The sequence below is a fragment of the Bos indicus x Bos taurus genome, chromosome 10, assembly GCF_003369695.1.
Source record: "Bos indicus x Bos taurus breed Angus x Brahman F1 hybrid chromosome 10, Bos_hybrid_MaternalHap_v2.0, whole genome shotgun sequence".
In the NCBI taxonomy this organism is placed as follows: Eukaryota; Metazoa; Chordata; class Mammalia; order Artiodactyla; family Bovidae; genus Bos; species Bos indicus x Bos taurus.
Genome location: NC_040085.1, coordinates 9,888,152 through 10,176,509, shown reverse-complemented (window position 1 = coordinate 10,176,509; position 288,358 = coordinate 9,888,152). Strand labels below are relative to the sequence as shown.

The following is a 288,358-nucleotide window of genomic DNA, read 5'->3' as shown; positions in this document are numbered from 1 at the left end:
TATTTTTAAGCCATGACCCCATGTTTCCTCTCCATGTCCCCTTCCTCAAGTGGCCCAAACCAGAGCTGTGCGACATCCTTCCTCTCAGCTTGAGATGTGTTCCTATGTGTCTCTGGATCTTGTCCTGCATTTGTATTATCACTTCATTGGTCCTAATGGGTGCTGTATCCAAATTCAAACAGCAAATCCCTTAAGGGAGGAATCCCTGCCTTCCCTTAATCTGAAACACCCCACTGGTCCAAGAACATCTCCCAGTCCAGGGTAGGCACTGAATGAGCCCTTGGTAATTTGCCAGTCAAAGGCCTTGATGCTTGATTGACCAAAGCCAGCCTCCTTTTCCATCCAAGGCTCCATCTTTGAGTTAATGTTTCTCAGAGGCAAGACTGTCTCAGTTCAACAGGCTATTTCCCAGGCCATTAGGAGCGACTACAATCAGAGGAAGCAGTGCTCTGTAGCTTTTTTTTCTCTGTTTCCTTTTGTTTTCAATTTTCTGCCTGTGGAGTCTTTTTTTTTTTTTTTTCTTCCTCCTTCTTTAACAGCCCAACTTGCTAAATTGCACATCGCCAGCAACTCCTGTGAGTTTAGTCCTTAAGTGTTACATTTCTGTAACAGATACTCCAAAAGCTGCACTTATTTTCAGGAGGGGGTTGGTGAGGCACACTAAAATTACATTTCCATTTCTGTTCCTATGTTTTTAAGCTGTTATTTTAGCATTTCTGACTAGTTCACAGTTGACACCTACTGATGGAAAATTAAATGAAACTTGGCCAAGAAGGAGCCTTCTCTCTCCTCCCCAGGCTGAGAACTAGCTCCTTTTTTAACGAGACGCAGCTGTGGAGGGGCCAAAAGACTCTTAGTTTTGAAAAGGCAAGATCCTGCTGTCCTGTCCCAGCTCTGCTGCTCACTAGTTCTTGGACCTGATTGAGAACCAGGTGATTCAGAGGAATCACCTACACTCTCAGAACCTTGTCTGTCTTCTCTGTCAAGTGGGAATCATACCTGCAGAAACTGGGTTATCGCGAGGCTTTCTGTTATGTGAAAATATCTGTCCAGACACTGACAACATGAATCTGATACCATGAAGATTCTTGGCACACAGTAGGTGCTCAACAGATGTTAGTTTTTTGTAGGTCTTAGTTCTTTTTTGCTTAGCCATTTGATATCATTTGAATTGGGTAATGCTCCAAACTGGCTACCCAGGTTGTGCTAGGGGTAAAGAACCCACCTGCCAATGCAGGAGACAAAAGAGAAGTGGGTTCGACCCCTGGGTTGGGAAGATCCCCTAGAGGAAGGCATAGCAACCCACTCCATATTCTTGCCTGGAGAATCCCATGGACAGCGGAGCCTGGCAGGCTACAGTCCACAGGGTCACAAAGAGTCTGACACAACTGAAATGACTTATCATGCACCAAACTGGCCAAGTGATTAAATATGGACGTTTTTAAAATATATTTATTTATTTGGCTGCATTGTGTCTTAGTTGAGGCCTGTGGGATCTTTAGTTGCAGCTTACGAGATCTTGCCGCATGGGAACTCTTATTTGCAGCATGGGATCTAGTTCCCTGACCAGGTATAGACCTTGGGCACCCTGCATTGGGGGCATGGACTCTTAGCCATTGGACCAGCAGGGAAGTACCTCAATATGGGAATTATGGGATATTCCTCTCCTTCTCGGGTAAATTAGCAAACCATGCCCCCAAATACAGGCGACACTAAGGCCATGGGGTCAGCCTCACCCTACTGTTCTGGAGACCAAGCCTAAAATATGTAACACTATGCACAGCGGAGGCAGCTCCCACCTTCCCCCCCTTCTCCTGCCACAGCCCCACCTGGAATCTTTGTTCATACATTTCCACCTGCCCAATAGGCCCTTTCCCTGGCTAAATCCCCTTCAGACTCAGGACAGTTTCATTACACCTTGTCTTTGGGCTTCTACCACGCCTTGCACCTCCTTTTAGGACTAGTATTGATGGTCTTGCCTGTCTGTGTCTCCCACTAGACTTTGAACCTAGCTGGAAAGAATTGTGCCCTGTTCATCTTTTATCTTTGGTGCCAGCAAAATGCTTGACACACATAGAAGCTCAAAAAATATTAAAGTATAAGCAGATTAATACATGAAAAATAGGTGAGGAAGCTTCCATAAGTAAAGTCAGAAATTTTCCTGCAATTAATATATAAATTCAATGTAACTCTAACCTATATTCTAATGGGGTTTTAATTCCGAAGTTTGTCTAAAGAGTAAATTCATAAGAAAAAGCAAAATAAACTTGAAAACCTATTCTTCAAAACATCAAAATATGTTATAAGGCTTTACCGATTAAAACAGTTGATTTTGGTAGAAGAGTGGGCAAGTGGATTGATGAATGTAACTCAAGAGTCCAGTTACTAATATATGTTAGTTGCTCAGTTGTATCCGACTCTTTGCAACCCCATGGACTAGTGCCCACCAAGCTCTTCTGTCCATGGGATTACCCAGGCAAGAATACTGGAGTGGGTTGCCATTCCCTTCTCCAGGGGATCTTCCTGACCCAGGGATTGAACCTAGGTCTCCTGCATTGCAGGCAAATTCTTTACCAAGCCACCAGAGGGTTCATAGGTTCATGCTGCTGCTGCTAAGTCACTTCAGTCATGTCCAACTCTGTGCGACCCCATAGATGGCAGCCCATCAGGCTCCCCTGTCCCTGGGGTTCTCCAGGCAAGAACACTGGAGTGGGTTGCCATTTCCTTCTCCAGTGCATGAAAGTGAAAAGTGAAAGTGAAGTCGCTCAGTCACATCCGACTCCTAGTGACCCCATGGAGTGCAGCCCACCAGGCTCCTCCGTCCATGGGATTTTCCAGGCAAGAGTACTGGAGTGGGGTGCCATAGGTATATACTAAAATATATACCTATGAATATATGAGAATCGAGGAAGTGATAAGCATGGCATTTTATATCAGCAGGAAAAGATGGCCTATTTTTTAAAAATAGAAAATCAATAATCAGCTGTTCATATGAAAAAAAGCAAAGATATCAGCCACAATAGGCTATACTGCGTCATGGTAATACACTGCCTCAAAACCTCAATGACCTAACACACTGAAGGCTGAGGCATGGCTCGGGGCACATGTCTGTTCGCATGTTGGTAGGGTGGCTCTGCTCGTTAAAATAGCACAGGCACCAGCTGATGAAGCAGCCACCATCTCAAACGTTGCCATGGAAGGGCTGGGCATGGACAGGAAGGTCTTACATTAGCAATTAAGTGCTTGGTCCTGAAGTGACCCCATCGATTCTGCTCACAACTAGGGCTAGAGCTAGTCACACAGCCCCACCTGACCACAAGGAATGCAGGAAGTGAAATTCTACCATATGCTGTGAAGAGAAGAGAACCGAAAGGGTGCTGTGGTGAAGAGCACAATGACTATGTACTGCCTTCCCCAGTTAATGCTTTGATCCCTCAAAAAAGTACTTTTAATTTTTTTAAAGCATTAGAAAAATACAGGATACTTTTTTTTTCTTTTACTCTTGGAAAGGAAGATGACTTCCTATTCAAGGCATTAAATTCAGAAGCCATAAAAAAAAAAACACTTTTGCATGTCAAAATATAAATGAAGATAAGGGATAAGTAATAGACCAGAGAAAATATTTGTACCATCATGCATAACTGACAAAGGGTATGTGTCCATAATATACAAAAAGTTCTTGAAAATCAATAAGAAGAATCAGTATGTAGAATAATAGGCACAGGGTAAATGGCCTTATTTAGAAGATTTGGAAAAATAGACATGTTCATACACTTGTTAGAAGTAAAGTGATTTTTTTTTTCTTTTCCAAGAGTAGTTTGAAAGTACCTATGAACATGTCAAACGTACATACATTTCATGCAGTAATTCCTCCAAGTCCTCATACAAAATACTGTCTGTGAATGTGTAGTGCACAATGTTATCATACAAAATGTTATTTACAAATGTATTTAGACCCCGCTGATCATTACAGAATTACCAGCAATGGGAAAAAAGTATTAATTTTAAAACAAAATTTTTAAATTAATTCATGTATTGTTTTTGACTGTGCTGGGTCTTTCTTGTTGCATGGGCTTTTCTCTAGTTGCAGTGATCTGGGTCTACTCCTGAGTTGCGATGTGAGGGCTTCTCATTGCAGTGGCTTCTCTCGTTGCAGAGCACAGGCACTAGAGCTCACAGGCTTCAGTATTTGCAGCACATGGGCTCAGTAGCTGTGGAACATGGACTTAGTTGCTCCGAGACATATGGGATCTCCATGGACTTAGTTGTTCCGAGACATATGGGATCTCCCCAGACCTGGCAGCAAACCCGTGTCTCCTGCATTGACAGGTGGATTCTTTACCACTGAATCATCAGGGAAACCCCAAAAGTATTACCTTTAAAAGGACAAAAAGACAAATATACTGCTTTTAAACAAATGTGGTACCTGCATGCTTTGAAATACTATGCTGGCATTAAAAGTGTGAGGTAGTGTTATAAGTATGGGCATGAGAAAATGTTCATGATACACTTATCATGTGAGGTTTCTGGAACTCGCTGATCACCCCTCCTACCCTCCAATTTCTAGCATAGTTGTAAAGAATCCTAAGATCCAAGTAAGATCAGCTGTATCAACAATGATGTGGAGTGAGGGGACTCAGTGAAGTGTCCAGCCACATCCCATGAGCCCAGACCTGATTCTTTACAAATTAGAAATCAATTTTGGCTTTTTTCAAGAAGTCCCTATAATTACAATATTAGTTCTTCTGGAATTTTTAAACATAGAAAAGGGCTCCAGGGGCCACTTAGCCTTGGTGTAAAATGATATAATTAATTAGCCGACGTAGGGTCACCCACCAGGTGAGGGGCAGACAGGGATTCAAATTCAGATCCGATCGTTGGACGCCTCAAAGCACTTTCTCATTTCTAGGTTCCTTGTGTTAAGACAAATCACCAGGAAGCTGCACTCCTGGGGTCAAGTCTTTGATATTCTTCCCCCAAACGAAATTCTGACCTTAACAGTGTGATTTGACCTTCATGACTATTACTTCTGCTTTTGCTCTAAAAACTGAATCCAAAGAGGTCCCTCCTGGTCAGCGTGCCCCTTGGGGAGATGGTGCTGGGCTCTTGGGTTGTCCCTTGCTCTAGCAGTGAGAACTGCCTTCCCCTGCTGGCGCCCCTCCCCTCCCCCACCAGCCTCCTCCCTTAGGAAGCACGGAATCATATGTTGCCTTTAACAGCAGAAGTCTCGTCAGAGTTACGGGATGCAGTTTTCTACACCCAACTACCTCCTTTTTCTCTGTATTTTGTTCTTCTGTCTGGTGAGCTCCAAGCCATGGTGCCTGTATTCTGTGACACTTCCATGTGGCCCAGATAGCCAGGAATGAAGCCCAGCTCTATGAGACCTAGGAAGGTTCAGTTCTTTTTGCCTCAGTTTCCCTGTCTGTGCAATAGGAGTAGTCGTCACAGTGTCTCCCATAGAGGTTAAAATCACTATTTTATTCTAAACGGTTGAATGTGGCAGTTTCATGTCACAAAAAAACCTAACTGCTTTTTTGACAAAAGTCAGCAGGCTATGAGGCTTCCCTGGTGGCTCAGCAGTAAGGACTCCACCCGCCAGTGCAGGAGACATGGGTTCGGTCCCTGGGTCAGGAAGATCCCCTGGAGAAGGAAATGGCAACCCACTCCAGTATTCTTACCAGGGAAATCACATGGACAGAGGAGCCTGGTGGGCTATAGTCCACAGGGTCGCAAGAGAGTCAGACAACTTAACGACTAAAAAACAACGAACCACAGCAGGCTGTAAATAAAGGCGGCGCACTTTCTCTTTTCTTGTGCAATTTTTATTTTCTATTGGAGTATAGTTGGTTTACAGTGTTGTATTAGTTTCGGGTGTACAGAAAATTGATTCAGTTATATCTGTGCTTTTTCAGATTCTTTTCCTAGATGGTTATTAGCGTATTGAGCAGAGTTCCCTGTGCTATACAGTAGGTCCTTATTGATCATCTACTTTTATATATAGTAGTGTGGATATGTTAATCCCAACCTCCTAATTTGTGCCCCCTCCACTTTTCCCCTTGGGTAACTGCAAGTCTGTTCTCTAAGGCTATGAGTCTGTTTCTGTTTTGTGAATTTATCTGTATCATTTTTTAGATTTCATATGTTGGATACAATGCTATTTGTCTTTGGTTTACTTCACTTAGTATGAGCATCTCTAGGTCCATCCATGTTCCTGCAAATGGCATTGTTTCATTATTTTTTATGTCTGAGTGATATTCCGCTGTATTTGTGTACCATATCTTCTTAATCCATTCCTCTGTTGATGGACATTTAGCGTGTTTCCATGTCCTGGCTATTGTAAAGAGTACTGCAATAAACATCGGGGTGTATGGATGTTTTCGAATTTTCATTTCCCCTGGGTATGTGCCCAGGCATGGGATTGCTGGGTCATGTAGTAGCTCTCCGTTTTTAGTTTTTTAAGGGTCATGCAGTATTGCTATTTTAGTTTTTTAAAGAGCTTCATACTGTTCTCCATAGTGGCTGTACTAATTTGTATTCTCATCAATAGTGTAGGAGGGTTCCCTTGTCTCCACATCCTTTCCAATATTTATTGTTTATAGATTTTTTTAATGATGGCTCTTCTAACTGGTGTGAGATGATAGTTTGATATAGTTTTGATTTACATTTCTCTAATAATTAGCCATGTTAAGCATCTTTTCATGTGCTTTTTGGCCATCTGTAAGTCTTCTTTGGAGAAATGTCTATTTAGATGTTTTTTCTCCCATTCTGTGGGTTGTCTTTTCATTTTCCTTATGGTTTCCTTTGCTTGCAAAAGCTTTTGAATTTAATTCGTTTCCATTTGCTTATTTTTGTTTTTGTTTTCATTACTCTAGAAAGTGGATCCAAAAAGATATTCCTGTGACTTGCGTCTAAGAGTGTTCTGCCTAAGTACTCCTCTAAGACTTTTATAGTACCCAGTCTTACATTTAGGTCTTTAATCCATTTTGAGTTTATTTTTGTATATGGTGTTAGAAAAATGTTCTAATTTCATTCTTTTACATGTAGCTGTCCAGTTTTCCTAGCATCATGTATTGAAGAGACTCTTTTCTCCACTGTGTATTCTTACCCGCTTTGTCACAGATTATTTGACCGTAACTGTGTGGGTTTATTTCTGGGCTTTCTGTCCCGTTCGTTGATCTCTAAGTCTGTCTTTGTGCCACGACCAGGCTGTTTCGTTTACTGTAGTTTTATAGCATGGTGTGAGGTCAGGGTGGAGAAGGCGATGGCACCCCACTCCAGTGCTCTTGCCTGGAAAACCCCATGGACGGAGGAGCCTGGTGGGCTGCAGTCCATGGGGTCACTAGGAGTCGGATGTGACTGAGCGACTTCACTTTCACTTTTCACTTTCATGCATTGGAGAAGGAAATGGCAACCCACTCCAGTGTTCTTGCCTGGAGAATCCCAGGGACAGGGGAGCCTGGTGAGCTGGTGTCTATGGGCTCGCACAGAGTCGAACACGACTGAAGCGACTTAGCAGCAGCAGCAGCAGCAGTGAGGTCAGGGAGCCTGATTACTCCAGCTCCATTTTTCTTTCTCAAGATTGCTTCGGTTATTTGGCATCTCTTGTGTTTTCATTAAAACTTTAAGATTTTTTATTCTACATCTGCAAAACTTGCCATCGGTAATTTGTTAGGGATGGCATTGAATCTGTAGATTTCCTTGGGCAGTATAGTCATTTTAACAATATTGATTCTTTCAGTCTAAGGACACGGTATATCCTTCATCTATTTGTGTCATCTTTGATTTCTTTCATCAGCATCTTACAGTTTTCAGAGTATAGGTCTTTTGCTTACTTAAATAGGTTTATTTCTAGGTATTTTATTCCTTTGAGGCAACGGTAAATGGGATTGTTTCCTTAATTTCTCTTTGTGATCTTTTGTGGTTAGTGTATGGAATTGCAACAGTTTTCTCTGTAGTGATTTTGTATCCTGCAACCTTGCTAAAGTCATTAATGAGCTCTAGTAGTTTTCCGCTGGCGTCTTTAGGATTCTTTATGTATAGTATCATGTCATCTGCAAACAGGGACAGTTTTACTTCTTTTCCCATTTGTATCCCTTTTGTTTTTCTTCTCTGATAACCATGGCTAGGACTTCTAAAACTATGTTGAATAAAAGTGGTGATTGTAGACATCCTTGCCTTATTCCTGATCTCAGAGGAAATGCTTTCAGCTTTTCACCATTGAGTATGATGTTATCTCTGGGCTTGTCATATATGGCCTTTATTATTTTAAGGTATGGTCCCTCTTTGTATAGTTTCTGGAGAGTTTTTATCATAAACCAGTGTTGAACTTTGTCAAATGCTTTTTCTGCATCTGTTGAAATGATCAAAGGATTTTTATTCTTCAGTTTGCTAATGTGGAGTACCACACTGATTGATTTGAAGATACTGAAAAATCCGTGTATCTCTAGCATGAATCCCACTTGATCATGGTGTATGACTCTTTTAATGTATTGTTGGATTCAGTTTGCTGGTATTTTGTTGAGAATTTTTGCATCTATGTTCATCAGTAATATTGGGCTGTAATTTTCTTTGTGTGTGTGTGGTATCTTTGCCTGGATTTGGTATCAGGGTGATAGTGGCCTCACAGAACAAGTTTGGGAAGGTGATTCACTTCCTATCCCATCAGTCATTGTTGGACATAGATGGTTTTCTATTTGGTGACTTTGGAGGCCTGGCACACCTTGCAGTGACCTGGGGATAGGAAGGAGGGGCAGCCAGGGGGCAGTTGAGAACCTGAGGACAGGAGACAGGAGTCTCTGGAGGGACCCTGGGAAGCAGCAAAGGAAAACTTTCTCAGCTCGGATGTTGCCCCAGCACATCCTAACCCTGAGCCTCTTCTGCTCCAGTTGTTCCCAAAGCCTGCCCAAATCCCAGCTGGTCTTCAAAAGGCAACTTACCAGGCCACATTCAGCCTTGCCACCCCCTGGATGTATGCCTCACTCCCCACGCCCCCATAGCATGGCTTTGCAAGGGGCCAGGATCTCTACCAACTGACAAGTGTGCCCGCCTCCCCACGGATGGGGTACTAGGACATGCAGACCCCTGTACCACCTGTGTAGCCCCCGAAGGCTTAGCTTGGGGACTGGAACAGAGCAAGGACTTAGAAAACAGTTGCTGAAATGAAACTTCACTGAGCTCACAGTTTTCCCTGGGGGCCAGTCCTATCGTCCTAGTGCGATATTGATCTTATAAAGCTGTTCCACTTGGGAGGAAGGGAGGGAGCAGGGAAGGGAGATAAAAGAACTCCTGTAGGCAGGCACCAGAGGCAGCTCAGAAATTTCTATCCAGAGAATTGAGGGGCACTCCCAGTTGGGAAGGGGTTTGCTTAGAACTTGTCTCAAAGCCACATGGACATAGCAAGCTGACTGCTTTAACTTAGATGGCATGTTTATTTGGGGTGGCTCGGAGGGCAGCTGGTAGAAACTGCAGCTGGAGCCAGCAACCCTTCCCCCAGCCATCCAGGCTCACAACCTGAAATGCATTCTTTAACGGCTAAATGTTAATGCAATCCTTTCCCTGGCAGGAACCCTCCAATGATTTTAGATAACAAGCGCCAGCCTCTGATGGTAAACCAGGCTTCATCTTGGCCTCATCCATGCCAGGTGACCTTGGCAAACCCACTTAACCCCTGGGACCTCAATTTCCCCAGCTGTAAATTGAGCTCAGCTTCTGTGGCCCTCTTTCTCTGCATCTTGAGCCAAGCCCAAGAATCCTGCAACCCCCCTCCTTGGAAACCTCAGCACAAAAGGGAGCGATTTAGAACTGGAGCCCTGGTCTATGGTATCATGGATCTGAGACAGCATTCCACCCCTGTGAGAGGCATAGGCTGCAGCTGGGGGATTACAGAGCCGCCTCCGGAGGCCACCACCACCACCGGTGGCACCGCCAGCCCAAGAGGCCCCACTCTTGTCAGAATATTAACACCCTGGATGCATTTGTGTGTTACTCATGATTGCGACCACGGTTCCAAAAGGATTATGCAGCATGCATATTTATGAGACAAGCCCAGACAAAGACTACCACATTTTAAAAGATGCAATTATCTCTAAAAAGTTCAGCTTTATTTTCATGCTAATGAATACAATATTTTTAAGCAAACCTAATTGGTTTGCCTGGGCTCCCATAAAAGCTCTCAACTCATTAGAGCTCCGAGGTCCCCTTCAAAGGGGGCTTTAGAGGGAGCTGGGGGGCCAAGGAGGGGGCTGGCACCCAGGCAGCGTGTTTTCAGAACTTTTCAGCCCATGCATGCTGCAGACCCCCACCTCCTCCCCTTCCCAAACCCTCCCGCTGGGTGGATGGCTGGTGAGGCCTTTCAGGAGGGGCCACCCCAGGGGTCTGGACCCTGGGAATGTGGAGAGCCTGGGGGCAAAGGGAAATGTCCTCCCTTCTCTCCGCAGAGGGAGCCAGTGTCCCCATTTTTCCCCGCCACCCCCACAACACTCACCACTGTCACAAAATCTCTCGCTCCCTAGTGGATGCTGGAATTCCACCCAGAGATGGGGTCTTCCACCGGCCATTGGCTCAGTCCTCAGGCTCGGAGAGAGGCAGAAGGAGCGCTCCTCAGACCCTAAACCTCTGTCCCAGATACCCCTGTGCTGTGACATCAGATCATTAGTTTGTATTAGGTTGGCCAAAAAGCTCATTCGGGTTTTTCCATAAGATTGTACAAGAAACCAGAAGGATTTTTTGGCCAACCCAATACTTCTCGAGCACTTCCACACCTATTTTCTCATTACCTGCCCTTGTAAAGTACATGTTGTTTTCACCATCTTACAAATGAGGAACTTGAGCCCAGAAGTTGCAAGGTAAGTTTGTGCCCCCCTGCAGACTCCAGGTGCTCCCTATGACAAGCCGGATGCAGAGCTCTCTGAAAGAAAGGTTGTCTTGTCTTATTTCCTGCCTGAGTTCTTTCCAGCTTCTTTCCTTTTCTTAGCTACCTCCCTGCACTTGGGTTGGGTCTTTTCTTTACATGCGTATGTATCCCCACTGGTTTGCAAGTCACCATGTATAGCTGTGTGGGCTGTGCAGTGTGCAATGCCAGGGGACAGAATAGTCTATGAGTGGCGCCCCCTGGAGTTGTGTGGCACTGCTACTGCTGCTAAGTCGCTTCAGTCGTGTCCGACTGTGTGAGCCCATAGACGGCAGCCCACCAGGCTGCTCCGTCTCTGGGATTCTCCAGGCAAGAACACTGGAGTGGGTTGCCATTTCCTTCTCCATGTGGCACTATGTCCTCCCTGAAATGCAGCCATGAAATTAAAAGACACTTGCTCCTTTGAAGAAAAGCTATGACCAACCTAAACAACATATTTAAAAGCAGAGTCATTACTTTGCTGACAAAAGTCCATCTAGTCAAAGCTATAGTTTTTCCAGTGGTCATGTATGGATGTGAGAGTTGCACCATAAAGAAAGCTGAACACCGAAAAATTGATACTTTTGAACTGTGTTGGAGAAGACTCTTGAGAGTCCCTTGGACTGCCAGGAGATCCAACCAGTCAATCCTAAAGGAAATCAGTCCTGAATATTCATTGGAAAGGCTGGTGCTGAAGTTGAAGGTGCAATACTTTGGCCACCTGATGCAAAGAACTGATTCATTGGAAAAGACCCTGATGCTGGGAAAGATTGAAGGCAGGAGAAGGGGATGGCAGAGGATGAGATGGCTGGATGGCATCACCAACTTGATGGACATGAGTTTGAGCAAGCTTCGGGAGTTGGTGATGGACAGGGAAGCCTGGCATGCTGCAGTCCATGGGGTCTCAAAGAGTCAGACACGATTGAGCGACTGAACTGAACTGGACTGACTGTCCTCCTGTTGTAGCCATGTGTTCCAGGAAACAAACTCACTCAGAAGGACAATGCAGATAGTGGAGTGCAGTTTATTACACCGGTGGGCCCAAGGCAGAGTCTCCTCTTAGCCAAGGACCCCGACCAACATTTGTGAAAATCTTTTATACCTCATGTGTATGTGTCTGAATCCACCACTCCAAATTCCTTGAGACTTACATAAACCAAGGAAAATACAATCCCAATAACCCATCATTCACGTGCTATGTGCTCATGTGCTCAAACAGTCAAACAATTAGCCAATAATCGATAAACCCGAGGTTACACTCCAATAGATACAGAAAAATTTATGGCCTGTCTAGAGAAAGGGGTGATTAGTGTATGTTTTCTCTTAGGCGATGAGTAACCTAGATACGATCTTCCAGGTTCCCCTGTCTTCAGGGGGTCTTATCCTTCTGTTGTTGTTTTCATAGGCACTAAACACAGAGTTCAGAGTCCATTGGAAAGGTGGCCGAGCATGATCAGCATGAACAGGCCTAAGATGGAGTCCAGGCCCTATGAATTCCTTCTTCACTCACTACTCAGAGTCCTTACCTTCCACTGGCTTCCTGCTGGGCCATTTGGGGATCTTGGGCCTGTGAGTTGAACAAGAAATCCAGGCAGCTGGATTCCAGAGTATTGTTCAAGTAATGACAGGCTCAGGCTCAGGGGGCTCAGCAGGCTCAGCAAAGGGCAAAGAAGAATTGGAACAGAAGAGAAACAATGGAAAATACAGTCTGGGGTAAATTCTGGCCCAGAAGCGAAGAGATGAGGGAGCCAGGCCTGACCCCACCACTAAGTGGCTTCATGACTCCATTTCCCCCTCCATGAATGAGAGTGTTGGGCCTGCTGATCTCTGAGAGCCCATCCAAGGGAAACATCTTTTTTTTTAAATAATATTTATTTATTTATTTGGCTGTGTTGGGTTTTAGTTGAGCCACACAGGATCTTTCATTGCAGCCCAAAGGCTTACTTGCTCCATGCAATGTGAGATCTTAGTTCCCCAAACCAGGGATCGAACCCGCATCCCCTGCATTGGAAGACAAGTTCTTAACTACTGGACCACCAGGGAAGTCCCTAGAAGAGACATCTTTTGATTCTACAGCAGATTTTCCAGACAATCCCTGAAAGAAACAATGACATAAAACTAGAATGTTTTACGCCTTATAAATTAACAACGTGGAGTGTGATTCCATATACCCATCCCCACTCCTGGCTGGGAACACAATTCCAAGGTCAGGCTCAAGGTGCTCAGGGAGATGGCCCAGGGGCCAGCAGAGCAAATAGGAGAAGCATCTAGAAAGGTGGGCATTGACTGAGCCTGAAAACCTAAGCCAGTTAACCCGAGAGGAGCAGGTAGGATGTTCCAGAGAGGGCTGCACGGCCCCAGCAACAAGGGGGGATCCAGAAATGGTGGTAAGCTGAGTGGCCAGGCCGGGAAAGCTGACCAGCTGCTAAGCAAGGGGGCGAGAGCAGCAGGGAAGCCTCAGCGGGGGGCTGTGGTTTCCAAAGCCCCATAGTCATAATCTCCTGTGATGCTCACAACTGTCTGAGCAGGAAACTGCTGCTTCTCATTTTATAAGGGAGCACACGGAAGCCCACGGGGTCGCGAAGAGTCGGGCTCGGCTGATCTACCAACGCACACACGGATGGAAGGACAAAGAGGCAAAGGGGCCTGCGAGGACTCAGCACGGGCTGACCCCCAGTTTTGTGATCATTTGCCCTACATTACCAGGAGACCAGATTCGAAGGGTCTTGAATAATAAGATCAAGGTTTGGGATACAACAGAGGCTTATGGACAAATAGGGAGACCCTGAAAGTCTTTGAGGAGACAAATGCCCTGGTAACCCAGAGTTTAGGAATGAGCATGAATGGCTGGAAAGGTAGCAAGAAAAATGGAGGCAAGCCTGCTTAGGAGGAAAGTCGTTTGGGATTTAGTGAGAGATCTGTCCAAGGCCCTGTACGGTTTTGCCTTGGAGAAGCTGAGTTACGTGCTCTCCATTGGGCCTTCAAGAGGTTCCCAGGGGCATGAAACTGAATTCTGGACCCAGGATGTCCTGTAGGGACCCAACCTAAGCTCAGAGCCAAACCTCACACCCTAGTTGCTATGCCGCCTAATTGGCTTAGATTTATCAAAGTAATTTTTAAGGGAGAATTTTATATGAAGGTAATTACGCTCAGCTGAACTAATTTTATTAAACAATGCTGCCTTAATGACAAACAAATCTGTTATTAATTTGTAACCAAGCAGCTATTTCATTCAATTTGTAGCCTCAGTAATGAGCCCTGTGGCCAGAACAGCCCATAAGCACCCGTTTCGAAACAAGGCAGCGTGGCCTGGAGGCCAGAGCCACAACCCGCCCAGCTCGGCTGCGGACTGGGTGTAGCTATCCCTGGCCCTCTCCTCTCTGGGCTGTCTCTCTGTAAAACCAGGGCTTGGAGAAGTTCCCAGAAGAAATTCCCACTTGCTGCTTCAGGGCCTGAGAGTCTGTTTGGATGGCCAGTACTTTCTGAGTGCCTCAGTCTCCTCATCTGTAAAGTGGGGAGAATGATAGTGCCCATCTCAGAGGCTAATTGTGAGGATTGATTTAGTCCATGTAAAGCGTTTCAGCCAGTGCCCAGGCATGTCGTTTTGTTGTTTAGTCGCTAAGTCGTGTCTGACTCTTTGCGACACCATAGACTGTAGTCCACCAGGCTCTTCTGTCCCTTAAATTCTCCAGGCAAGAATATTGGAGTGGGTTGCCATTTCCTTCTCCAGGGGATCATCCCGACCCAGGGATCAAAACTGCATCTCTTGTGTCTCCTGCACTGGCAGGCAAATTCTTTACCCCTGAACCATTGGAAAGCCCAGACTCATTATATAAACATGTCTTATTTTTATTAATATTCCCAGAAGCGGGAATGTGGCCTGGGAAAGGCCCAGAGCCCACTGCCATGGATGGCATGAGTGAGCGCTCCTGCTTCTCCTAATAGCTATCATCCCTTGATTCTGGGCTTCCTTAGCTCCAAGGCCTCCCACCTGCAGCTAGGAGGATGAGGACAGTGGAGACAGGTGAGGGAGTAAGGTTCCAGACTCTACCCTGCCTCAGGTGACCCTGGGCATTGCCTTGGCCTCTTTAGCTCTCTCATGTCAGTTGACTACCCTGCCTGCCCAATTGCTGAACCCTCCCAGGGCACAACAGGCTCTTCAGGTGGCACTTGAATGTGCAGAGTGTGTCAGGATAACCCAGAGCACTTATAGGAAAATGCGGATTCCTAGGCCTTGTCCCAAGAGTCTTGATGCCATGGATGTACCCCAGATCTATGCACCTGGTATGCCTTCTTGAGAACCACTTCTGACACCCTCCTGTAGGTCTGCAGGGCAGTCCATACCCACTGCCTTGGGGTCTTACTGCCCACGTTCAGTTGAGGAAAGAGTAGCTTCTCGGAGTTAACTAACTTGCATAGATAAGGGTAAGTGGGGGGCAATACCCATCGCCAGATCCATGGGTTCCCCATCCTCCAGAAAGCACTGGAGTGGGAAATGGGCAGGAAGTTTGTGCAGATTTCAGTCACCTTGGGGCTATGCTAACATGACACCTCTGAGTCCACCTGCCTTACAGACCCACCGTCTTGGTGGCTGCAGAGCATGAACCACTTGAAAGTCAGCCTTTCAGTGAGTGGCTATTTCCATACCATCCATGGCCTGCCACAGTCTCCTATCCTGGGTCCCAAGAGCCCCCAGGCCATCACAGTGCCTGACCTTCTGCAGTTAGGGGAGGAATATTATCTCTATTCCATCCCAAGATATAAATGCACATATACCATTTAGCCCCGTAGCAATATCTGAATTTTGTCCAGAAACTTCTTCCTGAAGTTCATTGCCTAGAGCCGCACAGAGATGTAGAGCCAGCTTCACACAGCACCCTTTACCCAGATGGAAAGTGAACTCTGCTCAAGAGCATAGGCTGAGGTTGAGAGAGCAATAGAGACTCCCACTGACGCCTCTGCACTGGCGACAGGAAGCAGACCACGAGAGTTTGGGGGCATTTCACCTCAGCTGGGACCACTCTGTCATCAGAGCAGTTTCACACAAGGCCCTGGCAGTCTTTTCATCGGGTGCAATTGGCTGGAAATGAGGCAGGCAGATGCCTCCAGACCTTCCCTGGCAAAGGCAGACAGGAATTCTATGACTGGCTTGGACCAATCGTGCACCTTCCAAGCTCTGCCCTGAGAAAGGTGTTCGCTTACTTTGCTCTGATTTTGTCCCTTGGGGTGGCATGGTTTCAGATGCAGAGGGCCTGGCGTGGAGTCCCTGCTCTATTACATCAGCTACACGAGCCTGGACCACGGGGTTGCCTGTGCAACCCAGAGCAAGTTCAGTTATCCTCTTTGTGAGAATTCCAACTTCACAGCATTCTGAGGACTAGTTGAATGTGCTTTATAATCTGTTGAGTGCTAGTCCCATGTACATTCTGATCACTGCCATTTGCCCTGGGTTTTGGGTGAGGGGCCAGATACCACCAGGGGTTGTTTTGTCCCCTCTTTCTTCTCATCTCTAATTTCCAACACAGAGCACTCAGCCAAAAAGAGGAGAATTGGGCACAGAGGCCAAATCCCCAGCATAGAAACAGTAGTGCCACTGTAAATGCCTCCAGCAACGGCACCCCACCCAGCTGAGGGAGCCTCGTTCCCAACCCCGCTTAACAACGCACAGCCTGATTTAATACGAGCAGCTGATCTCATTGCTTCCATAGCAAGTTTAATTTGCTGGGAAAGCGAGTTGGTGAAGTTCTAATAATGCAGAGCTGCAAATAATACCGAAGAGAGTTTGCATTATGATAACTTTCCAATTAAAATGGATTAATGGAGGAGAAACGGCAGCAGTAGTGTCTAGACAACATATTACTAAATCCTTGGAGAGGGAGATGGAAAGGAGTTGGGGAAACGGGAGAAATAAACAGGGGAACTTCACGAGTTGGAGGCACCCTTGTGTGATGTGACAGGAGGTACCAGGAGTGGGTGCCTTGTCCCTGGTACCCTATCTGTTACAGAGCCTAGAGTTGCCATCAGATGGGAGAATCAGCCTTTCAGGAATCAAACAAAGGCCTTTGGTCTTTGGACATCCTTCATTAACATGCAAATAGCACCTAGTTTCCTTGGCTGGGCTGTCACTGGGATTAGACTGCTGCAGTGACCCGACAGTGGTGTGTGACAGAGCAAAGGCGCTGACTGAGAGTCAGGGGGCCGGCCTAGACCAGAGGTGCACACCTGTGTCTGGGCTTCACCGTAGTAACTCCTCCTTGTGATGCTGACCCCTGACCACTGCTGAGTGACCCCAGAGGGTCCATTCAGGACCTCTCTCCCAGGGACCTGTATCTTAAACCTGAGAGATACGAGGCCTAGAAGGACCTGGAGGCAGGGCTTGGTCAGGTAGGGGCTTCCAGGAGACGAAGGGCCACAGCCAGCCACGTGTGGTTCTTGTGCAGCCTCGGGCCCCAGCCTTCTGGGCCAAGCCAGTTAACTCTCTTGCCATTCTGTAATATGCCCCAGGATTCACTTTCCTCCCCTTTGCTTAAGTTACCTAAGCAAAAGAAATGTAACTTCTTATCTGTGGGACCTAGGGAAAGTCACTTAACCTCTCTGACTCTCCATTTTCTCTTCTGTAAAATGGGTATACATACACACCTGCCTTACCAGCTTGCTCGCCCCCTGCTTTGGTCAAAATGTATTAGGGTTAGATCTCCATCTAGGTTCCTCTCAGGTCTGAAACTGGGAGGTTTTATAAGTGACTCCTTGAGGGACTGGAAAAGAGGTTGCCTGGAATCACAGGGACGAAGAAGCCCAGGAGCCCAGTTTAATCAGCATTACTACCTTACAGGGAAGAATCATGAGTGTCTCAACACTAGAACTGAGGTTCCTTCTAGAAATTTCCTTCCAGAAATCCTCACTCCTCCCCTGTGCCTGGGGAGTCTCTTGATTTCTTGCAAAGTCCATAGGCCCCTGAGCCAGTCCCTCATGGTGAAGGACTGGCCAGGTGCTGCCCTCTGCAGGCCTCCCTTTCTCATCAAATAAGCAAAGAAAAGGCCTATTGGATTAAACACAGTCGTGTATGGAGGGTTTGGCATGCATTGTCATCCCCCATTTTATCTCATTCTCCCAAGTCCTTCACTGTCCACAGGTGGATATGAAACTACCACTGAAAACAAATAATTCTGAAGATAAGGGAAAATCAGTTCAGTCGCTCAGTCGTGTCCGACTCTTTGCGACCCCATGGACTGCAGCACACCAGGCTTCCCTGTCCCTCACCAACTCCTGGAGCTTGCCCAAACTCATGTTCATCGAGTCAGTCCATCTATCGATGCCATTCAAGCATCTCATCCTCTGTTGTCCCCTTCTCCTCCTGCCTTCAATCTTTCCCAGCATCATGATCTTTTCCAATGAATCAGTTCTTTGCATCAGGTGGCCAAAGTACTGGAGTTTCAGCTTCAGCATCAGTCCTTCCAACGAATATTCAGGACCGATTTCCTTTAGGATTGACTGGTTGCATCTCCTTGCAGTCCAAGGGACTCTCAAGAGTCTTCTCCAACACCATAATTCAAAAACCTCAATTCTTCGGTGCTCAACTTTCTTTATGGTGCAACTCTCACATCCATACATGACTACTGGAAAAGTCATAGCTTTGACTAAACGGACTTTTGTTAGCAAAGGTCTACTTTTTAATATGCTGTCTAGGTTGGTCATAGCTTTTCTTCCAAGGATCAAGTGTCTTTTAATTTCATGGCTGCAGTCACCATCTGCAGTGATTTTGGAGCCCAGAAAAACAAAGTCAGCCACTGTTTCCACTGTTCCCCCATCTATTTGCCATGAAGTGATGGGACCGAATGCCATGATCTTAGGTTTTTGAATGTTAAGATTTAAGCCAAATTTTTCACTCTCCTCTTTCACTTTCGTCAAGAAGCTCTTTAGTTCTTTTTCGGTTTCTGCCATAAGGGAGGTGTCATCTACGTATCTGAGGTTATTGACATTTCTCCCGGAAATCTTGATTCCAGCTTGTGCTTCATCCAGCCTGGCACTTCGCCTGATATACTCTGCATGTAAGTTCAATAGGCAGGGTGACAATATACAGCCCTGACATACTCCTTTCCCAATTTGGAACTAGTCTATTATTCCATGTCCAGTTCTAACTATTGCTTCTTGACCTGCACACAGATTTCTGAGGAGGAAAGTAAGGTGGTGTGGTATTCCCGTATCTTTAAGAATTTTCCACAGTTTGTTGTGATCCACACAGTCAAGGGCTTTGGCTTTCTCATAAGGGAAAATATGAGACAAGAAATCCCGAGGGGACAAATATCACCACTTACTTCATATTTAAGTCACCCCACTATCCCATCTACACACACATACACACACTGAGTCAGAACTAGGTCCAGTGCAGCCTTGAGGGGGAGAGAGGGGGGTCACATTCATTGCACACCTGCTCTGAGTCATGCATGATATCCGCCATCATCTCATTGTTGGCATGATTTTTCAAGACAGGTAACACCAATCCCCATTTTACAGATGTTGAAACTGAGGCTCAGAGCACTGAACGTGCCCTAGGTCAAGCAGTTCACAAACACATGATGTGTTTGAATTCAAAGACTTCCCTCTTCACCAAAGGTTTCCGACTTTTTAAATGTAGAGGCTGTGTTCTCAAATTAAATCTCAGGCCCAGTGCATAAAGAAATAATAAAAGCAGAACTCTCTAGTTGATTGGTTTGGTGGTTGTCTACAGAAGTGAAGAGGAGAGCTTATCCACCCCACCTGTCTCTCAGCCCTCCCCTCTCCTGTGTCCTTTGGGCTCATATGCTGGGTTCTGCTTCCCTTCCAGGCAGGTTTTGTTGGAGGTCCTAGATCAAACCAGCAAGGTTTTCCAATTAACCAAAAAGAAATCCAGCTTTGGGGATCTGGGTTGAAATTCTGGTTCTGCCACTTACTAGCTAAGTTTCTCAGCTAACCTGAGTTTCCTCAGAATACTGTACTATCAATAGAAAGATAATATGAGCCGTGTACATATAATATTAAATTTTCTAGTAGCTTCATTTTTTAAAAAGGCAAACAGGGATTTCCCTGACAGTCCAGTGGTTAGGGCTCTGTGCTCCCACTTTCCACTGGGGCACAGGTTTGATCCCTGGTCGAGAAACTAAGATCCCATAAGCTGTACTCCAAGGCCAAAAAAACAGCAAAAAGGTGAAATCAACATTAATAATATTTTTATTTAACCCAATATATTTAAAACATTATGTCAACATGTAACAGTACATAAAATTATGAGTGAGCTGTTTCACACTTTCTCATACTAAGTCTTCAAAATTTGATACATGCTTTACCCAGTACATCTTAACTCACACTCTAAATCGGCATTGGAAGCCTTTGATCTGGACTTAGATTTTGTAAAATTTGTAGTGAAAGAAGTAAATTCAAGAAACCAAGTTGTTCCAAACATTTTTTAAAGTTTTCCAATAACTGGAGGAACTATTTGTTTTTAAATAGAAATTAAAATTTTTAAAAATTTGTTTGAGGCAAGAAACAGAGACCCTCTAAAAATGTCTTCCTACAATGGTCTGAGGGTCAGAAGGCTCCAGGAAGCTGCCATGGGGAACCAGGATAGGAGCTGAAGTCCAGCTGAACCTCCTGACACCTCTGGAGAAGTAGGGGCATGCTGAGTCAGCGCTTCTGACTCCAGGGGCCCCACCAGCTCCTTACATGTCTTTGACCCATCCCCAGAGGTCTCTAGACACTGCCTCCAGATTGCCCAGTTCCCCCAGTAAGTACTGCTGTCCTAGTCAACCAGTACGTTCACAATACCTGAAGAATATTGCAGAAAAGGCTCCACTTTTGAAGAATGGGCTCCTCTTCTGCTTGTTTTTTTTTTTTTTTTTTTCCTGTTTTTAAAAATTGTGGTAAAGTATACATAAAATTGGGCTTCCCCAGTGGCTCATCAGTAAAGAATCCGCAATGCAGGAGACACAGGAGATGTGGGTTCAATCCCTGCGTCAGGAAGACCCCCTGGAGGAGGGCATCTCAACCCACTCCAGTATTCTTGCCTGGAAAATCCCATGGACAGAGGAACCTGGAGGGCCATGGTCCATGGGTGGCAAAAAGTTGGACGTGACTGAAGTGACTGGGCACGCGTGGGCATGCATAAAATTGACCATTGCAACCGTTTTCAGGTGCACAGTTCTGTTTCATGAAGTACATTCACATTCTTGTGCAACCATCACCCTCTCCAAAACTCTTCCATCTTTCCCAATTGAAATGCCATATCCATTAAATTCAAATTCCCCTTCCTCCTCCTCCTAGCCCTTAGCAACCATCCATCTATTTCCTGTTTCTATGGATTTGACTCTTCTAAGTACCTCATACAATGGAATCATGCAATATTTGTCCTTATTTCACTTAGCATAATGTCTTGAAGATTCATCCATGGTGCATGGTGTAGTATGTGTCATAATTTCCATCCTTTTAAAGGTTCAATAGTATTCCATTGTATGCATATGTTACAATTTGTATTTCCATTCATCCATCAGGGAATACTTGGATTTCTTCTACATTTTGACTAGTGTGATAGTGCTCCTATAAATATGTGTGTATAAATATCTCTTTGAGACCTTGCTTTCACTTCTTTGGGGTATATACCCAGAGTGAAATTGTTAGATCATGTGATAATTCTATGTTTAATTTATTGAGGACTTGCCATACTGCTTTTCACAATTGACACACCATTTTACATTCCCAAAAGCAATGCATGCTGCCGCTGCTAAGTCGCTTCAGTCGTGTCCGACTCTGTATGACCCCATAGACGGCAGCCCACCAGGCTCCCCCGTCCCTGGGATTCTCCAGGCAAGAACACTGGAGTGGGTTGCCATTTCCTTCTCCAATGCATGAAAGTGAAAAGTGAAAGTGAAGTCGCTCAGTCATGTCCGATTCTTAGCCACCCCATGGACTGCAGCCTACCAGGCTCCTCCGTCCGTGGGATTTTCCAGGCAAGAGTACTGGAGTGGGGTTCCATTGCCTTCTCCAAAGCAATGCATCAGTTCAGTTTAGTCGCTCAGTCGTGTCTAACTCTTTGCAACCCCATGAATCGCAGCACGCCAGGCCTCCCTGTCCATCACCAACTCCCGGAGTTCACTCAGACTCACATCCATCGAGTCAGTGATGCCATCCAGCCATCTCATCCTCTGTTGTCCCCTTCTCCTCTTGCCCCCAATCCCTCCCAGCATCAGAGTCTTTTCCAATGAGTCAACTCTTTGCATGAGGTGGCCAAAGTACTGGAGTTTCAGCTTTAGTACCATTCCTTCCAAAGAACACCCAGGGCTGATCTCCTTCAGAATGGACTGGTTGGATCTCCTTGCAGTCCAAGGGACTCTCAAGAGTCTTCTCCAACACCACAGTTCAAAAGCATCAATTCTTCGGTGCTCAGCCTCCTTCACAGTCCAACTCTCACATCCATACGTGACCACAGGAAAAACCATAGCCTTGACTAGACGAACCTTTGTTGGCAAAGTAATGTCTCTGCTCTTGAATATGCTATCTAGGTTGGTCATAACTTTCCTTCCAAGGAGTAAGCGTCTTTTAATTTCATGGCTACAGTCACCATCTGCAGTGATTTTGGAGCCCAGAAAAATAAAGTCTGGCACTGTTTCCACTGTTTCCCCAACTATTTCCCATGAAGTGATGGGACCAGATGCCATGATCTTCATTTTCTGAATGTTGAGCTTTAAGCCAACTTTTTCACTCTCCATTTTCACTTTCATCAAGAGTCTTTTGAGTTCCTCTTCACTTTCTGCCATAAGGGTGGTGTCATCTGCATATCTGAGGTTATTGATATTTCTCCCGGCAATCTTGATTCCAGCTTGTGCTTCTTCCAGTCCAGCATTTCTCATGATGTACTCTGCATATAAGTTAAATAAGCAGGGTGACAATATACAGCCTTGATGTACTCCTTTTCCTATTTGGAACCAGTCTGTTGTTCCATGTCCAGTTCTAACTACTGCTTCCTGACCTGCCTACAAATTTCTCAAGAGGTAGATCAGGTGGTCTGGTATTCCCATGTCTTTCAGAATTTTCCACAGTTTATTGTGATCCACACAGTCAAAGGCTTTGACATAGTCAATAAAGCAGAAATAGTTGTTTTTCTGGAACTCTCAAGGATTCCTATTTCTCCATATACTTGTCAACACTTATTTTCTCTCTCTCTCTCTCTTTTTTTTAAATAAGACTGCCATGGTCCGCTGGAGAAGGGAATGGCAAACCACTTCAGTATTCTTGCCTTGAGGATCCCATGAAGAATATGAAAAGGCAGAAAGATATGACACTGAAAGATGAACTCCCCAGGTCAGTAGGTGGCCGATATGCTACTGGAGAACAGTGGATAAATAGCTCCAGAAAGAATGAAGAGACAGAGAAAGAATGAAGAGACAGAGCCTAAGCGAAAACAACACCCAGTTGTGAATGTGACTGGTGATGGAAATAAAGTTCGATGCTATAAAGAACAATACTGCATAGGAACCTGGAATGTTAGGTCCATGAATTAAGGTAAATTTAAAGTGATCAAACAGGAGATAGGAAGAGTGAACATCACCATTTTAGATATCAGTGCATGAAAATGGACTGGATAGGAGAATTGAATTCATATGACCATGATATCTACTACTGTGGGTAATGGTCTCTTAGAAGAAATGAAGTAGCCCTCATAGTCAACAAGAGTCTGAAATGCAGTACTTGGGTGCAATCTCAAAAATGACAGAATGATCTGTTTGTTTCCAAAGCAAATCATTCAGTATCACAGTAATCCAAGTCTATTCCCAGACAAGTAATGCCAAAGGGGCTGAAGTTGAACGTTTCTATGAAGACCTACAAGACATTCTAGAACTAACACTCCAAAAAGATGTCCTTTTCATCATAGGGGACTGGAATGCAAAAGTAGGAAGTCAAGAGATACCTGGAATAACAGGCAAATTTGGCCTTGGAGTACAAAATGAAGCAGGGCAAAGGATAATAGAGTTTTGCCAAGAAAACACACTGGTCACAGCAAACATCCTCTTCCTATATGTGGACATACACATGGACATCACCAGATGGTCGATACCGAAATCAGATTGATTATATTCTTGGCAGCCAAAGATGGAGAAGCTCTAAACGGTCAGCAAAAACAAGACCAAGAGCTGACTGTGGCTCAGATCATGAACTCCTTATTGCAAAATTCAGACTTACATTGAAGAAAGGGGGAAAACCATTAGACCATTCAGGGGTGACCTAAATCAAATCCCTTATGATTATACAGTGGAAGTGAGAAATAGATTTAAGGGACTAGATCTCATAGACAGAGTGCCTGATGAACTATGGTCGGAGGTTCATGGCATTGTACAGGAGACAGGGATCAAGACAATCCCCAAGGAAAAGAATTGCAAAAAAAAACCAAAATGGCTGTCTGAGGAGGCCTTAAAAATAGCTGAGAAAAGAATAGAAGCTGATGGAAAGGAGAAAAGGAAAGATATACCAATCTGAATGCAGGAAGTCCAAAAAATGACAAGGAGAAGTAAGAAAGCCTTCCTCAGTGATCACTGCAAAGAAAAGAGGAAAACTATAGAATGGGAAAGACTAGAGATCTCTTCAAGAAAATTAGAGATACCAAGGGAACATTTCATGCAAAGATGGGCTCGATAAAGGACAGAAATGGTAGGGACCTAATAGAAGCAGAAGATATTAAGAGGAGATGACAAGGATACACAGAACTATACAAAAAAGAGCTTCATGACCAAGATAATCATGATGGTGTGATCACTCACCTAGATTCAGACATCCTGGAGGGCGAAGTCAAGTGGGCCTTAGAAAGCATCACTATGAACAAAGCTAGTGGAGGTGATGAGATTCGAGTTGAACTATTTCAAATCCTGAAAGATGATGCTGTGAAAGTACTGCACTCATTATGCCAGCAAATTTGGAAAACTCAGCATTGGCCACAGGACTGGAAAAGTCAGTTTTCATCCCAACCCCAAAGAAAGGCAATGCCAAAGAATGCTCAAACTACTGCACAGTTGCACCCATCTCACACGCTAGTCAAGTAATGCTCAAAATTCTCCAAGCCAGGCTTCAGCAATATGTGAGCTATGAACTTCCAGATGTTCAAGCTGGTTTTAGAAAAGGTAGAGGAACCAGAGATCAAATTGCCTACATCCACTGGATCATGGAAAAAGCAAGAGAGTTCCAGAAATCATCTATTTCTGCTTTATTGACTATGCCAAAGCCTTTGACTGTGTGGACCACAATAAACTGTGGAAAATTCTTCAAGACATGGGAATACCAGACCACTTGACCTGCCTCTTGGGAAACCTATATGCAGGTCAGGAAGCAACAGTTAGAACTGGACATGGAACAACAGACTGGTTCCAAATAAGAAAAGGAGTACGTCAAGGCTGTATATTGTCACCCTGCTTATTTAACTTCTATGCCGAGTACATCATGAGAAACACTGGGCTGGAAGAAACACAAGCTGGAATCAAGATTGCCAGGAGAAATGTCAATAACCTCAGATATGCAGATGACACCACCCTTATGGCAGAAAGTGAAGAGGAACTCAAAAGACTCTTGATGAAAGTGAAAGTGGAGAGTGAAAAAGTTGGCTTAAAGCTCAACATTCAGAAAACTAGATCATGGCATCTTGTCCCATCACTTCATGGGAAATAGATGGGGAAACAGTGGAAACAATGTCAGACTTTATTTTTTTGGGCTCCAAAATCACTGCAGATGATGATTGCAGCTATGAAATTAAAAGACGATTACTCCTTGGAAGGAAAGTTATGACCAATCTAGATAGCATATTCAAGAGCAGAGACATTACTTTGCCAACAAAGGTCCATCTAGTCAAGGCTATGGTTTTTCCAGTGGTCATGTATGGATGTGAGAGTTGGATTACAAAGAAAGCTGAGTGCCGAAGAATTGATGCTTTTGAACTGTGGTGTTGGAGAAGACTCTTGAGAGTCCCTTGGACTGCAAGGAGATCCAACCAGTCCATTCTAAAGGAGATCAATTCTGGGTGTTCATTGGAAGGACTGATGTTGAAGCTGAAACTCCAATACCTTGGCCACCTCATGAGAAGAGTTGACTCATTGGAAAAAGCCCTAATGCTGGGAAGGATTGGGGACAGAAGGAGAAGGGGACGACAGAGGATTTGATGGCTGGATGGCATCACCGACTCGATGGACATGGGTTTGGGTAGACTCTGGGAGTTGGTGATGGACAGGGAGGCCTGGCGTGCTGCGATTCATGGGGTTGCAGAGTCGGACACAATTGAGCGACTGAACTGAACTGCACTAAGTTATTCCTGAGTAATTTTTATGCTTTCACTTTCAGTTTTTATGCTATTTTAAATAAATGGTTTTCTTGATTTTCTTTTCAGATTTTTCATTGTTAATGGGTAGAAATGCAACTGATTTTTGCATGTTAATTTTTTATCCTGTAACTTTGCTGAATTTGTTTTTCCCTCTTTCTTTCTCATGCAGGGTGGTGGGTATATGGTTTTGCATGTCTGGAATATTTTATTAAAAAACAAATACCCTGAGCCCAAAATATGCTCCTGCTAATGTAACTTTCTTCCAACTACAATTGGAAGAGGGGTCAATCTTTGAGTTCTTATTGGCCCCATAGACAGCCTATCACTTTTCTGTACCCTGGAAGATACCAACTTCCCAAAATGTAAAGAATGCTTCTTGAGGTTGAGCACCACCACCAGGGAACTGTCTAAAGAGGCAGAGGGGCCTCCTGACCAGAGTCAGATCTCTGAGTAGGAAGATGGGCTCCATCACTGATGGCTGTGGCGCCCTGACAAAGCCCTTACTGGGCCTTAGTTTCTGCCTCTGCCAAATAAGCAGTTAAGACTCAATGGTCTTTAGGGCCTTTTAACTATAAAGGAAGTTAGAGGTTGGGCAAATGGAGAGAGTGTGGGTGGAGTCACCAGGTTCTGGTGGCAGTGAGGTTCCTGTCCATAGCACTGCTCTGCAGGGTCCTCACTCACTGAAGGAAAATGCCCCACAATTTTCAGCAACTTGTCACTCCTTCATTCAATCTTTGTGGTTTTAAAACAACAATAAATTATTTGTACTATAATAATTATTATAAGATCCCCTTGCTGTGCAGTTTGTAAAGCACTTTCATATCCATTACTCATTTTACAAATGAGGAAACCACATCCCAGAAAGGTGGTGTCCCCTGCCCTAGCTGGACTGGTAAACAGCATATCTGACCTGGATTAAAATGAATCCTAGCTCAGCTGCCCAAAATGCTGTGAACTGAACTGGTGGGACTGGATGCTATGATCATACTTTTTGAATGTTGAGTTTTAAGCCAACTTTTTCACTCTCTTCTTTCACTTTCATCAAGAAGCTCTTTAGTTCTTCTTCACTTTCTGCCATAAGGCAGGTGTCATCTGTGTATCTGAGGTTATTGACATTTCTCCCAGCAATCTTCATTCCAGCTTGTGCTTCATCCAGCCCAGCATTTTGCATGAGGTACTCTGCACATAAGTTAAATAAGCAGGATGACAATATACAGCCTTGAGGTACTCCTTTCCCAATTTGGAACCAGTCTGTTGTTCCATGTCCAGTTCTAACTGTTGCTTCCTGACCCGCATACAGATTTCTCAGGAGGCAGGTAAGGTGGTCTGGTATTCCCATCTCTAAGAATTTTCCAGTTTGTTGTGATCCACACAGTCAAAGGCTTTGGCGTAGTCAATAAAGAGAATTAGATGTTTTCTGGAACTTTCTTGCTTTTTTGATGATCCAGTGGATGTTGGCAATTTGATCTCTGGTTTCTCTGCCTTTTCTAAATTCAGCTTGAATATCTGGAAGTTCACGGTTCACATGCTATTGAAGCCTGGCTTGGAGAATTTTGAGCATTACTTTGCTAGTGGGTCAGATAAGTGCAATTGTGCGGTAGTTTGAACATTCTTCAGCATTGCCTTTCTTTGGGATTGGAATGAAAACTGACCATTTCCAGTCCTGTGTCCACTGAGTTTTCCAAATTTGCTGGCATACTGAGTGTAGCACTTTCACAGTATCATCTTTTAGGATTTAAAATAGCTCAATTGAAATTTCATCACCTCCACTAGCTTTGTTCATAGCGATGCTTCCTAAGACTTCTCATTCCAGGATGTCTGGATCTACATGAGTGATCACACCATCATGATTATCTGGGTCATTATCATCTTTTTTGTATAGTTCTTCTGTGTATCCTTGTCACCTCCTCTTAATATCTTCTGCTTCTATTAGGTCCCTACCATTTCTGTCCTTTATTGAGCCCATCTGTGCATGAAATTTTCCCTTGGTATCTTTAATTTTCTTGACGAGATCTCTAGTCTTTCCCATTCTATAGTTTTCCTCTTTTCTTTCCAGTGATCACTGAGGAAGGCTTTCTTACCTCTCCTTGTCATATTTTAGACTTTCTGCATTCAGATTGGTATAGCTTTCCTTTTCTGCTTTGCCATTAGTTCTCTCCTTTTCTCAGCTATTTGTAAGGCCTCTTCAGACAACCATTTTGCCTTTTTGCATTTCTTTTTCTTGGGGATGGTCTTGATCCCTGCCTTCTGTATAATGTCACGAACCTCTGTCCATAGTTCTTCAGGCACTCTGTCTATCAGATCTAATCCCCTGAATCTGTTTGTCACTTCCACTGTATAATCATAAGGGATTTGATTTAGGTCACCCCAGAATGGTCTAATGGTTTTCCCCCTTTCTTCAATGTAAGTCTGAATTTTGCAATAAGGAGTTCATGATCTGAGCCACAGTCAGCTCCTGGTCTTGTTTTTGCTGACCGTTTAGAGCTTCTCCATCTTTGGCTGCCAAGAATATAATCAATCTGATTTCGGTATCGACCATCTGGTGATGTCCATGTGTATGTCCACATATAGGAATAGGATGTTTGCTGTGACCAGTGTGTTTTCTTGGCAAAACTCTATTATCCTCTGCCCTGCTTCATTTTGTACTCCAAGGCCAAATTTGCCTGTTATTCCAGGTATCTCTTGACTTCCTACTTTTGCATTCCAGTCCCCTATGATGAAAAGGACATCTTTTTGGGGTGTTAGTTCTAGAATGTCTTATAGGTCTTCATAGAACCGTTCAACTTCAGCCCCTTTGGCATTACTGGTCAGGGCATAGACTTGGATTACTGTGATACTGCATGGTTTGCCTTGGAAACAAACAGATCATTCTGTCATTTTTGAGATTGCACCCAAGTACTGCATTTCAGACTCTTGTTGACTATGAGGGCTACTCCATTTCTTCTAAGGGATTATTACCCACAGTAGTAGATATAATGGTCATCTGAGTTAAATACACCCATTCCAGTCCATTTTCATTCAATGATTCCTAAAATGCCGATATTCACTCTTTCTATCTCCTGTTTGACCACTTTCAATTTACCTTATTTTTTTTTCTAATTTTATTTTTAAACTTTACATAATTGTATTAGTTTTGCCAAATATCAAAATGAATCCGCCACAGGTATACATGTGTTCCCCATCCCGAACCCTCCTCCCTCCTCCCTCCCCATACCATCCCTCTGGGCCGTCCCAGTGCACCAGCCCCAAGCATCCAGCATCGTGCATCGAACCTGGACTGGCAACTCGTTTCCTACATGATATTTTACATGTTTCATTGCCATTCTCCCAAATCTTCCCACCCTCTCCCTCTCCCACAGAGTCCATAAGACTGTTCTATACATCAGTGTCTCTTTTGCTGTCTCATACACCGGGTTATTGTTACCATCTTTCTAAATTCCATATATATGCATTAGTATACTGTATTTATGTTTTTCCTTCTGGCTTACTTCACTCTGTATAATAGGCTCCAGTTTCATCCACCTCAAACTCTTCCAGAAAATTGCAGAGGAAGGTAAACTTCCAAACTCATTCTATGAGGCCACCATCACCCTAATACCAAAACCTGACAAAGATGCCACAAAAAAGGAAAACTACAGGCCAATATCACTGATGAACATAGATGCAAAAATCCTTAACAAAATTCTAGCAATCAGAATCCAACAACACATTAAAAAGATCATACACCATGACAAAGTGGGCTTTATCCCAGGGATGCAAGGATTCTTCAATATCCGCAAATCAATCAATGTAATACACCACATTAACAAATTGAAAAATAAAAACCATATGATTATCTCAATAGATGCAGAGAAAGCCTTTGACAAAATTCAACATCCATTTATGATAAAAACTCTCCAGAAAGCAGGAATAGAAGGAACATACCTCAACATAATAAAAGCTATATATGACAAACCCACAGCAAACATCATCCTCAATGGTGAAAAATTGAAAGCATTTCCTCTAAAGTCAGGGACAAGACAAGAGTGCCCACTTTCACCATTACTATTCAACATAGTTTTGGAAGTTTTGGCCACAGCAATCAGAGCAGAAAAAGAAATAAAAGGAATCCAAATTGGAAAAGAAGAAGTAAAACTCTCACTATTTGCAGATGACATGATCCTCTACATAGAAAACCCTAAAGATTCCACCAGAAAATTACTAGAAATAATCAATGACTATAGTAAAGTTGCAGGATATAAAATCAACACACAGAAATCCCTTGCATTCCTATACACTAATAATGAGAAAACAGAAAGAGAAATTAAGGAAACAATTCCATTCACCATTGCAACGGAAAGAATAAAATACTTAGAAATATATCTACCTAAAGAAACTAAAGACCTATATATAGAAAACTATAAAACACTGGTGAAAGAAATCAAAGAGGACACTAATAGATGGAGAAATATACCATGTTCATGGATTGGAAGAATCAATTTACCTTAATTCATGGACCTAACATTCCAGGTTCCTATGCAGTATTGTTCTTTATAGCATCGGACTTTACTTCCATCACCAGTTACATCCACAACTGGGTGTTGTTTTTGATTTGGCTCTGTCTCTTCATTCTTTCTGGAGATATTTCTCCACTGTTCTCCAGTAGCATATTGGCCACCTACCGACCTGGGGAGTTCATCTTTCAGTGTCATATCTTTCTGCCTTTTCATACTGTTCACGGGATTCTCAAGGCAAGAATACTGAAGTGGTTTGCCACTCCCTTCTTCAGTGGACCACATTTTGTCAGAACTCTCCACCATGATCCACCCGTCTTTTGTGGCCCTACAAGGTATGGCTCATAGTTTCATTGAGTTAGACAAGGCTCTTATCCATGTGATCAGTTTGATTAGTTTTCTGTAATTGTGGTTTTCATTCTGTCTGTATGGCCATACCTGAATAATAGGTTGTTATAGGCAAGGGGAACAAGAGAGAATGAATGAGGAAAGGAAAAAATTAAGAAACTCAAATCATCTATTGATTTAATACAGTTAATTTTCCATAGTGTATAAAAGAAATGGTAAATCAAGAGGTAGATTCAGAATGTAATGAAATAATACACATATATACACGGTAGTCCTGATCCAGTTTTAAAAGGAAAGACCAAGCCTACCCTCCTGTCCCACTCCAGCCCTGAGGCTGCTCCTCCTCTCTGTACCAGAGCACTTATCTGGTAAGGAATGGCAGGCCCCCTCCTTACATGGCATCTCTTCATTTGGCTGATCACTTCCCCCAGGGCACACCCAATTCCATCACTTCCCTTCCACTTAAAATGCTAGAGTAGGAAGACAACAGGTAAGGAATGTAGGTAAGTAGACATATGTCTACAAGATAAGAGAACAGTGGAAACAGGGAGATCCTGTGAGAGAGACAGGGAGACAAAGAAGCACAAAGAGATTATTATTGACAGAATGTCTGACAAGCATGCCAAGCTCGTTCAGTGGGGGAAAGAGCAGTCTCTTCAACAAAAGGTGCCAGGACAACTGGATATTCGTATGCAAAAGGGTGGGGTTGGAGCCTTACGTCACCGTATTCATTGCTGCTGTTTAGTTGCTAAGTTGTGTCACACTCTGCGCAATCCCATGCAGCCCGCCAGGCTCCTCTGTCCATGGGATTTCCCAGGCAAGAATACTGGAGTGGGGTGCCACTTCCTTTTCCAGGGGTTCTTCCCCACCCAGGGATCAAACCCACGTCTCCTGCATTAGCAGGAGGATTCTTTACTGCTGAACCACAGGGCTTTCCACCTCACTCTATATTCAGAAATTAACTCAAATGGATGGACAACTTGAATATTAGAGTCAAAACTTTATAAAAAAAACAATTAGAAGAAAACATAGGGGTAAATCTTTATGGCATTGGATTTGGCAACAAATTTTAGACTTGACACTAAAAGCATGAATAGCAAAGTAAAAGATTGGTAAATTGGACTCACAAAATTTAAAAAATTTGTGCATAAAGGCATTATCAAAATGTGAAGAGACAACCCATAGGATGGGAGAAAGTATTTGTAAATCATATGCATGATAAATATCCAGAATGTATAAAGAACACTTTGACACAAGGACAACAAGATAAGCAACCCAATTAATAAAAGAGCAAAAGGGACTTACCCAGTAGTCCAGTGGCTAGGACTCCATGCTCCCAATTCTGGAGGCCTGGGCTCTATCCCTCATCAAGGAACTAGATCCACATGCCAAAATGAAGATCCTGCATGCTGCAACTAAGACCTGGCACAGCCAAATAAATAATTTTTAAATGTGAAAACCATTACAAAATAAAAGGGCAAGATATTGGAATAGGCATTTTTCCAAAAAAGATATACAAATGGCCAACAATCACATGAAAAGATTTTTAGCATCATTGGTCATTCAGAAAATGCAAATCAAAACCTCAGTGAAATACCAAGTCAAACCCACTACTAGAATTTTTTTAAATGAGTATTTTTCAGTTAGTTAGGATGTGGAGAAATAGAAACCCTCACAACATCGCTTACACAGGGGGCTAGGGTTACAGAATGGCCCAGCTACTGCGGAAAACAGAATGGAATTTCCTTATAAAGTTAAACATAGAATTAATATGTGACCTAGCAATTCCACTCTTGTGTACCCAAGAAAAATGAAAACATATGTCCACATCTAACTTGTACATGAATGTTCACAGCAGCATTATTCATAATAACCCAAAAGTGGAAATGACCAAAGTATGCATCAGTAGATTAATTTAAACAAATTGTGGTACATCCATACAGTGGAATATTATTCAGCTATAAAGAGAAATGCAGTACTGACACGTTCTAAAATTTGGATGAACCTCAAAAACATGAGTGAAAGAAGCCAGACACAGAAGTTCCCAAGTTATATGATTCCTTTTATGGAAAATATCCAGAATAGGCAAATCCGTAGAGACAGAAAGTGGATTAGTGATCAACAGGAGATAGGAGAAAGAAGGAACAGGGTGTGATTACTTAATGGGCATGGGGTGTCCTACTGGGGGGGGGAGGTGAAAATTTTTGAAACTAGAGAGAGCTGGGGTTACACAGCATGGTGAAGGCGTGAAGGCACTAAATGCCACTGAACTGCACACATTAAAATGTTTAAATGTAAGTTGTATGAATTTCACCACAGTTTTTCTAAGTGATGTAGAGATAGCTGGGCCAAGACAGAAGCAGGGATCTGGAGAGAGGGATGGAGAGAGAAGAGTTGGGGAAACCAGGACAAGCTGCGACCTGTTACAAGAAATTTATTAGTACCATTCTGTCAGCGGGTTGCCAGCTAAATTTAATATAGATCTATATACAAAGAAAATGCCTCTTTCTACATAATGAATATTTAATCATGCATGGGTCAGGCAATTCCACAGAAGTAATTAAAAGCAGTCTTTTGTTTATTGCTCAGAAATGATAGTGACCCGCTGACCGGAGCTGCAGACAGTGACATATTGAAAACATTACCTACTGACACATGTTATTAAAGAGGAATTAAGGGTCACTTTCTTCCCCTCCCCTTAAAAGCTAATCTTTCCTAAGCCTTCTGTCTGCTTACATGGAGAGGACAGCTCCAAGGGGGCGTCCACCTCCCAGATGAGGCTGGAGAGCTAGGCTGGCCCCCCTCCATCTACAACCTTCCCTCCACAACCATAAATTGAAACAGATGAGATGGTTATTGAGAAGACCATTGAGAGGAAATAGATGTGGAGTCTCTATGGAAAGTTCTCCCCACTGTCCTGCCATATCCAGCCAGTTGCAAAAACCTGTCAATCTGACCAATTCTCCTCCACTGATACTTTCTCACAGTGTCTCCTCTGTGCCCTTGAAGTTTTGTTCCTCCCTGTTCCAGTCTACTACTGACTCTTCCTGGATCTGTCAATCAAGGCACTACTTCACTCATGCACCTCCCATGGCTCCCCATTGTCCATACTCCTCCTCACCCTGGCATTAAAGGCCCCATGTCTGACCATGGCTCCAGCTGACCATTCTGCATCAGGGTTCTGGGTTGCCAACAGCAGAAAGTGACTGTGTCTGACTTAAGGCAGAAGGACCTTGTTTCCTGAGGACACTGGGGCACTCATAGAATCAATGGGAAACTGGGAGGTCAGCCAGCAAAGGGCAGAAATAAACTCACGTGGACCAGGGGGTGGTGCAACCAGGATGCCACTGCTGACACCACCCCTGCTGCCATCATCCAACATCCCTGCAGCCTCCATGACCACCCCTCAGCGTCTCCACCTCCTCATGTCAACCTCCAGACTCCCAGTCCTAGGTGGGAGTGTCCAACCAACAGAGCTTGGTCTCCTTCTGCAGCCTCATCACCACCATCCAGGGAGAAAGGAGCTGGTCCTCTTTGCTTCCACAGGGAGAGGCAAAGCCCTCACTTTCCAGACATCCTGCCTGTCCCGCAGCTAAATCAACATTTCCTTCCTACACCCCATCCTCTCAGTGCTCTCCCATCATCCCAACTCTGCTCTTGTCTTCTCTCCCCATGGGATCCCTCAGCCTCACCTCCTCACAACCAGTTGGATCATTCTTCCAATAACATCAGCAAACATCACGTCCTCTAGGAAGCCTTCCCTGGTTGCCTCCACCATCCCCAATCCAGTTGTGATGCCATCTGGGTCTCTCCGGTGACACCGAAGTCTCTCCACTATGTTTTATAGCTTGTCACACTCCTGGGTGACCCTCACCTATGAGACTATATGTCCCCAGAAGGCAGGACTCATGACTTCTCTTAGCCCCAGAGCTCAGTACAGAGCCAGCCTGGTATGTGCTCAGATGCCTGGATGGGCCGAAATGAGGTCTGGCCCAGGATTTCTGTTGCATTCCTGGTCTGCAACAAATGGTTTGGATGTCCTTTATTTTCCAAGTGTGTTTTGGAAACTATACACTGTCAGGGCCCATGAGGATGGGGATAACATCTTTTCCTTAGATATCCCCTCAACTGATAGCACAGGGCTGGGTAGCACATAGTAGGTGCTTAATAAACACACGGTTCACTCTTCCCCTTTCTTGCCCCTAATGTGTTTTTTTGAGCTTTCTGAAGTGTGTCACCATTAAGTTGATACTGAATCAAATCAAACCTAGAAGAGCTTAATAGCAATCACGACCTTGCCAATTTTTTTTGCACATACCTTCTTCTAGCTCATGACAGAGAATGCCAGCTGTCAGTCAAAATCCATTTCCCCTCCTCCAGAGTATTAGCAGTATAGCCCAGCATACCATGACCTGGTTTCGACCACATTTCCCAGGCTCCTCTACACTTAGGTGTGACCATGTGTCCAAGTTCTTGACAAAGGAACATGAGAAAAAACTCCAAGTCTAGTACTCTCGCAGCCTGCCTTAAGGATTGCCCAAAACTATCTTAGTGAGAAATCCTATTAGAAGCCTGAGTCAAAATAGGAAGTTATATGACATTCAGCAAGTCACTTTGCCTCTCTGGGCCTCTGTTTCTCCATCAGACTCCCTTCCAGCTCTCACACTGGATGAGTCTAAGCTAAATCTGTAAGTTCCCTCCTCACCTTTTCCCTTTTCAACTGCCCCTACTCGCTGCCAGGCAGGTGGGCTAATATCGTGTTTGGGAAACAGCTGTCCCTGCATTCCCTTCTAAATCATCAAGTCCCAACTCTCTCTGACTTTTAAAGACCTACATGCCTCCCCTCATAATGTTTGAATTATAGTTCAGTTCTTTTGATTTCCTGGATAAATGTAGTTTTCTCATATAGTCTGCTGCAGACTGCCTCTCCCTAGAATAGAAAACCCCAGAAAGCCATCCCAGGTGAGCTCCCTCTCCATCACCTGTAGCCATGGCCAGTACCACCAAGCCTTCCACACAGAGCCCCACTGACCTACCTTTGGGCTAAGGGGAGGCCAATGTGGGAGCAAGGAGGAGCTATTCTTATATCCAGCATGAAGATGTGGCCCAAATATAGCAATGCAGCCATACCAGATAAAATATTGAGATGCTTCCCAGATGGTGCTAGTGGTGAAGAACCCACCTGCAATGCAGGAGACATAAGAGATACAGGTTCAATCCCTGGGTCGGGAAGATCCCCTGGAGGAGGGCATGGCAACCCACTCCAGTATCCTTGCGTGGAAAATTCCACGGACAGAGAGAGGAGCCTGGTGGGCTGCCGTCCATAGAGTCACAAAGAGTCAGACATGACTAAAGTGACTTAGCACACGTGCTAGGTTTGCCGTGGCTTTTGGGCTTCCCTGTAAAGAATTTGCCTGCAATGCAGGAAACGCAAGTTCAAGCCCTGGGTCAGGAAGATCCCTTGGAGAAGAAAATGGCAACCCACTCCAGTATCCTTGCCTGGGAAATCCCGTGGACAGAGGAGCCTGGTGGGCTGTAGTCCATGGGGTTGCAAAGAGTCATACACAACTGAATGACTAACACTTTCACTTTCCATGAATAACCACTGCCCCCAGGCCGCAATGAGTCCAAGGCATCACCAACTCAATGCACAGGAGTTTGAGCAAGCCCCAGGACATGGTGAAGGACAGGGAAGCCTGGTAGCATGTTGCAGTCCGTGGGGTCGCAAAGAGTTGGCCATAACTGAGCAACTGAACAACAATAGGCCTCCTCTGAATACCGCTAGGCTAGCCACCCCACCATCTCCCGTCCTCACCTGGTAAAGGACATCCGCACAGGGCAACAGTGTCCATATTAGTATTCTGGATTTTGTGATGCTTATGGTATTTGTCAACTTTTTTAGTTTTTGTTTTATTATAATTTATTCTCTTATTCTAAATAAACATTCGCTCTCGTATTCTTTTTATGAAATGGTCAGCCAGGTGTGGCCGCAAGATGAGACAGAAAAGAGGCTCAGGAAAACAGTTTATTGTTCTCCTGTGTCCTACGGACAGGAGGCAGGGTTCACATGCAGGGCCACACGGGAAGCACCAGGCTCAGAAGAGAGGAATGAGGGAGTGCTCACACCACGGCCTTTATTGAAGTTTCCATGGGAAAGGCGAGGCAGGGAAGGGTGAGCGGCTCAGGATTGGCAAGTGTAAGTAATTCTAGCAGGTTTGGGCCATAGGTCTGTCCCTACCTACCTGAATGATTAAGGCAGAGAAATATCGCCTCTGGGATACAAGGGCCAGGCAGAGAAGGTCTGAGTCTGCATTGGTGAGTTCACATATCAAAGGCCTAAGAACTGGCTAGCCCCCAGGAATGGCAGTCTCTCCTCAGCCAGAAAGGTTTTGGAAGATGTCAAAACGTCATAAAATATAATAAACTATAGATAGATATACGTACAGGTACAACTTTATACCTATTTTTGTATTCATAACTGTGTATTCTTTTTCTTAGAGAGAGCCCCCATGGGGAGGGAAGGATTGTGAGTTTGGGATGAGCAGATACAAACTGTTATATATGGGATGGATAAGCAACAAGGTGCTACTGTACAGAACACTGAGCTACATTCAATATCCGGTGATAAACCATAGTGGAAAAGTATGTAGAAGAGTGTGTATATGCATAACTGAATCACTTTGCTGCACGGTGGAAATTAACATATTATAAACCGATGGACAACAATAAAACTTAAAAAAAAAAAATACAGCCTCAAGCAGCATGGGCCTCAATCCCTACAAAATCCTGGCTACCCGCCCCCCCCCTCCACACACACCTTGGTGATCATTGGCCGCAGGGTGCAGATAATGGAGAGATACATACACCTGAGGGCAAAACATCCACCCACATTCCCTCCATCCATTTCGTGAGCTCCAACTGTTATGGGTCATAGATTAATCTATGTCCCCCCAAAAGATATGTTGAAGCTATACCTCAGAATGGGCTTCCCTGGTGACTCAGACGGTAAAGAATCTGTCTGCAACACAGGAGACCTGGGTTCAATCCCTGGGTCAGGAAAATTCCCTGGAGAAGGGAATGGCTACCACTCCAGTATTCTTGCCTGGAGAATCTCAGGGACAGAGGAGCCTGACGGGCTACAGTCCATGGGATCATAAAGAGTCCGACACGACTGAGTAACACTTTCACACCTCAGAATGGGACCTTATTTGGAAATAGAGTTGTTACACGGGCCACTGGTGGAGATGAAGTCATGCTGGAGTCGGGTGACCCTATTCCATAATCCAATACGATTGGTGTCCTTATAAGAAGAGGAAGGGAAACACAGGCCCAAGGGGAAAAGATAGTCAAGTGATGAGGGAGGCAGAGGTTGAAGGGCTGTAGCTGCAGGTCAAGGATCGCCTGCATCGCCAGAGCCTAAAGCAGATTAGGGACAGAATCTGGGACAGATTCTGCCTAGCTCTTCAAAGAAGTGGGGTTCTGCCGACACCTCGACCGTGAGAGAATCTGTTTGTTGTTGCAAGCCCTCTTGTTTGTGACGCTTTGTTACGGCAGCCCTAGAAAGCCAATACACTGCAACAGGAAGCCCCTTTCTAGGTGATATTCAGAGAACTTCTCTCTCCAACTATTACCAGCACAGATGACAAAACAGAACACAAAACAGATGGCAGACAGAACTAGGGCAGTGGGTTTGAGGAAGTAGCAAGGGGCTGGACAAGCCCTTTAGGCCCTCAGCTCAGAGCATGAGATGGGAGGAATCAGCAGAAGGGTTTGGCTGCAACAGGAGAGTGAACCCTGAAAATGGCCCACTGTGCTCCGGGAGGCACCCAGTCCTTCCTCCAGACCAGGCTCCGAGGGGGTGCTGAGCCAAGTCCAAGGTCAAGTTGCTCCCGTTGGCAGCTGGAGCCACCTTTGTGAACCCAAGATTTGAGTGATCTCTGCTTCCTAGGTGGCACAGTGGTAAAGAACCCATCTGCCACTGCAGGAGATGCAAGAGACCCAGGTTCAATCCCCAGGTTTGGAAGATATCCTGGAAAAGGGAAATGGCAACCCACTCAAGTATTCTTTCCTGGAGAGTTCCATGGACAGGGGAGCCTCGTGGGCTACAGTTCATGGGGTCGCAAACAGTCAGACATGACTGAGCATGCACACACATGTCACTAAGTGCCAGGAAGCACAGTGACCCAGGCAGCTGGAGCCCAGGGAGAAGCCCACACGCTGCTCATTCAGAGCCCACAGTCAGGGACCAGTGGATGGAGCGGCCGGGCCATTGAGTCAGAACTAACCAGGGGCACCACATGGCTGACCTTTCTGCTCACAGCTCTCCCAGCAGCCCAGCTGTACATAATTGAGGTCTGTGAACAAAGAAAGATGCCAGCTACATGAGCTGGAAAGGGACTTTAATACATGATACCAGAGTATTCAGGGTAGAGGAAGGGGTCACACTCACGACCGGCGGGACCTGCCCTTAGCCCAGTTGTCCTCAAGATGAAAATGAAAGAGATCAATTCAATTATCTCAAAGGTCCTTTCTGCTTCAGTTTTCTCAACTATGGTACCCCATGCCCTGCCAGGGGCCTTGCACCCTCATGCTCCCTCCTAGCTGCCCAGCCCTTCATCCATGTGTTGCAGATTTCATGTCCTTAAGCGCATCATTACAACCTGCCAGGCCCCCAGCCCAGCCCAGCCCAGGTTCTGCTCTGTTGCAGAAATTCTGCAACAGCCCAAAAGCCATTAAACTAATCAAGTCATGAAAGTGGGGTACAGGCAACCTCTCGATAAGGTTTTGCAATTAAAAAGGAGGCAGACTGGGGGACTTTCCTGGCGGTCCAGTGTTTAAGACTCCATGCTCCTATGCGGGGCACGGGTTCGATCCCTGTGCCGGGAACTAAGATACTGCATGCTGAATAGCATGTCAAAAAAAAAAAAAAGGAGGCGGGGTGCTTGACATCAGGGGCCATGGCTTCTTTTATTCACCACTGAATACCTACCGCCAACCACAGATATGACAAACTGCAGATGTTCAATAAATATTTGTTGAATGAATGAATGGGAATCTCAGTCACTGCAACAGAATATGCAAAACTGGTATGGGGAGGAGCAGAGGCCTTCCTGCTGCTGCTGCTGCTAAGTCGCTTCAGTCGTGTCCGATTCTGTGTGACTCCATAGACGGCAGCCCACCAGGCTCCCCTGTCCCTGGGATTCTCCAGCCAAGAACACGGGAGTGGGTTGCCATTTCCTTCTCCAGTGCATGAAAGTGAAAAGTGAAAGTGAAGTTGCTCAGTCGTATCTGACTCTTAGAGACCCCATGGACTGCAGCCCACCAGGCTCCTCCACCCATGGGACTTTCCAGGTAAGAGTACTGGAGTGGGTTGCCATTGCCTTCTCCGAGAGGCCTTCCTAGGACGCTTCAACTCAAACTGTTAAACACAGAGTCTTCTGTCTCCCCCAAAGTTGGAGATTAGTATTGAGCCCGTTAATGCTCCAGCCTCTCTCATCTCCCAAGCGGCCAAAAAGATGCTGCCCCAATGCCTGACATCAACCCAAAACAAGTGGTGAGGCTTGCGTGGTTGCACGCATTGCATATTTTCTCTACCATCTGGGGCTAAATACAAAACAATGAAAATGAAAAGAGGTGGGAAAGGTGACTTGTTGAAAGGAGAAATCAAAGAAGAACCAGCCATCAGCTTATGTTTAGCAATAAGCAGGATAATCACATAGGAAATTAAAAGCGAGTCTCCTTGAAGAAGAAGAAGGAGGGGGAAAAAAAAACTATAATTGGTTCCCTCTGTTCTGAAGTCACAGCACCTGCTCTCCATCTGCACCCAGAGAAGTGGCCAGAGGTCAAGCATTGGATCTGCCAAAACTCTTTCAGGCAGTCTCGAAATGCAAACACACACACACATGCTGTCCATGTATGATTTAAAGTGCACAAAGCTGGACTTCTCTGGTGGTCCTGTGGTAGAGAATCCACCTGTCAGTGCAGGGGGCACGGGTTCAGTCTTTGGTCTGGGAAGATCCCACATATACTATGGAGCCACCAAGCCCCGTGTACCACAGCAAGTGAGTCCCTGTGCCACGACCACTAAGTCACGTGCTCTAGAGCCTGTGCGCCACGGCAAGGGAAGCCGCCACAATGAGAAGCCCACGCACCGCAACAAAGGGTGGCTCCCACTGGCCGAAACTAGAGAAAGCTGGTGAACAGCAAAAAGACCCAGCACGACCAAAACACAAAATGTTTTCATTAAAAAATTAACTTTTGAAAAATGCACTAAGCTTCAGTACTTAGAGGCCAACATTAGGACCCATCCTCCCATCTTTTATTTTTTTCTAACCCTTCAATCACCTGGAAGGAGAATTTACAGGTTGAGGTATGGGGACCCTCTGATAGGCAGTTATGGGCTGTGAAGTATGGTGCAAATGATGTTACTGACAATTAGATGTCAAAGTTCAGGAATGACTTATTTAATTGTATAAATTGGAGAAGATTCGGAGTTAAAACTATAGCAACATCACTTTTTAAAATTTAAGTATAGTTGATTGCTGCATCATAAGGCAGTTCTATTTCACACTGAGGAAACCAGAATTGAAAGAGACACGTGTTCCCCAATGTTCATCGCAGCACTGTTTATAATAGCCAGGACATGGAAGCAACCTAGATGTCCATCGGCAGACGAATGGATAAGAAAGCTATGGTACATATACACAATGGAGTATTACTCAGCCATTAAAAAGAATACATTCAGTTCTAATAAGGTGGATGAAACTGGAAGAGTGAAGTAAGCCAGAAAGAAAAACACCAATATAGTATATTAACGCATATATATGGAATTTAGAAAGATGGTAACAATAACCCTGTATACGAGACAGCAAAAGAGACACTGATGTATAGAACAGTCTTTTGGACTCTGTGGGAGAGGGGGAAGGTGGAATGATTTGGGAAAATGGCATTGATTATATATAATATCATATACAAAATGAGTCACCAGTCCAGGTTCAATGCACGATACTGGATGCTTGGGGCTGGTGCACTGGGACGACCCAGAGGGATGGTATGGGGAGGGAGGAGGGAGGAGGGTTCAGGATGGGGAACACATGTATACCTGTGGCAGATTCATTTTGATATTTGGCAAAACCGATACAATATTGTAAAGACAAAAAAAAAAAGTATAGTTGGTTTACAACATTGTGTTAGTTTCAGGTATATAGAGAAGGCGATGGCACCCCACTCCAGTACTCTTGCCTGGAAAATCCATGGACAAAGGAGCCTGGTAGGCTGCAGTCCATGGGGTCGCTGAGGGTCGACACGACTGAGCGACTTCACTTTCACTTTTCACTTTCATGCATTGGAGAAGGAAATGGCAACCCACTCCAGTGTTCTTGCCTGGAGAATCCCAGGGATGGGGGAGCCTGATGGGCTGCCGTCTATGGGGTCGCACAGAGTCGGACACGACTGAATCGACTTAGCAGCAGCAGCAGCAGCAAAGTGAATCAGTTACATATAATTTTTTCAGATTATTTTTCCACCATAGGTTATTACAAGATATTGGATATAGTTCCCAACACAGTAATTCCTGTGGCTATTTATGTATAGTAGTTTATATCTGTTAATTCCATACTCTTATTTATCCCTCCCCCAAGCCTTCCCCCTTTGGTAACCATAACTTCGTTTTCTATGTCTGCAAGTCTGTCTCTTAATCACACATACGCCCTTCTGCTTTCTCATAGGACAGGCAGGGGAGGAGTCGACAGTTAGGATGCCAAGAATGCGATTTACTGACAGGGGTGAGCAGTCCTCCTTGATGGTCTCAGCCATGGGTCTGTAGCGGGCAAAAGATGTATAGTCTCTAGTCCAGAATGTGGACCCCAGGAGGCAGGCAGAGTTGAAAACACTTCTGAGAGAGGGGAACTGGCCCATCAGCAACCAATTTTAATTAAGGACCTGGGGCCAGATGCCGGTGGAATCAGCTGATCTAAAAGTGAGCGAGGGCAGGTCAGAGGGAGATAGGGAGGGAGCCAGGTCCCTGTCGGCTACAGGCCTTTGTGAAGCTGTCCTGGCCTGCATTGCGACCCACCTTGCTTAAGCCAGTTTAGTAGAATCCTGTGACTTGCAAACAAAGGTGCCTCAGCCAAGGCCCATTCCTCCGCTCACCAGCTGCAGAGGGCTGGATAAGAGGGCTCTGTGGATCTCCCAGGGCCACAAGAATTTAGGAGAACACGTGGAACCCCCTGGGCTGTGCAACTGAGCTCCCGTCTGGAGAATCCCAGGGTCGGGGGAGTCTGGTGGGCTGCCGTCTCTGGGGTTGCACAGAGTCGGACACGACTGAAGTGACTTAGCAGCAGCAGCAGCCACATCATGCGTGGCTGGTGATGCCAGTGCTGTGTCTCTGCAGAAGGTGGCCCTGCTAGGCCCTCGCCCACAGCAGAGGAGGCCACTGGGATCCTTCGCAAGTGGAACCCCCAGGAGCAGCAGAACCACATTATCAGCCTCAGACTCAGAGAGCGACCCAGAACAAACGCTCCTTACAGAGAGGAGAGCCCTGCCATGGAGACCCATGCTGGGTGCCCCGAGGACACTGTGGACAGGGCAGAGTCTCAGGGCTTCTGTTGAGGAGGAACTTTCAAAGACCTGCTAAGCCAGCGCCCGTCTCACAGAATTAGAGGCCGGAGGCCCAGGGAGGGAAGGACTTGCCTAAGACCACACTGTGAGTAACTTGTCACCTGCCCCTCCTTCGGGATAGTGTCTCCTAAAGAGCCAGCTGGGTCTTTCTCTAGGTCACTGAGCCAAGTGTCCAAAGACTCAATTTCCTTCTTCCAAAAAGTTGCCGGTGAGATGCGGACGGAGGTGGGAGGGAGGTTTAAGATGGAGGGGACATATGTATACCTAAGGCTGATTCATGTTGATGCATGGTAGAAGCCATCACAATATTGTAATTATCCTCCAATTAAAATTAAATTTAAAAAAAAACCACAAAGGGTTGACGAGCACTGTCAGCCCCCTTCCCCTCTAGCTTTGGGAATCTGTGATGTGAGGCCAGAGCCTGGTCCAGGATTGGCAGCTGGTCTGTCTCTACAGGACATCATGGGACAGTAGAAGGAATATGAGGATTGGTGTCCCAGACTGTCTTTTACGGGACTTTTCTGTGTAACCCCAAAGGCGTCACTTAGCCTCTGGTTTCCAGTCACCTTGTTTGTACAGTGGGTTGTACAGTCTGTTGCGCTGGTTTTGCAGGCCATGAAGATTAAGTAGGATGGAGTCTGCAGGCCAGCCACACCAGTGTCAAGGACTGGTGGTTACTCTCTCTCCCCAAGCAGAGCCCGCAGCTCACCTGCCTGATGAGGCATTCCTGGTACCATACCCATCTCTTACAGAAATCACGTAAAGCAAATGCCTTCCCACATTGCCTGGCATAGGCCCTATACATAAATATTCAAAACAGCCCTATCTTGTTCTTATGGGATATGGGGACCAGGAACCATCTTAGCTGAGGCTTCTAAATATGGGATCCCATGCTGCCAGGGACCCATAAAACATGGCCCTGGTACCTCCAGCCTATTATCAAGTTTTCAAAGTCTTACAGAAGATACTTCCCTAGGTAAACTCAAGGGCAATTTACTTTGCTTTGAGCTAGACTTCCCTGGTGGCTCAGATGGTAAAGCGTCTGCCTACAATGCGGGAGACCTGGGTTTGATCCCTGGGTTGGGAAGATCCTCTGGAGAAGGAAATGGCAACCCACTCCAGTACTCTTGCCTGGGAAATCCTATGGATGGAAGAGCTGGTAGGCTACAGTCCGTGGGGTCGCAAATTCGGACACGACTGAGCGACTTCACCTCACCCTTAGAATGTTCTTTCAAAGTGTAGTAATAACATCATTATCTCATGTTAGCCAGAAGCTCAGCTTGGTAATACAGATGTTTCCGATTAATGTAAATGTGCACCATTAACTAACTGTTATATGATACATGAGGTTTGTTTGGTAGGAAGACGTTTTTTTCAAAAAATTTACAATCCCCAGCAGTTCCACTTTCAGGTATTTCTACTAAGAAATAACTACAAATACATGCAATGATTTATGAACAAGGCTATCTGTTGATATATGGTGTACAAATATTTTTTAATTCAACAATTGGTTAAAATTTATGGTGTCTTCAAATGATGGGACTATATGCAGTCACTAAAAATCACCTTATAGAAGAATATTTAATAACCCCGATGATTATAATTTGAATATTGTTGAGCAGAGGAGAAAAGCTTACAAAACAGTACATATAGTCTGATTTCAAATTTGTACATTAAAATGAAAGATTATACAAACCAATGTTAAAAACAGTTATGCGATCAAAAGTGACTTTTATTGTACTTTTCAAGTTTTTTACAAAACATATGAATGATTTTTATAATTTGGAAGGAAAGGCAGTAAATGTCCTTTTGAAAATCTCTGCAAAAATAAAGTCTCTAAAAGGGTCTTGAGAGCTGAGAGTTCAAGGAGACCCCAAGGGCAGGCACTGGGAAGCCTCCTCCCCAACTTGTAACATAACAGCTGGTTTTCAAAGCTTTCATACCACCGTTTGTCAACATCACAAGCTTGAAACACCAAGTGTTAGTGAGGATGTGGATCTGTGATATCCTTTACACGTTGCACTGGAGTGTAAACTGGGGCAACCACTTTGCAAAACCCTTGACTTTTATCTCCTAAAGCTGAACACTCACATGCTTAACACTCGACAGGGAACGCGTGTTTGTCAGTAGACATTACAATAGTAACCCTGGAAAGACCCTTGTTCATCAACACACAAATGAATAATCTGCGGTGTGTTCCCACAATGTGCAGCGGTGTAAAATCAAGTTAACTGGTGTTTGAGAAAACAAAAAAGTTCTGGATTTGGATGGTGGTGATGGTTGTACTGCACCATGAATATACTTAAATGCCACTGAATTTGACATTTAAAATAGTTAAAATAGTAAGTTTTACATTATATGTATTACCATAATAAAAAACAAATTATTATACATAGCTAACTTAATCATGATAGCCCACCAGGCTCCTCTGTCCAGGCAAGAATACTGGAGTGGGTTGCCATTTCCTCTTCCAGGGGATCTTCCTGACCCAGGGATTGAACCCACGTCTTCCACATTGCAGGTGGATTCTTTACTGCCAACCCACAGAGGAATCCCCCCCACAAAAAAATTACCATATATAATTAATCATGATGATACCAAGTAAAAAGTTGAAATTGCCAAAAATGACATACAACATGATGTCCTCTGTGCTCAGTCGCTCAGTTGTGTCCGACTCTTTGCGATCCCATGGACTGTAGCCCGCCAGGCTCCTCTGTTCATTGGTATTCTTCGGGCAAGAATACTGGGGTGGGTTGCCATGCCCTCCTCCAGGGGATCTTCCCAAACCAGAGATCAAACCCAGGTCTCCCGCATTGCTGGCAGATTCTTTACCAGCTGAGCCACCAGGGAAGTCCTTTATAACATTAAAACAACTAAAATTTAAAATAGGCTTTTTGAGAAAGCAAATAAAACACAGTACAGCAAAATAAGCAAAGCAAGAGAATGATGACACTTTTAAAAGTGGGCATTTAATTTCCATGGGGTTTTTTAAGTATCCTTGATATTAATTTCTCAGTTTGATATTAATTTCTCATTTAAATATTTTCTTCTCTGCAATCACCCTCTGTGTTTTTTCAGTCTTTTTACATTCTTGAGGCTTTCAGTGGCTGAGTCAAATATCCCTCTTGGTAAATAACACATTGCACTTGAAAACATGTGGGTTGTTTTCAAATCTTTTGATATTGATTTCTAACGTAATTTTACAGCGCTAAGAGAACAGATTCTATGATTTCAATACCTATAGACCATGAAATTTTTGCACCTTATTTTATATCCCTGGATATGTTCCAGTGTCTCCTAGTTTATAGTCTATGGGAATTTGAATAGAATTTCGTACCTTGCTGTGGTGTGAAAATTGTGTAAATCTTAATTATGTTGAATTGGTTCATAGTGCTTTTCAGGTCTACTATCCCCTTCTCAGGTCAGATCAGATCAGTCGCTCAGTCGTGTCCGACTCTTTGCGACCCCATGAATCGCAGCACGCCAGGCCTCCCTGTCCATCACCAACTCCTGGAGTTCACCCAGACTCACGTCCATCGAGTCAGTGATGCCATCCAGCCATCTCATCCTCTGTCGTCCCCTTCTCCTCCTGCCCCCAATCCCTCCCAGCATCAGAGTCTTTTCCAATGAGTCAACTCTTCGCATGAGGTGGCCAAAGTACTGGAGTTTCAGCTTTAGCATCATTCCTTCCTCCCCTTCTACTTTCTATTAATTCTATTAATTTTTGAGAGCTTGACATTGAAACTCCAACTAAAAATCTTTATCTACTTAAAAAACAATTGTAATATATAGTGGAACTATGAAACTTTGTTCTGTATTTTCCAAGTCTCCTGTAAATGTGTTATCATACTTTCATAATTCAAAAAATTTAAAATAACAGAATCACAAACCTGGAAGTCCAGGTGGTTGTTATCTGGATTAGGGAGGGCAGCCTGATACAGGTTATTATTAAGATCCTGACATTTGCTGGGTAGTGGAGCCACAGGCGCTTTTTACATTAGAAGAAAGAAAATGAAGCTGTGTAGAGGAAGAGAGGATGGGAGGGAGGGAGGAGAGGAGGAGAGAAAAGTGTTGTACATGGGCCAGAGGTGAGGGTATGCCACGAAGCAAAGATTATGATTCATCCAATTCTGAGCACCTAGGGTCCTTTTAAAAAGCTAAATGAAAAACAGAACTATCATATGACCCAGTAATCCCACTACTGGACACATACCCAGAGAAAATCATAAGTCACAAAGTTACGTGTACCCTAATGTTCACCGGAGCACTATTTACAATAGTCAGGACATGGAAGCAACCTAAACATCCATCAACAGATGAATGGATCAAGAAGATGTGGTACATATATACAGTACAATATTACTCAGCCATAAAAAGGAACGAAATGGGGTCATTTGTAGAGATATGGATGGACCTAGAGTCTGTCATACAGAGTGAAGTAAGTCAGAGAGAGGAAAAATAAATATTGTCTATTGATGCGTATAATGGTACAGATGCACCTATTTTCAGGGCAGGAGTAGAGATGCAGATGTAGAGAATGGCCTTGTAGATGGGAGCTGGGAGAAGCGGGGACAGACTGAGACAGTGGCATTGGCATATGTACACGTGCGTGTGCCTGCTAAGCTGCTTCAGTAGTGTCTGACTCTTTGCTACCCTGTGGACTGTAGCCCACCAGGTTCCTCTCTCCATGTGATTCTCTAAGCAAGAACACTCCATGTGTAAAACAGATAGCTAGTGGAAAGCTGCTGTATAGCACCGGGAGCTCAGTTTGGGGTGGGATAAGGAGGAAGTGAGAAGGAGGTCCAAGAGCGAGGGGATATATATACACATACAGCTGATTTACGTTGTTGTACAGTAGAAATTAACACAACGTTATAAAGCAGTTGTACTCCAACGAAAACAAAAATGCTAAACAGAGCATATCATGTACTGTTTAGTAATATATAAGTGAAAAGCATTTGTAAAAATTAAATGCATAACTTTGGGGGAAGGTGTTCTAGAATAGTGCCTGTGCACATAATAGGTGCTCAATAAATATTTGCTGTTTGTTGGAGAGGGAAAAAGTAAATGGTTGTTTAATACAACATTTAGCATAGTGATTGCTCTGGGATGAAGAGGAGGATATGTTTGGGGCTTCCCTGATCCTGGCATTCAGTATCTTAAACTCAGTCATGGATACACAATTGTTCATTATCATTCCTAAAACATACATAAGACGTTATATGCACTTTTTGTATGTATGATTTATTTCACAATTTAAAAAGTGAAAAAGGAGAAAGGAAGCATAAATTAATTAAATAGAATGCAAAGAAACAAGAGAATTTTTAGTGCTCTCTGAAAACACCAATAAATAATCAAAGCTCTGGAAAAATGGATCAAAAAAGAAATAGAGAAGGCACAGATATTCAGAATGAAAAAGAGGATAAAACTCCAGATACAGTACAGTTTTGTTTTTTTTTTTAACTATTTAAAGTATACTAGGACCACTTCTGGGCTTCTAAAGAATCCACCTGCCAATGCAGGAGATGCAGGCTCAATACCTAAAGAAGGAAGACATCCCAGAAAAGGAAATGGCAACCTACTCCACTATTCTTGCCCAGGAAATCCCATGGACAGAGGAGCCTAGCGGGCTACAGTTCGTGGGGTCACAAAAGAGTCGGATATAACTTAGCAACCAAACAACAATTTATCTATGGGCAATAAGTTTTCAGTTCAGTTCAGTTGCTCAGGCATGTCCAACTCTTTGTGACCCCATGAGTCGCAGCACGCCAGGCCTCCCTGTCCATCACCAACTCCCGGAGTTCACCCAAACTCATGTCCATCCAGTCGGTGATGCCATCCAGCCATGTCATCCTCTGCCCCTTCTCCTCCTGCCCCCAATCCCTCCCAGCATCAGAGTCTTTTCCAATGAGTCAACTCTTCGCATGAGGTGGCCAAAGTATTGGAGTTTCAGCTTTAGCATCAGTCCTTCCAAAGAACACCCAGGAATGGTCTCCTTTAGAATGGACTGGTTCGATCTCCTTGCAGTCCAAGGGACTCTTAAGAGTCTTCTCCAACACTACAGTTCAAAAGCGTCAATTCTTCGGCGCTCAGCTTTCTTCACAGTCCAACTCTCACATCCATACATGACCACTGGAAAAACCATAGCCTTGACTAGACGGACTTTTGTTGGCAAAGTAATATCTCTGCTTTTCAATATGTTATCTAGGTTGGTCATAACTTTGCTTCCAAGGAGTAAGTGTCTTTTAATTTCATGGCAGCAATCACCATCTGCAGTGATTTGGGAGCCCCCAAAAATAAAGTCTGACATTGTTTCCACTGTTTCCCCATCTATTTCTCATGAAGTGATGGGACCAGATGCCATGATCTTCGTTTTCTGAATGTTGAGCTTTAAGCCAACTTTTTCACTCTCCTCTCTCACTTTCATCAAGAGGCTTTTGAGTTCCTCTTCGCTTTCTGCCATAAGGGTGGTGTCATCTGCACATCTGAGGTTATTGATATTTCTCCCGGCAATCTTGATTCCAGCTTGTGCTTCCTCCAGCCCAGCGTTTCTCATGATGTACTCTGCATATAAGTTAAATAAGCAGGGTGACAATATACAGCCTTGACGTACTCCTTTTCCTATTTGGAACCAGTCTGTTGTTCCATGTCCAGTTCTAACTGTTGCTTCCTGACCTGCATGTAGGTTTCCCAAGAGGCAGGTCAGGTGGTCTGGTATTCCCATCTCTTGAAGAATTTTCCACAGTTTATTGTGGTCCACACAGTCAAAGGCTTTGGCATAGTCAATAAAGCAGAAATAGATGTTTTTCTGGAACTCTCTTGCTTTTTCCATGATCCAGCGGATGTTGGCAATTTGATCTCTGGTTCCTCTGCCTTTTCTGAAACCAGCTTGAACATCAATAAGTTTTAAAACAGACTAAGCCATGCTCTAGAAAAGTGTAACAAGATATCAAAATGGGACTTTCTCCATCTCACCTTCAGCTGAGGGTCCTGGGACCAAGAACCAGATGCAGTTGCAAAATGCTTTCTCATTTCTAAACAAGATGCCAAACCACCTCACCTCTGTAGGGTGAGCAAAGGTTCTGTGAAACCAGTTCTGCCAGTACTGGTCTTCACCAGGTAGAGCTGTTTGTTGTTGTCGTTCAGTTACTCAGTCACTCAGTCGCGTCCCTTCTTTGCAACCCCAGGGACTGCAGCACGCCAGGCTTCCTTGTCATTCACCATCTCCTGGAGCTTGCTCAAACTCGTGTCCATTGAGTCAGTAATGTGATCTGCTAAAAGGGTACAAATTGGAAAGGCCTGGCAGAAAGGAGGGTGTCTTTGGTGATGGGTGGGTAGGAGCTTCCTCTTAACCTCAAACCAAGTGAGCTTGACCAGGACCACTCAGAGGGCTTGAGGGGCTCCCAGGACGAAGAGTCATAAAGGCTTCTGTGTACCTGAAAATCCTAAAGCCAGCCATGGTGAGCTAGCATCAGAGGGAGTGTGAGGAGTAAGGACTGACTTGGGGAGCTGCACTCTGCCAACAGTGGGCAAGGAAGCAAAGGTTCAGAGGGGAGGACATGAAGGGAATGGAGTCTGTCCTCTGCGGGACAGGCTCAAACAAATAGGGTCTGGCAGAGAAAACCAGAGAGCCAGCTAGAGTCAAGATGTCACCATGCCATGGGCATCGCACCTGGAGGCCCAGTGGAGTAGATGGGGCTCCGAGACAATCCAAATAAAGAGCCTGCTTTAGACATCAGCAAGCCTAGAAAGTGCCAACCCCTCATAAAAGTACCTGTATGAGGTTCTTACAACAGTGCCCTTTCCCCCGTGGCCGCCCCCCAGGCAGTCCCACAGATTGAACGTAGTAACCTATCCATCCGCCTATTTATATGTCTATCATCTATCTATCCTGGCCAAGGGACGCTTATCCCAGAAATGCAAGGAAGGTTCAACTTCAGGAAAATATTTAACATAATTCACCATATTACTAGAAAGAGAGAAGAAAAGCTATATGAAAAAAACTTTGATGAAACTCAAACCTGTAAAGCAACTATACACAAATAAAAATTAAATGAAAAACAAAAAAGAAGAAAAGCTCTTAGGAGGCCATGTGAATCAGCTCCAGTACAACACTGGAAGGGTGCCTTCCTTATAACAATTTATTGAGCTGTACATTTATATATTTTTTGAATATTTTGAAGTTAAAAAGATAAATAAATTGCACTGGATAAATGGCTGATTTTGGATTGGAATGGGAAATGTATAAAATGAGCCTAGAACATCTTTAATGTCAGAAAGTAAAGAAAAAAATTCAAACATACTTATACTTTAATTCAAAGCTTCATGTTAAAAACAAACTCCTAGAGCATTAGGGCCAGTGAGATCTTCCCTAACTTCCCAAAAAGGTATCCTTGGAAAACACGCAGCAAATATCTCAGTGGTGAAACATCAGGTGTATTTTCTTTACAATGACAAATCAGGTTATCTGGTGCTAAATCTAACTAAAATAAATGCTCAAGACCTATAAGGAGAAAAATGTAAAACTGTATTGAAGGAAAGAAATAAACAACAGAAATGACACTTGCGTGTGAAGTCGTTTCAGTCGTATCCGACTCTTTACAACGCTACGGACTGTAGCCCACCAGGCTCCTCTGTCCATGGGATTCTCCAGGCAAGAACACTGGAGTGGGCTGCCATGTCCTTCTCCAACAGAAAAGATGGAGCACATCTATGGATGGAGGGACTCTACATCTTAAAAATAGTGCACTTCCCCACTTCTGTCTATAAATTCAATGCCATTCCCACTAAACTCTCAAAGGGTTTTATCACAGAACTTGATAAGATTATCTTAAAGTTAATGTGGAAGGAAAGAGAGCCAAGAAAATTTTGAAAGAACAAAATTGAGAGACTTACCTTGCCAGATATAAGGAATTATTATAAAGCTATTACAATTTAAAGTGGTGGTATTGCTCCAGGAATAAATAAATAAACCATGGAATAGAAGATAAAGCCCAGAAATAAACCCATAAATGTAGCTTATATGTAACAGAATTACAAATCAGAGTAATGAATTATTCTATAAATAATAGATGATTAGATGAATTATTCTATTAATGGTACTGGGAAAATTGGCCATTTGGAAAAAAGTAAAATTAGGCCTTTTCCTCACATTGTACACACACACACACACACACACACACACACACACGTGACAGGAACACACAATCCAAGGAGATTAAAGATCGAAACATGAAAAAAAAAATCCTTTTTAATTTTCAGAAAAAAAGGAAAAATATAGAAGGATATTTTATACCATCAGCATAAGATTTTTAATCAAATTTTTATCAAGATATATTAACTACAACTATAAAGGAAAGTTTTGTAATGTTGAAATACATTGAAATTTAAAACTTCTGTCTGACAAAGACTTTTGTAAATGATATTTGAAAGATAAGTTGCAGACTGAGAAAAGTTTTTTTTTTTAATTTTATTGAAGTACAGTTGATTTATAATGTATTCATTTCTACTGTGCAACAAATGGACTCAGTTATACACACATGTATTCTTTCTTATTCTTTTCCATTATGATTTATCACAGAATACTGAATATAGTTCCTTGTGCTATACAGTTCAGCTTGATTCAGTCGCTCAGTTGTGTCTGACTCTTTGTGACCCCATGAATCGCAGCACACCAGGCCTCCCTGTCCACCACCAACTCCTGGAGTCCACCCAAACCCATGTCCATCGAGTCGGTGATGCCATCCAGACATCTCAGTAGGACATTGTTATTTACCCACGCAATATACACTAGTTTGCAGCTGCTAATCCTAAACCCCCTATCCTTCCCTCCCCTCCCCACTCCCCTGCTCTTAGCAACCACAAGTCTGTTCTCTATGTCTGTGAGTCTGTTTCTATTTCATAGGTAAGTCTGTGTCATATTTTAGATTCCACACATAAGGGATACCATATGGCATTTGTCTTTCTCTTTCTGACTTACTTTGCTTAGTATGATCATCTCTAGATCCATCCATGTTGCTGCAAATGGCATTGTTCATTCTTTTTGATGGCTGAGTAATATTCCATTGTGTATATATCACATCTTCATTCATTCATTCATCTGTCAATGGCTATTTAGGCTGTTTCCATATTCCAGCTATTGTGAATAGTGCTGATATGAACACAGAGGTGCCTATATCTTATCAAATTATAGTTTTGTCTGGGTATATGCCCAGGAGGGTGACTGCTGGATCATATGGTAGCTCTATTTTTAGTTTTTTGAGGAACCTCCATGCTGTTCTCTGTGGTGGCTGTATCAATTAACATTCCCACCAACAGTGTAGAAGGGTTCACTTTGTTCCATACCCTCTCTAACATTCCTTATTTGCAGACTTTTTGATGACAGCAATTCTGACCAGTGTGCGGTGCCACTTCATTGTAGTTTTGATTTGCATTTCTTTAACAATTAGCAATGTTGAGCATCTTTTCATGTGCCTATTAATCATCTGTATGTCATCTTTGAGAAATGTCTATTTAGGCCTTCTGTCCATTTTTTGATTAGGTAGTTTGTTATTAAGTTGTACAAACTGTTTATATATTTTGGAAATTAAGCCCTTGTTGATCACATCATTTGCAAATAATTTCTCCCAGTCCATAGGTTGTCTTTCATTTTGCTTATGGTTTCTTTTATTGTACAAAAGCTTATAAGTTTAATTAGGTCCCATTTGTTTATTTTTGCTTTTAGAGAAAAGATATTTGCCCACCAAAAGATTAGTATCCAGAAAATATAAAGAATTCCAACAAATCAGTAAGCAAAAAACAACGTAACAGAAGTGGGCCAAACATATGAACAGATAATTCACAGAAGAAACAGGGAGGTGAATAATCATATAAAAATATGCCTAACCTCACCAGGATTCACGAGAGCAAATTGCAACAACAGAAAGATTTTATTTCATACTGATTAGATTAGCCAAGTTATGCAAGTCTGATAACAGAGTTATAAGCAATGTGGGAAAGGAACTCCTATACTTGTTGATGGGAGAGTGTGTTGGTACAGTCACTTTGTGGAGGAATGTGAGACTATCTAGGGCTTCCCTGGTGGCTCAGAGGTTAAAGCGTCTGCCTCCAATGCGGTTCGATCCCTGGGTTGGGAAGATCCCCTGGAGAAGGAAATGGTAACCCACTCCAGTATTCTTGCCTGGAGAATCCCATGGACAGAGAAGCCTGGTAGGCTACAGTCCATGGGGTCGCAAAGAGGCAGACAAGACTGAGCGACTTCACTATAGTAGATCTTAAGATCATCAAGCCTAACAACACAGCAAAACCAAATCTGAGTAACCACTCTGAAGAGAATTTCAGACGCACAGAGAGACAGGTGTGAAAATGTTCACTGCAGACCTATTTGTAATAATGAGAAAGCAGAAATAACCATTAGGAAAATGGAAATCTAAAAATGTGGTTTATTCACTCAATGAAATATCATACAACAGTTAAAATGAAACTAGATGTATGTATATTACCTCTCACATTTGCTCCTTTCACTTTATAGATTCCACCTCTTTGATGTCTGTAAGATCTATTTCCTCGCTTCCACCACTCTGACAATCCCCTGCCTCTATTTTTGCTTAGATGATGCAACAGACACCTAACTGACCCCCACTCCCCACTGGCCCAGGGCAGCCATCCAGCAGCCAAGAGCATCTTTCTTAGGTGCCCATCTGACATTGTCATTTACCTGCTTTAAAACCTTCCAATGACTGTGGCCTAGATGACAAATGCAGATGCCTTAGCAGAGCTTACAAAAACCTCAACTTCCATCTCATCCACCCTTCTAATTCAGCCTCACAGGACTGTTTGTGGTTCACCAGACAGGCCAGCTGTTCTGCCACCTTGCCTGGATCACATGACATGCTCCGTCCACCAGAAGGGAGGTTTCCTTTAACTCAACACCTTCCTACCTGCCCTGGTCCACTCAGCCTGCAAGCATCCATCTTCAAAATTCAGCTCAAGTATCTATGTGAAGAATTTGTCCACATATGCCCACAGACCCCTCTCCCCACTTTTTGTTCCCCCAGTGATCCCCTCAGCCACACTTGAAGGCGTAAGACTGAACTCTCCTCACTGGGAACCAAGGCAAGTCATTTCCCACTCTGAGTCATCCATCATTCCTTCTAGCCTCTCTGTAGGCCAGTGCCTGCTAGAGAGCAGGGTGAGAGGCCAGTTCTCACCTGGATGCCGGGGTTCCTCCCCAGTCTTCTCAAATGACACCACTTTTCACTTTCCCTGGCTGTTTCCCTGTTTCCTTCTTTCTCATCCCTGCATCAAGCTCATAGTCTAGGACCCAACCTGAAGACCCAAAAGCTGAGCCCAAAGATCCAGGTGCTCATCACAGGAGAGCTTCAGTAGGGGCGAACCCCTGAGCCCCACCCCAGGAGGATTCCTGTGAGCAGATGCTCAAAGCTAAACTCCATGTCCTCCTCCACTTCCCACAAACATGGCCTAGAGAATTGGCTGAGGAGGAGGAGGAGGAGGAGAAGGAGCCTGGCTCAGAAGAAAGGAGGATAGCCAGCAGAGTAAAGTTGGACACGGCCAAGCTGGAAGGAACAGTGTCACATCCTAGCGCATGTTCTCCTAGACATCTGCCTGAAAGCACAGGCTCCAGCTGATGGACAAGAAATCAGAAGTATGTAGTATTGTCACCCCAGTCCTGCCCAAGCGGTGTTAGACTGTGGCCTTGTACAGTAAGCCCTTTAAATTTTTATTTACTTATTTTTGGTTGTGTTGGGTCTTTGTTGCTGTGCATGGGCTTTTTCTAGTTAGTGAGCAAGTGGGGGGCTACTTTTCGTGGTGGTGCACGGGCTTCTCATTGAAGGGGCTTCTGCTGCTGCACAGGCTCCAGAGCACAAGCTCAGGAGTCGTGGTGCGTGGGGCTCAGTTGCCTGGCAGCAGGTGGGATCTTCATGGACCAGGGATCAAACCCATGTCCCCTGCATTGGTGGGCAGATTTTAAACCACTGGACCACCAGGGAAGTACAGTAAAAACCTTTTTTAAAATCCTGTTGATGACACCTTCTGTCCATAGAAGGTTGGTCCTATTAAGTAGAAGTTTTTTGCCTGGCAAGTACCCTGACAGGATTGATGCATACACTCTTGGCTGGAGCAGCTAAGTGCTAGAACTGCTCTGCAGAATAGAAGGAAGTGAATTTGGACATCTAGGGAATGGAAGGGAGAAGGCAATGGCAACCCACTCCAGTACTCTTGCCTGGAAAATCCCATGGATAGAGGAGCCTGGTGGGCCGCAGTCCATGGGGTCGCGAAGAGTCAGACACATCTGAGCGACTTCACTTTCACTTTTCACTTTTATGCATTGGAGAAGGAAATGGCAACCCACTCCAGTGTTCTTGCCTGGAGAATCCCAGGGACGGGGGATCCTGGTGGGCTGCCGTCTATGGGGTCGCATAGAGTTGGACACGACTGAAGCGACTTAGCAGCGGCAGCAATGGGGAATGGAGGGGAGGAGTGTCAGAAAAGGAGAGGAAGAAAACAGTAAGTGGGGGAGGTTGGGCAGTTGGGGTGAGAAGGTGAATCAGCATTTTAAAATAAGAAAGATCAGGGTGAAAAGATTCTAAACCCCCTGCTGTGGGATGCTCTGTGGGACCCCTCTCTGGAGGTGGGAGAGATCTGGAGGTGTCACATTCAAAGATCTTGGTACAGGGATGGAGTGATGGATCATGTGGGGTGAAAGAGAGGGGTCTTGGATCTGTACCTTAAGAGCCTGGGGTCCGTTGGGGATCTGTAGAATTCTTCAGAGAGGTGGAAGAGGCTTCAGAATCAGATTTCAAGACAGTCTCATCTCAATCCTAAGTGCCTTCAGCTGACATCTGGATCACTCATTAACTGCACAGCATCTAATAAATTTAGAAAACACTATTCACCTTTCCCAAGTCCATCAGAGCCCTCTAACCCATCATTTCCTCAAGAATAAATGGATATAAATAAGAAGGATTTCCTTGATGGTACAGTGGATAAGAATCCACCTGCCAGTGCAGAGTACACAGGGTCAACCCCTGGTCTAGGAAGAATCCACATGCTGTGGAGCAGCTGAGGCCGTGTGCCTAGAGTCTGTGCTCTGCCACAAGAGAAGCCACCAGAATGAGAAGCCCACACACCGCACAAAGAGTAGGCCCTCCTTGCCGCAACTAGACAAAGCCCAGTGCAGCCATAAACAAATAAATAGATTTTTGAAAAATAAAGAAAAAATAAAAGAATAAATGGATGTGTGCACATCTCCCATGCCTGGTGTTTAACCCTCCTTCCTTGCACTTAGCCACAGATCACAAGTCATTCAGAGTTGTGGAGGCAGGAGAAATAAGCCTGGTGAAAGCCTGTTTAAAGACTGAGTACTGGAGACCCAGAGAGGAAGAGCAACTTTCTCAAGACCACACAGCTAATGGGGGAAGAGCTAGGGCTTAATTTTTTCTGCCCCCAGGTTTGAGCTCCCCACTCCCCTCCCTGAGGACTGCAGCTGCTGTGAGTTAGGATGGAGCCAATTTGGGTCTGAGAGCAATTCATTAGAACGTGTCCTGAGAGTCAGAGGGGGAGACAAGGAGGCCTTGTTTTCTAAGGGATTCTTCCCAGGGCTCCAAGCTCCAAGCAAACACATTCCTGAATCTTTGCCACCACATTTAAAACCAGAGGAGAAAAGTTATAAATGGGCTTTTTCTCTCTGTAGATAAGAGAACCACAGGATATCAGGTCTGTGAGAGACAGGCTAGCGAGATGTCTCCCTGCCCAGACTCCCTTTGGCCTAAGAATCTGAATTCTCTCCATGCACCTTTAGAGTTCCGTGGGCAGAGAGGTGTGTGTTTAGTAGCTTCTTCAATAAACACTGTAAATATACTTTTAATTTTTACTTCTTTTATCATAGAAAACTATATATATTGAATAAATTACATTGAATATTTTTTCAAAATTCTGATTTACTTATCTTGGCAAATTTCTTGGGACCTGGATACACTGGAGGGAGGGTTATTGTACTATTCTCTTTATTTTTATGCATGTTTTCAAAATTTTGTAATAAAAAGTTAAAACTGCATGTGTATATTTTTTAAATCTGCTTCTTAAATGTCAGAAGTAAGAACTTCCATTGTAAATATTTTGCATGTTGGTTTAAAAAAAACACACACCAATTTGCTATCGACAAACTCCAGTCTGTCGACCTGTGCTTATATCGAAGTTCTCATTTTAAAGTTACAATTAAAGAAATTCCCCGGCAGTCCAGCAGTTAGGACTCTGCGCTCTCACTGCTGAGGGCCCGGGTTCAATCCCTGGGCAGGGAACTAAGATCCCACAAACCACGCAGCACAGCCAAATAAATAAAGGTACAATTAAAAGTGTTTCCTTTAAAGTGGCAATTTGGGGCACTATATAACTTACACCGTGAGGTGAGGCAGCAACTAAGTCTCATTTCTCCTGTCACAATCATTTCACACTTGTGGGCACACACACATGAAACATCGGCAGTGTGTGGATGGAGTCCACGTTGATCACTCACACTGCTGGGCTCTGTGTCTCCCAACAGAAGCAGGTACCCCTACAGCACTGCATCTATCCTGCTAACCTGTACCTGCCACACGCACTTAGAATTCTTTGTCGCTCATCTGCTCCCCAGCTACCTGCTGAGCTACATGAAGGCATGGATGAGGCTGGCTCCACTGTGGGTCCTGGGCTGGGACCCTGCCCCACACAGAGTGGGGACTCAATAAACAAATGTTAGATGATATAAAAGTCAAGCTGTGTATGATTCTGGGCTTGGACTAGAGAGTTGGGAGAAAAACAAGAGGGAAGTGACCTGGGACATGGAGCAAGATCGGGGCTCCTCATTTCACCTGATTATCTGTGGGGCCTCTGTCTTTCCATCAGCAAAATGGGGAAAAAAAATTATCTTTACTTTGCAGAGTCATGGTGAGGAAGAAAGATGATGGCTATGCGGTACCTGACACACAGTAGGTGCTACAGAAAAGGCTGCTGTACCTACAGTGATAATCCTGGGATGAAGATGACATCTGATGCAGAGCTTGGGACAGTGGTGAGTGCTTTAAGCACAGTCAATGAAGGGTTACCTGCATGCTCAGTCACTTCATGTACGTCTGACTCTTTACAACCCATGGACTGTAGCCTGCCAGGCTCCTCTGTCCATGGGATTCTCCAGGCAAGAATACTGGAGTGGGGTGCCATGCCCTTCTCCAGGGGATCTTCCCAACCCAGGGATCGAACCCTTGTGTCCTGTGTCTCTTGCACTGCAGCCAGATTCTTTACCCACTGAGCTACCTGGGAAGCCCTACTGAAGAGTTACCAGGCTGTAGTTAGCCAAAAACTCAAGACCTTTGAATAAAAGTCAGGGAGGAGAGAGAGAGTTCGCAGGTATTTATTGGTTTATATGCCATGACTTTGACTAATCCTCATATCAACCTGTGCAGTGTGTGGCTTGTGCCCAAGGCCGCGGGAGGGGAAGAGGAAGCATGAACACAGGCAGGTGCAGCCTCCCAGGGCGGGCAGGGCTGGAATTCCTGGCATTTGGAGCAGGAAGTGTTTCTGGGCTCCTAGTACTCTCCCTATTCTTTTTAAATCAAATCAAGTCCTGGAAGCAGCTCAAGGTTTACCCCCTTTGGGGCCCAGTCCCTGTACCTTTGTTTAACAACAAACACGGATTCATTCCGGGCTGGCCTAGTTTACGTTGACCTGGGCAGGGCTTTGCCTGAGAAGTAGACAGAGCCTCCCAGGCAACAGTCCAGTCCCCAGTCAGAGGACATGACCTGCTGTCTTCTCCCATCTTTGGAACCCTGCTCGCCCTGGGTTCACCTCTGAGCACCTGACCCTGGGAAACCTCTTACCCCTTGAAACATGGAGTACAGAGCTTCCAGGGGCTCCAGCGACAGAGGGGGCCTAGCAGACACACCTTGAGTCAGGGGATAGGACAAACCTGGGTGGACATCTGGTCCTCTACTCCCTGGCATTGTGACACCTGGTTGAGTGACTTCACCCCTCTGTGCCTCAGGTACCTGCAAAATGGGTACAGCGTTGCCTGCCTCAAAGGTTGCTGTCAGTTTTTAAGATGACAGCGTGTAGAACATGCCTGGTGCACAGTAGGGACTCGATAAACGTCCATTTCCTGGTTTGTCATCCTGGAATAGCCCACGCTTCCATCATGGTGGCCTTTGCCATTTTTGTGCAACACCAATATGAGTCTCACTTTTTTCTATATTGATTCACTTTTTAAATATTTTTGTTTATTTGGCCGCCCTGGGTCTTAGTAGCAGCATGTAAGATCTTTGGTCTCTGTTGCAACATGCTGGATCTTAAGTTGCTGCACACAAACTCAGTTGCAGCATATGGGATCTAGTTCCCCGACCAGGGATCTAACCTGGGTCCCCAGCATTGGGAGCGCAGAGTCTCAGCCACTGGACCACCAGGGAAGTCCAGTGCATTGATTCACTTTGAAAACTCAGTCTCACCTCTGCAAATAGGAAACCAGCAGCACTTGGAAAGCATTCCTTCCTTTGTTTAGTCAATATTTGTTGAGGGCCAGTCATGTACCAGGTATTGTTCTGGATGCTCGGGGTGTCATAGTGAACCAGCCACTCCTCACCCTGATAGAGTGTGCATTCCAGTGGGGAAGACAGAAAATAAACAGAGATAGAGGGTGACAACTGGTAGCATTGCCCCATCAAGGAAAAGAAACCAAGGCACAGGGCTAGACTAGAGAGAAATGAGGGGAGAGGGAAGGGGGAACCCTATTTCATTTAATAGGGCTGGCAGAAATAGATTCACCTCGAAGCTAATAAAGCTTAAGCTTCAGGCTCTTGGTGTGCTCAGGTCCCCTCTTGTTCCCAATTCCAGAACTTCCCTACCAAACTTTGTATCCACAGTACTAAATTCTTTTTTCTAAAGAGCATTCTCAAAAATTAGGTAAGCTTCAGGCCCCACAACGTCTGGTCTGCCCCTGGTGATCAGGACAGGCCTCTCTGAGAAGGTGACATCTGAGGAGAGACCACAATAAATAGAAAGTTGCCATTAACATGAGCACAACAAAATCATTGGCCCTGTGGGAGCCAGTGATTCTAAAAAGGCCCCTAGTTTATCTGCTCTGCTGAGTTGAAAGGCTGCATTTGAAATTCCATCTCAGGCCAGGTCTCCAGAACAAGTTGAGCCTAAAAGTTTCCATGTCTCCCCAGATGCCACCCAGGCTACTGGCCTACACCAGGTGAGAGAAGCAGGGCAGAGTGGGTGGGAGAGTCTGGGAGAATGGGAGGCATTGACCGGCAGGCTTTCGGTCTCTGGGAATGACAGGGAATTGAGGCCAGTAGGAGGAGAAAGGAACCCAGACAGACAATATCAAGTGCTGATAAAACTATGGAGCAACTGAACCCTCGGACGCTCCTGGTAGGAATGAAGAGTGGTCCAGCTACTCTGGAAAGCAGTGTCGCAGTTTCTTACAAAGTTAAACACCTACAATTGACCTCTGAACAGCTCAGGTTTAAAATACGTACAGGGGACCACTTATATGTGGATTTTTTCAATAGTAAATAATAAGTACTACACGATCCATGATCTATTTGTTGAATCCCTAAATGCAGAGGAACCTTGAGGTGTTGGCGCCCCAACCTCAACATTGTTCAAGAGTCAACTGTATACTTAGCATAATGACTCAGCAATACCCTCCTTGGTATTCACCCTAAAGAAATGAAAACTTCAGCTCAGACAAAAACCTGTACACTGACGTCATAGGAGCTTCATTCAGAATAGCCCCAAAGTCGAGAAAGGCCCCAAACAGCCCAAATGTCCAACAGGTAAAGGGATGTACCAATTGTAGTGAATTCATGCAATGGAATAGTCCTCAGCATCACAAAGGCACAGGCCACGGACACATCCAGCAACGTGCATGAACCTAACAGGCGTGCTGACTTCTGGAAGAAATGAGACGTGAAGGAGTCTATCTGTGGGGTTCCATTATATGCCATTCTAGACATAGGAACACAAAGCAGGGGAGATTAAAAGAATCTTGTGATCTATGCATTTGTCAAAATCACTGAACTGTGTGCTTAGAATGGGCACATTTTATCATACATAAGTTACAGCATAACTCAGATATAGCTTAGTAAAACTGCTTTAAAAATAAAAAAATCATATCCCAGGCTGGTAAAGAATCCACCTGCAATGTGGGAAACCTGGGTTTGATCCCTGGGTTGGGAACTTCTCCTGGAGAAGGGAAAGGCTACCCATTCCAGTATTCTGGCCTGGAGAATTCCACAGACTGTATAGTCAATGGGGTTGCAAAGAGTCGGACACGACTGAGCGACTTAAAAAAAAAAAAATCACATTTCTACACGTTGTCCACTGGAAAAACCTTCCTTGAGGTCAACCATCCACTCCTTTCATTTTGCACGTCAGGAAACAGAGGCCTGGAGAGGAGGGTGACTCTTCTAAGTCACTTTCTAAGTGTCACATTGTGAGTCAGGACTATTGACAACGCACAAGGGAATGAGTAACTGAGGCTCACAAGGTGCTTTCTCAGCCTCTGACCTAGCGCTCACTACGCTTTGTGAGGCAGCAGCTGTGCCATTATGCCCAGGTTACAGAGGAGCACAGTAAGCCCAGAAGGGTTGGAAGACTCGCCTGAGGTCACACAGCCAGCTTTACCATGACCTAGGTTATCAGGGCAGCTGCCAGCGCAAACTCAGGTCCTCAGCGCAGATCTACCCTCTTCCCCACACATCCGCCTCCTCGCATTGGGGGTGTGAGCTGGAGACCCTTCACTGCCCGGGGGCCGGCAGAGGAGGGAAAAGAGAGCGTGGAGCACTTATGAGCTTTCCGTAGTAAGGCTGTGGGCTGGGCAACGGGAGCCACTTCTGTTCCCGGTGGGGCACACCCAGTGGGGCCATGGAGTAGGTGAGGAGACAGCCCTGGCTGTGCTCAGAAAAATCCAGTTTCCCCTGGATACTTTTTCCAGTGTGGTCTGCCAGGAGAGATTTCGATCGCAGAGAGCAACACGATGCTCTGGAGAAAGAGATTAGTGGTTCCGGGGTGTTTGTGTCTCCGAGAAAGGCAGTTCGTTTGGGAACCGACTCCAAGTCACAGATGAAACTGTGCTAGGCCCCACTGGAGCTGACATAAGGGACGAGAAGGCCCCTTAGGCAAGGAGGCCAAGCACAACGGGCTGGGGCCTTCCCGAGAGGTCCATGGAGGGGGATCTGGGGTCCCTGGTAAGCCTCACTCCAGCGCCTCCTAAGGAGGAAGGGCTCCATCACAGCGGACCCCTGGGTTTGCTGAGAACACAGATGGCCTTCACCCTGCAGAGCTAGCTTGAACCAGGAGGAACCTAGCTTGTTTTCTCCAGAGTGGGAGGGTCAAGACCCAGAGGGTGGGGAAGGGCTGGTCTCAAGAGAGAGAGGGGGAAGAAGAGCCAATTAGCTTGGAAGCTGGCAGAACTTTTTAAAAACTGAAATGTGTAACATGAAACATTACTGTTTCATATAGGGCACAATGAGACACTTCCTGGTGATCCAAGAACCTTCAGTAAGGTTTCTACTGCTTGAGTGACTTTAGAGTGAAAGATATAGGAGAATGACCCAGGCTCTGTGTTGGGATAACTCCGGACAGAGAGAGGGAACAGCTGCAGGAAAATTAGATCCTGTGGAGGCAGGTGCTGGAGGCAGAGTGGATGGTGACAATTTATAGGAATTTGCATCTTAGAGGGCTTTGGGTTCCCCAGGGGCTGGAATGAGGTTTCAGTCTGTCTCATTCAGACCTCCAGGAGCTGGGGACTCTGGGTGCCATCTGAGTTACGCGCGCTCCTGCCAGCCACACAGGGCGGTGGGGGCGGGAGGAGACAGGAAAATGGAGGTGGCTTGCCTCGTGCCCTCAAGAGGCCCAGCGGAATTCAGCAGATAAGACAAAGCACACAGCCAGGGTATGGGAGTAGAAGAGGGCGCACACGGCGAGCAGAGAACGGTGGGGGAAGACAGGGTGGGGTGAGGGAGAGCCAGGGAGGCAGACTGACGCTTTTCTGGCCGAGACACGGTAACATAAGGAAGCCTTCTGGAGGACATCACATTTAGGCCAAACTGTTGAAAGGGTAGGATATGGCCCCGGGGATATGTGGCAGGGGCACTCCCTGCAAAGAGCACTGCCTAAGCAAAGGCCCAGAGGGACGAAAGCTGGGCGTTTGCAGAGCGCAGAGCAGCTGAAGCCGTGGCAGCACAACCGGGGACCGCTTGTCCTTGCTGGTCATGCCAGGAGCTTGCTTGAGGCTTGCAGTCTAGGGAAGTCAACACATATTAAATAATCTCACAAATAAATACAAGGTTATAAATAATGGTAGTGTTACAAAGACACAGTCTAAGGAGGCATTTCAGAGCCAATAACAGAGACTGCTGATTTATCCAGCCCTGATGTCTGTGTTCAAAGCTGATGGATGAGCAGAGAGTTAAGGGGGTGAGGAGGCAGGTGGGGAAGAACACTCCAGGCCAAGGGAACAGCCCATTCAAAGACCTCAGAGGCAGGTGGGAGAATGCCCCACCCCTCACCTGCAGTCCAGGGACTCCAAAGGAGTTTTCTCCTCCTACCTCCCGCTAGGCGCACAGAGAATGTTCTGGAATTCACACAACCCACCCCCCACCCCACCCCACCCCCGCCACGTTTATCCCTCCCAGCCACCTGTACTGATTGCTACCTGACACCAGTTTCCCATCCCCTTGACTTCATTCCTTACCCCTCTGGCCCCAAGGTCACCAGCTCCCCACAAGATTTGCTCCATTCTGTGAAGGTGCTGCCAGCCTGAGTCTGGCTTGGGTCGCCCTCATGCTCCCTCCTCATTCCTCCTGCCCCAGCCCTTCCCAGGATGCCTGGGGAACTGAGTGGCATGAACATGCCATGGTAACCCCAGATCAATGGGGGATGAATAGATGGCATCCCTCCTTCCCCAACAGGATGTTCTGAGACTTGTTCTGTGGATTTTGCAGACGGCCCCGTGATACAGGGCAGAGGCAACACCAACTTACATCCAGTACTGGTTACCCCTGCCCTGCTCCACTTGCCCACCCTGCACTCTGCTTCCTGGGCATCACATTCCTAAAAAAAAACTCCTCCAATACAAGCCTCTAACTTGGGCTGTACTTTAGGGTGCCCAAGCTTAGACCCCTCCCCATCAGGATGAACCTGCATCTCTAAAGTGGAGTGGGAACATGACTGTCCCCATTTCCAGCAACATGTGCATTAGTAGGCATTTCAGATCCCTGGGTCCCAAGCCCCCAGCCTCTCTGCTCAGCTGCCACATCCCTGACTTGACCATGTTCAAATGCCCAGTCTCATCCGCATGCTGATTTCTCTAAGTAGCCAGGCAGCATGTTTACCAAGAACACGTTGACACTTACTTTCCAGTGGCAGGGACAGCATGGTAGATTACTTGTTGTCTGGAGGTTGCTTGCTCAAAGGCACAGTGACCAATTCCCCAAACTTATCTGGTGGCCTGTGTTTCCACAGGCTGCTCCAAAGCCAGCCTGAAGTCTTGCGGTAGAGCCCCGAGTCACTGCTTGGATGCCAGCAGCCTGGGCTGCCAGCCAGATTCTGCCACAGGCTCTCTGTGATCTCAGACAAGCCCTGAGTTCCTTTGTCTCTTCCTTGTGAACCACAGGAGAGACTTTCTCCAAGGTCCGTTGAGCTCCAACCAGAGAATCACGCTCCCTGCAGTGCCCAGAGGAGCTCAAGTTCAGGTCAGCCCTACACACCACGGCCCTGGTTACCATTTTTCCTGTAGATCATTCCTTTATAGAACCTGTGCGTCTTCAATACAATCCTTTCTGGCTGATAATTTTACATGGGAGGGAAAAAAGTAACTGTACATCGCCAAAATTTAATATAACATTTTTTTTGGCCATGCCACATGGCTTGCGGGATCTCAGTTGCCTAACTAGAGATTGAACCCAGACCATGCCAGTAAAAGTGCCAAATCTAACCCCTAGACCACCAGAGAACGCCCTAACACATTTTTTTAATGAGATAGGGTTCAGGAAGAGAATCAAGGTGCATTCCAAGTACAACTAGTAGAAGATTCGAATCAAGCTGTGTTTTGAAAAACATGAAAGTAACGAAGTGGATGGTGTCACTTGGCTGGCACTGGCACTGAGGCCAGATTCCTATGTACAGAGCAACTGCTTAGTTTTTCTTCTTGTTGTTTGCTTTTATTTTTAAAGAGGATTCTATAGTCCTGTTGGAAAGAAAATACATAAACACAAATAACAGCATATCAAGCCACGTGGTCTGGTTGAATGAAGATTGGATTTATCTGACAAAGCTTCTAGGGGGCACATTCTTTTTTTGTTGTTGAAGCATAGTTGATTTACAACGTGTTAGTTTCAGATGTACAGCAAGTAGTTCAGTTATTTATATATATAATATATATTATGCTTATATATGTTCTTTTTCAGATTATTTTCCATTATAGATTACAAGATATTGAATTTAGTTCCCTGTGCTATACAGTATATCCTTGTTGTCTATCTATTTTATAGAATAACTGCTTGTTAATGTCCCTACTGGAGAAGGCAATGGCACCCCACTCCAGCACTCTTGCTGGAAAATCCCATGGACGGAGGAGCCTGGTAGGCTGCAGTCCATGGGGTCGCTAAGAGTCGGACATGACTGGGAGACTTCACTTTCACTTTTCACTTTCATGCATTGGACAAGGAAATGGCAACCCACTCCAGTGTTCTTGCCTGGAGAATCCCAGGGACGGCGGAGCCTGATGGGCTGCCGTCTATGGGGTCGCACAGAGTCAGACATGACTGAAGTGACTTAGCAGCAGCAGCAGCAGCAGTGTCCCTATTAATTCTAGGTGACCAGGAAGCAGAGCTTTAAGCATCTTACAACCTAACCTGATCCTTTGTTACATATATAAGCATTTTGCAGCATTATAGTTAGACCTAGGAAATCAGTTAAGGGATTGGGGTTGACAGATAACAATATAATTTTCTCCTTTAAAAAAGAAAGGAAAGAAAATGAAAGGAAAGATGTTCCCAGAAGCCTTTCGCACAGAAGCTCTCATTTTCGGGACTAGATAACTGACATTAAGCAGGAGATGACATACCATCTTCCCAGTTCACACAGTAGTTGTATTCCTGGGAAATTCAGTGGACATTAAAATCTTGAAAATATACTTGGTGTTTATTATGTAAAGCCGAGTTTAGTTTTGAGCTCAGATAATCATCTACATCAATGTCCTGAGAGACATTCAGAAGTCTTATAGAGGGTATATTTAAAAAAAAAAAATAAAAGGCAGCCTCCCTGGTGGTCCAGTGGCTAAGACTCCACACTCCCAATGCAGGGGGCCTAGGTTCGATCCCAGGGGGAACTAGATCATGCCACATGCCATAAGTAAGACCCAGTGCAGCCAAATAAATAAAAATAAATAAATATTAAAAAAAAAAAGTCTTATGGAGGGGAAAGCAATTCTTCACCATGAGCTGGCCCAGGCATTGCAAAGTGTCTAGCCAGGCATCCCTGGCTCCTCATAGCCCCTCCCCTACCCAGCAGTGCTCTCCTCGACAGTGGAACCACCAGAAATACTCCCATTGTTTTCAGTGCCCCTCTGGGGCATTCTTGCTTGCAGGGAGAAATTAACCTTAAAAAAAAGGATAAGTGGTAATTTTAGTGTATTCACAAAGGTGTGCAGCTATCACCACTATCTAATTCCAGAGCACATTTATCAGCCCAAAAAAGAAACCCATCAGCTGTTGCTCTTCATCCTCTCCTCCCCAAGTCCTAGCAACAGCCAGTCCACTTTCCATCTCTGTATATGCCTAGTCTGGACATGCCATACACATGGAATCATATAATATGTGGCTTTTTGTGTTTGGCTTTTTCACTTAATGTTTCAAACTCATGTATGTCATAGCATGTATCAGTACATCATTCCTTTCAGTGGCGGAGTAATATTCCATTATATGGATAGACAACAATTTATTGATTCATCAGTTGAGTGGTTTCCTCCTTTTGGCTCTTATGGATGTTTAACTGTATGTTTTTTCCCTCTATTTTTACTGAGACATAAATGATACACACCACTGCATAGGTTTAAAGTATACAGCAGAATGATTTGACTTACGTACTTGAAGCGATTACCACAATAAGTTTAGTGAACATCCATCATCTCATAGAGACACCAAACTAAAGAAATAGAAAAAAATATTTTTCCTTGTGATGAGAACTCTTAGGACTTACTCTTTTAACAACTTTCATGAATAAAATAAAGCTGTGTTAATTATATTTATCCTGTTGTACATTACATCCCTAGTATTAACTGGAATTTTGTATTTTTGACTGCCTTTATCCAATTCGCTCTCCTCCCATCCCTCATCATGTAAGTTTTTGAGTAGATATGTGTATTAAATTCTTTGGGGTATATATCTAGAAATTGCTGGGTCAAACGCTGGGCTGGAAGAAATACAAGCTGGAATCAAGGTTGCCGGGAGAAATATCAATAACCTCAGATATGCAAATGACACCACCCTTATGGCAGAAAGTGAAGAGGAACTAAAAAGCCTCTTAATGAAGGTGAAAGAGGAGAGTGAAAAAGTTGGCTTAAAACTCAACATTCAGAAAACGAAGATCATGGCATCCGGTCCCAGCACTTCATGGGAAATAGATGGGGAAACAGTGGACACAGTGTCAGACTTTATTTTTCTGGGCTCCAAAATCACTGCAGATGGTGACTGCAGCCATGAAATTAAAAGACGCTTACTCCTTGGAAGAAAAGTTATGACCAACCTAGATAGCGTATTGAAAAGCAGAGACGTTACTTTGCCAACAAAGGTTCGTCTAGTCAAGGCTATGGTTTTTCCAGTGGTCATGTATGGATGTGAGAGTTGGACTGTGAAGAAAGCTGAGTGCCGAAGAATTGACGCTTTTGAACTGTAGTGTTGGAGAAGACTCTTGAGAGTCCCTTGGACTGCAAGGAGATCCAACCAGTCCATTTTAAAGGAGATCAGCCCTGGGATTTCTTTGGAAGGAATGATGCTAAAGCTGAAACTCCAGTACTTTGGCCACCTCATGTGAAGAGTTGACTCATTGGAAAAGACTCTGATGCTGGGAGGGATTGGGGGCAGGAGGAGAAGGGGACGACAGAGGATGAGATGGCTGGATGGCATCACTGACTCGATGGATGTGAGTCTGGGTGAACTCCGGGAGTTGGTGATGGACAGGGAGGCCTGGTGTGCTGCGATTCATGGCGTCGTAAAGAGTCAGACACGACTGAGCAACTGAACTGAACTGACGGTTAGAAAGTTAGAAAGTTAAGTCGCTCAGTCGTGTCTAACTCTTTGCGACCCCATGGACTGTAGCCTACCAGGCTCCTCTGTCCATGGGATTTTCCAGGCAAGAGTACTGGCGTGGGTTGCCATTGCCTTCTCCAATGGGTCATATGGTAGGATATGTGTTTTCAATTCTCTTGGGTGTATACTTAGAAATTGCTTGGTCATATGGTAACTCTATGCCTAACTTTTTGAGGAACTGCCACACTGTTTCCAAACAGTGATTACACTATTTTAAGATTCCACCAATAATTCCACCAATTTCTCCACGTCCTCACCAGCACTCGCTATTATCTGCCTTCTTGGTAACAGCTGTCCTAGTGGCTGTAAGCCTCTCATTAAGGTTTTCATTTGCATTTTCCTAATGACCAATGACGTGGAGCATCTTTTCATGTGCTTACTGGTAATTTACACGTCTTCTTTGGAGAAATGTCTATTCAAGTCTTTTGTTCATTTTTGCTCGTATTAAATTGGGTCATTTGACTTTTTGTTGTTGAGCTGTAAAAGTTCTTTATATATTCTGGATACAAGTCCTTTATCAGACATATAATTTACAAAATTTCTCTCCCACTGTGTGGAATGTCTTCCCACTTTCTTGATGATGTCTTTTGAAACACAAAAGTTTTAAATTGTGATGAAATGTAGCTCACCTATTTTCCTTTGATTGCTGTATGCTTTAAACCTGTTGTCTTAGCCCCAACTCAAGGCCAAGGCCAGGAAATGGAGGATGCTGTGACTGAGTGGAGGCAACATCCTTCCAGCTTCAAATGCTCCTCATGGGATTCCGTAAATAATTTCTCTAGATTAAAGACTCTATCTCTGCCAAGTTCAGCGCCCTCCAAATGGGTAGCACCAGACCTCCTAGTCATTCATATCCTAGAGATATGAGTCCTAGAGTCTATCAGATGCTTTTCTAAGAGCAGACCATGCTAGTGGTGGAGAGAGAGTATGGAGACCTTGAACTCCACCACGTGGGTAGAGGAACACAGGAGAGGCAAGCTGGATGTGAAACCAAGGTCGCCTCTTGGGTGAGGGAAGTCACCACCCAGTGTCTGCTCCATAAGCATCAGCTAGGAGCCTCCTCATTCCCTAACCCGGGCCCATACTTTGGGTTTTGCAGCAAAGGACCCTGCTCCAACATCAGTGTTCGCAGGATGGGGACACAGTCCTAGATGGCTGGTGCTAGACTGGAAGGATCCTCCATGCTTATCTCCTGCAGCCCCTTCAACTGTGCATGGAGAAGTGGAGGCCCAGAGAGGGTAAGGGGCTTGCAGCAACTCCAGGGCAGGGCAGGGACCCCATTGCCCCTCAAGCTCCCAACTGCCCTCCGGCTAGCATGTTGGCCCAAATGGGATTCACAAGCCTCTGGGAAAAAGCAGTTCCCAGACACAAGCAGTATCCTTGGGGCACAGGTAGTTTACTTGGGCAGGAGGAGGCCCAGATAGGTCAGTGTCCCAGGGGTGTGAGCCCATGAGGGGCCACAGTAGGGGCACAGAGCAGCAGAGAACCTTGGGGGCCAGGGGTCTCACCTCTTTGGGACTACCCCATCAATTGTGTATCTCTTAGTAATGGTTGCAAAGCCCTGGATGCTCATGAGGTACCAGGTGCCATGCTAAGAAATGTACCCACCTCATTACTTTGATAGCCCCATGAAATAGGTTTTTTGTTTTTGATGAGGCCACTGAGGCTCCAAAGAGGTGAAGAGACTTGCCCAGGATCACATAACTAGAAAGAGCTGAGCAGACTTTCAAATCCAAGGCTGCCAGCATCAAAGTGAGTGTTCTCAATGCCCATTCTGACTGATTTCTGGAGACCCCTCGTGTTCTCAGTTCTCAGGTAGAAGATCCTCCCGGAGCCTAATGCAGCTGAGCTTTGCCCTGGGTCTGTTCCCAGGGAAGCTGCAGCCCTCTTTCTGTGTCACAGCACCCCCTGCTGCTCACTCCCACTCTCTTCTGAAGACCATTTAATGCCAAGGGGCTGCTGGTTAATAGACTCTGGTGCATTCATATGTGTTCAGTCGTTCGTGTCCAGCTCTTTGCGACCCCATAGACTGTAGCCCGCCAGGCTCCTCTGTCCATGGAATTTTCCAGGCAAGAATACTGGAGCGGGTAGCGATTCCTTCCTCCAGGGGATCTTCCTGACCCAGGGATCAAACCCAGTTCTCCTGCATTGCAGGCAGATTCTCTATCGTCTGAGCCAGCAAGGAAGCCTGGGGATTCCCCCAGAGAGGAACCCCAGTCTCTCATGAACTGTCTTCTTGAAAGTTCTTTAGGTTTGGGGCAAATCAAAGAGAAAAGTATGATGTTATTTCTGGGCTTTTAGGTCTGTACCTAAGGGGTCCAAAAAGCCCCATGTAGTCCTATCTTCCTGTTACATAGTAGGCAGAGATCTCTGGACATTGTGTTAGACCCTGGAAGTCAGAAACCCAACTCTTTATAGTCCTACAGATGTGTATAAACTGCGTGTCAGTTCCCAGATCTGCCAGTTGGTGACGAAAGTGCCCACCTCTCTGCTGGGGGACGTCTAGAGTCTAATACACGGCAAGGCATCTCCTTTCTAAGCCTCGGTTTCCTCATCTGCTGATGTTTACTGGTCACCTGGCCTTCACCCACAATGCCTCACTCGATTATCGCAGCAATACATAAGGTAGAATAAGGAGAGCTCAGAGCAGTCAAGCAAGTTGTCCAAAGTCACACAGCTGGCAAGACATGAAAGCAGCATCCCAACTCAAACAGCCTGGCTCCAGGTTCAAGGTTCGTAACTGCCTTGTTGCAGGGCCTTCCAGTAGTGGGATGCCTTATATACTATGAAATGTGCAGAGTCTGTGCAAAGCTGCAGAGACGTGAAGCAGGAAAAAGTTAGAAAAAAAATAGTACTTAGAAAAACAAAGCCACAAAGGGAAGAGTCCAGCGGTTTGCATCTATCTTCCCCAGGAAAAAAGTCCCTGGCCTGGATATAAACTTTCCTGCCATTTCCCTTTGGCCAGCCCTACTGGATGTTCTTTCTGGTAACTCTTCTCTCAGCTGGGGCAAAGAGAAAGAAGAAAGACTTCCTTTCTCCCCACGTCCCAGCATCCAGAAGTGGTCAAATGGAGGTTACTTGGGGGAATGAACCGGCCTTGCTTGGGGAAAAGATGGATTATCTATGTCTCTGTCGCCCCCTCCTGCCCCAAAGGAGAACTTCACCAGACCACAGCCCTTGGGGAACACCCCAGGGCAGGGGGGAAAAGGGGTCCGAAGACATCCGTGAAGAAGGACAAAACTGTCATTTTCTTTCCGCTTTAAATCTGTCGTGGATCAATACTTCTTATTAAAATTCAATAAAAACAAATTACTTTTTAAAAATAAAATGCTGCTTGAATGATGTGGCAATGTCAAATTGCTATAAAAGTTTCTAAATGCTTCCTCTCAAGTTCTCAGTGAGTACCTCTGGTTCCTGTCTTCAAGTAACAACAGTCTGTGAGCCAGCAGAGTTCAGGGACCACACTTTGAGTGGCACTGGTCCAAATGGCCACTGGGCAAAAAGGTCTGCTTGAGGTCCTATGGCCAGGTATAAAGGAATCCATTCCCTGGGGCACTGACTCAGCAGAGGCGAGGACTCTGTCATGCTGAGACTTGGGTCCTGATGCTGACTCACGGTGCATCCTTGGATGGGCAGCTGGAGCAAAGGGATAGCTTAGGCCTTAGGGATCCCCGGGGCAGACCCCAAAGACAGTGCTTAGAAAGCAGATCTCTCCATCTGCAGGAGACCTGAGGCTGTCGGAGCCAAGGAGGCCAGTGGGGACACAGATCCTTCCCCTGGCAAGCTGGGAGGCATGGGGTGGGGGTCTTAATCTGATGTAGGGCAAAGGGGAGTTTGAGTCCAAAATTACATGGTCTATGACACACAGCGCAACCAAAAGAAAAAAAAAATGGCCTTACTCTTTGGGACTTCCATGGTGGTCCAGTGGTCAAGACTCCTCGGGTCACAAGGAGTCAGACATGGCTGAGCACACACGCACAGGAAAAACACTTCCAGTGCTGGGGGCACAGGTTCGTTCCCTGGTGGGGGAGACCACCAGTGAATGCTGTACACGAGGCCAAAAGCTAACTAGATGGTCACATCACCCTGCCACTCTGTGCTTCCTCTTCCACAAATGCTGTCTGAGATCCCTCCTAAACCTAACGTGCTGCTGGTCTGGGGAGATGGGCAGCAAGGCTATTCTGCTGCCAAGAGGAGAAACCAGCCCGAGAGGAATGGAAACGGACAGTAGTCGTGCCTGGCAGGCTGACCCCAGAGGGCAAGGAGGATCCAGGGCTGGCGAGGCCAGGCAAGGCCTCTGGGCAGGGGATGCCCAGGGGATGCCTCGGAAGGGAAAGGTGCTTCAGATCAGCTGGGAAAGGCACTTGGTGGAACTGAAGGAGCACTCGAGGGAAGCAAGGCCAGCCCTCTCCACCTTAGAAGCAGTCGCCTACACACGGCCACACTCAGCTGGCCCCACTGTCTCTGGCCCCACCCCCACCTCTAAGGAAAGCAAACTCAACAGCTCGAAAGAAAGCAAACAGCTGCGGAGCGGAGCAGGGAGCAAGCTTCCCGCCCCTTCCCAGTCAAGGTGAACAGGCTGCGAGTTTGTTGACAGAGAAAAAAAGTCATCAATTTTTCATGAGCCAGCGCAGGCAACAGAATGTCTCGGGATGTCAACAGTTTCCAGGCAACAAAGACAAACCAAACACACAGTCCCCTCGCCTGAAAAGATGTTTCCTTTACAAGCATCAGCTTGGATGGGGAACCGGAGAAGGCGGGAGGTGGAGGCAGGCGAAACCCCTTGGCAGCAGCCCCAGCCGGCTCAGACGTTGGGGGTTTGTGGCTGTCTGCAATGACCCCATTAGCAGATCTTGTCAGACGATGACTCAAGGCCACGCCAGTCTTCAGGGAGGATTCGGGCACTAGAGCAAGGCAAGAGGGATCAGGTGGCATGTCTTATTCATTCGTTTATTCAACAAACATTGTTGAGCGCTCTTAGGACCTATGCGTGGGCCCAGGGCCCAGTCTAGCTGGGGAGATGAGAGAGGAAACCACTTCCCCTCAACGACGGGTGGGAAAACCAAGAGCCAGAGAAAGGAAGCAACTGTCTCAGAATCACAGGGCTACCTAGACACCAAGCTGTACTTGAACCCCCAGCTCAGGTTCTTTGCAGCTGTGCCCAGAAGGAGGCTGGTACAGACATGGTCCCATCGAGAATGAACACGGCAAGCTTCCTAGAGCCCCTTAGCCTGAATTCAGTCGTTAAGTCATGTCTGACTCTTTGAGACCCCATGGACTGCAGCACAGCAGGCTTCCCTGTCCTTCATTGTCTCCCAGAGTTTGCTCAAACTCATGTCCATTGAGTTGGTGATGCCATCCAACCATCTCATCTTCTGTAGCCCCCTTTTCCTTTTGCCTTCAATCTTTCCCAGCATCAGGGTCTTTTCCAATGACTCGGCTCTTGGCTTCAGGTGGCCAAAGTATTGGAGCTTCAGCTTTAGCATTAGTCTTTCCAATGAATATTCAGGATTGATTTCCTTTGGGAAGTGTCCAGATACTGAATCTAATAATGAAAAGGGGCGGAGTTCTTCCCTGGTGGTCCAGTGGTAAAGAATTTGCCTTCCAAGACAGGGATGCAGGTTCAAACCCTAATCAGGGAATAAGATTCCACGTGCCTCTGAACTAAGCCCACGTGCTGCAAATACTGAGCCCATGCACCATATGCCACAACGAAGATCCCACATGCCTCGACTAAGACCTGAGGCAACCAAAATAAAAAAATAATATTTTTTTTTAAAGGGAGATCATTAGAATGTTGTGGTGCAGTACATGATTGTTGTTTTTAACTCTCGAGATGGTTTTAACCAACACAGAAAGGATGGCCTTTTCCAGAGCACTCTGTCAGGCCTGGAGCTCCCAAGATGTCTCCTGTGTTTGCATTAACGTTTCCCAGTGAATGTCAACGGAGACTCAAGAATAAGTCAACACAGGTCCTCACAGTAAATGGCAAGGCTTGTTAGCAGAGTAAACCGTGTGCTTAGCCTGTCTTAAAAGAATCTTTGCTGAGTAAACAAAAGGAAGGCTTTACTTGAGAGTAAACAGAGCCAGGAGCTGAGGTGCGCCCGAGGGCTGGAAGGCAACTCTGCTGGCATAGGCTGCTCTGTGGGGCCCTGGGAAGGAGCTGGGATTGGCCGCTTGTGAGGCAGAAGCGTCTTTGCAAGCAATTCATGCAAGCTGTTCATGCCGGAGGGGCGTGGGGTGGGAGGATCAGAGAGGTCATGGGATTTACTGATTATCACACAGTCAGATGAAGCAGAAATAGACCACTCTTACCCAACAGCCTCTGCTCCCCCACGGAGCCGGTGCTCTTGGTGAGGAGGCAAAAACCCAGACTCTGAAAGGACGCTTAGAAAGGAGAATCTGGAAGTCCATCTCATTTGCTGCTGCTGCTGCTAAGTCGCTTCAGTCGTGTCCAACTCTGTGCGACCCCAAAGACGGAAGCCCACCAGGGTCCCCCATCCCTGGGATTCTCCAGGCAAGAACACTGGAGTGGGTTGCCATTTCCTTCTCCAATGCATGAAAGTGAAAAGTGAAAGTGAAGTCGCTCAGTCATGTCCAACTCCTAGCGACCCCATGGACTGCAGCCCACCAGGCTCCTCCGTCCACGGGATTTTCCAGGCAAGAGTACTGGAGTGGGGTGCCATTGCCTTCTCCGTCTCATTTGCTCTGACATGTCAAAGAGCTGATGTCTTAACCTTCCCAGGACAATTTTTATACTTAGACACAACTTCAAGGAAGTGAAGCCCTAATGAAGACAGAAGTGGGAAAATACTTTTGGTCCAAATAGGTGACCAACTTTCTGTCTCCAAATATTAACACTGACTCAATATTATCCTTAATGGCAGTGGCTAAGGAAACAAACCTTAATAGCTTCTGGTCCTTTGCCCACACCTTATAACTTCCTTGACAGCCTTGTTTACATGAGCTTCTCATTTTCCCAAGTGGAAAAAAAAGAAATTGGGGTATGAAATCTTTGACCCATAAACTTGTCAGTCTCCAAAACCCAAGTGCAACCACTGACTTAAAATCGTCTCAAATAACTTTTCACACACACACATACACAAACCTCAACCAACTTGAATCATTCCACTTTTTGTTTAATTTTTTGACTCCTTTCCTTGTTCTTGAAAGGGTATGAGAACAGAGATCAAAGTATGCTGTGAAGTCATTACAAGAGCCACACAGACACACACAAAATTTTTTTAATCAATACCAAGAAGAGGATGAGGAAGCAAGTCCATTATCCATTTAGGTCAATTTAATGGCCGAGGTTGGGCATCAAGCCTGGTGTGGTTTCTCATGCACAGAAGTGAGTGTGATAAGTCACAGGGCTCTTTTATTATAAAGGAGGCATGGCTACCAATTCCCTGGAGGGTACAAACTTCCTCCTGGCCCTAAATGTAAAAGAATTCTTCACACAAGACCCTATTTGGGAGACAGTAACAGCACAACAGCCTCCATAAGTTTTATGGCAAAAGCAGAAGCTGTTTTCAAAAGGCTGTTTCTTCCAAGAACCTTGGAGGAAAGCCAAGCCTACACCAGCTTGCACAGCAGCTCAGTAATGTTCTTCCTTGTTTTTAGACAAGAAATGAACTTAAGCACACTAAGAGGAAAAGTCAAATGTGCTAGGGAAATTACACAGGAGGCAAAACCATATGAAAATGTGCGTGGTTTCCTCTTAACTGGTTCACTGGTGGGTACACAAGCATGCCTTTCCTTTCAGATGTGTGGACTGACTCAGTCCCCCTGGGCCAACAGCCCGAACCCCTACCTGCCTGCCTCATACCCCCCAGCCCACCCAAGCTCTCCTATCAAAGAGGCAAACTTATCCATGTAGTTATTCCTATGATTGACCACATGGTAGCAGCAATGAGCAAGCATCTGGAAGAAAAAACTTCCAAAATTGCCTTTGTAAGCAAAGCCATCCAGCATGAATGCAATTCTACCCATCTTCTAATCCCATTAATCCTGATAATCCAATATACGACTGTTTCCATAAATATTTAAAGGGTGTAAAACTAAAACAGCCGCTCCAATATGAGGAATTATTTCTCAGATGCTCTTTTTAATTTTTTAAGTGTCAGCCCATCATATGAGATAGCAAAGAAATGCTAATATTTTTAAAACAGGAACTGTGCTAAGTGTTGGACATGTGCCATCTCACTGAACCCCTCAAGAACTCTATGAGGTCGGTATCACCATCAACCCCATCAAGCATATGAAGAAACAGAGGCACAGAGAGGCTAGACGACTCACCTAAGGTCACACAGCACTGTTGAGAGGCAGAGTGGGATTTGAGTTAACACAAGTAGTCTGACATCGGAGCACTTAAGCTTGTATCCCAAAAGACCAATGGGATCTCATGGCTGGAAGAGGTATCAATCCACACTCATTCCCTAAACAGAGGTTGTCTTCTTTATATCAGCCTCAGACTAAATGCCCAGCAAAGTTTTTCCTTATTTTGATCTAAAACTCTCTAAAAATTGGTCACAGTTCTTCCCTCCAGGGCTCTTTGGAATAACGTGAGTTTCTCTTCCATACTAAAGCCTCTTTAATTTTTGAAGAATTAATAATAGCATTCACTGTTGCTCCCTAGCCCTCAACCAGCCCTACAGCAAGAACAGGGTCATTATTTCCCATTTACAAATACATCCTAACCTGCTGGCTAATGAAAAGTGCTGGACAATCCTGACATAGAGGTTTCACAACAGATTAGCTGCCTTAAGCCACTCACTAGCACCATCGACCACATTACCATTACTAAACCAGACTTGCTGCTGCTGCTGCTGCTGCTAAGTCACCTCAGTCGTGTCCAACTCTGTGTGACCCCGTAGACGGCAGCCCACCAGGCTCTGCCGTTACTGGGATTCTCCAGGCAAGAACACTGGAGTGGGTTGCCATTTCCTTCTCCAATGCATGAAAGTGAAAAGAGCTATTAAAAGTAAAAGCAAGTAAAAGTAAGAGCTATTAAAAGTAAAGCTCTTTTTTAAAAGGCATTTTTAAATGCTCATGTTTTTTTAAATGCAAGCAATATGGAAAAGGATAAATTGAAATGGAAAAAAATCTCTCTCCTGCCCCATCCAATCTATCCTCTCAGAGGTAATCACTCCAGTTACTTTTGAATCTTTCCAGAAATTTTCTTTACACACATAAACATATGCATATGAAATTTTAGGGTCATATTATGTATAACACTCTGCAACTTGCCTTTTTTCACTTCCGGTATCATAGATATCTTTCAATAGCAGCTCTCCTGTTAATGACTACATAAAAACCTCCTCTTGTGCCCTTAAAAAAAAGCCTCCTCTTGCAAATAATGCTCCAGTGAGACTGTACATATGTTTTTGGATGGATTCCTGTAAGTGAAATTCCTGAGTGGAAGGTAAGGACACTTATTAACTCTGTGAGAGAGAACCCAATTACACTCCTTAAAAAGTTGTAGTCATTTTCACTTACAGCAACAGTCCGTTTTCCAAGTGCTGACAACATGGTTTATATTGTTAAATCTTCCTTCAATGTCCGAAGATAGTTATTAATTGTCACTCTTTATTAATTTAATTTTTACTTTATATTGATTTACAATGTGTTAGTTTCAGGTGTACAGTCATTCCTTTAAACAAGGCTTATTACTAACCGTTTTCATGGCAGGCACTGCGTAGGAGCTGGGTTGGCCCTAATCCAGGAATTCCCAACCCTACTCGGGAAGCTGTTTAGTTGTTTGTTTCATTCAGGTTTTTTGTTTGGGGTCGTTTTAACAGCTTCCCAGATGACTCAGCGAATGATAAGCAGCCAAAAGTGGAGCAAATCTCGCTTCTTTCTCTGGCCAAAAAATGGAAACCATTTTCCTTGGTTTTCCTTGGTTTCCCTTCCTCTGGAAACCAAGGTGCTGGGAACAGTCAGGATCCACTTCCCCCAAAATAACAGAACAGGGAACTAACTCCGTTATGTTAACTAGTAATAACCAAACGCCAATATCTATTATTGCTCTGCTGCTGCTGCTGCTGCTGCTGCTAAGTCGCTTCAGTCGTGTCCGACTCTGTGCGACCCCATAGACAGCAGCCCACCAGGCTCTGCCGTCCCTGGGATTCTCCAGGCAAGAACACTGGAGTGGGTTGCCATTTCCTTCTCCTTTGCGTGAAAGTGAAAAGTGAAAGTGAAGTCGCTCAGTCGCGACCGACTCGTGGCGACCCCATGGACTGTAGCCCACCAGGCTCCTCCATCCATGGGATTTTCTAGGCAAGAGTACTGGAGTGGCTTGCCATTGCTCCCAACCCCTCAAAAATACAGCCTTGTGGCAGGAACAGGCTCATTGTTCCCATTTTACAAATATGCCCCATCCCATTCCTATTGGTTGGTGAAAGTGTAGGAATCTCCTGTTTCACAACAGATTACTTGCCTCGATCCAGTAACCAGAGCCCGCTACAGCGATACTGTCCTCAATCCAGGCTTTAAAAATTGTTCGTGGAATTGATGCTAATGGCCATGGGTCCCTTGTGGCTCAGCTGGTTAAGAATCCGCTTGCGATCCGGAACACCTGGGTTCGATCCCTGGATTGGGAAGATCCCCTGGAGAAGGGAAAGGCTATCCACTCCAGTATTCTAGCCTGGAGAATTCCACGGACTGTATATAGTCCACGGGGTCGCAAAGAGTCCGACACGACTGAGCGACTTTCAGACAGATCAGAAAAGCCCAGAGGAGGCAGGCGCGCCCCTAGCGGTCAATAGGTCCCAGTGCAACTGAGGAGTTCGGCTTGCCTGGGCCACAAGCGGCTCCTCTCCCCGCCTCCCGTCCCGCCCCTTCCTCCCAGCGCGAAGGTTGATTGGCAAGAGGCGAACTACAAGACCCTGAGCGCGGGTGTTCCAAGCCCAGCATCAGTTCCAGTTGAGGGAAAGGGATTTCTACCGAATATAAGGCTGAAGTGGGCTGAGAACACTTCACCCGGCCGCCTGGTCTCAGTCCGCAAGCTTTCCTGAATATTCTCCTTCATCGTAGGCGATGTGAACGCGACGGGGGAAGTGACAGGTCACCGTGTTCAGAAGGAAGTTTGAGGGCTGCCCGGCGCCACGCCTTGCTTCCGCTGTCCTACCTACTGAGAATTCCACGTTCGTCAATGTGGGCTGGCCGGGCATCACCTGGGGGAATGACGAGATGCTCCCGCTTGAGTCGGAGAAACCGGGTCCTGCAGGTAAGGAATGCGTAAAGCCAGACCTGGCGTTAGCATCATCTGGGTCCCTGGGTTCCCACCTCAGGGCGTGAACATCCACACCTATACGTGGCAACCTGGAAGCTGAGCACTGAGTTGAGAATTGAATGAGGTTGGTGGTAGGGAGTAGGCCTGCTGCCGTGGAAAGGGCATTCACGGATCCAGAGACGGGTTCCAGTTCCAGTCACTGCTGCTGAGCAAGGTCCTTTTCCTGCCTGGGCCCTGATTACCTTCCGTGTGAAAGGAGAGAGCTGGGCTGTGATAAATAGTAAATGCCAACAATAAGCCAGGCGGCGTGATAAGTACTGGGGGTGCTGGTGAGCAACACAGCCTGATCCTGGAACTCATTATGGAGGTAAGAAGATATGGAAGTCATAAATGCACAACACATTTACTTTTAAGAACTGGTATACAGGGAACTTAGAACAGGGATTTAATATAGCCTAGGGTGGGCTTCCTGAGTCTGGAAGGAGTAGAATTAACTGGGGTAGGCAGTGGATGGCCCAGGGAGATGGGGGACCCAGCAAGTACAAAGATCTGGAAGGTGAAAAACATATTTTTTACCTTAATTGGACATCATAATAACCCTCAAAGTATACAAGTAAAGGGAGTAGAAGTTTCAGTGAGCTAAACTGAGTAGAACTTGACTTTTTGGAAGCCCATAACTATTTGAGCAATCCTGTACAACCATGGGATGGCCCCTGAGCCTGTGGACATGATGTGACAGGGGAGGTGACAGGTCACTATGTCCAGAAGGAAGCTTCAGTTCAGTCGCTCAGTCGTGTCCAACTCTGCAACCCCATGGACTGCAGCACGCCAGGCCTCCCTGTTCATCAACTCGCAGAGTTTACTAAACTCATGTCCATTGAGTCGGTGATGCCATCCAACCATCTCATCCTCTGTCGTCCTCTTCTCCTCCTGCCTTCAATCGTACCCAGCATCAGGGTCTCTTCCAATGAGTCAGTTCTTCCAATCAGGTGGCCAAAGCATTGAAGTTTCAGCTTCAACATCAGTTCTTCCAATGAATATTCAGGATTGATCTCCTTTAGGATGGACTGGTTGGATCTCCTTGCAGTCCAAGGGACTCTCAAGAGTCTTCTCCAACACCACAGTTCAAAAGCATCAATTCTTTGGTGCTCAGCTTTCTTTGTTGTCCAACTCTCACATCCATACATCTCACATACATACTACTGGAACACAATAATATTCCAGAAGATTGTTGAATCTGGTGACAGCCCAAGTTCCATGAAGCATTCTCTGTGGTGTCTTTACAGGTTCTGACTTTGGGGGGCATCTTCTGGCTATTTCAGAACTAAAAACATCAATCTTCTCTTAAAAACAGCTCCCATCTCAAGCTTATGTGTCCAGGCTTGATTGCAAAGATAAGGAAATGAAAGAGAAGTGGCTTGTAAACTGACAGAGAAAAAAATCAAGTTGATTGCTGTACCTTGCAAAAGCACACGTGTGGAAGGGACACCAGGTCTGGTAGAACGGCTTATTTGAGACAATGAGGTGGCAGGCCCTGTATTAGCTGTGTGAACTTGACCAGGCACGCAAACTCTCCCAGGAACTGGTTCTTGATATATGAAAGTGAAAGTGAAGTCACTCAGTCGTGTAACTGACTCTTTGCAACCCCTTAGACTGTAGCCTACCAGGCTCCTCTGTCCATGGGATTTTCCAGGCAATAGTACTGGAGTGGATTGCCATTTCTTTCTCCAGGGTATCTTCCCAACCCAGGGCTCGAACCTGGGTCTCCCACATTGTAGACAGACGCTTTACCGTCTGAGGGAAGTCCAATTTTTCATATGTATAGATCCTTGTAAGTATCGTAAGCAAGGCTAATTAAGTTCTTCTGACATGCAAAGTTCAGAATGGGAGAATGTGTGAATTATTTATAAAGTCCTACCCAACCAAATCAGCACTCACCTGGTCACAATGCTACCTCAGAATTTTACTGTATATACTCCTTCAAATTATGAGGAAGAAAGGATTTGATACATAATATTTAAATTTAGAGTAATATACCAAGTTTTGTTGTATTTTTTGAATTCTTTCCTTTTTCCCTTTCCAAAAGGTGGTTTTAAAATCTCACATTTTACACATGAATCCTTTCCTCATCAATTTTTGTTGAGAAGACCACCACCACCAACAAAACATTATTAACAGCTGACAGAAAGGACCTTTAGATTTTTTTTTAAACCTATCCCATTGTGCAACACATTCAGTGAAAACATGGATTTTTTGTTTGTTTTCTTAGATGGTTTGTCAATGACCACGTTCATTCCTAAAATTCTTATAAACATGAGAATTACAGCCATATTGCTCCTTGGAAGAAAAGCTATGACAAACCTAGACAGCATATTAAAAAGCAGAGACATTACTTTGCCAACCAAGGTCCATCTAGTCAAAGCTATGGTTTTTCCTGTAGTCATATACGGATGTGAGAGTTGGATCATAAAGAAAGCTGAGCGCCGAAGAATTGATGCTTTTGAACTGTGGTGTTGGAGAAAACTCTTGAGTCCCTTGGACTGCAAGACCAAACCTGTCAATCCTGAAGGAAATCAGTCCTAAATATTCATTAGAAGGACTGATGCTGAAGCTGAAACTCCAATACCTTGGCTACCTGATTGGAAGAACTGACTCATCAGAAGAGACCCTGATGCTGGAAAAGATTGAAGGCAGGAGAAGGGGACGACAGAGGATGAGATGTCTGGATGGCATCACCAACTCAATGGACATGAGTTTGAGCAAGCTCTGGGAGTTGGTGATGGACAGGGAGGCCTGGCATGCTGCAGTCCAGACTGAACAGTTCAGTTCAGTTCAGTAGCTCAGTCATGTCCGACTCTTTTTAACCCCATGGACTGCAGCACACCAGGCCCCTCTGTCCATCACCAACTCCTAGAGCTTGCTCAAACTCATGTCCATTGTCGGTGATGCCATCCAGCCAACCCATCCTCTGTCATCTCCAACACCACAGTTCAAAAGCATCAATTTTTCTGTACTCAGCTTTCTTTATGGTCCAACTCTCACATCCATACATGACTACTGGGAAAACCATAGCTTTGACTAAACGGACCTTTGTCAGCAAAGTAACGTCTCTGCTTTTCAATATGCTGTCTAGGTTGGTCATGGCTTTTCTTCCAAGGAACAAGTGCCTTTTAATTTCATGGCTGCAGTCACCATCTGCAGTGATTTGGGAGCCCAAGAAAATAGTCTGTCACTGTTTCCGTTGTTTCCCCATCTATTTGCCATGAAGTGATGGGACAGGATGCCATGATCTTAGTTTTTTGAATGTTGAGTTTTAAGCCAGCTTTTTCACTTTCTCACTTTCATCAAGAGGCTCTTTAGTTCTTCTTCACTTTCTGCCATAAGGGTGGTGTCATCTGCATATCTGAGGTTATTAATATGTCTCTGAGGAATCTTGATTCCAGCTTGTGCTTCCTCCAGCCCAGCGTTTCTCATGATGTACTCTGCATATAAGTTAAACAAGCAGGGTGACAATATACAGCCTAAACATACTCCTTCCCCAATTTGGAACCAATCCATTGTTCCACGTGCGGTTCTGTCGCTTCTTGACCTACTTACAGGTTTCTCAAGAGGCAGGTAAGGTGGTCTGGTATTCCGATCTCTAAGGGTTTTCCAGTTTGTTGTGATGCACACAGTCAAAGGCTTTGGCATAGTCAATAAAGCAGAAGTAGACGTTTTTCTGGAACTCTCTTGCTTTTTCTATTGGCTTCCTGCTAATGCAGCATTAGAGGGGTGAGCGAGCTGTCTATGGACCTACACTTTCAGTGGCCACAGAAGTGAATAGAATTTTAACAATGCAACTGTTTAAACAAACAAGTATGCTTGGTGAACAAGTACGACGTGTGACACTAGCTGAGACACCAAAGCTGCTGCAGGATCCAGCAGGATCAGCAGGAAAGGGACTTGGGGAGCACAAGGCTTGCCTAGATTCAGGAAACCTGGGAAGCCAGCTGTGTTCTTTATACCTTATGCAGAAGGGAAGTAACATGCATGTGCCAGCAAGTGGTACTTGGTTCACTTTCCAATATGAAGTAGGTGATCCTCACTTTGCAAGGAAGTCAAGGCTCAGGGAACTGGAAGGTGGGTGGAACTGGGCAGTTCTTACTCCAATGAATGACTGCTATGGCCTCCTAATTTGATTATCAGGACATTCTTTGGAAAAACCTTTTTTAGCTTTACTATTAATAGATTTTTACTATATTAAGATTTCTTTGGGGACTTCCCAGGTGGTCCAGTGGTTAAGAATCCACCTGCCAGTGCAGGGGACACAGGTGTGATCCCTGGCCTGGGAAGATCCCACACATCTCCCATAAGGCACGCTCACTTAAAAGCCTGTGCTCCACAAAAGCAGCCACTGCAAGCAGAAGCCAGCACACAACAGAGTCCCCATCCCTGCTTGCAGCAATTAAAGCCTGGGCAAAGGCAGCACAAACCACAAGTAATACATTTTAAATGTACTACTTCCTTCACATGAGAAAGCTGAGGCAGGGGCAGCAGGGGCAGGACCATGGGGAACGATGCAGTTAAAGCAGGCTTCGGAATCACTGCTTCCCTGATAGCTCAGTTGGTAAAGAATCGGCCTGCAATGATTTGATTCCCAGTTTAATTCCTGGGTAGGGAAGATCCCCTGAAGAAGGGAAAGGCTACCCACTCCAGTATTTTGGCCTGGAGAATCCCAGAGTTGGACACAACTGAGCAGACTTTTACTTGGAGTCATTTCGTGGTTTTAATCCATGAACTTACTGTGCTAATTACTTATTAGCACAATGCTGACCTTCTTTTAGGTTAGCCGTTATGCATTTTGTACATCTCCAAAATCTGAATGACATTTTCATCATTTTTCTCATTGTACCCTACCTGCCTCAAGGTCCTAAATTATTTACACCTTACAGTCCTCATCTGTGGTTTCCATTGACAGTCTGGGGCCACTTATTTTGTTTGAATGTTGTTGTTCAATCAAAATTCAGTCCTAGTCTTCAATGGACCATTGAGACTTGGACACAGGAATGTATACAAAGTGGTCCTGCTTCCCTGGTGGCTCAGAGGTCTGCCTCCAATGCGGGAGACCTGGGTTCGATCCCTGGGTCAGGAAGATCCCCTGGAGAAGGAAATGGCAACCCACTCCAGTATTCTTGCCTGGAGAATCTCATGGACGGAGGAGCCTGGTGGGCTATAGTCCACGGGGTCGCAAAGAGTCGGACACAACTGAGCGACTTCACCTCACCTCACACTGCAGTGAAGATGTTCAGGGCCATGGGCCAGAAAGTCCTACAACCTCAACCTCATTTCCCTATCAAATGCACAGATGTCCCAAGTGCCTAGCACCTAACAGATGCTCTGAATATACCTTTTATGTGAATCCAAGTTCTAGGATGGCCCTGGCATTTTGAAAAGTGAACCAATTTACCCTTCATACCATTGTTCAGTCACCTCTCCCCAGAGCTACTTCATCTTTCAAGTATCTGAGATCTGGATCACACACCCCCATGCCCAACAGTGACTCTTATTCAGTCTAGAGAACAAATCCTGTAATCATGAAGTCATGTGAGTAATCTGGACAAGGTGTCTGCTCTGAGCCTTTCTCCTCCAGCCTCCCCATGCAGTTCTCAATGTTGCTCCCAGCTCGTGTCATGGCAGAAAACACTGAAAGCCAAAGTTCATTTTCACACAACACACCCCCCAGAACTATCAGTTAAGACCAACAGCAGCAAACAGCTCAGCTTTTTATTCAATGTGTTACTAAAGAGATTTAGTCAAAAAGACCAAAGCCCATGTCATCATCAGACTCTTCAGATTCTTCTTTCTTTGCTTCTACTTTCTTCTCCTCAGCTAAAAACAAAGCAAAAAACAAGTCAGTTACCTCACTAAAACTCCAAAGAGCTCCAGGCCCTACAACTCACACAGTCAAAAATATCCTAGCTTTCCCTCATCAGATGATGCCTCTTAAGATTTCTACACATCTACTCTTAGCAAATGAAGAGCAATTTTGCCCCTAGTACCTCTAATCTCCACCCTCCTCCCTCCAATACCTAGTTTCCTACCTGGGGCAGCAGCAGTGGATGGGGCAGGACCTCCTGCTGGTGCAGCACCGGCCGCTGGGGCGGGTCCACCAGCCCCCACATTGCAGATGAGGCTCCCGATGTTGACATTGGCCAAAGCCTGCAACACATGTGCATATTCAGGTAAATGCTTAGTTCTGGCCTTCTGTTATAGCACCGAAATGCTGGCTTAACTTACAAGTACAGTTCATGTCTCCTCTTAACAGTGAATTCTATTTTTTTAGACTGCTATGTAATTCTATGTAATTTTCCCAAGGGAATTCACTAACAGATCAGTGTTTTAGAGATCACTAACAGAGAACAGGGTACAGTGTTTCCAATCTTAAGACTGAATAACAGGAGGTGAATAGAGGCTATTAGTTTCACTTGCCAGAGATTAAGTAACCTACACTGTGGAAGGTGGCCACTGCTAAATTCCTTGGTCTTTTATATTCTGATACAGAATAAGCGATCAATAAAATGTCGCCACCATGCTGGCAAGATTTACTTGGAACAGCATAGATCGTATATCTTGGATGACCCTTTTATATAATGAAAGAATGACCTGGTAATATATTTTCCTCATGATTTTAGAACAGAAGGAAAGAGAAAGCAGGCTATGAGACCATGAGAAAAAGACACCACAGAACAAAACCATAATTAGCTCCTAGAGATGGAAATATGAGGAAATACCCCTTCTATTTGGACAAGTCCAGTGAAACACGGGGCCTTCCAGCACTTTTGGAGGTTAGCACGAGCACCTGATTTAATAAATCAGTAGGTCTTCCAAAATTTGCTTCTCCAAACAAATCACCTTTTCACCATCACCTTACCTTTGCAAACAAACCTGGCCAGAAAGGCTCAACATTTACACCGGCTGCTTTAATGAGGGCATTGATCTTATCCTCCTAAAACAAATAAAACGGGCACCCCATCAGACGGCACTTTGGTAAACGTCTTCAAAATACTGCAAACTGAAAGCAAATAACTGATAACCGGGGTACAAAAGTACCGTTTACCAATCCGAGTACTCTATTGACATTGCATGTATACTAATCTAAAACGACTGTTTCTTCCACTTTTAAGGCAAAATAAATGCTTCCGCTCCCGCGTGCCAGGTACTTGGCAAGGCCTCGAGTTCATCGCTGCCATTTCACAGGCTGAGACCTGCCCAAATTACATTGCTATTTTAAGCTGTGAGGCAATGCCAGAGGTGGAGCAGAGCGCAGTGTTCCCCTCCGCACCACACAGCCAGGCCCCACAAGACCTACTCAGAGGACCAAGGAAATCACACCCAGAGGAGATATAGTCGTGGGACACGTTATAGCTGCGCATGAGGCTACCCACGGGTTTCACACGTTTCTCTAAATAAAAAAGTTCTCAAAGTCGGCGCGCTCCGCTATAAGTGAAACTCACTCACTCTAGGGCGGGCACATGGCCGATGCCCCAGAGAGCTCGCACATGGGCCCATCCGATGGGTGCCCGTCCCGTCTGTCCGCCCCTCCGCCCGGTGTCGATGGCCGCCACTCCCGCCGGAAGGGCCTGCCCCTAACGCCTGCGAGGGTGGGGAACCGGCCGCCCACAGAGGCCGCCACGCCGCCAGCCCAGGCCCGCACTCACCGTGACCGTCACCTCATCGTCGTGCAGAATGAGGGCAGAGTAGATACAAGCGAGCTCGGAGACGGAGGCCATGGTGCGAGCGAGTGCTAGGTGGGGGCTGCCGAGCGCGGTGCTAGTCGCCGGATGAAGTGAGGGCCTCACCCCAAAACGGCCTTAGCTTCCTCGGAAGAACCGAGCACCTTAGCGGCAGCGGAGGAAAGAGAACCGCGCGCCTGCGCGCAGCTTCTTATACCGGTCACGCGAACCAATCGGCTCCCGGGATTTCAGGAAGAGGCGGGGCCGGAAGAAGCGAGGATAGATCATACCGCGACTTCCCGCAGAAGGCGCCTGCGCAAACCTGTAAGTAGTTCGCAGGTTCAAATTGTCAGGCAGCTGTGAATGCTAACTTCTTTGGTTCGGGTTAAACTCTCAGGGTTTGTGAACAGTAGCAATACTTTTACGGAAAAGTTACCTAGGGAAGTAGGCGTCACTCCCACCTACTGTAGCCCGTATGACACTTCTTAAGCAGTCATTTAATGACGTTGTCAGCCCACTCCCCAATCCCCACCTTCGGCGAGCAGCGACCTGCTGGAGGGCAGCAACTAGGGTTTAGCCGGGAGGTCCCGGTGCCTAGAACAACGTCTCTGATAAAATACTGAATATAGGAGAAAATGGGAAATCTACAGCGTTGCAATAGCAGAGCATGTGAGCGCCTACTATGTCTCAGGCACTGGGCCACAGTCTACAAAGATTCAGTTAAGCCTCACCCAGTGTAAGAGATAAGTACTATTATCTCCATTTTGTAATGGCAAAATTAAAATGCAGTCCTGGTTTCCCGAGATTCCGCGTTACCGCGAGACGGAACCTGGATTCGAAATCTGGGAACTTAAATTCAGTGCTTCCTGCTTCTGTTTGCAGAGAGGCATGGGTTTGGGGGTTATGAGTAAATTTTGGCCTTTTTTTTTTTTTTTCTTCCCAAAGCATAAAAGATAATATTAGGAACATAGGGGAACTTTCCACTTCAACTTCATTTTTTTTAAAAGGACCTTCTGGTTCGGTGTAAAAGCTTTGAAATTGCACTTGTGATGTTAAAAGACCTCTTGATGTAGCTGCTGTCTCGCTAGGTGCTTTACTGCTGTTTTGTGTCCTTTGAAGCTAAGAATACTGGTGTTGGATTCATACTGAGAGGTTTTCTTTACAATTTTTTAAGTTGAATTGTAATTGACATTTGTTTCAGGTATACAGCATAAAAGATACTTGTTTATACCCCACTCCAGTACTCTTGCCTGGAAAATCCCATGGACGGCGCATGGGGTCGGGAAGAATCGGACACGACCGAGCGACTTCACTTTCATTTTTCACTTTCATGCATTGGAGAAGGAAATGGCAACCCACTCCAGTGTTCTTGCCTGGAGAATCCCAGGGACGGGGGAGCCTGGTGGGCTGCCGTCTATGGGGTCGCACAGAGTCGGACACGACTGAAGCGACTTAGCAGCAGTAGCAGACCGTAAGTCTAGTTAACATCCATCACTATACATAGACAACAGTTTTTTTTTTTTCTTGTGATAAGGTCTACTCTATTAGCAATTTTTAAATATGTGATACAACATTATTAACTCTAGTCACCATGCTGTACCTTACATCCCCATGACTGACTTATTTTATAATGGGAAGTTTGTAGTTTTTGACTCCCCTTCGCCAATTTCTCTCACTCCCCTCCCCCCATCCTCACCTGTCAACCACCTGTTTTCTGTATCTATGAGCTTGTTTGGGGTTTTTGGGGGGTGGTTTAAGATTACACGTATATTGAGATCATATGGCATTCCTCTCTCTCTGTCAGACATTTCATTTAGCATACTGCTCTCACGGTCCATTTATGTTGTCTCAAATGGCTAGAGTTTATTCTTTTTTTATGCTGAATAGCGTCACATCACATTTTCTTTATCCATTTACCCATTGGTGGGCACTAAGGTTGTTTCCACGTGTTGGATGTTGTACATAATGCTGCAAGGAACATGAGGGTGCCGGTATGTTTTCAAGTTACTGTTTTTCATTGTCTTCAAGTAAAAACTCAGAAGTAGAATTTTTGGATCTTATACTAATTTTAATTTTTGGAGGAAATTCCATACTGTTTTCCATAGTGCCTGCACCAGTTTACATTCCCACCAGCAGTACGTCAGGGTTCCCATTTCTCCATATCTTCACCAACATTTGTTAACACTTCTTAACGATAGACATTCCTAACAGGTGTGAGTTGTGGTTTTAATTTGTGTTCTCTGATGATTAGTGATGGTGCGCACCTTTTCCAGTACCTGTTTGGCCATCTGTATGTCTTCTTTATGTCTTCTTTGGGAAAAAACCTCTATTCAGATCTGCCCATTTTTAAAATTCAGTTGTTTGGGGGCTTTTTTGTTACTGAGTTGTATGAATTTGTGGTATGTTTGGATATTAACTCTTTATTAGACACATGATTGCAAGTGTATTTTCCCACTCACTAGGTTGCCTTTTCATTTTGTTGATGGTTTCACTTTCTGTGCACAAGCTTTTTAGTTTGATGATGTTGTTCAGTTGCTAAGTTGTGTCCACCTCTTTGCTACCCCATGAACTGCAGCACTCCAGGATCCTCTGTCCTCCACTGTCTCCTGAAGTTGGCTCAAATTCATGTCCATTGAGTCAGTGATGCCATCTAACCATCTCATCCTCTGCCGCCCCCTTCCCTTTGCCTCCGGTCTACTTCTTCACCTGTAAATGACAAATAACACCTTTACAGGGTATCAGAGACTGAACACCCAATTAACTACAGCTATTCTTCATAACTATTTTGAACTGTTTAAGCAAAACATCAATTGCTGATGCATTTCCCTTTCAGAGACTTACTGGACTCAACATACCCTTACTTCAGACAAATTCTACTACCCCATGTTCCCATATCATAGTAAAAACTTCCCGTTAAGATCTATTTCATGGAAATTCTAGCGTTTCCACTGTTAGAGACCCGGGTTCAATCCCTGATGGGGGAACTAAGATCCTAAACAGTGTAGTGAGGCAAAAAAAAAAAAAAGTGTTTCAAAAGACTAAGCAATGTGACATTTTAGAAAATTAAAAATAGTCAAGAAATAGAGTAACAGCTATTGAGAGAGGTACTCTGAAGCATTCTAGAAACAAACATATGACCTTGCCTACAAATAAGTGGATTTTGTCTTTTCGCCTAATGTTTGGATATGCTTTTTGCTAGGAATAATATTACACCTTCACTATTAATAATAATAAAAAAAAATATTGGGTGGGAGGGAGTTTCAAGAGAGAGGGGACATATGTAGACCTATGTCTGATTCATCTTGATATATGGCAGAAACCAACACGGTATTGTAAAACAGTTATCCTTCAATTAAAATTAAATAAAATTTTAAAAAACAGATAAACTCATTTTGTAAGGGAGCAAGATGAGCACAATCCTTAGGAGGCAGCCGTTGCTGTGCTCTTTATTCTGCTCCCTGTTACTGGGCGACAGGTCTTGCTCAGCCACTGCTCTGGTGCCTCAGTGGGCCCTGCCCTCTAGCAACCAGCTGTCAGTGAGCGACTGTTAGTGTCCTGCTCAGCTCTTGGTCAGCACCGCAGTGGGCCCTGCTCACAAGTAACTGTTGATGGGGGACCATTAGGGAACCGAGTTAGCCAAGGGTCGGTAGTGTGGTGGTCATCAGGTGGAGAGTGAATTAAGAGGCAGGTTCAGGCCTTCTCCTAGAGGCCCTCCAGCTTACCCAGCCTTGGGCCAGCAGGAGAGCTGGAGGGCCCAGGGAACAGACTGGGGACTACGTCCTGCAGAGCTCCAGAGCCCTCACTAAGGGCCTCCATTAGCCGTGGCCCAGACCTGGAGGCAGTGGTGAGCCTCTCCCCCAACCCTGTCACTGTGACCTTCTAGCCGTGGCCGTCTGCCTGGGCTGCAGTCTGTGAGACCCAGTGTCCCCCATTTGGGCAGCCTGAGGAGACAGGGCCAGTGTGGGTTGGGTGAACTCAGGGATGACAGCTGGGCAGGATGTGGAAACCTGGCCCTGAAGGAGCTGCCAACTGAGCTCTGCCTCCTCTTAGGCAGGATGGGGACCTTGGAGGGTGAAAGCTGTGCCTTGGGACTTTGCCCTTTCTGGTCAGGACAGAGAATAACATTCATCTGGTAGAGGTTTACAGGAACATCGTTACCTGACCATGACCAGACTTCAAGAACAAAGGATCGGACACCAGGAAGTTTGCAGCAACTCACCATGCCCCTCCCTCACCTTTTGCTTTGAAAGGGGCTTGCTGAATAAAGGAGCTTGCTGAAAGCTTTCAGTACCTTTGGGCTTCTTAGGGCATAAGGTACCCATCTCCTTGTATGAATCTGTAATAAACTTTTCTGTTCCACACTCTAATTAGTTTTGGTGTTGGTTGGCCTCACTGTGTGTCGTGTACACAAACTTGTGGTTTGGTAAAAATTTTAGTAATTAAAAAATCGGACTAAAAAAAAAAACAGAAAAATGTATGTTCAGCTAAGAACAGCTGTGTCATCATGATGTTCCATAGTACTATTTCTGATTTTGTCCCAAAACCATGTTTTTTGTTGAAATGTCTAGAAGAGCATAGTTAATACATAGATATTCCGGGCTTCCCAGGTGGCACTGGTGGTAGACAACCTGCCTACACTGCAGGAGACCTGGGTTCGATTCTTAGGTGGGAAAGATCCCCTGGAGGAGGCCGTTGCAACCCACTCCAGTACTCTTGCCTGGAGAATCCCATGGACAGAGGAGCCTGGCAGGCTGTGGTCCACAGGGTCACACAGAGTCAGACATGACTGAAGTGCTTTAGCACATATGGTTATCATGGAAATTCACTGAATTTGTCGGTTCGTGGCAAATTATTTTTATATTATCTAGTGCTTTCTTTTTTCTTTTTACAATTCCAAGAATCTACTTTTCATTTTTTATTGAAATACATTTGACATGTAACATTGTCTAAATTTAAGGTGTACAACATCTTGTATAATTAGATCATTTATGTATTGTAATGATTGCCATTGTAGTAATAATTGGGCTTCCCAGGTGGCCCAGTGATAAAACAATCTGCCTGCCAATGCAGGAGATGCAAGAGATACGGATTCGGTCCCTGGGTGGGGAAGATTTCCCTGGAGAAGGATAAGGCAACCCACTGTACTATTCTTGCCTGGAGAATTCCATGGATAGCAGAGCCTGACGGGCTGCAGTCCGTGGGGCTGCAAAGAATCAGACACGAATGAGCACACGTGCACATAGTAATAATTAGCACCTGTATCACATTTCAGAATTATTTCTTCTCACTAGTTGGAATAATCAAGTTCTAGTCTCTTAGCAAGTTTGACTTTTATGATACAGAGTGTGCACGCTGCGTGCTCAGTCATGTCTGACTCTTTACGACTCTATGAACTGTAGCCCACCAGACTCCTCTGTCCATGGGATTTCCCAGACAAGAATACTGGAATGGGCTGCCATTTCCTTCTCCAGGGCATCTTTCCGACCCAGGGATTGAAACTATGTCTCCTACGTCCCCCGCATTGGCAGGTAAATTTTTTACCACTGAGCCACCTAGGAAGCTCCTTACAGTACAGTAGTGTTGTCTATATTCACTGTTCAGTTCAGTTCAGTTGCTCAGTCATGTCCGACTCTTTGCGACCCCATGAATCGCAGCACGCCAGGCCTCCCTGTCCATCACCAACTCCCGGAGTTCACCCAGACTCACGTCCATCGAGTCAGTGATGCCATCCAGCCATCTCATCCTCTGTCGTCCCCTTCTCCTCCTGCCCCCAATCCCTCCCCGCATCAGAGTCTTTTCCAATGAGTCAACTCTTCACATGAGGTGGCCAAAGTACTGGAGTTTCAGCTTTAGCATCATTCCTTCCAAAGAAATCCCAGGGTTGATCTCCTTTAAAATGGACTGGCTGGATCTCCTTGCAGTCCAAGAGACTCTCAAGAGTCTTCTCCAATACCACAGTTCAAAAGCATCAATTCTTCGGCACTCAGCTTTCTTCACAGTCCAACTCTCACATCCGTACATGACCACTGGAAAAACCATAGCCTTGACTAGATGGACCTTTGTTGGCAAAGTAATGTCTCTACTTTTGAATATGCTATCTAGGTTGGTCATAACTTTTCTTCCAAGGAGTAAGCATCTTTTAATTTCATGGCTGCAATCATCATCTGCAGTGATTTTGGAGCCCCCCAAAATAAAATCTGACACTGTGTCCACTGTTTCCCCATCTATTTCCCATGAGGTGATGGGACCGGATGCCATGATCTTCATTTTCTGAATGTTGAGTTTTAAGCCAACTTTTTCACTCTACTCTTTCACCTTCATCAAGAGGCTTTTTAGTTCCCCTTCACTTTCTGCCATAAGGGTGGTGTCATTTGCATATCTGAGGTTATTGATATTTCTCCCGGCAATCTTGATTCCAGCTTGTGCTTCTTCCAGCCCAGCATTTCTCATGATGTACTCTGCATATAAGTTAAATAAGCAGGGTGCCAATATACAGCCTTGACATACTCCTTTTCCTATTTGGAACCAGTCTGTTGTTCCATGTCCAGTTCTAACTGTTGCTTCCTGACCTGCATACAGATTTCTCAAGAGGCAGGTCAGGTGGTCTCGTATTCCCATCTCTTGAAGAATTTTCCATAGTTTATTGTGATCCACACAGTCAAAGGCTTTGGCATAGTCAAGAAAGCAGAAATAGATGTTTTTCTGGAACTCTCTTGCTTTTTCCATGATCCAGTGGATGTTGGCAATTTGATCTCTGGTTCCTCTGCCTTTTCTAAAACCAGCCTGAACATCTGGAAGTTCACGGTTCATGTATTGCTGAAGCCTGGCTTGGAGAATTTTGAGCATTACTTTACTAGCGTGTGAGATGAGTGCAATTGTGCAGTAGTTTGAGCATTCTTTGGCATTGCCTTTCTTTGGGATTGGAATGAAAACTGACCTTTTCCAGTCCTGTGGCCACTGCTGAGTTGTCCAAATTTGCTGGCATATTGAGTGCAGCACTTCACAGCATCATCTTTCAGGATTTGAAATAGCTCAACTTGATCTCCATCACCTCCACTAGCTTTGTTTGTAGTGATGCTTTCTAAGGCCCACTTGACTTCACATTCCAGGATGTCTGGCTCTAGATGAGTGATCACACCATCATGATTATCTGGGTCATGAAGATCTTTTTTGTATAGTTCTTCTGTGTATTCTTGCCACCTCTTCTTAATATCTTCTGCTTCTGTTAGGTCCATACCATTTCTGTCCTTTATCGAGCCCATCTTTGCATGAAATGTTCCCTTGGTATCTCTCATTTTCTTGAAGAGATCTCTAGTCTTTCCCATTCTGTTGTTTTCCTCTATTTCTTTGCATTGATCGCTAAGGACGGCTTTCTTATCTCTTCTTGCTATTCTTTGGAACTCTGCATTCAGATGCTTATATCTTTCCTTTTCTCCTTTGCTTTTCACTGCTCTTCTTTTCACAGCTATTTGTAAGACCTCCCCAGACAGCCATTTTGCTTTTTTGCATTTCTTTTCCATGGGGATGGTCTTGATCCCTGTCTCCTGTACAATGTCACGAACCTCTGTCCATAGTTCATCAGGCACTCTATCTATCAGATCTAGGCCCTTAAATCTATTTCTCACTTCCACTGTATAATCATAAGGGATTTGATTTAGGTCATACCTGAGTGGTCTAGTGGTTTACCCTACTTTCTTCAATTTAAGTCTGAATTTGGCAATAAGGAGTTCATGATCTGAGCCACAGTCAGTTCCTGGTCTTGTTTTTGTTGACTGTATAGAGCTTCTCCATCTTAGGCTGTGAAGAATATAATCAATCTTGATTTTGGTGTTGACCATCTGGTGATGTCCATGTGTAGAGTCTTCTCTTGTGTTGTTGGAAGAGGGTGTTTGCTAGGACCAGTGCATTTTCTTGGCAAAACTCTATTAATCTTTGCCCTGCTTCATTCTGTATTCCAAGGCCAAATTTGCCTGTTACTCCAGGTGTTTCTTGACTTCTACTTTTGCATTCCAGTCCCCTATAATGAAAAGGACATCTTTTTTGTCCTTCACCATACTGTGCCTTATGTCTCTAGGGCTTATTTATACTTGTTGCATGTAGTAAACTTAAATCTGTCAGGTCTTCCCAACTCCTAGGCCCAAGTAACCACCATAATACTCTTGAGTTTTACAAGTTTGGATTCAGTCACTCAGTCACGTTCAACTCTTTGCAACCCTATGGACTGCAGGACGCCAGGTTTCCCTGTTCTTCACCAACTCCCAGAGCTTGCTCAAACTCATGTCCATTGAGTTGGTGATACCATCCAACCATCTCATCCTCCGTCATCCCTTTCTCCTCCTGCCTTCAACCTTCCCCAGCATCAGGGTGTTTTCCAATGAGTCACTTCTTTGAATCAGTAGCCAAAGTATTGGAGCATCAGCATCAGTCCTTCCAGTGAGTATTCAGGACTGATTTTCTTTAGGATTGACTGGTTTGATCTTCTTTCAGTCCAGGAGACTCTCAAGAGTTTTCTCCAACACTACAGTTCAAAAGTATCAATTCTTCAATGCTCAGCTTTCTTTATGGTCCAACTCTCACATCCACATATGACTACTGGAAAAACCATAGCTTTGACTGTATAGACCTTTGTCAGCAAAGTAATGTCTCTGCTTTTTAATATGCTGTCTAGGTTAGTCACAGCTTTTCTTCAAAGGAGCAAGCGTCTTTTAATTTCACGGCTGCAGTCACCATCTGCAGTGATTTGGGAGCCCAAGAAAATAAAGTCTCACTGTTTCCATTGTTTCCCTATCTATTTGCCATGAAGTGATGGGACCAGATGCCATGATCTTAGTTTTTTGATCGTTGAGTTTTAAGCCAGCGTTTTCACTCTCCTCTTTCAGTCTCATCAAGAGGTTCTTTAGTTACTCTTCATTTTCTGCCATAAGGATGGTGTCACCTGCATATCTGAGGTTATTGGTATTTCTCCTGGCAATCTTGAGTCCAGCTTGTGCTTCATCCATCCTGGCATTTCTCATGATGTACTCTGTATAGGGTTAGATTAGTAGGGTGACAATATACAGCCTTGATGTACCCCTTTCCCAATTTGGAACCAGTCCATTGTTCCATGTCCGGTTCTAATGATTGCTTCTTGACCTGCACTCAGATTTCTCAGGAGGCAGGTCAGGTGGTCTGGTATTTCCATCTCTCTAAGAGTTTTCCACAGTTAGTTGTGATCCACATAGTCAAAGGCTTTACCATAGTCAATGAAGCAGAAGTAGATGTTTTTCTGGAATTCTCATGCTTTTTCTATGATCCAACAGATGCTGGCAATTTGATCTCTGGTTCCTCTGCCTTTTCTAAATCCAGCTTGAACATCTGGAAGTTCCCGGTTCATGTACTGTTGAAGCCTGGCTTGGATAATTTTGAGCATTACTTTGCTAGCTTGTGAGATGAGTGCAACTGTGTGGTAGTTTTAACATTCTTTGGCATTGCCTTTCTTTGGGATTGAAATGAAAACTGTTTCCAGTCCTGTGGCCACTGCTGAGTTTTCCAGATTTGCTGGCATATTGAGTGCAGCACTTTAACAACAACATCTTTTAGGATTTGAAATAGCTCAGCTGGAATTCCATCACCTTCACTAGCTTTGTTCATAGTGATGCTTCCTAAGGCCCACTTGACTTTGCACTCCAGGTTGTCTGGTTCTAGGTGAGTGATCACACCATTGTGGTTATCTGGGTCATTAAGATCTTTTTTGTATAGTTCTGTGTATTCTTGCCACCCCTTCTTAATATCTTCTGCTTCTGTGAGGTCCATACCTCACAGGTATGGACCTTTTGTCCTTTATTATGCCCGTCTTTGCATGAAATGTTCCCTTGGTATCTCTAATTTCCTCGAAGAGATCGCTATAGTCTTTCCCATTCTGTTATTTTCTTCTCTTTCCTTGCATTGTTCACTTAGGAAAGCTTTCTTATCTCTCCTTGCTGCTATTTGGAACTCTGCATTCAGATGGGTATATAAGTTACATCAGACAGTACTTGTCTAACTTACCTCACTTAACAAAATGTGCTCAAGGTTTATCCATGTTGTCTCAAATGGCAGGATTTTATTACTTGTTAATAGTTGAGTAGTATCTCAATGTGATTACATATAACGTGTTTTCTTTGTCCGTTCATTGGTTGGTGGACTCATGTCTTGGCTATTGTAAATGATGCTGCAGTGAACATGGGGGTTAGATATCTTTTCAAGGTAGTGTTTTCATTGTGTTCAGATAGATTTCTTTGTCTTGCCTAATTATTCTAGCTAGGGCTTCCAATACTATATTGAATAAGAATAATGAGAATAGACATCCCTGTCTTATTCCTGATCTTAGAAGAAAAGCTTTCTTTCTCCAGTGAAAGTATGTTAACTGTTTGTTACTCATGAGCTTCATTATGTTTAGGTATGTTCCTTCTGCACCCAATCTGCTAAGGTTTTTTATTATGAAAGGATGTTGTATTTTGTCAAACAGTTTTTCTGCATCTATTGAGATGGTCATGTGATTTTTATGTTTTATTAATGTGTGTGACATTTATTGATTTACATATGTTGAACCATTCTTACATACAAGGCATAAATCCCACTTGGTCATGGTATACAATTCTTAAGTGTTCTTGAATGCAGTTTGCTGATACTTTGAGATTTTCTGTTCCTATATTCAGCAGGGATACTGATCTGTCATTTTCATTTCTTGTTATATCCTTATCTGTCTTTGGTTTCAGGTTAATGCTGGTCTCATAGAATGAGTATGGAAGTATTCCCTTCTCAAATTTTTCTAAGAGTTGACTGTGTGGATCACAATAAACTGTGGAAAATTCTTCGAGAGATGGGAATACGAGACCACCTGACCTGCCTCTTGAGAAATCTGTATGCAGGTCAGGAAGCAACAGTTAGAACTGGACATGGAACAACAGACTGGTTCCAAATAGGAAAAGGAGTATGTCAAGGCTGTATATTGGCACCCTGCTTATTTAACTTATATGCAGAGTACATCATGAGAAATGCTGGACTGGAAGAAACACAAGCTGGAATCAAGATTGCCGGGAGAAATATCAATAACCTCAGATATGCAAATGACACCACCCTTATGGCAGAAAGTGAAGGGGAACTAAAAAGCCTCTTGATGAAGGTGAAAGAGTAGAGTGAAAAAGTTGGCTTAAAACTCAACATTCAGAAAACGAAGATCATGGCATCTGGTCCCATCACCTCATGGGAAATAGATGGGGAAACAGTGGACACAGTGTCAGACTTTATTTTTCTGGGCTCCAAAATCACTGCAGATGATGATTGCAGCCATGAAATTAAAAGACGCTTACTCCTTGGAAGGAAAGTTATGACCAACCTAGATAGCATATTGAAAAGCAGAGACATTACTTTGCCAACAAAGGTCCGTCTAGTTAAGGCTATGGTTTTTCCAGTGGTCATGTATGGATGTGAGAGTTGGATTGTGAAGAAAGCTGAGCACCAAAGAATTGATGCTTTTGAACTGTGGTGTTGAAGAAGACTCTTGAGAGTCCCTTGGACTGCAAGGAGATCCAACCAGTCCATTCTAAAGGAGATCAGCCCTGGGATTTCTTTGGAAGGAATGATGCTGAAGCTGAAACTCCAGTACTTTGGCCCCCTCATGCGAAGAGTTGACTCATTGGAAAAGACTCTGATGCTGGGAGGGATTGGGGGCAGGAGGAGAAGGGGACGACAGAGGATGAGATGGCTGGATGGCATGGCATCACTGACTCGATGGATGTGAGTCTGAGTGAACTCTGCAAGTTGGTGATGGACAGGAGGCCTGGCGTGCTGCGATTCATGGGGTCGCAAGGAGTCGGACACGACTAAGCAACTGAACTGAACTGAACTGAGGATTGATGATGATGATCCTTTGAATGGTAGAATTCTTCAGTGTCGCCATCTTGTCCTGTGGTTTTCTCTGTTAGGTTTATGATTACTAATTCAGTCTCTTTGGTTATGGCCTGCTCATATTCTCTATTTCTTCCTGATTCAGCCCTCTTTTAAAATTTCTGTTTTATGTTGGAGTGTAGGTGATTAAGAATGTCATGCTGGTTTCAGGTGTACCCCAAAGTGGTTCAGTTCTGCATATACATGTATCTAGTTTTCAAATTCTTTTCCCGTTTAGATTATTATAGAGTATTGACCAGATTTCCCTGTGCTATACACAGTAGGTCTTTGTTGGTTATCTGTTTTAAATATAGAAGTGCATATGTCAGTCCCAAACTCCCAATCTACCCCTCCCCTTTGGTAACCATAATTTTTTTTTTCTAGTCTATGAGTCTGTCTGTTTTGTAAATGGGTTCATTTCTATAACATTTTTTATATTTTTGCTTCTGCCTATAAGTAACATAATGTGTTTGGAGTGATTATTGATAAGGACTCACTATTGCTCTCTTATCATTTGCCTTGGTTTTTATCTTTTTCCTGTTTCTACCTTTGTAAAGTGGTAGTTTTCCTTAGTGATTTGCTCAGTCTGCTCCTCCTTATTTTTTCTTCATAATGTTTCTTGCCTGTTTTTTTTTGCTTTGTGGTGGTGGTAGTTGTTCAGTCACTCAGTCGTGTCAAACTCTTTGTGACCCCATGAGATGCAGCACAGCAGCCTCTTCTGTCCTTGACCATCTCCCAGAGTTTGCTCAAACTCATGTCCATTGTGTCCAGTGACGTCGTCTAACCATCTCATCCTCTGCCACCCCCATCCCCTTTTGCCTTCAGTCTTCCCCAGCATCAGGGTCTTTTCCAGAGTTAGGTCTTCACATCAGGTGGCCAAAGTATTGGCGCTTCAGCTTCAGCATGTCTTTCCAATGAATATTCAGGGTGATTTCTTTTAGAATTGACTAATTTTATATCCTTGCTGTCCAAGGAACTCTCAAGAGTCTTCTCCAAGTTCAAAAGTATCAGTTCTTCAGCGCTCAGCCTTCTTTATGGTCCAACTCTCACATCCACACATGACTACTAGAAAAACCATAGCTTTGACTATGAGGACCTTTGTTGGCAGTGATGTCTCTGCTTTTTAATATGCTGTCTAGGTTTGTCGTAGCTTTCCTTCCAAGGAGCAGGCATCTCTTAATTTCATGGCTACAGTCACCATGTGCAATGGTTTTGGGGCCCAAGAAGGTAAAAATGTGTTACTGCTTCCACTTTTTCCCCTTCTATTTGCCATGAAGTGATGGGACCAGATGCCATGATCTTAGTTTTTTGGATGTTGAGCTTCAAGCCAGCTTTTTCACTCACCTCTTTGTAGCTTTCAGAATACATCTCATAAGTAAAGTAGTCCTTCTCATGCTGATAGCGTCTTGTTTTCATTCTCCTGTAACGGCTCAACCCTTTTTATTCCTCCCCTTTTATACTTCCGATGTCACAGTTTACCTCTTTTTATGTGTATTTTCATTTCTGTGTCACTAGTTAGCACCGTTTTATTTCAACTTAAGAACTCCTTGTAGCATTTCCTGTAAGGCAGGTTTTGTGTGTCTGAGAAAGCCTTTATTTCTCCTTCATAGCTGAAGGTGAGCTTTGCTGGATAAAGTATTCTTGGCCAGCCATATTTATCTTCCACACTTTGAATATGTCATTCCACTTTGTCCTGGCCTGTAGAATTTCTGCTGGGAAATCCACTGATAGCCTTGCAAGCATTCGTTTGTAAGTTACTTTTTCTCCCCACTGTTGCCTTTATGATTTTTTTTTAATGGCTTTTGATGTAATTGGAGGTCTTTTGGCATTGAGAGAATAGTGTGTCCTATTGGGCTTTTAGGTCCAACTTCCTCCCTGGCTTGGGAAATTCTCAGCTATTTCTTTAAATACACATTCTCTGCTCCCCTCTCCCTCTCTGCTCCTTCGGATAGACCATTAGTCTCACATTTGTTTTTCTCATCACGTATGAGAGTTCTCTTAGGTTTTCACTTTTTAAGAATCAAGTTGCTAATTCTTTCCCAAATTTCATCTGCCTAATTCCCTAAGCTTTCTACATATTCTTGATCTCATTCATTGAATTCTTCAGCTGAAGAATTTGGTTCTTTTTGAAAACTCAATATATTTGGTAAATAACTGCCTAAGCGTTCTTGTACTTTCATCACAGCTGTTTCTAATTTTTATCAGATACAGTATTCTGTGCCTGTGGATTCAGTTGCTGAAGAATTATTGTTTTTCTCTTTGGGATTCCATATCACTGTGATTTTTTTGTTTGGTAAAATGTGCCTCTGCCCACTGAGTTTGAAGTAGCACACCTCTTTCTTTCTAGTTGTTAGATGTTCCAGTTCAACACTGACCATTAGAAACCTTTTTTTTGTTCTCCACAAGGTGGCAACATAGCTCAATTTTTGGTTTCTCTACCTCAGCTGGCTCTAGGGCCATGCTACGGAGAGCCGGTTTAAAAAAAAGTCTGCCTAGAAAAAGCTGGCAGCAGAGTGGGGCAATGTGGGCTTAGCACCCCCTTTCCACAGCAGGCAGGGGGAACCCTCCACTGCGGTAAGCCCCCCGGAGGGCCATGCACAGACCTCCCGCTGAAATCCAAGGCAGGCAGCAGGACGTGAGATCCTTCAGTGCTCTTTGTTCTCGTCTCCGTCTCCCCACTCCCACTAGTTGCTCCTGAGGAATTAGTGCTGCTGGAAAGAAGCAGGTTCCTCCAGCAGTGCCCAGCCAGGCAGCGAGGCAGTCACTTTAAGACCTCTGAGGGAGGTGGCTGTGGTCCCTGGCAGTGGAAGCCCAGTGTGTTGCTGCTCCTCTTCGGCCTCCAAACTGGTTTCTGTCCCCCCGCCGTTTGCCTGGTTCCCCACAGATGCCCTCTCCCGCACCGTCCGCCCACACTCTCCGGTCTCTACACTCCCGTCTGGCTTCCCGTCCCTCCCCCCAGCAGGTGGGGGTGAGGCAGGCTCACGAACTCTTGGGTCCGCAGTGCTGCTAAGGTCTCCCCACCTATGTTCTGAAGCACTTTTTGGTAGAAATCTTTTGCATGTTCCAGTGTAGTGTACAGAGAAACTTCAGTTATGAATGACTCAGGGATGGAACCCAGGTCTCCTGCATTGCAGGCAGTCGTTACTGTCTGAGCCACCAGGGAAGCCCATCAACAAGCAGATAGTTGTAAATAAAAGGAGAAGAAAAGGAACTCACACTGCCATGCTGCTGCCATCACTTGCTCCTCTACTTTTTATCTGCACCTGCAAGTTAGGTATAATACCAATAATTTAAAATTTTCATACCTGGAGATTGAGTGCTATTCGTGAAACCCTAAGTTGAATGAAGTAAAAGGATTCCGGGTCAAACAGTTTATGTACGAAGGATGGCCTGTGGACTGCAGTACACCATCGGGTTGTGTGGACTGGGAGGGTATTCCTGGTTTTCAGCAGAGTAAATAGCCCCTTTCAAACCTGTTTCTTTGCGTGCAGAAACAGGTATCCTCAGCATGGTGACAGCAGTTTCTAGTGCTTTTGTTTCATTCCCCCCAAAGATGATTGCCAGCTAAATGACAAGCACGATGCCAGGTTCTGGGAGTGTGTTAAATTACCATCTCGTAACCTTATATTTCTTAGTGCTTTTATTTCATTTCTTTTGGCATATCTAAATGTCAGAAAGTACATACATACAAAATTCCAAACACCTTCCTAAAATGGTTTTAGTATTGGCGAGTCTGATATCTCAGGTTGAATTGTCCAATATGTCTAAAGTGCATTCTCGCAGCTAATCAATAGCAGCATTTGTTCTGTTTATAACTCCTTAAGAAATATTCAGACAGCAGGTGGAAAATCACAATAAAAAGCAAAGCGTGATCTAGATATATTTTTCCTTAATTATCCAAGACAAACACATGCATGAATTAGTTTATACAAGAAATATACAAAAAATAGCAATATAAAAAAGTTCATACAGCAATGAGAAAGAGGGGTCTTTCTCTGCTACTAATATTAAATATGGCAAGGTGTATAATATAAAAAGTTTGTAGAATCCTAGATATCTTTGGAGCCACAGGGGAATCCCTGATGGAGGCCAGTGTGTGATGACATGAGGTCTGTGATTTTCAACAAAGCTGGAGTTTTATAAGATGGTTTTCAGAAGGCACTGCTTTGGAGAAATCACCAACACAAATGATGAAAATGTTCTTTTGTTATTGAAACTGTCAATTCATGGCTTCTTGCGCCTAAAATGAAAGCCAGCATTTAGTGTTGAGTTTTGCAATGAATCTCTAGGAGGGCTTTGAGAGAATTCCTGTTTTATCATGGGAAAAGTTATTCTAAAAAAGCAAATAAAATATGCTTATCCAGTATTTAATTAGACTTCCCATCTTTATCTGATTTTCCAAATTGCCTAAGGAGTACATACATGTGTCAGAAGTAGACACATGGACCTGTATAGTTAGATACTTGAAAAAAGGGGGCTTAAAATAGTAAAAGAATGGGCCAGACTCTTGGCTATGTCTTTAATATGTGATTCCTTTCCCTACCAGATTTCACCATTCCGTTTTATTTTAATGAACACTTCTTGCTATAACAAGAGGCAGGTTAGGAAAGAATGAATTATGTGAGGAGCTGTCACCCCGACCCCAGCCTCCCCTCCTTAGAGGTGATCTCCCTTAGGCCTCTGAAAGCTTTATGAGCACTCGCAAACTAGGAACAAGAAAGAGTGAGTGTTCTTACAGCTCTAATTGCTATTATCCAACCCCCCAGGGTTTTCAGCACTGTTACTGCCTCCTGTAGTCTGCCAGTAGGGCCCAGATATTCCAGAGGGTAACCAAAAAACACATAGATCCTCTTAGGGAAAAAAAAAGGTGGATGTAGGGAGAAGGGGTGGTGGGGAGGGAAGACAGAGAGAAAGGCCACACTTGGTCAGTACTCACTTGGGTTGTGCATGGTGCTGGTACCCAGGCCCCAGCTGAGAGCCCGCTCTCATCTCCACAGCCACAGAGCACTGGGGAGAAAACCACAGAGAGGAAAACTGTGAGGTAGGAGGGTCTTCAGAGACCATCCAGGTAATCTCATTTTCTATCAGAAAGAGTTCTTGAGAAAGTGAGTGGCAAAGGCTGGAGCCTGGCCCCCACCTTCCCACACTCTTTATTCAAATCTGTCCCCAGGAATAACAGTTCTGCTCCTGAGAGGACTCCCATCAGCTTGATGGACATTCTTGCTCTTCTAGGTGATGCTCTCTTACTTGATTTTTGGGCATAGACCCACTACACTAAAGACAGGGGCTTCGAAGTGAAGAGCTCCATCCAGTAAGACCAGAGCAGAAATGCACCCCTACAAATATTTCACTCCTACCCTTGTTTCTACATCAGTCCATTCAGACTCTGTTCCATCTGGCTGGGCAGGTGCTACTGTAGATGATCTTCGTTTTCGACTACAGAAAAAGGGAACGACGCAACAGTTATTTTTTACATCTAAGAACAGGAAAAATATTAGAGAAATACCATATATACTCCTTCAAAGAATTAATGACACGTTTTTACAGGCTAGTCTGTTCCTCAAGAACGAGCAGCTAAGAAAATTACAGCCCTCTAAATAAAGCAATTTGATGCTCACTCACCTAGTTGGTGATTCTTGTTTTAAAGTCTCTATTTCAGTAAACTGGACGGATTGTCCACCACCCCTTGTTTTATAAACATCACCCTACAGCCAGGAGAAAAGATCACCATTACACTTTTATACATCCAAATGATAAACATACATATATATTTCAAACTGATTTTTTAAGACTTTTATGAAAACTCCCATCCACAAAACCAGATGGTGCTTGGACTGCTGGGTCAGTACCTTAAAATACTTTAAAGATTTGTGTGCATATGTCTCTATAAAAAAAGTCCAATGCAGTATAATTAATAGCATTCTTACTTGCAGAAAATAACATTCCTTTTTATTCAACCAGTAATTTAAAAACTACAGTAAAGATCAAGCAATCTATCAAATTTCTAAATGTTCTAAGGCAATATACTGTCCTCTTTGGATGTTCCCCTTCTCTCATACACATGTGACAGGACAGTCTTTTTATTTTTTTGGCTGTTATGTACAGCTCGCGAGATCTTAGTTCCCAGACCAGGAATTGAACCTGGGTCCTTGGCAGTGACAGCAGTCTTAACCACTGGACTGCCAAGGAATTCCCTCCAATGATAGTACTCTTAAGCAAAGGCAGGAGTTCTTTGTTTGATTTAAAACAAAACGCACATTAATTAAAAGTATATATCTGGAGTTCCTCTAACAAACACATTTAGCAGATTTAGTTCCAATTTAGCAGATTCAAACCCAAGGAGTAACTTGAGTTTTCTAACAAAAAAAAAAGTTTTATCAAATACCCATTTCTCTTCTAGTTGACACTGTCTATGTGTCAAAGGAACAGAAGAGTAAATGGTTTCTTGTTTTTTGAATATTTCCTTCTCTTGTGTAAATTTTTACCTTAATTAGCTTAGTTTCAATCTCCCCATCGGAGGCTAGTTCCTGGTGTGTCAGCATGTACTTCTCACACTTAGCTAGTGCCTTTTCATTTGCAACAGACACAGTGATGGCTCGGGGGACATGTGGCTGCATGACTGTCTCAGTTTGCAGGTTAGTGGCAGGCTTATGATCTACCCATCTGTCTCCCGCAGAGCGTGATCGTCTGTGTCGCAGACGAATTGGTGGTGCGTTCTGATCAGATTGAGAGAGGAATCAAGAAACAAGCATAACCCAGAATTAATTTCAGGGTACTATTAGAAGTGCAGCAGTTTTGGCTACTTTAGTTGGTGACAGTATGAAAACAAATGCATGAATCTTTGTATGTAGACACAAAACCAACAAACATCTTTAAATACCAGTTTATGTATGTAGTATATATTCTACTAGAGATCTTCCCTTTCAACAAAGAGTAGAAGGGAAAGTTCTGGTAATGCTGCTAGTCTTTCCTGTGTAGGTGATGTTTAGGACAAATAATTCATTTTTTCATTCTTGATCAAAAACCAGTATTTGTTCCCGCTATTGTGAAGTAATCTGTTAGGTCCACAACTATGTTAAAAGCTTCAAAAAGATCAGTAAAAGCCCTAAACACATCATAGGCCTCTAAACAAAAGAGAAAATACTCCTATTAAAAAAACAGACCTCTCCCCCCAGCAAAAGCTGATGGAGCTGTATAGTAAATACATGCTAAAAAACAAAGTATTTTAAGAACCCTGTGTATAAAATGATTAAAAGAATGTAAATAAAGTACTTCTGCAAACTTTTAAAAATCCCAGAACATAACTTTATGAAAAGTTCACAAACATTTCCTAAAGGTTCCAAGAACCAGATAAAGAATTCACTATCAAATCAGTCTCTTATCATGCAATAAAAAACTAGATACTTCCAGTAAAACGTTATATAAATTTAGGAAAGTTAAGTTTAGCACAGTCAACCTAAGGGTGGGGGGAAAAATCACATACAGAACATAGTTAATAGTTTCTTTGTAACTTTGCAAAGTTTTTGTTTGCAAAACTGAAAGCAAATGAAAGGGTCTGTCACAGGCCAAATCCTTCAAAACCGGTCAAGTATGGACACCTAATTTAAAATGTGTATTTGGAGAACTGAAGTATCTCCCCTGTACAATTATAAGAAACAATGCATCAGTGACAAAATCATGACACCAAAACATGGGCAACAGCATTTGCCACTAAGGATACCCAGGCCTCACAACAAGCAGGAAACGTCCCATTCTTAAATGGCTTAATGCTGAATGAGGAAGAAAGAGGTTCTCATGACCTACCATTTAGCAAAGGTGATAGTTTTCTCAAACACATTTAGCAACAGAGACACTGTGAAACAAACTTTGGAAAGATGACTGTCCTTACTTACACTCTACTGTCATTTATGAAATACAAAATATTTAAGCTTTCTTCCTCACTGAAGTATATAAATTGAGTTCACCTTGACATAATTTTTGACCAACAAACCTAGATGTGTATTCTGCTGCACTTCTAAAGAGATTTTGATTTCAAAAGAAGTTAAAGGATCTCTAGTAAATTCTCTTAAATACCTCATAGCCACATTAGATACTATGTTAATGTTGACCAGGCATAAGGAGGCCTTGAATAGTTTTCCAGTCTATAAATTTGCATGAAATAAGGAGGATTTATTAGAGTTGATCAGAAAGACCAGTCACCATATAATTTGCTCCCCAAAAAGATTTAAAGCAAAATCTGCAAAGTAAAGAAGCTTAAGCAACTTTAGACTTATCTGTTGCCTTTGGTAAATACCTTGTAATTCATCATTATCCCTTAATAATCAGGAATGCAGGCCACCTAAATGAAATATGTTCTGTACCCTAAATTATACAATAACAAAATCTAAAGCAAATATTTACTATAAATTAAATTATTTAAAGAAAAATTCTTAGATATATTAAAATTTTACTAAATGTAGATTCACAATATTAACTTTGCCAACTTACTCAGATTCAGAGGAAAATTTTACCTTAATCTTTAAAAAGAAAATATAAACATGAATTTGTTTAAACAACCTTGAATGAGGCAGAGCCCTTCTAAATTGAGACAAAGGCCTTGAGATTAAAAGCAATTTATTGGACATGTAAATCTTCCTTTGGCAGTTATAAAACAACTGGCCTGGGCTCCTCAAAAATAGTATCATGAAAATTTAAAAAAGGGGGAGGATGGACTATTTTATATTAAAAAGATTAAAGAGATAATAACCACATATAATGTATTCACTTTGATAGGACCAAGGTTTGAAAAATGAAAAGCCATTATTGGGACACCACTAACTTTCTCAGGTGTGATGAAGACTGTGGTTATGTGTGTAAGACACAAAGTCTATGACTTACTGTCAAAGGCTGAAGAAAAAAAAATATTTACATATCTATTTTTTTAAAATAAAAGTCCGGGAAAGCAGTTTTAAAAATGGAAATTAAAAAAAACGTAAAAACTCCAATTTGAGGAAGAAAAGCCACAAGAAAAGAATGGAAAATGTGTTCTAAGACACTCACTGATTCTGTGGATTTTGCTTATCAGTTCATGCAGCTGAAGAGCACGTGTTCACTGAACACGAGGCACTTTCTGTGCCAAATGCAGCTAGGCTTTTTCAGATGAAGAGCTAGGCCTCAGTTTCAGGGTGATCTGATCTTTCAAACTAACAGAAAAATCAGACCTTGCTTATATATTAGAGCTCACCCATCATTCCAGTGAACTTTCAGAACCAAGTTATAAAAACACACAACATTAAAATCTATTGCTACAATGCTTTAAAATGATAACTGGCACTAACCCTGCTGCAGTGATCCTCTTCTACTTCTATCTCATTTCTCAACGAAGGAACCACCTCCCTGCCTTCATTCCAGTACATCCCTCGCCTTCTGTCTGACACGATACAAGTTTTACTTTGTCCTGGCTCCTGCTGCCTACGCCTCGCAATAGATGTGACATTGAGAGGTGTGTTGTACGGAGGTATTTTCTGCTCCCATTCCGAAATACAGGAAGCTACAGAAATGCTGCTGCAAGAGTTAGAGCGCCTATGAAGCTGTTGACTCATGAGTTGCTGGCCGTTGGAAATCTGAGCAATATAGTTACTAGAAAGCTAAAAAAATTGAAGAGAAATTAATGAGCAAGAGTTGAAAAACTGAGAAACAATTCATTACTTTGCTATAATTTTAGCTCATGAAGACATAATTTATAACTTGTCTTTTTTTAAGACAATTTTTGTTCTGAATTACTAATTTTACACTAAATTTGTGTTTATACTAAATTTTTAAGTATAAATAGAAATTTGAGAAATATAATAAATTTAAAACAAAAAAATTGATTCTCATGGTAATAGTCAGCTAGTTGATTCTCATAGAAATAGTCAGCTAATCTGAACAAATCTTCTCTAGTACTATGAAGTTACTACACAACACAACTACAAACAACTTACAGGTATGGGTGATGGAGAAACAGATCTCTGAGTCACTTTTTCTCGATCGCGCTCCCGAGAGGGCCTCTCTGGCTTTTCGGTTTTGGGCTCAGTAACGATAGCCTTCAGTTGTTTCAGTTTCTCATCCTTCACCCAGAGTTTATTTTGCATCTCCAGCTGTTTGGCTGCCACTCGACGCTCCTGAAGGTTTATGAATGGCAATAAGTAGTCTAATTCAGTTACACCAAACCAACTGCATCAGTTCACCTGAACATTTTATTTCCTAAAGATGATAGTTCTTCAAAATGCTAATTAATTTGCTGTGACTTGTAAGGGCAGAGAAAAAAGGTAAAGGGGACGGAGTAGTGGCTGCTGTTGCCACCACTAAAACACTCTGTGTCATTCAGTCGTGTCTGACTCTTCGAGACCCCGTGGACTGTAGCCTGCCAGGCTCCTCTGTCCATGAAATTCTCCAGGCAAGAATACTGGAGTGGGCTGCCATTCCCTTCTCCAGGAAATCTTCCTGATCCAGGGACTGAACCCAGGTCTCCCGCACTGCAGGCAGATTCTTTACCAGCTGAGCCACCAGGGACCCCAGTACAAGCCGTTCAGAACCCTACAGTTAGAAATCAGTCACCCATGAGACGGGGGCTGTGGGAGTGGCACTCACGCATTCTTTCTCCCACTTCATGGTGGTTTCCGTCACCATGCCTTGCAGCCTGGCTTCCAGTCTACGTTTGTCAGAAAACTGTCGCTGAAGTTTTTCATTCTGGGTTTCAAGCTCCTGTTGCAGATTGCGCTTATCTTCCTCATAGATGGTCGTTGTTTTCTCTAGAATCTCAACCTGGGAATGTAGACCATTAAGTTCAACATTTGATGTGTAAACATTTCAAGTAGCTTTAAAATAATCTCTCTCACAATCTGCCTGTGCAAGCACAGTTATGGAAAGAAGAATCATGGAGAAAACCTTTTCCTCTAAAATTTCATCTGAATGCCCATCTCTTTTCCTAGAAATGAGAACTTTTAAACAAGCTCCTCACTGAAAGATGAAGTTATAATTGATTTCATGTGAAAATTACTGTTCCCTAACACTAAGGCCTAAAATTTTGTTTTTATAAAGGCCACTTTCAGAATAGAGAAACTGTATTGGTTGAGATTAGCTTCTCTTTAGAATGAATCATGCATCCCCTAAATTATCCTCAGTAGTAAGTCAAAAAGCAATTTATAATCAAAACTAAAACACCAGAACATTCTCTTCAATTGGTAAGGTCTGTGTCATAAAGAGTATTCTACCCTTTTATTGCCTTTCACTAACAGTTCCTCTATGGGGGGAATGGGATGAAGATTAGTAAATAACCAAGTGATAACTCCCAAGGAAGCAGCAGCTGCAGGTCCGTACAGCAGAATAGCTAAATCAAAGACCAGTGTTAAATGTCCAGCACATACATCCATTATAATAACCCCAAAACCAACCTTATATTCTAAAGTTTTGTTTTTCTTCTCAAGTCGTTCTATTTCCAGTTTCTGTCCTGAGATCACCTTTTCTTTTTCATTTAGTTTTCCTTGAATATAGTTTTCTTTATTTAAAACAGCATTGTCAAATTCTTGTAACAAAGCCTTAAAAGTAATAGCTGAAACAAAAGCATGCAGGCAAGTTTACTCCAATTCCAAAGCAACTGGTGAAGTCAACTTTTATAACTGTCATTTATATAAAATGAAGCTCTTCAGCAAATACCCCTTTGAAAGTCTATAATCAGAAAACAAGTCTGGAAGGAAATCAAGAGTTCCTCAAATCCACAAAAGAGATACTTTTGTTACTGAAACAACACTTAAGTCTTTGATTTTGCACTATAGCATAAATAGTTTGTTTCAGAACAAATGCAGAAACAAACAGAAGTAACACTAGCTCTAGGGACAGTTAGTTCAAGTTGGTTCAATCCCCATGTACCATTCACTAGTCAGTGACGTGGGCAAGTCGTTTCTGAGCATGTTTCTTCATTTCAAAATGGAGATTTAAGTACCATTTAATCTCACATTTTTCTTATGATGGTGATAAGAATACATACATTCAGTGAGCACTTCCTATGTACCAGGATGTCATATGTGATTTTCATATATCACCTCTTACCCTTATATTTAACACACTCCCCCTCTGAGGCAGGAACAATTATAATCCCATTTTGCAGTCAGAAACTAGAAATAAAGGATTAAGTAATTTTCTCAAAGATACAGTTATTATGATGTAATAATACATGTTAAATGCCTTGCATATAAATAACTAGTAGGAGCTAAGAAGTAGCTCTTATCCCTTTCATCATGACTGTTAATTTTTAAAAGGGAGAAATTCACATCCACTTTGATCTTCTGCTTTACGTTCATAGGATATAAAATGATGCCTTGGGGGCTACTAAAGTTCAGAGGCAACCCTTCCTTGAAAGATGCTGTCCCAACACAAAACTCCCTGCAAGTTTCTCCTGTTAAGATGACTATAAACAGCTTGCCCTTACACTGCCTGTTAAACTCCTCAATCATCATCTGTCGTAGGTGATGTCGTCTCTCTAGTGCTTCGATCAGCCTGGGAAGAGTCTGCTCATCATTGACATCCAGAAGTTCGCAGGATGGCAAAGGTGGGAAACTCTGTAAAACCACTTCTGAAACCAGCGGTTCTGTATGGAGTTGTTTAAAAAAAAAAGTTACACAGGAGAGAAAGAGTTATTCAAACAAGTTTAACACTGGTAAGAGCCCCAGTCCAATTAACAGTGTACTTTGTTGGGTCATCATATTTCCTTAAAAATGAGTTATATGAGTTGTAAAGAAGAAAAAATGAAAAAAATGTCACTATATAATAAAAGAAATGTGATTTATACTTTGGTTCAGACTTTTTTTTGCACTTGTTTGTTGAGGGGAAAGAAAGTGAACAGTTATCTTAAGTGAAATAGATTTAAAAAAGAGAGAGACAGACTCAGCAGCAGGCAGATGACGCACAGCAGCTCATACCGTCTCCAACAGGACCTGCCCGGGCCTGGTTTCTGTATCGCCTCCCCGGTGTTAAACCACATATGGCCTTGTCTGTTGGTCTGGCTACTTCAACTTCTTGGGTCACTTCTGCAAATCTCATTACTTGCTAAGATACAAAACAGGGTTTGATTTTGTTTTTATATATAAGCGTTTGCAGTCTTTCTTCAGAAATCAGTAAGACAGTAATAGATTGGTCATTAGTTCACTTCTGTAACCAGTGGTTCTGTATCAGTTTTTAAAATGTTCAAAATGTTCTTCTTCACATGTAAATGGTTTTCTCTACAGAAACTCAGATTTCATAAAGGCATTAAAATTACCAAGCTTTCTTCATAATCTTCAGCCTTTGGATTCACACACACGATCAGGCGTACTTTCCCTTCCCCATCAAAGTAGTTCTTGAACAGATGGGTTAACTTTGAATCTCGATATGGAACCATCTATAAATATATTCAAACCCAAATACATCAGGCAGAAACTGCACACAAACAAAACTACACAAAGTATACAAACAACCAAAGGCTGCTGCTCACCTTGTTAGTACCATAAGTTTGGTTCTCTCTCAGGACCTCCATACATGTTCTCAGTGTCATTAGTGACTGGTTAATGTTACCTGATAGAAAAATGTACACAGAAGTCATTTGAAGACACCAATGGAGTAGCTAGAGCATGGTCTGTTTGTCTGTGAAATATCTACTTCATGGAACTCTTAGATAGAAATTACAAATGACAGATTTTAGTGGGCTCAGCTTAAAGAACTGTCCATATATGGCAATGTTGCAGGAGAGTGTAAGTACCGGGATTCTTATGTAAAGACTCTCCACTGAATGTAACATTATACTTCATGACCCGTAAGGTTTGTTTCAAATCTTAAATGCCATGAAAGAGGATATTGAGTACAGATGTTTAATATCCTCTAAACCATGCCCCTGTTTCAGGCTACAGTTGGCTCCATCCAGACATCGATGTCTCCCTTGCACCAGAAGGAGCTCCTGTTTCTACCAGTCAGGTGTCTCAAGAGCCAACTAAATCTGTTCCCTCTATATCTAAAGAAGGTTTCTTAGGCAGCATGCTTGTTAGTCCTGGCCACTCGTTTGAATTTCTGAGTTAGGGCAAGTCTGACAGATCTATCAAGCCAACAATACAGGAGATCTCACCTGCAGAAACCCTAAAAGTATTACAACACAGAAAAGTTTTTTCATTTTGAAACCATGCTTTCATTCTTGGCCACCTTTCAAAATACAGAGCTCATCTGTGCCTCCAAGATATTCCATGATTCATGCTTTCTCCCCCTTGACCCCAGCTCGCACTGTCCTTCCTCCGTTCTTCCATGTGTTCTTCAAAACCCATATCGCTGCTAGCAGACTTGCCATACCCTCAGACCTCTCACAGAATGATCCATTCCATCTCTTTCTCCAATGGCCACCTGTGATCTGGATGTAGTCCATGGGTACACTTCAGGGAGTGTGCATACATGGTTGGGAAGTAAATGCATCTTTTTTCTTACTAACCTCTGAAATTTAGCTATTTCTTCAATTATGAATGTAGGCCAAACACCTACGGTAATGGTAATAGTAGTACTTGTGCTTTTTAATCAACAGAAGTCACAGATAACTTTTATAACAGTTTATTGCCTATCTCAAGATACTTACATTCATTGCTACTTTGAAATTATGTAGTTATAGACATGCTGTCAGGTTTAAGGCATTAATAAAGCACATAAATTACTGTACGACAAAGGTTTTAAGAAAACTTTTAAAAACACATTTAAGTCTAATTGGTTTCTTTGTAATCCTGTATTTTATGGTATACATTCTAAAATATTCTGAATCATATCCACAGGCTTCACCCCACCCATGATGCAAAACCGTACAACCTTATTTTTATTTCCCAGAAGAGTGGTGCTTCTCCTGCAGCCTTGTGAATAAAAGTTGCCTACTTTCTAAAAGCATGACATATTAAAAGGATGGTGAGCAGCAGGCGGCCAGCCGCATTTTCCTAGTCCCTTGCTGTTGTTCTTCAAACACATTCCCCTTACATGCCAGCTCCTGGGTCAACTTCAGCATCTAACAGGAAGGTCACTCTAACATGCCATCAGAGGGCCCAGACCACAAGTCCAGGAAATCTTTCTCTAGCATTATAGCCACGCCCTGAACCTTGTCACTCAGAACTCCGAAACCTCTAGAAACCTGAGGTTGTCATGTGCCCCAGCCACAAACCAGCCCCAGTCTACTTTTAACTCCCTAACCGTGTCACCTCTTCCCCATCATGTCAACACTGATAAGGTTTCTGTTCTTGTCCCCAAAGCATCAGAATCCTCAGGTTTCTTCTTTCCTTCCAATCCAGCTAAACCTGCTTTTCCAAGGTCAGTCCTTCCTCTTGTGATATGGATTCTGGATGCTTTGTCTTTTCATATAGACGTATATACTGCGTGTGTGCTGTTAGTCCTGGGCAACTAAGCCCAGAGCTTCCTAGGTGGCTCAGTGGTAAGGAATTTGCCTGCCAATGCAGGAGACACAAGAGATGCAGGTTCAATCCCTGGGTTGGGAAAATCCCCTGGAAAAGGAAATGGCAACCCACTCCAGTATTCTTACCTGGAAAATCCCATGTACAGAGGAGCCTGGTGGGCTACAGTCCACCAGGTCACAAAGAATCAGACACGACTGAACACTCATGCAGAACAGCTAAGCCAGTGCACCACAGCTGCTGAGCCCATGCCCTGCAACTACTGAAGCCCGTGCACTCTAGAGCCCCTGCTTCTCAGCAAGAGAAGCCACCACAATGAGAAGCCTGCATGCTGCAACTGGAGAGTAGACCCCCTCACTGCAACCAGAGAAAACACACGCAGCAACAAAGACTCGGAACAGCAAAAAATAAAAAATTTTTTAAAAAGTGTGTGTTGAGTCACTTCATAACTCCAAGCCACCTGGCTATTACCCGCTACTGTCCTTCCCAGACTCAAGGATCTATTGTCCTCGAGGCCCTGCCCTCAGTGTTCCTCCTTTTACTCCATGAATAATCTTATCTTCCCCATCGCTTCAATCATGTCTTCACTGGCAAAACCTAAACCTATAATCCTCAAGTCAAATCTCTCTCCTTCCATATCTACCTACCTCTGCATCCAGTTGCTAGGCACCTACACTTGAATAAATTGAGTATGTGCAACATACAACTCTTAGCTGCCCACACCTGCACCTCAAACTACTTCTCCTCAATCAAGGTTTTCTTTGATTTATCCTCCTCTCTTCCTTCCTCTCCACATCCAGTTGGGCCTGCTTCCAAACTAGCTCTTAGTTTTAGCTGACCTTTGCCTCCAGGTGACAGGACTGCTCATCTGAATTACTGCAAAAGGTTCCCAACTGGTTTTCATCTCTCCAGACTTGCCTCTGATAATTAATCTACTACACTGGGAAAATCTTTTTAAAACTGATCCTTCACTGGCTGTGTAACAGCAGAAAGATAACAAGTTTTGGAAGTTCAACCAACCTGGGTTTGAACCAGGCTCTAACCTTGGGAAAATTACTTAACCTCTTCCAGTCTGACACAGTGGGTATGATCCAATCCTGTAAAGTCAGAATCAAGAAATCAAGCCCATATACAGTAGCTGCTACTGCTGCTGCTGCTAAGTTGCTTCAGTTGTGTCCAACTCTGTGCGACCCCATAGACGGCAGCCCACCAGGCTCCCCCGTCCCTGGGATTCTCCAGGCAAGAACACTGGAGTGGGGTATCATCGCCTTCTCCGATATATAGTAGATTCTATGATAAATACTCAGCCCTTAATAATTGGTAGTCACCGTTATTCCTACAACAAGAAATTCACACTAATGTGATAGTCCAGGGTCTTCATGAACTTGCCTTGCCCTCCTGCCTCAGGGGCCACAGTTCACCAACCCACACCCTCCACTCCAGCTGCCCTGACCATGCCATGTTCTCCCAGGGATGATGGCTTTAATTCCATTGCTCTTCTAAGAGCTCATGCCTCATCAGCTACACGCATTCTTCGCCAAAGCCCCATCTCACATACAGCCCCAGAATGGATGGAACAGCCTGGCTCTGTATTCCCATAGCACCTGCTGCTCACCTCCCTCACGCTCTACTAGCTGTTTGCCTCTCTTGTACTAGGTATGTCTTCAATTCCTGTAACACAGTAGGTACTCCATGAATGTTATTAGCATAAATCATATCATAAATGGCTGTACTAAATGAAAAATTAAAAAAGAAAAACAGATTTCAGATGGCTTTTGTGTTCAAAGATTTTTCCTATCTCCGGAAGCCGATTTTTACCACTGTGAATGTTGGAGGAACTATTAAATCACTTAATTTTATGGACCACTCTAGCCATAGATATAACACTTTCAACAGGAATATAACTTACTTTATATTTAGTCACTTTTCCTCACTCTTAGGCTTCCCTGGTGGCTTAGTAAAGAATCTGCGTGCAAGGTAGGAGACCACCTGCAGCATGGAGACGCAGGTTCAATCCCTGAGTTGGAAAGATCCTCTAGAGAAGGAATTGGCAACCCACTCCAGTATTCTTGCATGGAAAATCTCACAGACAGAGGAGCCTGGAGGGCTACAGTCCATGGGGTCCCAAGAGTCAGACATGACTTTGCGACTAAACCACCACGTCATTCTTAGAGAAATTAGTGTAACCGATCAACATGAAACCAGCGTAACTAAAGAAGAAGCACTAGTCACTTAGCCTCTAAATTTTTAGTCAAATTTCAGACAGTTAGGCTTAAACCATCAATAAGCAGGCAATAAACTGGCACTGCGAGTTTTTGAAAGTTGTAGCAATAAGTAAATACTATGCTTTGCTCACCAGCTTCACGTAATCTGTTCCCTTCTGCTTTTGTCCGGTTAGTTCTTTCACTTCCAGCAAGATCTACCAAGGACAACTGGCTAATAGTGATTTGTTCTTTTTCCTGAAGGGAAGATAATGCCAATCACATGAGTTTACAGTGTTCTTTAAATATGTTCAAGTGAAATTAAGTCTTACGAATATAAGGTTTACATAATACAAAATGCATAATAAGGGGGAAGGATACATGTTTGGGGGGAACAGTTTACTAAAAGCATATGATAAATATCCTCATGACATTACTTGCAGACTATGTTACACTGTAAGCTCCATAAAAACAGGAACTCTGTCTTTTAGCCACTTCATCTCCAGTACCGCAGTTTCAAGTACTCAGTAGGAGCTCAATAAATGTCTGCTAAATAGTCTAGAGCAAGACTAAACATTTGTATAATGAGATATTTAATAATCTTACAGCGTAATAATTTCATGATACTCTAATAACTTTTATAAGAAAGTCAAGAGACACATAACTGATATTACTAATACATTAGATGTGATTCAGAGGAAAGCAAGTGTATAGAGACTGAGAAGCATTTTCTAGCTAACGTTTATCAAGTGCTGACTGTAAGCCAAGCAATGGCTTTACATGCATCACCTCATTTAATCCTCACAGCATTACAACTGGAATTTTGTTGTGAAAAAGGTTTACAAATCTTTATAAATATCTAATAGAGGGGATTAAATATGTTATGATTCATTGTTTTTCTCTGAAGACTCATTTTGTATGCAGAAATTGTTTATCACATAGAAATTATTTATTATGTAGAGGAGTTTATAACAACTAGGTAATTACAGCTAGTAAATGCATACAAACCAGAATTCAAATCCTGGTGGTCTTTAGTACCATGCCGTACCATCTACTGCCATCTGAAAACCTTTGTGATATACCACAATTTCACAGTATGTTTTGAATGGGATTACATTTTAATACCTTAAACTCATTAAATGATTTTTACATTCAGGCTCAGATGCTGTTACTAATTAATATAAGCCTTGCAGCATAAAAGGCCCAGCTTTAAACAGTGACCAGCAGCTGCAGGCTCCACTGGCCTGTCACCAAGAGAGAACAGTCTAAAACTGACCACTCCTGAAAAGTTTGTTGGTAACATTTTAAAACCAGGAACAATTTCTACATACAAAATGAGTCTTCAGAGAAAAACAATGAATCATATTTTGTCTCCTCTATTAGATATTTATAAAGATTTGTAAATCTTTTTCACAACAAAATTCCAGGTTCTATGATTTAATAGCCGGTTTCCTAGAACAAGAGTTTCCCTGGTGGCTCAGATGGTAAAGAATCTGCCTATAATGCGGGAGACTCAGGTTCTATCCCTGGGTCCGGAAGATCCCCTGGAGAAGGGAATGGTAACCCACTCCAGTATTCTTGCCTGGCGAATCCCATGGACAGAGGAGCCTGGCAGGCTACAGTCCATGGGGTCTCAAACAGTCGGACGACTGAGTCATGAGCAACTAACACTTCCCAGAACTATACTACCTAATTAATGGAACATTTTTTAAAAATGTCATCAGCTACACATAAGATAATTCTAGCACAGTATTCAGTGTAATGAAACCTTCATGATTTAACCCTAATTCCTAAATTAAGGATTCAGAACAGGAAAAACTCCACACATTAAACCTTTACCTGTAAGACGTTGTCTCCATCTGCATCCAAGGGAGCCTGAACTAATTTAATGTTGAACACACTATGGGAACGGCTCGACTCATGATTCAAATGTGTGTTAGCAATTCGTCGCTTTTTCTGGCCTACAGTGACAGAGAAATCATTGCTCATTTCAGTGTATATACTTTCTACCCAACTAAAAAGTATTGTCAGTAGAGTAGCAACTTTCAGGATTATATTTATCACTTTATATATTTGTACTTCTAACTCTGCTTCTAACCTCTCCAGAAAACTTCAAAAGCCTCCTCAGTAGATTTCACTTCTACTTCTGTACATCCTGCAACGTACATGTTATGGTTCTTGTCTTCACGAAGCAGTTTAGATTGTGGAGGTCTAGGGGAAAGAAAAAAACATTAGTTTCCTAAACTATCCCAGGACTTAAGGACTAAAATGTCAGGCAACATGATATCCATTCTTACAATGGGAATAAGCCTAAGCAAGACTCCAGAAGAATATTACACTTGGATAAGAATAAGGATACACAGTTAAGATTAGTTACATAACAGGAATCTATTTTGTTATAAAAGCTTTGCTCTAATTGATTCCTACAAAGCACATGAAACAACACTTACTAATCAGAGATCACAGTAGTGGTAAGCACCATCACATGCAAAGGTTAAGCATCAAAATCTAGCATTTTCTTAATTTTAAAAGATCAACAGATTGAGCTGGTTCTGTCAACAACAAAACAAATTCAGAAGGAGTTTGGTATATACCAGGAGTGGCAATCCTTTCAAAGTGGCTGGTCAAGTTTTACTCTTAAGGTACGATGAAGATGGGGAAGATGCTGCCTGTTTGGCCTCAGTCGTGTGAATAGTTGGGGCAGAAACAGTCACCAGCCACCATTATTCAGCCAATGGCAGATTTCTCAGGAAGAAGGGACTTAGATAAGGTAGCAGCCGGCCCAGGACCAATGAAAAATCACCTACATGCGAACATGCCACAAATGCCAACCACTAGTATAACTGCACCCTTCTCCTTAAGAAAAGAGTCAACACATCACATACACAAAATCTGTGTTCCTCATGGGTGTGCTGCAACTGTTCCACCTACCAAAGGAATAAGGCAGACGTTACTGTTTCTACAGCAGCCATCTCATAACAACACATTCAGTCTAGAGTATGTGACAGTTACAATGAGTCATATCTTTAAAATTCTCCTTCATTGCATCAAAAACTAAACCTTAAATCAGCTCAAAAAAAAAAAAACAAAACAGGTTAAACACCACCCTAACAAAATGAATTCACTGCCAAATAAGCACCCTGTGAGTTCATTCAAGGTGTTACCAGGAAGGTTACAAGGCATACAGTCACATTTGTCAGTCATTTACATAATATAAACAAGATAGGCTTCTTAGAAAACAATCTCATTTGGAACAGATCAAACAGAAACTTGGTACATGTGCAGAGTGAAAGTGATTGGTAGCAACAAATGACATCAAAAAAGTTTAGGAAACTGGTACACACAACTGACACTTTGAAACAAGTAATTAGTCTGTGGTGGTTTAGTTGACAAGTCATGTCAACTCTTAGGACCCCACGGACTATAGCCTGCCAGGCTCCTCTGTCCATAGGATTTCCCGGGCAAGAATACTGGAGTGGGTTGCTATTTCCTTCTCCAGGGGATCCGTCCAACCCAGGGATCGAACCCAGGTCTCCTGCATTGCAGGCGGATTCTTTACCAAGTGAGCCACCAGGGAAGCCTGATAATAATTTAGTCTATAAACACTAAGTATTTAATATAAATACTAAGTTAAAAAGTAATTCATCTATAAAATAGTCTATAAACTCTTTAATATAAATATTATATTTATAATATAAAGTGGATATACTGACACCTCAGTGTAATGGTTTTCCAAATCTAGCTGTTCCTTCAATAATATCTGACTGAGTCATATACGCAAATGTTAAATATATAATACAGGTCTTCACATTATTCACGTCTTAAGAGGCCCTAACAGACAGCATTGAAGACAAGCATTTAGCTGAAGACTATGAACAAGGTACTGTTATTAGACGTGAGACTCTGGAGTCCACTCTGGCACAGAGGTAACATGTAATGCAGACTGTAGCTGGCCTTCAGTCTCAGCAGGGCAAGACCCAAGGAAATCTAAGGCACAGTCTTTTAACTCTGGTGCAATGACAATACGGATGTCGCTTCTTATTAATCAATGATGGAAGGTATGTGACTATGAGCTGTGCAGACAGCAGCTTTAGGCTCCATTCTGTGGAGATCACCAGGACACAGATTACAGGCTGCAAATTCCCAACATTAAGTGTTAGGTTCTTGAAAGGTAGCCCCAAGGCACATCTATAGGGACACTTATTTATACAATTAAGATCTTTCTCAAAATATAGCCTAGGGCCAAGAGTTTTTAAAAGTAAAGTGAAAGTGAAGTCGCTCAGTCATGACTCTTTGCGACCCTCTGGACTATAGCCCACCAGGCTCCTCCATCCATGGGATTCTCCAGGCAAGAATACTGGAGTGGGTTGCCATTTCCTTCTCCAAAAGTAAAGTCTAAAGCAAATATTCTCCTTAGATGCTTTAACCACTGGTTTTCCTAATACAACTAACTATATATCAAGTAAATAACAGAACTATTCACCACACACCAACTGCATGATATATGAGTTATATTTCATTTTTAAAACAGAAGTAAGCTTTATCCCCATTTATAGCTGAGGAAACTAAGGTCACTGATGTGAAGTGACTTCGTCAAGGTTAGTCAGCTAAGAAGGGACTCTCTCCACTACTTACTTAGGCTTTATGGGATCAAATGGCACCTCTTCCAATAGATCATATATATAATTATTATATATTTCAATATAAGAGACAAATACACCATAGACACTATCTTCATCAACCTCTTCTGCTTTGCAAAATTCTTGTACATTTATCATATCTGCAAACTCTGGATCTACTTGTCGTCTGAAAAAAGAAAAAAAAAGTCTCAATCTCATCTTACACATTATGAGAAATGACCTCTATTACAAGCAAGAATGCACAGAGCAACTTTATTCATACTCATGGCTGGGCCAACGTTCTCCCATGTCTTCCCAGATACACGGCACAGACTTTTACACCTTCTTTCACCCCGAGTGGCACCTTTTCCCTACACAGTGATTCAAGAGCAGTGCATTCAAAACCAAATAGAACATCTGAGCAAAAATAATTAAGAACATCCCTCAACTTTTATCTCACTAAAGTCAATTGTCAGACCAACTTCTCCACTTCTGACCTGACCAGACAGGGTTCCCATGAGGCCAGAATTAAAACATATAATTACTTACTTGCTAGAGGGGGTCTTTGGATTGGGTGTGGCTTCTCTCTTCTGCCGTTCTAATAAAGCATCAACTTCACATTGTATATCCATACTATTCCTATCATTAGATTTAAAAACCTTGAAGTGAGGGCAAAAATCAGACCATAATTTTTAGACTTTGTCATAAATAGTAAGAAATATATTTAAGAAACAAGACAGTTAACATTTAAACACATTTAAGGTTTTAAAAGGTATTCAGCGCCTTAGCTCTCCCTTAATAATTATATTCACAGGTATTTTAGCACCTATGTCTTTTAGTGAGAGTCACAATACAATTTAAAAAAAACCACACACACTTACATATCGTTTAGCTTGAAATGACCCTATACTGTTAAAGAGCATGTCCAAACAGCGAGGAAGCAGCCCTCCTTCCCCTGGAGAACCAGTCATAGTGTGAGTTTTTCCGCTTCCCGTCACACCATATGTAAAAAGGAGACCTACAACATAACAAGCCACAATTATATAGTGAAAGTCACAATGGGTTGTATCTTAAAAGTTCTTCACTTATAATATTTCTAATACTGTATTAGAAAACACTTAATATTAACTACTCGATACCTCAATAAATAAGGTAAATGCTGACAACACAAATGGAGAAATCACAGTAAAACAGTAATAGGGAGCCTCTGACAGCCCACTTACATCAGTGGACAGACCATCCACACAGAAAATCAATAAGGAAACACAGGCCTTATATGACACTTCTCACCAGAGACTTAACTGATATTTATAGAACATCCTGTCCAAAAGCAACAGAATACACATTCGTCGCAGGTGCGCATGAAACATTTTCCAGGATAGATCATATGCTGGATAACAAAATGAGTCTCAGTAAATTTAAGAAAATTGAAATCATATCAGACATCTTTTCTGACCACAACACTAGAAGATTAGAAATCGATCACAAGAAAAAAAACTGTCAAAAAAACCCAAACAAGTGGAGGCTAAATGATGCTACTAAACAACTGATAGATCACTGAAGAAATCAGAAAATCAAAGAATACTTGAAGATAAATGACAACAAAAACATAATAATTAAAAACCTATGTGATGCAGGAAAAGCAGTTCTAACAGGGAAGTTTATAGCAATACAGTCTTACCTCAGAAAACAAGAAAAATCTCAAACAACTTACCCTTACACCTAAAGCAACTCTGTTGCTCAGTCGGTAAAGAATCTGCCTGCAATGCAGGAGACCCAGGTTCAATTCCTGGGTCGGGAAGATCCCCTGGAGAAGGAAATGGCAACCCACTCCAGTATTCTTGCCTGGAGAATCCCATGGACAGAGGAGCCTGACAGGCTACAGTCCATGGGGTCACAAGAGTCAGACACGACTTAGCAACTAAACCACCACCATCACCACCAAAACAACTAGAAAAAGAACAACCAAAACCCAAATCAAGTAGAACAAAAGAATTTATAAAGATTAGAGCAGAATTAAATAGAGATGAAGAAAACAACAGAAAGGAGCAATGAAACTAAAATCTGGTTTGCTGACCAATCACAAGTACTAAAATTGAAACTGACTGGAAAAATCCCAAACAAAAAAGTCCAGAAACAGATGGCTTCACAGGCAAATATCAAACATTTAAAGAAGAGTTTGTATCTATCCCTCTGAAACTATCCCAAAAAATTGCAGAAGAAATAATCCCATTCTATTAGGCCATTATAATCCTGATAAAAAAGTCAAGAATACCTCAAAAAAAAAAATTACACAGATGAATACGCTGCTCATCTCTTGATAAACAAAGACACAAAAATCCTCAGCAAAGTACTAGCAAAGCAAACCTAACAATACATTAAAAGCATCACACACCATGATCAAGAGGGATTTATCCCAGGTATGCAATGATTTTTCAATATCCGCAGATCAGTCAGTGTGATACACTACATTAACAAACTGAATAAAAGCCATATATATGATCATCTCAATAGGTGCAGAAATGCCTTTGAAAAAATTCAGCAAGCATTTGATAAACTGTCCAGAAAGTGGATACTAAGGGAACACAATAAAGGCCATATGTGAAAAACCTACAGCTAACGTCACTTACTCAATGGTGAAAAGCGGAATGAATTCCCATTAAGAAGCTCAGGAACAAGAAAAGGATGTCCACTATCACCAGTTTTATTCAACATAGTTTTGGAAGTCCTAACCACAGAAAACAGGGAAGAAGAAGAAATAAAAGGAATCCAAACTGGAAAAGAAGATCCAGCAATCCCACTACTGGGAATACACCTGGAGAAAACTGTAACTCAAAAAGATACATGCCCCTCAGTGTTTACTGCAGGACTATTTACAATAGCCAGGATGTGGAAACAACCTAAATGTCCATCAACAGAGGAAGAGATAAAGAAATTGTGGTATACAAACACATGGAATATTACTCAGCCATTAAAATGCATGAAATAATGCCATGTGCATAATATTGATGGGCCTGTAGATTATCAGACTAAGTGAAGCTAAGTCAAATATCACATGATATTGCTTATATGCAGAATCTAAAAAAAAATAAAAATGATAAATGTACCTACTTACAAAACAAACAAACTCACAGGCTTAGAAAACAAACTTAACAAGGTTACCAAAGGGAAGGGGTAAATTGGTATTTTGGGATTGACATATAAACACTGCTTATTTAAAATAGATAACCAACAAGGACCTACTATATAGCACAGGGAACTCTAGTCAGTATTATGTAATAACCTAAACTGGGAAAGAACCTGAAAAAGAACAGATACAAGTATACGCAGAAGTGAACCACTTTGCTGTACACTAACATGACATTCTTAATCAACTACACTCCAATATAAAATATACACTTTAAAAAGAGGACTGAATCAGGAAGAAATAGAAAATATAAACAGACCAATAATAACCAAATAGATTAAATCAGTAATCATAAACCTTCCAACAGAGAAAACCCGAGGACAAGATGGTTACACTGAAGAATTCTACCAAACATTTAAAGAGTCACCAACATCAGTCCTTCTCGAGCTCTTCACAAAAATTTGAGAAGGGAACTTTCAAACTCATTCTATGAGGCCAGCATTAACCTGAAACCAAAGCCCGGTAATGACACCGCAGGAAATGAGAACTACAGACCCGACATCCCTGATGAATATAGGAACAGGAAGTCTCGACAAAGTATCAGCAAACTGAATTCAAGAACAGTTAAAAATAATTATACATAACAACCAAGTGGGATTTATGCCTTGAATGTAAGGATGGTTCAATGTAAGGAATTCAATAAACATATTAATAAAAGATAAAATCACATGATCATCTCAATAGACGCAGAAAAACAATTTGACAAAATACAACATTCTTTCATGATAAAAACCCTAAGCAGATTGGGTACAGAAGAAACATACCTAAACATAATGAAGTTTCTGAATAAAATTTTAAAACTACCTTGAAAAGATATTTACACCCCCCATTCATTTCAGAATTATTTACAATAGCCAAGACGTGGAAACAACCTAAGCATCCACAAACCAATGGACAAAGAAATATGTTATATAAACACAATGGAATATTATTCAGCTGTAATAAGGAAAGGGCTTCCCTGGTGGCTCAGCTGGAAAGAATGTGTGTGCAATGTAGGAGACCTGGGTTCGATCCCTGGATTGGGAAGATACCCTGGAGAAGGGAACAGCTACCACTCCAGTATTTTGGCCTGGAGAATTCCATAGACTGTATAGTCCATGGGGTCACAAAGAGTCGGACACAAGTGAGTGACTTTCACTTTCATAATAAGGAATAAAATCTTGCCATTTGAGACAACCGTCGGACACAAGTGAGTGACTTTCACTTTCATAATAAGGAATAAAATCTTGCCATTTGAGACAACCTGGATAAACCTTGAGCACATTATGCTAAGTGAGCTAAGTCAAACAAGTACTCTGATGTCACTTATTTGTGGAATTTTATAAAGCCAAACTTGTAAAAATCAAGTAAAACAGGGGTTACTTGGGAACAGTAAGTGGGAGGAGAGAAGAGATGTTAAGTTTACTACTTACAACAAGGGTAAATAAGACCTAGAGATATAATGCACAGTACAGTGAATATAGACAACAGTACTATATTATAATGGAGATAGAAATAGCAACCCACTCCAGTATTCTTGCCTGAGAAATCCTGGCAAGAGGAGCCTGGCAGGCTACAGCCCATGGGTCACAAAGAGTTGGACACGACTTAGTGACTGCTGCTGCTGCTGCTAAGTCACTTCAGTTGTGTCTGACTCTGTGCAACCCCAGAGATGGCAGCCCACCAGGCTCTCCCGTCCCTGGGATTCTCCAGGCAAGAACACCGGAGTGGGTTGCCATTCCCTTCTCCAGTGCATGAAAGTGAAAAGTGAAAGGGAAGTCACTCAGTCGTGTCCAACTCTTAGCGACCCCATGGACTGCAGCTTACCAGGCTCCTCTGTCCATGGGATTTTCCAGGCAAGAGTACTGGAGTGGGGTGCCATTGCCTTCTCCGTAGTGACTAAACAACTGTATTACAAATATCCAACTAGCTAAGAGACTAGAACTTAATTATTCCAACTACTAAAAAGAAAGAATAATTATGAAATATGATAGAGGTGCTAATTATTGCTACAATGGCAATCACATTACAATATATAAATGATCTAATTATACATATAAGGTGCTGTAACCTTATAAATATATACAAATTATATTATTATTTAATATATTTATATTAATATATTAAATATTAATATTAATATATTAATATATTATCATTATATTTCAATTAAAAAGATAAGTAGCTTTTTGCAATTGTTAAAAAAAAAAGCACTAGAAAATACAAGAATAATCTCAAGTAAAGAACATAACCTGATATCAAAAGCAACTAGAGAAAGAACAAACAGAACTCAGAGTAGAAAGAAAGAGAAATCATAAAGGTTGGAGCAGAAATAAATGAAACAGAGATGAAGAAAACAACAGAAAAGAACAATGAAACTAAAGGTGGTTATTTGAAAAGGTATGCAAAATTCACAAACCTATGGCCAGACTCCTCATGAAAAAAAAGGAGAGGGATCAAATCAAGAAAATTACAATTGAAATAGGAGACTAGAGAAATATATACAATCAGAAGAGACTACCACAATTAAGTGTTTGCCAATAAAATGGGTAACATAGAAGAAATGGACAAATTCTTAGAAAGGCATAATCTCCCAAGACTAACCAGGAAGAAACAGAAAATATGAAAAAACCAATCATAAGTACTGAAATTGAAACTGTGATTAAAACCTCCAGCAAACAAAAGTCCAGAACCGCACGGCCTCACTGGAAAATTCTATCACACATTAAGGGAAGTGTTAACACCTATCCTTCTGAAAATATTCCAAAAAAACTGCAGTTAGGAACACTCCCAAACTCATTCAACAAGGCCACCACTCACCCTGACATCAAAACTAGACAAGGATACCACAGAAAAAGAGAAAATTACAGGCCATTATCTTTGATGAATAAGGTCACAAAAATTCTCAACAAAATACTAGCAAACTGAAATCCGACAACATATTAAAAAAGTCATAGAGCATGATCAAGTTGGATTCATCCCAGGATTCCAAGAATGATTCAACATACATAAAATCAATGTGATACACATTAATAAAAGAAAGGACCAAAGCCACATGATTATCTCAATAGCTGCAGAAAAAGCATTTGACAAAATTCAATATCCATTCATGATAAAAATCCTTCTGAAACTGGGTACAGAGGGAACATATCTCAATATAATAAAAACTATTTATGACAAACCCACAGAAAATGGTGAAAAGCTGAATGAAAGCCTTCCCACTAAAATCTGGAATAAGACAAGGATGTCCACTCTCACCACTTCTCTTCAACATAGGATTGGAAGTGCTAGTCAAAGCAATCAGACAAGAAAAAGAAATAAAAAGCAATTACATTGGTTAGAAAGAGGTAAATTGTCATTATACACAGATGACATGATAACATATACAGAAAACCCTAAAGTGGTTTTTCCACACAAAACCACTAGAACTGATAAACAAATTCAGTAAGGTAGCTGCTGCTGCTGCTGCTGCTGCTGCTGCTGCTGAGTCGCTTCAGTCATGTCCGACTCTGTGCGACCCCATAGACGGCAGCCCACCAGGCTCCGCCATCCCTGGGATTCTCCAGGCAAGAACACTGGAGTGGGTGGCCATTGCCTTCTCCAGTGCATGAAAGTGAAAAGTGAAAGGGAAGTCGCTCAGTCGTGTCCGACTCTTCACGACCCCATGGACTACAGCCTACCAGGCTCCTCCATCCATGGGATTTTCTAGGCAAGAGTACTGGAGTGGGTGGCCATTGCCTTCTCCAGAGTAAGGTAGCAGGATACAAGATTAATCTTGTATCCATACAGATATCAGTTGCATTTCTTTACACTAACAATGAAATAGCAAAAAGTGAATGTAAATAAACAAGAAATGGAGGGACTGGGAAGCCTGGCATGCTGTATCTAGTCCATGGGGTTGTGAAGAGTTGGACATGACTTGGCATCTGAACAACAACAAATAAACAATCCCTTTTAACTCACACCAAAAAACAAAATGCTTAGGAATGAATATCACCAAGGAGGTGAAAGACATATGCTGAGAGCTATAAAACATTAATAAAGAAAACTAAAGATGATTCAAAGAAATAGAAAGATATATCCCATGGTCTTGGATTGGAAAAACTAATTTTTCTAAAAGAGCCAGACTACCCAAAGCAATCTACAGATTTAATGTGACTTCTATTAAACTACCAATGGTACTTTTCACAAAAATAGAACAAATAATACTAAAATTAACATGAAACCAAAAGACCCAGAATTGCCAAAGCAATCCTGAGGAAAAAGAACAAAGCAAGAGACATAACTCTCTCAGACTTCAGACAATACTACAAGGCTACAGTAATCAAAACAACAGGATATTGGCACGAAAACAGATAGGTGGATCAATGGAACAAAATAGAGAACCCCAAAGCAAACCCACACACCTATAAACAATTAATCTTTTTTACCAACTAATCTTTGATAAAGGAAGCAAGAATATACAATGGAGAAAAGACAGTGTCTGTGGCAAGTCGTGTTGGGAAAGAGGACAGCCACATGTAAACTGATGAAGAAAGAACATACCCTTACACCATACACAAAAATAAACTTGAAATGGCTTAATAATATAACTAATAGTAAGACACTGGGAGTTCCCTAGTGGTCTACTGATTAGGATTTGGAGCTTTCACTGTGGTGGCCCAGGTTCAATCCCTGGTTGGAAAACTCCTGCATGCCACATGGAATGGCCAGAAAGCAAACAAAATAAGAGGATATCATAAAACTTCTAGAAGAGAACATAGGCAAGATGTTTTTGACATAAACAGTAACAAATGTTTTCTTGGGTTAGTCTCCCAAGGCAATAAAAATAAAAGCAAAAAGAAACAAATGGGACCTAACCAAACTTACAAGTTTTGCACGGAAAAGGAAACCATCAACAGAATGAAAAGACAACCAACAGACTGGGAGAAAACATTTGCAAAAATTGTGACCAACAAGGGATATATCTCCAAAATACAAACAACCCATGCACCCTGTTTATTTAACTTATATGCAGAGTATATCATGTGACGTGACAGGCTGGATGAAGCACAAGCTGGAATCAAGATTGCAGGGAGAAATATCAATAACCTCAGATATGCAGGTGACACCATCCTTATAACAGAAAGCAAAAAGGAACTAAAGAGCCTCTTGAAGGTGAAAGAGGAGTGAAAAAGCTGGCTTAAAACACAACAATCAAAAAAACTAAGATCATGGAATCTGATCCCATCACTTCATGGCGAACAGATAGGGAAACAATGGAAACAGTGAGAGACTTAATTTTCTTGGGCTCCAAAATCACTGTAGATGGTGACCGCAGCCATGAAATTAAAAGACGCTTGCTCCTTGGAAGAAAAGCTGTGACAAACCTAGACAGTGCATTAAAAAGCAGACATTACTTTGCCAAGAAAAGTCCATATAGTCAAAGCTATGGTTTTTCCAGTAGTCATGTATGGATGTGAGAGATGGACCATAAAGAAGGCTGAGCGCCAAAGAACTGATGCTCTTGAACTGTGGTGTGGGAGAAGACTCTTGAGAGTCCCTTGGACAGTAAGGAGATCCAACCAGTCCATCCTAAAGGAAATCAGTCCTGAATATTCATTGGAAGGACTGATGCTGAAGCTCCAATACTTTGCCCACATGATGCAAAGAGCCAACTTCACTGGAAAAGACCCTGATGCTGGGAAAGATTGAAGGCAGGAGGAGAAGGGGACGACAGAGGATGAGATGGTTGGATGGCATCACTGACTCAATGGACATGAGTCTGAGCAAGCTCCGGGAGATGGTGAAGGACAGGGAGGCCTGGCGTGCGGCAGTCCGTGGGGTCACAGAGCAGACACAACAGAGCAACTGAACAACATGCATCTCTTTTACAAAAACAACCAACCCAATCACAGAACGGACAGAAGACCTAAGTAGACATCTCCCCGAAGACAACATACAGATGGCCAAGAGGCACATGAAAAGATCATCAGCATCACTAGTCATTAGAGAAATGCAATTCAGAACTACAATAAGGTACCACGTCACACCAGTCAGAATGGCCCTCATCAAGAAGTCTACAAACAACAAATGCTGGAGAGGGTCTGGAGAAAAGAGAACCCTTCTATATTGTTGGTGGGTTTGTAAACTGGTATACCACTAAGGAGAACAGTATGGAGGTTACTTAAAAACCTAAATTAGAGCCATTATAGGATGCAGCAATCCCATTCCTGGACATATATCTAAAGAAAACCGTGTTTTGAAAGGATACATGCACCCCAGTGTTCATGGTTTACAATAGCCAAGACATGGAAACAACATAAATGTTCACTGACAGATGAATAGATAAAGACATGGTGTACACACATACATACACAGAGATACTGGAATATCACTCAGCCACACACACACACAAAAGAATGAAACAATGCCACTGCAGCAACAAGGATGGATTTAGAGATGACCATACTAAGTCAGAAAAAGACAAATAACATGATAAAACTTACATGTGGAATTGAAATATGACACAGATCAACATATTTACAAAACAGAAACAGACTCACAGATATAGAGAACAGATTAGGGAAGGAGGAGGAGTTTGGAGTTAGCAGAGGCAAATTATTATACATAGGATGGATGAACAAGGTCCTATTATATAGCACAAGGAAATACATTTACTATCCTGGGACAAACCATAACTGAAAATATAAAAAAGAATATATATGTGTATAACTGAGTCACTCTGCAGTACAGAAGAAATTAACATAACATTGTAAATCAACTATACGTCATTAAAAAAAAAAAAAGGCACTCCCAACAAACAAAAGTCCAAGACCAGACAGTTTCACAGGAGAATTCTATCAAATGTTTAGAGAATAGTTAACATCTATTCTTCTGAAACTCTTCTAAAACAACTGCAGAGAAAGGAACTCTCCCAGACTCATTCTATAAGGCCACTATCATTCTGATACCAAAATCAGAGAAGAATTATCACAAAAAAGAAAATTACAGGCAAAGATGACTGAGGAGTATAGATGCAAAAATTCTCAACCAAATACTAGCAAAGCACAACCAACAATACGTTATCAACTACAAACTGGCACTTGCCAAGAGCATTTGCCGCCTGAACCCTATGCTGCTTCAGGTGCCAACCTTCAACACCCTCTGAGGGGAATTCAGGGTGGACAGTGAGTCACTCTGTGCTCTAGGGAAACTGGTGGAAAAGGTCTTTAGATAGTTAGATATTTTCAGGAACTGATTTCATGATCCAAATCCTTGCCTCTCTTCATATCTAGAAAATCACTAAATCCCTTCATAGTGACATCAGCTGACAACTAGCAGAAAAGCTTTTGTAAAGTAAGCGCTATATTGCACTGAACTTCCCCTTCACCAAAATCTTTATGTTGACTTTCCCCCACTACCTCTTTAAACCGGTCTCTCAGAGCTATCTGAGGTGCTGTCTCCCGGGCTACAGTCCTCATTTTGCCCCAAATAAAATTTAACTCACAACTTTGAAAACTCATCTTTTCAGTCAACACATAAAAAGGATCTTAAACTATTTTCAAGTGGGATTTATCTCAAGGATACAACATTTTTCAGTTTCCACAAATCAATCAATGTGATTCACCACATTAGCAAACTGAGAAATAAAAATCCTTTGATCATCTCAATAAATGCAGAAAATGCTTTTGTCAAAAACCTCTCCAGAAAGTGGGCATAGAGGGAACACACCTCAACATAATAAAGGCCATATATGACAAACCTGCAGTTTACGCCCGTACTCAATGGTGAAAAGCTGAAAGCATTCCCTCAGGTTAGGAACAAGATGAGGATGTTTACTAACCATTTTTACTTAACATGTGTTAGAAGTCCTAGCCACAATCCAAGAAGAAACGAAAAAGAAGTCCAGAAGGAAAAGAAGTAAAACTGTCACTGTTTGAAGATGATATGATGACACAGAAAATCCTAAAGATGCTACCAGAAAACTACTATAGCTCCTCAATGAATCTGGTAAAGTTGCAGGATACAAAATTAATACACAGAAATCTCTTGCATTCCTATACACTAACAATGAAAGACTAGAAAGAGAAATTAAGGAAATAATCCCATTTACTATCACATCAAAAAGAATAAACCTAGGACTGAACCTACCTTGGTAGGCAAAAGATCTGTACTTTGAAAACTGTAAGACACTGAAGAAAGAAATTGAAGATGACACAAATGGCAAGTTATACCCTGTTCTTGGATTGGAAGAATCAATATTGTCAAAATGACTATACTACCCAAGGCAATCTACAGATTCAATGCAGTTTCTCTCAAATTTCCAACGGCATTTTTCATAAAACTAAAACAAAAATTTTCTTTACATTTATACAGAAACACAAAACACCCCAATAGTCAAAGCAATCCTTTGAAAGAAAAACAAAGTGGGAGCAATCAGGCTCCCTGACTTCAGACTATACTACAAACCTACAGAAATCAAAATGGTACAATACTCACACACACAAAAAAACACAATTATAGGTCAAAGGAACAGGAAAGAAAGCCTAGAAACACACACCTATGGTCAATTTGCGACAAAGGAGGCAAGAATGTATAATGGAGAAAAGGGTCTCTTCAATAAGTGGTGCTGAGAAAACTTGACAGCTACATGTAAAAAAAAAAAAAATGAAATTAGAATATTCTCCAACACCATACACAAAAATAAACTCAAAATAGATTAAAGACCTAAATGTAAGGCCAAATGCTATAAAGCTCTTAGAGGAAAACATAAGCAGCACACACTCTGACATAAATCAGTGAGATAACTTTTGGACCCACCTTCAAGGGTAATAAAAACAAAAATAAATGGGACCTAGTTAAAATGTAAATCTTTTGCACAGTAAAGGAAACCATTTACAAATTGAAAAAACAACCAACAGACTGGGAGAAAACATTTGTAAATGATGTGACCAACAAGAGATTAATCTCCAAGATACAGTTCATGCAGCTCTACATCCAAAACAATCAAATAAAAAACGGGCAGAAGACCTAAATAGACATTTCCCCAAAGAAGATATACAGATGGCCAAGAGGCACATGAAAAGATGCTCAGCATTGCTCGTTATTAGAGAAATGCAAATCAAAACTACAATGAGATATCCCCTCAAACTGGTCAGAATGGCCATCATCAAACAGTCTATACACAATAAATGCTGGAGAGGGCGTGGAGATAAGGGAACCCTCCTGCAGTGTTGGTGGGAATGTAAATTGGTACACCACTAGGAGAACAGTATGGAGATTCCTTAAAAAACTAAAAATAGAGCTACCATAGGATGCAGCAATGCCACTACTGGGGCATATATTCAGAGTAAACTATGGTTTGAAAGGATACATGCACCCCAGTGTTCGCTGCAGCACTGTTTACAATAGCCAGGACATGGAAGCAACCTCAAATGTCCATCAACAGATGAATGGATAAAGGCATGGTACATGTATCAAACGGAATATTACTCAGCCATAAAAAGAATGAAATAATGTCATTTGCAGCAACATAGATGGGCCTGGAGATTATCATACTAAGTGAATAAGTAAGTAAATCAGACAGAGAAAGACAAATATCACATGATATCCTTTAGATGTAGAATCTAAAAAAAAAAAAGTATACCAATAAACCTATTTATAAAACAGAAACAGTCTCACAGACTTAGAAAACAAACTTATGATTACCAAAGGTTACCAAAGGAGAGGGATAAATTGGGAGTTTGAGACTGACATACACACACTACTATATTTAAAATAGATAACCAACAAGTACCTACTGTATAGCACAGGGAAATCTACTCAGTATTCTGTAATAATCTATATGGGAAAAGAATCTGAAAAGAATGGATATATGCACAACTGAATCATTTAGCTGTACACCTGAGACTAATACAACAATGCAAATCAACTATGCTGCTGCTGCTGCTAAGTCACTTAAGTCGTGTCCAACTCTGTGTGACCCCATAGATGGCAGCCCACCAGGCTCCCCCGTCCCTGGGATTCTCCAGGCAAGAACACCGGAGTGGGTTGCCATTTCCTCCTCCAATGCATGAAAGTGAAAAGTGAAAGTGAAGTCGCTCAGTCGTGTCTGACTCCCAGCGACCCCATGGACTGCAGCCTACCAGGTTCCTCCATCCATGGGATTTTCCAGGCCAGAGTACTGGAGTGGGGTGCCATCGCCTTCTCCGTAAATCAACTATACTCCAATATGAAATTTAAAAAAAATAAGTGAATTAAAAAATAAAATCAACTGCTCAAAAAAGTAGGTTTAACACAATCCTGATAAATTAACTGAGTTCAAGGCCAAACACAAAGTAAATATGTAAGTATCAAAAAAGTTTTACCAGAAGAGAAAAAGTAAAATTCAGCAAAACTCCAGAATCATACCATTTTTGCCATGAATGAGGTCATCTACCAAGGGATTAGCCACAACATCAAAGAGCTCCTTTTGGGTGGTATGAATGCCAAATACTTGTTTAAATGAATACTGAGTCTGCGGAGAAGGAAAAAATAAAAAGGACATAAATGGAATCGCACTATATCTAGGATAGAAATACATCTGCTTAAACACATTCAGATGTTTCCTTATGAACATGAAAATTAAATCTAGACATGAAAAGAATTAAATCTAGACATGAAAAGAAAAGATATCAATAGACTTTAAACTTGGAACCTTTAAAAAGTCATGACATACTTAAATTATACCAATTATAAACTGGTAAATATTTATGGTTATAGTACTGAAGTATAGTATGGTCACAACTACTGAAGTGTTTTATATACATATATGTATAAAAGTATATAAGGAGAAAAGTCTTAAGTCTACTTATGCTTCATACACTAAGGCTGATTTTGTTTTAATTAAGTGACAAAGAAGATCAAAAGGTATTATAACAATTCAGTCACAGATTTGTGAAAATCCTCAAGCATTACTTCATATACTACTTCACTGCTTTCTTTTTTTTTTTAATAAAGGTGTCATTCTAAAATAGCATAACAGTAAAAAATGAAGAGTTTTGATGTATTACTTTTTTAAAACTAGAAAATAACTGTCAATATAATCTCATCTGAGTTTGTTTTTTTTTTTTTTTTTGCCACACTGCAAGGCATGCAGGATCCTAGTTCCCTGATCAGGAATGGAATCCATGCCCTCTGCAGTGGAAGGATTGAGTCTTAACCACTGGACCTGGAGGGAAATCTCTGATCTGTGTTCTAATGTAAAATAAATTTTAAATAATTGTGACCTTTAAAGTACAGTAATACTTCAATTCTCAGATCTTTCAACATATGACATAAAGTATAGCTATACTATCGAAAATATTACCAAACTCCAACTGGAAAATAAGACTAGGGACTGGGGTAAACAAATACATTTCAAGGTAAACTAAAATGACCTAACTGTCCAAAGACTGGAATTCTATTCTATTTTTATTATTTCCTAGTTTTAGTAGCTTGTAGACATTGCAACTGTTCCTGTAGGTTTCTTGAATTTCTTTGTTTTTGCTCCATGAACATCAATGCTGTTATTTGGTGTGTGAGTATTCACTAGAACTTATTATGGATTATAGCCTTTATCACATGGCCCCTTTTCCCTGTTTTATACCTTTTATCTTAAATTCAACCTGCTCAGATATCAACATCATAACCCTTATGAAAACTATTAGCAGTTTTTTCCCCCAAAAGGAGACCGTATAGATTAGGACTGAAATACATCATCATTATCATAACAATAGCTCACACTTAATACTAATCATGTCTCAAACACTGTCTAGCGTGGACGGAGGAACCTGTAGGAGCAACCTTAGGGTTGCTAAGAGTCGGACACGACTGAGTGGCTTCACTTTCCCTTTTCACGTTCATGCATTGGAGAAGGAAGTGGCAACCCACTCCAGTGTTCTTGCCTGGAGAATCCCAGGGACGGCAGAGCCTGGTGGGCTGCCGTCTATGGGGTCGCACAGAGTCGGACACGACTGAAGCGACAGCAGCAAGCAGCACATCACACACTTACTTCAGCTAACGCTCACCTTTGTCCTTATTCCAATGCTATAGAACAGCTTTGAAAATGAAAGTCATTCGGTCATGTCTGACTCTTTATGATCCCATGAACCTTATAGTCCACGGAATTCTCCAGGCCAGAATACTGGAGTGGGTAGCCTTTCCCTTCTCCAGGGGATCTTCCCAACTCAGGGACTGAACTCAGGTCTCCCACATTGCAGGTGGATTCTTTACCAGCTGAGCCACAAGGGAAGCCCAAAAACACTGGAGTGGGTAGCTTATCACTTCTCCAGCAGATCTTCCCGACCCAGGAATTCAACTGGGGTCTCCTGCATTGCAGGTGGATCCTTTACCAACTGAGCTATGAGGAAAGCCCTTTAGAAAACAGCTTTAGAGTTCACAGAAAGAACAAAGAATCCTGGAACTGAAAGGATACACACAGGATAGTGTGACAGGTCAATGAGATGACCTCCAAGTCTTCATGAACAATACACACTCTCTTCCAGGTGAAGAAAACTGAGGCCAAGAAGGAACTTGCCCAAGCCAATGAAGCTAATTGCTGTCAAAGCCATTTCCATTCTAACATTTTTTCCATTATCCAGTGTTGCCTTCTGTCACAAAACACTGAGAACTTTTAATCCCCACCGAAGCTTTTGTACCATTTACACATACATGAAATTAACTAATAAAAGTAAAATTCAATAAGTCACTTCTCAACTATTTTACATTCTCAAAGCCCTACTCTTCCATGAGCCTTCCCAAACCATTCCTTCATGCTTACTCCATGTTTACTGAGTATCTGGCCAACTGGACACATAAGGTGCATATCCCCTAGAAGTGCATATTTCACCTGAGGAGAGAGACCATAAACAAGTAAATAAGTCTACAGATTGTGATAAGTACTATTAAGGAAGTATAGAGTACAGACCAGGACAGAAGGAGGAATGGTACTACTTCTGATGGGGGTGGTCTGGACAAACTCTTGGAGAAGGTGGTTTAAGCTAAACCTGAGGATGAGGAGCCATCCTGCTAAGAGCTAAGGCAAAAGGCCTGAGGCAGGATTCTGGCTTATCCAAGCAATTCGGGATTGGATGAGTACTAACAGGTGAGGTTAAATAGGATTTTCCCATTTTAAAACTTTATCCTTTAGAAGGCTTTAAAAAGAAAAATGGTGGGAGAGGGTATAAATTAAGAGTTTGGGATTAGGAGATACAAAGTACTAAAACCCTGCTGCTGGGAAAGATTGAAGGCAGGAGGAGAAGGGGGCAACAGAGGATGAGCTGGTTGGATGGCATCACTGACTGAATGGACATGAGTTTGAGCAAACCCTGGGAGATAGTAGAGGACAGGGAAGCCTAGTGTACTGCAGTCTATGGGGTCACAAAGAGTCAGACACAACTTAGTGACTGAACAACAACATATATAAAATAGATAAACATCAACATCCTTCTGTATAGTACAGGCAGGTGTATTCAGTATCTTGTAGTAAACTATAAAGGAAAAGAATATGAAAAAGAATATGTACATATATGTATAACTGAATCACTTTGCTGTATACCAGAAGCTAATACAACATGTAACTTAACTGTACTTCAATTTAAAAAAAAAAGGAAAATAGTGAGGTCTGACTTCTGCTTTGACTGGCTGCTCTGTGGCAATAGATCAGAGAAGATTCAGAATGGAAGCAGGTGGTCCAATTGGCTTCAACATAGTCTTGTCAATGCCACTCAAAGTGTGGTCAGCAGGCAGGCCAGTGCCCCTCTGAAGGCTATCTGTCTTCTGTCCAGAGGAAGTAATTACAGAGATGGAGAGTAATTGCTCAGAACCTCTATAGTCATTTCACATGGCTGCAACATCCCAGCATGTGATCAGTGAGCTTACTCTGAACAGATTATAAACCAGTTTTCCTTTGTCTAACTCTGCCTAACAATTGTGTAACAGTTTCTTGTGGCAAAGCTGCATAAAAGTATCAGTCACAATGCACTGAAAATAAAAAAGTTGCTTCTTCACCATAGACAGTTTGAGAAGCACTAGTCTCCATAATTAAAACAGGCCTCAGACAAGGGTAGCAGCAGTAGAGATAGAAATAAAAGGACAGTTTCAAGAGTAAACTGATACGATCTACTGATGAACTAGATATGAGGGGGTATAACAGAAAAGTGAAAGTGAAAGTTAGTCAACAGTCGTGTCTGACTCTTTATGACCCCATGGACTGTAGCCCACCTGGCTCCTCTGTCCATGGAATTCTCCAGGCAAGAGTACTGAAGTGGGTTGCCATTTCCTTCTCCAGGGGATCTTCCCGACCCAGGTATCAAACCCAGGTCTCCTGCACTGCAGGCAGATTCTTTACCAACTGAGCTACTAGGGAAGCCCCCAAGAAAAAGGTAGGGACAAGGTTTCTGGTTTGAGCAAATAGATGGTGGTGGTGTTATTTACTGACAAGAAAAATCAAGAGAAGTACTGATCTAGAGGGGAAAAAGACTCAAGAGTTCTTTTGGACATGCCACAGCATCCAAACAGTGGACGTTCCAGTTTAGAGAAAAGATATAGGCTGAAGGTAAAAATTCCAAAATTATTACCATGTAATCAGTGTGTAAAGCTATGGATAAAAGACAGAACATGGAAAGTTCGAGGGGGAAGACAGAACAGTGCTGTTGACAAACAGATCATGATGAAGACAAAGAGGTGTCCATCACATCACATCACCAGAGAGGCCACTGGTAGGCGTCTGACCAACAATCTCCCAGGAGTAGTGTACATAAAAGAGTAAAGGCATCTACAAGAGCTGACAGCCTGAATTAATCTTTTTATCTGCATTCCCAGAGTCCATTTCTTTAAGCACATCTCTGTCTTACCTATGAGCATTACCTGCTTAGCGTCTGTGCTCCCAACTAAGTTGTAAGCTTCATAAAAGCAAGAATCATGTCTTATTCATTTTTAAAAGTCTCCTTCCACCCTCCAGCTTAGCACATGTTTACTGAACTCAACTCTTTGCTTGTTTACAAAAATAAAAACACTTCATAAGAAATCGATACAAGTACACAATGCCTATTAAATGTTACTTCAATCCCACACATGGAACTATATATTTATATGTAACTGCCTAGCACAGATATCATTCCACATTAAACTATCCCTAACATATGCTCTAAAGAGCAATAAATATCCAGTATAAGAAATTATCATCTAAAAACAATCTTTTAACTTCAGTATACCAAAGGTGTGTTTATACAACCCAGAAATTAGACACTTTTAATATGGTAGGTAGTTAGACTGAAGTAAATAAGTCTTTCAGTAAAGTGGGAACACAGGAATTTTGTCATATTTAAAAAGTAGAAAACCAATTCAAGAAAGAACCTATCAATTAAAAACAGTTGGTTCCAATCAGAATTACCTCCTTATAGTCTCCATTTCTGTTGAGTCTGTTACCCTCAGGAGTATGAAGCTGAACTGTTGTATTATTGATTACTTCTATGCAACACTCTTGCTCAGGAAGGCTCAGTGGGCGTACCCTACAGTACACCTGAAAATACAAGAAGGTGCTTAAACAACAAAGGCTGACTTTTTACCTGACTTTTCCTTCACTCATCTATTCATTCATCAACCAACATTTGGCATCTAAACTTGAGAGCTATATAAACTTAAGAGCTACCAAAGCCAAAAATCTGCTACCCAATTTGCTGACTGTCAAATGCAAACATATATATTAGATATGAGAAAATTTTAAATGCACATAAAATCAAAACTCTAAAAATCAAGAACATATCACACAATGAAAAATATCTGAAAAGCTTTTAGGATTGTTTGGAATTGGATGTCAGGTAAAACTTGCCAGCTTAACACAATATACTAAAGTGAGACATTCAAAACGTCATCTTCTTAATCAGTAATAGGGTTGGGAGAAAACTGTTCAGCTGTATATGCAAAGCATCTGGTTCCCACAACTCAGATCAAGAGATAACACTCCAGTGCCAATGAAGGCAAAAATTAAAACAAACAAAAAAAAAAACAGAGCAAGCCAATGTTATTTGCCATTTGCTTTTAAAAGTTCCCAAGCCTGAAACTAGTGAAGTTCATAGAGTAGTCACAAGATAAATGAAACTGTTCTAAACCAGAGTCTATGAAACTTGGTCCCCAAAAGCATGGAGTTTGGGGCTTTACTCTTGAAGTATGCCACAAGTTACTATATAACTGTCATAAAGATAGGAGAGGATGTTCATCCAAGCACAAAATTTCTCCCCATCCCAGCGACTATGAAGAATATCTCCAACATAGTTGAAGAATATTTTTTCATTATCTAGCTTTTCAAATATAAGTAGTTATAGGAAGTATGCAACTGACAACCAAAGGCTTCATTTTACCGGACTAATAAATCCTACATAGAAACAAAATTTCAAAGCTGGAATCAGCCTTAAGCAATTTAGTACAGTCCTTTTAGCTAAATATTGTTTGTTTTCACTTCCACATCTCTGTCCCTTTCAAGCATACAAAACATAAAGGGACTGAAGGAAGAACACACAAATTCACAGGCAGACCTTACCCCAACTGGGTCTTTAAGACTCGTTTGGGATCCTTTTTTCACTGGTGGTTTCCTGGGTGTCTTAGTCCTCCTGGTCATAGAAACAAAAAACACTTCAGTTCAACACTAACATATAAAAACCTAACCTATAATTCATATAGAGACAATCTTCCTAAGGGTTATAAAATTATTCTTTAGCAATTCCAAAACACTATGCCCCAAATAATATGAATACATACAAACTACCTTAGTAGGAGAGTGTTTGTGACATGCGAAAATTAAAAGCAATTAAAATTTGGCTTAGGAGACATCTGTGGCACCAAAAACAGAAATAACAGGCCCAAAATGGAGTTATTTGTGCTAAGTTCCATGTCACCAAATTGTGACTTAATACCTAACTTACAGTTCCAACCACTCCCAATAGAAGAATCTTAAACCAGTCAATCTGGAATTATCTGGTCAGCACTGGTAAAGTGATCTGTCTGATAGACCCCTGCCATAGAGTAAAGGAAGCTCACCTAGCTACTAACAATCCACTCGTTGCTAATATAATTCCTTTGTTCCACAACCCCCCCATAAAAATCTTCCATTTTATACAGCTCTTAGGAACACCTTTTTGCTAGATAGGATGCTGTCTGATTCATGAATCATTGAATAAAACTTATAAGATCTTTACAATTTACTCAGTCAAATTCTGGTTTTTTAAATATCTTCTTATAGTTCTGTATGTTAAGTGGTTTGCTTTCTTGACCAAAAATTTTACAGGCATTACAAATTTGAAAATTCAACAGATAATTGAGCAAGCTTATCTCAAAAGGCATTTCATAAAGCACACATGTTGTGTTTAGCCCATTGCCAAGGCAGACCAAGTGATTAATTTCTAGATTATAAAAATGCAGATGGAGAAATCCACTCTTTGATCAAGATTTATGTCTTTATTTTTAAAGAACAAGTGACCATTGAATTCTCAAAACTATCATCCTTTGTTCCCAGACAAAATGTGGTCCCTAAACTGCAATTTTGTGCTCTCTTAAGTGGGGGCAGTAGAAACAGATATTTTGGTTTATTTCACCACTTCTCTAGTATGACACTCCCCCTTCCCCCGCATTTATCTATAGACGAGATAAACATCTAACACTAAGTGAAATTACTGGCTTGGACTATACAGGTTGTTAAAATACTTTCTCAGCACTTTCCCAATGAAACAAAACAAATTCGTGTTTTAAGTGCAAAATATTAGGGTAGGTTTACTTAACTCAATATTTTTTCCCCCCAAAGATAAAAATTTTGACTTTAGCCTCTTAAGAAAACAAGCTGGTTTTTTTTTTTTTTTTTTGCAAACCACTAGCTTGGCACCCCACTCCAGTACTCTTGCCTGGAAAATCCCGTGGATGGGAAGAGCCTGGTAGGCTGCAGTCTATGGGGTCGCTAAGAGTCTGACACGACTGAGCGACTTCACTTTCACTTTTCACTTTCATGCATTGGAGAAGAAAATGGCAACCCACTCCAGTGTTCTTGCCTGGAGAATCCCAGGGACGGGGGAACCTGGTGGGCTGCCGTCTATGGGGTCGCACAGAGTCGGACACGACTGAAGCGACTTAGCAGTAGCAGCAGCAGCTACATCATGATGATGATTATAAAGTTAACCTTCTCTGCACAAGTATTTCGTCACCGAGTAGCGGTCAAGGAATTAGGCTGCGGCGCAAATGTCACCAACTTCGTGAGGAATGTGGGCGTTTGTGGCCGGAGGCGGGGTTGTCTGAGACCAAAGAACAGAGCAAAAGGAACTGGCCTACACCCGAGGGTCGCGGCCCCGAAGCTACCGAATTGGACTAGGAAAGGCAGGCAGTGCGCCCGGATGCCAAGGGCTCTTCAGCGGATGAAACCACCTAACCAACCCCAAACCCAGGACACAACACCAGGCCCACCCGTGAGACGACCCCCGACCCTCACTAATTGGGCAAAATGCAACCCGCGGTTGCGGGCGGCCAGGGAAGGAAAGGGGAATTAGAGAAAGGATTGGAGGCGGCGGTCCCGGCCCAAATCTCCCGCCCCTCCCAACGTGGGGCCGGGCCTTCGCGGCCGAGTGTAGCCAGGGCGGGGACCCAGACGCCCGACTCCGCGAGGCAGGGAGCTAGACGGGGTGGACGAGGACGGGTCTTCACGCCCGTCTCCCCCTGGGCAGTCCTGGTGGGGGGCTTGGTGGTCCCGAGCGGCACAGGGCTTGGAGCCCGCGGCGCGGCCGGGGGCCTGCCGCGGCGGAGGGAGACGCCGGCCCCAGTTTCGTGGCCCAGTACTCACGCTGGCTTCATGGTAGTAAGCTCCGAACTGCCCAGACGCGCGCGCGGGGATGCCGGACTCGGTCGGGGGTTGACGAGAACGGCGGGCCTCAGGGACCGGCCACAGGGACCGCGACTCGGCGGCTCAAGCGCGGCGCTTGAGGAATCTGGGAAACGCCGCTGAGGAGCCAGGTGAGCTCGCGCCCGGCGCATTTCAAACGGGCCAATCAGCGCCCGCCCACGGAAAGGGGCGTGGCCTCAGAAAAGGCGCCTGCTCAGTAGGATGTTGTGCTCGTCTCCTAGGCGACCGACGCAGACAGTGCACAGGCAGCCTGGTGTCTGGGCTCTAGGGCTGGAGTGGGAAGCTAGGATCAGATATTAGGAAATAAACCCCATCCGTATTCTCTGAGGACACTGAGAGTTTCTTTTCCCATATCCCAGTAAGTCCAATGGAAGGGCAAGTCCAGGGTTGATTCAGAGATCAGCAGTGTCGTTCCGACCCAGGAGTGTCCAGTCCTTGGTCTGTACCCTATGCAGAGACAGACTCACTTTCTGGCTCCCAGATCATCACATCACCTTGGCTTTCTTTCTCTCTCTCCTTTGTCCTTCCAGGAATCTCCCTCTCTGGTTTCTCTAGCTCTTCCCGAACCACTCTATTCTAAGATGAACTGATTCTCACTTCGACCTTTGCCCCTAAACCAGTGACTATCAAATACGCACTTACATCTTTGCTCTCATGGAACTGTAGTCCCATTCTCCTCAACTTTCTACAGGAACAGACACCAGTAAGAATAGACATAATATCCTCAACCCATAATATCCCACATAAAGATGGTTCCTGTCTTTGCTGTTACATAGTTACAGTGAATAAACTTGGAAATTCATCATTTTACAGAGAAGTACTGTGTTAAAGACTATACTTGTCTTACATAATGTTTCACAGATATTGCTAAATTGTCCTCCATAAAGGTCCAAATGCACAATCCCACAAGGCATGTATGAGAGGACCTGTTTTTCCACATTTCTCAGACAGCAAAGTGTTACCCAAATTTTATGTGGATGTTGAGCTAGTAGATGAAAAAAAAATCACAAATTTAAATTTTCTTTTATGGTAAATGAGATCGGGTGTCTGTGCCTGTGTTCAACAGCCATTTGTATTTCCTTCTCTAAGAATCGTGTTCATATCCTTTGCCTCCTTGTTCTGTTGGGTTGTTAGTTTTTTGTTGATTTGTAAAAGTGCTTCAAATATTAAGGAAATTAGTCCTCATCCAAAATATGAGTTCAAATTTTTTATAGTTCATAATTTTGCTTATGTTGCTTTGTGACAGCTTAGGGAAAACTCAGCAGTGGCCACAGGACTGGAAAAGGTCAGTTTTCATTCCAATCCCAAAGAAAGGCAATGCCAAAGAATGCTCAAACTACCGCACAATTACACCCATCTCACATACTAGTAAAGTAATGCTCAAAATTCTCCAAGCCAGGCTTCAGCAATATGTGAACCGTAAACTTCCTGATGTTCAAGCTGGTTTTCGAAAAGGCAGAGGAACCAGAGATCAAATTGCCAACATCCGCTGGATCATGGAAAAAGCAAGAGAGTTCCAGAAAAACATCTATTTCTGCTTTCTTGACTATGCCAAAGCCTTTGACGGTGTGGATCACAATAAACTATGGAAAATTCTTCAAGAGATGGGAATACGAGACCACCTGACCTGCCTCTTGAGAAATCTGTATGCAGGTCAGGAAGCAACAGTTAGAACTGGACATGGAACAACAGACTGGTTCCAAATAGGAAAAGGAGTATGTCAAGGCTGTATATTGTCACCCTGCTTATTTAATTTATATGCAGAGAAACGCTGCATATAATCATCATGAGAAACACTGGACTGGAAGAAGCACAAGCTGGAATCAAGATTGCCGGGAGAAATATCAATAACCTCAGATATGCAGATGACACCACCCTTATGGCAGAAAGTGAAGAAGAACTAAAAAGCCTCTTGATGAAAGTGAAAGTGGAGAGTGAAAAAGTTGGCTTAAAACTCAACATTCAGAAAATGAAGATCATGGCATCCGGTCCCATCACTTCATGGGAAATAGATGGGGAAACAGTGGAAACAGTGTCAGACTTTTTTTGAGGGGGCTCCAAAATCACTGCAGATGGTGACTGCAGCCATGAAATTAAAAGACGCTTGCTCCTTGGAAGGAAAGTTATGACCAACCTAGATAGCATATTCAAAAGCAGAGACATTACTTTGCCAACAAAGGTCCGTATAGTCAAGGCTATGGTTTTTTCTGTGGTCATGTATGGATGTGAGAGTTGGACTGTGAAGAAGGCTGAGCGCCAAAGAATTGATGCTTTTGAACTGTGGTGTTGGAGAAGACTCTTGAGAGTCCCTTGGACTGCAAGGAGATCCAACCAGTCCATTCTGAAGGACATCAGCCCTGGGATTTCTTTGGAAGGAATGATGCTGAAGCTGAAACTCCAGTACTTTGGCCACCTCATGGGAAGAGTTGACTCATTGGAAAAGACTCTGATGCTGGGAGGATTGGGGGCAGTAGGAGAAGCAGACGACAGAGGATGAGATGGCTGGATGGCATCACTGACTTGATGGACGTGAGTCTGAGTGAACTCCAGGAGTTGGTGATGGACAGGGAGGCCTGGCATGCTGCGGTTCATGGGGTGGCAAAGAGTCAGACACGACTCAGCGACTGAACTGAACTGAACTAAGGGAAAATTTTAAGGTAGGCATATTTATCAGCCTTCTCTTTTGTGGCTTCTGTTTTGTGTCACACCAGAAAAAAGTCTTTTGTACTCTAACATTAAAGCAATGTTTTTCATCTTATATTTTGCCTATTGCTTTTTTATGTTTAAGTCTTTGAACCATTGAACTTTGTTATCAAGTGTGAGGTTGAGAAGTAAGAAGTGAAGTCGCTCAGTCGTGTCCAACTATTTGCAACTCCACAGACTGTAACCTATCAGGCTCCTCCATCCATGGGATTTTCCAGGCAAGAATACTGGAGTGGGTTGCCATTTCCTTCTCCAGGGGATCTTCCCAACCCAGGGATCGAATCTGGGTCTCCTGCACTGCAGGTAGACTCTACCGTCTGAATCACCAGGGAAGCCTGGTGTGAGGTTGGGATCTTCGTTATTTAGGAATTGGCCTGGGCTGCTGGCCAATTACCTCTTAATTACATTGTAGCCTGGCTTTGGCCTCAGTCTTTCCATTGGAATTTTTCTCACCAAGATCAATGTTTCATTGATGCCAAAACTATTTGACCCTTACCTTACTTGACCTCTTAATGGATTAAAAAATATTTCCTCTCTTCTCATGTCTTTGTTTTTACTCCTAGTTTTCTAGCCCCTCTTTCCCAGCCTCATTTGTGAGTTCTTTTTTCTGCCTTAAATACTGTGGCTTAAGGTTTTCACCTGGTGTTCACTAGCTGTGCCCTCTCTGTAGGCACTCCCAGCCATTCCTGTGGCCTCACATACCACTCATATTTGCTTCTCTGAGTTCCAGAGCCATATGTCCAACAGTCTGCTGAATTCACTTGGGTGCCTCACAGGCACCTCACATTGAACACCATCCTAATCTTTTCTCCTGAACCTGTTCTCCCTCAAGCATCACCATCTATCCACCCACCCAAGTGCAAGGTACCACCTTTGACTTTTGCCTCTCCTTCTATTCCAACAATCAGTCACCAAATCTTGAAATTTCTATCAACTAAATAGCTTTTAAAACCCTCCTCTCCATCCCCTCGACCACTACCATCTCTTGTCTGGATGACTGAAACAGTATCCTAACAGGCTTCCCTGCTGCCATCTTTCAAACTTGGTTCCATTTTGCAGCCAGCTCACCACTAATCACAGATCTGATCATGGCATTTCCCTATTTGTAATACTACAGTAGTTCCCACTGCTGGACACCCTCAACAGGCCAGGCCCTGGGGTTCTTCCTCTCCAAGCTCATCACCTATCATTTCCCCTTGCTTCCCTCCAGCCATGATGCCTGAATACACTGGGCTCACACAGCTTTCCCTCTGCTGTCAAGCTCTCCTCCCTCCCTTCCTCTGACAATGCCTCCTTACCCTCAGTTCTCAGCAGATCTTCTGCCCACGACCCTGCTCTGGATGCTGAATCCCTGCTCTCTATCCATAGTCCTCTGCACACTACCTCCAAGACATTCCCTCTGATTTGCTTCAGAGCTCGCATTCCAATTTGTGATTGCTACTCCCTCAGTGGTAAAGAATCCACCTGCAATTGCAAGAGATGCAGGTTCAATCCCTGGGTGGGGAAGATCCCCCAGAGGAGGAAATGGCAACCCACTCCAGTATCCTTGCCTGGAGAATCCCATGGACAGAGGAGCCTGGGGGACTGCAGTCCATAGGGTCGCAAAGAGACACAACTGAGCAACTACACCACCACCACCAGCTTATCCCCACATCCTGACTAGATGACACAATCATGTCCCCCATGCCCAGCAATGAAGATGCTCCATATGTGTTTGAAGGAATGAATGAGCCCATCCTTTCACAGAACATCCCATGGAAGACCCAATTATAATTTAAAACCCCTAGCTTTTCTTCTGGAGGAGGAAATGGCAACCCACTCCAGTGTTCTTGCCTGGAGAATCCCAGGGATGGGGGAGCCTGGTGGGCTGCCGTCTGTGGGGTCGCACAGAGTCGGACACGACTGAAGCGACTTAGCAGCAGTAGCAGCAGCTTTTCTTCAGGCCAGTTTCTTCTTTCTCACTCATTTATATTCTTATCAAATTCATTGACAATGCTTTAATGCCAATTCATTATATTATTTTTCTGTTCAAAAATGGTCAGGCACTCCCCATAGCTGGTTAAAAATTTGCATTTCCCCCTAGAATTAGAGCGCCAAGCAGGGGCGGAGTTAGGGACAGGCAGATAGAAGGAGGCTAGAGGCTAGAACTGGGAGGCTTTTTTAAAGATCAGGTTTGAGCTTCCCTCAGAAGAAATGGAGTAGCCATCATGGTCAACAAAAGAGTCTGAAATGCAGTACTTGGATGCAATCTCAAAAATGACAGAATGATCTCTGTTCATTTCCAAGGCAAACCATTCAATATCACAATAATCTAAGTCTATGCCCCAACCAGTAACGCTAAAGAAGCTGAAGTTGAACAGTTCTGTGAAGACCTACAAGACCTTCTAGAACTAACACCCAAAAAAGATGTCCTTTTCATTATAGGGGACTGGAATGCAAAAGTAGGAAGCCAAGAAACACCTGGAGTAACAGGTAAATTTGGCCTTGGAATACGGAATGAAGCAGGGCAAAGACTAATAGAGTTTTGCCAAGAAAATGCACTGGTCATAGCAAACATCCTCTTGTGTCCTACACATGGACATCACCAGATGGTCAACACTGAAATCAGATTGATTATATTCTTTGCAGCCAAAGATGGAGAAGCTCTATACAGTCAACAAAAACAAGACCAGGAGCTGACTGTGGCTCAGATCATGAACTCCTTATTGCCAAATTCAGACTGAAATTGAAGAAAGTAGGGAAAACCACTAGACCATTCAGGTATGACCTAAATCAAATCCCTTATGATTATACAGTGGAAGTGAGAAATAGATTTAGGGGCCTAGATCTGATAGATAGAGTGCCTGATGAACTATGGACTGAGGTTCTTGACATTGTACAGGACACAGGGATCAAGACCATCCCCATGGAAAAAAAATGCAAAAAAGCAAAATGGCTGTCTGGGGAGGCCTTACAAATAGCTGTGAAAATAAGAGAAGTGAAAAGCAAAGGAGAAAAGGAAAGATATAAGCATCTGAATGCAGAGTTCCAAAGAATAGCAAGAAGAGATAAGAAAGCCTTCCTCAGCGATCAATGCAAAGAAATACAGGAAAACAACAGAATGGGAAAGACTACAGATCTCTTCAAGAAAATGAGAGATACCAAGGGAACATTTCATGCAAAGATGGGCTCGATAAAGGACAGAAATGGTATGGACTAACAGAAGCAGAAGATATTAAGAAGAGGTGGCAAGAGTACATAGAAGAACTGTACAAAAAAGATCTTCATGACCCAGATAATCACGATGGTGTGATCACTGACCTAGAGCCAGACATCCTGGAATGTGAAGTCAAGTGGGCCTTAGAAAGCATCACTATGAACAAAGCTAATGGAGGTGATGGAGATCAAGTTGAGCTATTTCAAATCCTAAAAGATGATGCTGTGAAAGTGCTGCACTCAATATGCCAGCAAATTTGGACAACTCAGCAGTGGCCACAGGACTGGAAAAGGTCAGTTTTCATTCCAATCCCAAAGAAAGGCAATGCCAAAGAATGCTCAAACTACCACACAATTACACTCATCTCACACGCTAGTAAAAGTAATGCTCAAAATTCTCCAAGCCAGGCTTCTGCAATACGTGAACTGTGAACTTCCAGATGTTCAAGCTGGTTTTCGAAAAGGCAGAGGAACCAGAGATCAAATTGCCAACATCCACTGGATCATGGAAAAAGCAAGAGAGTTCCAGAAAAACATCTATTTCTGCTTTCTTGACTATGCCAAAGCCTTTGACTGTGTGGATCACAATAAACTATGGAAAATTCTTCAAGAGATGGGAATACGAGACCACCTGACCTGCCTCTTGAGAAATCTGTATGCAGGTCAGGAAGCAACAGTTAGAACTGGACATGGAACAACAGACTGGATCCAAATAGGAAAAGGAGTACGTCAAGGCTGTATATTGTCACCCTGCTTATTTAACTTATATGCAGAGTACATCATGAGAAACGCTGGGCTGGAAGAAGCACAAGCTGGAATCAAGATTGCCAGGAGAAATATCAATAACCTCAGATATGCAGATGACACCACCCTTATGGCAGAAAGTGAAGAGGAACTAAAAAGCCTCTTGATGAAGGTGAAAGTGGAGAGTGAAAAAGTTGGCTTAAAGCTCAACATTCAGAAAACAAAGATCATGGCATCTGGTCCCGTCACTTCATGGGAAATAGATGGGGAAACAGTGTCAGACTTTAGTTTTGGGGGCTCCAAAATCACTGCAGATGGTGACTGCAGCCATGAAATTAAAAGATGCTTACTCCTTGGAAGGAAAGTTATGACCAACCTAGATAGCATATTGAAAAGCAGAGACATTACTTTGCCAACAAAGGTCCATATGGTCAAGGCTATGGTTTTTCCTGTGGTCATGTATGGATGTGAGAGTTGGACTGTGAAGAAGGCTGAGTGCCGAAGGATTGATACTTTTGAACTGTGGTGTTGGAGAAGACTCTTGAGAGTCCCTTGGACTGCAAGGAGATCCAACCAGTCCATTCTGAAGGAGATCAGCCCTGGGTGTTCTTTGGAAGGAATGATGCTGAAGCTGAAACTCCAGTACTTTGGCCACCTCATGCGAAGAGCTGACTCTTTGGAAAAGACTCTGATGCTGGGATGGATTGGGGGCAGTAGGAGAAGGGGACGACAGAGGATGAGATGGATGGATGGCATCACTAACTCGATGGATGTGAGTCTGGGTGAACTCTGGGAGTTGGTGATGGACAGGGAGGCCTGGCATGCTGCGGTTCATGGGGTCGCAAAGAGTCAGACACGACTGAGCGACTGAACTGAACTGAACAGTGGCTCAGTGGTAAAGAATCCTCCTGGCATTGCAGGAGACACGGTTTTGATCCCCAATCTGGGAAGATCCCACATGCTGCAGAGCAACTAAGCCCTTGCAACAACTATTGAGTGTGTGCTTTAGAGCTCGGGAACTGTAACTACTGAGCCCACGTGCTGCTACTACGGAAGCCCACACGTCCTGGAGGCTGTGCTCACCAACAAGAGAAGCCACTACAAGGAGAAGCCCATGCACCACAACTAGAGATAGCCCAAGCATGGCAACGAAGAGCCAGCACAGTCAAAAATAAAGATAAATAAATAAAAATGTAGAAGATCAGGTTTATTGCAGTATACTTTCCCTATAATAAAAGTCACCTTTTTATTTGTACCATCTAAATATTTGACAAACATACACCATCCTCTAATGACTGGCACAGTCCAATGTATAATATTCCCATCACACCAAAAATTCCTTGTGCTGCCCCTTTGCAGTCACCTTTCCCTATGCTCAGCCCTTGGCAACCACTTTTCTGATTTCTTTCCTTAGATCTGTCTTTTCCTGAATGTCTCTTCTTTTTTTTGTGTGTGTGTGTAATAAAGTTTTATTAAAGTGTTAAGGAGATAGAGAAAGCTTCTGACATAGGCATCAGAAGGGGGCAGAAAGAGTACCCCTGAATGTCTCTTCTTTAACTCAGCATAACCTTTTTGAGATTCATCCATGTGTTGCATCTATCACGAATATTTTCCCTTTTTATTGCTGATGAGTATTCCATTGTATGACAATCTACCCATTCACTGGCTGATGAACATTTAAGCTGTTTTCACTTTTTGAAACTGGCATAATTATTTGTGTAAAGTGATTTATGTAGACATAGATATTTTCACTTCTCTTGGGTGGGATTGCTGGTCCACTTGATAGGAAACTGCCAAACCGGACTGGGAGGGTTTTATGTAAATCACTGAAAAGGGGTTGATACTATAGACATTTGAAACCATAATTAATCCAAGCTCCTAGCTAAACAAGTCCAGCTGTGGGAACCTACTAACCAGTTGCTGCTGCTGCTGCTGCTGCTGCTGCTAAGTCGCTTCAGTTGTGTCCAACCCTGTGCGACCCCATAGACAGCAGCCTACCAGGCTCCCCTGTCCCTGGGATTCTCCAGGCAACAACACTGGAGTGGGTTGCCATTTCCTTCTCCAATGCATGAAAGTGAAAAGTGAAAGTGAAGTCACTCAGTCGTGTCCGACTCTTAGTGACCCCATGGACGGCAGGCTCCTCTGTCCATGGGATTTTCCAGGCAAGAGTACTGGAGTGGGGTGCCATTGCCTTCTCCGTACTAACCAGTAAGCACCAGAAAATACCAAAGCCTGGAGTGTTTGATGAAAGGTGGTAAGGTGGAGACCAGGTCCCCTGAGCACCCAACACACAGCACACCCAAGGGTTCAGTGGCCTTGGCAACATAATCTCACATTCCCAGGCCATCTGTAAAATGAATGAGTGGGATGTTAATGTCTTACCTACTCAAAAAACAATAAAATCAACAAACTTGGGGGAAGGTGTAACATTGATACAAAAAACACAGATGATCTGAGCAGAACCACATTTCAAATGAATAACATACTCACACAGAAAGGGAGCTATCACTTACCCAAGTTGGACTATTTAGACTACAGTATATGCCCTCAGGCTCAAGGCAAAAAGAACTTGAAACACTGAATTCTAATTAGTTGGCCTTTTTGAAGATGTGGATTAGCAGTTCTGAAACATTAAATACATTGCAGATAAAGGGAGCCAAGTTTCTCACTGTTAGAGAGTAATATAAACACCAAAAGGGAGCAAGTGAAAAGTACCTAGGAATTCTTTTTACTATTTGGCAACATGTTTCTTAAGTATGAAATTATGTCCAAAAGAGGGAGGGATAGTTGGACTATATCAGTGCTTCTTAAACTCTCTTATAGTATTAAAAATCACTGGAGTTTTTGATAAAAACTTCAAAACTCCAGAACCATGCTCACATCCAGCATGCACTCTGGGTCTTCCGCATCTGTGCATCTGGGCTCTGGAAATGTGCATTTTACATCATCAAACATATTTTTTTAAGGCTGGGTTAAATTATCTTTGAGGTTAGTGGTTCCATACTCTGGAGGAGGCAAAATGTAAAGCGAGATTTAGAAACCTGTTTCTTGACATGGAGAGAATGAGTGTGACAACTATTTGTTGAAGAACATTTATTATAGAGTTAAAGAATTTGTACAAATACCAAGGGGCCATTGAAAAGTCCCTTCGGCAATCTCCCAGGAGGAATGTTGAGGAGAAATTTCAGAATTCAAGTCAAATCTTGCCAGTGTCTTCTGGGGTTATCTCAGGAATGAATGGCCTGATTTCTATTCTGCCAAAAAGACAAACACCTTCTGGCCTTAGGGCCTTTGCACTTATAGCTCTCTGGACTTGAAATCCTTTCCCCCACCTGCTGCCAAAGTCAGCATCTTATAACCCATCAAAGAAGTGAAGTGTTAGTCACTAAGTCATGTCCTACTCTTGCCATCCCATGGACTGTAGCCCGCCAGGCTGCTCTGACCATGGCTTTCACAGGCAGGAACACTGGAGGGGGTTGCCATTCCCTTCTCCAGGGGATCTTCCTGACCAGGGATCAAACTCTGGTCTCCTGCATTGTAGATAGATTCTATACCATCTGAGCTACCAGGTAAGGCCTTAGTCCATTAAACTCAGTTCAGTTGCTCAGTCTTCAGTCCAACTCTTTGCAATCCCATGGACTGCAACATGCCAGGCCTCCATGTCATCACCAACTCTTGGACCTTGCTCAAACTCATGTGCATTGAGTTGGTGATGCCATCCAACCATCCTGTCCTCTGTCATCTCCGTCTCCTCCTGCCTTCAATCTTTCCCAGCATCAGGGTCTTTTCCAATGAGTCAATTCTTCCCATCAAGTGGCCAAAGTATTGAAGCCTCAGCTTCAGCATCCAGTCCTTCCAGTGAGTATTCAGGACAGATTTCCTTTAGGATTGACTGGTTTGATCTCCTTGCAGTCCAAGGGACTCCCAAGAGTCTTCTCCAATACCACAGTTCAAAAGCATCAATCCTTCAGTGTTCAGCTTTCTTTGAGATCCAACTCTCACATCCATATATGACTACTGAAAAAACCATAGCTTTGGCTATATGGATCTATGTCAGCAAAGTTATTTTTAATATGCTGTCTAGGTTTGTCACAGCTTTTCTTCCAAGGGGCAGGCACCTTTTAATTTCATGGCTGCAACGCCATCTGCAGTGAATTTAGAGCCCAAGAAAATAAAGTCTGTCACTGTTTCCATTGTTTCACCATCTACTTGCCGTGAGGTGATGGGACCGGATGCCATGATCTTAGTTTTTTGACTGTTGAGTTTTAAGCCAGCTTTTTCACTCTCCTCTTTCACTTTCATCAAGAGGCTCTTTAGTTCCTCTTTGCTTTCTGCCATAAGGGGTTCTCACCTGCATAGCTGAGGTTATTGATATTTCTCCCTGCAATCTTGATTCCAGCTTGTGCTTCATCCAGTCTGGCATTCACATGATGTACTCAGCATATAAGTTAAATAAGCAAGGTGACAATATACAGCCTTGACATACTCCTTTCCCAATTTGGAACCAGTCCAGTGTTAGGACTTCCAGGACTTCCCTGTAGCTCAGACAGTAAAGAATCTGCCTGCAACACAGAAGTTGGAGAAGGAACAGGCAACCCACTCCAGTGTTCTTGCCTGGAGAATCCCAGGAACAGGGGAGCCTGGTGGGCTGCCATCTATGGGGCCGCACAGAGTCAGAGACGACTGAAGCGACTTAGCAGCAGCAACACAGAAGACCTGGGTTCAATCCCTGGGTTGGAAAGATCCTCTGGAGAAGGAAATGGTGACCCACTCCAGTATTCTTGCCTGGAGAATCCCAGGGACAGAGGAGCCGTGTGGTCTACAGTCTATGGGGTTGCAAAGAGTCAGACACAACTGAGCAACTAACACCGGTGTTCCATGTCCGGTTCTAACTGTTGCTTCTTTTTTTTTTTTTTCTGGCGGCGCGGGAGATGGCGCTCCGGGCCTCCTTGGAGATGTTGACACCGTCCGGGAGCGCCTCCTTGATGATTCTGGTGATGACGGCATTGGGCAGGTTTAAGTCCTCGGGCCTCTCCGCCATGGTCGCAGCCAGGGACCGTGCCTGCGACCTCCGCTTCTGGCCGCCATGGCATCTGGACTTCCCGCGTCGCCAAGGTCTGCTAACTGTTGCTTCTTGACCTGCATACAGATTTCTCAGTAGGCAGGTAAGGTGGTCTGCTATTCCCAACTCTTGAAGAATTTTCCACAGTGTTTTGTGACCCACATAGTCAAAGGCTTTAGCACAGTCAACGAAGCAGATGTTTTTCTGGAATTCTCTTGCTTTTTCTATGATCCAACGGATGTTGGCAATTTGATCTCTGGTTCCCCTGCCTTTTCTAAATCCAGCTTGAACATCTGGAAGTTCTCAGTTCACAGACTGTTGAAGCCTAGCTTGGAAATCTTTGAGAATTACTTTGCTAGCATGTGAGACAACTGCAACTGTGCAGTAGCTTGGACATTCTTTGGCATTGCCTTTCTTTGGGATTGGAATTAAAGCTGACCGTTTCCAGTTCCGTGGCCACTGCTTAGTTTTCCAAATTTGCTGGCATACTGAGTGCAGCACTTTCACAGCATGATCTTTTAGGATTTGAAATAGCTCAGCTGGAATTACATCACCGCCACTAGCTTTGTTCCTAGTGATGCTTCAAAAGGCCCACTTGACTTCACACTCCAGGATGTGTGGTTCTAGGTGAGTGATCCTGGTTATCTGGGTCATTAAGATCTTTTTTGTATAGTTCTTCTGTGTATTCTTGCCACCTTTTCTTAATATCTTGTGCTTCTGCGCTTTGCTGGAGCAGCCGTGAAGAGAGACCCCACATTGAAAGTAAGAGAAACCCAAGTAAGAGGGAGGCACTGAGAGATGGCATCAGAGGGCAGACAGATGGAAACCAAATCACAGACCACAGGCCAATCTGATCACTGGACTACAGCCTGGTCTAACTCAATGAAACCAAGCCATGCCGTGTGGGGCCACCCAAGACAGACAGGTCATGCTAGAGAGGTCTGACAGAATGTGGTCCACTGGAGAAGGGAATGGCAAACCGCTTCAGTATTCTTGCCTTGAGAACCGCATGAACAGTATGAAAAGGCAAAAAGAGAGGACACTGAAAGATGAACTCCCCAAGTCGGTAGGTGCCCAATATGCTACTGGAGATGAGTGGAGAAGTAACTCCAGAAAGACGGAAGGGATGGAACCAAAGCAAAAACAACATCCAGCTGTGGATGGGACTGGTGATAGAAGCAGGGTCCAATGCTGTAAAGAGCAAGATTGCATAGGAACCTGGAATGTTAAGTCCATGAATCAAGGCAAATTGGAAGTGGTCAAACAGGAGATGACAAGAGTGAACATCGACATTCTAGGAATCAGTGAACTAAGATGGACTGAAATGGGTGAATTTAACTCAGATGACCATTATATCTACTACTGTGGGCAGGAATCCCTTAGAAGAAATAGAGTAGCCATCATGGTCAATGAAAGAGTCCAAAATGCAGTACTTGAATGCAATCTCAAAAATGACACAATGATCTCTGTACGTTTCCAAGGCAAACCATTCAATATCACGGTAATCCAAGTCTATGCCCCAACCAGTAACACTGACGAAGCTGAAGTTGAACAGTTCTGTGAAGACCTACAAGACCTTCTAGAACTAACACCCAAAAAAGATGTCCTTTTCATTATAGGGGACTGGAATGCAAAAGTAGGAAGTCAAGAAACACCTGGAGTAACAGGCAAATTTGGCCTTGGATTACAGAATGAAGCAGGGCAAAGGCTAATAGAGTTGTGCCAAGAGAACGCACTGGTTATAGCAAACACCCTCTTCCAACTACACAAGAGAAGACTCTACACATGGACATCACCAGATGGTCAACATTGAAATAAGATTGATTATATTCTTTGCAGCCAAAGATGGAGAAGCTCTATACAGTCAGCAAAAGCAAGACTGGGAGCTGACTGTGGCTCAGATCATGAACTCCTTATTGCCAAATTCAGACTGAAATTGAAGTGGAGAAAACCACTAGACCATTCAGGTATGACCTAAATCAAATCCCTTATGACTATACAGTGGAAGTGAGAAATAGATTTAAGGGATTAGATCTGATAGACAGAGTGCCTGATGAACTATGGATGGAGGTTCATGACATTGTACAGGAGCCAGAAATCAAGACCATCCCCAAGAAAAAGAAATACAAAAAAGCAAAATGGCGGTCTGAGGAGGCCTTACCAATAGCTGTGAAAATAAGCGAAGCAAAAAGCAAAGGAGAAAAGGAAAAATATAAGCATCTGAATGCAGAGTTCCAAAGAATAGCAAGGAGAGATAAGAAAGCCTTCCTCAGGGATCAATGCAAAGAAATAGAGGAAAACAATAGAATGGGAAAGACTACAGATCTCTTCAAGAAAATTAGAGACACCAAGGGAACATTTCGTGCAAAGATGGGCACAATAAAGGACAGAAATGGTATGGACCTAACAGAAGCAGAAGATATTAAGAAGAGGTGGCAAGAATACACAGAAGAACTGTACAAAAAAGATCTTCATGACCCAGATAATCACGATGGTGTGATCACTGACCTAGAGCCAGACATCCTGGAATGTGAAGTCAAGTGAGCCTTAGGAAGCATCACTATGAACAAAGCTAGTGGAGGTGATGGGATACCAGTTGAGCTGTTTCGAATCCTGAAAAATGACACTGTGAAAGTGCTGTACTCAATATGCCAGCAAATTTGGACAATGCAGCAGTGGCCACAGGACGGGAAAAGGTCAGTTTTCATTCCAATCCCAAAGAAAGGCAGTGCCAAAGAATGGTCAAACTATTGCACAATTGCACTCATCTCAAACGCTAGTAAAAGTAATGCTTAAAATTCTCCAATCCAGGCTTCAGCAATACGTGAACCATGAACTTCCTGATGTTCAAGCTGGTTTTAGAAAAGGCAGAGGAACCAGAGATCAAATTGCCAACATCTGCTGGATCATGGAAAAAGCAAGAGAGTTCCAGAAAAACATCTATTTCTGCTTTCTTGACTATGCCAAAGCCTTTGACTGTGTGGTTCACAATAAACTTTGTGAAAGAGAAAATTCTGAAAGAGATGGGAATACCAGACTACCTAACCTGCCTCTTAAGAAATCTGTACGCAGGTCGGGAAGCAACAGTTAGAACTGGACATGGAACAACAGACTGGTTCCAAACAGGAAAAGGAGTATGTCAAGGCTGTATATTGTCACCCTGCTTATTTAATTTATATGCAGAGGACATCATGAGAAACGCTGGGCTGGAAGAAGCACATGCTGAAATCAAGGTTGCCGGGAGAAATATCAATAACCTCAGATATGCAGATAACACCACCCTTATGGCAGAAAGTGAAGAAGAACAAAAGAGCATCTTGATGAAAGTGAAAGAGGAGAGTGAAAAAGTTGGCTTAAAGCTCAACATTCAGAAAATGAAGATTATGGCATCCTGTCCCATCACTTCATGGCAAATAGATGGGGTAACAGGGGAAACAGTGGCTGACTATTTTTGGGGGCTCCAAAATCACTGTAGATAGTGATTGCAGCCATGAAATTAAAAGACGCTTACTCCTTGGAAGGAAAGTTATGACCAACCTAGATAGCATATTGAAAAGCAGAGACATTACTTTGCCAACAAAGGTCCATCTAGTCAAGGCTATGGTTTTTCCAGTAGTCATGTATGGATGTGAGAGTTGGACTATAAAGAAAGCTGAGCACTGAAGAATTGATGCTTTTGAACTGTGGTGTTGAAGAAGACTCTTGAGACTCCCTTGGACTGCAAGGAGATCCAACCAGTCCATCCTAAAGGAGATCAGTCCTGGGTATTCATTGGAAGGACTGATCTTGAAGCTGAACCTCCAATACTTTGGCCACCTGATATGAAGAGCTGATTCATTTGAAAAGACCCTGATGTTGGGAAAGATTGAAGGCAGGAGGAGAAGGGGATGACAGAGGATGAGATGGCTGGATGGCATCACCGACTCGATGGATATGGATTTGGGTGAACTCAGGTAGTTGGTGATAGATGATAGACAGGGAGGCCTGACCTGCCACAGTTCATGGGGTCGCAAAGAGTTGGACACAACTGAGTGACTGAACTGAACTGTGGTTCTATTAGGTCCATACTGTTTCTATACTTTATTGTGCCCATCTTTGCATGAAATATTCCTTTAGTATCTCCAATTTTCTCAAAGAGATCACTAGTCTTTCACATTCTATTGTTTTCTCTATTTCTTTGATCATTTAGGAAGCCTTTCGTATCTCTCTTTGGTATTCTTTGGAACTCTGCATTCAGATGGATATATCTTTCCCTTTCTCCTTTACCTTTCATTTCTCTTTTCTCAGTGATTTGTAAGGGCTCCTCAAACAACCATTGTGCCTGTTTGCGTTTCTTCTTCTTGAGGACGGTTTCACTGCCTCCTCTACAGTGTTAGGAACCTCCATCCATAGTTCTTCAGGCACTCTATCAGATCTAATCCCTTGAATCTATTTGTCTCTTACACCATATAATCAGAAAGGATTTGATTTAGGTCATACCTGAATGGTCTAGTGCTCCATTAAGTTTCTCCTCAAATGTCGGGTTATCAGAGTGGCTATCCAGTCTCAGCTGCCTCACCCCACCCCTTCCTATTCCCTCACCAGGCTTCTTTTTTTTTTTTGGCCACACCAAGTGGGAGCAGGATCTTAGTTCCCTGGACCAGGGATCAAACTCCTGCAGTGGAAGTTCAGTTCAGTCACTCAGTCGTGTCCAACTCTTTGCAACCCCATGAACTGCAGCACGCCAGGCCTCCCTGTCTATCACCAACTTCTGGAGTCTACCCAAACTCATGTCCATTGAGTCAGTGATGCCATCCAACCATCTCATCCTCTGTCGTCCCCTTCTCCTCCTGCCCTCAATCTTTCCCAGCATCAGGGTCTTTTCAAATGAGTCAATTCTTCGCATCAGGTGGCCAAAGTATTGGAGTTTCAGCTTCAATATCAGTACTTCCAATGAACACCCAGGACTGATTTTTAGGATGGACTGGTTGGATCTCCTTGCAGTTCACGGGACTCTCAAGTGGAAGCATGGAGTCTAAATCATTGGACCACCAGGGAAGTCCCCAGGCTTATTTTCCTGATGTGCTGTGCTTAGTCACTCAGTCGACTCTTCGCAACCCCATGGACTGTATCCCCACAGGCTTCTCTGTACATGGGGATTCACAGGCAACAATGTTGGAGTGGGTTGCCATGTCCTCCTCCAGGGATCTTCCCAACCCAGGGATCGAACCCAGGTCTCCCACACTGGATGCGGATTCTTTACCATCTAAGCCACCAGCACTTACCATTATCTGAATTTATCTGTATCTCCTGTCCTACTGGCTGACCAGTGTATCTTTTCCATGAGGGAAGGACAGTTTGGGTTTTCTTCACTTCTATATTCCCAACTCTTAGGACAGTGTTTGTTTTATATATACCTGGCAGTAAATAAACATTCAGTGAATGATTTCACAATCTATACATATACAGGAATCTATTTTTCATGATGAGTGAACATGTTTTCGGCATAGTAGGTGAAACATAACTAAGTCAAAGGAGAAACAGGACTTTACTATAATAAATAAATTTTATTTTTCCTACCATAATTTAAGAAAACCAGACATTAGCATAAGCTGGAAGAACATCTCTGAGTCTGGAAATAGGTCTCTGCCTTTTCATTCATAATGGATTGTCGACTGGAAAATCAGAGGCTGGCATTCAACAACATGTTACAAAATGCTGATATACAGGGTTAAGAGCCGTTTCATATATAAAGGGTACCATGGCCAAGCCAAATTCAGGACAAAGCAGATGGGAATGAAAGGTTTCTCTGATGAACCTGACAAAAGCATTCTTTTCCAGAACAGCATCCTGCCTTCCTCAGAATATCTCCTGGGAACTGAGTTCCTTCTCCAAAAAACACTTTGAGAAAGATTGCTGCAGACCAAATATCTAAATCACTTGTATTCAAAAGCCTTCTAAACATCCCACTTCTAATTCTAATCTAATCACCAAGGGACCTGTTCTTGTCTTTTTAAAAAATATACTTTATTTATTTTGGGCTGCGTTGCGTCTTTGTTGCTGCGTGCGGGCTACCTCCGGTCGTAATGTGCAGGCTTCTCACAGCAGTGGCTTCTCTTACTGTGGAGAAAGGGCCCCAGGGCACTCAGGCTCAGCAGTCCAGTAGTTACAACTCCTGGGCTCTTAGAGCTCAGGCTCAGCAGTTGTGGTGCAAAAGCTTAATTGTCTGAGGCATGTGGGATCTTCCTGGACCAGAGATCACACTGTGTCCCCTACTTTGGCAGTGGATTGTCAACCACTGGACCACCAGGGAAGTCTGACAAATTCATGTCTTTAGGAAAGAAGGAGCGTTCCTCTCCAAAGACTGCGCAAGAAAAATTAAACTCTCCATTTGTGACTGAAGGAAGAGGCAAGTGACCAAATGGCCTCATCCAAGCATACCTGAGTTTTATCACAATGAAAATGATCAGTAAATTCTAGAGTAGTGTTTCTTGAGCCCAGGGAGGGGGAAGAGGTACATCCCTTCAGGAGTGTGCCCTCTCCCCTTGCCCCTTAGGAGACAGGGCCTTGGTGAGCAATCGCTACCAGGGGGAATATGGTATATCTCCAAAGTGTACTGAGATGTTAAAAAAAAAAAAAAATTGAGAACTGCTACCTTAAAAGACAAGGCTTCCCAAGTGGCTCAGTGGTAAAGAACCCGCCTGCCAATGCAGGAGCCACATAAGACCTGGGTTCGTTCCTGGGTTGGGAAGATCCCCTGGAGAAGGAAATGGCAACCCACTCCAGTATTCTTGCCTGGAAAATTTCATGGAGAGGAGCCTGGTGGGCCATAGTCCGTGGGGTTGCAGAGTTGGACACAGCTGAGCACACATACACATTAAAAGACATCCTCCCAGTGAGGTTTTCACCTGACCCACTGCCAGCCTTTTTAATTTCTGGAATGGCTTAGCAAAACTATATTTACATTAGACTTCATAATACTTAATGAAAATGAATATATTTGAACACATTCTCATGCATCATTATAAGTTTCCAAATCAGCGTACTGCAAACTGTTATAAAATTTAATTGTAACACTGTCCAAAAGTATACAATGGGACTAAGTTTACCAAATGTATAAAAACATTATGAAACACTTGGCTTTATTTTGTTGATTTAACATTTCATTTTCATCATTAAGCAATGCTGAAAAAGCAATGTAACCAAAGACTAAATATTCTAAAAGTCCTTCAGATTAGTCACCTGTGATCTTTCAACTACTTCTGAGCTAAACGAAGAACCTTATGTTACTTTCTATAAACAAGAGAATTAAGAAGCCTTCATGCCTTTGGCATTACTAAAATGGAGTACTTAAAGTTAGTACCTCTGTCCACCATAAAACTGAAGTTACAGTAAGATGAAATGGAAGCCCAGAACCCCTGCTGGAGTACAATTCCAGTAATAGTGTCAACCTCTTGCCAAAAAAACAAATTTTGTCGTGCAGCTTGCAATTAATGTACCAAAAATTTACCAGCCTATATAATTTTATCAGTCTACCTTCCCCAGAGGAAGTAAACAGACAATAAAACTAATGAAATCATATTTGTTGACCACTCATATCCGATATAAATTGCTACTTGTCTTCAGAGTATTAGCTGATGAGCTACTTACAAGGTCATTCAAACGTCTGGGCCAGTTAACCATAGAGGCAGTGTTCTAAGAAACTGGGGTGTTCCTGAGTCAGCAGAAGAGGCTCCTGCATTGCGATGGATGGTCCCTTAAGTCGTCAGCAAGTGCATGTCAGGGAGTGATGGGCCTCAGCATTTCTGTACTCTATGAAAACACCATGAAATACTGAACTTTTAATGAGTAATGCAACAGGTGAGAAAATACTCAGTGTTTCAGTACTCCACAGAGTGGAAAGCAGAGGACACAGCCTTAGGTGGTGAGCTGCTGAAAGTTAGACCAATCAAAACACAGCTGATGGGCCCTGGGCATTCAGGAATTCGTGACACCGGCATTTCTGCAAGTTTGGCCCATGGCCCTCCTGACAATCACCTGGGGAACTTGTCCCAGTACAGACCTTCTGCAGGAAACCAACATTTTAAACTGGTAAAGCAGCGTCTCCTGATTCGCCTGGGGAATCTACATTTATCACAAGCTCACCAAGCGTTTCCATTCCTTTGGCAAAGTCTGTAGTATCCTCTGCACGTGAACGTTAAATTCTGCAGCACATATGAAATGCTGAAGCAACATTAAATGTAACCTCCCCAAACATTGTGATGTCATTGGTTAAAGGGTGATGGATGAGTACAACCAATTGGGATTAATTCAGTTAGTGCCCTCTGGGTAACACACTTCACCTGTGCTGCATAATACTTCACAGCATCAAGCTGGCAACAAGAAAACAGAGTAAAACAGAGCATATGACACCCCAGCCACAGGCTGTGAACTTTTAACAAAATCCAAGTCCATAATGGCATGGGAACCTTGCATGGTGAAGCAGAATGGACTTTTGGGGAAAGAGGGAGCTCTTTCATTTCCTTCACTAGGTGGGGAAAGGAAGAAGGTCCCTCCCCAAACCAGGTTTCTTCATTCTGGAATGCTTTCCCAGTCCCCACAGCTCCCGCAGACTCAGTTTCCCTTTTCTCAGGTTCCCCGACTGACCTTCCCAGCTCATCCTCCTCCACTGTGGTAGGAGAGGCTTTGCTACATGAAACTCATCAGATGAAGCGTGTTCCATTTTCCAAGAGTAATACTTCAAGGGTAGTAAAGCTTAATCCAACTATTTAATAGTAAAGCTACAAGGGTGGTACGCCTAATCCAGCTGTTTAAATAGAATTGGAGAACATACTTTAAATAAATTAAAAGCTAAATGAAATAATGATTTGCATGAATGAGGACTGACTTGAACCCATGTCCCCCTTTTAAAATCGTACTTACAGAATCCAATGCACATCTAGAGAAGTGTCCCCAGTTAAATACCTTATGGACCTGAACCTGCTCAAAAATGCCAAGATATCAAGCATTCTAAATATTTTAGGCCACTGCAAACTGGGACCATGCCATTGGCTTATGGTAGTTAGAATGTCGTAGCTTAATGCTGACATTTGGTACGAAAAGCTTATGGTATGAATCAGGTTTCCTTTTTATGTAATTCCGGCTCGGGAATCCTATACAGAGCAGCTGAGAAATAAACTATGTTGCTGAGGCTGAAGATGAGGCACAGAAGTATGGCTCCGGCTATCTGGGCGAACACCAGGGGCCTGCAGTGGGTCAGCAGCCATTCCTTCCTCAGAGTCTTGTCCAGAAGGATGGCTTCCATCTGCATGTGTGTGGCCAGGATCACACACACGTGAAACAGCTGGTGGCTGTGACCTAAAGCAAACACACAAAAGGCCACCAAAATCAGCAATAAAAAGGGAATGGACTACTGATAACATCCTATGGCTTGTGTGCTAAAAACACTGTGGAGTAAAAGAAGCTAGATGCAAGATACCCACTGTCCAGAAAAGGCAAATCCCTGAGACAGGGAGCTGGGATTAATAGTACGTGGGCAGGAAGGATCTTACTGGGGTGATGAAAATGTTCTAAAACTCATATATGGTGATAGTTATACAATGTGGTAAATTTGCTAAAATAAAAAAAAAAAGATTGAATTGTGCACTTGAAATCAGGGTATTATGTTATATATAACGTGTGTGTGTGTGTGTGTGTGTGTGTGTGTGTGTGTGTTCAGTCGCTCAGTTGTGTCTGACTCCTTGCGACCCCACAGACTGCAGTCTGCCAGGCTCCTCTGTCCATGGAATTTTCCAGGCAAGAATAATGGAGTGGGTTTCCGTGCCTTCCTCCAGGGGATCGTCCCAACTCAGGGATGAAACCCGTGACTCCTGTGTCTCCCGCATTGGCAGGTGGATTCTTTACCACTAGCGCCACCGGGGAAGCCCATGTGTGATACATACTTTAAAGTTTTTATTTTTAAAATATCATATGAGAAAAATAAAAAGGCCATCAGAGAAAACCAAATCCATTTTTAAAACAGCTTATCCACCAGTCCCGCCTTTCACATGAGAAAGTTCTACTAAAGTTTACCTCTCGAGAGCTGTCACCAGTCAGTTCTGATCCTGACTTCAATACCAAAGGGGAAGCCAGCCAGACTTTCTGCTGACCACTTGTGAGATGCTCCTCCCCCTACTGCTGGTTAGTCCCAGACACAATGAGGGGCTCCTCCTCTCTGATAACTCACAGGACCCTGGTCAGCATGTATGCATCCCCAGAGGGTGGGAGCCCAGTGGAGGGTGGCTGCAGTGTGCAGGGAGGTACTGACTTGGTAGTTGGTGAGAAAAGGAGTCCATTGCCCAGGGCTGGGGATTGCCTGGGGGGACAGAAACCAGGAGTAAGATAAGAAGCCTGCATGTTTCATGGGCTGATTGTATCTCCCCCTCCCAAATTCACATGTTGAAAGTCTTAAATCCCAGTACCTGAGAATGTGACCATATTTGGAGATAAGGTTTTTTAAAAGACAATTAAGTTAAAACGAGGTCACTAGCGAGGGACCCGCTCTGGTATCTTTATAAGAAGAGGAGATTAGGATGTACACATACACAGAGGAGAGATCATGTGAAAAGAAATGGAGATGGCCCCTGGCAAGCCAAGGAGAGAGGACTTGGAAGAAACCAACCCTGCCATCCCCTTGATCTTGGGCTTCTAACCTCTGGATTTTGAGAAAATAAACTTTTGTATCAGCCATGCAGCCTGTGGTTCTTTGTTATGGCAGCATTAGCAGACTAATACAAGAGTTAAATAAGGACCCTCCTTCAGTTAAAAAAAAAAAAAAAGAATTCAGTGTTGTACCCCCAAGATTTATCCTATAGCAAGTATTCAATAAATGTGTCCACAGAAGGGACCAGACTGGCCATCTGCCCTAATGAGCCAGAGCCAAGTCGTGAATGAAGATGCAGGAAAGTTGAATGAGTGATCAATGACTTCCTTAGGGCAAGGAGCTGCCAGCACCCCAGCCTGCATCCCCCAGGGAGATACTGTGCCTGGAGGGGCCGCCCCTGCCTCACTCAAGACATACTACTGGGCTGTGTACAATTTCCAAATCTGTGTGTTTTGCGGCAGAAGTGGTTCCTTATCCAGCTGAAAACCGTACTCTCCAAGGACATAGGGCCAAGGAGTAGGAAGTGACCAGCTGCGCCCACCAACTGAGGCACAAACCTGTCTCCATTAGGGCAGGAGACAAACAGATCGAAGAGTCAAGAGCACTGGACGGATGTGAAATGTGCCTGCAGGAAAAGTCAACAATCCCGTCTGGAAGGAAGAGGGAGGAGCTTCTGTGGGCACTGGGGAGGAAGCTCAAAATCTGGCTGACTGTTATTTAAGGACAGAGATCTTTCCAAAGCCCTTGTTTAAGATGGTGTCATTATCTGCCATCTCTGCCATGTCCCCCCACTGGAGTGTCTTTCTGCTCTAGGCCTAAAGGGACAGGATAGAGGTGAGTAAATAAAATGTTATTAAGAAGCCAGAGTTGGCAAAATAAGGCCCAGTGTCTCTTTATGTTTTTCCTGCTGACCCCAGACTTTGTACACGATCAGCTCTATTTCCTCTGGCTGGGCTGGGGCTAGGGAGGTGGACATGCTGGGCAGGCTCCTTGGGCAGGTTCCAATCCCCTGGCCCTCTCATCTCCCTCCTTTTTTGAAATCTGTCCTCTAACCATTTTTCTCATGTGATCCCTTCTGGCAGAGGAGAAGGAATAAAGGAGATGAAACTCTTGTCAAGGCAAAATGTGGCCACGTTTCTTGGGTAGAAGATGGAAACTCATGGACAAAATGGGCCTGGGGAGAACCGAGGTTCCTGCTCGCCACCCGGGGATGAGGACCTAGATCTCCATGGTGGCTTATCTGAGGAGCTCCCATCCCAGGACCCCTTAGCCTCACCAGAAGTGGCCAAGGCTCCCTCCTCCAGCCAGTCCCAGAGCCAGGGTGGAGGAGACACGTTGCACAGCGCTACCCACGTCCCTCGACAGAGGGGAAGGAACTCTGCCAGCAGGTATAAACCCCTGTAGCTCTGACGCCTCCTCTTCACCACATGGCCTCTCTGGCTTGAGCACGTTCAGGCTCACCTGGAGAAGCACTCAGCTTCTGAGAGAGTGCTGGGCCCACCCCAGCAGGATGTCTTGGGGGTGGGGGCTGAGATCCACATGCTCCCAGCTGAGGCTGAGACTACTCGTCCAGACTGGGAACTGCTGAGTCTGGGAACCACTGCTCTACCATGATTCCTGGCACCATCACACCCACCTGAATGAGACCCTCTTTCCTCTCCTTGGCACTGCCCGCCCCTCACCGGCTGGTACCCTCAGAGCCTTCTGTACCCTGTCTTTCCTCTTCCTCTTTACAGCTGCCTTCCATGGTCACTTAATAATGGGATTTCACGTTCGAGGTAATAATGGGACTCTCCTGTCCCCACACCCTCCAGAAATGCTTTAGAATCCTAGACCCACCTTCTCTGCATCCTCCACCACCCTCCCTGGGCATCCACGGTCTGTGCACATCCTGACATCTGTCACCTGACAGTTTCACTCACCTTGGCCTGGGCCTGGACAACTTCCTGGGGATTTGCTTCCCGCCCTGCCCCTGCCTCCCCTTGGCAACTACAGCACTGCTGTCAGGGATGGGAGCGCCCCCTGGGCAGCAGGGTCACCACGCGCTCACCGATGTAGTCGAAGCGTCCAGGGGCCAGGCGCTCCGGCAGATGCGCAGAGTAGAAGAAAGAGGCCAGGAGGGTCATGGCCACGTGCTTCTGGTGGTACACGGTGGCTTCGTTCTCCGCACTCTCCCCGGGGAGCAGGAATACCTGCAGGTATTGAAAGAAACGCCAAGCCTTAACGTGGATAGCCTACAGGGACCTACTGTATAGCACAGGGGACTCTGCTCAACATGCTGCAAAAACCGAAACGGGAAAAGAGCTTGAAAAGGAATAGATACCTGTTTATGTATCCCTGAATCACTTTACTGTACGCCTGAAACTAACACAACACTGTAAATCAACTAAACTCCAGCGCAAAATGAAAAGCTTAAAGACAGAAAGAAACATCAGGGCTCGAGAGGAGGTCTGTAGACCTCCCCACGCACACGAGTGGACTCTGTGCGCCAAGGCCGTTCCCTCCCGGTGTCTGTGCTTGGAAAGGGACCTCACAGGGCCTGTGTGGGCAGGCTTCCTTTTCTGAGTGGGAGTAACTGAGACCTAACGTAACTGTATTTTAACCCCCTACATGCTCATGAGAGCCTTTGGGTTATTTAGTTACCAAAAAAAAAAAAAACGAAGAAAGGAAGGAAGGGAAGGAAAACAACAGAAGTGAAGAGAAAAGGAAAGGGGAAAAAAAAGTCCTGCTAATATATCACTACTCTGCCCCACCCCCACCCCTGGGGCTAAAATGTAAGTAAAAAAAAAAAAAATGGCCCATTCACACTTGAACTCACTTTTAACCAGCACATCCCTTGAACTGATGCTCTTAATTAAGGCTTTAAGGCCTAGGAATTCCTGGAAGGCCTTCTGAGTCATTAAAAACTATTAATTACGGACATTATCCTGGTTTGGAGTTTGGTACGGTTTTTGTACAATCGTTAAAAATAGCGGCAGCCACCACCTCCGAGGGCACCAGGCCAGGCCTCCTGTGTGCATCACTTCATCAGAGCCTCAACAATGACCACACGGCAGACTCCATTTCTCCCATTTTGCAGATGAGAGTACTGGGCTGGAAGGTGACTTGCCAACCACTAATTAGTAGAGAAGTCAGGCTGATTTGCAGAGCCTGAGTGCTCAGCCACAGCACCGTACAGGCTAAGATCCCTCCTCCCCCTCTGCCCGGAGTCTGACGCAGCTGAGTGCCAGGAGCGTCCAGCACTCATCCTGACAAGAAGCGATGCTGTTTGCAGGGGTGGCCTGCGGGGCTGGCTTGTTCTCTCTGCGCTGGTTTCCTGGGTGTGGTCTGTGTCCTCCAGGGAGGATTCAACGGAGTGGGCTGCATCCCCCCTTCTGGTCTCCCCAGACCCACACGGACTGAGCACGGGGCACAGGCTCAGTGTCTCAGCTGGTGGAGCCAGCCTGACCCCTCTCCTTCAGCCCTGGGCGCTGCCATCTCGGCCTCATGCACCAGACTTTTATGCTGCCTCCACCCTCGGGGCCTGGGACTGGAACTGCTGGGCCCATCAGGTCTGTTCATTTGATGACTCCTCCTCTACCTCCCTGTGAAGGAGGGGATATCAGCCTCATTTAAAGATAAGGAAACTGAGGCTCAGAGAGGTTTTGTTCACTGCCTAATGTCACACAGCCAGTGAGTAGTGGGACTGGGATTTGAACGCACGGCCATCTGAGAGTGCGTGAATTTTCCCTCTTCTTATCTTCCCTCCTATACCCTCTTCCTTTGTGTTCACCATCTAATTCCCATCTATCCTTTAAGACCTTCAGTTATACGCTTTCCTTCCCTACTACGTCTATGTTAATTGATGATAATATATAATAATGCGTTTATGGGACTCTCACCACCAGCTAGCACTGTACACATTATCTCATGTAATCCTCTCCATAGCCTGACACAAGGAGGTGTTATTACCAGGCCTTTCCAGATGAGGGAAGTCGAGACACAGAGATGGTAGAAAACCTGCCCGAAGTCTTGCAGTGAGTGAATATTAGAGATTTGCCTCCAGAGCCCACTCTCCTGCTCACTCTACTAAACCCCAGGCTGCCTCTCCTGCCCAGCCCTCCGAGACTGCTCCTGAGCCTCCGGGTAGCACTGGCCACTGATGCATCTCCTGGCGCCACCTACCTAGTGCCCGTGGTAGGTGCTGGCTGCCTATGCCCATCAGGGCCTCTGTCCGTGCCACCTGATTGGTCTGTGAGTGCCAATAAGGGAGCACGTGGGGCTCTGTGCCCATGTGTTCTCCTGTGACCAGGACAGCGTCTGACCCCCAGAGCGGGAGCAGGTGGGGCTCTGCGTCCATGTGTTCTCCTGTGACCAGGACAGCATCTGACCCCCAGAGCTCAGGACACAACCGATTCCCTGGTGCTGCCAACAGACAGAGGGGGGTCAGAGCAGGGCCCTTACCCTGAATAAGACGGGAAGGGAGTCCCAGGTATAGGGAAAAGCAAAGGCCAGGACACGAAGCATCTTACAGATCCCAGGCTTCTGTATCTCAAAAAACCTAAATCAGGAAAGGAAATGGGGGAGAAATGAGAATGAAAGGGAGTTTCAGTCAATAACACACACACTAAAAATAACCAAGGCCGAGTAACCCACAGAAAACCATCTGCGCACAAACTCCTCCCTCGGCCAGCAGCTTCCCCACCAGCCCTCTCCACTTCTCCCACCAGCCTCCCTGGGAAGGGCTCCATCTCAAATGTGAAAAGAGTTTGGAGGCGCCATCTCCCGGCACCATAAGAAGCAATGGTATCCAAAATCAGGGAGGAGGCACGGAGCAAAAAACCTTCGAAGGACAAGTTATCTAACTGCCACAGGGCCTTCTAGAAGTCAGACCAGTAGCCACCAGGAGAGGCAGACTGTGGGGCATGGGCAGGCACAAACGCACAGGCTCCTGGGGCCAGCACCTCTGCGAAGGTTGAGATGCTTAACTAGTCAGAGTCGCCAGGTGAATCCCCTGCAAAAGCCCTGGGTACTATTAGATGTTTAACGACAAGAGATTTCTGGAATATTTAATAACACACACAGGAATCCTGGGCTGGGGAAACTGACCAAGCATGGGCCTTCCTTCTTTGAGTTGAAGGAGAGGCTCCATACAAAACTGCAGCCCTGAGCTGGGGCTCGGGCAAGGGAGAGCTCACACTCCCAGGCTGGGCCGGGTGGCAGGGCAGGTACCCGCTTCAATACATCGTACTGTGGGGGCTGGGTTCTTCTCCCTGGGGACCCACAGGACTGTGAGGCCAGAGCCTCCCCCGGCAAAGGTGATATGCAGAGCTAGGGTGTTGAGGCTTGTAGGGTGGCTGTTATGGGGCAGCCTGTACGATGATGGGGGCACTGGGGCCCTCCAGCCCTTCCTGACAGTTCTGCCCCTCATCACGCTCTCTGGTGGGGTCTGCTCCTCACTTCTGTTCCCCAGGTGCCCTGTCCCAGCCCACTCGCCTGCCCCTTCTCCACCAAACAGGGTCTGCTGTTCCCCTAGCCCAGGTCCATCTCTTCCAGCAGGATCTTCACATCCTCTATGAGCCAGTGCAGTCACCTAACTGTGAGCCCCACTGTGTCCACATCCTCTGGCATAGAATATGGCAGAGACACCCTCATCTGCCTCCAGGGTGGTCAGGGAACCCTCCTTAAGGGTGGAGCTGGGTCTGCTCGGCTGTCCATCTCCAGCATCCAGCTCAGAAGTGTGCCCGAGGATGTGGGCATCTGCTTGGCAGCCCAGCCTGGGGACCCCTGTTCACCATGGACCCTGAGAAGCCCCATAAACCCCAGAGATGAGCTTCAACTTCACTCAAGCCCATGGGCATGTCCCTTCTTCTTTTCTGACCCTGTGGACACTGGGCAGAGAAGGAAGAGGAGCTCAAAGAGGAGGAGGAGATATAAGGGACCTCAACTCATCATCCCCCAGAACAGAACCCCAGCCTTGGAGGAAACCACAAACCCTGGGATAGGCACAGGGTCACAATCTGACAACAGTGTTTGTCTTGGACACTCTGAGCCTGGTCCAGTCCCTGACTTTTGTGACCATCTCATCCAGGGCGTGATGTAACCCTCCTGTGCCCCAGAATCCTCGTGTGTACCACAGGGATGACTACAGAATCCCTTATGGGCTTGTTGCAAGGGTTTAATCAAATGATGCTCACTAGGAGCTTACAGCTGTGCAGAGCACAGAGTAACACTCACGAAATAGCAGCATTTTTTAAAAAAAAGTGTTGTAGGACCCATCCTTTCCCTCTCCCCATCTTGTAGCCACGTGGTACAGAAAATAGAACAGGAGGGAACAGACGGGTTCTGGGTGATTTGCCTAAAATCAGCTGAGCTAAAGAGAGGCAAAGCTAGGATTTACAGCCAGGATGTTTGGTTGGCTTCCCACCCTCTCCCCTTGGGCAGGTCTCAGACCACTCCCCAGACTCTGCTCTTACAGACACCCCTCTGCCCCAGGAGGCGAACAGAACACACTTCCACTGCTCCAAGTCAGAGCCCATCTTTCGTAGGACCTTCTCAGTCTACGCTGGCCGACCCTGCCCGACCATGCAAGCCTGCTCCCTCCCTCCCCATGCTCTGCCACCGCCTATCACCTCTGGGTGCGAAGAGACTTGCTCTTAAAGCACGCTCTCTCTGTGGCCACTTACACAGGAAGAAAGCTGGCTCTGGTTGGCGAGGGCCATCCCCCAAAACACGGATTTCCTGAGACTTGAGACATGGCGCCCGGCCTGATAAAGTACTTCCCCAAGGGCAAACGAACCAGCCTCTCCAGCTGCCAAGCCGAGTCTACAGAGGGAAAAAGGAGAAAAAGCAGAACAGAAGAGAGCAACAGAGAACAAGAGGCAGAAGGGCCAGCAGCTACAAAGACGGTGGGCCTCCCACCACCAAAGTGCAATTCCAGATCAGGCCACAGGGTGTCGCCACAGCCAGAAGGAGGGGAAGGAGCCATGGCATTCTCCAAAGCACACCACGCCCGAGTCTCCAAAGCCTTGCCTGGTAAGGCAATGCCTGTCCCCCAAGGCTGGGAGTCAGGGAGTCAGGCCTCCTCTGCCTAGAACCAGGTGGGCAGGAAACATTGGATTTCGGGAGAAGCCTCCACCAAGAAAGCGCTGATACAATACCAGTCTATTCTAAAACCCGATAAATCCTGTTGCAACAAAGCTGGGCAGATGTGCAAGTGAATTCCAGAACTATGCTCGAAACAAGTGGGCCTTTGGAAACATCATTCTATTGCCGAGGTGCGTGTGTGTGCGCGCAGAGGGGCCAGGGGGGTGGTATTATGGCTGTTTTGTTGTTGTATGGATGACATAACAGGAATGTGGACATTTCCACGTGCTGACCATTGGCCCCAGCAGCAGTCTATCATCTGGCTGAGCCCTCTGACCTCTGGATGTGTCTGGGAACCACTGTCTGCTAAGCCTCCCATCTCCACCTCTGACCTCCAAACCCTCTTCAAGGCCTGCCCCAGGCCGCTCTGAGCTGCCGCAGCACCACTGCCAAGGCACGGTGCTCACAGCACAGCTCACATCCCACCAGGGATGAAAACCCATCTCTCCCTCACAGCACTGACCACACGGCATTCCACAGAGCGAGCATGTGTCTGAAAAACCAACTGCTGGATGCCCTGGATGGATGACTGGAAAAGTACCCACAGGGACTCGTGATGCGCAGCAAACACGTGGAACTACCATTCCTGAGCGAGTGGCGATGCTTCCTGGGCTTGCAGGTGGTCAGTAGGTATGCGCAGGCAGGCTCTCTGTCACACCCATCTGGCTCCAAGAGCCACAGAGAGGTCATATGTTCTGCCATTTCCCCCATAAACACTATGGAACAAGAAGGCGGTTTTCCAGAATGTGTTCCTTTGAAGTAAATTCCACGATTGTTGTTGCTTAGTCACTAAGTCGTGTCCGACTCTATGCACCCCCATGGACTGTAGCCCGCCAGGCCCCTCTGTCCATGGGATTCTCCAGACAAAAATACTGCAGTGGGTTGCCATTCCTTCTCCAGGGGATCTTCCTGACCCAGGGATCAAACCCGCATCTCCTGCATTGCAGGTGGATTCTTTATCACTGAGCCACATGGGAAGCTCCCAGCTCTCATGTGGAATTTACCTAAAGGACATGTATTATGTGGGAATGAAGGCCATTCGGACCACACTACTCTGGGAAGCATGTGGATAACCAAAGCACAACTCATGAGCTCCATGGTCTCTTTTGCGCTCAGGAAAAGAGGTGGTTCTTGGCCTCCTAGCCATTCCACAGACTGATACAGCAGGTGGGAGAGGCAGGGGTGGGCCTGGGGGATGCAGGGGAGAAGGCACGGAGAGGAACCTTGGAAAAGGCACTGAAGCTGGTATCATAGATGCCTAAACAGAAGGAACCCAGGGAACTTCGTCTCAGGGGCCCCTGCTTAAGGGCCAAGACTGGCCCAAGGCCACACAGCAAGCCTGTGAAGCTGGGCCTCCAGACAGGCCTCGCCTGCCTCCACTGCTTCCCCTGCAGTTAATCAGGACCAAGTCTCTCCCCACACACGCATGAGCCCTCCTCCTCAGACACCGAAGACAAAGACAGAGAATGAAAACAGAGGGGACGGGTCTTGTAAGAGCAGGGATCCACCAGCACGTGGGAAGGAGAGAAGACAAGACGCGAAGGAAGCTGGACGGGCCCACAGGGGGACGTCCCACTCTATCCTTGGCTCCAAGCATGTGGCATTTGCTTCTTTTTCCCTTCCTGTTCCCCGAGCCCCCATTGAGCCCCACAGGACACAGTGGCTGAGCCCACAGAACTGTCTTCCTGTGAAGTTTACTGTCCTTCCTGAGCACAAGGCCAGTCCTCTGAAGGACACACGAGGAGCCTCCGATCCCCCACCTCTGGATGGCTCTTCCAGCCTCTGTCCCCCTCCCCTGCCAGCTGCACAGGCTCTGGCGACTCTGAAGCTCCTTGCTGTCTCCCAGTGCCGTCCATCCTCGCAAGGCCCTCACCCCTGTTCAGGCTCTCGGCTCTGTCCAAAACGCCCTTCCCTCTTCTCCAGCTAAAGTGTTCAACCTTCCTCAATGCTTGATTCTAAGGCTGCTTCACAGAACCCTGGCTATCCAAGCAGGTGTCGTTTCGTATTATCATTATTTGCGATGTTATATGCTATGTTATATGTTATGTTATGTAGCATGTAATGCTACATGCTTTTTTTTTTTAAAAAAAAAAAAAAAAACCCTTTCCTCTGGCCCTTAAAGGAAATGTTGACTCAGTCTAGACATTTTGGAGGTCTGCAGTCTGCTGCTCATACTCCACGGGGCACTCTATGAGGACAAGGGCTGAACCGCACTCATCTCCACATTCCCCCAGAGAGGGTTTACCCCCCCTCACACCCCAGGCCTTCCCACCAGATGAAGCAACACAAAACCCAGTCTTGAGACTGAGCCTGCAAACGAGACTCACCCCATGGAAAGCAGCTCCACGCTGCCCACCTGCCTCAGGACAGGTGAGGGCAAGGCAAGTTGGGGCAAGCATTCCCGATGCTGTTTAAGGCTCCACTCTCTGACTTTTAAAGAAAAGCAGCTTGTCAAGTTTGGAAAATCTGCCTACCTCTGGGTCCCACAAAACCCAGTGTCCCCCAAAGAAAGCTGGAGCCAAAATCACTGTGGGGGAGTTGCAGAAGCGTACCTCGCCACCCCGACCCCTGTGGTTTTCTCCTGGGGAGGGAAGAGCTACGGCTGCCAGGAGTAAGAATGCTGCAAGGCCAGGGCTCAGGAGAGGCACAGGCTGGGGGCATGGGTGGCCAGGACCGCCAGCCTTCCTTGGCGCTCTTGCTAACCCACCATGGAAGGCCCCCAGCGCCTGGCACTGTCTACACAGAAATGTTACCCCAACGCCGTCATTCGAGAGGTTTCCGAAGTCATTTTGGGTAGTTTGTTTTTTTACCAAGAGCTGAATAATCTAGAGTAGTTATCCTAAAAAATGCCCGTTGTACTCACACCCCAGTGAGCTTCCTTGAGTGAAAGGAAAAAAAAAAAAAATAGAATTAGAGCCAGTGAGCTGGGCATGATTCATGGCCATCATGCTTCCCCTGGGGATGTGTCAGACATTTGAATGTCATCTGTCGTGCATCACACACACGCATATCTTGTTGTACTTTGCTTTATTGTGGCTTTTTGCAAATTGAAGGTTTGTGGTAACTCTGTGTTGACAGATGATAGCATTTTTTTTAGCAGTAGCGTATTTTTAAATTAAGATGTGTACACTGTTTCCTTAGACATAATGCTCTTGCACACTGAATAGACTATAGTGTAAATTCCACTTTTACATGCACTGGGAAACCAGAAAGTTCAGTGACTTGCCTACTGCGAAGTTGATATCTTTGCAGTATCTCTGAGGTGTGTCTGTGTCCAGAGGCAGGCCCTTCTCAGCTCCTATTAGCAGACCACCAGTTTATGGAGTGCCTCCTCCGGGCCAGGCTTGTGCCAAGTGTTCTGGATATATTACACCCATTTCACAGGATAGCTGTGTTGACCCCATTTTTATTTTTCTTTTTGGCCAAAGCCACATGGCTTGTAGAATCTTAGTTCTGCAACCAGGAATTGAGCCCAGTCCACAGAAGTGAAAGGGCCATGTTTTAGCCACTGAACTGCCAAGGAACTCCCTTGACCCCATTTTATAGATAAGCAAACTGAAGTTCAAGGAGGGTAAGTGACTCGTTCAGCAACAGTTTGCAGGGCAGAGTATGGGACCCCCTTGTTCAAAAATCATTAAGTATTTCAAAACAACAACAGCAGGGCATTAGACAAGTTTGAAGCCCTCTTGATCATGGGGCCCTGAGCACCTGCACAGGCTGTGTGCCTGTGAAGCTGGTCCCGCCCGGCCACTGGAAGTCCATCCGGAACTGAGCCCCAGGCTTCCAAGCACCTCTCCCCCTGTCCCCTCCAGCAGTCCAGGGAGCCACGTGCTCCACCACCACCCGTCCCCTCGCCCCATCCCATCCGTGGCAGAGCAGCCGGGTACCTGGAGTAGCAGGAGAGCCAGATGCTAATGATGGTGTTCAGCACAGCCAGGGTCAGGTAGTAGTCATGGAAGGTGGTGCTCACCAGCGTGTCCGGGAAAACATAGGCAGAGTAGGCGATGGCACAGCCTGGAGGAGCAAAACCAGCCTTGGGCAAGAAGCCAGGACTCAGCACTGTCTGGACTCCCTGGGAAGACCACCCCGCCCTGCATCTGGCTGAGCCCCATCACCACACAGACCATGAGCAGTCCTGCACCCCACCCTCGCTATGCCATCATCCCTCCCAGACTGTATGTCCCCATCTCTCTTCTCTGCCCACCCAGATCCCACCCTGAGAATTGTTCTGGGAGCCCAGTGCTGCTCCAAGGGCTTGACAGGTATTAACTCACATAATGTTTACAGCCACCCTCGGACATCAGTCCTGCACTGAACCTCATTTTACAGATGAGGAAACAGAAGCACAGAGAGGTTTGGTAACCCACCCAGGGGCACACAGCTGGAAAGCAGCAAAGCCAAGCTTCAAACACAGGCCGTGTAGCACCAGTCCCTGCTTTTAACCACATGCTGTGGTCCATGATGACACCCCCGTGTGCTCAGCTTTGCCCTGAGATGATGATACGGGTATTCCTTGCGGAATAATCAACGGTGTGGGGGAGAAAGTGCGGGGAGGGAGAGCCCTTGCTGAGCGGAGGGCTTCCACATCAAGGGGCTGAGGGACAGGTCGGCAAAGAGGCTGAGCACTTGAGGCTAGCCTCGGCATTTTGTGTGGTTTTAGGTTTTGGAGTTTGTGAGAGAAGGGTTACTGAAGGACCTTTTGGACACCTGGCTGCTGCAGCTTTTACCTGAAAGAACAGGGACCAGCATTGTCCTTTTCAAAGGGGACAGGTGTGTCCAGGGGCCAGGACCAGAGGGCCTCTCCAGGCCGAGATCCCTCTGGGAGAGGCAGCCACAGATCTGTCAGCTTAGGGCCTAAGGTCAGGGCTAAGGTCACCTGTTATCCAAAGATAAAAAGAACTTGGAATCCGAGTTCAAAGCTGAAGCAGGCCTCAAACCACACAAGCTCAGCCCCTGCCTTTGCTCCTGTTTGACCATTGAAATCTAGGGAAGCTGAGGGATGTGCCCAGGGTCCCACAGGCAGATAGGGCCAAGGATCGCCACGTCCTGGGACAGCGCTCCCACCTCTGCAGGTTGCCTGTGCGATTCCAGCTGGGAATTGCCCCAGGAGAACAGCCAGACCCTTCTCTCAGCTTGATACCGTGGGAAGGCTCCCACGTGGCCCAGGAGGCACGTGGTCTGTGTCCTGACCGGGCCCTTGGGTGACACAAGAGCAGGGGAGCCCCAGCGCCTGCCAGAACTGCAGTGGGAAGCAGAACTGATGAGAGCCTCCAGGCTCCAGGGTGAGGTGGGAGCTGAGGATGGGTGGGTGCGTGGCAAAGGCGCTGGCCCTTTGGAGGTTCCGACAGGTGCTTGAGGGCAGAGGGGGCTCTCCAGGGAACAGGAGCAGGACACAGCATAAGATGCCAGACCAACGAAAGTGAACATCTCCTTTCAGGCAACGGGGGCCACCAAAGGATTTTAAGCAGGGGATTAAAATGGCCGGAGCCTAGTAAAAGCACACGTGCACGGGAGGGCTGAGCAGGAGGGGAGCAGCTGGACACCAGGGAGGAAGCTGAGCAAACGCCACCCTCTAGGGATTGGGGGTTTCCAGCGGGGTCACGGAGGAGGAGAGGTGGCTGCAGACGAGGAGTCCCAGGTGGGCCCCCAGCCTCTCTCAGCTGACTAGACCTTCCTCTCAGGTTTACTGAACACCTCCAAGTCAGACTCTCAGCTACGGACTGGAAAACCAGATGAGGAAGATGCACGAACTGTCCCTAGGGAGCTGTTCCCAGTGCGGAGTGGAAATGAGGGAATCACTGAGGGAGCTCCAAGGAGGTGGATCCAGGCCTGGGGACTTGAGGAAGCCACAGGCAGGGGCCCTGAGGCTCCCAGGCCCTGGCTCTCCCATTACAAGCTGCGTGATCTGGGTAACTCACCTCTACTGTCCTCATCTATAGCATGGGTATAACGATACTCCACAGCCCAGGGCCCTGCTGTCAGGGTGGGTGGCTGGAAGCCAGCTATGGTGGGAGTACATATACCATAGCTATCTGCCATCACCACAGACTGGGACTTCTGTCCCCAGGGAGCTGGTTGTTCAGTATTCGCCAGCACACCTCTGGACAAGTTTCTTTTAAAACCCTCATCAGGCACCTGGGCAGGGGCGACCCTTCTGCAAGCACACCAGAGCCTGGCGGTGACCCCAGGTCCCAGAGGAAGGGGCAGGTGGCTCGGTCGTGGGGGACAGAAGGCAAGAGCAGGGCCTCACGTACCCAGGCTGAAGAGGTTGACGGCGCCGTAGTCCAGGAAGTAGCAGATATGGCGGGCGTTCCTGGACATGGAGCTGAAGGTGTGTGCACAGCTGGATGCCAAGGGGAACAAGCAGCTGGCGCCCATGTACACGAGCAGAGGCCAGGAGTAGCTGTCATTCAGGATGTCCGTCACTTGCAGGGTGCTCACAAACCTCCACGAGAAGAACCTGGAACACAGGGGTGCACCCTCAACCTTCAGGGTGACGGCTCCTCTTACAGTCCTCACCTGAAAGTCGCCTACCTCTCCTTTCCCTGGGATGACCAGCCCCTATATGGTCCCATTTTGCTGACATGCCAGGAGCAAGGAAGAGTGAGTGGGGTCCTTTATTGTTTGGACATATACAGGAAGGGCAATGGTCCACTCTGCATACTCTGCATGTAGTGACAGATCCCTCTTACAGCTTCTTGCCCAGGTGACTCTCTACTTTTGGTTTGCATGCTTCCAGGGCCAGGGAGCTCACCACCTCCCAAGACAGTTCTGAGTGTTTGGAAGTTTCACTGAGCTGGCATCTATCTCCCTGGAATTGCTCTCCACGGGATCAGTCCTAGTTCTCCCTATCAGCACCACAGAAAACAAACCCATCAAATATCTCACAGCTGTCTTCCTAATCCCTCCCCACCTCTCTGAACTTCACATTAAAGAACCTCAGTGCATTCAACCATTCCTCATAGGATCCAGCTTTGGCCTTATTCTCTCCATGGTTGGTCAGGCTTCCCTTGTGGGAAGACCCCTCAAAGAGAAACAACTCCTCTGCTGGAAAGTCTAGAAGGCAACGGGACTATTTTCTCCCCCTTCTTCCATGCTACTCTTCCACTAATATCACCATCTCTTTCACTGAGGGGCCTGGTCCCAAGGCTCGGTCTCAGCCAAGCCTAGACCTCCAGATTCATCTCTTACAGAAACACAAAACAGATCCACATCAGATCTGCCCAATCTATAACCCAGGTGAGGGGATCTTCCCTGCAGAAGCTGTTCACTTCCACGAACCACTCTTAGAGAGTCAGGCCCCTTTCCCACGAACTCCCCCAGGGAAGGGACTAAAAGCTTTTCATGGGGGAACGGCGGGAGCATCGCTCAATCCTCTGGCTACACTTGTGATCTGTTCCCTATGCTGTTCTTCAAAACATATCCTTTTATCAGCTCGGGATTATTCCCGAGTCCCACTGCCCTGGGGCATCTTTCTGCTGCTCCCCCAAGCCCTTCCTGCTGCTCCGTGTTGTGCTCTCAGGGCCCTGGCAGTGCAGGGGTGTCGGGCCCCGTGGAGCGCTCCAGCCAGCGTGGCTCAGCTGTAGAATGGCTACGAAGGCACGTACATACAGCAACGAAAGCCCCACCAACAGGGACGGTCAGGCTGGTCCTTTGTAGTGACACAAACTTCAAAACAGCCCAAGTCACCTCTGGTTTATCCAGAAAATGGAACACCACACAGCTATACGAAAGCCAGAGAGGCTTGCATGGAGGTCAGACAGAGATCAGGAGGCAGAAACAACGGAGGAGCAGAGGGAGGAGAGAAGCAGGCGCTGGGTGCACACACACGTCACAGATGCTCCAGTCTCTAGAAAAGCATCCTGGGAGAATTACAAGCAGCAGGTCACCCCAGCCACTCCAGAGAGGACAAGAGGGGCCGCGGGAAGACATCAACTCTATTCCCTTCTGCAGTGCTACAGTGTATTAGCATTTAGACTTTTTACTTAAATTTTGTTGTTGTTTAGTCACTTCAGTCATGTCTGACTCTGTGTGACCCTATGGACTGTAGCCCGCCAGGCTCCTCTGTCCATGATGGGATTTCCCAGGCAAGAATCCTGGAGTGGATTGCCATGTCCTATTCCAGGGGATCTTCCCGACCCAGGGATCGAAACAGTGCTTCCTACATTGGCAAGCAGATTTTACCACTGAGCCTCCAGGAAGCCCTTACGTAAGTTTGCTGCTGCTGCTGCTAAGTTGCTTCAGTCGTGTCCAACTCTGTGCGACCCCAGGGACGGCAGCCCACCAGGCTCCCCCATCCCTGGGATTCTCCAGGCAAGAACACTGGAGTGGGTTGTCATTTCCTTCTCCAATGCATGAATGTGAAAAGTGAAAGTGAAGTCTCTCAGTCGTGGCAGACTCTTAGCGACCCCATGGACTGCAGCCCACCAGGCTCCTTCATCCATGGGATTTTCCAGGCAAGAGTACTGGAGTGGGGTGCCATTGCCTTTACTTAAATTTAAAATGACAAAGAGCCTCCTTGAGCAGATCTTGCTGCCTCCCTGGCCAGGCTGCAGGCCCTAGGGCTTCTTTGCAGGTGGTCCCATCCCACAGCAAGCCTGAGCTCTCCCTTCTCTGCCCTTGATGCATCTGGCTCAAGCAGCCTTCTGCACATTTTGGCCTGGGTCTGACTGCTGGCTGGGCAGGCCTCCTTCCTTGGGCCCTTCTCCACCTGCAGCACACCCTGGGGTCCTTCCTACTCTCTCTGGTCCTCCATACAATCGGAAGGGGGAATCCAGAAACTAGCCTGTGCTAGAACTTGCCAAGAGATATAAGCAAGCCACGCCCTTCTCTGGGCCGCATCTGTGTCAGCCGGTGGCAGTGTGAGGGGGCTGGTGGCCTGTGTGACCTCTGAGGTCCTTCCAACTCTCACATATTACGATCCCATCTCTACCCGCCACTCACTATGCCCAGGCACCGGGTGTGTGAAGCTGGTCTTCGGCCCCCATCTTTCTAAACCAGGTCCCTCCTCAGCTCCCTGGCAGTTCCCATCTGTGCGCACGCGCTTGCCAGAGCATTTATTCTCTTGGCTGGCTGTTAAAGTGCTGTCTGACCAAGTGCCTCACAGCGGCTGTGGCCCCAGAATGACTATGAGCATCCACAGCTCTGTGCCCGATGCTTTTTCTCACATCTCCTCTGATAATCCTCGGGGCAACCCTGGGAAAAGTGGTGCCTATCGCTCCTGCTCTGCAGATGGGAACATGCAAAGCCCAGAGAGGTGACTTGTTCAAGCTAGGGAGTGTCAGCCAGGGCTTCTAGAAGACCCAGACTGAATAAGACAATGCTCTCAAATCAGGCCCTGAAGCAGGGAGCAGGGAAAGACTGGGGAGTTGCAGGAGCCCCTCAAATTCTATGGCAATCCATGCCCTAGAGCTCACCCACAACCTCCGGCTCCACACTCGCACCACGGCGGGAGTCGCCCACATTCCAGCACAGAACCTCAGCTTGCCCCACCCCAGCTGTGTTTAATGAAGCCCCGGTTCCCAGGCTCTGCGTGAAACAGCTGGACCAGGGGGCCAGGAGGTACCAGAAGGGCAGCAAGTGCGTCCAGATGTTGAGGGTCTCATTGGTCATTTGAAAAAGGCTGAGGAGGCAGGCAGTGGCGGAACTCTGTGGGTGTCGGTAGCCGAAGAGGATGCCCTGTTCATGGAACACCTGCAGGGGGAGGAGAAAGGGACGCTGAGGTTACACAAGAAGGTGGCCGGAAGGTCTCAGGGGAACGTCCCTGGTAGCATCCACCTTTCTCCCAGGCTGGGCACTTGTCCACTGGAGCCTGGAACACCTGACCCCGGGTCCTTGATCTGTCACGCGGCTTCCCGCTTCCTTCCCATGGTTTCCAAAATCTCGTGTCCTCCCAGGAGCCTGCAGTCAGCTGGAGGAGCAGATTCAAGGCCCCGACTTCCTCTGGGAATCCAGCCTGTCTGTCCATTCCCAGAGGCACTTACTTCTGTCATGAATGTTGCTTAAGAATCTGGTTTTGCACCCTCTGGCTGGGGCCTACAGCCTGGTCTTCGGATGGTTGACATATATGCTGCCTGTCCGAGCCGACAAGCCCTGCATGTCAGGGGCTAGTGGGATGATCTCTGCAGGAGATCCCCCCGGGGCCCAGGGTACATTCACCAGAGCGCTTCACAAAGGCCTTTTGATGAAGACTATGATGGCATCAGCCTGGGCTGCAGGTGGAGGAGAAGGCCCACACAAACACCCCCTGCCTCAGGCAGCCCACCTGGCAAGGCTCTTGGCAACCACCTCACCCTGGATGAGAAACTTGGACTGGCCAGATAAAATACGGGGTGTCAACCTGCTTGGAGGACTGCATTACAGCCATTTAAAATGGTAATTGTGAGGCCTTCCCTGGCAGTCTAGTAGTTAACAATCCGTCTTCCATTGCAGGGGATACGGGTTCAATTCCTGGTCAGGGAACTAAGATCCCACATGCCTGCTAAAGTCACTTGTCGTGTCTGACTCTGTGTGACCCTACAAACCATAGCCCACCAAGATCCTGTGTCCATGGGATTCTCCAGGCAAGAATACTGGAGTGGGTTACCAAGCTCTCCTCCAGGGGATACTCCCGAACCAGGGATCAAACCCGCATCTCTTATGTCTCCTGCACTGGCAGGTGGGGTCTTTACCACCACACGCTGAGGTGCAACTACGCCCGTGTTCTGCTACTACAGAGCCCACTGCTCTGGAGCCAGCACCATGACTAGAAAGAAGCTTGTGTGCCGCAACTGAGACCTGACGAAGCCCAAAATAAGTAAATAAATTAATAAGAAAAAAAAAAAAGGTAATTGTGAAGATGATGAGGCATGAGGAACAAAAGCTCAGGATGTAACATTAAGTGAAACAAAAGTGGAATGTCAACTGTATGCCTGCCATGATGCTAAGAACTACAGCAATTTAAGTGCACATGGTGGGATGGAGGCTGGGGGAACATGGGAAAGGAAAGCACTTCATTTGTTGAAGTAGCAGGATTTGCGTTATCAGATCAGGGTGTGATCAGATCAGGGTTTCTCAGTCTTGACAGTGCTGACATTTGGGGCCAATTCTTTGTTGTTGCGGGGTGCTGTCATATGCATTGTCAGTAGTATCTGTGGCCTCTCCCTATGAGATGCCAAGAGCACCCACCACACCCCCCTTCCAAGCTGTGACAACCAAACATATCTCCCAAACTTGCCATGTCCCCTGGGGCAAAACCTCCCCTAGTTAAGAACCATTGATTTAGCTGAATGTTGCTATAATCCTTGAAAGGTAAATAAAAATGAGTAGATTAATTAAGAAAAATAATAATAATATTAGTAATCATTAGAAAAGGCAGAGAAACCAGAGATCAAATTGCCAACATCCGCTGGATCATGGAAAAAGCAAGAGAGTTCCAGAAAAACATCTATTTCTGCTTTATTGACTATGCCAAAGCCTTTGACTGTGTGGATCACAATAAACTGTGGAAAATTCTTCAAGAGATGGGAATACCAGACCACCTGACCTGCCTCTTGAGAAATCTGTATGCAGGTCAGGAAGCAACAATTAGAACTGGACATGGAACAACAGACTGGTTCTAAATAGGAAAAGGAGTATGTCAAGGCTGTATATTGTCACCCTGCTTATTTAACTTATATGCAGAGTACATCATGAGAAATGCTGGGCTGGAAGAAGCACAAGCTGGAATCAAGATTGCTGGGAGAAATATCAATAATCTCAGATATGCAGATGACACCACCCTTATGGCAGAAAGTGAAGAGGAACTCAAAAGCCTCTTGATGAAAGTGAAAGAGGAGAGTGAAAAAGTTGGCTTAAAGCTCAACATTCAGAAAACGAAGGTCATGGCATCCGGTCCCATCACTTCATGGCAAATATATGGGGAAACAGTGTCAGACTTTATGTTTTTGGGCTCCAAAATCACTGCAGATGGTGACTGCAGCTGTGAAATTAAAAGATGCTTACTCCTTGGAAGGAAAGTTATGACCCACCTAGATAGCATATTCAAAAGCAGAGACATTACTTTGCCAACAAAGGTCTGTCTAGTCAAGGCTATGGTTTTTCCTGTGGTCATGTATGGATGTGAGAGTTGGACTGTGAAGAAAGCTAAGTGCCGAAGAATTGATGCTTTTGAACTGTGGTGTTGGAGAAGACTCTTGAGAGTCCCTTGGACTGCAAGGAGATCCAACCAGTCCATTCTAAAGGAGATCAGCCCTGGGATTTCTTTGGAAGGAATGATGCTAAAGCTGAAACTCCAGTACTTTGGCCACCTCATGTGAAGAGTTGACTCATTGGAAAATACCCTGATGCTGGGAGGGATTCGGGGCAGGATGAGAAGGGGACGACAGAGGATGAGATGGCTGGATTGCATCACTGACTCGATGGACATGAGTTTGGGTAAACTCCAGGAATTGGTGATGGACAGGGAGGCCTGGAGTGCTGCCATTCATGGGGTCGCAAAGAGTCAGACACGACTGAGCGACTGAACTGAACTGACTGAATGTAAATCATTTATATGACCAACCTAGACAGCATATTAAAAAGTAGAGACATTACTTTGCCAACAAAGGTCCGTCTAGTCAAGGCTATGGTTTTTCCAGTGGTCATGTATGGATGTAAGAGTTGGACTATAAAGAAGGCTGAGTACCAAAGAATTGATGCTTTTGAACTGTGGTGTTGGAGAAGCCTCTTGAGAATCTCTTGGACTGCAAGGAGATCCAACCAGTCCATCCTAAAGGAAATCAGTCCTGAATATTCACTGGAAGGACTGATGCTGAAGCTGAAACTCCAATACTTTAGCCACCTGATGCAAAGAATTGACTCATTTGAAAAGACCCTGATACGGGGAAACATTGAAGGCAGGAAGAGAAGGGGACAACAGAGAATGAGATGGTTCGATGGCATCACCGACTCAATGGAGATGAGTTTGAGTTGACTCCGGGAGTTGGTGATGAACAGGGAGACCTGATGTGCTGCAGTTCACGGGGTCTCAAAGAGTCAGACATAACTGAGCAACTGAACTGAACCAACTGTAAATCAAGTCATGATAAATTTTAAAGGTTTCCATCTGGTTTTCTAGGGCTGTGGGAGGAATGGAAGGCTGGGAGAATTCCAACCTAGATATTGATTTCCCATCTGGGTTACCAACTTCTTAGTTTAAGAGAGAACTTTGATTCAAAAATATACAATACTTGTAATGACCTATAGTGGAAAAGAATATGGAAAAGAATACACATGTATGTAAATATAGATGTATGTTTCAGGTGTACAGTAAAGTGCACACCTTGCTTTATACTCTGTTGTATACCTTTGCTTTATACTTGCTTATACAATTTGCTATACACCTGAAACACGACAACGCTGTAAATCAACTATACTTCTATTTTCCAAAATGGCTTAAAAAATAATAAAGAATTTTTTAAAAAATACAAGAACAAACAATGTATCATAACCTACACTACCTCTTGAGATTCTGAGTCAAGTGGTCTCTTGGAGGAGTGGAGAAAGCAGGGAGATATCCGTAAAGAGTCGAATCTGGGCCAGTGAGGTGCTAAATGACTTTAAGCTGGGCCACAGCTCTCAGCGTTCAGTGTCCTCATCTATGAAATGGGTGACATTAGCTTACCAGATGGCGAGGGCATTCCCATCTTGGTTCACTTCTGGGTGAAACTGGTCAACTAGGGAGAGGGGACAAACGAAGTTGGTTCAAGGTCCAGTGAAGAAGTACTGTTTGAATTAGGCTTGGGTTTTAGCTTATTTTTTGATTAGCTAAAGTCAAAAACTTTAGGTTTTGATTCACCGTGGTTTCTGCCGACATTCCCAGATTACAGTGGACAGCCTTCTCTAATGGGCAGCAGGAGTCTCAGCTTGCAGCGGTCTGCCCACCAGGGCTGCTGTTCAGTTCAGTTCAGTTCAGTTGCTCAGTTGTGTCTGACTCTTCATGACCCCATGGACCACAGCATGCCAGGCCTCCCTGTCCGTCACCAACTCCCGGAGTCTACTCAAACTCATCTCCATCGAGTCAGTGATGCCATCCAACCATCTCATCCTCTGCTGTCCCCTTCTCCTCCTCCCTTCAATCTTTCCCAGCATCAGGGTCTTTTCAAATGAGTCAGCTCTTCGCTTCAGGTGGCCAGAGTATTGGAGTTTCAGCTTAACTATCAGTCCTTCCAGTGAACACTCAGGACTGATCTCCTTTAGGATGGACTGCTTGGATCTCCTTACAGCCCAAGGGACTCTCAAGAGTCTTCTCCAGCACCACAGTTCAAAAGCATCAATTCTTTGGCGCTCAGCTTTCTTCATAGTCCAACTCTCACATCCATACATGACTACTGGAAAAACCATAGCCTTGACAAGATGGACCTTTGTTAGTAATGTCTCTGCTTTTGAATATGCTATCTAGGTTGGTCATAACTTTCCTTCCAAGGAGTAAGCGTCTTTTAATTTCATGGCTGCAGTCACCATCTGCAGTGAGTTTGGAGCCCAGAAAAATAAAGTCTGACACTGTTTCCACTGTTGCCCCATCTATTTCCCATGAAGTGATAGGACCAGATGCCATGATCTTCGTTTTCTGAATGTTGAGCTTTAACCAACCTTTTCACTCTCCTATTTCACTTTCATCAAGAGGCTCTTTAGTTCTTCACTTTCTGCCATGCGGGTAGTGTCATCTGCATATCTGAGGTTATTGATATTTCTCCCGGCAATCTTGATTCCAGCTTGTGTTTCTTCCAGCCCAGCATTTCTCATGATGTACTCTGCATATAACTTAAATAAGCAGGGTGACAATGTACAGCCTTGATGTACTCCTTTTCCTATTTGGAACCAGTCTGTTCCATGTCCAGTTCTAACTGTTGCTTCCTGACCTACATACAGATTTCTCAAGAGGCAGGTCAGGTGGTTTCGTATTCCCATCTCTGGAAGAATTTTCCACAGTTTATTGTGATCCACACCGTCAAAGGCTTTGGCATAGTCAATAAAGCAGAAATAGATGTTTTTCTGGAACTCTCTTGCTTTTTCCATGATCCAGTGGATGTTGGCAATTTGATCTCTGGTTCCTCTGCCTTTTCGAAAACCAGCTTAAACATCTGGAAGTTCACAGTTCACGTATTGCTGAAAACTGGCTTGGAGAATTTTGAGCATTACTTTACTAGCATGTGAGATGAGTGCAATTGTGAGGTATTTTGAGCATTCTTTGGCATTGCCCTTCTTTGCAATTGGAATGAAAACTGATCTTTTCCAGTCCTGTGGCCACTGCTGAGTTTTCCAAATTTGCTGACATATTGAGTGCAGCACTTTCACAGCATCATCTTTTAGGATTTGAAATTGCTCAGCTGGAATTCCATCACCTCCACTAGCTTTGTTTGTAGTGAGGCTTCCTAAGGCCCATTTGACTTCACATGCCAGGATGTCTGGCTCTAGGTGAGTGATCACACCATCGTGAAGATCTTTTTTTGTACAGTTCTGTGTATTCTTGTCACCTCTTCTTAATATCTTCTGCTTCTGTTAGGTCCCTACCATTTCTGTCCTTTATTGAGACCATCTTTGCATGAAATGTTCCCTTGGTGTCTCTTATTTTCTTGAAGAGGTCTCCAGTCTTTCCCATTCTATTGTTTTCCTCTATTTCTTTGCACTGATCACTGAGGAAAGCTTTGTTATCTCTCCTTGCTATCCTTTGGAACTCTGCATTCAAATAGGTATATCTTTCCTTTTTTCCGTTGCTTTTTGCTTCTCTTCTTTTCACAGCTGTTTGTAAGGCCTCCCCAGACAGCCATGTTGCTTTTTTGCATTTCTTTTTCTTGGGGATGGTCTTGGTCCCTGTCTCCTGTACAGTGTTACGAACCTCCGACCATAGTTCATCAGGCACTCTGTCTATCAGATCTAGTCCTTAAATCTATTTCTCACTTCCACTGTATAGTCATAAGGGATTTGATTTAGGTCATACCTGAACGGTCTAGTGGTTTTCCCCACTTTCTTCAGTTTCAGTCTGAATTTGGCAATAAGGAGTTCATGATCTGAGCCACAGTCAGCTCCCAGGCTTGTTTTTGCTGACTGTATAGAGCTTCTCTGGGAGAAGGCAATGGCAACCCACTCCAGTATTCTTGCCTGGAGAATCCCAGGGACGGGGGAGCCTGGTGGGCTGCCATCTATGGGGTTGCACAGAGTTGGACGTGACTGAAGTGACTTAGCAGCAGCAGCAGCATAGAGCTTCTCCATATTTGGCTGTAAAGAATATAATCAATCTGATTTCAGTGTTGGCCATCTGGTGATTTCCATGCTGACAAGGAGGCAAATGGGCCAATGGCCTCAGCCTTTGATCCATGTGGGGATGGCGCCCGCGTGGTGGGCGTGGAACGCCCCCAACAGAAACTATGGGTCTACCATTCTACTTCTCATGTTTCTTGCTTTCTTCCTTAATTTTTTTTTTTTTTTATTAAAGCATTGGCCGCTTGTTGAAATACAAGGGCTCCAGAAAGGAGCAATTGATACTCATTACTCACTCCTTCATATGAGTAAGTTTAGCAGATCTCACACAGCAGGAGATCTTAAGACAAGGGGCCTGCGGAACCTTGGGCAAGCGGGGATGGCGCACGGGGAGGAAGCAAGGCAGGTCTGCGAGACAGCTTAGACACAGTGATGGCTGCAGCTGGATGGTGGCTACGAGACCCAGAGGCGGAGGAAGCAAGGCAGGTCTGCAGGACAGCTTAGACACAGTGATGGCTGCAGCTGGACGGTGGCTACAAGACCCAGAGGGGGAGGAAGCAAGGCAGGTCTGCGGGACAGCTTAGACACAGTGATGGCTGCAGCTGGACGGTGGCTACGAGACCCAGAGGGGAGGTCACCTATACTTTGTCCACAGTGACTCAGGGTACACTATTGTCCTTCTCTCTTTGGACCCTGCATTCTAGGAGGCAAGAGAGGATGCTGACGGAGTCAAAAGCCAGAGAGGAACAGAGGGGCTGGGAAATTCACACACTGGACAACTTGACCGCATTTAAGCATCTGGCCCCAGACCTGGAGAAGATGCCTTACAGCAAGGCTAGGATTAGGCCCAGATTAAAAGAACCTGCTTCCCACTACTCATAAAAGCCAAAACATGGAGACAAGCTACATGTCCACTGGCAGATGAATGGAGAGCAGATAAAGAAGATGTGGCACAGACACACAATGGAGTATCACTCAGCCATAAGAAAGAACAAAATAATGCCAGAACCAGAGACTACCATACTGAGTGAGAAGTCAGAAGGAGAAAGGTAAATACCATGTGATATCACTAATATGTGAAATCTAAACTATGACACAACTGACTCACAGACAGGAACAGACTTGTGGTTGCAAAGGGGAAGGGATGGGGAGAGGGATGGACTGGGAATCTGGGGTTGGTGGTTACAAATTATTACATTTAGAATGGATAAACAAGGTCCTACTGTATAGGACAGAGAACTATAATCTCCTGGGATAAACCATAATGGAAAAGAATATAAAAAATGCATAAATGTGTATAGCTGAGTCACTTTGCTGTATAGCAGAGATTAGTGCAACACAGCAAATCAACTACACTGCAATTTTTAAAAAAGAAAAGGAAAAAAGCCTGCTTCCCTCTTACCATTCATGTAACCATACATGGATGAAAAGCCCATTAACCACACCACAGGGGTGGGATTGAAAGCAGATCTCAAGAAAAGAAAAAAAGAAGTCCAAATGGATACAGGATGAAAAAAAGAAAGGAAGGGAGCCACTCTGTCAAAAAACAGCAACATCTGACCTGCCCTTCTGAACGCAGAGTTAAAAAGAATAGCAAGGAGAGATAAGAAAGCCTTCCTAAGTGAACAGTGAGAAGAAATAGAGGAAAACAATAGAATGAAAAAGACTAGAGATCTCTTCAAGAAAATTAGAGATACCAAGGGAACATTTCACGCAAAGATGGGCACAATAAAAGACAGAAATGGTATGGACCTAACAGAAGCAGAAGATATTAAGAAAAGGTCACGAGAATACACAGAAGAACTATACAGAAAAGATCTTAATGACCCAGATAATCACAATGGTGTCATCACTCACCTACAGCCAGACATTCTGGAATGCAAAGTCAAGTGGGCCTTAGGAAGCACCACTACGAACAAAGCTAGTGGAGGCGATGGAATTCCACCTGAGCAATTTCAAATCCTAAAAGATGATGCTGTGAAAGTGCTGCACTCAATATGTCAGCAAATTTGGAAAACTCAGCAGTGGCCACAGGACTGGAAAAGATCAGTTTTCATTCCAATTGCAAAGAAGGGCAATGCCAAAGAAAGTTCAAACTACTACACAATTGCACTCATTTCACAAGCTAGCAAGGTAGTGCTCAAAATACTTCAAGCTAACAGTATGTGAACCGAGAATGTCCAGATGTTCAAGCTGGATTTAGAAAAGGCAGAGGAACCAGAGATCAAATTGCTGACATCCATTGGCATGATCCATTGGATCACAGAAAAAGCAAGAGAATTCCAGAAAAACATCTACTTCTGCTTCACTGACTATGCTAAAGCCTTTGACTGGTCATAATAAACTATGGAAAATGCTTAAAGAGATGAGGATATTAGACCACCTTACCTGCCTCCTGAGAAACCTGTATGCAGGTCAATAAGCAACAGTTAGAACCGGACATAGAACAATGGACCGGTTCCAAACTGGGAAAGGAGTACATCAAGGCTGTATATGTTGTTACCCTGCTTATTTTACCTTCTATGCAAAGTAGATCATGCGAAATACCAGGCTGGATAAAGCACAAGCTGGAATCAGGATTGCTGGGAGAAATATCAACAACCTCAGATATGCCAATGATATCACCCTTATGGCAGAAAGCAAAGAGGAACTAAAGAGCCTCTTGATGAAGGTGAAAGAGGAGAGCATAAAAGCTGCCTTAAAACTCAACAGTCAAAAAACTAAGATCATGGCATCTGGTCCGATCACTTCATGGCAAATAGATAGGGAAACAATGGAAACAACGAGAGACTTTATTTTCTGGGCTCCCAAATCATTGCAGATGATGACTGCAGCCATGAAATTAAAAGATGCTTGCTCCTTGGAAGAAAAGCTGTGACAAACCTAGACAGTGTATTGAAAAGCAGAGCCATTACTTTGCTGACATAGGTCCATATAATGAAAGCTATGGTTTTTCCAGGAGTCATGTACGGATGTAAGAGTTGGACCATAAAAAGGCTGAGTGTTGAAGAACTGATGCTTTCGAACTATGGTGCTGGAGAAGACTCTTGAGAGTCCCTTGGACTGCAAGGAGATTAAACCAGTTAATCCTAAAGAAAATCAGTCCTAAATACTCATTGGAAGGACTGATGCTGAAGCTCCAATACTTTGGCCACCATCATGCAAAGATCTGACTCCTTGGAAAAGACAGTGATGCTGGGAAAGAGTGGGGGCAGGAAAAGAAGGGGACGACAGAGAATGAGATGGTTGGATGGCATCACCGACTCAATGGACATGAGTTTGAGCAGACTCCAGGAGATGGTGAAGGACAAGTAAGCCTGGAGTGCTGCAGTCCACGGAGTCTCAAAGAGTTGGACACAACTGAGTGACTGAACAACCTGCCTCTGCCTCCCCAATTTGACCTTCCACCCACTAGGTGGCGCTGTTAGGTCCACTCCAGCTCTGAACCCCTCCAAGCACAGGGAGACAAGTTCTCTCCATAATCTGGCTCCAGCCTCAGCAAAGCACTTTGCATAGAGTAGATCCTCACAGAACAGATATCAGAAAGTCACATCTAACTCTTGTGAGCCCATGGACTGTAGCCCACAAGGCTCCTCTGTCCCTAGGATTTACATGCTACATAAATCTGAACAACAAAACATTTGAAAACAATTTTGCATTCGTGCCTAGTTTGACCCCCAAAGGCAAACCACAGTCATTGCCTTAATGCTCTGTAATGGGCCTCATTTCTAAGCAGCCCCGAGTTAGCAGACACTGGCTTATTTGCACAGCAGAATTGATTCGACTCCACCTTGCCTCCCTGGTTGCAGGCCAACCAATTTAGAGTGAAATGAAATCAAATTGTGTGCAGCCTATAATTTAGGAGTGAGAACCCCCAGGCAGCCAGGTGGAAGGGCACGTCAGTGGGTTTTCCGCTTAGTGCCTGCCACACATTGGGCTTCCAAGAAAGGCCCTGTGCACCTGCCAGCTGATGCCTGAAATTCCACTGTGACTATTTCAAACCCTTGGTGTTTCCAGCTATTAAACTGCAAATCACCTGGGGAAAATAATCAAACCTGGCTAGCGGTAAATAAGAGTGGATTTTGATGGCAAAGCGGAGAAGCTGCCAGAGTGGGGTTATCAGGCCACAGGCCTCTGTGTGGTAATCTGAATTTTTCGTCTAGATCTCACTGAATCCTCATGGCCTAGTGAGGGACAGTTTTTTCCTGTCCCCATTTCACAGAAAAGGAAACTAAGGTCCAGGGAGGTGAAGGCATTTAATCAAGATCCCAGAATTAGTGGGGGCAAAGCTGAGACATTAGACCTTGTGTCCTGGTCTTTCACATGATCCTCCCTGCCACTCTGGAGGACTCACTGCAGATGAAGCTTTCCCCTCTCAGCCTGCAGTGTGATTGTGGACAGTCACACACTTCTCTGAACCTTAGTTGTTTCTCTTTAAAGTGTTATTGTTCTGAACTGTATCTCCCATAACACTAGACAGTGTGTTGAAAAGCAGAAATATTACTCTGTCGACAAAGGTCCATATAGTTAAGGCTATGGTCTTCCCAGTGGTCACGTACGGTTGTGATAGCTGGACCATAAAGAAGGCAGAGTGCCAAAGAATTGATGCCTTTGAACTGTAGTGCTGGAGAAGACTCCTGAAAGTCCCCTGGACGGCAAGGGGATCAAACCAGTCAATCTTAATGGAAATAGACTCTGAATAGTCACTGGAAGGACTGATGCTGAAGCTGAAGCTCCAGTATTTTGGTCATCTGATGGGAATAGATGACTCATTAGAAAAGTCCTTGATGCTGGGAAAGATGGAGGGCAGAAGGAGAAGAGGGCATCAGAGGATGAGACGGCTGGATGGCTGCTCCAATGCAATGAACACGAACTTGAGCAAGTTTCAGGAGATGATGAGGGACAGGGAGGCCTGGTGTGCTGCAGTCCATGGGGTCGCAAAGAGTCAGACACGACTGGGTGACTGAGCAATAACAACAACAAAATTCATATATTGAAGCCCTAACCTCTAGCACCTCAGAATGTAACTGTATTTGGAGACAGTGTTTTTAAATACTTATTTATTTTTATTTATTTGGCTGTACCAGGTCTTAGTTGCAGAATACAAACTTATCTGTGGCATGTGGGATCTAGTTCCCTCCCCACCAGGTATCAAACCCGTGTCCCTGCATAGCAAGGCGGATTCTTAACCTGCTGGACCGCCATGAAAGTTCCATGGGGATAGTTTTAAAAGAGGTGATTATGAGGTGATCAAAAGCTTTCCAGACAAGCAAAAGATAAGAGAATTCAGCATCATCAAACCAGCTTTACAACGAATGCTAAAGGAACTTCTCTAGATAGAAAACAAGAGAAGGAAAAGACCCATCTATAGAAAATACCCCAAACAATTAAGAAAACGGTAATAGGACCATGTCGCTGTTGTTGTTGCTCAGTCACCCAGTCGTGTCTGACTCTTTGCGACCCCATGGACTGCAGCACGCCAGGTCTCCCTGTCCCTCACCATCTCCCGAAGCTTGCCCAAGTGTATGTTCATTGCATCGGAGATGCCATCCAGCCATCTCATCCTCTGATGCCTTCTTCTCCTTTTGCCCTCCATCTTTCCCAGCATCAGGGACTTTTCCAATGAGTCTGTTCCCATCAGATGATCAAAATACTGGAGCTTTAGCTTCAGCACCAGTCCTTCCAGTGATTATTCAAGGTTGATTTTCATTAAGATTGACTGGTTTGATCTCCTTGCTGTCCAAGAGACTTTCAGGAATCTTCTCCAGCACTACAGTTCGAAGGCATCGATTCTTGGGCACTCTGCCTTCTTTATGGTCCAGCTCTCCCAACCGTTATGTGACCACTGGGAAGACCATAGCCTTGACTACATGGACCTTTGTTGACAGAGTGATGTCTCTGCTTTTCAACACACTAAGTTTGTCATCGCTTTCCTGCCAAGAAGCAATCGTCTTCTGATTTCATGGCTACAGTCACCATCTGCAGTGATTTTAGAGCCCAAGAAGAGGAAATCTGTCACCACTTCCACCTTGTCCCCTTCTATTTGCCATGAAGTAATGGGGCCAGATACCATGATCTTAGTTTTTTTAATATTTACTTTTTTTCTTTTTCTTTTTTTAAATATAAATATATTTATTTTAATTGGAGGCTAATTACTTTACAATATTGTATTGGTTTTGCCATACATCAACATGAATCCGCCACGGGTTTACACGTGTTCCCCATCCTGAACCCCCTTCCCACCTCCCTCCACATACCATCCCTCTGGGTCATCCCAGTGCACCAGCCCCAAGCATCCTGTATCATGCATCAAACCTGGACTGGCAATTCATTTCATATATGATATTATACATGTTTCAATGCCGTTCCCCCAAATCATGCCCCCTCCCAGAGTCCAAAAGACTGTTCTATACATCTGTGTCTCTTTTGCTGTCTTGCATACAGGGTTATTGTTACCATCTTTCTAAATTCCACATATATGCGTTAGTATAGTGTATTGGTGTTTTTCTTTCTGGCTTACTTCACTCTGTATAATAGGCTCCAGTTTCATCCACCTCATTAGAACTGATTCAAATGTATTCTTTTTAATGGCTGAGTAATACTCCATTATGTATATGTACCACTGCTTTCTTATCCATTCATCTGCTGATGGACATCTAGGTTGCTTCCATGTCCTGGCTATTATAAACAGTGCTGCGATGAACATTGGGGTACACGTGTCTCTTTCAATTCTGGTTTCCTCAGTGTGTATGCCCAGCAGTGGGATTGCTGGGTCATAAGGCAGTTCTATTTCCAGTTTTTTAAGGCATCTCCACACTGTTCTCCATAGTGGCTGTACTAGTTTGCATTCCCACCAACAGTGTAAGAGGGTTCCCTTTTCTCCACAGCCTCTCCAGCATTTATTGTTTGTAGACTTTTGGATCGCAGCCATTCTTACTGGTGTGAAATGGTACTTCATTGTGGTTTTGATTTGCATTTCTCTGATAATGAGTGATGTTGAGCATCTTTTCATGTGTTTGTTAGCCATCTGTATGTCTTCTTTGGAGAAATGTCTGTTTAGTTCTTTGGCCCATTTTTTGATTGGGTCATTTATTTTTCTGGAGTTGAGCTGCAGGAGTTGCTTGTATATTTTTGAGACTAGTTCTTTGTCAGTTGCTTCATTTGCTATTATTTTCTCCCATTCTGAAGGCTGTCTTTTCACCTTGCTTAGAGTTTCCTTTGTTGTCCAGAAGCTTTTAATTTTAATTAGGTCCCATTTGTTTATTTTTGCTTTTATTTCCAATATTCTGGGAGGTGGGTCATAGAGGATCCTGCTGTGATGTATGTCAGAGAGTGTTTTGCCTATGTTCTCCTCTAGGAGTTTTATAGTTTCTGGTCTTACATTTAGATTTTTAATCCATTTTGAGTTTATTTTTGTGTATGGTGTTAAAAAGTGTTCTAGTTTCATTCTTTTACAAGTGGTTGACCAGTTTTCCCAGTACCACTTGTTAAAGAGATTGTCTTTTCTCCATTGTATATTCTTGCCTGCTTTGTCAAAGATAAGGTGTCCATAGGTGCGTGGATTTATCGCTGGGCTTTCTATTTTGTTCCATTGATCTATATTTCTGTCTTTGTGCCAGTACCATACTGTCTTGATGACTGTGGCTTTGTAGTAGAGCCTGAAGTCAGGCAGGTTGATTCCTCCAGTTCCATTCTTCTTTCTCAAGATTGCTTTGGCTATTCGAGGTTTTTTTTATTTCCATACAAATTGTGAAATTATTTGTTCTAGCTCTGTGAAAAATACCGTTGGTAGCTTGATAGGGCGGAGAAGGTGATGGCACCCCTCTCCAGTACTCTTGCCTGGAAAATCCCATGGATGGAGGAGCCTGGTAGGCTGCAGTCCATGGGGTCACTAAGAGTCGGACACGACTGAGCGACTTCACTTTCACTTTTCACTTTCATGCATTGGAGAAGGAAATGGCAACCCACTCCAGTGTTCTTGCCTGGAGAATCCCAGGGACGGGGGAGCCTGGTGGGCTGCCGTCTATGGGGTCACACAGAGTCGGACACGACTGAAGTGACTTAGCAGCAGCAGCAGCAGCTTGATAGGGATTGCACTGAATCTATAGATTGCTTTGGGGAGTATACTCATTTTTACTATATTGATTCTTCTGATCTGTGAACTTGGTATATTTCTCCATCTATTAGTGTCCTCTTTGATTTCTTTCACCAGTGTTTTATAGTTTTCTATATATAGGTCTTTAGTTTCTTTAGGTAGATATATTCCTAAGTATTTTATTTTTTTCGTTGCAATGGTGTATGGAATTGTTTCCTTAATTTCTCTATTTTCTCATTATTAGTATATAGGAATGCAAGGGATTTCTGTGTGTTGATTTTATATCCTGCAACTTTACTATAGTCATTGATTAGTTCTAGTAATTTTTTGGTGGAGTCTTTAGGGTTTTCTATGTAGAGGATCATGTCATCTGCAAACAGTAAGAGTTTACTTCTTCTTTTCCAATTTGGATTCCTTTTATTTCTTTTTCTGCTCTGATTGCTGTGGCTAAAACTTCCAAAACTATGTTGAATAGTAGTGGTGAAAGTGGGCACCCGTGTCTTGTTCCTGACTTTAGGGGAAATGCTTTCAATTTTTTACCATTGAGGATAATGTTTACTGTGGGTTTGTCATATATAGCTTTTATTATGTTGAGGTATGTTCCTTCTATTCCTGCTTTCTGGAGAGTTTTTATCATAAATGGATGTTGAATTTTGTCAATGGCTTTCTCTGCATCTATTGAAATGATCATAAGGCTTTTATTTTTCAATTTGTTAATGTAATGTATTACATTGATTGATTTGCAGATATTGAAGAATCCTTGCATCCCTGGGATAAAGCCCACTTGGTCATGGTGTATGACCTTTTTAATGTGTTGTTGGATTCTGATTGCTAGAATTTTGTTAAGGATTTTTGCATCTATGTTCATCAGTGATATTGGCCTGTAGTTTTCTTTTTTTGTGGCATCTTTGTCAGGTTTTGGTATTAGGGTGATGGTGGCCTCATAGAATGAGTTTTGAAGTTTACCTTCCTCTCCAATTTTCTGGAAGAGTTTGAGTAGGATAGGTGTTAGCTCTTCTCTAAATTTTTGGTAGAATTCAGCTGTGAAGCCATCTGGACCTGGGCTTTTGTTTGCTGGAAGATTTCTGATTACAGTTTCAATTTCTGTGCTTGTGATGGGTCTGTTAAGATTTTCTATTTTTTCCTGGTTCAGTTTTGGGAAGTTGTACTTTTCTAAGAATTTGTCCATTTCTTCCAAGTTGTCCATTTTATTGGCATATAGTTGCTGATAATAGTCTCTTATGAGTTTTGTATTTCTGTATCGTCTATTGTGATCTCTCCATTTTCATTTCTAATTTTATTGATTTGATTTTTCTCCCTTTGTTTCTTGATGAGTCTGGCTAATGGTTTGTCAATTTTATTCATCCTTTCAAAGAACCAGCTTTTGGCTTTGTTGATTTTTGCTATGGTCTCTTTTGTTTCTTTTGCATTTATTTCTAATGCAAATTTTAAAGATTTCTTTCCTTTCTTTCCTTCTAACCCTGGGGTTCTTCATTTCTTCCTTTTCTAGTTGCTTTAGGTGTAGAGTTAGGTTATTTATTTGACTTTTTTCTTGTTTCTTGAGGTAAGCCTGTATTGCTATGAACCTTCCCCTTAGCACTGCTTTTACAGTGTCCCGCAGGTTTTGGGTTGTTGTGTTTTCATTTTCATTCATTTCTGTGCATATTTTGATTTCTTCTGTGATTTGTTGGTTATTCAGCAGCATGTTGTTCAGCCTCCATATGTTGGAATTTTTAATAGTTTTTCTCCTGTAATTGATATCTAATCTTACTGCATTGTGGTCAGAAAAGATGCTTGAAATGATTTCAATTTTTTTGAATTTACGAAGGCTAGATTTATGGCCCAGGATGTGGTCTATCCTGAAGAAGGTTCCATGTGCACTTGAGAAAAAGGTGAAATTCATTGTTTTGGGGTGAAATGTCCTGTAGATATCAATTAGGTCTAACTGGTCTATTGTATTGTTTAAAGTTTGTGTTTCCTTGTTAATTTTCTGTTTAGTTGATCTATCCATACGTGTGAGTGGGGTATTAAAGTCTCCTACTATTATTGTGTTATTGTTAATTTCCCCTTTCATACTTGTTAGCATTTGTCTTACATATTGTGGTGCTCCTATGTTGGGTGCATATATATTTATAATTGTTATATCTTCTTCTTGGATTGATTCTTTGATCATTATGTAGTGTCCTTCTTTGTCTCTTTTCACAGCCTTTGTTTTAAAGTCTATTTTATCCAATATGAGTATTGCTACTCCTGCTTTCTTTTGGTCTCTATTTGTGTGGAATATCTTTTTCCAGCCCTTCACTTTCAGTCTGTATGTGTCCCCTGTTTTGAGGTGGGTCTCTTGTAGAAAACATATATAGGAGTCTTGTTTTTGTATCCATTCAGCCAGTCTTTATCTTTTGTTGGGGCATTCAACCCATTTACATTTAAGGTAATTATTGATAAGTATGATCCCATTGCCATTTACTTTATTGTTTTGGGTTCAAGTTTATACATCCTTTTTGTGTTTCCTGTCTAGAGAAGATCCTTTAGCATTTGTTGGAGAGCTGATTTGGTGGTGCTGAATTCTCTCAGCTTTTGCTTGTCTGTAAAGCTTTTGATTTCTCCTTTGTATTTGAATGAGATCCTTGCTGGGTACAGTAATCTGGGCTGTAGGTTATTTTCTTTCATCACTTTAAGTATGCCCTGCCATTCCCTCCTGGCCTCAAGAGTTTCTATTGAAAGATCAGCTGTTATCCTTATGGGAATCCCCTTGTGTGTTATTTGTTGTTTTTCCCTTGCTGCTTTTAATATTTGTTGTGTTTGATCTTTGTTAATGTGATTAATATGTGTCTTGGGGTGTTTTGCCTTGGGTTTATCCTGTTTGGGACTCTCTGGGTTTCTTGGACTTGGGTGACTATTTCCTTCCCCATTTTAGGGAAGTTTTCAACTATTATCTCCTCAAGTATTTTCTCATGGTCTTTCTTTTTGTCTTCTTCTTCCGGGACTCCTATGATTCGAATGTTGGGGCATTTAACATTGTCCTGGAGGTCTCTGAGATTGTCCTCATTTCTTTTAATTCATTTTTCTTTTTTCCGCTCTGATTCATTTATTTCTACTATTCTATCTTCTACTTCACTAATCCTATCTTCTGCCTCCATTATTCTATTATTTGTTCCCTCCAGAGTGTTTTTGATCTCATTTATTGCATTATTCATTATATACTGACTCTTTTGTACTTCTTCTAGGTCCTTGTTAAACCTTTCTTGCATCCTCTCAATCCTGATTCCATTTTGATTTCAAGATTTTGGATCATTTTCACTATCATTATTTGGAATTCTTTATCAGGTAGATTCCCTATCTCTTCCTCTTTTATTTGGTTTGGTGGGCATTTATCCTGTTCCTTTACCTGCTGAGTACTCCTCTGTCTCTTCATTTGTTTATATTGCTGTGTTTGGGGTGGCCTTTCTGTATTCTGGCAGTTTGTGGAGTTTCCTTGCTGTGGGTGGGGTTGTATGTGTGGCTTGTCAAGGTTTCCTGGTTAGGGAAGCTTGTGTTAGTGTTCTGGTGGGTGGACCTAGATTTCCTCTCTCTGGAGTGCAATGAAGTGTCCAGTAATGAGTTATGAGATGTCAATGGGTTTGGAGTGACTTTGGGCAGCCTGTATATTGTAGCTCAGGGCTCTGTTCCTGTGTTGCTGGAGAATTTTCATGGTATGTCTTGCTCTGGAACTTGTTGGCCCTTGGGTGGTGCTTGGTTTCAGTGTCGGTATGGAGGCATTTGATGAGCTCCTGTCAATTAATGTTCCCTGGAGTCAGGAGTTCTCTGGTGTTCTCAGGATTTGGAGTTAAGCCTTCTGCTTCTGGTTTTCAGTCTTATTTTTACAGTAGCCTCAAGACTTCTCCATCTATACAGCACCATTGATAAAACATCTCCTTTCGAAGACAATGGGCTGCTTTTCTGGGTGCCTGATGTCCTCTGCTGGCATTCAGAAGTTGTTTTGTGGAATTTACTCAGCATTTAAATGTTCTTTTGATGAATTTCTTGGGGAGAAAGTGGTCTCCCCGTCCTATTCCTCTGCCATCTTAGGGCCGCCTCCTTAATATTTAGTCTTAAGCTGGCTCTTTCACTCTCCTTCTTCACCCTCATCAAGAGGCTCTCTAGTTCCTCTTTGCTTTCTGCCCTTAGAGTGATATCATCCACATATCTAAGGTTGTTGATGTTTTTCCTGCCTATCTTGATTCTAGCTTATAACTCATCCAGCCCAGCATTTCTCATGATGTGCTCAGGGTATAGGTTAAACAAACAGGGTGACAGGATCATACATATTGATAATTACCTTAAATGTAAGTGGATTAAAAACGTCAACCCAAAGACATGGACTGGCTGAGCAGATGAAATGTGCATATATGCACTTCCACTTACCACATCACTCTGCTTGTGTATGTAATTGTTTTACATTGTTAGGTTAATCATGCTTCTATTATGCTTGCAATTATAATTATTTTTTATTTTTTGCCTGGCTATTGATTGTAAAAACTGATAAACATCATTTACTATTGTGATTATGTAGCTATTACTCACTTAATACCATTGTATCAGGATTGTTCAACAGAAAAATAACATAATTCTGTATCACCAAAACTACCATTTAACAGAAAAACCTGCAATCACTTTTTAAAATACAGATGCATATCAGAATTATCTTCGAATTTTCTAAAAAATACAAATGCCCAGGTATTGTTTTTTTTCCTCCAAAGCTCCAGATATGTTTCTAATGAGCAGCCATGTTTAAAAACAACTGGACTATATGAGGATCTCTTACTTTTATCTAGTTTGTTTCACTTTTTCTATTTCATATTCAGTCTCCCATTTCACTTAGTTTATGTTTTCCGATTTCTCCAGCTCCTTTTTTTTAATGTTCTTTCTCAAGTCTTTATCAAGTGTAGTAGAAAAGCTTCTGTATACTATACAGAAATAATATATATAATATATATTTTTAGAAAACTTAAGAATTTTATCCTAACTAAAACATTTATGGCATTTTGATTCCATTTGTTTGACTTAGTATGAATAGAATGCTAGATCTCTAATTAAAAAAATAGATATGCAACAAGCTACAAAGGTTTACTGTATAGCACAGGGAACAATAGTCAATATTTTATAATAACCTATAATTGAAAGTATTTTCAAAAATAATATATGTGTATATATATAACTGAATCACACAAATAAACAACAACCCAGGATTCTACTTTTTGAAACTTTGTAAGGTTTATCATTTAGCCAGTTTTTCTAATGTCCTATGGAAATCTAATAACAATGTATGAGATATAAAATTTTAAATACATTTGTATAGGATATAAAATTAATATAAATATAAAACTATCACATATAAATTATTAATGACATCACTCAAGATGCTTCTATTCTTATTTTTTCCACACTTGATAAAATATTCTCAGAGAACTATTAATATGTCTCACTATGACTATATATTTTTTCTTTTCCCTTATATTTTTTCTGATTTTTGCTTTATGCATCTGTTTCTTTGCTGTTAGGTATCTAATCATTTATGATGTCTATCTTTTTTGTGAATTTTACCTTTTATCATTAAAAATATTCATATTTGTTTCATTTAAAAAAAATTTAAGGGGGAAAAAAAGAGGTGATAAAGTCAAAACAAGAGGGATACTCTAATCTAATTTGTGTCCCTCACAAGAGGAGGAAGTCTGGACATGCAGGGAGGCCCCAGGGATATGCAGGCAGAGGGATGGCCAAGGGAGGTCACCAGAGGAAGGTGGCCCTCTGCAAGCTAAAGAGCGACCTCAGAGAAATCCAACCCTGCTGGCACCTTGATCTTGCACTTCCAGCCTCCAGAACTGTGAGAAAATAAATTTCTACTCACCAGAAATTTAAGCCACCCAGTCTGTGCTACTTTCTATGGCAGCTCAAGCTGACCAAGACAAACTGCGAGTGGTGAGGCTGAGTGACAAAGTCTCTAAGCCAGCGCCTCTCCACTGTCCTTCTGCAGGTGTCTGAGATCACCAGGGTGGTAGGTGGGGCTGGGGCATCTGCGTTTCCAACATGCTCCCAGGGCATGCAGACATCACTGCTATCTCTGGCCTCCAGCCCAGGCTCCTGGCTCAGCATCGTGCTGTCACCTCCCTGCCTGGAATCTAGTTCATCATAGAAGAGGAGGTGCCCTTTAGGTAAGTTAAGATGAAACCAAAGGCAGAGGCATGAAAAGTCAGGGAGGGGACAGTGAGGCACCAGCAAGGAATCTGGTGAGGTGTGGTGGGCAGAGGCCTGGAGGGAATGGGGAGGGAAGAGAGCAGGTCACAAATTGCTGTGTCAAGTATAACCTGTCATTTAGTGAGTACTGCAAGGTGCCTGACACTGGGTCTGACATCAAGCCACTGTCTCATGCAGAATAGACCGTGGCTGGTCCTGATAAAAGAAAACACTTAAGTTCTCAACCTAAAGAGCATAAAACATCACTGGTACACAACCCATGCACAATTACTAGAACTGTAAATCGACCAAATTAATAGCCAACCATTATCGGTATTAAGCAATTACAGGTAAAGGTCAATTTAGAACATTGGGGGCAATGTTCTTTAAAAAATGTGTTCAGTATTCGGTCAAGAATAAAGATGCTTGTCAAACATTCAATGCCATATTTATATAAAATGATGGTAAATTTCTTCTGACCAAACATGTAAGATGGAAACAAAGTAGTGAAAAGAAATGATCATTGTATCTAGGATGGAGGACCCAAAGGATATTAATACTTTAATGAACAATAAAGTGAAAAAAAAAAGACATATAGTACATTCTTAAAAAGTAAATGTTACTCAGTGCAGGTAGGGTGTACCAGGGTGAGAAGTCCCACTGAATGATGGGCATAATACAGAGTGCTGATCTACAGAAGAAGTGATGAAGTAGAAACAGTGGAGCATTTCTCCAGTATAATAACATACACTATATATATAATAATAACAGTATAATGATACATTCTATCAGTATAATATATAGTCTTTGATCTAAGAGCTAGAAAACCAATTTTAAATTCTAGGCATTGATTTAAAAATCTGCCATGGGCAAGCTTGTGATAGGCAAAACAATGTCCTCTCAAGAATGTCCGTGTCCTAACTGCCAGAACCTGTAAGTATGTTAGGTTACATGGCAAAGGGGAGTTAAGGTCATGGGTGGCATTCAAGTTGCTAATCAGCTGACCTTAAAATAGGGAGATTATCTGGACTATCCAGGTAGGCCTAATGTAATCATGAGGGTCCTTAAAAGTGGAGGAAAAAGGAGATGTGGCTATGGAAGAGTGGTTGACAACTGCAGCACTGCTGGCTTTGAAGATGGAGGAAGTGGGCCGGGAGCCAAGGAATGTGGGTGGTCGCCAGAAGCTGGAAAAGGCAAGAAAACAGATTCTCCCCACCAGGCCTCCACTGACACTTTGGTTTTAGCCTAGTGAGACCCGTGTGAGACTTCTAACCAACAGAACTGTAAGATAATCTATCCTCTTTTTAAGCTATCAAATTTACAGTAATTTGTTATGGTGACAAGAGAAAACTAATACAAGGTCGAATTTGTCCCCAAATCCAAAAACATTCTTAGAACTGGAGATGGTAGCACATGGTTTCGATTTCTTACTATGACAACTGATGCCTTGCTTTGAAATAATTCAAAGATTATATATGACATCCTCTGAAGCTTCCCCAATATGGGACATCTTGCTGAAACATATCAAATCTGACCATAAACTACTCTTATGCATGCAATGGGAATGCCAAATAAATGTCATTAAACACTTAGATAAAAAGATGACAAAGAAATCAGTGAAACAACAGAAGGTCCTCAAATAGAGCAAATCCCACCTTTTTTGGGGAAATGACGTTAGTTTTGAACCTGAGCTATCCACAGATATTGCTATGGGATGTGTTTAGCAAAAGCCTCCAAAAAACAGGTTTGGCTATTTCACTTTTAAAGGGATTTAAAATGTATATTTATTATTTTAAATATCTCTAGAACTTTTCTAAAGGAACCACACATGAAATATTCAACAAAAATGATATCTCAATAAAATAAAATTCAAATAAGGACACAAGAATGTCTGTGGACTATGAAAGAGAAGATTCACAAACAATCCTGAAATTGATTCCCACAGAAATTATTTTTCTGGACATTGTTGACTGAAGTATAATGTTAACTGAGCAAGATACTACTTTCAGTTTTTTTATAATAATTTTTTCTTGAAAAAAAGAAAAATCAAGTAACTACTATATAGATACAGATACTGTTTTAAGACAGTGAAAACAGCAACATAATATGATGATGAAATTAAAATATTTAATAATTCTAGCACTCAGTTATAATCATATGAAACTGCATTACAATGTTTGAAACTGATATGCAAAATTTATAGTAATTTCTGATTCTAAAGGTGGCTTTAAGAATATTTTTTGATAATTCCAGTTCCTCTGCCTCAGCAGAGTTGAGTAAAACTCAACAGAAATTTCTCGCAAATGAAAGTAATTAAAATTAAAAAAAAAAATCTAAGAACTATGATTCATGAATAATGATTTAATTTGGCATCACTGTTAATAGAACACAAATTATGTGATAATGTTGATTACAAAGTTACCTCATAATTTTGCTGAAATGAAGGCAAGAAAAATAAATTTTATAGAACATGCAAATTTATGAATTATGTGTATTCAATTCAGTTCAGTCGCTCAGTCATGTCTGATTCTTTGCAACCCCATGAACCGCAGCACGCCAGGCCTCCCTGTCCATCACCAACTCCTGGAGTCCACCCAAATCCATGTCCATTGAGTCGGTGATGCCATCCAACCATCTCATCTTCTGTCGTCCACTTTTCCTCCTGCCCCCAGTGTTTCCCAGCATCAGGGTCTTTTCAAATGAGTCAGCCCTTCGCATCAGGTGGCCAAAGTATGGAGTTTCAGCTTCAACATCAGTCCTTCCAATGAACACCCAGGATTGATCTCCTTTAGGATGGACTGGTTGGATCTCCTTGCAGTCCAAGGGACTGCCAAGAGTCTTCTCCAACACCACAGTTCAAAAGCATCAATTCTTTGGCACTCAGCTTTCTCTATAGTCCAACTCTCACATCCATACATGACCACTGGAAAAACCATAGCCTTGACTAGACAGACCTTTGTTGACAGAGTAATGTCTCTGCTTTTTAATATGCTATTATACTCATCCAAACATCACTAATTCATCAACATCATATCCAGACATGTACAATAATAATTAAGTTCAGTTGTCTTTGGCATTCTATTGGCATTGTGCTAAGTTGCTTCAGTTGTGTCCAACTCTTTGCAACCCCATGGACTGTAGCCCACAAAGCTCTTCTGTCCATGGATTTCCCAGGCAAGAATAGTGGTATGGGTTGTCACGTCCTCCTCCAGGGGATCTTCCTGACCCAGGGATCGAACCGACATCCTTTAGGTCTCTTGCATTGGCAGGCAGGTTCTTTACCACTAGCACCACCTGGGAATCACAGTTTTACATGTTGTTATTTGTCATTATGAAGGGATGTTTGTCAAGGTAGAATTTATGTAACTACGAGCTTCATTTTGACTTTTATATATTTAGACGTATAGTCTGTGACCTGTATTTATTCTCCTGATTTAGATCCAGCACATGGCAGGGGAAAACCCAGTTTTATTTGCTCATCATGAGAGCACTGAAAGGTAATGACTGTCAAGCCCATTTTACAGATGAGGAAAGTGAAGTTCTATGGGATGGAATTTCCAAAGTCAGAAGAAATAGTAGAAGCAATATGAAAACCCTTGCTAGTTAGACTGAAAAGCCCAGGATGCTTCACTACACCCAGCCTAATGGAGTCAAGGATTGCTACAAACATTTCATGGATATGCTAGATGTTATAAAAATTTTCAGAAGGAAGGGATGGCTGGACCCTTGTGATGCAGAAAGGGCCTGGAAGAATAGCTGGGGAACTTCTGGTTCTGGTAGAATGGTGAGTTATATGTCATGAAGATCCTTCAAAGAAAACAATTAAAATGCTACATGAAGCCTGAATCATGTACTGGATAAATGTATTAGCAAGATGGCACAAAGGAAGGAAGCCATAAACCCCTCAAACAAAGGAAATCAGGAACTTATGAGGTAAGCTGCTTTCACCATCAGAGTTTCTGCTGCCAAACTTTGCAAATAAAAGATGAAATCCAAGACCCATCAAAAGCAGGGAATCTAACAGGTGACTTCATCAATAAAACTAGGACTTTAAAGATAAGTGAATGCTGCTGCTGCTGCTGCTGCTAAGTCACTTCAGTCGTGTCCGACTCTGTGCGACCCCATAGACGGCAGCTCACCAGGCTCCCCATCCCTGGGATTCTCCAGGCAAGAACACTGGAGTGGGTTGCCATTTCCTTCTCCAATGCATGAAAGGGAAAAGTGAAAGTGAAGACTCTAGCGACCCCATGGACTGCAGCCTACCAGGCTCCTCTGTCCATGGGATTTTCCAGGCAAAAGTACTGGAGTGGGTTGCCATTGCCTTCTCTATAAGTGAATGCAAAATAAATCTTACCAGACAGAACAAGACAGTTACAAAAGTTGTCTCTCTGAAAAAAAAAAAAATTTCTCCCAAGAATTCAGGACCATCAGCTCATCTTTACAGGGGGTCTGTGGTCCAAATCCATACCACCACCGTGGTCCAAGAACTCTCAAGTGGAAAACTTACCATAGTTACAAACAGAAATCAAAGTTTTGTAGTTTCCTCAGGCAAGTAACAAAACAAATGCAAATCCTCTCTGAAGAATTTCTATTTTAATACAAGCATGCACACTCCTGGAAACAAAATGCCATGAATGAGAAACAGCAAAAACAGGAGACAGCAGAAAGACCAAAGAACAGATACTGAAATATAAAATAATTATGTTCAAGTATGTGTAAAGAACTGTGGTGTTGGAGAAGACTCTTGAGAGTCCCTTGGACTGCAAGGAGATCCAACCAGTCCATTCTGAAGGAGATCAGCCCTGGGATTTCTTTGGAAGGAATGATGCTAAAGCTGAAACTCCAGTACTTTGGCCACCTCATGCGAAGAGTTGACTCATTGGAAAAGACTCTGATGCTGGGAGGGATTGGGGGCAAGAGGAGAAGGGAGGACAGAGGATGAGATGGCTGGATGGCATCGCTGACTCAATGGACATGAGTTTGAGTGAACTCCAGGAGTTGGTGATGGACAGGGAGGCCTGGCGTGCTGCGATTCATGGGGTCGCAAAGAGTCCGACACGACTGAGCGACTGATCTGATCTGATGTTTAAAGAAAGAGCTAAACATATAAACAATAAACAAGATTTGAAAAGAAGATAATGCAACTTTAAGAAATTAAAAACAAGAACTGAAATAAAAAGTCATTGAAAGGATACTACACCAAGTTGACAGGGAAATCAGCCAACTGAAAGTACATTCAAAGAAACTATCCAGGATGCAGTCAGAGAGATTAAGAAATAGAAGATGTGAAAAAGCAAATAAGAGACATAGCAAAAATTTCTCTGGAAGGAGAAAATACAATGATTCTGATATGATATTTGAAGAGATAACTGGTAAATGTCCATAGCTGTTGTTCAGTCGCTAAGTCGAGTCTGACTCTTTGCAACCCCATAGACTGAAGCACACCAGGCTACCTTGTCTTTCACTATCTCCCAGAGTGTGCTCAAATTCATGTCCACTGAGTAGGTGATGCTATCTAACCATTTCATCCTCTGCCACCCCCTTCTCCTTTGGCTTTCAATCTTACCCAGCATCAGGGGCTTTTCCAATGAGTTGGTTCTTTGCATAGGTGGCCAGAGTATTGGAGTTTCAGCTTCAGCACCAGTCCTTCCAATGAATATTCAGGGTTGAATTCCTTTAGGATGGACTGGTTTGATCTCCTTGAAGTCCAAGAGACTCTCAAGAGTCTTCTTCAGCACCACAATTCAAAAGCACCACATGTCTAGGACTGTAAATGTCTAGAATTGCTGAAAGCCACTAGTCCTCAGATCCACGAAGCGGTGCAGAGTAAAGACAGTTGGTGCTCACCACATACTCTAAGTGCTTTCTTACACGTCTCAGACCTTCTTGTCGTTAGGTTGGGGCCATGTTGACTGTATCTGGTTGCAATTGATTCCAGGCCAGGGCAGTGAAAGAATGATGCCTTCTTGTCATGGACTTGGGATGCAACCCTTCCACTCTTAAGAACTGAGCCACTCATCCCCCAGTGGAAATCACTTTTGGCTGAAAATGGCTACATTGCCCACTTTATGCTCACTGCTAAGGGGCAGCACAACCCCCAAACTAAGGATGGATACAAAGTCCTGGCTTTCTTTTCTCCTTGGGGACAATCCTGAAGGATCAACCCCACTCCAGAGCTCCCTGGGAGATCAGCTGAGGCCTGTGATGCAACTTCTCCTTCTACCCAAGCCTGCCTCCCCCTCTTACTTAAGTATTGCTCCTCATGAATTCCCCACATGCAGGTCTTTTGCCTCAGAGCCTGTTTCTGAGAAATCCAACCTAAGACATCTCTCTCTCTTCTCCTTCTGTGGTGATGTAGGCGGCCACATGTTCCTGACGGAGCAGCTAGAAGGTGGCCAACCTTTTATTCTCCCGGACACTTCACAGTTCCTCACTGACCACTTAGCTGTGTAATGTTAGCAAGAAATCAACCTTTGCTCTGTTAACACATTATTGACCAGAGACATATTAATACCATGTAAAGACAGCTGGAGTAACCACTAAACTGATAAATTCAGAGAATATATCTAGCATATTAATTATAAAACAAGGGAAGGGAAAAGAGCATGTTCAAAAGGAAAAAAGAAAAGAATGTAAAACTTAAAGAATGCAGGAAAGGGAGGACAACAGAGAAAACAGGACAAATGCACATAAGATGATCAAAATAAATGCAAATATTTCAATACTCATTATAAATATGAACAGACTAAACCATCCCTCTAAATGACACATGTTGCCAAGCAAGATAAAATCCAACTGTACTGTTTGCATGAGACACAATTCAAATATAAGGACAGGGAGAGATTATTAGTCAAAGTCAGGAAAGAAGTAAATCAGACACATAACAAAAACAATAAAGATGGAGTTACTATAGGACTATCAGACAGACGCTAAGACAAAAAGCATTACTAGATATAAAGAGAACCACTTTTAAAAAATAATAAGAACTTTACTTCACCAGGAAGATAAAATTAAGAACTTAGATGGACCTAAAAAACACAGGCTCAAAATATATAAAGCAAAAATTGACTTATCTACATGGAGTAATTCACAAATATGACACCACTGTGGAAGATTTTAACACATTTCAATTATGGATAGCTTAAGCAAGCATAAGTTGCATAAGAAATCAAAATGGAAGTTAGAAATTAATTAGAACTGCATATGTGGACTGCAGTTAAAGCAATACTCAGGGAGAAATATATATATATATATATTTAATCGTTTATATTACGAGGTAGAGTGATTAACTTAACAAGTTAGAGCAATAATAGCAAAACAAACCCAAAGTAGAAGGAAAATAATAAAAATAACAGAGACATCAGAGATATACAATACATTATAGAGAGGATCTACCAAGCCCAAATCATCTTCTTTTCAATATTTTTTTAAAAAGACAGACTGGCAAGATTAACCAAGAAGAGAGCATTAAAACAAAGACCACATATTCATGTCACTTGACATAGAAAAAGCATTTCACAAGATCCGATACCCTTTTGTGATCAGAAAATACTCAGTAAAATAATACAGAACTCCTTTAAACCTAAAAGGCCATCTATGAGAAACCCAGAGCTAACATACAATGGAATGCTTTCCTCCCACCATCAGGATGTCCGCTCTCACCACTTCTATTCAATATTGTAGTGGAGCATCTAGGTAAGTCAACTGGACAAGAGAAAAATAAAAACCATCTAAATTAAAATGCAGAAGCAAATCTATCTCCATTTGCAGATGATATAATTTTGACATATAGAAATTTGGAAAGGAGTCACCAAAATACTGTTAGAACTGTAAATACTGTTAATAAATTAATTCAGCAAGCATGTAGGATACGATATATACAAAACTTGGTTTTACTTCTATATCCTAGCAAAGAAAATCTGAAATAAATTTAAGGAAACAATTCCACTTACAACAGTATCAAAACCCACAAAACACTAGACATGAACTTAACAAATCATTTTAATGGTACAATTTTACATACTGAAAACTACAAAACATTGCTGAAAGAAATTAAAGAATACCTAAACAAATGAGAAACGCTGGGCTGGAAGAAGCACAGGCTGGAATCAAGGTTGCCGGGAGAAGTATCAATAGCCTCAGATATGCAGATGACACCACCCTTATGGCAGAAAGTGAAGAGGAACTAAAGAGCCTCTTGACGAAGGTGAAAGAGGAGAGTGAAAAATTTGGCTTAAACCTCAACATTCAGAAAACTAAGATCATGGCATCTGGTCCCATCACTTCATGGGAAATAGACGGGGAAACAGTGGAAACAGTGTCAGACTTTATCTTTTTGGGCTCCAAAATCACTGCAGATGGTGACTGCAGCCATGAAATTAAAAGACGCTTACGCCTTGGAAGGAAAGTTGTGACCAACCTAGACAGCATATTGAAAAGCAGAGACATTACTTTGCCAACAAAGGTCCATCTAGTCAAGGCTATGGTTTTTCCAGTGGTCATGTATGGATGTGAGAGTTGGACTGTGAAGAAAGCTGAGTGCCGAAGAATTGATGCTTTTGAACTGTGGTGTTGGAGAAGACTCTTGAGAGTCCCTTGGACTGCAAGGAGATCCAACCAGTCCATTCTAAAGGAGATCAGTCCTGGGTGTCCTTTGGAAGGAATGATGCTAAAGCTGAAACTCCAATACTTTGGCCACCTCATGAGAAGAGTTGACTCATTGGAAAAGACTCTGATGCTGGGAGGGATTGGGGGCAGGAGGAGAAGGGGACGACAGAGGATGAGATGGCTGGATGGCATCACCGACTCGATGGACGTGAGTTTGGGTGAACTCCGGGAGTTGGTGACGGACAGGGAGGCCTGGCGTGCTACGATTCATGGGGTTGCAAAGAGTTGGACACGACTGAGTGACTGAACTGAACTGAACTGAAACAAATGGAAAGGCAGCCCATGTTCACGGATTTAATTTACTTAATAATATTAAGATGGTAATGCTTCCCAAATTGATCAACAGATTCAAAGGAACCCCTATTAAAATCCTGTGTTTTTTTTTGGCAGAAACTGACAAATAGATCCTAAAATTCATAAGGAAATGCAAGGGACCCTGAACAGTCAAAACAACCTTGAAAAAGAAGATCAGAGTTAAAGGACTCATACTTCCCAATTTCAAAACTCACAACAAAGCACAGTAATCAAGACAATGAGGTACTGACATAAGAATAGACAAACAGATCAATGGAATAAAACTGAGAATCCAGAAATAAACCTTCACATTTACAGTCAATCAATTTTCAATAAAGATGTTAAGATAATTCCTGAAGAAATAATGAACAGTCTTTTCAACAAATGCTGTTGGGACTGCTTGATATCCCATACTGAAAAAAAAAAAAAAAAGAATAAAGCTGGACCTACAATAACTAACGCGAGTGGTAAAGAACCCATCTGCCGATGAAGGAGACGTGGAGACATGAGAGACAAGGGTTCAATCCCTGGGTTGGGCAGATCCCCTGGAGGAGCACATGGCAACCTACTCCAGTATTCTTGACTGGCGAATCCCATGGACAGAAGAGCCTGGTGGGCTACAGTCCATAGCATCACACAGAATCGGACACGACTGATGCAATTTGGCACGCAAGCACGATAACTAACACACACACACAGAATGGATCATAGACTTAAATTTTAGGGATAAAACTCTTCAAAGAAAATGTAGGAGTAAATCTTCATGACCTTGGATAAACCAAACGTTTTTTAGATATAACACCCAAAACATAAGCGACAGATGAAAGATAATATTTAGATAATATTAAATTTTAAAACTTTCATGTTTCCAGGGATACCATGAATAACAAGAAAATACAACACACAGAATGGGAGAAAACATTTTCAAACCATGTATCTGATAAGGGACTTGTGTTCAAAAAAGAACTCACACAACTCAGCAACAAGGACAAATGACCCCACTTAAACATTGGCCAGAGACTCGAATGGACGTTTTCCTGATAAAGTATACAAATGGCCAATAAGCACGTGAAAAGAGGCTCAATATCACTAATCTTTAGGAAAATTCAAATCAAAACTACAGTGAGATCTCACTTCATATCCGTCAGGATGGCTACTATCAAAAAAAAAAAAAAACAGAAAATACCAGTCATCTAAATTTAGGGACAGTCTACAAAAAGAAGGAAATTCTGATATACGCAGACATCGTATAACATCGATAAACTTGAAGACATTATCTCAGTAAAATAAGACAGTCACAAAAAGACAGATACTGTATAATTTCACTTGCACAAAGTACTTAAAGTAGTCAAACCATAAAGACAAAAAGTATTAATGGTAGTAGTCAGAGACTGGCCAGGGGAAAATGGGGAGTTCTTATTTAATGGGTACAGAGTTTCAGTCTTACAAGATAAAAAGGATTATGGAGATGAATGGTAGTGATGGCTGCAAAATGAGGTGAATGTATTTAACACCACAGAACCGTGCACTTAAAAATAGTTAAGATGGTACATTTTATGTTAAGCATATTTTGCCACAATAAAAATAAAAGTTACTCCTAGATTTATCATGTGGCCCAGCAGTCCCACTCCTAGGTGTGTACCTAGAGAATTGAAAATATGTCCACGCAAAAACTTGGACACAAATAACTCGTACATAGCATTACTCATAATAACCAAAAAAAAATGGGAACAACCTAAGTGTTCACCAAGTGATGAATGAATAAACAAACTGGTATATCCATAAATGGAATACTATTCAGCCACAAAAACAAATAAAGTACTAATCCATGCCACAGCACATAGGAACCTTGAAAACACTATGCTGAGTGAAGAAGGCATTCGCAGAAGGCCACCTACTGCATGGTCCTATTTACATGAAATATCCAGAACAGGCACATCCACAGAGACAAAGTACATTAGTGGTTGCCATCGGCCTAGGAGTGGGGGCAGAGGGAAATGCCTGCTAATTGTACAGATTTTCTTACTAAGGTGATGAAAACATTCTAAAATTGACCGTGGTGATGGTTTTGTACAACATACTTTGTGTGTGTCAACATATTAAAACTCACTGAGCTGTATACTCTTACAGGGAGTATTTTATGGTAGTAGTAGTGCTAGTCACTCAGTCGTGTCCAGTTCTCTGCAACCCCACGGCCCGGGCTCCTCTGTCCATTGGATTCTCAAGGCAAGAATACTGGAGTGGGTTGCCGTTTCCTTCTCCAGGGGATCTTCCTGACCCAGGGATCGAACCTGGGTCTCCCACATTGCAGGCAGATTCTTTACCATCCGAGCCACCAGGAAGCCCCATAAATTATATTTTAACAAAACTGTTTAAAAAAAACTTTCAACAGAGAAAATTCAGCTGTAGCATCAAGTTGTCCCTTGCACAGTTCCACCGTGTCATTCACATAGAGTAGGAGATAAATGATGCTCCCCTGAGGTGAGCAACATGACGGCCCTGATCAAACAGCTTTAGAGGTAAAGCCTACCAGGCAGTCAGGAACGCATAATTCCAATATTATACAATTTTTTCTATAGAATAAAATTGCAACACTCTCCACCTCATCTGTGGTTGGCATCATCTTAATCCCCAGTGCAGGCAAGGGCAGTATAAGAAAGAACAATTACAGGCCAACTCAGTAAATAGATTGAAGGATCCTAGTCAAAAATATCAGCTGGTTACAGCAACAGATTAAAAACATACTCCATCATGACCAAGTAATATTTAAATGCAATGTTGGTTTAACATTAGTAAGTTAATCAGTGTAATTAGCCACATTAACAACTTTCAAATGAGTCATATATGACCATCTCAAAAGATATATGATAGAAAAAAGAACTTATTACTGATTAGAGGGGGAAAAATCCTAGGAAATAAGGGATAGAAAGGTATATCCTTAACATGATAAAGGTTATTTAAATATACACACCCAGAGTAAGAGCTAACATTAAGTAACAAAATGCTGAAAGCACTTCTTTGGATTAAAATCAAGAACAATACAAAAGTGCCTGCAATCACAATTCACTTTAATAGAGCTTCTGATTCCCACAGTGGTGATCTAGGCACCCACTTTGAGAAATCCTGGGCTGGAGAAACCAGTTGCTATGAGCTGACCCCTTGCTTCCAGGCGCCCAAGCCCACCCACCCAGCACCACTGATCTGGCTCTGCTTCTGCTCCTTCATAATTAGCCCAACACTCTATTTCATTTTTCTTGGATCGTCACAGTATATCTGTGAGACAGATATTATCTCCATTTCACAGACAAGGACACTGAGTCTTGTCCAAATTCCCACCATAGGTGGCAGAGTACAGTGCGAGGCTGAGAAAAGGTTTGCTTTTCCTCTCTAGAGCCAGCACCTCAGGAACCCTCCTGCCTGTGCCCCTAAATTAAGGCGTCCCGGACAATGTGGTGAGTTTACCTGTAGCCTGGGGGCCAGGGCTATCATTAACAAAAGGTCCTCAATATGACCCAAAATACTCTTGTTTCCTGGCCAAGGGTCATGCCATATTCCACATGAACTTGCTGTCTAGACTTCCCTGTTTGTCTCTAGGTTGGGTTTGGGTAGGAATCAACACCTAGACATTTATTCCACTCTGAGCTCTGTGTTCACGTCTTTCAGAGCTCCCTTGTGTACCTAGGTCTGTTTTTAGGCACCAGGGAGACAAAATTATGAGGCATGCACCCGAGTCACACCTCCTACAGGAAGGGAGAACTGTCCTTTCCTGTAAATAAGCACTTAGCAGGACTGTGCCGGAATCAAGGATGCCAAGAGGTGGTGCCCCACCCCACACTGATGGGTGAGGCTCAGAGAGGGTAGGGAAGTGGCCTAGGCCACACAGCTGGCTAATATATGAAGGGAGAGGCAGCTGTACAGAGCAGCATGCAGAGGTGTCAACCAACAGCTGAAGGGAGAGGGCATCAGCAGCTCCAAGGAGTCAGAAAGGAGGATGGATGAAATGGAGGGGAGGAGATGGAGTAACCTTCTTCAAACAGAGCTCAAGAAAAGAGAATGTCCAATCCAGTGGGGAGACTAGAGAGAGCACCAGTGTGCCTGGAGAAGTGGATTTATGGGTAAAAAACAGTGGAGGAGGTGGATAGGGATACAGCCAGGGAATACCAGCCAGGGAGCTGGGGAGGGAGTCTATGGGAGGGGCAGCTCAATGCCTCCTCCCAACACACTCCACCCCTCCAAGTGCGGAGGGCACAGGAGAGTTGATAATAACAGCCAACATTACTAACTTCATCCCATGCCACGTACCTCCCATAGGGTGCCTCACTTAATTTTCACCACTACCCTAGGAAGCAGATTCTAGCACCACCCCATTTTACAGATGCAGAAACTGAGGTTGGGAGATTAAGGTCACTCTGTGGACCAAGTATTGGAACCCAAAGAGCCCACCAAAAGTAAGTTTAACATTTCTATGAAGTCTCTTATTTTAAATATTCATGCAAATTATGCATTTTCTCCTTAATATGCTTGCATCTGAATATTTTTAAGATGCCATTTCTCCTCCCCAACTAAATCCTCAAATAAAACCACCCTCCAGACAGGTAGAGCCACTGTGTTCCCCCTGGGGCCGCATGAACCTTGCACATGATGCTGGGAAGCCAAGTAGTGGATGTGGGAGCCAAAGGAAAGTTTTGAAGGAAACAGATGTGAGACAGGATGTTGGCTCTGCCTCTGACCAATGCCATTGTACTGAAAAGAAAACTGTCACCTCCATCATTTATGGAAAACTGGACAGAAGACAGATCATCTTCAGCCTCAGGAGCCATCTGGGTCCTTATCCTCAGAACCCCCATACATTCAGAACCCCAGCAGGTGACCCAAGGTCTCCCATGAGAACACTTTCTCTCTTGCATTTCTTTCCTGGGCACAGTCTTGAACCCAGCCTTGACCAAAACTCCCAGGAAGACATCCAAGAAGATACCTATAACCTCTGCCCCAAGAATCCCCACACTAGCCTCATGGTTTCCCAGCTCCAGGTCTTCACTCATACCATTCCTTCCACCTGGACTGCTCTCCCCACCCTCCCCTACCCATCCTCAAAATGCATCTTACAGCTCATCCCCTTCATGGAGCCTTCCCTGATCCCCTCCTCCCCCATGCGACCAACCCCTCCTCTGAACAAATCTGCCCCTCTCTGAGCATACACCCTAACCTACTTGGCTGCGGAAATGCTCCTGAGCGGTTTTAAATCTTCCCAACCAACACAGAGCCCCTTAAGGGTCGGCTTGGTATGTGATTCTTCTCTGGGCTCCACACACAGTAACGCCTTGCACGGAGTAGGCAGTCAATAAAAATGTCGAGTGCGTGGATCAAAGGATCACTCTGTTCCCCTACTCATCACAGCCACTAGTTCTCTGTGGGTAGAACCAGCCAGGGAAACGCACCAGGAAGACACCCACAGCCTCGTGAGAGTGCAGGCAGGACCCCTGCTCGACAGCACTGTGGGGACCCGGCTTCATTTCCAGCGTGTCTCTTACCTGCTGCATCCTCAACTCTACCCTCCAAAAGCACCACATCCTTTTGATTTCACCCCAATGCCTGCTGGCAACACCTAGCCTCGCAGGCTTTTAGGGAGAGGGTCTAGTGGTCTGTCTCCTCTTATTCTTCCACTCATGGTGCCAAGATTGTTTGGGACTTTGTTTTTTTGGGGGGGCAGGGGAGTCATAAGGGCTGGACAGTCAGCTGGGTGGAAAGGAGCTCTCACCCACCTTTCCCGTGACATCTTCCAGGTGAAACGTCTCACCATGAAATAACAGTTATTCTTTTTCAGTCAAAAAGGAAAGAAACATGGACACTTCCCTGGTGGTCCAGTGGTTAAGACTCTGTGCAGGGGACACGGGTTCAATTCCTGGTTCAGGAACTAAGATCCCACATGCCTCATCACCAAAAAAAAAAAACAAAAGGAAGGAAAAATGACACCAAAACAAGGGTGTAATGAGATGACATTACTTTGCAAGGGCAGGAGGAGAGGCACCACTGGCCACAGCCCGCAGGCAGCATGGCCTCACCTAAGTCTCACTAAAAACACAGACTGTCACTGCATTCCAGGTGTTTCAGGGTAGCTTCCCCCGAGCACTCAGGCAAAGGAGGTGCAACGACTCTCCCTGATTGCCTCAACTCACACCTGGCTCAGGCCTCCTGCAAGGAGGAACAGCAGCAAAGCCACACTCAGGTGACTCTGCCCCTCGCCTGCTTCCAAGCACCCATGAGAGACAATACTTAAAAAGCTGCCACTCAGCCGGTGCTGCTGGCTTCATCTCTGCAGCCTGACTCTGTAGTCTCAATAATGGCTCTGTTTCAGGATAAAATACAGATGTCACAGGCAAGCGCTACAACTCAAATACAGTTTCAGGATCACTTCCATTTTCAGGTTTGGTGCAGGTGAGGGAAACAGGCAGCCTGAATTCCCCAAGGGAATCCGTGAGGGACTCCTTGCAGAGGGTGGGTCTACACAGAGAAGACTGGGTGGAGACACAGCAGCCCGCATGTTGCAGAGGCCAAGCCCTGGTCGCAGCCTGGAACTCAATCACTGGAACGAGAGCACATACCTGGGGCACCTGCTCCATGCTCAGCAGCCTGGGTAGCTTCAGGCTCAGCATCTTGAAGTCAGGCTGGGAAGACCGGTGGGTGACAGCCGGTCCCTGTCACCAGGACTTGCTCAAAGTTCTTACATGGCTCCGGGCGCCTCTGGCCAGCCGGATCTGAGCCGTTTCACTGAAAGAGGACAGCGGGAAGAGCTCCAGTGAGTGTCAGCCTAACTCCAGCTGGGTCAAGACTGTTTAACTACAGAACAGACCTTTGCTTGTGATGGCAAAATAACCAGGCTGCCTTAAAAACAACAGAGAAACAGACTGCTGAGTCATTCACTCTGAGAGTGATGGAGGAAGGTAATTAAATCACAATAGGGCAATCATAAAATTATAGCAATGGAAAGGGCCACGGAGGTTACCCAGCGCCCTTGTGTTACACAAGAGGGTCAGAGGCGTAGCGCAACCTCCCCAAGGCCACACAGCTTAGTGAGAGCTTGGGGCTGCTCACTCTCCCTGCATCAGGTGCTACCCCTGGACAGACAGTGTGATCCAGGTCTGGGCCACCGAGAGCTGTCCTCCAAATCACCCAAAGAGAGGCAGCTTTTCCAGAAGGCTCACGGGGGCGGGGCTGCCCTGAGACACACAGAAGGACCAGGCCAGGCCAATCTAAGACACTTGGAGTCAAAGCAACAGGACTGTTTAAATGCAGGATTAACAGGTATGAGTAATGTAAACTAGAGGAACCCAAAGCCAAGGAAAAGGCCCAAGAAACTGATAAGTACTATTAGTAGCTCGGTTCAGCAAAAGAATGAGCAGAGCTAGGAATTTGCCACAGTCAATGCCTCACCTACTCCCATAATCACTGGGCCAGAATCTGCCGCCTCTTTAGAGCTCCCAAGGGGTTCTGTCCCTGCCTCCAAAAGGCCTGAAGACCTGGCTTGTACCTCTCTCGTAGCACCAACCACATCTGACTGCAGGCGGAGCTACCGGCCGAGGCCTTGTCTCCCCTGCACACACCCAGCCCCTAGCGACCGGGGAGGATGATCCCGAGATGGCCGGAATCTCAGGGTGTGTGCCTGGCTCATCCTGGGCCTTCAGCAAACGCTTTTTTAATGATGCAAAGTTGTTCACCCTTTGAACCTAAGGTGTGCTTTTGCTTCTGCACTTTGTTTGTACTTTTGCTTCTTATTATAGTTCCTTATTGTTCTATGTGTTATTATCTGAAACTATGTAGCAAAGTACAATGTAGTTCAGTTCAGCCGCTCAGTCGTGTCCGACTCTTTGCGACCCCACGAATCGCAGCCCGCCAGGCCTCCCTGTCCATCACCAACTGACGGAGTTCACTGAGACTCACGTCCATCGAGTCGGTGATGCCATCCAGCCATCTCATCCTCTGTCGTCCCCTTTTCCTCCTGCCCCCAATCCCTCCCAGCATCAGAGTCTTTTCCAATGAGTATGAGGTGGCCAAAGTACTGGAGTTTCAGCTTTAGCATCATTCCTTCCAAAGAACACCCAGGGCTGATCTCCTTTAGAATGGACTGGTTGGATCTCCTTGCAGTCCAAGGGACTCTCAAGTTATGTTTCATCATAAATATGCTTTTATTAAAAACACTGGGGTAAGTAAGTATTCACCACAGTCAAAAGGTGGCAGTGAAAGGGATAGAGAAGAATAATTAAAATAGTTGGTTTCGAAACCTCACTACGGGATTAAAGACAAGGAGGGAATTTTAAGGCTGTCTGGGAAACTGTTGTAAGCTAGTGACCACTCAAGAAAGGAATCCAGTAACCTAGCAACAATCTACACTACCTTGAAAGAAGACCAGGTGCATCCAAGCGCATCCGGGCACACTCAAGCCACAAACCCTGACAGTTAAAATACAGGACAATATGGGGTCTGAGTCTTGTTATGCGAAGTCAGGGAGCTAATGGTCCTTGAAGAGCAGAATCTCTGACTGTAGTCAAGAGAGGAAAATAAGTGAAAGCGGAAAGAAAGTAGGTGAAAGGGGACATTACACCAAAGCCTGAGATGAATTACCATATGGAGAATCCCAGGGACGGGGAAGCCTGGTGGGCTGCCGTCTCTGGGGTCGCACAGAGTTGGACACGACTGAAGTGACTTAGCAGCAGCAGCAGCAGTAATGTTACCATCCTTTTGCTAATATACATATGATTTAACAGGGCCATCACAGTCCTGGTTAGACCACACAGGGTCAAAGGAGGAATTAATGATGTAAACCTTGATGTCTGCCCAAGAATGAGGAAGGAGGTGGTCTTCTCCCCTCCTCACTTTTTCTCTGATTCTAAGATGTAGCTCTCTTTGTTCTAGGGGCTGAGCTCCCTTGCCTGCCCACTGTATCTCTTATAAGCATCCTATACTAATAAACTCACTCTTTGCCTATGGCTTTGCCTAATGCTGAATTCTTTTTGCAGTGAGACAAAAGAACCTCAGCTTGATAAGCCCTGACACCAGGCAAGTGGTTTCAATTAAAAGAGTGGGTTTGAGTCCCCTCCTAAATCAGTGATCATGGGTTCAAATCCCATCCAAGGAGTGTGGCTTCAGAAACAACTCAAGCACCCATCAGCTCGTGGATAGATAAATTAGCAAATAAACAAGATGCAGTCTACACATGCAATAGAATATTACTCAGTTTTAAAAAGGAATGAAGTTTTAATGCATGGATGAAACTTGAAAAAATTACACCAGGTGAAATAAACCAGTCTCAAAAGGCCAAATATTGTATGATTCCAGTTATATGAGGTGCCTGGCATAGGGGAATTTACAGAGCCAGAAAAGAGGTTGGAGTTGTTGTTTAAGGGGTACCGAGTTTCTGTTTGGGAGGATTAAAAGTTCTCAAAAGGGATAGTGGTGATGGTTGTTCAATACTATAAATGTAAAATGCACTTAAAAATGATAAATTTTATGTTGTGTCTATTTTACCACGTTAAAAAAGTAGTTACAGAACATTTCTGAATGACAAAATAATAGAGAAAATAATTTTTTTTAATTGTTACATTTTACCTGGGTACATTTTGGCCAGGTTAAAAAAGAAGAGTTGATACTTTGCAAACAAATGAGCAGCAGCTGCGTAAGTGGACCTGGCAGGTTTTGGTTCTCCTGGATTCCCAGCCTCAATTACCAAGCCACTTTCACCCCCAGACACACCACTACCTTCCCTGGCAGCAGGAAGAGAGCTGACAGGCTCAGCTTGAGTCTCCAGGGGAATATCACAAAAACCCCTAGCAATAATGGGGCCAAGGCTGCGTCTCCATGGGCCGGCCTACCTTGGTCCCCTGGTTCTCCCTGAATTTCAATGTCATGAGCAAGAAAAAGGAAAGAAACGGTCCCTACCCTCACAGCACACACCATCCAGGAAGACTGACCCAACGAAACATACAACAGGAGGGTAATACTAAGTAGCATGTGATTCATCCTCTTCTTCATTCAGCCAAGGTGTCTGGCATTTTTATCACGCAATGAATAAGAGTAAGGGCTCAATGTAAAGATGATTACATCCTGTGAACTGCAGCAGCTGGAGGGAAAAAATGAGGATTTAGCTGAAATAAAAATTGCATGGGTTTGTGACACACAGAATGGAGGAAAATAGATGTCCAGGAAAAATGAAGATGAAAAGACTGTCCTTGTCTCCAAGAAACGCATAAAGAAAAAGATAAGACATATGAACTCAACTAACCAGGACAAGTCACCCTTGAAGGCGAGGACCTCCCACCCACTCTGCGTCAGGCCTCTGCTGCCCACCTTGCCCGCCCATCTGGTCTCTTTCACCCTCACCACCCTGGCTCATATCGCCAGGCAGAGCAGTTCAGGGCCTCCGAACTGGATTAAAGCCACATCGGTTCTAAGCCCAGTTCGCCATTTCCTGTGCAATTCCAGGCAAGCAACGTAACTCCGTGTGCCTCAGTTTCCCCATCTGTGAAATGGAAAAAACAGTGGTACTTTCTTCCTAGCGTGGTGGTTATGATTAGATGAGAGAAGAACCCATGCAAAGGGCCTGCCCTCAGGGAAAGGGCCAATAAGCACTTGCTCCTGTTACTAATTTTCAGGTAGGAAAATTAATTTTCTATTTTACAGGCAGGAAAACTAAGGTGTTGAAAAGTGACGGGGCTTGCAGATCTCACAGATAGTAGAGCTATCATCTGATTTCTGGTTTGTGTGGATGGAGGTAGAGGAGGGTTGGGGTGTGGATGGTGATGCTTCTGGAGTTGTGTTATTTGATCTGAGGGCCACAGGCTGCATAGAGATTGGGGGCTTTGAAACGACACTCTGTGGGCCCCTAAGCTGCACTTCAGGGACCACTTTTTTTTGGGGGGTAGGGGGTTGTACCAGTAACTAGGAGAACAAGGAAGTGACTTCTCCCCTATTTTAACCAGAAGATGTCTTAGTTTTTTTCTGAATTATAGTGGAAACGTAAGTCCTCTCTTTGAGAAGAAAACATTAAGAAGCATAAGTTTCCTTTTAAAAAGAGAACTGAAGGACTTTCAACTCTGATCCCGTGGTTAAGAATCTGCCTTCCAAGGCAGGGATCACAGGTTTGATCCCTGATTGGGAAACTAAGATCCCTCACACTGTAGGTCAACTAAGCCCTTCAAAAAATAAAATAAAATAAAAAAAGAGAAATTTATTTTTATTAAAGAGAGTCAAGTTTGGGCTTCTCTGGTGGCTCAGACAGTAAAAGAATCTGCCTGCAATGCAGGAGATGGGGGTTTGATCCCTGGGTCAGGAAGATCCCCTGGAGAAGGGAATGGCAGCCCACTCCAGTATTCTTGTCTGGAGAATTCCATGGACAGAGGAGCCTGGCAGCCTACAGTCCATGGGGTCGCATAGAGTCAGATGCCACTGAGCAACTAACACTTTAACTATCTGTCTCAGGCTAGTGCTCCATCCATATTCCTGGTCTCCCCACTCGTGCTCCCTCACTGCCCCCCACCCAGTAAACATTAGCCTACACACTGTATCCCAGGCCTGAAAGGACATGGCCAGCTAAACATCACCTCCCAAATATGTTTACATATTAGGTAGCTGAATATAAACAGATGACCTACTTCCCACACGAGAGTCCAAAAAAAAAAAAAAAAAAACCCACCAGGTGCCTCTGTCCATGGAATTCTCCAGGCAAGAATAATGAAGTAGGTTGCCATTCCTTTCTTCAGGGGATCTTCCCAACCCAGGGACTGAACCCTGGGTCTCCCATATTGCAGGCAGATTCAGGTCCCTGGGTCTCCTGTATTGCAGGCAGATTCTTTGCTACCTGAGCCACCAGGGAAGACTGATAACTTCTAGGGATGCAAATGAACTAGTAGTACATACTCTCTTTATTTAATTTTTTTTCTTTGCCATTTTTTTTATTTCAATTGAAGGCTAATTACTTTACAATATTGTATTGGTTTTGCCATACATTGACATGAATCAGCCATGGGTGTACATGTGTTCCCCATTCTAAACCCCTCTCCCCCCTCCCTCCCCATCCCATCCCTCTGGGTCATCCCAGTGCACCAGCCCTGAGCACCCTGTCTCATGCATCGAATCTGGACTGGCGATCTGTTTCACATATGATAATATACATGTTTCAATGGTATTCTCTCAAATCATCTCACCCTCGCCTTCTCCCACAGAATCCAAAAGTCTGTTCTTTACATCTTTGTCTCTTTTGCCATCTTGCATATAGGGTCATCGTCACCATCTTTCTAAATTCCATATATATGTGTTAGTATACTGTATTGGTGTTTTTCTTTCTGACTTACTTCACTCTGTGTAACAGGCTCCAATTTCATCTACCTCATTAGAATTGATTCAAATGCATTCTTTTTAGTGGCTGAGTAATATTCCATTGTGTATATGTACCACTGCTTTCTTATCCATTCATCTGCCAATGGACATCTAGGTTGCTTCCATTTCCTGGCTATTGTAAACAGTGCTGCGATGAACATTGGGGTACACGTGTCTCTTTCAATTCTGGTTTCCTTGGTGTGTATGCCCAGCAGTGGGATTGCTGGATCATATGGCAGTTCTATTTCCAGTTTTTTAAGGAATCTCCACACTGTTCTCCATAGTGGCTGTACTAGTTTGCATTCCCACCTTAAAAGGGTTCCATTTTCTCTGCACCCTCTCCAGAATTTATTGTTTGTAGACTTTTTGATAGCAGCCATTCTGACTGGTGTGAGATGGTATACCTCATTGTGGTTTTGATTTGCATTTCTCTGATAATGAGTACACACTCTCTTTATTACATTAATTTATTAATTTAGTTAGACATGCCTATTTAGAATCCCTTACCATATCCACTGCTAACTGCTAAGTCGCTTCAGTCGTGTCCGACTCTGTGCGACCCCAGAGACGGCAGCCCACCAGGCTCCCCCATCCCTGGGATTCTCCAGGCAAGAACACTAGAGTGGGTTGCCATTTCCTTCTCCAATGCATGAAAGTGAGAAGTGAAAGGGAAGTCGCTCAGTCGTGTCCGACTCGTGGCAACCCTATGGACTGCAGCCTACCAGGCTCCTCCGTCCATTAATTTAAAAATATTGTTTTTCCACTTCTAGTTCATAGAAATAAGTGTATTCATAATCTCCATATGCATCTTTGACCAAAGGATCTTCATTTAACACTTTTTGGAGTCACCTAACACAGTTAAAGTGAAAAATATTCTTATTTCCCTCCAAGTTATTTGAAAGCTACACTTTTGGGGGCTTCCCTAGCAGTCCAGTGGTTAAGACTCTGCCTTCCAATGCATGGGGTGTGGGTTTGATCCCTGGTTGGGGAACTAAAGTCCCACATGCCACAGGATGCAGCTGAAAATTTTAAAAAAGAAAGGAAAAAAGCTGTATTTTTTGAAGTTGTGTTTAATGCTCTTGCTAAAAATGTATCCCAAGTCACAAGTATTCATTTACTATTATGGCACTCTATGGCAAATTGCTTTCAAACACTTCACACAGACAGTATGATGTGAAAATGTTAGTTTTAACCCATATCCCTGGGGTTGTGGTTCATTAGCATTTGAAAGACAAACCTTAAGCTCACACTCCAGAGGCCACAACTTTGGTTCAGTTGTGGTTACTTTTGATCAACACCAGAGCGTTTGCTAATTAGCCGGATGGATGCTGTCTCACTGGAAAAATGAGTGGAATTAGAGATGTGTACACTGATGAGAAGTGCTGCATAGGCACCTCCCCTCCTGCATGAGCAGAGGGTGCCCCAGAGTGGCTGCGCCTCTGCATGAGCCCAAATGAGCCCTTTCAGGATAATTCTGGGCTTGAACCCACGAGTTCAACTGACACGTAGCAGCAGACAACTGTCATATTAGCCTCATACGAACTTTCAAGAAAGGTGCGTAAGAGCCCCTCAGAGGGTAAGTTGCAGAGACTTCATCTGCTAATGAAACAGGTCATCTTAATTGTTTTGTGGGCTTCTCTGGTGGCTCAGTCAGGAATGAATCTGCTTGCTGGAAGCTATCTGTATAGGGGCGAGGGGTGGGAGCGGAGCGGACACAGGACTCAGCCTGACACACTTACTCTGCTGCGCCACCTGGTGGTGGGGCTGGGGGTCCTCCAGCCCTCATGGACCTGAAAGTACTGTATTTCCTAAGCGCCTGAGACGGTATTTCCAGGAACTTCAGATGTGCTCAGCTGGAAGTCACACCACTACTTTGCATACCACTAAGATAACACACACACACAAAAACTACCAACTATAATCAGGAGACAGAGCTGATTGGAAATGAATCCTGATTTCAGAGCTGTTTTAATGGTGTTTTTTTTTAAGTACACATAGTAATTGATAACAAGTGATTGGCCCTAGTCAGCTTGCATAGCTACTCTCTCCAGACCCACTACGACTTTACAGGGATCATTAAAAGCTCCTTTACAACAAAACCAGTACTTGTAAATGGGAGACCAGATTTCTGGGAATAAATCTCAATCTGTATCACATTTTTGTCCCTCTCTCTTTTTAAATTGATCATGTGTATCAGGTGCCTTCTGAAAGGATCCCAAACAAACACCGATGGGGAAAGATTCGGGTGATCATGTCTTCCCCCAAACAGCCCATCCACTGCTCTAAATAAAGGAACAGAGGGACTCTGAATAGGAAGAAGTCTGGATGGGCCAAACTCCCTCTTTTCTGAAAAATATCATGTTGGAAAACATAAAATTTCTCATTGGGCATACATAGCAAAGGCAAAGAATGCTGTTTGGTAGGGAATTTCTCCATAGCTTGCTTTTAGAAAAATTGGAAAAATGAGATCGGAAAGCTCGGAGAGGTCATCTGTCCAAAGTACCATGGGATGCATGATCACATTCATTGATCAAAAGAAGCGAGATTAATAACAGGAGTTCAGTTACCATGAGAAACCAGTGCAGAGTACCTGGAGAGGGAACTAGAGTCACCTTTCCCCCCACTCATCAGCCTGTCCTAGGCTGGGTGGGGCTCAGAGGTGTCTGAACACAGGTTGGTACAGGTAAGGCCCCACATTCATGGGCATGGCAGGAAGCTGCTGGCTAAGGGGCTGCCGCTGGTGAGGCTTGGGGCCTGAGCTGGCTGAGGACAGAAGAGCAGTGTCTGAGTCACCCTTCTGATCCTCTGCCTCCTCCAGGGCTCTTGTCTATATGTCCTTCATGGTAAAGAGAAAACAGCCCAGCATTTGCATCCCATCACTGTGCCAGAGGATCACCAAAGTGCCCACTACCACAGAGGACTGAATTTGCACTTGGGGAAGACGGTGTGAGGCAGAGTCTAGGCGTAGCCCCACGACACCTTCAGACATGAAAATTAAAATCTTTTGAGCATCAAAGGACACTATCAAGAAAACAATGATAGCCCACAGAATGAGAGAAAAATATTTGCAAAAAATATGACCGATAAGAGATTCAGTTCAGTTCAGTGGCTCAGTCGTGTCTGACTCTTCGACCCCATGGACTGCAGCATGCCAGGCTTCCCTGTCCATCACCAACTCCTGTAGCTTGCTCAGACTCGTGTCCATCAAGTCTGTGATGCCATCCAACCATCTCATCCTCTGTCGTCCCCTTTTCCTCCTGCCCTTAATCTTTCCCAGCATCAGGGTCTTTTCCAATGAGTCAGCTCTTCATGTCAGGTGGCCAAAGTATTGGAGCTTCATGTTGGAACCAGTCTCTTGTTCCATGTCTGGTTCTAACTGTTGCTTCTTGACCTGCACGCAGATTTCTCAGAAGGCAGGTAAGGTGGTCTGGTATTCCCATCTCTTTCAGAATTGCCCATAGTTTGTTGTGATCCACACAGTCAAAGGTTTTGGTATAATCAATAAAGCAGAAGTAGATGCTTTCCTGGAACTCTCTTGCTTTTTTGATAATTCAACAGATGTTGGCAATTTGATCTCTGGTTCCTCTGCCTTTTCTAAATCCAGGTTGAACATCTGGAAGTTCTCAGTTCAGCTGAAGCCTCGCTTGAAGAATTTTGAGCATTACTTTGCTAGCATGTGAGATGAGTGCAATTGTGCGGTATTTGAACACTTTTAGCATTGCCTTTCTTTGGGATTGGAATGAAAACTGACCTTTCCAGTCCTATGGCCAGTGCTGAGTTTTCCAAATTTGCTGGCATATTGCATGCAGCACTTTAACAACATCATCTTTTAAAAAGTGAAATAGTTCAGCTGGAATTCCATCACCTCCACTAGCTTTGTTCGCAGTGATGCTTCCTAAGGCCCACTTGACTTGGGACTCCAGGATGTTTGGCTTTAGGTGAGTGATCACAGCATCGTGGTTATCTGGGTCATTTAGATCTTTTTTGTGCAGTTTTCTGTGTATTCTTGCCACCTCTTCTTAATATCTTCTGCTTCTGTTAGGTCCATACCATTTCTGTCCTTATTGTGCCCATCTTTACATGAAATGTTCCCTTTGTATCTCTAATTTTCTTGAAGAGATCTCTAGTCTTTTTCATTCTATTGTTTCCCTCTATTTCTTTGCACTGATCACTTAGGAAGGCTTTCTTATCTCTCCTTGCTATTCTTTGGAACTCTGCATTCAGATGGGTATATCTTTCCTTTTCTCCTTTGCCTTTAGCGTCTCCTCTTTTCTCAGCTATTTGTAAGGCCTCATCCAACAACCATTTTGCCTTTTTCTTGGGGATGGTCTTGATCACTGCCTCCTGTACAATGTCACGAACCTCTGTCCATAGTTCTTCAGGCACTCTATCAGATCTAATCCCTTGAATCTATTTGTCACTTCCACTGTATAATCGTAAGGGATTTGATTTAGGTCATACCTGAATGGTCTAGTGGTTTTGCCTACTTTCTTCAAGTTAAGTCTGAATTTTGCAATAAGGACAAAATGTAGTCCACTAGAGAAGGGAATGGCAAACCACTTCAGTATTCTTGCCTTAAGAACCCTATGAATGGTATGAAAAGGCCAGTCCTCATATATATACCCAAAAGAATTGACTGTGCAACCCCAGAGACGGCAGCCCACCAGGCTCCCCCGTCCCTGGGATTCACCGGGCAAGAACACTGGAGTGGGTTGCCATTGCCTTCTCCAAAAGAACCGAAAGCAGGGAGTAAACAGATGCATGCACACCCGTGTTCATAACATCATTAGTCACAACAGCTAAAAGGTGGAGATGATCCAACTGTCCATCAGCAGATGAATGCGTAAACAAAACATGGAACATACATACAATGGAATATGATTCAGCCTCAAAAAAGAGTGATATTCTGACACATACAACCACGTGGCTGAACCTTGAAAGCATGCTAAGGGAAGTGAGCCATACACCAAAGGACAAACATTGTTGATTTCACTTGTATCAGGTACAAATTCAAATCTATACAGAGAGAAAGTAGAATGGCGGTTGCCAGAGGTTAGGGGGAGGAAGAGATGGGGGTTACTGTTTACTGGGTACAGAGTTCTGTTTGGGATGACGAAGGAGTTCTGGAAATGGACAGTGGTGATGGCTGCACAACACACTGTCAATGCACTGCATGTTACTGAATACACTTAACAAGGGTTAAGATGCTAAATTTTATGTAGTATATATTTTACCCCAACAGAAAGAAGTATATACTAAAAAAGCATTGTTGAGTTTTATAGTTTGCTCCATAAGTTAGCTATTCTTGTATTAATATAAAATTTCATTTTCTCCAAATCTTCCAGAAAAAAAGTATAGATCATAAATATATATATACACTGTCTTAGCCCCTACAGGTTGCTGTAACAAAACACCATAAACTGGATAGCTTATAAACAACAAATATTTATTCCTCATGGCTCTAGAGGCTGGAAGTCCAAGACTAAGCACCAGTATGGCTGGACCCTGGGGGAGGCTCTCTTCTGGGCTGCAGGCTGCCAACTTCCTGCTGGGCCCTCACATGGCAGGAACGGCAAGGGGGCTCTCTCAGGCCTCTTCTATACAAGGGCACTAGTCCCATTCATGAAGGTTCTGCCTGATTACGTCCCAAATGCCCACCTCCTAATACCAATGCACTGACTGGCATTAGGACTTCAACATATGAACTCTGGGGCCGGGGATGCAAACACTCAGATGACAGCATGCGCATGCACACATATACACGTCAATCACATGCCACTTATTGCTGCAAAATCCCTCTTTCTTTCAGAAGCAAGACTAGTTCAACCCACCCCTATTCCTATTCTGTAGATGAAGACCTCAGATAGGAAACGACTTGTCTGAGGTCACTTAGTGGTGGCTTGACACAGTCAGAATGAACGAGATCTGTACTGAACAGTGGGAATATATGAATAGATGGGCAACAGGATTGAAAGACCAGTAGTCCCAGTGCCAGTCCGTAAACTTACCACAGGGAGAGAAGAACCAAAGCCCAGGAGAGTGAATGGGTCTCTCCTTAGCTGAATGACTTGCATCTGAACTCCAGCCTGCCCACGGCCAGGGTCAAACACCTACCTCAGCAAAATACACGTAATTTCCAGATAGCTCACCAGTAATTAAAACCGCGATTACTGTGTCTGTTAATGCAGTGTTTTCCAAACTGCAGTTCACAATCTGTCAGCAGATCACAAAGTCAAATAGTGGATCATGACTAGCATTTAAAAACTGAATAGTTTGCAAAAGAACAGAAAGTATCCGTGTATTGCATAGAGTCCAGATAAGTATTGTTTTGTGATACTTGTTATGTATGTTACGTATATTTGCTTTGCTACTCGTGACCATATGTGTGTACTTGGTCACAAGATAAAAAAGGTATTTCTTTTTAAAACTATTTTTCTAGTTTTACTGAGGCATAATTAACAATTAAAAATTATATCTATTCAAGGTGTAGAATTTGATGATTCTCTGTACCTGCATGCTTAATCGCTCAGCTGTCTCTGACTATTTGCGACCCCATGGACCCTGCCAGGCTCTTCTGTCCATGGAATTCTCCAGGCAAGAATACTGGAGTGGGTTGCCAGTTGCTTCTCCAGAGGATCTTCCCAGCCCAGGGATTGAACCCGGGTCTCTCACACTGCAGGCCGATTCTTTACCATCTGAGCCACTAGAGAAGCTCCCTGAGGTGAAGACTCCCCTTGGCCATTTCCAAGGACTTTGCTGGACTGAGTAATTCCCCCGACTCTCACTTGTTAATTCCCACTGGGCCAGGGCTATGGGAAGCTAAAATGAGATCACGGATATGAACATACTTCCTAACCACAAATTATAAGTAAAGATTAGTGAGTTTATTACTATTAGTAGTACCAGGCTGCTACTATTTACTATAAATATCACCACATTCAGGAGAGCGCGAGCATCAGCTGCAATTGCTGCTGGATGGTGCTGTTTAACCTGAGGTCCAAGAACATCCCCCAGCCTTCGGAAGTTCATAAAATTACAGGTAAAAGTGTGTGTGTGCACGCGTGTGTGTGTACAGGAACATATGCATATGTAAAGCGCTGGGGATAGGGATTCCAAGGCGTTCCACCGAATTCCAGTGAGCCAAGAAGGTTCAGAGCCACCAGCACCTGGGTTAAAGCCACACCCCCAGGGAACATGGAGCCCAGAGGACACCTCCCCCTCGCCACCCCGCAACTGCAGGCCGGGAGCGGACTCCCAGCTGGGGGAAACAGCGGGACCCTCGGGATCCTCTGGCTGTGTCTACCAGTCTGGGGAACGAGGGCAGTGTACTTTTCAGAAACCTGTTTCTGTCCCCTGGAAACTGGTCCCACAGGCTGGGCGGGGCAGCCCTTCAGGAGCAGCCGGCTCTGCAGCCTCTGACCGCGACCATCCACACCCACAGCCCCACCCCACAGAGGTGCCAAGTGTGGTTCTCAGGCAGACTCAGCAGCTCTCCGGGGGCAGGGGGAGGGCTACAGGGGCCCAACAGGAAAGAGCTATCTGTGGGACAGCCAGAGTGCCCCAGGCAGGAGTGGCAGCCGCCCCAATGCCAGGCCTTGGACCTCCCGGAGCCTCTCCACGCTGGCCAGGCTCTGAGACCCCCTAGTATCCTCATGCTCTGCCTGCCTTGCAGGCCCAGCAGCCCTCCTCCAGGAAGACGTCTTCCCCAGGTACACCCTCCGCCCCTCGTTCCTTTCCCGGAGCACCTCTGGATGCAGTGAGGGGGTGAGGATCATGGACTCGAGTCAGACAGACCTGGTCTGCAGTCCCAGCCCCTCTGCTCACTAGCACCCCTGGGTCAGGTCCCCTAACCTCAGCACTGGTCCCAGCCCTCGCTTGTGAGGGGAGGAGTGAGCAGAGCAATGTGCATGGGCTCTTTACATCAAGCCAGGCCTGCCCCAGGCACCTCAGTAAATGGCAATTACTATACCTGTTGGGTTATGTATCGTTCTCTGATTGTTTTAGGTGCGGTTGTTTCGGCAGCCGCCACTAGATTCCTTGAAGACAGGCCCTGGATCTGTTTTATATAAGAGACTCAATAAAAGAACGTTGACTGTTCTGCTCAGAGATGGTCCACTCATTCACATGTCTACCTATCACCCGCAAAGTGAGGCTACCAGACGCTGGCACTCCACCGAGAGCTGGGCACGTGGTGTCACCACAAGCTGTGCCTTGGGGGAGCCACAAGCAGAACAAACTGTTGTTGTTCTGTCGCTCAGTCGTTTCCGACCCTTTGTGGCCCCATGGAGTGCAGCACGCCAGGCTTCCCTGTCTCTCTGAGTCTGCTCAAACTCATGTCCATTGAGTCGGTGATGCCATCCAACCATCTCATCCTCTGTTGCCCGCTGTTCCTCCTGCTCTCAGTCTTTCCCAGCATCAGGGAAAAACCATAGCTTTGACTATACAGAACAAGGAAGTCGCACAAACAGGGGGCCCAGTGGGTTAGATACTATGTGGATGACAGAAACGGTTCTATGGTGGCATCTGTGGGAAGGGGGTGCCCTTGGGTTTGAGGGGAGTTTAGGTCAACTTTACAGAGAAGGTGACACATATTCGTTGCATAAGAGGTCAGAGAGGATCTGTTTGGAGAGGGCATGCAAAGGCCCAGAGGCATGTTACAGGAAGTCACCGCTCTGGGCACCTTCAGAAAGAGTGTGAGGTAAGTGTCCTCTTCTGCCTAACTAGGGGCAGAGTTGGGTGTGCCAGGAGGGAGCCCAGGATTACCACGGGGACTGGGCATCAGGAGGAAGGTCAGCCCCACTAGGGAGGTGTTCCTAACTTTTTTCCCCACACTTGCTCACTCATCCACTTTCCTACAGGAGGCAGCTGCTTGGGCGAGAGGGAAAGGGAAGATGTGGGGAGCAGGGGGCATCCTCAGGGGGTGGTTCCGACCTCCACTCACTCCTGCTAAGGAGTCAAGCATCACACCACCCAGAGCCGGGTCTGTTCTCATTGCTCCCTTCCCTAAAACTGGACTGGGACTCCCCCATGGTCCAGGGTTAAGAAATTACCTTGCAACGCAGGGGACACAAGTTTGATCCCTGGTCGGGAAACTATGATCCCATATGCTGCAGGGCAACAAAGCCTGAGCACCATAACTAGAGAGTTTCCACAGCGAAATGGAAGATCCTGCATGACGCAACGAAGATCCCACGTGCCACAACGAAGACCCAATGCCACTAAATGGAGAAAGAAATATTTTAAAATGAATAAATACAACCAGACTTACTGGGACACCCCTTCTCCTCCACTCCTCAAAGCCACTGAAACTTGAGATTTGCCTTGTCTCTGTCCCTTGCCACCTGCCCTCTCCCTGTTAACTACCCCCGAAGCATCTTCCGTGGAAGCCCAAGACCTGGTCCATAAGCAAGCACTAACACAGGCTACAGCGAGTCCCCGAAGAATTCAAGTCCCTGGTGCTGGGGGCCTCTTAGACTTCTGAGCCTTCTCGGAGGGCCTCAAGGAGCTGACACTCTGATGCAGAGGTGAGAGGGACAGGAAACGGACCATGACCAGAGACAGGGCGCTCCAATGAGTCCAGAGACGCGAGAAAACAGGCACACAGGCCAGGTAGGGACGGTGCAAAGGGGTGCAGCGGGAGAAGAGCGTGGGAAGCTGACTTGAGCATGACAGTGGCGTGGCGAGTGCACGAGGCCGGCAGAATATTCAACACAGAGAGTGAACCCTGACATTGATGATGTTAATCATGTGTGAATGTGGTTCATCAGTTGTAACAGATGTGCCACGCTGATGCAAGATATTAATCCCAGGGGAAACTGTGAAAGGAGGGAAGGGGCAATGGGAACACCTATTTCCTGCACATTTTTTCCTAAAAACCTAAAACTGGGGGGCTTCCCTGGGGACTTCCTCTGCGCTTCCACTGCAGGGGGCACTGGTTCCACCTCTGGTCTGCGAACTAAAATCCCACATGCCATGTGATGCAGCCAAAAAAGGATCAAAGGACTTCCCATAAAAACCTGGGCTCCAGTTTCTCTTGACAAATCTGAATATCTACAGACCTAGGCCAAATTCGCTCACAGCAGCAGCTGCTTGCCCCTCTCCATGGGGAAAATGAGGGAAGCCTCTGAGGTTCACACCAGCCCCCTGTTCCAGTCAGGCCTGGTCAGAAACTCTGCATTTGGGGACCTGGTGATAAAGGTTAGGTTTCTGATCACAGGGGTCTCAGAGCATCATCTCCCAAGGGCTGGGAAATGGTGACACCTGTGAAGAGAGAGAGGAAGACCTGGGCTGTTTTTGGTCAAGTTGGATTTGCACAGATTGTAATTTAAAAGCGTGACCACATTTTGGAGGAGAAGTCAAGGCTAGAGATCAATTTAGGAGGCAGAGAGAGGTGACTTTCAAAGTATCTGAAGTTTCTCAAGGGAGAGGAGCACAGACTGAGGAGCCCAAGGAATGAGAAAAGGGCCCAGGACTAATGGGCCAAAACTGACCAAGTTGGGATGTGCAGGGCGGTGGGCCAGCCGTGGTGATATAAATGATTCTCTGGGACCTCAGTTCCCCTGGCAAGGCAAGGGTAGGAAAAGCGGTGCCTGGGGCTTGAGGAGGATGGAGGTTAGCAGCAGGTGCTGTGGGGCAATGGTGGGGAATTGTCGAGAGGCAGAGAACCAGAGCAGCTCCCGGTGGGCAGGGTGCTCATACAATCTGCTTGCATTAAAGTCGTCCCTGGGGCTGGGAGCAGAAATGGAGAGTGAACAGGAAGATGCCTCGTCACTTGTTCGTTCCCTTGGCATACACTTACTGAATACCCACTCTGTGTCCAAGGCTACGGTAGGATATGGGGATGGAGAGAGGAATACGACGAGCTCATGGTTTAGGAGATCGGCACTGACGGCTGACACATCTGATGGCCAAACTGCAGTTAGAACCAGATGCTCCCAGAGGAGCACAGAGGAGACACACTGGGGAGTCAGGAAAGACTTCTTGAGAAAACAAAGCTTGAGCTAAACCCTGAGTAGCCCGTTAGCCATGGAGGAGCAGGCCCTCAGCTGAGGGTACAGCGGGAGCCAAGGCACGGAGGGAGGGAGAGTTCCCCGAAGTGGTGGCGTAGGATGTGCAGTGGCAGGTGGCCAGGGTGGAGTCTCGAGACGGCCCAGGTGAAGACTCAGTGTGGGCCCCGTCTGATGCGGTGGGAGTGAATGCCCTAGAGAGCTGGGAGTCAGGACTGCAAGTCTCAGGGATGGTGACAGGAGACAGGGTGGCTGGTGACCCTAGGTTGGGTGAGGAGAATCACAAGGAGTGGATGCAGACCAATTTCAAACCCTGGCTTCATCATCTGCTGTCTGCTTTTGGGGAGATTACTTAATCTCTTCAGTTTGAACTCTCTTGTCAGCTAAATGAGGACTTCCCTTGTGGCTCAGCAGTAAAGAATGTGCCTGCCAATGCAAGAGATATGGGTTCGATCCCTGGGTTGAGAAGATCCCCTGGAGAAGGAAATGGCAACCCACTCTTGCGTATTCTTGTCTGGGAAATCCCATGGACAGAGGAGCCTGGTGACCACGGGGTCTCCAAGAGTATGACACGACTGAGAAACTCAGCACACACATCAGCTAAATGAGGATAAGAAAAGTATCATCGATGACTTGTAAGAATGAAAAGCTATGGCATCTACTAGAGAATACAACTGCATCTTAAACCATCTCAATTTTGCATTAATGTTCTTGCATGCTTCTTCCATCTTGGTTTATAATTTTGCTTGAAAACAGATGGTTTCCCCTTATCTCTGACCCACCTCCCTGGCTGGAGCTGAGGCTAATGGGCATGCCACAAGCGAGGCGGGGTTGCCATGGTGACTTCCCTGCTTGGCTTTAGGACTCTGAGTGAAAGGAACCTTTCCTTTGTTCCAGCTATTCTAGATATTTACCACTAGGCAATTACTGCACATCTTAAAAAAAAAAAAAAGGGCAAATGATACTCTTTAGTATCTTTGTAGAGAAAAATTGGAAACAATCCAAATTTCTGGCAATAGAGAACTGTCTGCATAAGTTACTGTACATCCATGTAAAATTGTACCGTGGGCTATAAAAATGTTACAGATCTACAGTTATGGACAGGAAACGGTGTCATGACATGCTGTTAAATGAAAAAAGCAGGTTATGGAACAGCATAAATCTTGTAACGGCATCTATATAAAACTGTGTTCCAGTTAACTGCTTGTATTTATGGACAGAAAAGTGTTTGAAAGGCTGTTTCTCAAAGTGTTCACAGTAGTTCTCTCTAGACGGTAGGGTTTACGTCTTGAGATCTGCTTTATTCTCTTCTTTCTACTTTTCCATAACACTAGAGTTTGTGTATTACACTAGAGCATCTGTATTACTATTTATGTATTCATTCATTCATTTTTTTTTTAAACCAAAGCAACAATGCTATTATAAGGAAATAAATGAAGAATGCTCCAACTGTTGGCCAGTCTTGGAGGAATTAGCTATGTGGGCCAGCCCACGGGTAGTACACATTGGCATTTCCTCATACACCCACCTGAGAAGCTCTTGTATCAAGCTCTAGTATCAGCCTGCCTGCTGGCCCAGGGCAACACTGGCTTTGCGTCCCCCACTCACAGCACTGGCATTCAGTTTCCAAAACCACACATTTTGGAGATGCCACTGCCTTTCCCCAAGTGGAAGGCCTAAGGGGGCTCCCTCTGTTCCAGGTGTGGTGAACAGGGTGGGGGACAGGGGTGTCCTGCACTGGGAGCACAGTAAGCTCATGGGCAGTAGACACAGTGAATCTGCTCTGTGTGCTGGGCGCTGGGTATATACAGTTCCAGGCTGATACAGGCCTGTCCCAGTGGGACTCCAGTCTAGAGGAGGCAGGAACCCAGGAAGGGCTGGGAAATTCAAATAACTCCTCAGAGTTCCTGCAAGGCTCCCTGACTCACAGTGCACACTTTATGTTCCTACAACAAAACTCTGGGGTCCCTTCTGGAAGGTCCCAGGGGACCCCGCTCCTTATAAGACACACCCTCAAGCCAGCAGCAGCCTCACCTCTCAGCAGCCTTGCCACACCCCCGATGCCCCAGCACCCACCACTGTCCTTGAACGCACTGGACTTCCACACTGCCATGTTTTTGCACTTGCGGTTTACTCCGGGAGAGACACCCCTTCCTCCACCTTCTCTTTTTGATGAAATCCAGTAATGGCTCCAGGCTACCCCCAGTATCACCTGCAAGGGTTGTAGCGCTCCCTTTGTAAACCTCACACTGAAATGCTTGTGCTCTGGCTCCCCTGAGTCAAGGCTGGTGGGGCCTGGCTTATTCACTGCTGTGTCTGAGGTGCCCCGCCCAGCACCGGGCACAGTGCCACTGTGGAATGAACACATGTTTACCGAACAACTGAACAATTCTCCCATCTACCACACTCTGAAACCTACAAGCAGGGTCTGGTCCCTTTGCCTAGAAACTTTCACCCAGTTGGTTGCATGCTCTCTTCATGAATCCTGCACTTCCAGCCCAAATGGTCTATTTCACTTGGTCTAAAATTTTCATTTCAAAATTTTTAAGATCTGAAATCTCAAACCAACTGTAAAAAAAAAATACATGTGACAACTGGGAAAATCTGAATGCCGATAAAAGAAATTCTTGATAACAAGAAACGATCAATTATTAAGATGTAATAATAGTATGATGGTTACATTTTTTTACAGGGCCCTTTTAACTTAGAGATATACACTGCAGTAATCACAGAGATGAGATGATGTCTGAATCGGCTTCAAGAGAAGCTGGCAGGAGCAGGGTGCCTGGGTGTGGGCACCAGAGAAACAAGACTGGCCATGAGCTGATCACTGTTGAGGCCAAGCATGATAGTTCCTTATACCAATCTCTCAAAATCTATGTTTTTAAAAGGAGATAATTACAACATTAAAAAAAAATCCTGCTGAAATGTGAAACACGTCTTGAGTCCTTCTCAGGCGTTGCATGGAAGCAGACAAAGCAAAATGCTGTTGCAAGAATAATTATTACTCTGTTCACAGACTTTCCTCACATGTGGAATATCAACATGACAGTTTTGAAACTGATACAGGAAGTGTTGCGTCAGAATTGCCATCTGAACAAGATAAAACTGAAGAACTGAAGGACAAACCGGAAACGCTTTAGAAGCAAAAACTATGGCTCCTTGTAAATAAAGGACTGCAGTCCCAGGAAAAAAAGCCCAAAGGCCTTGTCAGCGGAAAATATTTGAAGATATCTCACAGATACATCTTCCTACCATTCCTCAACTAGGGGAGGGTCAGGAAAAGCTTTCTCTAGAAAATTTTATAGCAAAAGATACTTGTGACCTAATGAGTCTGCCAACTTTGATGTTAAGATTCTGCTCTAGAAGGAATAAAATAATAGCTCGTCTTCCATTTTCTCATGACTAGATTTTGTGTTTTTAACATATACAGATTTCAATGTTTTGAATATGTCATTTTCGTTACCTGACAGGGTCTGTTTTTCTCTTTACATTTACTTGAGGTTCCAAAATATTACACATTTCTTGTCTTTAAAATTATTACATGTTTGCTTTTACTGATTTAAATTTTTAAATACCTTCTTATAAAATACAAAGATGTACTCTAGTATTAGGTGATATATACAAGACAGCCTCGGCTGTTTTCCTCAAGTGTGACTATTTCAAGTGTAACCGTGTGTAACACACAGTTGAGCTGGACAGGTGGGTCTCAGGCATCTAGCCCAGTGGTCCTCAGCTCTGGATACACCTTAAAACTACCTGAGTGTGCGTGCGTGCTCAGTTGTGTCTGACTCTGCGACCCCATGAACTGCAGGCTTCTCCGTCCATGGGATTCTCCAGGCAAGAATACTGGAGTGGATTGCCATCTCCTTCTCCAGGGGATCTTCCTGACTCAGGAAACAAACCCATGTCTCCTGCATTGGCAGGTAGATTCTTTACCACTGAGCCACCTGAGAAGCCCTAAAACTACCCAGGGAGTTTTATGATGCACTGATGCCTGGACCCACTGCTCACTTAAGCAAAGCCCTCCGAAGGTCAGGGAGAGGAGGAGGAGCCCAGCTGACCCTACAGCATGGCCAGGGTGAGAATGCTCAGATTCTAGGCCAACGTGAGAGCTGAGCTGGTCCACCACTGTGCCCTGGAGAATCAGGACCAGGGTGCCTAGTCCACACAGCTTGTTGGCTTCCAGGGTGAGTGCAGCAGGTGGGTCCGTTCCCCAAGGGTGGAAAAGGGTGAGTCCCTGCCGACTTGATGGCAGGTGAACTAGGCCCTGACTGCTGGGGTTCCCCTCACCCCAACAGGAAGTGTCAGGCTTCTGGGGACAGCACGATCCTATCTGCACTCTCCTCCCAGGCTGCTAATCTGATCAGAAACTTGAAGTCTGAGATAAGGCTGTCAGCCTGTGGGATGGAGCCCAGATCACAGGAGGAAGGAAAGCAGGGAGACCCAGGGAGGACTCGGGGTGAGGAGGGGGCAGCCCTGGAAGCCTGTAAGAGGCCATGCAGCCCGCAAGGGCAGAAGCAAGGCCCCCTCCCCCTGCCCACGGAGATGGAGCCCCTGGGAGGCAGGTGTCAGCTCAAGCCACAGAGGCACTGCTCTCCAGCAAGGGGGCTGCTCCATGCACACTGAGCTCCCCACGGGAAAATGTCCAGGTGGGGCCTGGGGTGCTCACTCTGGAGAAGGGGCAAAGTTAGAGGCAGGAGCCTGGAAAAGCACTCTAGCGGTAAGTCCCAAACTCACCCGTGCACTCAAATAACCCAGGGGCTGTGAACACATGAACCTACTGGGTCAGTCCATCTCACGCTTTTTCAATCAGATGCCCCAGTAGGGGAACCTGGGTGGCATTCCCAGTCTCAAGCCCCAGTGGGGAACCCACTGCCTTGAGCTTCTGAGATCAGTCACCTCTACACGGCCCAGAATTCACCGCACACTGCAAGACTTTAGGTTGGAATCCACATCGCTTGGTGAGCAGGTGGTACAGGAAAGCATGACCACCCTCACAGAGAAGAATCCCTTCTTTCTGCCCAGTAGTGAAACTGTGAAGGAGCCACGGAGGGTGGGAGGCAGACTTCTCTGAGTGGCCGCCGGCCTCCTGGACACACCCACCTGGGTGATTCCCAGGTGACTCCCCTCCACAACTGAGGCATCATCCAACCAAACCACTCTGTACACACTGGTCCCTCTGCTCTGAGATGCCTCTGCCCTCCCTCCATGTCTGCCTGGAAAATTCCACCGCACCTTCAGTGTCCGCCCGAGCCCCACTCCGTCCGGCTCCAGTGCCCCTGACCTGCCCTCTGTTCCCAGGCCCTCTGGGCCTCCCTGCTGCACTTCAAGCTGCATGAGTGCTCCGGGACTACATCTGACCCCACCTTGCTCCATGATGGGTGTCCAGAACCAAGCACTGCATCTGACATGTAGCGGAGCACTCGGAAAAGACCTGTGCTGTGGCCGAGAAGTCCTGAGAAGGAGCCCAGAGCAAGGATGTGGGAGCAGTGAGAGAAGGCTCCCGGGGGAGGCAGCACTGGAAGTGGGCCACAAATGAGGGGGAGCACTTGCTTTGGCAGAGAGGAGGGAAGGGAGAGGAGCTTGCGAGCAAAGGCCCAGAGAGGGGAAATGGGCCGGCCACAGCAGGGAGGTTTGCTGCTGCTGAACTCAGAGACAAGAGATGAGAGGACAGCTGGGGGCGGGGGCAGAGCACAGGGAGCCCCCGGGTGCACCCCTCCTCCTGGTCATGGAGCTCAGCATTCCCTCCTGCCTCCCTCCTCAGATGATTTGCATTCTGAGCAGCTTTCCTTGGCAATCATTAACTCTGAGCTTCACCCATTGGGACTGGGGGGGAATTATTTACTGATCAAGCTGGCAAGTGAGCCATTTCATGTAATTATTACCCAGAGAACAGAGCCCACAAGCAAGGGGAAACTGTCATGGGCAGCCAGGGAGGTGTAACTGGCAGGAGGAAGTCACATGGACCAGGCAGGGGACTGGCATGTGCCCAGACCTTCAACAGAGACTAGAGGACATTGGGGATCAGAGAAGGATATGGGGCCCAGGGCGGGGGAAGAACAGAGGGCCCATGTGACTTTACAGGTGGCCCCACAGACAATGAGAAGCTTAGATGGCAGGAACCTCTATAATATACAATTATTCCCATCAGTGATGAAAGAGTCTGGGCCTTGGCGTCAGGGGGACCTGGCTTTGAGTCCTGAGATCTCTCTAGGCCCCACTTTCCTCCTCTGTAAATGGGGATGACGATGGTGATTTGAAATTCTACTTACTGAGTACTTGGTCTATTCCAAGACTTTTATGGGCATTTTACACTCCAATGAATTTTCACAATCAGCCTCCAGGTGTGTGTGTGTTAGTCACTCAGTTGTATCCAACTTTTATAGACTCCATGGACTGTCAACCACAAGGCTCTATCTGTGGAATTTTCCAGGCAAGAATATTAAAGCAGGGATCAGAAAGTCCCCTGGGGATTTCCTTCTCCAGGAGATCTTCCTGATCCAGCGATCGAACTTGGCTCTCCTACATTGCATAGGCTCTTTATAATCCTCAGAGTGATTATGTCATTGGCCTGTTTCAAGCATTAACAAGAGCCTGTGTTAAGGCCAAGGTGCACAGTAAGCGTCCATAAAGTCGCCTGCCTGTATGACATTATTATGACGGACGATGTTCCTGGCTGGGCTGTCGCAGGCTACAAGGGAAACCACAAAACAGATCCTCCTTCCTCCTCACAAGGACACTATTCTTCCTGCTAACCCAATGTCAAAAGCAACACATTTCACAATATTTGAATACAACAGTAGATTAAGAGCCCCAGTGGCAAAATGTGACACAAGGTCATTATTCTAGTATTATTAAGCACAGGTTTGTTTTTTTTTTAAGGACTGAGGAAAAATGAATTATTCAAAATACCAGGAAGAATGAAAATAATAATAGGTGCCTTCAAATCAGCCCCCAAGAAGGTGCAGCCAGAGCTGGGAAGGTGTAAATAGTTAAGCCTTGCCCTGCCTGACCTCTGCTGCCAGAGGCCCCCGCGGCTGCAGCCTGGCCTTGAGTCCTGTCTGGAGGCCGGCCTAGAACCCGGCAGGATCTGCTAGAGGCCAGTAGTGCTGGATCAGCCAGCTGGCGACAGTGGGTGCAGGTTCTGGCTGCAGCCATCCCCGGCCATCCCTGCCTGCCCCCAGAGTCCCGACAGCCTCTGCTTATTGTGGGCAGTGATACACTTTGCCCAGGGGTGGAAAGCTGGGAAAGCCAAAGTCACTCAGCCATTCAGTCATGTCTAACCCTTTGCGACCCCATGGACTGTAGCCCACCAGGTTCCTCTGTTCATGGAATTCTCTAAGCAAGAATACTGGAGTGAGTAGCCATTCCCTTCTCCAGGGGATTTTCCCGACCCAGGGATTGAACCCAGGTCTCCTGCACTTCAAGCAGACTGAATGAAAAGTGAGAAAGGAAAAATCATGTCCAGGGTTAACATGCCTCTTCCTATCACATATCCCCACAGTGTCCCACAGAGTACTGGGAAGCAAGAAGGACCATCGAGGCGGAAACATGCCTGAAGATAGGTCCCTTATTTCTTGGCCTAGGAACGTCACACAGGGCTGGTATCTGTATAAGAAGGTGGTCACCTCTGCAGTGTGAATCAGGGGCTACCCTCCATACTGCGAGGCTAGAAATTTCACCATTAGAGATTCACTTCTTTGAGTCTTTAAAGAAGGCCCTAAGGAACATGCTGATACTTTGGAGAGAGGAGAGGTGTCATGGGAGTAGCGGAAACCATTGGAGAAATTCTTTTCCCTCTTACTTTTCATGCCGAGTCCCAGGTCTTCCTTTCAGCACATAGAGAATTCATTTCCACAATAACTTATGTTGGCTGGGGGATACATCTGAGCAGGAGGGGTGGAGCACAGGGCAGGGAACCCAGCTCTGTTAAGGCCCATCATAAACAAAGGCCCATCTTTGTGGGAAGAGAGCACTGGGCAAGGAATCAGGGGACCTGGTCACGGCTGACTGAGTGGCCCTGCGAGGCCCGGGTGACCCCACGAGCTGTGTAACCATCTGCACCTCAGTCTCCACATCCTAGAGTGAGAACGCTGAGGAGGTGAGGCTTGCTGGCACCAGGAGGCGCTCAGAGACCAGCGCGGACACACGCTGGGCACCACTGGGTGTGCAAAACATTTTGGCCCTCTCAAAGCAGGGATCGTCTGCTTTGATCAACCCCCCAGAGACCCTGCCCAGCCTCTGTCCTCCCCACACCAGCAGGACACAGGAACTGAGCCCAGGAGCCTGAACAAAGCCAACTGGAATGGAACAAGGCCCACTTTATCAGGACAGGTGTTTTCTCTTTGAAAGTCAAATCTGAGGCCTTTGCACAAGGAAGGATGGTCACAGTACACCCAGGCTGGTAGGGTGGAGGCCCAGGCAGGGCAGAGACTGTGTCCCCCGACCCCTCCCTCCATTGACCGGCTGCCCCTGAGAGCTTGACCACTGGACTTCACTTCTTCAGACTCCCCTTCTGTTCTTTTCAGGCCCTGAAAGAAATCTGGAGGGTGATAAGCAGACTTGATCATTAACAGGAGACCATAAAGTACCCAAGGGGCTTCCCAAGAGGCATTAGTGTCTGGCTTGTCCCTTACATCCGCCTGCCAATGCAAGAGATGTAAGAGACACAGGTTCAATCCCGGGGTCGGGAAGATCTTCTGAAGGAGGGCATGGCAACCCGCTCCAGTATTCTTGTCTGGAGAATCCAGACAAGAGGAGCCTGGCTGGCTATAGTCCATGTGGTCACATAGAGTTGGCTACGACTGAAGCTACTTAACAAGTGCGTGCACACACACACACACACACAAAACCCAAAGGACAAAACTGATGCTTCCAGAAGAGAATAAGGTATAAACCAGAGATGTCAGGAGGCCTGCTCAAGGTCACCCAGCAAGCTGGTCTTAGGGTAAGCCCAGAAGCCCCCAGTCTTGCTAAGGGACAGCCTAGAAGTAAGATTCCAGCAACTGGGCATCTGCTGGACTCAAAGAACTGTCTCTGGGAGGACAGTGAAGATTAAAGCAAACCAGTCCCAGAGGGAGGAGGGACAAAGACAACAGCCACTTTCCCTTCCTCCCAAGTCCTCCCCCAGCCTCACGTTTAAGCCAAATGTTTCATCCTCCTTCACACAATTTCCTTTTTTTTTTTAATTATTTACAATTTTTTTTTTCCAACCATTGAAAAAAATGGTGGTTTCAAACCATTGAAAATCTCTCAGGTTCTAGAAAGGATGCATACCAAAACTGTCAAAGAACTCAACTGCTGATGCCCCATATTTCAGAAACAGATGCCCTCCCTTCTTGGTGCCCTTCTCAGAGCCACTGCTCCCCAGCAAAGCCCGTCATAAGAAAGGACCCCAGAGAGAAGCATTATTGGGCCCTGATCTGGGGAAACAAACACTTGTTTCCTGCCCCGAGGGCCAGTGAAGGATACTCGAGGGACAACAACTGCCCAATTGGAAGCATTTTCAAAGCCTCATCATCCCTCACAGAAGTGCAAAGCCACAGTTCATCCAGCTAGCAGCCCCCCAAGGCTCCCCTGCCTGTCAAAGAGGCTGAAACACTGTTGAGAGAGCCCACAGGGGCTCCCTGTCTCCTGCCCCAACCCTTGCCAACAGCTCACCTGTCACCGCCAAAGCAGCCATCACCATCTTCCTGCACCCCGGGGGGACCTGATGCACAAGCTCCCTTGGGACACCTGGTCTTGTGGGGCTCCCGCCCCTTCTTTCCCCTTTGAGGAGACCCACAGTCTGCTCGAGCTCTTCCTGTTTCTAGAAGTCGTCTCTGCCAACCACAGCCCAGCTGGCTTCCCTTCATTCTCTGCACTGGCGTCTAGGGCGATCGAGCCTACTGGAGAAGGGGCACATGGTATCTTTGCTGGGGAAGCAGAACAGACGCAACAGACTTGTAAGACCTACGACACCCAGCCCAGGTCAGAGTTCAGGGCAGCAAGGTAAACATGAGCTGAAAGTGAGGTTATTTCCCCACAAATTCCACTCTCAAAAGGTCAATAACTCTCAAGGCAACAATAAGAGAAAAATTGCCAGGTAGCTTGAGTGATGGCCAAGTGTGAGCATGTGTTTGTGAACTTCCAGTGGATATACTGACTTGAAGCCCAGGTCTGGGAGGTGGACCAGCATGACTAGAATGGGCAAATCCTCCCCCTGGTGCACACACACACACACACACTCTGTGTGATCCGAGACATTGTGGACTGCAGCCCCCAGCTCCAATACAGCAGTGCTGTTCCTAATCCTGCTACCATTATTCCTCTCTTCTCCATGTTGTAAAGCCTTCTGGTCTTCAAGAATTCTTCTCTCAAATCCAATGCCCCTGGAAGAACCGGATGGGCTTCTGATCCCAGTGGAGGGAGGCTCTGGCAAGGATGAGGGGGCCTTCATGGGGTAGGCAGAAAGCACCAAGAGGGCGGGGGGACGAGAGACAGGAGGGTACACCTCTGCAGTGCAACAGGCAGAAAGGCAGGAGGAGGAGGGTGCCGGTGCCAGGAGGTGGTGGCAGCAAGTCTCAGGGGCGAAGGCGGATAGTTGAGTCCATCCAGGGACAGGCGTTCGCTAGCCTGGCACTAAAAGGCCAGAGGTGGACTCATGTCATGTCCAGGTCTCTCCTCATCCGCAGCTCCAGAGCCCTCCCCTGAACTCACAAAGGGAATCAACGTAAAGTCAGACTGCTCCTGGGAATTTAAAGACTGTTTTCCAAGAAGTATCCTCAGGACTCAGCCTGCATCTTTGGCTCCATGTCTCCCTCCTTCCCCACATGCATTCAGATTCACCTTCTCTATATATTGCCCTCAAGCCTCCTGGTTCTGATCACCCCCCACCCACCTGCACCTACACAGTTCCCTGTGCCTCCCTGTCTGTGTTCCTGCCCTTCCATGACGGCTATCCTCATCTCGAGACACCTCCTTTAGGAAGACCACACCGAGAGCCTGTTTGTTTAAGCACTCACACTGACGGCTCTGCAGGCTCCCCGGGACCTGCAGTTCACCCACCCTCAGACTCTGTCCTTCCAAGGGTCCCTCTTAACTGTACCCACAGGATTTTAATTTATGGTGTCTGCATGGCACATAGGGAGGCTAAAGACATCAAAAGAATGCTCTACTTACATTTCCCAGCACATGGAACCACAGTGGAGCACCAGGCTTTGGTCAAGAGGCAGAAGCAGAAGCGAGGGGAAGGCCTGCCGCCAGAGCCTCTACTGGGGTTTCCATGGGAAAGGCAGGCAAGGCAGCTCAGGATTGGCTGGTTTGAATAGTTTCAGCAGACGTGGGGGCACTGGGGCTGTCTCTACTTGCCTGGGACCTGGCACTGGGTTGGTTTAGGGCAGGGGAAATATATGGTGCATGTGAGAGTAAGATAAGTAGGGGATTCAGAGTATGGAGTCTGATCACAGGGAAAACGCAACCATGTTGGCCATCAGCTCGGCCCACTGATTAGCATGTGCCAAACAGAAAAGACACTATCTAAGGAAACACAGAATACCCATCCCCTCACTTCCCCTCATCCAGCTCAGGTTCCAGCATTTGTTCATCCACTCTTTGCTAATACAGTAGTTCTTCTGTTCTTTAACTTTTGGATACCTTGTTAACACAATCCCATGCCTCGGTGGACTCAAGACATCTGCCTTCTCTCTCCAAATTTGCTGCCACCAAGTTCCTGGCATCAGCACCCTCATCCCACCTGCCCTTCTGCCTGTTACACAGCAGAGATGTTTCCAGTCCTGGTCCTAATGTGGAACCTACTCCAACACTTCCTCAGGGACCCCTGAGCCAGGGACCACCCCCCCACCCCAGTGAACATCATAATTCTGAAAACACAGCAGCAAAAACAAAAAAACTTCCCTGATCAACTGTGTGTGTGGGGGGGCGGGTGGGAGGGTAGTGGAATGCTTGTATTTTATATTCCAGACAAAAGACTAGTTTCTCCAATACACAAGGATCACCTCTAATTCCATGAGAAGAGGACCAATAACCTCACAGAAAATGGGTAAAACATGCAAATAGACAGTTCATAGAAATGGAAATGCACATGGCTCTCATCTACGAAAACATGTTCAGCCTTATTCAGAGCAAGAAAAATGCAAATTAAAACGATGTCAAGAAACTATCTTTGTCTTCCAGATTGGCAAATATCAGTAAGCTGGTAACACTATGTTGGAGGGTATAGAAAAATGAGCATCCTCGTGTTCTACCAATAAGAGCGAACATTCTTATAAATTCTATGGATAGCAATCTGCTGATGGCTTTCAAAACACAAACCACACAAAGCTTCTGACTCATCAGTGCCACTTCTGAGACTTTTTCCCACATGTACCCACTAACACGGCAGAATGACTAAAGCACAAGAAGATTCAGAGGGACATTGTGATGTCCCCAAACAGGAGATTTGTTAACTAAACTACATGCCATTCATATCATGGAACATTACCTAGCTGTAAAGGAGGATGACAAGCTCTCTATGAACTTATCTGGAAGCTTCTCAAAAGAGCTAAGTGGAGGATTTCCATAGTGGTAGTGGCTAAAAATCTGCCTACCAATGCAGGGGACTCGGGTTCAATCCCTGGTCCAGGAAGATCCCACAGGCCGGGGGATAACTGAGCCTGCAAGCTACAACTACTGAGCCCAAGCTCCTCGAGCCTGTGCTCTACAATAAGAGAAGCCCACGCACCACAACGATGAGGAGCCTCCACTCACTGCAACTAGAGAAAGCCCATGTGCTGCATCAAAGACCCAGTGCAGCCAAAATTAAGAAATAAATAAGAAATACATTTGTTTAAAAAACAGAGAGCAAGCTAAGTGGAAAAAGATCAAGGGACAGGAGAATGCACACAGTGTTGCTACCCTTTTTGGGGACAGATCATGCATGCACTTACTGATCTGCGCATGAAATGTCTCTGGAAGAATATGTAAGAAACTGGTAGAGTTGCCTCTGAGGAGCAGAGGGAGCTGGGAAGCCAAAGGAAATGGGTGTGGAGACTTTTTCACTGTGAAATCTTTACAATTTTTGAATTCTGAACCATATACATTTTTCTTCTTAAAAAAAAAAAAAAAGGTGGGTATGGGGGCAAAACAAGCAAGATTCAATAAACAAACAAAACAAAAACGTCCCTATTGCACTTTCCTTCTGGTTTCTACTCTCTCTCCTCACCTTCTGATGACACGTTTGGAAAGGCTGTTTGCCAGCTGTCCCTGTTCCCTCCTGGCCCTTCCTCCACGACCCCAGAATGACCAAGTCACTGGTCTCTAAATCCAGTGGCTGTGCCCCAGTCCTCACCTTACTTGAAGGCTCCAGCGACTCACTGCAGGCCAGGTCCCCTCTTCTTCATCATCCTCGGGCTCCCCCGGAACTCCACTCCCCAGGTCCCTGCTCTGTCTCTGGGCTGCCTCCCCAGGCCCAGTCTCTGAATGCCAGTACCCCTGGAGCTCACTTCTAGGCCCTCCTCTCTGCTCTGCTCTTTGTGGGCCACACTCTCCCTTGGGCACCTGGTCTACCCAAGGCTAAGCTTGTCATCTACATGTGTGTCATTCCCAAACATGCATCTCCAGCTGGACCTCTCTTCTGAGCTCAGGCCCCCATTTGTGTTGGTTTCCCACACAACAGGTCCCAAATGTAACTCACCAGCTTCCAGCCAGTTTCATCCTCCACACCTGGATGGCTTCCTTGCCTGTGTTCCCTCCTGCATAACCCTCGAACCTGGCCACTCTTCACCTCCTCCACTACCGTCCATCTAATAGAAGCCGTCCCACCTCAGGGCCTCTGCACTCCAGTTACCTCTGCCTTGAATATTCTCCTCCATTCCTCATCCCTGCTTTATCTTGATTCTTATCTATCTTCTAGAACTCAGATTAACACCACTTCCTCAAGAGACCTTTCCTAGTCCCTAGACCAATGACTCTTAAATGAGGGTGATTTTTTTTGACATTTGGCAATGTCTAGAGATGTTTTTGATGATCACAACTGGGGTTGGGGTATGTGGGGAGAGGCCAGTGATGCTGCTAAACATCCTACAACACTCCAGACGGTCCCCACAACAAAGAGATATCTGATCCAGAATGCTGGGAGTGGAGATGTGAGAGCTCCTGCCCTAGGTTAAATCACGTGTCCATGACATACTTTCATAGCATGCTCCATTTCTCTTGAAGAGTGCCTATCACCATCGTGTCAATATTTAACTGTGCAAAGGTATTGGCCAAATTTCATCTTCTAAGCCTTAAGAGATGAATAAATAAATTAAAGTCACTGGCTTGGGTTTATCGCTATATCTCCAATTCCCATGCCCAGCCTCAAGCTCAGAGCCTTGAGTTTGGTAGTGAAAACATATGGAGAGATATGAAATACTCAGGGCAGGGATGGGCAGTACTGCAGAGCACTCTCCCCATGTCTTGGCCTCCAACTTCGTGGGATCCTCTGTGCTACCTGATGGTGGTCCTCTCCCTGCCCTGGACCAGCCTCTGCCACTTTGCTGCAGCACCTAGCTCTGCATAGCTTTGCACATGCCTCAAATCCTGTCTCCACCCAGGTGGTTCCACAGGCCCCTTCAAGCCAATGGATATGCCCTCATCATCTTGTCAAACTGGTCGCTCCTCCTGTTAAGTTCACCCAGCAGCCTCACCGCTACTCACCCAGCACAGACCCCGGTGCCCTGTGTAGCCCACCCACTCTCCAGACCTGCTCCTTCCACCCAACTCAGTCACCAGGCTCCAGTGCTTGCCTTAAGCCTCCTTCCCTGCCAGGCCCTCTGTGACATCACTTTCAGCTCTGCCTATCTCAGATAACAACACACCTGTATCACTTCCTGATTAAAACCCCCTTCAGTGCTTCTCACGGCCCACAGCATGGAGCCCAAGTTTCTTGCCTGGTCCCAGACCCTTCACCCTCCGCGGTCCGTATCCAGCCCCAGGCACAAACACCATTGCTCATCTCCTGCCGCAGTTCAGGCCCTCCCCCCTCCCTTCCCTCTTCCCCTTCCTGTCCCACTCCCTTCCTCTTCCTCTACTTAGATGCCTGAAAAGCTCATGTTCATCCTTAAGATCTAGTTCTAACTCTTCTTCCTCAATGGTATGGTGGTTCCTCAAAAAATGAAATGTACCATTTCCATTGAATCCAGCAATTCCACTTCTGGGGACATACCTCAAAGAACTAAAAGCAGGGACCCAAACAGATATTTGTCTATTTATGTTTATGGAAGCTGTACTGTCAAGAGCCTAAAGGTGGAAGAGACCCATGTCCTTTGATAAACAAAATATGGAATATTGAACACTGGAATCTCATTCTACCTTCAAAAGGAAAGAAAATCTGATGTATACCACACCAATAAACCTTAAAACACAATACTAAGTGAAAGAAGCCAGACACAGAAAGCCTTATGTTGTAAGATTCTGCTAAAAAAAAAAAAAAGACTCTACTTACATGAGGTACCCAGAAAGCAGCATGGTGGTTACCAGAGGCAGAGGGGGAGGAGGGAAAGGGTGGTTAGTGCTTACCGGATACAGAGTTTTGATTTTGTAAAGTGAAAAGAGTAGGATGATGATGAGGATTGTACAACAATGTGAATGTCCTTAATGACACTGAAGTGCACACTTTGAAATGATTAAAATGGTAAATTAAGCTATATGTTGTGTACATTTTACCACACACAAAAAAGGCAAAAACCAAAACTCACACCCAAGCTCCTCTTGTTGAAATCCCCTGTACGCCACCATTAACTCCTCAAACCCAGGCACAGCCCCATCCAGCACCCCCGATCCCCTACCTCACACCCTGGGTGGAGCTGACCAGACCCTCCTCTGTGCACTGCAATTATAGACTGACCTCTGCCCTCCCAGACTGAAGGCTTCTGCTGAAGAGGGCTGTGTCTGACTCCCTGCTCCTTCTGCAGCATCTAGAGCAGTCTCTCATCCTTCAATGAGAATTAGAAGAATGAATAACCCAGACCGGTCATTCTGGGTTCATACTACCCCAAATTTCACAGCCTGTTGCCCTCAGAACAGCGATTTACGCTAAGGCTCATTGAGAAACTCCTCCCATTCCTAGAGAAGATAAATCTTCACCCTTCCATGAAGCAAAAAGGTCAGAAGGGGCTTCCATGGACGGTTAATAAACAACTAACTCAGGAGGAATAAACAAAATAAAACCAGGGCTGGGCTGGGGTAAGAGTGCACAGCCCTTCGGTCTGACACCCAGTGCTCTGCCTTCCCTCCTCTGCGTGGCGGGTGGCCGCTGATTCACTTCCTGTGACCCCTTCCAGGGCAGCAGGAAAGGGGATTGTGGAGGAGCCAACTTCTCAGGGCACGTAGAGATGATTAGTCACTGGCTGGAAGGCTGCTGACCTTAGTACCTGGGCCGACCATAGGCCTGCTTCTCCCACGCCTGCCTCCTTATGGAACCCAAGGTCTGGGAGGCAAAGAGACCTTGGCCTTGGATCCCAGCAAGAGGACCAGTGGGCCCAGCGCTTTTCCTGTTCTCAGAGCTCACATGGCCCCCATAAGCCCTTGGAGATCCTACACACAGGTTCCTCACACACACACAGTCCTCACTTCCAAAACGGGGCTGAAAGAGAAAGGTGTCTTCCTGGTCCAGAGGGTAATCATTGGGAGGGTCTTCAGAGATCATCTAACCCCATGGTTCTCAATTAGAGGTGATTCTGCTGCCAGGGGTCAATCGGCAACATCTAGAGATATTTGTGTTTGTCAAGAAAGAAGCGAGAGGTGGTTACAGGCATCTAAAAGGCAGAGGCTGCTGTCAAAGCACGGGACAGCCTGGCAGCACAGAAGTATCTGGTCCACAGTGTCAACAGTCCCCGATCCCAGCCAAGCTGTCTCTTCTACAGATGAGGAAACGGGGGCCCAGAGAGGGACAGGGCCAAAACCATACTGTGAGTCAGATCGTGTCAGAATTAGAATCGCCAGGGCTCCCCACCAGCCACTCCAGCCTTCAGCTCCCAAGACTCCTGTGACTGACTCAAAGACTGGTGGCAAGCTGGCCAAGTAGAGGGACTCAGAACCCTGAGATCCAGACAATTCATGATGGCTGGGCTTGGTGCCTCTGGCAGGCTCCAATGCATCACACCAGGGCCAGCCTGACCACAGGGCTCCCACATAACCAAAGAGGAAGAATGTCTTAGGGGGCTACAGTGTGCCCAGGCAAAATGCCCATGTGAGGCTTAGGTAAAATTTACTGTATAAGTGCTCACAGAGCTCTTTGGGGTGGTCCTGGCCTGGGGTCAAGGCCAGAAGAGGGAACAACTCTGTAAGATAAACCCTGGGCAGAAGGACAGGGCATGGTGGAAACCATGCCTGGGATCACTGCTTTGAAGGAAGCTTTTTCCCTTGATGCCAAAAATGATCTCTCACACCTGTGAGCTCCTCCATGCCATTTCAGAATGACACCTAGAGTCACCCTTGCCCTTTTACCCCGGAAGCCAATACTATGTCTCCCACCACAGCCCAGACACCAGGGTGCAGGTCCACCCAACAGTACTGATGACGAAAACCCGTTACTCATAAAAGACTGACTCACACACGTCATAACAGGCAAACTTTTCCACCCACTGTCGCTGAAAGTCACCAGACTTGTAGCGATGGTGGTGATAAAGAGGAGGCAAGGAACAGGAATGTCTCAGCTATGTCTCATGTCAGGGTCTCCCTTCTTCACAGGAAGAGAGCCATGAGGAGTGGCTGAGGAACAAGAATGGGGCAGGGGAACTGCAGAGGCCTCGGAAAGAGGAGTCACCATTACGGACTCATCTCTTCACAAAGTATTATCATTGTTCCCTCTACCTGCCCCGCTCCATTCCTCTCCAGTTTTACCAACGTGCTGGTAAACTCCTACACATCCTTCAAGGCCCAACTTCAGGAGTCCCTCTCCCAACATCAATTCCAACTCCTAATTTGGCAAATCACAATGCTAATGGGAGAAGACCTGGAGGTCAATAGCAGGGGAAACGCTGAAGTTCCCTATCGATCTAACATGGGGGCCTGCATAGGATCTGCTTCCCCTGTCTCCATGTGTGTGCACACCCCCCTGGCCTCCAGGCTCTCTGTCCTGTCTGTGTGGCCTATGTGGCTGACTGCAGTAGCATGGTATGGAGGCTGAGGCGTCAGTGTCTGGACCCAGACTAATTCTGCTACCCCTCTCCCTGCAACTGTCATCTTGGCCAAAGTTATAGCTCCTTGCTGAGGCTCAGTTTCCTCATCTATAAAATGGAGATGATATAGTTTCAACCTCATGGTTGTTGTAAGGATTACCTAGGACAAGCACCTAGAACACTTAGAACTAGTTGGGTGTCTGGCACCCAACTAGCATTCAGTGAATGCTTATTACTATTACTAAAAATGAAGCCCTGCTTGTCCAAGCAGTTAGAAAAGGCAGGGTCTACATTTCCAGTGAGTGTGAAGAGGAGAGACACCTCTAGGGACCTCATCTCCTGTTCCTGCAATAACCTCTTTGGGAGGGTTTCTTGCCATCAGTGTCTTTTCCTCCAATAAACACCACATGGCTTGAGTTTTAGACTTGAGTTTTCCCTTAGAACACAGACGAAAGTCCTTTGCAGAAACAACAGTGGCTGGAAGAATGAGGCGGGGCACGGGACATTTAAATTGCTCAGTGCTGGTGAATGTGTGGATGTATCTCCCATATTTTCTATCCCTTGAAAGTTCCAGCTTCTACCCTACCCACCCCACCCACACACACCCAAGCTTCTCCAACCTGCTTGTCCCGACACAGCATCCCGGAAATTCAAGTTCTTGGAGCCTCCAGTAAACCATTTATTGGATTCCTAAGGGAGGCCTTGGAGCCAGGCGCCCTGAGCAGAACGATGTCCTCACTCTTCCGGGCCCACGTGTCTGGTTGCACCTTCTCAGACTGGTCTCTGAGCCTTCCCCAGCAGACCTGAAGCTTTATATCTTTCCCCAGGGCCATCAGGGACTTGACTTTGGTCCTCTTGGGTTCTCCAGGGCCCCGGGGAATTTGAAAAGGTTACCTGGAGAGAGCACTGTTTTCATCACTAACAGAGGCATAGCCCACCTCTGGAGAGCAGCAGTTTCTTTTGGGGATGGGGTCTGATGGGGAGCACTCCCCATCTGGCTCTCTCAAATCACTCTATGTGGATGGTGATATATTCGGCTAGGGGCTCCCCTCTGAGTAACTGGAGGCAGTTGGCCTGAAGGTTCTTGCTGAGGCAGCTCCTAAGCACCCCTAGCAACCTGGTGCCTGGGACAGAGACCCAACTTAGAATTGACTCGAATCCAACCAAGAAAAGCTCCACCTCTGCCTTCGAGAGGTCACTGCTTGTCCGTCAACAGAGGAGTGGATAAAGAAGATGGGTACATACCCACAATGGGATATTACTCAGACATAAAGAGGAACACAATTGTGCCATTTGCAGAGATGTGGATGAACCTAGAGACTATCGCACAGAGTGAAGTCAGGAAAACAAGCCACATATTAATGCATATATATAGAATTTAGGAAAATGGTATTAGACAATCTTATTTTGCAAAGCAGAAATAGAGACACAGATATAGAGAACAAAGGTATGGGAGAAAGGGGGAGGCTGGGATGAATTGGGAGATTGAGATTGACATTTATACACTACTGTGTATACAATGGGCTTCCCGGGCGGTACTCATGGTGAAGAACCTGCCTGCCAGTGCAGGAGACATGGGGATTCGATCCCTGGGCGGGGAAGATCTCCTGGACGAGAGCATGGCAACCCACTGCAGTACTCTCGCCTGGAGAATCCCATGGACAGAGGAGCCTAGCAGGCTACAGTCCATGGGGTCACAAAGAGTCAGACACGGCTGAAGCGACTTAGCACACACACAGGTATAAAACAGATCAGTACTGAGAACCTACTGTGTAGTACAGGAAACTCTGCTCTGTGCTGACCTAAATGGGAAGGAGATCCAAAAAAGTGGGGATATATATAAAACTATAGCTGATTCACTTTGCTGTATGGCAGAAATTAACACAACACTGTAAAGCAACTATACTCCAATAAAAAATTAAAAAGAAAAAGAGGTCACTCATCTCTGGGCCTCAGTCTCCCCAGCTGTACAATGAGGAAGGGCAGCCTGGATGTGTCCATTTATTTAACATATATGAGATAAGCACCCGCTGCACACAGGGCACTGCTCTCGCTCCTGGAAATAGAGTAGTGAATAAAACAGCCTAAAAGCCCTGCCCTCGTGGAACTGATCATCTAACAGGGAAGACAGCTGATAAAAAGGTGAAATATACAGGATATCAAATCAGTCAATCCTAAAGGAAATCAACCCTGAACATTCATTGGAAGGACTGGTGCTGAAGTTCCAATACTTTGGCCACCTGATACAAAGAACTGACTCATTGGAAAAGACCCTGATGATGGGAAAGACTGAGGGCAAGAGGAGAAGGGGGTGATAGAGGATGAGACGGTTGGATGGCAGCACTGCCTCAATGGACATGAGTTTTAGCAAACTCTGGGAGATAGTGAAGGACAGGGAAGCTTGGGGTGCTGCAGTTCATGGGGTCGGAAAGAGTCAGACACAACTTAGCGAACAACAATGAACAACATACAGGATATTAGACGGTAATAAGTGCTGTGGAAAGGAAAGCACAGAAGAGGTGTAAGACTGTGAAATCTAAGGCTTATTCCAACTGAGATATGCTGGGTCTCAAGCTCTTACTCCACTGGGTTCTCATTAAGAGCCAGGGATGGCAGTAGGAAGCCAGGCACGGCCTATGAGTGTAGGAACCACTGGTGTGTGTGTGCGTGAAGGGTGGGGGTGGGGTAGGTGGGGTGGGGGTGGAGGCCAAGTGCGGGGCCTTGAATCCCAGCTATGCTCTCAGTGGCCTTCTCCAAGTGGCCAGCTCTGGGTATTCTGGTCTGTTCTCAGGCCAAAGCAGACACCACGTCTGCTAAGGAATCCAAGGTTATAGGGTTCCTGGCAGAGCTTCAGATGTCTTCAGGGCACTGTCATAGAAAGTCTGCTACACTCTGCCTTTCCACTCGATGCTAGCCTTGGATCTCAGACCCCTCCTGTCCCTCCTAGACTCTCCCCTGTGTTGTAGAGTATCCCTTCTCCTTACATGGCTGGAGAGGGGTGATTTTTCACCAATTTTTAGCCATTTCTCTTCCTCTAGAGATTATTTTTGATTGATAAGTACTTCATGTGAACCTACTGTGTGCTCATTATGAGCAGTGCTCTTAGAGGGACATCAAGATGAGTGATCACTTCCTGGAAGGAATTTATAGCCCACCCAGGGAAGTCAGGCTAACAGACAAACATGGGAGGAAATGTTTCTCTGTTTGCTTTGCAGCTCACAGAGCCATTTGGACTACATACTCTTGCATGAGACCATGCAGAGTCTATTGTCCCCATTTTACAGATGAAGAAATTGAGTCCTCTTCCCTAAATCCATGGTTGCCCCATGGAATGGTAAGGAGAGGAAGAAGGGAATGAAGACTAGCATTTTCAAATAAGATTTCCTGGAGAAATGGGTAAGATTTGTATAGATGGGCCAAAGGCCCTCTGCCTCCGACCTAGAGCAAGGCCATGTTGGACATGTATCCCACCACCTGCTACTTCTCCTAGCCTAACCAGAAGTGGACAGAGGATGAAGGGAAAGCCCAGCTGTCTGGAAAGATGGGTGGGATTATGGACATGCTCACTGGCTTAAAAAAAAACAAGTTGGGTAAAGATTTCAAGGGCCTTCAGGAATGGCGTAGGACACCTTTCTGGTCTGACTTATCAGAATGCTCTTTCTGTTCCACAAGGGCAAAGATCCATCAGCTGGAAAAGAGTCTTTGCTATTTCAGGTTAATTCATTCCATTCTTGTGGGGCACTTTCAGGTATACGGCTGTGTGTATGCTAAGTCACTTTAGTCGTGTCTGACTCTTTGTGACCCCATGGACTATAGCCCACCAGACTCCTCTGTCCATGGGATTCTCCAGGCAAGAATACTGCAGTGGGTTGCCATGCCCTCCTCCAGGGGATCTTCCCGAACCAGGGATCCAGGCTTTCTTAAGTCTCCTGCACTGGGAGGTGCGTTCTTTACCACTAGCGCCACCCCGGCTATAGCTGTGAGCAAAACGAGTCTCTGCCTCCTGCAGACCTTGTAGCTTAGCAAGGAGCTTGCCCTCTCTTGGAAGGGCTTCCTGAGCGGATTTTATTTCTTCTTGGAAGTGTGCTTCTCTGGGCCTACCCCTTTCAGGGGAAGAACCTCAAGGGAGGGAGAGAAGAAATGAACGCTTGCTGACCGGGGGCCCAGCAAAATGGAGAACCGACAATCTGACTGTGGTTTGTGCTCCAAGTCCGCCACTTTTCCCCAGCAAATCGCTTAACCTCCTGGAGCCTCCCTCTTTGCTCATCTGACAATGGAAAAAGTCCTACTTCCTCACTGGTTAATGCGGCGGGGGTGGTGGTGGTGGGTGAATTCAGGGAAGCGCCCACGAGAGTGCTGTTAGCTCCTCTCTGATCCTCTGACCTCCTCCACCTGTTCTCTCTGCCTCTGCATAGTTAGGACCATCTTTCACCCTCTTCCTCACACACAGCTGAGCGCTCCTCGAAACCTAAGCAGGAGGAAGCCCGTTCTGTTCAAATCGTCAAGGGTTATAGAGCTCGCTCTAATCCCTGCCTCTGCCCACCCTCTATCCCTCTGTCTACCCTCTCTCCTTAGTGATCATCTTGAGGAGCGGGGGAAGGGAGAGAAGGGGTGTGGAGGATGCCCAGCAGGGCTGTGGCCTGAGGGAGGCAAGATAGAAGCCCGGAACTCCTCGTGGCTGGGCACCCAGTTATTCAGGGCCCTGACGGTGAACCCCACCTCAACCGGGCAGAGGGCTGCCCCCTCACCCGCACCCGGTCTGGCTCAGCCGAGTCTCCTATCATACATCTTGGCCGGGGGAGGCGGGAAGCACAAACGTAAACATCCCTTAAGAAATCGCCAACTCTGCCGTTCCCATCTAAGGATATATATTTTTCTTAAGGAATCAAGGGACAAGGGGGAGGGACGCAAACGCTCAGAAGAGCGGGAGACTGGAAAAGCTAGAAAGCAAACTTCACTCGGATCTTAGCAGGGACCCTGTGCCAGGGTAGCGGCCGTCCCACCTTCGCATCGGCTCCTGGGCGGAGGAGTGGGGGCAAAAGAGGCTGCGTTTCACGGCCGCCTGGTGCAGGGCCGTCCCGGAGTAAACTTTGCAAGAGTCGCCCCGGGAGCCGCCGCCGGGCTCCAGAGAGCCTGAGGGGGCGCCGGCCGAAGTGGGGTGCGCGTGGACGGGGAGGCGGAAGGACGCGCGTCGTGGGGCAGTCCTGCCCTCGGTTACCTGGGCTCCGAGGGTCCCGGGCATCCGGCAGAAAGGGCGCAGGGACGCAGGACTCGCAGGAGCAGACCTGGACTCCTTGCTGCCGCGTGTGCCGCTGGATCGCCGGCTCGCTGCACCTGGCTGGGCGGTCGGCGCGCCTCCCCGCGGGCCCCGCCCATCCCGCCCGCGGGGGGCGGAGCCGGGCGGGCGGGGGCGGAGCCGAGGCGGGGCACCGCCGGCATCTCCCGGCCTGCACCTAAGAGAGAGCCACCCACGCCGGACTCCGTGACGTCCCAGGGGTCGCCCCGCCACTCGCCAGCCTGAGGTGCGAGCCAAGCCTGGCACCCAAGTGGAGTCGGAGGTGTCCATGGGCCCCATTTCCCCTGCAACTTCCACGCCCACCTCCATTTCTAGGAACAGAGGCCTGAGAGCCCCGAGGCCTCCTGGAGGGCAGAGCCACTGAGCCTGCCTTTCAGAAGAATGCATGGGGTGGAGCACAGGGAAAAAACAACTGGGCACCCGCAGCCCCACCCCACCAATGTCCTGTCCCCGCTGGGAGGGTTTCTTGGCCGTTCGCAGCCCCTGTGGTCAGTTCCACCCAGCTGTCTTAGGAGTGCCCCAGCGAGAGGGGAGTAGCCACCCTCTCCCTTTCCCCAGGCCCCTATTTCTCAGGTCTGGAAGGTGCTCGACCTGGACCTCTGCCACTCAGCGGACACAGTGAAAGGAGTCAAAGGGACACATAGGGCAAAGAAAACACACACACAGCCCACCCCCATGACCACCTTCACCACCCAGACTCCCTGGCTACTCCCAGGTTGCAGCCACTTCCGGCCTCAGCCCTCCTCCTCCCAGAGGAACTCTCAACTCCCAGACTAGCGTAGAGGAGCATCCCACCTGTGGCCCAGGCTCTCTGAGCTCCTTCTGCTCCCTTCCTTGCCATGTTTGCTAGGTGTGCAAACAGCGGCAAGAGCAGTGGACCTGGAGTCCAGAGACCTGGGCTCTAGCCTCCTTTTAGTTCTGTAACCTGGGGCAAATTGCTGTCCTTTCTGAGTCTCAGTTTACGGTGAGTGGGTTGCAGCTGATGATCTCTAAGGCCTTTTTTGTGCTTCGTCTCAGTTGTGTTGGACTCTTTGCGACCCCATGGACTGTAGCCCACCAGACTCTTCTGTCCATGGGGATTCTCTAGGCAAGAATACTGGAGTGGTTGCCATGCCCTCCTCCAGGAGATCTTCCCAACACAGGGATCGAACCTAAGTCTCTGGTACTGCAGGCAGATTCTTCACCATCTGAGCCACCAGGGAAGCCCAAGAATACTGGAGTGGGTAGCCTATTCCTTCTCCAGGGGAACTTCCCAACCCAGGAATGGAACTGAGGTCTCCTGAGGTGGATACTTTACCAACTGAGCTACCCGGGAAGCCCAAGGCCCGTTTTATGGATCCTCAACCACACTATTGATCATCTGGCTTATTAGGTTTTCCTGTGGCTACATACCTTGTAAGAGGGTGGGTGAGCGGGTGTGTACTAACTTGGCCTCTCAGACTTAAGTTCTTGAAGGGCAAGTGATGTGACTGTACAACCAGACAGGCAGTCATCCTGTACAAACCAGAGCTTGACAAAGAGCCAGTCCTAGCTTTTGTTGAATTCAGAGTGGCCTCGAACAGGTCCCTTGTAAACAATCCTGGCTTTGCCTTACAAAGGGACCAGATGAGATATGAAGTTCTTTGAAGGGGGAAGGCAAAGGGTGTGTGCTATTTTTTTTGGATGGCCATGGCAGTAATGGGCTTCACAGACCGAATGGGTTATGAGGCATTTGAAGCCTAGAGCTGGCCTCATCCCCACCCTGTAAACACTGCAGCAGGCACAGGCACCCACCCCACCCCACCCCACAGTCATACACAGACAGCAGGAAGGGTGACCCCCCAGACTCCCAGTCACGGCAGGCCTCTGGTTTGCAGCTTGGGAAACTAAAGAGGTTAGATATGATTAATAATAAGAGTTTACTAAGGTAAAGAGACATGGTCAGTGGATTACTGATTAATCAATCAGAATGTCTTGGCAGAACAGCTGGTCAGCAAGTGCCACAAATTCCCACCTCTGCTCTTAGGGAGATTAAGGTCTAGCTGAATGATTAAACGGGAGCCCTTTGGAGAAGGATGTGGAGGAATGAGAGGCTCCTGGGGATGGTGAGACTCTGGGAGAGCAGAGCAGGGGGAGAGGGGCTAGAAGGCTTAGACTTAGACCATATGAAGAACTTAGGAAATATTGGGTTCAACTCCCATTTCATAAGTGAGGAAATGGAGGCCCAGAGAGGGGAAGTAACCTGCCCAATGTCACACAGCAATGAGTTAGCAGAGCTGGAACTTGAACCAGGACCTCAGGACTCTGTACTGGGTTTGGGCCTCCCAAGGAAATGGGAAGCCTGGGAAGGACAGGGTCATGCACTACGCCTAGGACAAGCGTTCTAGGCAGGAAGAGAAGCTGCGCCCAGGAGCAGAGGTGGGGACGAGCAGAGAGGAGGGGCTGCAAAGCCTGGCTGACACCTGGAGACCTTGAGGGTTTCGAGGGCACATCTGTTGGGCTATGTGAGCCGTTCCTGGAGATCCACAGGCCCCCATTTACCCAGTGAGGCAGCAGGAGGGCGTGAGGGATCATGGAAAGAGCACAAGCAGGGAATTCCCTGGCAGTCCAGGGGTTAAGACTCTGCTTTCACCAACCAGTCAGGGAAAGGTCCCACAAGCCATGTGGCTTGACCCCCCATCTCTCCACCAAAAAACAAAAAAGAGAAAAAGAGCACCAGGAGTCAAGTGGCCTGAGCAGTTGCTTCTCTTCTCTGACTCTTGTCTTTTTATCTACAGAGCCAGGATCATAACCTCTTTCCTTTTTGGGTATTGTGGTGACCACAAGTACATTTGGAAGTGGTCTGTAACCTGCAGAATGTAGACTGAACATGATGTTTGGGGTTTTTTTGTTTCTTTTCAAGTGCCTCCATTTGTGGAATTGCCCAGGTTGGATCTGGCTCAGCATGTCTCTCTGTAGCAACAGGTGGATAAAAGGGAGACCAGGAAGAAAGGAGAGGACAGTCACAAATGTCACTTCTCTTTCAGACGCCTTGTAAACCATAACTCAAATCATCCTTTTTGGGAACCTAGCCCTGCCCCATCCATATGACCTGGAGTCTCCCTCTCTCCCTCTGTCCCTCTCTGGCACCTGCATTTTTAGGGTGCAGGCATAGGAACTTACTTTTCCCAACCAGATGCCTATTCCTCAGGGAGCCAGCTAGCTCCTCCTCGGTGGGCCCAGACCATCCTCTTTGTTCAAAAGGCTGTCCAATGGCTGAAGAGTGCAAAAGAGGTCATTTGTAGTGACAGGGATGGATCTAGACTCTGTCATACAGAGTGAAGTAAGTCAGAAAGAGAAAAACAAATATCCTATATTAATGCATATATATCAGTCAGTATGGAATCTAGAAAAATGGTACAGATGAACCTATTTGTAGGGCAGGAATGGAGATGCAGATGTAGAAAATGGAGTTGTGGACATAGCAGGGGAAGGAGAGGGTCAGATGACATACATATAGTACCACGCATAACATAGATAGCTGGTGGGAAGCTGCTGTATGGAACAGGGAGCTGTCACTCATGTTGTGAGTGACATAGATGGGTGGGATTGGCAGGGGTGGGAGGGGGATCCAAACGGGAGGGGATATATGTATACATATAGCTGATTCACATTGTTGTACAGTAGAAATGGACACAATATTGTAAAGCAATTATACTCCATTTAAAAATAAATAAAACCATTATAAAAAAAACACAGTGCAAAAGAAACTCTCACCTCCACTTAATAGCAGTACTCAGGGCCCCTGTATTCTCAGCTCTCTTGCACGCAACCCTAACTTAACCCATCAGAGCCCTCCGCCTTCTCCTCTCTCCTACAATGGCATTATGAGGGCAGGGCTTCCAGCTCCACTTTGAGAAAACTGAGGCCAGGAGAGGAGCCAGGACTCAGCCAGCCGTGGGGATCTGTAACAGCTCCTCCCCCACCCCACCAGAGCCGCCCTGCTGACAAGGCCCTTTTCCAGCCATCGTCTCATCAGGGCTGGAAACACTCGCCGCCTTTTACAGAGGCAGAAATGGCCACTCAGGGAGAGCGTGTGGTTGATGGGAACCTCTAAAAGAGCTTTCCTTTCAGACACTGTGTTCACACAAGTGGGCAGCCCCAGTATTAGTTTCCCGGGGCTGCTGTAACAAACCACCACAAAAAAACAGAAGCTTATTTTCCCACAGCCCTGGAGCCTGGAAGCCCTGAATTCAGGTGTCAGCAGAACCATGCTTCCTCTGAAGCATCCATGGGAGGTTGTGTCCACGTCCCTTCCAGCTTCTGGTGGCTCTCGGAGTTCTGGAGGCATCGCTCCAGCCTCTGCCTGCATCTTCCCATGGCCCTCTCCTCCGTCACTGTGTCCTCTCCCCCTTGTGTAAGGACATCAGCCATTGCATTCAGGATGACTTCATCTTGAGAGATCCCTAATTACATATACAAAGACCCCTTTCCAAATAAAGTCACAGTCACAGTGACTGGAGGTTAGGATATGGACTCAGCTTTTTAGGGGACACAATTCAACCCACTTGAATTGTGTCTTTCCTCCCACTGCTGGCACCTGGTGGCCCCTTGAGATCAGTCTCTTTTCCTTCTTCCTTCAATTTCTCCCTCATCTCACTCCCTCCTACAGCATCTTCTCCGGTCTGCTCATGTTACAAGGAGAAAGGGGACTGAAGCCACATGGGGACCTTGCTGGGAGTATGCAGTTGGGGGCCTCACTTCCTTTTCACTTCCTCCCCACCACCTCTTAGTCTGACTGTGGTGTTTCAACAGCACCTTCTGAGCTGCTTCCTCTAACACCTTTTCATCACGGGGGACCTGTGCTCACCCAACCCTGTGCCCCAGCTCCTCTTCTGATACCCAGGAGCTGACAGCCCATTGCCAGGAAGCAACAAAACTTGGCATTCTGAGCAGAGAGCACAGACTCCCAGGCAGACCCCCCTGGGGTGGGGGGCACTGTCTCTCTGCAGGTGTGGATCCTGTCTTCAGAGCAGGACTGAGGAGAGTGGAACATGAAAGGCTGAACCATGAAGAGTATGTGTGAAGCAGGTAAGAGAGGGAAGGGGACCCACCTTGTCTGGGACTCACCTTGGTCAAGGCTAGGTCAGAGAGCCTCCCTAGGGAGAGCCATGTTGTCATTCAGTCACTCAGTCATGTCCAACTTATTGTGACCCCATGGACTGCAGCATGTCAGGCTTCCCTGTCCATCACCATCTCCAAGAGTTTGCTCAAACTCATGTCCACTGAGTCAGTGATGCCATCCAACCATCTTATCCTTTGTCGTCCCCTTCTCCTCTTGCCTTCAATCTTGCCCAGCATCAGGGTCTTTTCCAATGAGTCAGTTCTTTGCATCAGGTGACCAAAGTATTAGAGTTGCAGCTTTAGCTTCAGTCCTTCCAGTGAATATTCAGGGTTGATTTCCTTTAGGATTGACTACTTTGATCTCTTTACAGTCCAAGGGACTCTCAAGCATCTTCTCTAACACCACAGTTCAAAAGCATCAATTCTTTGGTGCTCAGCCTTCTTTATGGTCCAACTCTAAATCCATACACGACTACTGGAAAAACCATAGCTTTGACTAGATGGGCCTTTGTTGGCAAAGTAATGTCTCTGCTTTTTAATATGCTGTCTAGGTTGGTCATAGCTATTCTTTCAAAGAGCAAGCGTCTTTTAATTTCATGATTGCAGTCACTATCTGCAGTGGTTTTAGAGTCCAAGAAAATAAAATCTGTCACTGCTTCCATTGTTTCCTGTTGAGTTTTAAGCCAGCTTTTTGACTCTCCTCTTTCACCTTTATCAACAGGCTCTTGAGTTCTTCTTCACTTTCTGCCATAAGGGTGGTGTTATCTGCATATCTGAGGTTATCAATATTTTGCCCAGCAGTCTTGATTCGACTTCTGCTTCATTAAGTCTGGCATTTCACACCATGTACTCTGCATAGAAGTTAAATAAATAGGGTGACAATATACAGCCTTGACGTATTCTTTTCCCAATTCTGTAACAGTCTGTTATTCCATGTCTGGTTCTTATTGTTGCTTCTTGACCTGCATACAGGTTTCACAGGAGGCAGGTAAGCAGGTCTGGTATTCCCATGTCTTTAAGAATTTTCCACAGTTTTTTGTGATCCACACAGTTAAAGGCTTTAGTGTAGTCAATGAAACAGAAGGAAATGTTGGTCTGGAATTCTCTTGCTTTTTCTGTGATCCAACGGATGTTAGCAATTTGGTCTCTGGTTCTTCTGCCTTTTCTAAATGCAGCTTGTAGATCTGAAAGTTCTCGGTTCATATACTGTTGAAGCCTAGCTTGAAGGATTTTGAGCATTACCTTGCTAGCATCTGAGTGCAATTGTGTGGTAGTTTGAACATTCTTTGGCATTGCCCTTCTTTGGGATTGGAATGAAAACTGATGAGTCTGTTATCCCAAGGACCTGAAGGAAGCCACAGGCCCACCCTGTGCCAGCTGGGCTCCTCGGGAGGACTGGTCTACATCAAGATTCAGAGAATCCAGAAAGGCCTTCATCATTTGACCCAAGTAAAGATGCTCAGATTGAACCAGAGATGTTGTGAGAGGGGTCAGCAGACTCGTGGTGTCCAGAAGCCACCTCTGCCGCGGATGCCAGCTTCCCAGGCCCAGGCAGTATCTTTACAGTAGCTGAAGGCCTCAATTATTCTACACACGGGGCTTCAGGGATCCCCCTGCTTGCTAGGGGAAAGCTAGAGAACTGGTCTTCAAGCTTTGTTAGCAAAGAAGTGCACAGTTTTTGTTGAGTGGGGCTTTATTTGGGGTGACTTGGGGGTGGGCAGTCAGGGATTATGAAAAGGGTTTAGCCCACTCTCCCCCTGCAGGCACCAAGTTACCTGTTTTCCCCACCTATCCTCAGAGGTTCTGACTGCATCCAAAAATGCCCTAGTAAGGAAATGTAACGTGTGGTCCAGTGGTTCTGAACCCTGGCCAGACAGAGATGAATAATATACTAGAAGGAATCAATAGCAGAATAACTGAGGCGGAAGCATGGATAAATAACCTGGAGGACAGAATGCAGAACAGAATACCGAAAAAAGAATGGAGAGAAAAAAAAAAAAAAAGACAGCCTAAGAGACCTCTGGGACAACATTAAACACACGGACATTTGCACTATAGGGTCCCAGAAAGAGAAGAGAGAGAAAAAGGACCTGAGAAAATATTTGAAGAGGTAATAGCTAAAAAGTTCTCTAACATGGAAAAGGAAATAGTCAAGTCCAGGAAGCACTGAGAGTCCTAGGCAGGATAACCCAAAGAGGAACACACTGAGACTCATAGTAATCCAACTGACAGAAGACAAAGATAAAATATTAAAACCAACAAGGGAAAAATGCCAAATAATATACAAGGGAACTCCCAGCCATGTTTAAAAACAGGTTATCAGCTGATTTCTCAACAGAAACTCCACAAACCAGAAGGGAATGGCACAATATATTTAAAATAATGAAAGGGAAGAACCCACAACCAAGAATACTCTACCCAGCGAGACTCTTATTCAGATTTGATGGAAAAATCAAAATCAAAGCTTTCCAGGCGAGCAAAAGTTAAGAGGATTCAGCACCACCAAACCAGCCCCACACCAAATGCTAAAGGAACTTCTCTAGGTAGAAATAGGAAACCCAAGAGAAGGGAAAGATCTGCAGAAAATAAACCCACAATACTGAAGAAAATGGTAATAGGATCACACATATCAATGAAAGGTGAAAGTTTAAGTCACTCAGCAGTGTCTAATTCTTTGCAACCCCATGGACTGTAGCTCACCAGGCTCCTCTGTCCATGGGATTCTCCAGGCCAGAATACTGGAGTGGGTTGCCATGCTCTCCTCCAGGGCATCTTCTCAACCCAGGGGTCGAATCTAGGTCTCCCACATTGCAGGCGGATTCTTCCGCCTGAGCCACCAGGGAAGCCCGTACATATCAATAATTACTTTAAATATAAATGGATTAAATGCACCAACCAAAAGATATAGACTGGCTGGGCAGATGAAAACATGTGCATGAATGCACTTCCACTCACCACATCACTCTGCTCGACCCTCCAAATTGTATGTAATTATTTTATATTGTTACATTAATCATATTCCCATTATGGCTTGCAATTATAATTATCTTTAATTTTTTGTCTGATTATTGATTGTAAAGCTGACAGTTTTTACTATTGTGATTATGTAATTACTACTCACCTAATACCACTGTATCAGGAATGGTTAGCAGAAAAGTAATAGAATTCTATATCACCAAAACTACCATTTAATAAACAAACAAGCAAACAAACCTGTAATCATTTTAAAAAATCCAGATGTATATCAGAATTATCTTGGAATTTTTTTGAAAAATACAAATGTCTAGGTATTGCTTTTTCTTCTCCAAAGCTCCAGATATGTTTCTAATGAGCAGCCATGTTTAAAAACAACTGGACAAGATGATGATTTCTTACTTTTAACTAATTTGTTTCACTTTTTTTCATACTCAGTGCTCCCATTTCATTTAGTTTATGTTTTCCAATTTCTCCATCTCTTTTCTTTTTCATGTTCTTTCTCAAGCCTTTATCAAGCATAGTAGAAAAGCTTTTGTATACATATATATAGATAGTATGTATAATATATATATTTTAGAAACATGAATATTTGCCTAATGAAAAAATTTATGACATTTTGATTCTACATGTTTGACTTAGTATGAATAGAATGCTAAATTTCAAATTTTAAAAAATAGATATGCAATAAGCAACAAAAGTTTACTGTATAGCACAGGGAACAAGAGTCAACATATTGTAATAACCTAAAATGGAAAATAATGTTTAAAATAATGTATGTGTATATGTATAACTGAATCACTTTGCTGTGCACCTGAAACATTGTAAGTCAACTATACTTCAATAAAATATATATATTAACGCAAAATGTTGACTGCCCCAGTGAACCCAGAGACCCCATCCCTGACTCCTGCTCTCTCTCAGCCTCCCAGGCACCAGCTGTCTGCAGGCTCAGGGCAAAACCTGGACTCAGCTCTCCTTCAAGATTCACACAAATATACATCACCTTTAACCCCGCAATCCCATACCTGAGAATGCATCCTAAGGGAATAAACCTCCAAGAATGAAAAAGCTCTTGAACAAAGTTTCTGCATTCTATCTAACAGCAGGAAATGAAGGAACCTACGAATCCAGCTCTTGAGCACTGGTAAGCAGCACACCCCTTTTAAGAGCTAATTGGGAAGATTGTTGCAACATGCGAAAGCCGTGTTGAACGCAAATTTGCACTGGGCAGGGGACCGGCTGTGAAAATGTTGTTTTATGTGCCTGTAGAGGGCTGGAGAGGAAGCGGGGGAAAAAAGAAAACCGAAACACCCACTTACTAGGTTTGGGATTGTGGCTGATTCTTTTTCTGACTTCTAGTACTGTTGTAATATTGTTTGTGCAAAAAAATATGAGTATATAATAATAGTACTTCTTATTAGTCTTGAGTTCAGGAAAGGCTTCTGAAGGCGCTTATTCGAAGCAGGTGTAAATGAGCACAGGTCCTCACGTGGGCTGCCTCTGTGGCATATTTATTTGCATTTGAAAGAAGCTGAAGTTTCAGGCAAACAGTAGTCTTCAGGCTGGGGCGGCACAGCTATTTTACAGGCAGGGCAAGGCCCCACAGCCCTCACCTGTGAACGAACACCCACTCTCACAGGCAGGCAGCCTTCTCAGTCAGTGTGCCCCTTTATGGGGCAACGGAGAAGGGAGAACTGACAGGTTACTCAGCCTCTGAGCTTCACCTGCTCTGCACAACAAGAATAACTGTGGGGTCAAACAGGAACACCCTGACTAGGTTCAAAGCTAGTGGGAGAGCTGAGCCCAGGAGGCTCTCAGCCAAGGGCAAGGGCCTCCTCCCCTCCACTTTCAGGTCATCCCCCTGAGGAGGGGAGGGGACCCAGTGCTCTCTAGAGCCACCCCAGCAGCCTGGATGGCCAAGGACACCATAGGAATAGGACTGGGACAGAGTGCTGACCCGAGGGAGGAGGGGAGTTGGCACTGTGCCTGAGGCTTTCTTAAAGTCTGGATGTGGGCCTTTTGAAGTCTGTTCTCAGGAAAGGCCAGAGAAGCCTTGCTGTGTTCTCTGTCCCCACCCAACTCAGGAGCGGTGATAGGTGGGGGGAGAAAAGTTCCCCTGTGTTCTCCTGGGGCTTGAAGCTGGGCAGGGCGGCGCCAGACAGCTGATGAGCCCTATGAAGTACCCTGCCACTTTAGGCCTGGACATCCACATTTACACAAAACATTTAGCACAGCAAAGTCTTTACTTTGACAGGAGGACTTTTTTTTTTTTCCAAGTGTTTAGAATTTTTAATGATGTGAAATAATGATCATAAAATATTATCTTTAAGCAAACAGGTTGAAATAAATAATACTAACATAATCCCAACTTTCTAAATCAGTGTGTATGTCTGGTTATAAAAGAAATGTACTGCCATGTGTAAAACAGCCAGTGGGAAGTTGCTCTATAGCACAGGGAGATGAGCTCAGTCCTCTGTGATGACCCAGAGGGGAGGGATGGAGTTGGTGAGGGAGGGAGATTCAAGAGGGAGGGGAATATGACAGGAGGATTTCAAGAGACAGTCACAACCACTGTTTACCAAGCTCTTAATACAGACTAGGTACCCAGAGCTCTGTAGACATGGACCCTCATTTAGTGCTCACTAAGAACCATGACTATCTTTGTCCCCATTTCGTAGACTGGAAAGTTAAGGTAGTGACTTATACAAGGTCACACAGCTGGGACTCAGGACTGGTCCAAAGTTTGTGCCATCAATTGCTGTGCTACACTGTCTTCCTTGAGGATCAGAGGGTACTTCCAGAAATGAAATATATGTACCATTTTTCCTGGAACGTGTCGGCTCTGAGGTTCACCACAGCATATACCCTACAGGTACACTGAAAATATGACTTATTCACACTAGCCAACCAGGCTTGAGGCTGTCACAGGATCAAGCCTTTGAGAAATGGTCCACTTACAGGAAACAGGGTGAACTTGTAGTCAGTTTCCTACATTAGAAAACAGGGGTGCAGGGATCTATTAACTGTGAGCTCCCAAGAGGGCAACTTACTTCCATGAAATATGGGCTGAATCTGCATTAGATTGCCATCTGCCCTGCTGGCGTTTCTTCCTCCTCAGAGATTGTTGTGCAACTATTTTTGAGGTGGTTTCTGAATAAATACTAAAAGATCCGTTTGGGTCCAGCCTGTGTCAGACCTAGCCTGCATCGTTTGTTGCGTTTGCCTTTTAAAGGTTTAAGTGCAGCATCTTTTAACACGCCAATCTGGGAATCTGCTAAAAGCAAGTGGTCACCTTCGCTTGCACTCTCAAGTAACTTTCTGCACCACAGTTGGGTTTGCAAATACTTCTGGAACCCCTGCTCAATATTTTAGCATGGGAAGGGAGCTTCTAAAGAGAGGGAGAAGATAATTGAAGGCTGTGTAAATATTTAATTTAGCCCCAAACTGGTATCCTTAATTACAGAACACTGATGTGTTTGTCATAATATTCCCAAGTCTAGCTAATGACAAACAGCCCTTTCTCAGGCTCACTTCAAGCCCCCGGTCAGAAGACGCCAGGCAAAGCCACTTCCTGTTACTTGCATGCTCCGTCCCCTCCATCCTCCTAGCCCTGGCCCGTGATAACCTCCACCTTCCTGGCATGTCCTCCCCACCCAGGGCCAAATGAGATGGATTGAACCTCTGCTCACATATGGGGAAAGTGAGGCTTAAAGGCTCAGGGAAGCTGACAGAGCTCAGGTCTTCTCACCCAGATCCTGAGTTTCTTCTGCTCCTACATCAGGGGCCCATAGTGAGGCCCCCGAGACCCCTGGGGTCCCCACAACTCCTCCCCTCTCTGAGTTCCATTCCCTGTAATGAATGACTAAATCAAGTCAGCAAATTGCACAGAGAGAAAGGGCCCTGTAAAACCTAAAGCCTCACCCAGGACTGCCAGGGCTGGGGCCAGGGCCCTCTGGGTAAGTGCCAGGCAATCAGACAGTCAGCACCGGCCCGCCCCTGCAGCCCAGGCCCTGGTGGCAGCTCCCATCTCACACCCTCCACCCCTGCCCTCGCTCACCCCTCCAGGGCCTGGAACTTCATGCCTTACTGCTGGTTCTCTCATGACAGCCTGACAGCCCGACAACCTGGTAAGGCTGGCTTTGCCAGCCCACGGTGCAGATCAAGTCACTGGGGAGATGCAGAGTGGGGAGGTGGCTTGGTCAAGGTTACGCACTTGGCAAATGACTGAGTCAGGACTTGATCCCAAAGAGCATGTTCTGCAGACACCAAGCTCTCCAGATGGCCCCCAGTCTTCCTCTAATAGCCCTCCTTTGGATTGTGGGTCTGGTTTCCCCAGCATTTGGTGAGGGCGGCTGGCCAGGCTCCATCCTCAAATCTGAGCCTCCCCTGCCCAACATACACTGCACCTGTCCATCTCCAGGTGCTGCGAATCACTGTGAGGTCGCATCATCTTGGGACCAGGTCAGATGCTTTATTTATTCTTTCTTCAGATCCTTGCTGACCATCTGCTCTGGGACAAATGGTGTGGGAGGCTGAACAATGGTACCTCAAAGATGCTCCTGTCCTGATCGCAGATCCTATGGATATGTTTACCTTGCACAGTGAAAAGGATTTTGCAGATGCGATTAAGTTAAGGATCTCAAGATGGGAAGATTGTCCTGGATTATCAGAGTGGGTCCCTTGTAATCACAAGGGGTCTTACGAGAGGAAGGCAGGAGGGTCAGAGGTCAGAGGAAGAGTGTGACAGTGAAACTAGAGGTCAGAGGGACTGCAGCCACAAGCCGAGGAATGTGAGCAGACTCTGAAAGCCAGAAAAGGCAAGGAAATTGATTTTTCTCTAGAGCCTCCAGAAAGAACACATCTGTACCAACACCTTGATCTTAGCCCAGGAGACTGCTTTTGGACTTCTGATCTCCAGAACCAGAAGACAATAAATCTGAATTGTTTTAAGCCTTTGTGTTTGCGGAGACTTGTTATAGCTGCCCTGTTGTTCCTGTGTTTAGTCTCTCAGTTGTATTCAGCTCTTTGCGACCCTGTAGACTGTAGCCCACCAGGCTCCTTTGTTCATGGGGATTCTCCAGGCAAGAATACCGGAGGGGGTCGCCATCCCTCCTCCAGGGCATCTTCCCAACCCAAGGATCGAACCCAACTCTCCTGCTTGGCAGATAGATTCTTTACCATTGAGCCACCCAGGAAGCCCTATAGCTGCATTAGGAAACTAGTATAAATACCAAGCTAAATGAGATGTGGTCCCTTACCTCTAGGAGTCCTTTATGGGGCTGTGCAGAATCCCGTGCAGGGCTTGTTTTTGTTTGTTTTGTTTTGAGGCAGGAATAATGACTTTATTCAGAAAGTTGGGCGTCTGAGAAGATGGTGGATTGGAGAAGGGTCAGACGGTAAAGAATCTGCCTGCATAGGAGGAGGCCTGGGTTCCTTCCCAGAATTCGATCCCTTGGTTGGGAAGATCCCCTGGAGAATGGAAAGGCAGCCCACTCCAGTATTCTTGCCTGGAGAATCCCATGGACAGAGGAGCCCAGTGGAGTATAGTCTACACCATGGCAGAGTCGGACATGACTGAGTGACTTTCACTGGCACTTAGAGTCCTAGAGTGCCACCTAATCAGGGTCTGGATGCAGGTTTCTTTGATGGTACAGACAGGCAGAGGAGGTAAGCAAGTAAAGTTGGAGGGCTTGTTAAACACAGTTCCTGGACCCTACTCACAGAGTTCCTGATTCAGTAGAAACCACTGAAGTCACCCCACTACACTGTGGGGCGTAGTGAGAGTCTGCACTCTGACAAGCTCCCAGGAGATGCTGAGGCCACCGGCTAGGGAAACACACTTTGAGGACCTCTGGTGTACAACAGACGTCCTCAAGTTTTAATGTGCGTTCAGCTGTCCTGGGGACCTCGTTAACATTGCAGGTTCTGAAGTTAATTTGTTCATTTGTTTGTTGCTATGTTTATTGCCTGAACTCGTTAGAATGTCAGATCTGTAAAAGCAGCACCTCTGCCGCTGCTGTTAGAGCAGGGCCTGCTAAGAGCTATGTGATAAGCATCTGCTGTTAGGATGGGTGGATGAGCACGGGTTCAGAGCTCACTGGAGCAGTCTAGGCCAGACATGGTGATGTAGGTGTCCTGGGTGCCCTGCTGTTGCCACGGGGTGAATGAAACTCCAGGGGGACAGAATGAAGATCAGGAAGGAAAATGGGGTGGGAGGGGTCTGTGAGGACCCCATCACAGAAGAGGGTAGCAGGAGGATCCACAGTGGCAGGGGAGTGCTGGATGACAGGGGACTTCTTCCTTAGTGGTCCATTGCAAAGAATCAGCTTTGCAATGCAGGTGACGCGTGTTTGATCTGTGGTCAGGGTACTAAGATCCCACGTGCCGCGGAGCATTTAAGCCCACCTGCCCCACCTCCTGAGCCCCGGTGTTCCAGAGCTGGGGCACCGCAACTAGAGACTGTGTGGGCCACAACGAAAGATCCCACACTGCAGTAACGAAGATCCCGAGTCCCACAGCTAAGTCAAGTAAATAAATAAAACTGAAATCTCTTACCACTGTCATACTCAGAAATGAGCCCTATTCACATTTTTTTGCATTTCCATCTTTATCAAATACATGTACATAACACACACACTTTTCCTTCACATTGAGATATAGACTGTATGTTTAAATCCTGTTTCTTTTACTTAATACATTGTCCCATAAGTATTTTCCATGTTATTTTGTTTTTTTTTTTAATTAATTTTATTTTATTTTTAAACTTTACATAATTGTATTAGTTTTGCCAAATATCAAAATGAATCCGCCACAGGTATACATGTGTTCCCCATCCTGAACCCTCCTCCCTCCTCCCTCCCCATACCATCCCTCTGGGTCATCCCAGTGCACTAGCCCCAAGCATCCAGTATCATGCATCGAACCTGGACTGGCATCTCGTTTCATACATGATATTTTACATGTTTCAATGCCATTCTCCCAAATCTTCCCACCCTCTCCCTCTCCCACAGAGTCCATAAGACTGTTCTATACATCAGTGTCTCTTTTGCTGTCTCGTACACAGGGTTATTGTTACCATCTTTCTAAATTCCATATATATGTGTTAGTATACTGTATTGGTGTTTTTCCTTCTGGCTTACTTCACTCTGTATAATAGGCTCCAGTTTCATCTACCTCATTAGAACTGATTCAAATGTATTCTTTTTAATGGCTGAGTAATACTCCATTGTGTATATGTACCATAGCTTTCTTATCCATTCATCTGCTGATGGACATCTAGGTTGCTTCCATGTTATTTTGAAGAGCAAAATATAATTTTGAAGAGTGGATAAAATCCCTTGGCACACATGCTCTGTAATCTAACCATATCCTTGTCTTTGAGTTTCTAAGTTGCTGCACTGTGGTTTGCATTTGAATCACCTTAAGGCAAACAAGGCTTAGCATCATTCATGCGTTTATTTGCCTTATTTCTTCTTTGGCAAAGCGTCTGTTGAAATCTTTTGCCTGTTTTTGGATTGGATTATTTCTTTTCCTATTGTTGAAATATATCCTTTATATATTCTGAGCATAAGTCCTTTGTCACAGATGTGATTTGTAAATATTTCCTCCCAGTCTGTGTTTTCATTTTCAGTGTCTTTTGTAGAGCAATGGGTTTTTTTTTTTTTTTTTTAAATTAATTTAAATTATTTTAATTTACAATATTGTGGTGGTTTCTGCCATACATTGACATGAATCAGCCAAGGGTGTACGTGTCCCCCATCCTGAACCCCCTCCTACCTCCCTCCCCATCACATCCCTCTGGGTTGTCCCAGCGTACTGGCTTTGAGTGCCCTGTTTCATGCATTAAACTTGGACTGGTCATCTATTTCACATATGGTAATATACACGTTTCAATGCTATTCTCTCAAATCATCCCATCCTCGCCTTCTCCCACAGAGTCCAAAAGTCTGTTCTTTATATCTGTGTTTCTTTTGCTGTCTCGCATATAGGGTCATTGTTACCGTCTTTCTAAATTCCATATATATGCATTAATATACTGTATTGGTGTTTTTCTTTCTGACTTACTTCACTCTGTATAAGAGCAATGGGTTTTAATGATGAACTGATGAAGTTCAATTTATTGATTATTTTTTTCTTTTAAAGATTATGCTTTTGATATCTGAGAACTCTTTACCTAACCCAAGGTCACAAATGTTTTCTCCTGTATCTTCTACAAGTTCTATAGGTTTGCATTTTACATTTAGAACTATGATTCATTTTGTAGTTAACTTTGTATATGATACAGAGTATGTGAGGTCTCTCTTCACTTTTTATCTTGCCAATATATGTCGAATTGTCTCAATCACTCATGCGCTCATACAAAGCACATGAGTGTGCAACCTGGGGCTGACGTATTCCCATTTACACACAGCATGGGCACAGGAAGTTGCCTTTGCCCCCGACTCCCACACCAGGGGAGACTGCTTCTCAAGAAGTGCCCTCAGCTTGGGATCAGATCTGTACTCTGTTTCCAGCCTCCCGACTCTGGAAAAGAAGTTACACCATCTCCCTGGGCCTGAGTTTCATCATCTGAACATGGTAGTAACAATCCTGACCTCACTGGGTGGTTGTGAGGCTGTGGAGGTGTGACTTGGAAGCAGGATTCTAGACACACACACACACACACACACACACACAAACTGAGGAAATTTATCAGGCAAGAAGATGGGTCTGAGTGACACTTTGGGGTGGAGGGACAGGGTTGGCTTGAATGGACAGGTGTTCTTTTTTAAATCCATTTTTATGCATTTAAAAATTGAAATATAGTTAATCTACATGTGTTAGTTTCAAGTATGCAGCAAAGTGATTCAGTCTCACACGCACATATATTCTTTTTCAGATTCTTTTCCATTATTGGTTATGATACTGTTCCCTGTGCTATACAGTAGGTCCTTACTGTATCTATTTTACATATAGTAGTGCCTATGTGTTAATCCCAAACTCCTAATTCCTCTCTCCCCTCACTCTATCCCCTTTGGTAACATAGTTTGTTTTCTATGTCTGTGAGTCTATTTTTGTTTTGTAAATAAGCTCACCTGTATCATTTTTAAAAGTCTCACATATAAGTGATAACATAGGATCTTTTTCTTTCTCCGTCTGACTTACTTCACTTAGTTGATTATCTTTAGGTCCATCCATGTTGCCGAAAATGACAATAGTTCATTTTTTTTATGCCCGAGTGCTATTCCATTATATGTCTGTACCACATCTTCTTTATCCATTCATCTGTCAGTGGACACTTCGGTTGGTTTCATGTCTTGGTTATTGTAAATAGTGATGCTAAGAACATTGGGGTGCATATCTCTTTTTGAATTAGAGTTTTCTCCAGATATATGCTCAGGAGTGAGATTGCTGGATGATATGGTCGTTCTATCTTCAGTTTTTTAAAGAAATAGCACCCCACTCCAGTACTCTTGCCTGGAAAATCCCATGGACGGAGGAGCCTGGTAGGCTGCAGTCCATGGTGTTGCAAAGAGTCGGACACGACTGAGCGACTTCACTTTCACTTTTCACTTTCATGCATTGGAGAAGGAAATGGCAACCCACTCCAATGTTCTTGCCTGGAGAATCCCAGGGATGGGGGAGCCTGGTGGGCTGCCATCTATGGGGTCGCACAGAGTTGGACACGACTGAAGCGACTTAGCAGTAGCAATAGCATACTGTTCTCCATAGTGGCTGTACCAATTTACATTCCCATCAATCATGTGGGACAAGAATTCTTGATAGATTTCTAGTGAATCATATCTCGGCAAACCCTGAGAAGCAGCTACAAAGAACTGCCTGGAGTTTGCTCTTTTCTTTGTTTTCCTGTAGTGAAAAGGGCTTCCATTGCAGTCTGAGGGATTGAGGTTAGCCATCAGGAAGAATTTTCCCTCTAACAGAGGAAAAAGTGAAAATGGATAACTGAGTTAATGATGTGGAGAGTAGCAGGGTCTTTCCTGATTGCATCTGTCCAGACTTCCTTCCTTGTGGGATCCAGCTGGGCCTCTTCATGTTTGGGTCTTGCTCTGATGCAGGCAGTTTGCCGGAGAAAGGTCTTGCTGCCCTGCAGGTGGCGCCTTTGTGCTGGCCAAGCAGGTACCCAGCTCTGCTTCAGCTCAATTCAGTCACTCAGTCCTGTGCGACTCATTGTGATCCCATGGACTGCAGCACGCCAGGCCTCCCTGTCCATCACCAACCCCTGGAGTTTACTCAAACTCATGTCCATTGAGTTGGTGATGCCATCCAACCATCTCATCCTCTGTCATCCCCTTTTCCTCCTGCCTTCAATCTTTCCCAGCATCAGGATCTTTTCAAATGAGTCAGTTCTTCACATCAGGTGGCCAAAGACCAGAGTTTTGCTTCAGCATCAGTCCTTCCAATGAATATTCAGGACTGATTTCCTTTAGGATGGACTGGTTGGATCCCCTTGCAGTCTGAGGGACTCTCAAGAGTCTTCTCCAACACCACACTTCAGAAGCATCAATTCTTCAGCACTTAGCTTTCTTTATAGTCCAATTCTATATTGGACTATGTTGGTCCAATCCCACACTGGGGATTTGAGCATGTATGTATACACACTTAATATAAGTTAAGAGCATCTCTAATGAAAATGCAGTAGTTTGAGCATTCTTTGGCATTGCCTTTCTTTGGGATTGGAATGAAAACTGACCTTTTCCAGTCCTGTGGCGACTGCTGAGTTTTCCAAATTGGCTGGCATATTGAGTGCAGCACTTTCACAGCGTCATCTTTTAGGATTTGAAATAGCTCAACTGGAATTTCATCACCTCCACTAGCTTTGTTTGTAGTGATGCTTCCTAAGGCCCACTTGACTTCACATTTCAGGATGTCTGGCTCTAGGATGGTGATCACACCATCGTGATTATCTGGGTTGTGAAGATCTTTTTTGTATGTTCTTCTGTGTATTCTTGCCACCTCTTTTTAACATCTTCTGCTTCTGTTAGGTCCATACCATTTCTGTCCTTTACTGAGACCATCTTTGCATGAAATATTCCCTTGGTATCTCTAATTTTCTTGAAGAGATCTCTAGTCTTTCCCATTTTATTGTTTTACTCAATTTCTTTGCATTGATCACTGAGGAAGGCTTTCTTATCTCTCCTTGCTATTCTTTGGAACTCTGCATTCAGATGGGTATATCTTTCCTTTTCTCCTTTGCCTTTCACTTCTCTTCTATTCACAGCTTATTTGTAAGACCTCCTCAGACAATGATTTTGCCTTTTTGCATTTCTTTTCCTTGGGGATGGTCTTGATTCCTGCCTCCAGTACAACGTCACGACCTCTGTCCATAGTTCTTTAGGTACTCTATCGGATCTAATCCCTTGAATCTATTTGTCACTTCCACTGTATAATCATAAGGGATCTGATTTAGGTCATACGTGAATGGTCGGTTTTCCCTATTCTTCAATTTAAGTCTGAACTTGGCAGTAAGGCGGTCATGCACAAGGTCCACCATCTATCTGCCAGTGTGGTTCCCACCTTGTGCCCCACAGGGCCTCAGGCCTGAGTGAACCAGAAGTAGCTGCTGTGGCATCAAGGTGAAGAAGGAGAAAACTCTGGGTTTGGGGCTACTGATCTGCCCAAAACAGCTCAGGGGCCCCGTCCTGTGTGCCTCTCCTAGGGTGGCACACAGTGTGTGCTGAGTTGGGAAAACCCAGCACAGACCTTCACTCTGCCCCTCGCTGCCTGAGGACACTCGGATGCGCCCTTAGTTTCTGTTTCCTGCCCGAAGAGGTGAATGAGCCCTCCTCCTTCATTAGGCCGTCAGAACACCTAATAAGCACTTAACAGATGTTAGCAATATTGTTATTCAACAAACATGATGTATCAAAGCTTCAGGAAAGGTTATACTGCCAACTAGATGGATCCTGAATGATAGAATCACAGTGGTCTTATTTTTAGAAAATACTAAAGAAAATTTAATTACAATCTCAAAAAACTAAATTGAAAATTCCAGGTTTAAGTAACTTTGATTTTAAGTTTTGATATCCATTACTTATCATTTGCATTTGGCCTTTAAAATTTAATAGATATGTTTTAATATTTTAGAAAAAATAAATTTTTCACATACATTTTTTAAAAAGTTAATTTTTACAACTGACTTAATTTACATTTCTATGATGAAAATGTATTCAGATTTTATACTCTGGGTGTAATTCATCTTCTTTTTAATCCTTTGGATCATTGAGAAGGAGCGCAAATAGACATCATGATAGAAAGAGCAATTATGGAAGTGGAACTCAGACCCAAAAAGGCACAAAGAAACAGAAAAATCTTGAAAGAGACAGTCTGCTCAAAATGTAAAACATTGCCAAAAACAAGTGAGCAGATTTCACTGTACCCCTCCTCCCAACAAACCCACTTATAATACTAGAAATGAAAAAGGAGATGAATAAGCTGCCAACTGTGGATAGTTTTCAATAAAGATAATAAGAAAAAGGGATGGGATGTTCTTAAAAGAATAAACTTATGTGCTTATATTCAGCCAAACATCATGTTTTATTCGGGGTGGAGAAAGCCACTAATATATATAGAGACCAAAATAACAAAGCCTAGGTTTAGTAGAAATGACTAGAATCTTGATGCCAAAATAGACAGGTAAGATGGATTTTTAAAAAAACAAGGCAAAATAATTTCCTAGAACACCAAATTCAAAATGAAATCATTAACTTGGAGGGTAAGAAATGAAAAATGAAATTGAACATAATTTTTGGAAGTAATTATTACTCAGCTCTATTAGACTGTATCAAGCAAAAGGTCACGTTTGAATGGCTAACATTTACTGTGTGAGTTCTTTTTTAGTATTGTTTATTTGGCTGTGTTGGGTCTCAGTGGCTGCAGACAGCATCTTCCCTGTGGCACACAGACGGTTTAGTTGTGGCTCATGGATTCCGGAGCATGAGGGCTTGAAAGTTGTGGTGTGTGGGCTTAGTTGCTCCATGGCACTTGGGATCTTAGTTCCCCGACCAGGGATCAAACCCACGTCCCTGCATTGCAAAGTGGATTCTTAATCACTGGACCACCAGAGAAGTCCCTATTATGTGAATTTTGAACTACAGCAAAACAAAACAAAGTAAAAATTAAGGAGAATTTCATTGATTTTACACCTTTTATAGAAAGACCACCAGGGAGTTCCCAAGAGTAAAGGTTTTGATTAAAGTAACAAACTGAATAAACTGCTTTCAAATTAGGCATGGTTTTTAAAAAATTGCCAAGGGTAAATCTACAATGACGCCACTGACATGATCATAAAGAAAAAAGGGGGTCTGAGCCAGAATTTTCACCCAAAATGTGAAGCAAGCTTTGTGTTATGTACAGCTCATGGTTTCAATTCATTGTAGGGGGTGTGGTTTCAACTGTGCCAGTGCATAGCATTCTTTGGACAATTCAACGATTACATATGACATTTTATGTATCTGTCCCAAGGCAGAACATCTTGATGAAACACCTATTTGACTCACAGACTTGGTGGGAATGCCAGCACGCTGTTTTTAAACCTGTCTTATAATCTGGACAAAATGCAGTGTCACTGGAAGAATTCAATGAAACACCAGATGATCCTCAAATAAACAGCAAACCATGGACTTTGGCAGAATATGAAGGTATCTTTAGAAGTTTGTTAATTATGTTCTTGCCACTAATAATGTTAGCAAAAGGTTATTTTTAAAAAACAAGCAAATTTAAATTGGCTGTGTCATATTTTAAAGGACTAAAAATACTTTTAAATATTTAGAGAAAAAGTTTTTGTAAGTAGAACCTTCATATACAATATGAAATAAAACTAATAAAATGTAAGGAAGCTAGAAAGCAGAAATAAAACACTCATATGACTGTAAAAGACAAGATTCACATCCACAAAGTCCAGTTTATAGAGTCTATTTTCTGGCCATTGTGGATTAAGGCAGAATCTCAACTGCAAGATTTAGACAAATGAGCAAAATACTGGTATTTTGGGCTTTCTTATAATGTCCCAATGTTGAAAAATATAACAGAACTTAAGAAATACTGCATGGATTCCTCATGCTAATCAAGGAATGTAAATTAACATACTGCTGCCTTTATCAGAAACCTGTCTATGAAAAAATAACAGCGGAATTAAAGAGTATGCTTGGGTATAGTCTATCACAACCTCCCTGCCTCATCACAGGCCTGCAACAAATACTTTATGGTCTGGCATTTGGGGTAGCACCAATCTAGATACTGATTCAGGAGGTGTTGAAATGTATGTACATATTTTTTGACCATGTTGCATGGCATGTGGGATTTTAGTTCCCAACCAGGAATTGAACTGTGACCCCCTACATTGGAAGCTCTTAACCACTGGACAGTCAAGAAGTCCCCAAGAGATGTTGAAATCTATAATGAGAGAAATTTATAGGGGAAAATTGGAATATTATATAACATATTATTATCATCATTATTTCCTGTTATAATAGATAAGTGAAAAAGTTGGCTTAAAACTCAACATTCAGAAAACTAAGATCATGGCATCTAGTCCCATTACTTCATGGCAAATAGATGGGGAAACAATGGAAACAGTGAGAAACTTTAATTTTTTGGGCTCTAAGATTGCTGTAGATGGTAACTGCAGCCATGAAATTAAAAGACACTTGCTCCTTGGAAGAAAAGCTATGACCAACCTAGACAGCATATTAAAAAGCAGAGACATTACTTTACCAATGAAGGTCCATCTAGTCAAAGCTACAGTTTTTCCAGTGGTTATGTATGGATGTGAGAGCTGGACTATAAAGAAGGCTGAGTGTCAAAGAATTGATGCTTTTGAACTGTGGCGTTGGAGAAGACTCTTGAGAGTCCCTTGGACTGCAAGGAGATCCAACCAGTCAATCTTAAGGAAATCAGTCCTGAATATTCATTGGAAGGACTGATGCTGAAGCTGAAACTCCAGTACTTTGGCCACCTGATGCAAAGAACTGACTCATTTGAAAAGACCCTGATGCTGAGAAAGCTTGAAGGCAGGAGGAAAAGGGAACAACAGAGGATAAGATAGTTGGATGGCACCACCAACACAATGGACATGAATCTGAGTAGGCTCCGGGAGTTGGTGATGGACAGGGAACCCTGGCGTGCTGCAGTCCATGGGGTTGCAAAGAGTCAGACATGACTGAGTGACTGAACTGAACTGAATAAGCTTATTACATGATTTGAACATGTAAAATGTATGATTCACTTCTGAATCTAAGGAACACTTTAAGGAACATACAACTAATTCCAGTAGCTGTTGTCTCAGAAAATTGAAGTGTCTCCACACAGAACTTAAAGAAAAACGAAGAACTCAAGAAAGGTTGTCTAGCTTGTCATTTCTGGCAGTAGAACACAATTTTGTTACCAATTAGTTAACATACTGATTTTGTTGAAATAAAAGAAGGGAAAATTTATGCACTAAATGAATAACGTATTTGTTGTTGTTGTTCAGTCGCTCAGTCATGTCTGACCCTTTGCGACCCCATGGAGTGCAGCATGCCAGGCTTCCCTGTACTTCACCATCTCCCAGAGTCTGCTCAAACTCACGCCCATTGAGTCGACGATGCCATCCAACCATCTCACCCTCTGTTGCCCTCTTCTCCTCCTGCCGTCAACAGTCTTTCAAATATTATTAGCCCATTAACAGAACACTCAGATGTACATGTGTGCTAAGTTGCTTTACTTGTGTCTGACTCTTTGTGACCCTCTGGACCATAGCCCGCCAGGCTCCCTGTCCATAAGATTCTCCAGGCAGAATACTGGGGTAGGTTGCCATTTCCTTCTCCAGGGGATCTTCCCAACCCAGGGACCAAATCAGCGTCTCTTACATCTTTTGCATTGCAGGCAGGGTTTTTACCACTGAGCCACCAGGGAAGCCCCAGATGTACATGGTAATGATTAAATTCAGTCACCTTTGATATTTTACTAACTTTCAGCCATATAAAAACCAGGTTTCCCAGTACAATATTGTTAATCAACTATACTCCAATATAAAATAAAAAGTTAAGAAATAAACAACCAGTTTTCAGTCCCATGAAAAACACTATTTTTCAATTTTGTCATTATTAAGGTATATTTGTTAAGGTAGGAATTGAAAACAATTTTCTTTAAAGAACCTGTGCGCCTGATTGAGGACTTTCAAATATTTAGTCATGTGATAGGTGGGCCTCCATTTGCACTCTTGTTCCAGGCCCCAGAAAGGTTAGGAGACCTCCTGAAGATCCTTCTTCAGAGAGGCTGTAAGGCATAACGGGGAACTCCTGAGTGCAGAACCAGAGGACCCACCTTACTGGACTTATTTTCATTCCTCGTTCATGAATCAGCAGCAATACGGCCTGCCTCACAGTGCTCTTTAGAAATCACGGGACATAATTATATGTGGAAGTGCTTCTTGACACGGAGACAATTCTCCAGGTGGAAACTCTTGCCCAAGAGCACGGCTTTCATGCCTTACCTCCTTCCTGTGGACTGGCTTGTCCCAGCAGTTGGCTCAGTGAAAGATGTAGGCCATGGTATTTTATACCACAGGCTTCCTCTTATGCCTAGTTGATCCAAGGGTGTTCAGGTGACCTACAACTTAAGAGTAGACAAAGATGAGCCGGATCAGAGAATATTTCCATTCTCCCATCAGTTCTCTCCCCTTCCCAGGACATCCTGTGTGCACTCAGCAACTCAGGAGAGCTGCTAATTCTCTCTACTCTGCCTCCTCTCTGGCCCCACCCTAACTCTCCATCTCATAAATGTAGTCTCATGGCATAAGCTAAGAAGTCGTTAGAGACTTGTAAGTCTTTTATCTAACACAGAGAAAAACTGAGATGGCTAAATTAGACAGGTTGTTATCTTCTACATGAAAGAACCAAATATTCCTGATCAAATTTAGAACAAAATTTGACCCTGGAAAGTGGACTTGGTAGAAATAAGGTCACAGAAGTGAACTTGCCATGACAGAATCTATCATCAGTGAAATCTAGTACTGACCAAATTGTGATCTATGAACCGAATTTCTGACATAAAACTTGTGTGAAAAAGAATTAGTCCCCATGAAAATAGTTTCAGTCAACTCGAAATGAAAAAAGCGAAAAAATTGGAAATGGCTTAACTGGGCTTTATAGAAAATTGATCAAGGAATTAAATTGACTTAATGGAGTCCTTTCCGGAAAGCCCTTTCCCAAGGAAAATTCATCAAAGTCAGTGTACTTCCTAGCTACATCTTTGTATTTAAAATGTCTCCAGTGGATTCTCTGTGGAATTTTCATTTAGAGACTAGAACAGGTGGCCCACGGAGGTTGCACTTGAGAGGTCACAGCGTAGGTGTAGAGGGACTTGGAGAGTATGGGCAGAGCCCTTTCTCCATAAGAATGTACTGCACTGGTATTAAGACAAATATAATCCAGACTGGATTCATTGCTTTATATTCACTATTATTCCATTCATTTTTTCTTCTGATATTAGAAGAAATTAACATTAAAGCACTTGTGTGGGTTCCTAAAAAGCACTGTGTGCCCTAGGCACTGTGGCTACTGGATAAGCTGTCTGTGGTAGGGGCCCTGGTCAAGGGTAAGCAGGAAAGTCTGGATGAACCTGGATGTAGGAGATGGAAGTTGCCAGTGTGACATCTCCTAGCCCAGCCTTCTTGCAGCTGCTCCGTTTTTCTCAAGGCTTGGTTTCCATTCACTTATCTCCACAGTGAATGTCTCATCTCTCTCCCTGGATTTCTGTTCTTGCAATCTTAAGAGCCCAACTAAACAATTCTAAGGCCCTCTCCCCACACTCACGAAGTCCCTCTCAGCAATCCATGTCATGGTTGTCCCGCCCCAGCCGAACTGTCAGTGTGGAGGAAAGCCGGTATGCAGGTGGTCCCTTCCCTGACTCAGCTGTGTGTTCCTGGGCTGAGACTGGCTCTTTCTCTTTAGACCCCCTTGAGTACTTGAGTACCTCCTGCCTGCCAGCCCCCGGGGCATAGACCTTCAGGCACAGCATTAAACAAGACACAGACCTGACCTCAAGCAGCTTATTCAGGGCCAGCTGAGGGCAGTTTTTCTCAACCTCAGGACTACTGACATCTGTGCTGGATAATTCTTTGTTGTGGGAGGCCATCCCATGTGTTGTAGGATGTTCAGTAAACTCCTAGCCTCTACCCACTAGGTGCCTCAAACTTTGGCCATGAAAATATCTTTGGCCCCCAAACTTTGGCCATGAAAATATCTACTGCCCAAACTTGGCCATGAAAATATCTACTGCCAGGTTCCTTGGTCGATGGGATTCTCCAGGCAAGAATACTGGAGTGGATTGCTATGCTCTCCTCCAGGGGATCTTCCCAACCAGGAATCAAACTGGCATCTCTTATGTCTCCCGCATTGGCAGGCAGGTTCTTTACTACTAGCGCCACCTGGGAAGCCCCAAATATCTCCAGACAATGCTAAATGTCCCCTAGGTGGCAGACATTGCCCTAATAAGAACCACTGGTTTAGAGAATGGGTGTTGACAACTGAGTCAAAGGGCTCAGGCATTACAATATAGCTCATCATGGGTTCCTTCAGAATGCCCACAGGAGCTGGAGGGGAGAGGGCTGCAGTTCAGGCTGTCAGAGATGCTTTATGGCTGAAGTGCGGCTTTAATTTGGATCTTGGAGCTGAGCAGAGCCTTGGAAGAACTGTCACAGCACAGAGAAGAACTGAGATAACTCTTACCATGTAAAATCAAGAAATGCTAATGCTCCAGTAGGAACAATGGGGGTTAGATAATGGGTAGATCTCATTATCAACTGGGGGTAAGGGCCTGTATAAATACCTAGGAAATCCTAAGATAATGCCAGGTTTGTTGTTATTGTTGCTAACTCGTGTCTAACTCTTTGTGACCCCCATGGACTGTAGCCCACCAGGGATTTCCCAGGCAAGAATACTGGAGTGGGTTGTCATTTTCTTCTCCAGGTGATCTTCCCACCCAGGGATTAAACCAGTGTCTCCTGTATGGGCAGGAGGATTCTTTACCACTGAGCTACCAGGGAAGCCCAATACTTTCGGTCACCCATGAGTTAAATCTAGTTTAAAAATGTGTTCTGTTTGGTTCACCTAGTAAAAAATTAAGGTTTTCTTTTCTTTTTTTTTTTTTTTAATTATTTTTGGGCTGTGCTGGGTCTTTGTTGCTGCATGTGGGCTTCCTCTAGTTGCAGCAAGGGGGGGTTTATTCTCTGGTTGTGGCGTGTGGGCTTCTCTTGTTGTGGAGCGTGGACTCTAGGGTGCACGGCCTTCGGTAGTTGTGGCACACAGGCTTAGTCGCCTGAGGCATGTGGAATCTTCCTGGTCCCACGAATTGAACTCATGTCCCTTGCATTGGCAGGTGGGTTCCCAA

General features: G+C 44.6%; 3 protein-coding genes across 11 annotated transcripts; all 3 read right to left on the bottom strand.

Moving 5' to 3' along the window:
- Positions 1 to 87,019: 87,019 nt before the first annotated feature.
- On the bottom strand, positions 87,020 to 89,194 carry RPLP1 (ribosomal protein lateral stalk subunit P1). Its single transcript, XM_027553082.1, has 4 exons — positions 88,972 to 89,194; positions 88,185 to 88,259; positions 87,355 to 87,472; positions 87,020 to 87,142 (listed from the first exon to the last, which is right to left on the bottom strand). Exons 1-4 carry the CDS (start codon positions 89,041 to 89,043, stop codon positions 87,063 to 87,065), a joined length of 345 nt encoding a protein of 114 aa, XP_027408883.1. The 5' UTR covers positions 89,044 to 89,194; the 3' UTR covers positions 87,020 to 87,062.
- Positions 89,195 to 104,515: 15,321 nt separating this feature from the next.
- Positions 104,516 to 164,596, bottom strand: KIF23 (kinesin family member 23). 8 transcript variants are annotated; one of them, XM_027553074.1, is made up of 24 exons: positions 164,515 to 164,596; positions 142,842 to 142,911; positions 141,696 to 141,824; positions 136,694 to 136,799; positions 124,017 to 124,153; positions 123,685 to 123,794; positions 123,152 to 123,322; positions 121,402 to 121,443; positions 120,615 to 120,727; positions 120,356 to 120,477; positions 118,672 to 118,774; positions 114,383 to 114,462; positions 114,170 to 114,289; positions 113,832 to 113,958; positions 113,342 to 113,500; positions 112,308 to 112,465; positions 111,505 to 111,678; positions 110,856 to 111,035; positions 110,211 to 110,519; positions 107,379 to 107,609; positions 106,516 to 106,598; positions 106,251 to 106,329; positions 105,830 to 105,900; positions 104,516 to 105,133 (listed from the first exon to the last, which is right to left on the bottom strand). In XM_027553074.1, exons 1-24 carry the CDS (start codon positions 164,520 to 164,522, stop codon positions 105,118 to 105,120), a joined length of 2,898 nt encoding a protein of 965 aa, XP_027408875.1. In that variant the 5' UTR covers positions 164,523 to 164,596; the 3' UTR covers positions 104,516 to 105,117. The 8 variants fall into 8 exon arrangements, with proteins under 8 accessions (XP_027408875.1, XP_027408873.1, XP_027408876.1 ...); XM_027553072.1 differs by lacking the exon at positions 164,515 to 164,596 and adding an exon at positions 145,122 to 145,327; XM_027553075.1 differs by lacking the exons at positions 107,379 to 107,609; positions 164,515 to 164,596 and adding an exon at positions 145,122 to 145,327.
- PAQR5 (progestin and adipoQ receptor family member 5) lies at positions 162,412 to 260,974 on the bottom strand. Of its 2 annotated transcripts, none has more exons than XM_027553081.1 (8): positions 260,855 to 260,974; positions 220,721 to 220,886; positions 184,197 to 184,324; positions 180,886 to 181,091; positions 178,519 to 178,645; positions 171,950 to 172,046; positions 169,557 to 169,698; positions 162,412 to 166,221 (listed from the first exon to the last, which is right to left on the bottom strand). In XM_027553081.1, the coding sequence occupies exons 2-8, from the start codon at positions 220,769 to 220,771 to the stop codon at positions 165,980 to 165,982; spliced, it is 993 nt and encodes a 330-aa protein (XP_027408882.1). In that variant the 5' UTR covers positions 220,772 to 220,886; positions 260,855 to 260,974; the 3' UTR covers positions 162,412 to 165,979. The 2 variants fall into 2 exon arrangements, with proteins under 2 accessions (XP_027408882.1, XP_027408881.1); XM_027553080.1 differs by lacking the exon at positions 260,855 to 260,974 and adding an exon at positions 247,157 to 247,464 and having other exon boundaries at positions 163,761 to 166,221.
- Positions 260,975 to 288,358: the final 27,384 nt, after the last annotated feature.

What these genes read in the sequence shown, in the direction of transcription:
- RPLP1 (XM_027553082.1), bottom strand. Translation starts at nt 89,043, where the DNA reads ATGGCCTCCGTCTCCGAGCTCGCTTGTATCTACTCTGCCCTCATTCTG. An exon ending in ACGATGAGGTGACGGTCACG is followed by an intron (nt 88,260 to 88,971) that starts GTGAGTGCGGGC and finishes TATTTGTTTTAG; the next exon opens with GAGGATAAGATCAATGCCCT. An exon ending in GGCCAGGTTTGTTTGCAAAG is followed by an intron (nt 87,473 to 88,184) that starts GTAAGGTGATGG and finishes CATGTGTTGCAG; the next exon opens with GCTTTGGCCAATGTCAACAT.
- KIF23 (XM_027553072.1), bottom strand. Translation starts at nt 145,312, where the DNA reads ATGCGCCGGGCGCGAGCTCACCTGGCTCCTCAGCGGCGTTTCCCAGAT. An exon ending in ATGAGGAACACAGATTTTGT is followed by an intron (nt 120,728 to 121,401) that starts GTATGTGATGTG and finishes TCTTTCCCCTAG; the next exon opens with ACCTCCACAATCTAAACTGC. An exon ending in TTTTGAAGTTTTCTGGAGAG is followed by an intron (nt 120,478 to 120,614) that starts GTTAGAAGCAGA and finishes CTGTCACTGTAG; the next exon opens with GCCAGAAAAAGCGACGAATT.
- PAQR5 (XM_027553081.1), bottom strand. Translation starts at nt 220,771, where the DNA reads ATGCTGAGCCTGAAGCTACCCAGGCTGCTGAGCATGGAGCAGGTGCCC. An exon ending in TGGCTCTCCTGCTACTCCAG is followed by an intron (nt 172,047 to 178,518) that starts GTACCCGGCTGC and finishes TTCCTGATTTAG; the next exon opens with GTTTTTTGAGATACAGAAGC. An exon ending in TGGACGCTTCGACTACATCG is followed by an intron (nt 166,222 to 169,556) that starts GTGAGCGCGTGG and finishes TGTTTGCTTTAG; the next exon opens with GTCACAGCCACCAGCTGTTT.